Source organism: Zootoca vivipara, chromosome 1 (genome assembly GCF_965207765.1).
Source record: "Zootoca vivipara chromosome 1, rZooViv2.hap1.1, whole genome shotgun sequence".
Taxonomy (NCBI): domain Eukaryota; kingdom Metazoa; phylum Chordata; class Lepidosauria; order Squamata; family Lacertidae; genus Zootoca; species Zootoca vivipara.
Window position 1 is genome coordinate 90168539 of NC_142582.1, and position 248283 is coordinate 90416821.

Consider the following 248283-nt stretch of genomic DNA (forward strand, 5'->3'; position numbering starts at 1 on the left):
CAGCTAAAATGGTGGATACTCACATTTACCCCTTTGGCCTTTTGCAATCCCGGGCAGGATCTCATTATCCTTGCCTCACTCTTTGATTCCAAGCACATCCCTCAAAACTCCTGCCGGTTATTCTGCTGGCAGCAAAAAGACTAATCTCTTTCCATTTCAGTCGCCCAGAAAGTAGCAAATTAGTGCAACCATGAAATCCTTTGGATAACTCCAAACACGTCCAGCAATCTGGATCAGTGATGCTGCAGGTGTCAAAAGATTTTGGAAAGTCCACTTTCTGTACACCTTTTACAGAGACACAGTTACCCAAGCTCAGCAGTCGTGCTCTGCTTGACTCCCTTCTTAAAGCATCCACCCCCTCTGCTAGGTAGCCTTGCCTTGTGGCACCTATTCTGAAAGAGGTGAAGCCTTTGGGTAGCTCAGCTCCACCTTTTGTGATGTAGCTGTGTCACTCATGCCACATCTACATGGATCTTATTTGGGGGAAAACAGGTTGTGCCATTCAGTATACCGGGTCAAAGGGCTGCTGGAGACAGTGGTCTCCAGCAGTACGTATGTGCACACACACACACAGAGAGAGAGAGAGAGAGAGAGACAGACAGACAGACAGACAGACAGACAGACAGACAGACAGACAGACCTAGGCCACTTGGGGATTATACAGGATGCATAGCTGACTTAGGGCACTGAAGCATCCTGAGATGTATGATGTTTGTGCTTTATCAGGGGCATTTCTGTGTCTATGGCTCTACCTACGATGCTTACCCAGGAATGTGGTCCATGGGAACATGCCCCAGTACTAATTCACTCACTTCACTTTCAGCTCCTGTGTTGCAAAACTGCTCCAGGCACAGCTGCCTCAGCCACGACTGTGTCTGTGGTGAGTTTCTTTCCACTCACTGTGGTTCTTGGGGCAAAGCCCTTGTAATAAAACCCAACCATTATTGTATGCATATGGGGCTTTGGGGCAGCAATCCAGAGCCCCAGAATGAGAAGGAGAGTCCCCAAATACAGCAGGGTGGGTTTATCACACACTGAAGAAATGTGTGTTATCTATAGAATACCCTCCATATGAACAGTAGGTCCAGAGTCTAAAATGACCACTGGTTCTGAGAGCCAATGAGTAGCATGGCTTGGCTGACAGTTTTGTTTCCTGTGCCATCCAAGATTGCCTATGACACTTGTCCCAAGGCAACCATCCTATTCCCTAATGTTTCAGCTTCCAGAAACTTCCTCTCCTCATTCCTCCATAGAAAAAGAGTGTTGGCCTCCCATGGGCTTGTTAAATCGCCAGCAGGAAGGCAGGACACCCTGATTCTGGAGCTAAGCTTTTCTTAAAGGGCAGCTTGCTCTGTTGGTGAAATGCTCTCAGAGTTTGGCAGTTCCCCTCTCATGTTGAACATAAATCCGCAGGCCTGTAACTTAAACTCACATTTCTCTGCTCCTATCCTAAACAACGTTCCTCCTGAATAATTATTCCCTTTCTGCTTTCTGACATCCTTTAAAACATTTATAAACAGGGAGCCTGCTGTCTCTCTTAGGATCCTCTTTCTGTGGACTGAATATAAGCAGTTTCTTTACTAGCCCCTCCCCCCACAACACACACCTTGCTCTGAATAGGGATGCTCTTTATTCTTAGAAGAGGCATTTCCTATTCTTTCTGAGGTCAGGAAGGGTGCCTTTTTGGAGATGGCATCTGTAGTTTTAATCAGTACTATACTAAAACCTTTTTTAATAAAAAAATAAAGTAAATCTACTGCCCAATTAATCAGAGACACTTTTTTTAGTTGATTCAACACATTTGGATCAATGTGTTGTTGTTTTTTCTTTAACCAAGTCATCTGATTAATGAATCAGTTAACTCTTGCACTCTGCTTTGGAAATGGAGCAGGGTAACTTGTCTAGGTAACAAACCTAGACAGCATCTTAAAAAGCAGAGATATCACCTTGCTGACAAAGGTCCATATAGTTAAAGCTATGGTTTTCCCAGTAGTGATGTATGGAAGTGAGAGCTGGACCATAAAGAAGGCTGATCGCCGAAGAATTGATGCTTTTGAATTCTGGTGCTGGAGGAGACTCTTGAGAGTCCCATGGACTGCAAGAAGATCAAACCTATCCATTCTGAAGGAAATCAGCCCTGAGTGCTCACTGGAAGGACATCTCCTGAAGCTGAGGCTCCAATACTTTGGCCACCTCATGAGAAGAGAAGACTCCCTGGAAAATACCCTGATGTTGGGAAAGATGGAGGGCACAAGGAGAAGGGGACGACAGAGGATGAGATGGTTGGACAGTGTTCTCGAAGCTACGAACATGAGTTTGACCAAACTGTGGGAGGCAGTGGAAGACAGGAGTGCCTGGCCATGGGGTCACAAAGAGTCGGACACAACTAAACGACTAAACAACAACAGCAACAACAACATGTCTTGTCTGGTTCTCTTTATGCTTCCAGCCCCATCACTAATTTCTGCTGCTGGAAGTATTCTTCATAGCCATGGCAACCCCCTGCAAACACTCCTCTCATCATCTCACATGGTGGGAAAGCACCATAGAAAGCGAAGGGACATCTCAAACCAAATATGCAAAGCTGCCTTTGTTATTGATGAGGCCACATTGCATGATTTTTTTTTTCTGTGTAGGAAATTCCACAGTCAGAATCTGTAACTGATTAGCTGCAACTCTGAGAGAGCGAAGAAGAACTTAGGTGGAAGGGGGAGTGAAACTTAAAGATTCCCTTGCTCTGAGCCCCGTTGTGTGTGCCTTGCTTTCATTGAAGAACGATAGCAACCTTTTCCCTACTACTTCCCAGCCACTGTTAAATGGATACCCTACATCGGGGGGAGCCAACATGGTGCCCCCTCAGGTGTTGATGGACTCCCAACTCCCACAATCCTTGGGTCTTAATGGAAGTTGAAGTCCACCAACATCTGGAGAGCACAGCATTGGCTACCCCTGCCCTCTGAAGACCCATGTGCCTTACTCAACTTGTTGCAATGAAAATGTCCATGTGAGCTTCTTTTTCACAGTTTTCCAAGGCTGAACTCCATCAGCTGAGGAATCTGCATGACTAGGGAAGGCTCGATCTAGGCATGTAGTGAAGTGGTCATGCAGTTGCTTGGTCATAGCCCCCACCTCCTCACTGCTTCAGTGTTCACAATGCCAACCCCAGCCTTAAGCCTCAACTCTCAACCCCATTTCTGCTTGCTTTCATGTGAGTCGTGCAAATGAATTCTGGGGTGCACTTGTGAATACACAAATACTTCTCTTGCTGCTGATGACTTAGGGAAGCTTAGAGCAAAGTTGGGCATGTGTCTTACCGGTAAATATCTCTGGTTCTTATCAGTGTTACAGTCATTTTGCCTGCTCACTCACCACCCAAAATCACATGGAATTAAGTTAATGGATGGACTCAACTTGACAACACATAGAGGAATGCATTAACTTTAGAGCCCATACCCCAGTCTCACCAAGCATCTAATTGCTAGGCCTTTTGTTTGCTCTTGCTGTGTCAAACTGGATGATTGATTTGGCCAGACAGGAAGATAACATGAAGAAGTCTCGATAGCCAATCTGGATCCCTTCCTTTGGGCCTGATGAATCTACACCTAGCTATTAAGCATTTAACTCCTTTCTCTGACACGGAGCCTTCTTGGTGTCAGCTGCATCCTGTCTCTCCCATCACCAGTCTCAAAGGCTATCTATTAGGGATTCACAAATGGTAAACAGGGTTCTATACAAAACCAGAGAAATACATTTCCCCCCCCCTCCTCAACTAGGACCAAAGAATTTGCGGCTAAAATAGGAGGTGCAGATGAGTTGCCTTAATCAGGAAATTGCAACGTATACTTTTTCTTTTATATCTAATGATAGACAAGGAATGTCTTGATAGTTCTGGATTCCACTGCTCACCCACTGAGGTTACTCTTGAAATTTCCTCTTCAGTCATGGATCATTCTTCCTGCTGCAGCACCCTTGGTGTCCATAGCTCAGTTTCTTCTGATATCACAGTAGGCTGGCTTGTGTTGTTCTTGCAAACCCCAGCTCTAGGGTTACAAGCCTAGTTGTGGCAGAAAAGGGCTGGGTGGAGCTCTGAGAGGCCACATCTATCAAACCAGCTGGTCCGCTATTGCAAATGGCATGTTGCAGCCTTGGGATAAGGCAGCTGATTGATTATGGGGAGCAAGTAACCCTGCAAGTGTGAATTATGAGTTCCTTAAGCAGCTTCTGATAAATAAAACAGTGCGAGCATTGTATTTACACTATGGGTATTTGCATGACACCTGCTGTTTGGCAATTCTTGAGGCTTATGTCTATAGATTGACCCAGCCCTTCTTCATGCAGTTTCTCATAGCGTTCCAGCCACTACACTACACTACACTTAGGGGGCAAGCTGTTTGAGGCAGAAAATATTACAAACAGAGAAAACTGCCTTATACTGAGTTGGACCATTTCACCATCTCCCCCAGCACCCTCTACACTGACTAGTAGCAGCTATCTAGAGTTTCAGGTGGGGGGTGATCCCAGCCCTACCTGGAGATGTGAGGATTGAACCTGGAGGCTTCTCTTCTTTCCACCAGTGTAGGGGGGAAACAGGGGGGAGGCATAGGTCAGTGGCAGTGCATCTGCTTTGAGTGCAGAAGGCCCAAAGTTCAATACCTGGTGTCTTCAGGTAGGGCTGGGAGAAAACTCTGAAATCCCAGAGAGCTGCTGTTGGTTAGTGCACACAATACTGAACTAGGTGGAACAATGGTCTGATTCGATTGAAGGCAGCTTCCTAAGTGTGGGTGTAGAATGTGTGCCCTGCAGGTTCAGAATGCCTGAATATCAAGATATCCCATATTTTAGGTGATAGAAATTTGTATGCAAGGAAGCCAAGTCAGTAATGTGAGCCGTTACCTTTCATTTTTCTGGTGTTCTACTGCTAAGACACTCCGGAGTGTGCCTATTCTCTAGTTTTTCCCCATACAGGATTGTCGAGGGCACACTTTTGCATTGTCAGGGGTGGACTCCAACTGGGGAGCCACCTCTTAAAGCCTTCCCCACTCCCTTAAGAGCCAAGCAAGCTCTGTCAATGCACGCCTTTTGGCTCCCAGTCAAAGGAGGCAGGGTAATAGCACTCCTGGTGGCTCTGCAGGCAGCTCATGTGACGAGGCTCCCACCTCTCCCTCTCCTCAAGGAAAGTGTTTCCAGAAATGCAGCTGTGTTACTATATTAAGGTGTCCCCACCTGCTTTTGTTTCTAGGCCACCCCAAGCCAAGCTGCAAGGCAAAAGCAGAACATAATTGGAGGGGGTGTGTGTTTCGTCCAGCAGCACCATATAAAGAAAGACATTTGAGCTTTCCCTTTGCATGGTTTCTGACATGATGGATTTCCCCTTCCGGGAAGACAGTTTAGGATTAAATAGAGCTGCCAAATGCTGCATTAGAAAAATTCCCTTTCCCATCACTTCCATGGCATCCTGGAGGATAAATAAGGCCAATGGCTGGCTGCACTGCTCTTGCAGACCCTCAGAAGGGCCAGCGTCTTTTGTTTTGCTGCACTCTTATTCCAAGCAATTGAAATCACAGTGGTGGCATGCCTCTTTTCTTTGAATCCCCTGTCCTTTGTTTTCAAGCATTTGCTTTACTAAAAAGAACCTCCTGTTTTAAGTCAGATTTAACTACTCTACCCACCTTGTGCTACCAATTCGCATGTTCCTAAATTTATTTAGGAACTACTGTAGTCTAGTAATGCTTGAGCATAATGCTTGTGGAAGAAATCTGTTCTACAGCAGCAAGAAGCACAGCTGGTTAGCCGAAGCCTGCCCTTCCACAGAAACATCCTGCCAAAAATGTGCCAAGTGTTTAGAAGGCCAAAAAGATACACAGCATGGGAAGTGCAGAATCAGTTTGCTACCTAGCGAAGTTTTAACATCAAAATTGTATGATCATTTGTGAGTGACTTTATATCCCATTAGTTCCCCAAATTTATAGACGGGTAGTTAGAGCAGCCATGATGCATTTGGTGGCTGGGGCTAAGCTAGCTCTGTTGTGCTGCTTATCAGCTGCGTCAGCCGAGTAACAAATGGCTGCAAAATGCCAGTGACCATTCAAGTGTGCAGAGATAACAAGTTTGATCCTTCCTGGATGATACACTTCCGATATAAATTTCCTTCTATATGGAAATCAAGCAGTTTAAGGAGAAGGCTGGGCTAAACCTCTTTTTTCCTGGCATGTCAATTTCCATATGCAGGGAGAGGGTTGTGGAAATAAGTGGGCTTTCCTATCTGATACAGCCCAGGAAGAGCTACACTACATATCATTGCTTGGTATTGAAAAGAGCCTTCAATCAGGTAGGGCTTTGCTTGCCTAATTGGCTGAATCATAGAGGGGCAGCGGGCTTTCAGGTTGCTGTGCTGCTGGCTGCTCTGAGACCCTGCTCCCATCTTACTTCAAAAGCGCCTCCTCTCCATGCTCGCTTGTGGGATGTAGTGGCTCTCCACCCCATTGCTAGAACATGTCTTACCGCCATACAGTGCCTTGGAACAGCTCAACGCTGCATTTTAATGCAGATACAAACTGCAATGCTGGGCTGGGCTTGAAATTGCATGCAGGGAGCAGGGAGGCAAAGAATCTCTTTCCCAGAATAAACATTGTGCAGCAACTCTCCAATGCGCTTTCGCAGAATTGCCAGTGGCTATTGTAGCACAGGATCTGACCCTGGTGGGAAAGTCCCAGGTACAGTATTCACTAGAGACTTTTCAAGGACAGTTAGGATCACAAGGACAATTGTATTTCTGGATATATTGTGTAATGTAGTGAAATGTACCTTGGCGACCCATGGATATTTTGGAGGCTTCAGCTTACAGATGCCACATGCCACGTGCTAAATTGTTCCGGTACTTCATTTATCTCCTTGTAAGAGCTGTCCTTCTCCTAAGTATGTTTAATCAGATGTTAGTACCACAGAGTTCAAAAGGACTTGTTTCCTAGTAAGTGTGCTTACTATCACAGCCATGGTCCTGTCCACACGCAAAGGTTCTATTCCAGAATGTGCTGTGTGCCGTACAAAATTTGTTTTATGTTTAAAGGAGGAAAAAGTCTACAAAAAGTATTGTCTTGGTAGTGACAGGGCTCCCATTGGTTCTAGGGACTGTTTCCAAAATCCTTGGCAAATGTCAATCTAGGTCAACCTTCAACCTCATGCCCTCCAGATATTTTAGACTACAACTCCCATCCTATCTGACCTTTGGCCATGCTGGCTGGCTTCATCAGAGTTAAGAGTCATAGAATCATAGAATTGTAGCATTGGAAAGGGACCACAAGGGTCATCTACTCCAGCCTTTGTCCATGCAGGAATACTTCTGCCTAATGTGGGGCTCGAGCCTGTGATCCTGAAATTAAAGGTTGTGGTCAAAATCATCTGGAGTGTACCAGGTTAGGGAAGGCTAGTGTAGATATGGAGTCTTAAGCAGAGTGGCATCATATAGTTCACAAATCCCTTCATGTAAATGTACAGGATGCAAAAGAGAAGCAGCAGTCAAAAATAGGATCTTATGCAAAAGTTGTGCCAAGCTCCATCACCTTTCACACCTCCCATCTAGGATGCAAACACATGTTGGCAAGCAAAGTGAGAATCCATGCGAGGAAAACTGACGTTCAGGTGGAGATGCAGATGGTGCTCATTTGGAGGTTAGACATGCTAGTCCGTGATAGAAAATAGGAAGCTGTCAGCCATGAAGGGTAATAATCTTTCTCGTCTCAGGACTGAGACCAGATGGGCATTTGCCATGATCACAGGGTGGGAGAGAGATGGCCAGGGGAAAAGGTGACATTCAAATAATTTGAATTGGTCATTCAGTAGCAAAGGAGAGCAGGATGCATATTAAATGTTCTCACTTCTGGTTCTAGTTAATTCCTCTCTCTTTTTTTACATCATTAGTTCTCAAGAGCCCTAGAGAAGTATTTGCCATTCATTTGCACCCTTTTTTAAAAGAGCCACTTGTTCATATTTCTTGGCCACTCTGCTCCTAGACCTCAAAGTAGACGATATTTAAAGATAGTCCACAGTCAGGTCAAGTCAGGTCCAAACAGCAGCCAAGATTAGCACCATCTGTCAGGTTGCAGCTGGGATATGTTGCATTTCCCTTCAAAAGTTGCAGGATGTTGGGGGACAGTAACATAACAACATCTCAGGTATGATGAGGAAAGCCCCCTGTGGCTTCTGAGTTACTCTTGCCAATGCAGGGCATTCTCAGGATCTGGACCCCATGAAGGTGGCCAAGATGCAAGGAGGGTGCAGGTTCCCTGTGCCTTTTGAAGAAGCTGAAGGTTTTAGGTTCGGCTTTCCTCATCATTGCAGAACAAGCTACACCTACTGAGATGCCCTCACACGCTCATTTGAAAGCAATACAGGAAGATGCCCACCTTTCTGCATTGTCTACTACGATGACTAGTAGTAGCTCTCCAGAGTTTCAGGCAGAGGTCTTGCCCATTACTTGTTACCTGATGCTTTTAATCAGAGGGACCAGGGACCGGATCAGAACTTTCACCATGCAAAGGCTGTGATTTACCACCAATCGTCCCACCTAACTAGACCGCTGGGGAAAACCTGACCTGCAGACAAGAGGAAGCAAAACGGTACATGCTTGAGAGAAATCATATTCACATTGCAGTGGTTGACAATAGGATCAGGCCAACATGAAGGTACCTTTAAAGGAACATGAGTGAGTATTATATTGAGTGAGCCTGCAGATGCTCTTTTTATATTTGGAGATTCCTAGGCCATGCCGCCGCCCGCTACACACCTTGGTAAGGCAGGTATGGAATCAGCATGGGAATTTACTTATCCTGTTAATGCGTTTCTGTTCCCCTCTCCTTTTCCAAAATCATATTTTCCGTTCCAGCAACGGTTACAAGTAAAATAATTTGACTACGAGCCTGAAAGAGCTCCCTCAGATTAGCATGTCAGCCAAAATGTTGCAGATTGCGATGGTGGGACACGACGTCATTCTTTTTCTGCACCAAAATAAAAATAAAAATTCTTGGCACTTAACCAGCCCACGTGGGCACATTACAACCTAGGTGATGAAAGATGATCAGGTGTATCTCCCCAAAGGGTGAAGTTATTATGATTTATGGGCAATATTTGAGGTGCTAAATCTACTCATGGCAAATTGTAACTTTATTTTATTTTTTCTGGAGACGAAGACCTGTATTGCTGTTTAACTTGTGATGAGGCAGTTCTATAGAAACAGTTACTTACTTGCATGTACATAGGTTATCTATAGCAACAGTTTATGGAAATGAATAATATATATATAAATATATATATATATATGTATGTATATGTACCAAAAATGCAATAGATTACCGGGGGTGGGGGGGAATGGAAATAAATCAAATCCTACACAAGTTTCATTATGGCAATTCTGGTGTTCTTCCTTCCGTTACAAGCTTCGAAAGCAATTGCCATCAGGATTGCAGATCACACTGAAATATGTGATACCTATCTTTATGACAGAGATCTTTGAAGGAGTGATATCGTTTTGTTCTGGCTTTAGCACTTAAGGGCTTCCTTCAGAACCTCCAATAGAATGGATACATGCATGAAATCATAAAAGAAGAGAGCGCCTCTAGGGAACAGGCCGTGCCCATTGCCATTGCCACGGATAAATCCTCCACCTGGAATTGGAGAACAGAGGCATAATAGCCCAGTTGGTACCTGGTGTGGATTTTTTTTGTCACCCCCCCCACACACACACACGGCTCTTGCTCTGGTGAAAAGTGAAAAACATGAATTCCCAAAAAAACCTAGAGCTTACAGAACAAAACCGACTTCAGATAAGAACAGTTGAAAAATCTCATGCAACAACAACAAAAAAGTTCCCCAGTGGGGGGTGCTGAATGTCACCCCCCCTCCAGGGTGGCACCCGGGGCGACCCGCCCCCATCACACCCGCCCTTGCTACACCATTGTTGGAGAAGATTTCTCATTAGGAGTATATGGATTTCTCGTTAATTTGTTTGTTTATTTGACACTGCAGAACCTGTCTTAAAGCTCCCCAATTGGCTCCCAATACAGTCTACAAAAGATGCACAGTATAAAACAACTGCACCAACAAAGCTCCAAGTCACATGAAACATTCATAAATCTCGGCACGGACTGTTTCAAGAGCTTCCTTCTTTAAAAATTAACCACTCAGTGAGTAGAAACTCTCTCTGGCAAAGCATCTTTGACAGCAACCTGTGCTCTACAAAGCTTTACCCATAGGCATTGCCTTTTGTATTGAACCCACCTGCCTAGCCCCATTGCCTTGGAGTCCCCTACCCCACACTGGGGACAGTCCACATCCTTTGAGTCCCAGTTGTTTTAATGGGCCTGTGTTGGATCGATTGAGTCAATCAAGCTTTCCATGGGTGCTGCAGATAAAAACATGCAACAATTGTGCAGCTGGTGGGGGAATAAAAATGACTCGCTCATGTTACCCTCCCCATAAATGGTTTGTGAAGTCGTGTACATGTGTCCCCCACAACTGTTTTACCCCGACAACAACTCTGTGAGTTAAGTTAGGTCAAGAAATAATAAGTAACCCAGTGAGCTTCATGGATAAGTGGGGAATTGAACCAGAGTATCTCAGGTCATAGTCATGACATTCTAATCACTGGGCCTTACATACCCTCCAACATTTCTCCGGTGAAAATAGGAATGACCTGTTCCATTAAAATAATAGAATCAAAGAATCCTAGAGTTAGAAGGGTCCCTGAGGATCATCTAGTCCAACCCCTTGCAATTAAGGATTATGCAGCTGTCCCATGCGAAGATCAAACCTGCAACCTTGGCATTACCACCACCACACTCTAACCAACTTACCGGTAGCTATTATTATTTATATGCTGCCCATCTGACTGGGTTGCCCCAGCCACTCTGGGCAGCTTCCATATACTGTATAATAATATTTTTTTAGAAAAGAAACATTAAACATGCCTTCAGATGTATTCTGAAGGTTATATAGTTACTTCTCTCCTTGGCTTGGGGTTGCATAACTCCATACCCTCCAACATTTCTTCAAAGAAAACAGGGACGTCCTAAGGAAAAGCTGGACATTCCAGGACACAAATCAGAAACCAGACCGGCTTCTGTAAATCCGGGAGCCCCTGGAAAATAGGGACACTTGGAGGGTCTGGCCTTAGAAAGGGTCTGACACTGGCATGGATAGCGTGTGTTGTGGCCAATGGGCTGTTTGGAAGCAGTGCTAACAAAAAAACCCCACAATATGGGACGTGAAACTGTCTCTCTCTCTCACATACTTCATGTGAAAAAAGATTTGTTCTTTACCAGACTCACTGTTTAAGTCTGAAATGCCATTGTGGAAGAATGGGATGGTCACTCTTGTGTTTCAACCCACACAGGATTATCACCTGGGGGCATCTAAGACCCATTTTTTTGTGAGGGTATAACAATGGAAAATGCAACACTCGCTCTTAAAATATGCTGAGTTTTGGGAACGTTGCATCTTTAAACTTGGCTGTGAATTTTGCAGCCCCAACAAAAGCCCTTGAAATGATGCCTGGTTTTAGATGCTTGTGAAGATTTTTTTTTTCCCACTCCAAAGGCCACTGCTTAGCCATGTCTGCTGAGGCAACTGACTTCATTTCTTAACAGTGGCCTCTGAACTCATGATTGGTGAGAGATAATGAAAGCATTTAACAAGGAATGAAATGTCTGGTTCCAGCAGCACACAAGCACCATCATGTTCTCTGAGGCCTGACCTGAATTATTAGATATGTCTTCCCCCTTCTCCTACACAACCTGTCGCCTTCTTTAGATCCCAGGATGGAGTGAGGCAGAGAATCTGCAAGGAAGGCTGCTGTTGCTCTGATAAGGCAGCCAGCTTTTCCTGAGAGTTATCTTCTGCCTTTAACAACTGCATATCGAAGCAACTATGCTCCCCCCCCCCGTATCTCCATATTGGGAACATTGTACCTGTTGAATTTCTGCCTGCTTTACAACTGTGCATTAAGAGCATCCAACAAAGGGCCTGTTGAATCAGACCAGTGGCTCATCTCGTCCAGTATTCTGTTCTCACAGAGGCCTGTGATAAAGCCAAAAGCAGGACCTGTGATCAGCAGCTGCACTCTATCCTGCACACCCAGAACTATCCTGCTGCCCTCAGGTGCAGTAAAAGCCACAATTACATCGGTGGTATTGAAATAAGATTCATCTGCTTGTCCAGTTGGTTTCTGTCCACAGTTGCAGCGGCAGCTAGACTGGTGACTGAGCGGCTGCCAGGACCATCTAACACAGGCACCCCCAAACTTCGGCCCTCCATATGTTTTGGACTACAATTCCCATCATCCCTGACCACTGGTCCTGTTAGCTAGGGATCATGGGAGTTGTAGACCAAAACATCTAGAGGGCCGCAGGTTGGGGATGTCTGATCTAACACCTTAGGGTTGCCAGACTCAATAGAGGACAGGACTTCTGTGCCTTTAATTGCCCTGCTCTCTTTTGAGTCTGGAAACCTTAAAGAGAAACAGGCAGACCCTTTGCTTGGAAATTAAACAAAGGGTCTGCTGGTTTCTCTTTAAGGTTTCCAGACTCAAAAGAGAGCAGGGCAATTAAAGGCACAGAAGTCCTGTCCTCTATTGAGTCTGGCAACCCTACTAACACCAGACCTGAAAGACCTACATTGGCTCCCAGTACGTTTCTGAGCACAAATCAAAGTGATGGTCCTGACCGTTAAAGCCCTAAACGGCCTTGGCCCAGTATACCTGAAGGAGCGTGTCCACCCCCATTGTTCAGTGCTGAGGGCCTTCTCGGTAGTGACACCCACCCTGTGAAACACTCTCCCATCAACCTTCCATAGACACCTGAAGGCAGCCCGATATCAGCACACTTTTAATGTGTGATGTTGTGTTGTCTTTTTGCACATTATGTTGAAAGCCGCACAGAGTGGCAGGGCAACCAAGTCAGATGGCTGGGGTAATAATAATAATAATAATAATAATAATAATAATAATAATAATATATTCAACTCTTTTAATAAAATGAAGGAGGAGGAGGAGGAGTTTTGTCCCACTCATTAGGCACCTCTCCCTGGTGACACACTGACACTTCACAGCCAGGTGAAAAACCTGAATATTTCCTGTGCTCTTGAGATTCCGAGTGTTTAATCAGGTACAGGCCCCATCACAGCAGACAGGTATGTCTCCTCTACAGGATGCAAAACTGGTACCTTAGTCTCCGCCTACATCTGCTCTCCCGTAGGAACATTTTAATGAGACTCGCACAGCTGTACTATCACACAGTGAACATTAACCATGCTAATTGCCTAAAGTTTAGCCTGTGAATCCTCAGTGAGGGGTACCTCAGCGACTTGCTGGTGTTGTGTGGGGTGGGGGTGGGGGCTCAGTTCAACTCCCATGAATTTGAAATGCAAGGCCAGGCTTGTGGAGGAACACAAATCCGAGAACAGAGCATCTTCTGAAAGAGAGCTGCTCTATAAGCTTGTGTGACTTGTGCCTGAGCCGGAGCAGGAGCTGATATCTCTGAAGAAAATTGCCATGAGTTGCCCAAATCCATGGAGGAAATTGTGTTGCCAGGCACCTTCACACTTGGGTATATAAAGGCCTGTGTGAAGTGAGGGGGAGGGGAGCTGAGGCTGGGAAGGAATTAATTGTCAGACAACTGCAGCTGTTAAGGCCTAAGCTGTGGAATCAGCTGGGAGATGCGGAGAGGCAACACACACACACACACACACACACAGACACACACACACACACACACACACACGAACTCCTATCTACCTTCCTGGATTAGTTTCAAGCTCTGTGCTTGTGCACCATATGCACAGCCATTCTGTAGCTCAAGGTCACTGCAGAAAAGGGAATTGAACAGCTTTGCTTTCCCAGCTAGCTTGAGCCAGTCAAGCTCCCATAGCAGTGGAGCTTAGCCTTGGAAAGGGTAAACAATGCTGCCCAAGTCTGCATGCAGAATGGCTCCTGGCGCAGCTGTTACGCTGCCTGTCTTGCCAGTTCCTCCTCTTCAAACTAGCCATTACCTGATGCAGAGCGGCAACAGCCCTGCCCAGGCTCTGTCTCTCTACTGGAATTCAAGCACTGGTGTTTCCAAGGGTAAAAGATGCTTTTTCATAAGATGAGCCGAGCCCCATTCCAAATGAAAGCACAGGCGGCATCCCAGAATGAAGTTTCAGAATGCTAGCTTGAATTCCTATTCACTGAAGGGATTTTTTTTAAAAAAACATCCTCTCCCATTTTCCAGAGGGTGACCACGTGATTCTTAAAGTTGAAAGTATTAAGAAGATGTAAATAATCGTTGGACTTGACATTCACATACACAAGCAAACCAAAAAGATTTTCAACTAGAGTTTCTATGAACAACATATTTAATTCCATAATGCATATTATAAGCTGTGCCATTTTGGAGTGCTATAGTTTTGGATAGCTCCTTTGTCAACTGTTGTTTCCAAGTGTAAGTAAAAGTAATAAAAGGGTAAAGGGACCCCTGACCATTAGGTCCAGTCGTTACTGACTCTGGGGTTGCGGTGCTCATCTCGCGTTATTGGACAAGGGAGCCAGCATTGAGCTTCCAGGTCATGTGGCCAGCATGACAAAGCCGCTTCTGGCGAACCAGAGCAGCACACGGAAACGCCGTTTACCTTCCCGCTGTAGCTGTACCTATTTATCTTCTTGCACTTTGATGTGCTTTCGAACCGCTAGGTTGGCAGGAGCAGGGACCAAGCAACGGGAGCTCACCCCGTCGCAGGGATTCAAACCACCGACCTTCTGATCGGCAAGCCCTAGGCTCTGTGGTTTAGACCACAGCGCCAGTGGTGTAATGTACACTGTGGGAAAATAAAGTTCACATTTGCACTGATGGGGTTCTGAGCTGGTGGCAACTGATAATGAAAGGGATTTTGAGGTCATTGTGGATAGCTCAATTAAAATGTTGACCCAGTGTGTGGCAGCTCTTTAACAAAAAATGTGAATTCCATATTGGAGATTATTAGGAAAGGGATAGAAAATAAAACTGTCACTGTCATCATGCCTTTATATAAATCTATGACACCTAGAATACTGTGCATTAATATTCTGGTCAGCACAACTGGGGGGGGGATAGCGTAGAGCTGGGAAGGGTGCAGAAAAGGGCACCCAAAATAATTGGAGAGCAAGAACAACTCCCCAAGGAGGAGGAATGGTTACATACAATGCTTGGAGCCATTTCAATTAGAGGAATGGCACACATAAAATGCCAGAACCAGAGGGCCATCCAAGGATGGTGAGCGGCACAATATTCAGGGTAGATTAAATGAAGTCCTTCTTGTAGCACATAGCTAAAACTATGGAATTTGTTTCCACAAGATATAGTGAACGGTCATCAGTCTGAACAACTTTAACCTGAGGTTAGACAGATTCATGGAGATCAGGCTACCAAGCTGCTAGTTATGGCTATACGGTGGTACCTCTACTTACGAATTTAATGTGTTCCGAATGCACATTTGTAAGTTGAAAAAATGTGTAAGTTGAATCCCATAGGAAGTCGAAGCAACCCTATCTAAAAATTCGTAAGTAGAAAAAATCCTATCTAAACTGCATCCAAGATGGCGGACAGAGCTCCATTCGTAAGTAGAAACATTCGTAAGTAGAGTTATTCGTAAGTAGAGGTACCACTGTATGTTCTACCTCTGGGATCAGAGGCTGTATTGCCTCTGAATACCAGTCACTGGGGAACACAAGCAGGAAAATGCTAGGTCCTCATGCCCTCTCATTCATTCATTCAATTTATATCCCACTTTTTCCTCCAAGGAGCTCGAGGTGGCATACATGATTCTCCCCCCTCTAAATCTCCACAATAACACTGTGTGGTACATTAGACAGAGGGACAATGACTGGTCTGAGGATACCTGGTGAGCTTCATGGCCGAGTGGGGATTGGAACCCCAGTCCTGCCCTTTAACAACTATAGCACACTCTTATGGGTTTCCTATAGGCTTCTGGTTGGCCACTGTAAGAAACAGGATGCTTGGCTAAGATAGGCCTTTGATCTTAATCCAAGGAAGGTTCTTCTTATTTTCTCAGGGTTATAAACTATTCCATTTTGTAAATCTCTTGGACACAGACATACATACTGTATGTGTATATTTTAAGTATTTCAAGTCATTTTCTAATTAAATGTTTTAATAGCAATGATTTCAATTTAATCTTAAATATGTGGTTAGCTTTGTAGCCTGAGGATGTTGATATCTCTCCTGGACCATAGCTGAGGAAGACCTAAGCACAACCATTTTCATGTACCCCAAAGATTCAGTTTATCCTGTCTATAAACCAGACTTTGAGTTGGTGCCTGTCCTGAAAAGCCATTTAACTAGCTGACTGGGCTTGAGGTCATTATTAGTAATTATATCACTGCTGAGGCAAGGTTTGGCTGCCTGCCAGTCCTCACTCCAGCTTCCTATTCTGCTCTCACCAGAACAGAGAAACACACAGCCAATCAACCCAAGCCTTGACTGAACCGACATCTAGTTTTTCATTACCCTTGAAAGATGCTTTGAATGCTCAGCATGAAGTTCCTGGAACAACACTGGAATCGAAAAGTCTTGCAACTTGGAGCCAATGCTCATGGGTCTCTCTGGTACGTAGCAGCAGTGTTGCCGTTTTGGGTCAGGTTGCATTGACTTTTCCTTCCCTGCCATGCATGGAGTTGATTGTGCAGATGCAGATGTCACACACCAAACTTGGCACAGATTGTTCTCTGTGCTTGCAAAATGCTAGTGCTTTGAGTGCTGCTCACAATGGTACACAAAAACCAAACGGACACTTAATACATGGCTTCTCTATAAGACCCAATAACCTTATCTACCTGCAAGGCCATTTTTATGAACTTGCAACACACTTCTGGTTATTTTGAAACATTGGGATAGCAGCTAAGAATATATTAACAGCGAAGCATTTTATTTGCTGGCACATGAAATCTTAGACTTGAATTGCCTACAGTCCTGGTCATACTTCTACAGAAATGAGTCCTATTAAAATCAATGGGGCTTACAACTAAGTATATGTGTAGGATCACAACCTTAATTTGGGTTGGCTTAGCCTGCTCAGCTTTCCATTTAATGGGTTTCATAACTCATGTGTTTTGCTTCCAGTGCTTCCATTTGGGGCCCAAACAACTCTCAGTGCAAGAGAATATGAGGAATAATAATGCATTTTCTTGTGATCCAACAGCAGACAAAGTTTTTGATGGCTCTAAATGGTTCTCTTGTCCTTTGCAGAACTTGGTTGCATCATACGTATGAGTCCGGGTATATAAATGTGCAACTTGCTATGTGCTCCAATCTCATCATAATGAATACAAAAGGTTACAGACAATGCAAACAAGAAAAAGCAATTCTGTGTTATTTTATAATTCATTGTGTTTTAATTTGTTGAGGAGGTGGTGGCAATAACTTCAAGTGATACTTCTTTTGACAATGTACATTTAAACGCTCAGGTGATTCACTTTACAGAGAAGCTTCGAAGAGTGCACATTTCCCCAAATGCAGCCTTGGCTGTCTTCCTATCTGACTTCCATTGATCCCAGTGGAGCTACATATCACTTCAGCAAACAAATTGCCCAGGAATACAGTAATAAGGAATGGGATGGAATTTGTAAAGGAGAATTAACGGGCAGAGAAGAGTGTTCTAGTCTTCCCAGGGCTCCTCCCAATTAGCTGGGGGGACGAGTTGCAGGTGTGCTCTGCAACATGTCAGTGACACAACAACAGTGCATTAGTGGCGGATGTATACTATACCACTCACACAGCATTCTGCTTTGTTAGTTATTTGCCATCTAGAGGGGCACCCTTGAGGTATAGCGCAACAGAAGTGGGACATTTGTTGTAGAACAAGCTACAGAATTTCAGTGGGAAGCCTGGGGACATGCACTGATAGGAAACTACCTATGAGATGTCTGCTGCAAAACTTTTGCAGGTGCAAACACTATTAAAAGCGAGGCCACCCTGATACCATTATGAGTGCAAATAATCGTGAATGGGCATGATGGAGAGGTCCTCACAATATGGGGGAACGGCGAAGAACCTCCACCTGTCAGCTGATCCTTTCCTGCAAATATCCTCCCTCCACATTAGTGCCACAAGGCAAACACAAGATTTGTAACTCCCCTGCTTGACATGCTGCATTCCATGGACTGCTTCGAGTTCATCAAAAACCAACGCTTTTGTCCTTTCAGACAACTTTTAGGGCCAAGAGACACGGGACTTCAAATGCCTCCTTGGGTTCCATTCTTGCAGTTCCTTCTGGGAGGTGTCCAGTGGTGGGATTCATCAGCAGAATGAGGGGTGAGGACAATTTCCCCTGACAATTCCCTCTCCCCTGCTGCCTTCCAGGCCCGCTCTTAATCTGCTATGGTGGGTTGGTGACTCCCCAAAACATGTTCAGGGCTGCAGGGAAGGGTGAAAACCTCAAAATTGCCTCCTCCCATTCCGCATATGGATTTGATCTGTGAGCAGATGGTCTTTTTTCCATTTGCCTTTCCCCCCATTTTCCTGACCTTAAAAAACAGCCAAATCAGTTTCTTGCCTTGCTATGACTGCTCAGTGCTACGCAGAGCATTACTCAGCAAAGGGATTAACTAAAATGTACATAGTAGCATTGGCATTTCAAGATAACACTGTTCACCCCATCCCTTGATCTTAAACACAATATACTTGAAAGCAAATCTAATTATTTCAGAGCAACTGACCCCTGAGTACTACAGGTTGATGTACTGAGCCTACAAAAATGTGTAGCAGCAACAGTGTCCAGGGTGGATTGCCCTGGCACAAGACGGGCACCTCATATTCTGGGCACATCCGTCCTGCTTCAGTCCCATTTCCCAAAGGTTACTACTCAATTTTAGCTGCATAGCGTTGCGTCGACTCAGATGACACATTTCAACCCCATGGTGACTGAAGTGTCATCTCAGTCTTGCTCCCTCTGGGCAATACTGGGCCATACAATCACTGTGCTTAACACCACATCTGGTAATGGAAGCTGATGGGATGGAAGCTGCAGGTGTGCCAACTTAACTTAGTGCTAAAACAGTGCTGTAGTTCATAAAGGTACACAGTGATAGCAAATGATAACCCTTACAGAGTCGGCCGGTCAAAATTAAACTTTTTATGACTGAAATCTGATGCATGGTTCTTGGGGAGCAAGTCCCTTCAGTGGGGTTTACTTTTGAATCAAGATTTTAGGCTCTGAGTCTCATTGCTTTCCATGGCAGAAATAAGCAAAGTCACAGCTGAAATCTATGGGGCATAAAAGTGGTCAGCCTTGGCTGGAATTGCACCCTTATTTCTGAGTAGTGGGTTATGGCACTTTACAATAGATTCTAGAAAATCTATTTTATATTGCATATTGCAAAACATTTTACCAGCAGCATTTATTCCCCCCCTCACTTTTGTTTCATCTGGCGACACTCAGAAATGAGCACGCTCCTTTGTGACTGTTAGCAGCTGGCCTGAAGAGAAGTATTAGGATTCTGTTCTTGCTGGAGTTTTCTTTTAAAACATGACGACCTGCACTTTTCTAAAAAACAAAGCCTAGTTGGAGCTGAGGCTCCAATACTTTGGCCACCTCATGAGAAGAGAAGACTCCCTGGAAAAGACCCTGATGTTGGGAAAGATGGAGGGCACTAGGAGAAGGGGACGACAGAGGACGAGATGGTTGGATGGTGTTCTCGAAGCCACCAACATGAGTCTGACCAAACTGCGGGAGGCAGTAAAAGACAGGAGTGCCTGGCGTGTTCTGGTCCATGGGGTCACGAAGAGTCGGACACAACTAAACGACTAAACAACAAAGTTGCTTCTTTACCTTAAATGGTGGCCTTGAACCAAAGCAAATGGCAATTTTGAGAAGTTTTCACTGGCATATTACAACAAATCAGTTATGGGACGTATACAATTTATGTATCTACATACAGCCATTCTTTCTCTAAAATCAAATGAAAGAAAAAGGGTCAATCATAAGGACATTCAGACAACCACAGGTCAATGTTATAAACAGCTTAGTGCCCTGTCTCCTACTGTGCCAGTACTGGGTCCTTCAAAATAAAGCTACAAGAAAGCAGGTGCTAATAGAATGAAGGATCCCCAGTCATCCCCTTCCAGCTTCTTGCAACTGGAGGCTCAGGGTATCTTGACAATCACAATGTATTCTGTAGCCATCTTAGATACTGATTGGTAATAGACCTAGGGTCCACAGAAGAGATGTAGGACACTACAACCATCTTTGGTTCTCTTTTGTTTTGAACACAGCATCTAGAATGTTTGCAGGTCTTCTTTTAGGGAAGGAAATGTGTTGTAATGGCCACTGTATATTTCCGTGAATCAAGCAAATCCTCAATTCAACTCTACAGGAACACCAGGCTCTAGATTTTTTGCTTTAGCACAGCACCTTCTCTGGGGCTGACGGCCACTGCTGACAGCTGCATCCGAGTGCAGCTGCTACACCAGAAGTGCAGTTGCTAGAGAGTCCTTTAAGCAGTTACTAAAATCTGCAGGTACAAGGAAAGGGCTGACATTCTGACTTCCAAGTCTCTTAGTGTTTTGTAACATATATAGCAATATCTGAAGCTGCCTTATCCAGAATCAGACCATTGGTCCATTGTCTACACTGACTCAGCAGGGTTTTGGCCAAGGGTCTATGCCAGGGATTGAACCTCAGACCTTCTGCATGAAGAGCAGGTGCTCTACCACTGAGCTACAGCCCCAGCCCCTGCTTTAAACACTTAAAAATGTCCTTACGACAACTAGAGGAAATTTAGGATCATGCTCCTAAGAACTGTACATAGCCATTAATTTAGATGGAAGAGAGTTAAGCGTGGGCTTAAATCTGTGATACTTAAACATGCTTAACCTGGACTAGTGATGATGCAGTGCAGAGGTGGAGCACATGCCTTCCATTCAAAAGGCCCCAAGTTCAATCCCTATCTTCTCCACGTAGGGATGGGGATTCAGGAAAAGACTCTTGTCTGAAACCTGGAGAACTGCCAGTCGTCGTAGACAACACTGAGCTAGCCGAATCAATGGTCTGGCTTTGCATAAGAAAACTTCCTATGGATCATGCCCACAGTATGCTACACAGCCATGGGATGCTGGGTGCTCTACCCTAAGCACATTTGTTCCTCCCAATTTAAAGTCTTCTGATCAGGCCTGAAGAAACTGTGTCCTTTGGTCCAACTTAAATGTTGGCAGGTCAATGTGTTTGAACAGGAGGGTGGTGGGCCTTTTTGAGCCTGAGGACAGCATTTCCTTGTGGGTAACTTCCCCGAGGCTGCATGCCAGAGGTGGGGGAGACCAAAGGCAAACAGATGGGTAGAGCAACAGATGCAAATGCAAAACCAGAGGTTTCTTCACACACACACACACACACCCCTCTCCATCCCAGCAAGCGAGAGGCATTATCAGAGTGAAGGACACATTCCAGCCAGGCAAAAGAACTTTGAGCAGCATGTGGAGTAGGGACAGTGATGGGGTGTGGCTTGGGGAAAATTCTGAGCAACCTGGAGAGCGATATTTGGACCCCAGGGCTGAATTTTCCCACCTGCTCAGATCTACTTCAACCCCATGTAAAGCAGGAAGCTGAGGGCATGGCCAACAGTTAGGGATGGTGTTGAAAAGTTGTAGACCAACAATATCTGGAGAGTCACAGGTTCCACATCTCCACATACATGTTACCAGAGAATTGGGAGGACTTGGACTGGTAGCAACCAACATGTAGCTTGGGCATTACTGTTAATGACTAGGAAAGAATTGAGCTATTGTATCCGTTGAAGGTCCTCTACATCTAAAGGTGTGCTTGGGGGGGGGAGACACCTCTAAGACACCTCTAGCGAATGATACTTCTCAATATCTTCACCACAGCTCTGCTGTGGATGTGGAGATGACACTGGCATTTCTCTTGGGGTGCTAGAGTGGGGGGGGGGACAACAGATCAAACAAAAAACACAATGCCACACAGTTTAAATGCCTAAATACCAACAGTTACAAGAGTTCCCCGCTTTGCTATTATCATAACACATGTGAATCTATTACGGCATATCTGCAATCATGCACTGCAGTGGGGATGGGAAACATTAAAAAAAAGTGTGTTCCTTCTAGTAGAACCCAGGAGGTACAAGATTTGTGAAATCTATACTTGGACAGCAAATACCACAGAATTTTCTTTGAATGTCCATTCTCTTTCATGTGTGTACAGGTGTGTTTGTAGTGACACAGATCCTTAGGTGACGGATGACAGTTGTGTGCTGGTGCCAAAAGTCCAGGAGCAAGCCCAGTCCTGGTCCATGGAGACTCTTCTAGGGCTGGAAACAGAAGGCGGATGCTCTCTCTCGGAGAAGTTCTCGGCACAAATGACAACTCCAACTCCCTATAAATAAATACAACAATAAAACCATCAGATCAGTGAGTGGTCCTGGGGTACATCAAACAATGTCAGGCAGAATAAGTGGGAAAGCTATTTAAACTGCACTACACAAAGGGACCAATTTGTATGTCACACATTTCCTACAGGTAAAACATTTGCAGGTTGGAAGACATGTGGATCCACATGTGTGATCACAAATATGCACATAGCTGCCAAGTCTCCCGTATTCCCCGGGAAACCCCCGTTTCCCCAGCCGTTTCCCGCTGGCAGCCCGGATTAAAAAAACACCCGTGAATCCCCCTGATTCTTACTGGCCCAGGGAGGCTCCTTCTGCACATGTCTGGAGTCTCTGGACATGCGCAGAAGCGATTTCTGGTGCTGTGGCCATTTTGGAATTGGGCAGAGCAGCACCGGAAGTTGCTTCTACGCATGCTCTGCCCAGTTCCAAAATGGCCTCAGCACGACCTCTGGTGCCGATCCCGGATTTTTCAATCTGGGAGTTGGCACCTATGAATATGCATATTCCTCTGTGTGTGCATGCTATATGGACATGCTATATATATATTTATATTCAGGACCAAATGACAAAAGATGCAAGAGTTCTCCAGATGTTTCCCCACTGGAAGCATCAATTTTGGTTGGCACCCATCCCTCCACCACTCTGAGGTGGTACAATCCTTAAAAAAAAAAATTTCTTTACTTGGGTACACACTCTAATGCAGTGATGGCCAAACTTGGCCCTCCAGCTGTTTTGGGACTACAACTCCCATCACCCCTAGCTAACAGGACCAGTGGTCAGGGATGATGGGAACTGTAGTCCCAAAACAGCTGGAGGGCCAAGTTTGGCCATCACTGCTCTAATGAAATATGCTGTGCACATTTCTGCGTCAGTGCATGAGTGCAGGTATACATACCTGCATTGAGGTTTTAAAAAGCGATCTTTAAAGCACCACACAGCTACAACTACTGTAATTACAGTGATGTTTGTCACAGTTGTGTGATAAAGACAAGGCTGGCATCCATCCATCTTTGGAGACAATGGAGGAGTCTATGGGGGTGAAGTCAAGCTGTTGGAAGGTTACAGTGCCTGTTCTCTCCCACTTTGCAGTGGAATGCAGCACCAAATGGGGTTATAAACAAGGGGGATACAGTGATGTATTGTATACAGTGTGCATAGTGAGTGGCAGTGCCTAGAGAGTGTACATGTGTTTGCCAAATGTACAATACCTTTTCGTTTGGGTGGTTTCACTAAATTGTATTGTATTCAGCCTAATAAACAGATGGATAGCTGAAGATGTGTCAAAATTACTTCTGTCCCCCCACTTCCCTATGAGGCTGATCAGAAGGAAGTTAACTATGTAGAGATTTGGCTGGCAGTTGACTCTGTGAGGTAGGATTTTGGACTCACATAACACATTTAATTATTTAGTTAACTGGTTGATTTCCCAGGGCACAGGCATGAGCCTCATCAAACAATCTGGAAAATCACTCCTTAGCTTCTGTTGAAGTCAACACACACACACACACACACAGTCACAACACTAGAGATTATTTCCAAAAAACCATCACTTGTTCCAAAACTTTGAAGAAAACAAAGTTTGACCCGAGTGTGTAGTAGAGTCAATAAGGCAGCTGTTAAAATGAGCATAGCTGCCAAGTCTCCCGTATTCCCCGGGAAACCCCTGTTTTTCCCAGCTGGAAAAACAGATTTTTTTTTGTTTTTTCCCGGTTTACTTACCGGCCGGGGGAGGCTCCTTCTGCGCATGTCTGGAGTCTCTGGACATGCGCAGAAGCGATTTCTGGCACAGCGGCCATTTTGGAACTGGGCGGAGCACGCTCAGAAGCGACTTCCAGTGCTGCTCTGCCCAGTTCCAAAATGGCCGCAGCATGACTTCCGGCGCGGTGGCCATTTTGGAACTGGGCACAGCATACTCAGAAGCGACTTCTGGTGCTGCTCTACCCAGTTCCAAAATGGCGGCAGCGCTACTTCCGGTCTGCTGATCCCTTATTTTTCCGGCAGGAACTTGGCAGGTATGACAATGAGTAACTAGGGGGCAGGAAGTAGGAAGCAGTTTTCTTGTCTGCTTTTGCTGCTGTAATAAAGCACTATTTAACACTGAGCTTTGTGCTATTGGCCTAAGCCAAGGGGAACCTGTGGCCCTCCCAAATGTTGTCAGACTCCAATCTGCATCAGCCCCAGCCAGCATGGCCAGGGTTTGTGGGAATTGTTGTCCAACAATATCTAGCTCATTCCTGGCCTAAGCTGACCTAATACAACAAAGGAGAGGTTACATATGCCTGCTTGTAGACCTATCAGTTTCAGGAGATGCTGTTTCATCATGTCATAATTCTACAGTAGATGGAAAAGTGGAGATTGCTTCTGGTTACTCGTCTTTAACAATACCAGAAAGAACCATGATTTGCAAATGCCTACTTCTCCCTGCTGCTAAATATGCATCAGTTTTCAACACCTGAGACTCTTAAGTACCCTTGCAACTTCAGGAGCAACCCACATTTGCCATGAATTGCTTTGGAGAAGACTTGCTCTGTTTCAGAAAAGGTCCAAATCTCTCCAACGCATGCTGATTCAGTTTGTGATTTACGTTTCATCTGAAGCAGGTGTACACCTCTAAATGTAATTAGGTCTCATGAACGGTCATGTTTTCTAAGTCAAGAAACCACCCATTGGTTTGTGTTACTTTTGTTAGTGTAGACTTCTAAAAAGCTTGCAAAGCAAGTTATAATTCACCTGAACTCATCTGCTGGTGCAAATTCTGTTTGATGTGCAAGGAGTTTGCATTAGTATTTGTGAATCCTTTGACAAAGCCATATTGTGTAATTGCACATACATAGCATGATTTACAACACTGACTACTTTACCTTTTTCCATAAACGTCGTTGAAAACGTCGTTGAAAATGTTGAAAATGTCTTTACCTCGTTCTATATTTTGGCAACATGGGAACGGGCCTTTTCTGTGGTGGCTCCCTGTTTGTGGAATGCTCTCCCCAAGGAGGCTCATCTGGCACCTTCATTACATATCTTTAGGCGCTAGGCAAAAACATTTCTCTTCAACCAGACACTTGGCTGATTAACATTCTATGGCCTTTTAAGTATTGGAGGGGGGGTTATGGATTTGTTTTGTGTTTGCTTTTGTTTTATTGTGTATTGTGTTTTTCATTTTGTATTTTTCTGTTGTGAACTGCCCTGCGATCTTTGAATGAAGGGTGGTATACAAATTTAATAAATTTAATAAATAAATAAATTTATTATAAATAAATAAAGTTGGAAATGGTACCCTGAGTGTTCTCTGAGCAGAAAAAAGGGATAGAAATATTTGACAGCAACAGCAACAATAAGGTAGATTCCAAGCAATGTTACCTTCAGGAGGTTCAGAGACTGGTGGGTTTAAGCAATACATGTGATAGCCGCGGTCACAGTCATCACAGAAGAGCAGCTGGTCCTGATCCAAGATTGTTAGGAGGAAAGAGAAGAAGACAGACATTAGATTAGTCATAACAGCTGAAAGTATCCCATAAAATGGGTGCATTGCGGAACTATAAATATGAAGTTGTGGCAAGAAGACAACAGAGAACATATATGAATGCAGATAAGAGACAGGAACATCCCTCCTGCTTTCTGAAATGACTGTCACTCTGTTCTCACTTTTCCACAGGCAGGATTTCTGGACATAGCTGGCATGCATGTTGCAACTTGTATTTCGAATGGAGGGAGGAATCTCTCATCTTGCTCAGGGCATGGCCTAACAGCAGCATCAACACACACACACACAGAGAGAGAGGGGGGGGAGTTTCCTTGCTAAAACAAGAGGGGTTTCAGTAAGCAGCTTGTTTTGTTTTTTTATTATTGTTGTTGCCTGTTATTGTCTTGGAAAGATGCTTAAAATCTCCTGTGCCAAGAGAAGCTGCTTGCCAGGTGGAACAGAACTGCTATGTGGGTCGCTGTTACTTACCAGGAGGAAGGGGGAGTGGCAAGGAAATAGGGAGGTTGGCATGATGCAAATGCACCCGAGGAGTTAATTCAGCATTCCTCCCGGTGAGTTTCCACTACACCAACCTCCCCACCGCCTCTCTCCTGCCCTTCTCCCTTCCAGTAAGCTAGGACAGTGGCTCTATCCCACCTTTTGAGCCGCTTCTGCAGCAGAGATTCACAAGGCATCCTCAATGCTAATTTTCAGTCATCTCTTGAAGACCCTTTAACACCAACAGGCTGTGCACATTTTCTCAAGATGAGACAGTCATTTTTAATGATTATTCAATATTTTATTTGTGGTCTCTTTTGCTTTACAACAACCTCCTTATATTGTTGTGCTCCATCTTGATATTTTATATGAGTGGGCAGATTTTTTTAAAGTATTATTTTTTAAAAAATTAAGCAAAACAAAACAGCAAATTAGACCAGGTGGGAAATTCGGCAGCCTACTTAAGCCAAATGACACCAGTGGTATCAGGAGGGGGAGGAAGGAAGAGAGGTAAATAAATTCCATCTTCAGATCTGAGATTTCCAAGCATTTTACTAAAGAGTGCTTGCAAAGCTAATGTACCGGTACGTATAAGTGAACGGTGATTCTACCACATTACCTTTGGGACTTTGCATGTTCGCCAATGTGTTTGGAATATGTTTGGCCTGCAGCCAAAACATATTCCAGGTCCTAATACTCTGAGGCTTGAACCACCCTGCGCTATCATAGTTCAAGTCCACACATATTCAAACCCAGATCAGAGAGGAACATTCTTTTCTTATAGATGCCTTATTAAAAGGTAGAGAATCGGTGGCCCTCCACATCTTGCATCATCTCCGACCACTGGCTAAGCTGGATGGGCCTGATGGGAGCTGGAGACTGTCAACATCTGGAAGCAGGGCCGGAGCAAGCAAGGGGCGGGGGGGCGACCCGCCCCGGGCACCGCCCTGGAGGGAGTGTCACTCGGGGCTGCGCCCCCGCCCGTCACCTCTGCACGGCAGCCTCAGGGGAAAAAAAACCAAAAGAAGCTGCAGGCGCACCGGCCGAGCGATTGGGTGACATGCGGGTGCCTGCTGGAGGGGGTGTGGCACTCGGGGCCGCGCCCCCGCCCCACAATTGGCACCTGAGCCGGGAGGCTCCATTTAGGCTCCATTTAGAAGTCACGGGGTGCACGCTCACCCTCTACCTAGCATGCATGTGCAGCATCCCACTGCACATGCGTGCTAGGTAGAGGGGGATTGCGCGCCCCCACGCAACTTCTAAACGGAGCGCCCAGGCTCCGTTTTGAATTTGCGGGGGGGGGGTTGCGATCCCTCTCTACATAGTGACACATGCGTGGTTACGTAGCGACGGCGTGCCCCCCGGGGGGCATGGCAATTTGCCACCCCGGGTGTCACGGCGCCTCGCTACGCCCCTGTCTGGAAGTCCTCAAGTTCCCTTCCTCTGCCGTAAAATGATGGGACCCTATCACAAGCCTCCATTTCCCTTGCTGTCTGTGCAGAGGGGATGGTGTTTGCATTGGGCCACATCTTGCGAAACACCCTTCCTGAGACCGGAAGCCACATCATGTACTGTATGTGGTTTCAAGGAAATAGTGCAGGGTGGTCTCTAGCTTATGCTGCCGTTGCTTTAATTTCCTTGGGATAGGGAAAGGAGCACTAGCAGCACTCCTTCCCTTGGTTGTGCTGTGGGTATCTGCAGAGCTGGAAAATGCAGTGCTTGTCCCTCCCTTGTTGCGAAGTTCTTTAGTGGTTACATCCTGGGTAGAGCAAATGAGCCTCATGAAGGACATTGGGTTGTGCCATCTGAACCATCACAGTTTTGTTATCACCTCGATCCATTTGTGCCAGGTGTTATCAGCTTAAATGATCCTGTATAACAGTTCAAAGCAATGGGGCAGGGAAGAGAGAGAGCTCATGTGTGCACACCAAAGCATTATAGATCATAGAAAAGGCTATCTTCTGTTCGCGGAAAGTGCTATGATTTAAATGAATGAACATTGCAAATGGTACGTGGGCACTTGTGGCCTTTCAACTAAGTTGCTAATCTCAATACCGGTAATGAAGATGAACTTACATCATTCTCAGACGTCCCACAGAGGCTGCAGGATTTGCACTCAATGCATTGCCACTGGTAGGTTTTGACAGCCTCAGTCATGTTTGCTGTGAACTGCAAGCAGGTTGGGTGACCTAGAGAAATGGGAAATGTCCACCCTTAGTCAGGCGCGCTTTGGATTGCTCCTTTAATCAAAGTCATAAAGTTCAGGAACAAAACACACATGGACATGGACCAATCACAACATGGGCTCCAAACTAATGGATATCAAAGAGGAAAGCAGGCATTAACCCTTTTGCTGCCGGGCACAAGAAAAACCACAAGTCATCCCTTCCCGCTTCCCCATTGGCAAAGCAGTTTTATTCAGAGCTCTTAAAAACATTGTGGGCTTTTTCTTCTTTTTCCTCTTTTACAAAAACAAGGAGAGTGAAAGGAAGGAACAAATAGCGCCTCCCTCTTCTAAATGAATCAATGTGGGCTTTGCCCACCACCTCACTTGGAGACCAATTTGAAACTTGCGGCTGCAATAGGAATTTGTATTTTTAAGAGCTCTGCACTCCCAAGGTTGGTTCGCACAGAAGAAACCAAATTGCACAGCTAACCTTTCAGGATCAAACAAACAAAAGGGGGGGGGACACACCTCCCAACGACCCCCAGAACCAAAAATAATCTACAAAAGGAATAAACGAAGGAAAGCTAGCATAACAGTCACATCTATTGGGGACAGCTGCAGGGACTCTGGCCCCCTCCCCTACATGCGTGTCGATTCCAGCTTTGCAAAACAGCAGGACTACGGTAGCAGGATCAGCAATGGGGGGTTCTGGAGGGGAGGGGGGAAATACAAACAAACAAACCAAAGGTAGGGTCAGTGTTCCTTCTGCAAAACAAGAAAGACAACAGTAGACCACTGAGATAATGACAACAATCACCTTCTCAACCACGTCTCCCATCCCTCCAAGGTTTGCCTACATATATGCAATATTCATCTCTCACAAGCAGTCTTTTACATCCCTGTCTCAGCAACTCCCAAGTTTTGACATGCATCCAAAATGCACATGTGCAAAAGTAAGCAAAGGACATACGTGTGGCGTCCTACAGGACAAGCTTGTCATTTCAAGTATTTGCATGGCTTAAGACTTGCAGTCGTTAGCAATTGGGCAGGGGTAGGGACGAAATGACTTTTGATTGGAATGAAATCAATCAGCATAAGAGCTGTGCTCAAAATGAACGTGGTTACAAGGAGCAGCAACAAGGAGCAGTGAAAATTCCCGAAGAATTGATCCTCACTCTTGTTGTATTTCTGCACAATGCTGCGGCTAGACAGCATTCACCTTTCTTTTCTTCCAGTCTCTCAAAGGATTCTGAAGAACTCCTAGGGGGATAATGGCTCAGCTCTGAAGTTATTCGGTCTCATTGTGGCTGGCTGTCACCAGTATTGTCCCTTAGTATTTCCTGCAAAGCACAAGTAGACTCAAGAGGCTCCAAGTTCAAGGATCATGGGCTGGAGGGAGGCTGTTTAAGCCTTTCGCCCTCTTCCATTTTTCTGCCCAACTCCCCCCACTGCTTTTCATGGGGAAGGAGACAAAAGGCACCTGTATCTTTTCCACGGAGGTGGAGAAGCAGCGGCTGGAATGGAAAAGACTGAGCAGGGAGGGAAATGACAGATGGAAAAGAATTGAGCATATCCTCCTACCCACCATTCCTTTGTTCAGACTCACTTCCTAAGGCTGCTTTTGGTCTTCAAAAAGGTCAAGGGAAACATGAGCACCACTGCATATCACATCTAGTTTAGGCCTCTGAGCAGAGCCACCAAACTCAAAAGACCACTTCTGGGCCACGGAACAGCCTCTATTGTCTTTTTGTTGTCTCCCCTCCACAAATTCTATTTTCTAAGGTGAGCACTTGAAGCTATTATGAGTATAACCCTAGCGAGCAGCCAATTCTAGACAACTGTTTGCAAGAATGACCATGCATGGGCTATTTCGGTGGTGCCACCTTGCATTTGTTCCTCTCAAGTCTAGCCATTCAACCAGCCCTCTTCTTCTACTTGTCTGGGTATGCCCACTCATCTTGAACCTGGACGGTTCTATGAGGTTTTGAATGTAATTTGCATGTTAGGAGTCCCACCGATTCCTGTGTACACATAGCTTATTGTAATGTCAAAGAGTGGTGGGCCTGACTGCTAAACCAGACACCGAATGGGAGATCTGTGATTGCGTCTCCCCATATAAGAGATCTGAGAACAGTGATTTGGACAAAAGCCATCATGTGCAGGGGAAGGGTTAAGGCCCCACAACATGTTGCAACTGTGATCCATCTCTCTTCCCCACCCCAGATATTTTGGGGAAAAAATAAATGTATAATTTGGTCCTCATGAGTTTAACGCAACAATGCAAAACTGCTATGTCACCCAGAGCAGTAGGATATTACTTCAGGCTGGATCTGAGTTACACATTCTGTATATTTTTGTCTATGACATCAGGGTAGGTTCTCCTGAACAAGCACTTGGTGATTAATTGGAAGTCTGCCTGGTGGAGCAATTCACTTCTACCAAGCTAAATAATAATAAAAAAGAGCGGAAAAAGGAAACCCTCACAATACACAGTAGCACTGAACTAACAACTTGTTATGAATGTTTAAAGGCAGGTGTATGTGTTTGTTTGTGCGTGCGTGCGTGCGTGTGTGTTGGAATTTACAAGGTTCATAATTGTCTGTAAGCCTTGCAACCCATAATAACTACAGTATATGGGGAGACAAGAAATACGTGTCTGTTGGTGCCAATTATTTTTATTTTTCTTATTTTCATTTTCATTTTTATTATATCATGTGACTGATCTGAAAAAAAGAAAGATGCTTGAGACTTACACATTACAGTTGAGGGACAGGCAGGGGAGACATTTGAAATGACAGTTGAGGGGAGGGCCCTTCCTATCTCAGTGAGGCACTTCCCTTATTATTAGTTTTAATTTTCTACCAGCTGTCCAACTATCCAGTACAACAAACAACAATTTATCTAGTCATTTCAGCTGACTGAGATTTAGGATGTGTGAAATCCCCATGAGAAATGTTTCCTTCTTCAGATTCTTTGTTTGCTTTCCTTGAAATTTTTGAAGTGTTTTGCTTAAGAGTCCTAATTGGGGGATGACCTGGGGATGGATAAAAGGTAAAGGGACCCCTGACCATTAGGTCTAGTCGTGACCTTCTCTGGGGTTGCGGCGCTCCCTAAAGTTTCCCCAATCTTGCTCTCCTTTCTGTGCACTTCCCTTCACTTTGTCGTTCGCTCATTGGCAGGCATCCCATAACAAGAATCCCAGAAATTACTGCCTTGGTCCTCTTTCACCAAAGGCCCATGCACATTCTTTACACAGAATCTCCAGCAAAACGCAAACTCTTCATCACAGTCAGCTGTTTTGAAGTAGAACCAGCCCTGAAGTAGAACCGTTTCCTAGCTTGCAATCATCTCTGGATTCATTGGTCATTTCACCATTGTTTTACAGCAGCCCCAGAATTAAAAACAGAGGTTTTTGTGAAGGGATTTCTTTCTAAAAGAATACTGTAAGTCAGACACATCTGAGAGAAAACAGATGGAATTCTTGAAGAAGAGCTTGCTTCCCAACACGCACACATATTTAAAAAGAGCGGTTGTCATTAATTGTGAAACCTTAATGACCAGAAATGCCATTAAGGGCAGGAGCAATTGCTGTATGCAGACATCCAATGACCACTAACGACCTTAACACAGCTCATTTATGCTTCTTCATTAGCGAATTCTCCGCCACAAGATTAATTGTGGCCACATATGCACAGCCACAGCAACCAGACATCTTAAAGCAAATCAATATCCCCTCCAAACAACAACCCTAATGACTTCAGGAAAAAATAATGGCCATTTACTTAAAAAAAATAATAATATATCTACCCCTCCCCCTTTTACTAAATGGCTTTCCTTGCAACAAAGATGAGGTTGTGCCAAGTGGGCCAGGAGGGAAGCTCTAGGACCTAAGACAGCAGCTCCCTCATCTGATTAGCCTTGCATGACAGCAGCCTGGAGGCGAGTGCTTAGGTTAGGTGGACTTCAGGGAGGAAAACTCAAAGAATGTAAAGACAGGATATCACTCCAGGTTGGTATTTTCTTCTCATTGGTACACCCCCATATTCAGCATTTGAGTAACTGGGAATTGAGGGCCATTATGGATTTTAACTGGTCAACGGTTGATGGGCCACACCTACAGTAAAGCAGAGTGTAGCCTGATTCACATTTCATACTAAGACAAACCTTGGCTTAACATGAATGAATGTGCAGGCTCCAGAAAGCAGCATGCAGCCACTTTGCCTCTCCCTGGTCCTTTTTGCTGCTACACTGGACTAGGCTGAGCTAAGCCAAGGTTCTCCAAACCCACGCTCATGGAGCCACAAGCTGTAACCAAAAACAAACCAATATTTGGCTTAAAATAACCTTTGGACCAGGTCTATGTTGGTTGGCAAAGCCGCTCCCCCAGTGGATGGCAATGGGAAGCCCCTACTGTATTTCTAATATTAGCTTCAAGGCCCAGTTTAGGCTAACCAGCATTCAAAATACAAATCTCAGCATTTACACCCTTGTCCTTGTCTTGGCAGCTTCCTAAGCTCAATGCTGCTGAAAAGCTGTCAATAAAACTTAGCTGTGTGCTGTGTCTCTGCCCTTCCCTGATCTTGTCCCTCTCTTAGGACAACCTATAAGGCCTTTCATCTAGCTAACTAGGAGCATGTAATCACAGAACAGCTTCCCTAGGATACACGGTGGCTATATTTTCCAGTGTAAACCTTGGCGGGGTGTACACTAAAGTCATGAAAAACCAGTTTGTGCAATTTAAGAGTCAACACAATACCATTACCAGCTCAGCCTCCAATGCTCCAATAATTAAAGGACAGTACAAAGTCACTACCAAAAGTAGGCCAATTGACTTCCCAGGATTTAATTGTGTTTAAAGGGGACGACAGAGGATGAGATGGTTGGACAGTGTTCTCGTAGCTACAAACATGAGTTTGACCAAACTGCGGGAGGCAGTGGAAGACAGGAGTGCCTGGCGTGCTATGGTCCATGGGGTCACGAAGAGTCAGACATGACTAAACGACTAAACAACAACAAAGTGATAGCTCTCTTCTTGTTTCAGAATTAAAACTCCAGGAAACAATTCATGACCTAGATGTACAACCCACTGAACTCGGCAGGAGTTTATTCTGTGTAAAAAACTACAGGATCAAGATACAAATGCTACACGACGAAGCAAGGGAACCTGTAGCCTTCCAGGTTCTGTTGGATAAAAGCTCCCCTCCACCCCAGTTAGCATGGTCAATGGTCAGGGGTGATTGGAGGTGGAGTCCAATAATGTTTGAATAGTATCAGGTTCCCAGTGTATATTCCTGATATATAGTGTTGTTTCTGGAAGACTTTTATTTTTTATTTTTTATTTGTTTATTTTTAACAGTCACTGCTCAGACTGCATTCTTTCCCTCTGAACTCTCTTTCTTCTACTTGCGGTAGTTTTCTAAACAGAATCCACAAGCACAGGTCCTGATTACAAATTTAACCCCAAATTCAAATAGTTGTGGGTTCCTGAATCACAGGACAGATTTGAAAACTTAATGCTACTCTCTCAGCAGGTCTGCAAGTTGTTCTTGAGGTAAATCATATTTACCCAGTTCGGTGGACAATTGGTCAGTGACGGACAAAGTCTAAACACTGTAGTGGAAAGATTTGTTTATCAGAGATGGTCTTCTCTCTGGTAATTTTGCAATCTTAATTCCCAAAACATTAGTCAGTACCCTTGCAATTTCTAATGTTCACAATGGTTACCCGTGGGTTATCTAACTCATATGCTATTCTCTTATCGGGCTTTAGAATTCCCTGGCTTTAAATATATCCAACCAAATCACCATTCTCGTCCCCATTATTTCTTACTTTAGTTTTGCTTTAGAATGTTCTGCTATTACTATCATTATCTTCAATTTGTAAGGATCCAAGTGCTCTTTTGTTATGGAAAACAGAAGCACAGCTAAGCTTATGTTGGCCATGCTGTGCTATCCCTTTATTTTGGAACTATTTTAATGATCTGTGTAAGACCCAACCATCTTCATGACCTGTCCTACAAAATGTCAGTAAAATCAATACATGCCACATTAACATGGTGTCAGAGGGTCGTCGTGGCTACTCTAGAGTAACTCCGCTTGAGTCCAGTTTGTCTTTAAAGACTTTTATTGTGCAAAGTATTTACAGTGCAGAGATAGCTTAAAACATGACCTCTCTCTCCAAATCTGAATCCAGCAATGGTGTACGTCTGTTTCTACACCAGCAAAGTAGTCAGGGCACCCCAAAACGCCTCCCCCTTGACCTGCGTTGCGGTGCTCTCCTTAACTCTTGTGCCGGAAGGAGTGATGCCCTCTCAGCCTCCTTCTGCTCAAGGCGGTGGAATCCTTGAGCCCTTGCCTACATCTCTCCTCCCCTGAGCTTTCCCATCGTTCTGCGTACTGGCTTCTCTCTCCCTCCGAGTCTCTCCCTTCTCCCCTGGCTGCTTCAGACCCACTACTGCTCCCTGTGCTTGGCGAGGTGGATGTTAGGATGATGGGGGCTGGCTCCCTGTAGGGAGTCCCCCTTACACATGGCTTTGTGTATCTGCTTCTCGTAACTGTGTTGATACTTTCAATTTCACATTTGGCTCAGTTTTATTTCCCAATGCTTCACACAACAAATCCTGCTTTGGACTTGAACCCCTACATGGGGCCACAGTTGACACGAGGTCAGGGGGTGCTCCACCCCACCTAGAGCCTCGATCTACCCTCTTAAGAATATTTCAAGAAACAATAGATTTGTGACATGACAGCTTCCATTTATAGAATAAGTTATTGGTTTTTTCAAGTAAGAGAAACAATTTATGTGTTGTTGATGCTTACAGTTCACAGGCAGTTAAGTGCACAGAGGTTTGATGAAAAGATAATGAAAGTTTCTTTTGGTTACAAGAAATTCCCTGGTTTTCTATTAATAGTGTTAGAAATTACCAATTATATTATCAAGAGCAGTTGTTGGACCTGTTCCTTGCCAGCACCCAGCACCAAATTGATCCTGCGAGAACTACTCACAACCAGATAATAATAATAATAATAATAATAATAATAATAATAATAATAATAATTTATACTCCGCCTTCTGCCCTGACAGGACACAAGATGGCTTACAGATAAAAACAAGAATTGCTAAGAACAAAGAAAACACGATCATTAAAAAACAATTAAACATTGATAAAATTAAAACTATATACATATATACCTATCCCATCGTGTGGCACTTAAATCTGTTCGTTCTGCTGGCCCACTATGGTGTGGGGAAAGGACATTACATATCTGAAGGAGAAAAAGAACAAACTTTTCAAAGGCTTGTTAGTGTCTGAGTTTAAAGTTAGCGGATAATTTATTTTAAATAGATCAAATGCTTAGATTTGCTATTCTTACATCTCAGATCAAATAGGTGTCTACCACGCGGGTTAAACCACAGAGTCTAGGGCTTGCTGATCAGAAAGTCGACAGTTTGAATCCCTGCAACGGGGTGAGCTCCCGTTGCTCGGTCCCTGCTCCTGCCAACCTAGCAGTTTGAAAGCACGAAGTGCAAGTAGATAAATAGGTAGTGCTCCAGTGGGAAGGTAAACGGCGTTTCCGTGCGCTGCTCTGGTTTGCCAGAAGCGGCTTTGTCATGCTGGCCACATGACCCAGAAGCTGTATACCGGCTCCCTTGGCCAGTAAAGCGAGATGAGTGTTGCAACCCCAGAGTTGTCCGTGACTGGACCTAATGGTCGGGGTCCCTTTACCTTTACCACAACACTTACAAAGCTATTCAAAAATCAAATACATAACTCACTACTGACAGGTTTTCCCTACATACTATGCCGCACTATCCTCATATGTCCTATCAATATCTCCATGATCATGGCATCTTAACTATACCATCTGCACATCAATTCCTATTATAAAGTGACATACTAAGCTCTCAGAAGAAAGGGATGTATTGTGAACATGATCCATTCTTATGCCATTCCTTTTCCATTCATACTCGCCAAAGTGACTATTTGGTTGAGCTTTAAGTGGCAAGAGGTTAGTTGGAGCTTCTGCTCGGTGATCGTTCATGTTTTAATTATAGTTTATATTTTAAACTCAGGCTTAAAAAGAAATACATTGTATGTAAATACATTTTGCTGAGTTACATGTATTATAAATTTTGGCTAGAGCTCAGCAACCATGGCAAGCTTCCTTTTCACTGAACTGAGAATCAAAGAAGAAGTAAAACTTCTTAAAGTAAAAACTTTAAGATGAAGAGTTAAAGGAACAAGACATCACACCTGGGTTCTTCACTTTGACACCTAGGCAAAGATAAAGAAGGCTCAAGACAGAGCTAAACTAGGAATCCTCATCACAGCAACCCCTGTAAAATGATGTGTCAGTCTTAGGGGAAAGTAGTTATGCTTTATAGAACTAGAAGACAACATTCTTTAAGACAGAGGTTTTCAACCTCTTTTGAGTCCACGGCTCCCTTGACCAACTGCATTCTTTCCGCGGCACCCCTGTGGGGCTCAGGAGCCCAGTTAGGTCACCCCTTGCCTGCAGAGCTGGCAGCCCCTCACCTCTTTTCGAAACCTTCCCTTGTAGAGTGTTCCCTCAGCCTCCTCTTTTCTCCCCTCTCCTTGGGAGTCCTCCAGGCAGCCGCTGCTGCTGCCCCTAGTCTCTGAACATTCCCCCCTGCCCCAAAGGAAGGTGCCTCCTCATGCTGCCCCACAGGGACCTGGGCAGAGGATGTCCCCAGTCCTAGTGGCCCAACGGAGACGAGCCAAGGCACACTGGTTGAAAACCACTGCTCTAAGACATCTTTATCTAAGACATCCCTGTTGGAGGGTTTAAACAGCTCAAGATTGCTCACAGCTCCATGCCAAAATGCAACCAACCATCTATTTCTGTATCAACCACTGTGGTTCCCATTGCAAGATCCCTGCATTAAACAACTATGCACATGAAACTAGGACTTCATGGTAGGAATATTGGCCATATTTTCACTGGAAAACCCAATAAAATGCATCTCTTTGTTGCACCTAAAATTCTTGAAACTTCAGACATAGAGGAGGGAGAAGCTGACTTTTCATCCTCTATAAATAAGCTTCGTTAACATAGTAAAGGCAAGATTGGAAAGGCCAAGAAATACAAATGTGTGCTTTTCTAAACAGTATGCAAACTGAAATACAGCCATCCTTTGCACTTCTCCAAATTTTGCAATGCAATTTTCCAGCCAAGTACCATGTACAAAAATATGCATTTTTGTGGTGTGCATAAAAATTTATATAGTACTAGTGAAAATAGCATACAAAAATGCATTGTGTAAGGGGAAATGGCTTTGCAAAAATGTGTATATTCGGATAAATTCACATTAAAATGTTGCTGAATTTTCATGGGGGCTTTTAAAATAAAAAATAAATAAGTGATGTGGAAATGTAAAGAACCCGAACTTAAAGAGTGGTGAAAGAGAAACTGAGAGAAGTGGAAAGAGAGAAGATATTAAAACACCTAGCACTACACAGAAGTTTGGAGGTAATCCCAACAGAACCAGATCCTCAGGATATGAATCAAGGGTTTTGAGAAAAATACAGTAGCAGAGTTCAAAATGTTACCCTTCTTGGAACCCTTACAAGACAGAACACACAAGAAGAAGTCACAAAGAGGAAAACAGATTAGTGCAAGAGGATGCACTTCTGGACAAAATGTAAGGAACAGAGAGGTGCATGTACAAAGGTAAACAAAACCTGCATCCATCCAACTTTAATGGCAGAGGCTTTTCTGGTCTCGATCTCGGAAATGCCAAACAGCTAACATGTGAGCTGAGTTACACACCCAAGAACTGTCTCACCTTCAGTATCCTGACAATGAAGAGCCTTTGCTAATAAATTAAAAAACAAACAAACAAACACCAAGGCATTAAAGATGCAGGGCTGACACCTGGACCCAAGCATGCAGTAATTATTGATTGGAGCCTTAACCTGAGATCTGTTGATAACATGGCTTCCTTATAATTCTCCTTGTCAGGCTAAATACCTAGTGCATTGCCTCAACTTTTACCAAACTGCCCCTTTCTGACATTCCTAGTTGCTAGGGGAAATGCTTGCTCCTTGCCTATGAAATCTGCTGGGGAAGCACTCAAATGACCTTATATTGATGCATCAGCTTGTTAATGCACTAGATAAGGCGCCCAACGCTGTTCAATTCCTGGGGGTGAATTAGGTCACTGCGACCTCCAGAAAACACAGATAAACACACACACACACCCTCAGTACATATTACAATAAGCAAAGCATTATGGGGAATGAATTGCTAATTGCCAAAGGCAGTTAGACAGTTTAACAATCCCAACAGGGAAGGAACCTGTCTTCATGCAAAGCAAGGGGATTTAATAGCAGGAAGACTGATATGTAAAACTGGAATTTAAGCTTGTCATGTAAGCGCCCTGAAAATAAAGCCTCTTCAACCTATAAGATACCGGTACTACCAATCAAAAGTACATAAAATTTAACTTACTCTGGGCAAATCTTTCATGCTGAATGTACCTCTCTGCAAGGGCATTTTGCTATACTTGACTGCTGAGCTAAGGGCAGACAAACAATATGTTGATAGGAAGGAAAGACAGGCTGGGTGAATTACCACAATGCAAGAGCTACAAGGGGGTGCTCCCTCTGTACCCCCTTTTCACCCATCATGACACCCTCGGCAAACTTCATCAGGGGAATCAGTTTCTGCAGGGCCTCAGGAAGTTTTCAGCCTGGGCCAGTTCACACACCACAGAGCTTTCAATCAACTTGCAAGCTCACTAACCCTTTCAAAATGTGCAGCCAAGCAAAAACGACATGGTCATGGTACGCTCAAAATTCAGGGTAGCAGAATTTGTGGTTGTCCCTCCCCTGCCCCCAAATACTTAATAAACAACACCATTTCCCACAAACTACACATGTACCTTTAAACTTCCTTATAAAGCTATAATGCAATGCAATAAAGCTTCTCTCTCATCCTTACTGGGTTAGTACAAACAGGCAGCATTGTGTGTGCATGATTTGTAGTGCTGCCCAACAGACAGACAGATTTAAGGTAATACTTACAAAGAATGAATCTATGCCCTTGTACTGCAATGGCTTCTCTTGTTGATGAATGAAAGAGAAAGTTTCAAATGCATCCTCTATCATTTCACTCTCACCTGGAACTAGCCCAACGACCTTCTGAAACCGAAAGATCACCCAGATACTGAATCTTCTGTCTTTTCAAGTATTTTTTGAAAAGCATAATGTTTCATTATGGTATTTTGCATCGTGTCTACAGATTTTGTACGTACAAGAAACAAAGGGATTTGTTGTAGTGGCTTTTCCTGTATCGGAAAAAGCTAGCATTAATTCAAATATTTATGTAAACTTGGGAGGAGGAAGAGGTAACAAGGTAGGGTAACTGGAAGAATGTTCTTCTTAATCCACAAAAGAAATATGACAATTGACAATCTGCCTATTTTTATGATTAAATATATCCTGTTTGTAGGGAATAGTGTGATTAATTTTGTATTATTAGATGTTATGTGGACGTGGGATGTGCAGATCTTATATGGCTCTTACATTGGCGTTTCCATTACATTCCTACGATTATTTAGCGGTTGCTTATTAAATATGAGAGAGAGCAGATTCAATACAGTAGAACTGTAGAATCTTAAGAGCTGGAAGAGGACCCAAGGGTCATCTAGTCCAACCCCCTGCAATGCAGGAATCTCAGCTAAAGCATCCATGACAGATGGCCCTCCAACCTCTGCTTAAAAACCTCCAAGGAAGGAGGGTCCACCACCTCTCGTGGGAGTCTGTTCCACTGCCAAACAGCTCTTACTGTCAGAAAGCTTTTCCAAATGTGAGCAAGTGTATCACATTTTCTATGAACCAGGTCAACAATGTGTCAGTGAGTCATACTGAACTGAAAACACTTGGAATAACATATGTGAAGAGTTCGTATAGCAGCTCCAGGGGAGGTTGCAGTTAAGGTTGTTTGAACCTTTATTTGTTTGTGTAAAATACCCTTCCCCAATCTGAGGTCCTCTAGTGGTTTTGGACTCCAATTGCCAGCAGCTTTAGCCAGCAGAGTCAATGGTCAGGGATGATGGGAATTGTAGTCCAAAATGTCTGGAGGGCATCTGGTTGGAGAAGGTTGGTGTCAACATACCTTCGGAATTAGACAGCGTATCATAGCTGCCAAGTTTTCCCTTTTCTCGCGAGGAAGCCTATTCAGCATAAGGGAAAATCCCTGTAAAAAAGGGATAACTTGGCAGCTATGCAGCGTATCCTCTTTCGATTCAGAGTCATTGCACAAGGCTTTGCAGTTATATCTTTAACAAGATAGAGAAGTCTGTAGGTTTACACAAAACGTTAAGGGATGCAAAGACCATGTGCTAACACTCTTCATCGGAGGGATCTCTACCCATGGGCTCTGAAGAAGCTTGACAAGATACAGCTGATCTATTAAATGATAGGAATACATTTGAATGGGTGCCTTTAAGCAGGGGGTGGAGATCTTATTTCCAATTTTCTAGCAGTTTCTTTCTTAGAAAATGATATATTGTTTACTATCAACTCTAGTACTAAGCAACACACTTCAGAAACAATTTTTACTGTGACATTTTATGTTATATTGTGGGGGAAGATTATAATTTCCCATAATTAGTAAACTGAGAACTAAACTAAGTACAGCAATACACATAGCTAGCATGTGCACATGATGATTTAACTGTTTGTGTCATGCACAGATACGCACTGTTCAATAGTTCCGCCTTTTACATTTATTCCTGCTGACACCTGATGGTAATACTAATGTACTATTCTAATTTCCATGTCTAATAAAGGCCGAACCAAAATAAGAAGATTCTCTGCTGAGTTCTGCTCAGTTATTTACCTTCAGAGACTATTTCAACCACTTGATGTGAGTTCAATGTTTAAAATTTAACTTCCCATTAAAGAGAATGATCTATTGATTTCCCCTCCTTTTCTTTTCAATTAGAACCAATTTAGTTTGCTTCCATTAGAAACAGAACAAACATTAGCAAGATATGGTTATCATGTTTAGTTCTGTACTAGCAGTTGATCCTCAAGATCTGCATTTAGCACAAGCCATTAGCAAATAGATGGCTGGGGCTGTGAAGCTCATCCTGAAGTTCGGAAAACCGTATCAGGACTGATTGCTTCTAATGTACCTGGTACTACTATAGAAAAAAGGTTGCAAGCACGCGGTGAATTCCACTTTTATACCAGGCGGAATTGCTATGGAAGAGCAGCTTCTGCTGCACAAAAATGCTTACAGTACCTGGAAGAAAGTCCCATTGAACTCAGTGGGTCTTACTTCTAAGTAGATATGAATACAATCATTTACGGTCTGCAAATAACAACACCCTGAAGATTCCAGGCCCCAGGGAGATTAGACTGGCCTCGAGCAGAGCCAGGGCCTTTTCGGTCGTGGCCCCGGCCTGGTGGAACGCTCTCTCACAAGAGACCAGGGCCCTGCAAGATTTGACATCCTTCCGCAGGGCCTGCAAGACGGAGCTGTTCCGCCAGGCCTTTGTCAGGGTTTAGTCTGACTCATTTTCTCTTTGTATAAGAACAAGCACGAAGGAGGTTTCCCAGCCCGCTCACAGGTCCTTACAATGTCAGTGGAAACAGTTGGTCCTGGGGAGTATTACCCACTTTCAATTTTAACCTGAGGATTGTCATTTGTCCAGTTTTAACTTTAACTTTAATTTATTTGAATCAATTTTGGGATGCATTTTAATCGATTGATTGCTTGTTTTTATGCATATTGTATTATTATTTTTATGCATATTGTATTATTTATATGATGTTAGCTGCTCTGAGTCCAGCTCTGGCCGGGGAAGGCGGGGTACAAATAAAAAATTATTATTAATTATTATTATTGGAAGGGACCTTAAGGGTCACTTAGTCCCACCCCCTTGCAATGCAGGCATCTGAACATGTGCTCTCCCATCCAATTTGAAACCATACTGGACCCTGCTTAGCTTTGCAAATGTGCTAGCAATTTTATTGCTGCACTACCAGGGGTGGGGTTGGGGGGTTGGGATTGCATTGTAAACTCTAGTTAAGAAAGGATTTCAGGGCACATTAAAACTTTTGAAATTAGTTATCAAATAGATCTCCCTAAAGGCTGGATGGTGTGTAGGAAATTGGGCCTCTATAACAGACTTAGAGGTCTAAGTCACTGAACTCGCTACTGAGAAATGAATAATGTATAAGCATGTCTTATCAGAGTTGAGGAAAGAAGTTTTCAGGTTGCTACATGTCCTGAAATATTTGGCATAGTTCTGATGGCATACTGGGGGCATGGGGGGGGAACCACTCAACCCATTTCACCAGATATATCTACAAAGGGGCCATTGGAAAGATGTGCTGATTAAAGTACAGTTCAACCCATCTGTCCTATTAATGCTGGCATAGCAGTGACAGAGTGAAAAATAGCACCATTTCACCAAACTGTACTTTAAAGTATTGCCAAAAGCCCTGATGAGAACACTGGTATGAACTGGAACTATAATAATCGCCTCTACAACAAAACACAAAAACATTTCTGTAGTTAAATCTCAACTCTACAGGGGAGATATAACCTTCTTTTGCTAGGCAGAACTATCAGACAAGGTGATCAGAAAGGACTAACACCTGTGAATAATTTCCAAAGTTTTGCATCTCTGACATCAAGCAATGGCTACAAAGGCTGCTTCAAACTGTCATTCGTTTTACTGTACTTACTATAAATCTTTGTTTCTGTAGCAGTTTTTAGCTGGACCTCATCTGCATGTCATTCAGTACTAGCGCAGACCTTTAAATTGGAGCCCAGTCAAGTATTTCTAATGATATTGAGTACAGTGCTGTTAAAGGAGTTTCTATCCTGAAATATAGAAGCTTTTCATGAAAGAGGAGGGGGAATTTTTAGAATTTGGTATTACTGAATATGGTGCTTATTTTGTAGGGTTGTTAATCAAATTCACATTTTAGTGCTTATGCTAGTTTTAAAAATATCAGGGTAATAGAAAAATTGGGTTCTGCCTAATGCTGTTATAACAGCCTCTGCCACAAATAAAAATAAGAGTTACTTCCTTTCCCTGCCATTTCCCATCCCACCCCACAAAATCAGTTGAAACTCATGCACCTTTAACACAGAGATATTTGGCAGGTATATTTGGCATTTCCTTGCAAGAGCTACAAGATGGGGAAATACCTAATTTCTGTGTTAAAGGTACTTGAGCAGGGCTCCCCATTCTCATACTGAATAAGCAGTATCACGAGCTATTAATGCTTCATAGGCAGCTTCCAGCTCAGGAGCAAGAGTGTACCACAACTGGGCAAAAATATGTAAACCAAATGATTTCAATTAATCACAACACAGAATCATATAATCACAGAATTATAGAGTTGGAAGGGGAACGAGGGTCATCTAGTCTAACCCCTGCAATGTGAGGCTCGAACCCACAACCCTGGGATTAAGAGTCTCATGCTCTACCGACTGAGCTGTCTGACTCTCGCTAACACCAACTAAAGATTCAAATAATTTTATTTTGCTTTCTGATTAGTTCTAACATGATTTAGAGTCCAGACTAAAGAGATGCTAGCAAAATGGTTTACATGGTAGTTATCCTCTTTTGGAAAAGAAATGGAAGTTCCTATTCATAGGGAGCTCTGTAGTGTAGAAATGGGCTTATATTTTGTACACACCAAACTGCATTTAAATCTGAAAGGAGCTCAAGTGTACATTAACTGTAGGTCAATTTATGGCCTGTGTGTGTGTGTGTGTGGTGTGTGTGTGTGGTGTGTGTGTGTGTACACACATATATACACATTAAGAGAGGAACAACTGCAGGATTCTATTTGGTTTTACATTTCATTATATATACTACTGATCAGGCTGCCACACTAATTTTAAAGTTTCTATGAATTGTACATCGACCTTACAAAAGAAATCAAATGCGTAGTTTGATTCTTGTCAGTCTGATCCTACGCATGTTTGCTTCAGAGGTAAGTCCCGCTGAGTTCAGTAGGACTACTGTTCTCCTAGTTAACTGATGAAGACTTAAGCATTCCTAAGCAATTATCATTGTGCTTTAAACCTTTAAGGATTCATCACAATCCTTCTGGAAGTTCTGCTCTGAAAGCCCACTGAAATGAATGTATATGGGAATGTACAATAGCTGTAGCATGCAACTCTCGTGCAGTTTTCTCCAGAGGATTCTGCCCCTTGGTTCCCTATTATATTACACACACACACACACACACACACACACACACACACACACACACACACCGTAGTTCGTGCATAAGCTACTGCGGGAGCGGCTGGGAGGGGCTGACACCTGTGGAAGGGCCAGACTACACATCATATTGAACAAGCATTGTTTTGAAGGAAAAGCGGCCTTTAGGGACTCCAAGCCAGTTTCCCACAGAGAATCTCCCCAGTTGCACCTGAAGATGTGATTGACAGAATCTTTGAGTTAACAGTAGTTGGGGGTTCAGTGGGAATCCAGTGGGGGACCCTAATCTGGACCTGGGAGCTCCCAGAATGGATTTTAAATGGCCTTTTGGAGGTTTATTTCTTCAAAATAAAACTGGTCAGCTTAACCATGCTATTTCTTTACATGCCCAGTGGAACATGTAGTTTTGCCTTGCATCTCAGTGGTAGGTGCTTTGCCTACAGAAGGCCCCATGTTCAATTCCCCATGCATCTCCCATTAAGAAAGACCTTGGCCTGAAACCTTGGAGTCAGTCAAACTGCCACAGTAGATAGCAGGGCAGGAGTGAGCTACACGGACGAAAAGTTAGACACAACATAAGGTAGCCTTGCACATCCTGTTCTCTTCTCTACCTTCACAGCAGCCACTGACTATGACTATGGACAAAGTCAAAATAACAATGGAAAACAAAACAAAAAAGGTATGTTAGACATTGCATTTTGTTTGTTTTTTGAAAACTGAAATAATATTTTACCACATGGGAAAGCAAACAAAAATAAGTAGAGAAGGAAGTTTTATTTTCAGTATGGAGGACAGCATTGTAAACAATGAGGACCTTTAAAAACTATGTACAACAATTGCAGTTTCACAATTTTTTTCCTTTAAAAAAAGGTTGGGTAAATAAATATTTACAGAGAAGTATACAGGAGGCGCCTTGGAAGTTGATTTTAAATGAACACAAAACACAAGTTAGTACAGTTTGTGCATTTTGTATCTAATGGGAACATTTGTTTTTAATGGCAGCATAAGGTAGCCTGCAGATTTCCAAGCGAAATCACTGAAGCGACTGTCTAACTGGGTCTTCTGTCACTGACCCCAATAAGAGTTCTGCCATTGATTTTAATGTGCAAGTGTTCTGGAGCTCCAGCTCCTCACTTTTGACCCTAGGATGCAGATTTGACCTACTGAGTTGAACATGTCTGATACTTTTCTGGACTGGATTCTGCATTGCCCCCATAACCAGCATCCCTGAAAGAACAACTGAGCATGCAAAATTCATAGCACCACTGCTGTACAGTTGTATATTTCAAAGTGGTTTCACTCCCCTGGACTCCTGAGCAAGCTCAATGAGAATGCATGATGGCTGGGTTTGCTCAGTCCTCTTAGAGCAGGATCGCTCTAAGAATTTCAGGAGAAGGCTTCAGGTTTAAATTGTATAGGGATGGTGTCATTACCTTTACTCAAAACCAAATCGTATAGCAGACTAAGCACTCCTGTGCACACTGACTAAGGAGTAAGTCACATTTTAACTCAGCGAGTGTTACTTCCAAGTAAAGGTGCATAGAAGTACATTGCACAGTACAATTCGAAGGCTCACACAATCAACTTTTTGACACCATCTGGTAAGCAAATATCCACTGAAAAGTTCTATCAGAATGGCTTTTCCAATTGGATTTTCCCAAGAACTATTCTGGATCAATTGGAGCCTGGGGTCATGTTCATACGTCCTTCCCAGAATAGGTAGGGATCACTCTTTAAAAGCTGTCATATAAGCACCAGCTATCACATGTTGGTCCTAACAAATTACTATAGAGAGAACTATGACCTGTGGCTAGATCCAACTGTATAAACTCTGCCTGTATAAACTATTCCTGGAAAGATTGTTTTTAATATTCTGCCTCTTCCCAAATATTATTTCAAATGCCTCTTAGAACAGTTGTAGAGAAAAAGGTTTCTCTCCAGATGTATTGTCCTGGTTGCTTCTTTTTTAGTTGCTTACATTATTTGTGGACTATAGCAAGCAGCCGTTAGCTGCTGATAGGTCTCGAGTGGAATAATCCACGCAGGAAAACAACTTCTTTTCAGACAACGGAATCTATTTTATAAGCACCTAGTTTCAGTGGCATTATTGCTGAGAACTGGTAACACCCAAAGTTCCTGTAAGATGATAGTGCTGGGGAGACTGTGCTTATAGTCCTTGTTACAACAACTGTCCAAGACCCAGCATTTCATTTCCAAAATATTTTGTTCAAAGTTTTGACTTTTGCCCTAATACAATACATCCAAGCAGGAAACATTAGCAGACATTCAGGAAAATAAGCCAGAACAACTTTAAAACTTACCACATCCAGTTTGGAAAACAAAAAACAAAACACCCAGCATGTGTATGAATGGCATCTTTAAAGTAAGAGAAAGCAGAGTTTATCTTTATTTTCATAACTTAAAGAAAAAAATTAACCTGAAAGCAAATAGTCAGTCTTTATCTTACATTTAAGCACTCTAGGGAAAAATCCCCTCTTCACAAGAATTGCTTTTAAATTTTGAAGTAAAATGCATTTTAAACAAAAATACTGTGCAACATCAGCACTACTTTTCTCTCTTAAATATTCAAATAAATAAAATAACTTGTTCTATTTTTTGTCAAGGTTTTTATCTCTCTCATTTGTTTGTTGTTTTCAGTCACTTCTACTGTAAATCAGTTCTAGTTTGACCTGGGCTTTTATATATATATATATATACGCACACACTTACAAACTCATACAACACTTAAAAGAAAGGGATTTTTTTAAAAAATAAAATAAAATGGAAAGGGTATCTTTGTATTGCACAAGCTTAGGGAATCCCCAAGACTTCTCTGAGCAAGTGCCAGCAGGCGTTCCACAGTCCAGGCTCCTGTGTGGGATGAGACACAGGTATGAAAGGATCAGGCAATGAGAGGAAGATCAGAACATCCTGGCTATTCTTGGTTGGCTTCTTCCAACAGTTTTCTTGAAGGATGATGGATTCAGAATCTTAAGTGAGCGCAGGACCGTTATCTGCAGAAGGAGAGGCAATGAAAGGGAAAACTAAAAAAGCAAGCCTCATACAACAGGCAGAACACATGGGACGGGGTCTGCTGCTCTTTGCACATTCAGTTTACAGTATTCCTATTGAACAGAGTCCACAAACAAGAATGGAAGTGCTCATATGCCTGAAACAGTTGCACAGAAGAGTGAATTTCAGCAAGTACCGTATATATTGACCGGCCACAGGACTGCTGAGGTGAAAACTCCTCCTGATGACTCTCCAACTTTTTTTAAAAAAAAAAGTGTAGGGGCCCTGTGCTTTATTGCCTCTAGACATTACTAGGAGCAAATGTTAAAGCCAGCACTATACACTTCACTGCAACAAAGAACGGCAATGCTACAGTTCAGGACAACTCTGTGACTACAAACCTAAGGACTGCAAACCATAAATGGCAATCATAGCTGTGTTGGTTTAATGTTGGAATCAAATGAAAAACTTGCAGTTTATCCTTGACACCAACACCTCGGCCTATGAGCTGCTAAAAATAGCCACAATGACTACTTCTCACAAAAGTACATCACACCACCATCACCATTCTCTATACGGGCACACGGGCACACGGGCACACTCACACTTCATAATTGAAACATTTGCTGAAGAACAATATTGAATTCTGAAACCAAGAGGAGTAAGAAAGGATTTTCATACTGTGCACCAGCCAAATTCAAATATTTCACCAAGTTAACTCAAATTCTATGCTCATATGCAAAACGGATTATTTTGAATGAACCTAGTTTGCATCCTTTGTTATTGACTCAGTATTTTCTTTCTCTTTTTTTCAAAAAGAGAGGAAAAAAGGTGTGGTAATAGGAGAAAAAATATATTGGAAATATCAACAATGGGAGTTTATGAATGTGGGAATCTGACTGGGAGTATATTGGTAAGCAAATCAATTTATGCAGTCCTTTGGATTGTGGTTCCATTTGTACCTACAATACATTACTTAATTAGTGTACTTCAACCAAGTTATTTCAATGGGCTTAAGTATGGGCTGGATTGTGGCCCAGTCTGTGTTTTCAACCATATCTGCACAACCATGGAGATTTTAAAGGTTTATTAACAGCTGACCCAGGGGACCCAGGTAGCGCTGTGGTTAAACCACTGAGCCTAGGGCTTGCTGATCAGAAGGTCGGCGGTTCGAAACCCTGTGACGGGGTGAGCTCCCGTTGCTTGGTCCCAGCTCCTGCCAACTTAGCAGTTCGAAAGCACGTCAAAATGCAAGTAGATAAATAGGAACCGCTACAGCGGGAAGGTAAACGGTGTTTCCATGTGCTACTCTGGTTTGCCAGAAGCGGCTTTGTCATGCTGGCCACATGACCTGGAAGCTATACACCGGCTCCCTCGGCCAATAATGCGAGATGAGCGCGCAACCCCAGAGTCGGTCACGACTGGACCTAATGGTCAGGGGTCCCTTTACCTTTACCTAACAGCTGAGATACTTGGGGTTCTACAGCAAATAACACACACCACACTTATGGAAATACTATTAGTGTATGTGGATTTATGCATGCAGAGAAAAAGGACAAGAAAGGGTTGATCTGGGTGTGCTTGTCCTACACCTGCAGCTGCTTAAGTGTGAGTCGGCAAACTTGTGAGTGAGTCAGAGAGTGACTCAGCACAATCTAAAGTATAAAATGCCCTTGTGTTTATAGCAACTTTGCCTCCACCCCTGTTGCTTGGCTAGAACTTAATCTGCGTAGGAACGCTGCAAGGAGGGCAAGTTGCTGGAAATACTTTTTATTACTTTTGCTGTGAGCTATCTCTTGGGACAGACTGAGGTAGGATTACTTTATGCTACAGTTGTATGTAACTGCTAAGCTAAGGGGCTGCGTTGTCCTTTGGACTACCTGTCAGAAAAGGAACTGACCCTACCCAAACTGTCTGGTGTTTTTCTTTCCCATTCTGGGTTCTCCATTTGCACGTTTGCTGTAACCTTTCATTCACCTAGGAGCAGAACATCCAGAGGGCAGATATTACTATAATGAGCAAAATTCCCAAAGAACCATACCTGGGCCTATTCCAACTTTCAGATTGAAAATTTTGTTTTGTCCCTGCCTCTCATGAAGATTTTCCGGATTCAAATATGACAGCAGGCACAGAAGGCATTTAGCACAGATGGTGTCCCTTCTACAGGCTATGCTTATCAACTATCTGATCTGCTCCAGGCTTTAGCAGGAATGATTTTCTGCATCTATGGAACTACAGCCACAGGCTGAAAAACAGTAAATTTGAACAACTTCTAACAATGAGTAATAGATGGGGGGTTGAAACCACATAGACTGCCCTCACCACATGGGTGTCCAACACAGAAACTATGGACCATCTCATTATATATAGTTATAAGATTATTTTTGCTACAATCACAGTAGTTAAAATGGGGTGCTTTTAGGCACTATGTTTTATCAAATTGGCAAATATTAGGAGAGGATGCAGTGTTCAGATTACCACCTATCTGCCATTGTGTATTAGGAGGTACTGCTCTCCGTAACTCAATGATTTGTGAGAAAACAGCTGATAGTGCCAAAAAAGAAAGAAAAGGAGGAGGAGGAATCTCTACAGCATTGGCCTTGGGAGATATCTGTATGGGAAATGCATCCGGAAGACAAAATGTATTGAGGAGTTAATGACCTGACATGGTTACCCTTCCTGCATCTGTTCCTTCTCCCTCCCTCGTTCTTAAGTTTTTGATGGTGTGAGAACAGTATTTAATGGCCTGAGAACATTGGGAGGAGGTGCACACACAGCTGCCTTAATCAGTTGTGGAGGATAATGCTGGGTGCCTTCTTTGATGTTGGACATTGTTTTGAAAAAGTGGGGCATTGGGAGGGGATGGTCTGCACATAGATACACAGGCTATCTATGAAATTGGACTGTTTGGGCAGTTTCTTTGAAGCTTGTGCCTGGACTGATCGGCCACAGGGCCATGCAAACTGAGGCCACCTGGGGGAGTCACTTTGCCCATTCTTGAGGGCTTCCAAGTGGCAGATTGAAATGCTTGCTTGGTATGTATACGTTGCTTGCTGTTTTAGAATAAAATCCTTAATCTTCTCACTTACTTGTGTACTTAGTATGGTTTCTGAATCTCATTTTAAAAGAATCGCCTTCCGCAAGGCAATATCAAGTCAGGAGGCTGGAACAGATGGTGCAAGTTGCACCCCTGTTTCTTGCAATAATGAGATTATGTATCGTGGGAAACAGAGCACAGTTTCTTTTCTGTACTTATTAAATGAAGGGTGGTGCTTCCACAACCCAAGTTCAAACTCACGCTCCCTAGGACTGCTCTGTACTAGGCTACAAGTTCTTCACCTCCACATCCCACAAAAAACTTTGCCTTCCAGAAGTCCCTTCTAAATAATGCCGCCTTTTCTCAGTTCTTGCTTTATCACTCTAGAATGTTCTGCAAACATTCAAGCACCAATGATGCTATATATACAGTGGTACCTCGACTTACGAACGACTCGACAACCGAATTTTTCGACTTACGAATGGGGGTAATGGCTGCGCGCTTACAAATGTCTCGACATCTGGGGGGAAAACTGTGGCGGTTTTAGATAGGGATTTTTCGACTTACGAATTTTTAGATAGGGTTGCTTCAACTTACATACAGTATTTTTTCATTTCCAATGCATTCCTATGGGAAATCACGTTTCCAATGGCATTTTTCGACTTATGAATTTTTCGACCTACGAAGGTGCCTTCGGAACGGATTAAATTTGTAAGTTGAGGCACCACTGTACATAGCTGTTGCTGGGACCTTGATATATATGGGAGTACTGTAACACACAAAGATATGGTCTGATCATAATCCTATTATCAATTAAAGCACGTAGAAGTATAAAGTCAGACCCTTGGCCCATTTAGTTTGTTATTGCCTTCCATAATATGACCCCTCTAGATGTCTTGCCCTAAAATTCCCATCAGCAATGGTGGTTGGGGCTGTTGAGAGTTGCAATACATCATAGGAAATCACTAGGTTGGGGAAGGCTGGTATATACTGATTGGCATATAGGGATATTTCCCAGCCCTTCCTAGAGAAGAACCTCCTATGTTAAGTCAAAGTAACACTGATCTATTTTAAGGGGACAGCAAGCAGTAACATGCCCTCGTAGAATAATAACAGGAAACAATCATTAATATAAAATATGGATCACACACACACACCTCACATACATATATACCCCATGACACTTTTTCAAACTTCCATCTATCTTAGGGTCAGGCTTCCTCTCGGGAACTCTACAATTGTCTAGGTCAGAACTAAAGATCACACAACACAACACAACACAACGCAAACATAGTGCTTATCCATGCTGCACTTTGGGGATCTTAAGCTAACCATACTTGAGTGCTGGCCCAGTTATGATAATCATATCCCACCTTTACTAGCCCTTTGCTCTTCCCTTTGCAGCATGAGCAATGAAGAGAAGCTTCTAATAAATCATAGTTTATTGTGTCACCTGAACCAGGAAACTATGGTTACCAACCAGAACAAGCCAGGATATTAAAGCAATTTCAAATTGATATGACCACCCAAACTTAGCCAGTATGTCTGCATTGTGCTCTTTAAACAAGAATGCAGAATAGTTTGGGACAAACTTAAGTACTGTACAGGCATTTCACAAACAATGAAACATACTTCATTTTGGAACATACCTTGCAATCCTGCTGCTCAGCTCTATGGTGGTGGAATGAGAGAGATTCTGTCTTTTCTACTGCCCTTTGAAGATTAGCGAGTATTGCTTTGGTTTATTTCAACAGGAGCTATCAAAAATAAGACTAAATGGGTTTTTGTTTTGTTTTTTAAAAAGTAAAAGAAACGTGAGGTATTTTTTTTCCTTTTCATTTCTTTTCAAGGTTCACATCCTTTGTTTCATTTTTGCAGAATCTGTGACTTGGTTGTATTCCATCCCTGTGCTTGGAAATGTCTTTCCACAACGTAGAAGGTAAAGGAGCGAAACGTAAAACACAAAGCAGTGGCTAGAAAAAGATGCCAAGGTGGGGAGAGATGAAGCATTCCTTACAGACGACAAATGTGTCCAAAATAAGGAGGCAAGAAATTCCTCAGTTTTATGTCCTTTGTTGATCTTCCTTGCCTTTTTATTTTTCAAACTGTTAAAGGTGAGGACAGCAGGAATATGAAGGGGGAAGTCACAAAATCCAGTGTGCTACAGTAAATGCAAACTTTTCACAGTGCAAAAGTCACACTGGCAAGGGATTGAGTTTCCTTTCCATCTGGAACTATCCATACCACAGCGGTTTCTCTTTCTGTAGTTAAGATTATCAAGTAGACTTCATTGCTTTTTTTTTTTTAAACTCAAAATGTCTCTCTTTTTCTAATAATATATAGAATATATAAATAAATATATAAGCACTCTATGAGGCGGGTTCCTGGTGTCCAACCCTTCTGTACTTTTATTTTTGTATCTGGCTGATATATATTAAAAGTCCAGAAAATTAGCTTTCTACTACTTATTTTTGTTAAAGACGTCTACATTTCAGTGGTTGTAAAGAAAAGAAGGGGGCATGAATGATCGTGAAAATAAAATAACAAAAACTTGCAGTTGTTTTTCTTAATAAAAAGAGAAGGGAAGTTTTCTAAAATATATATACTGTTGTGCTTTCAGTGTACACATCCAAAAGTGAAAATGGGTCTAACGGGGGGGGGGGAGAGAGAGAGAGAGATGCAACAGCCACAATAAACGTAGCAAAAAGGGCAGGAAGTAGCTCATAGAGTTTGTGTGTGATTAGTTATTTTAGCAGCCGCCCTTTTTCTTTGTGGATGGGGAGCTGCTGCTCTGGTTTGAGAGAGGCTCTTCTGAATCATCCTCTTCAAAGCCGTGAAAAGTTGAGGTGTCGCTTTCAGATGTGGAACCGAACAAGTCCTCCGTAGTGTGTGCTGCTGCTGCCGCTGCTGCCGCCGCTGCCACTGCCGCTGCCTCCTCCTTCCTGCTTTCTCTTCCCAAATGAGCTGACATGTATGATGAATATATCAGCACATGGGTTAAGCAACAGGCATCAACCATTAATTTCATCATTATCGCTTATTATCACTATTCAACAGTTCAAAATATGTAAAGAGATCTCCCAGCCATACAAATATATGTATTTGTCTGTCTGTCTGTATATATCTAAAGTGAGGTTCAGGTTGATAACAGAGCAGCAGAACAACAGCAGGAGCAATAAGGAAAGTATAAACTGAATTGCATTTGAAAGAGTAAAAAGCAAAACAACCATCACAGTTGCCCATAAACTAAGGCAGCAAAAGGGTTAATATTGTTTTCCTCTCTTTAAAACATACAGAAAACATATTTTTTTTGGTGATTATTTTGAGCAGCTTTAAAACAACTCATACTGTGTGTAATAGTGGGAATCCATTAAGAGTATGGGGTGCGATGACTGGCCTTCATTTTGGCATCAACTGCCCTAAATGTATTATTTGAGAGTAATAATCCATTTCAAGAGTTTTCCATGACTTTTAAAAAAAAAACCAAAACACCCTCATCCTGATCTTTCTGCACCTGTTCTCCTAAATGGTATAGTTCTTTTGTAAAACAAAGTGGGAAACTTTTCCAGAACTAGTAAATAAGTAAATACATATTGCCAACTTAGTAAAGTTTCTCTTTGTAGATATGTACATATATAAAAAAGGCAGATAAAGCAAATTTTAAACATTTAAAAGCATTTCATCCAAAGGAAAAAAAGGTTTCTAATATAATATGTAACTGTGACACAATTTTCAAAATACACTATATTCCTGGATCCATCCTTCGGAGAGTGAAACGACAATACCCACATTGTTTCTTGTTCAATAATTCCAATTAGCAGGACTTCAAATAGATGAAGGAAGTGGATATCGAGAAAATATTCTGATATACAAGTATCAGAAAATGTTCTGATGTACAAATCATATTTCCAAAGATGAAAATACGTGTAAAATAGTAACACTTAATGATTTTACTATGTCTATACAGGCAAAGAGGTTAACCTGTCTCCTTTGGTCATATAAAGGAAGTTTCTTCAATGGGTAAATGAGTAAGGTTTTTGTTAGAATTAAGAATGATGTGCCACCCAGACTGTATGTGCTTGTACCCAACATGCTATATACAGACTCAGACATCCGTGTAACAGATAACTGACTCTGGTAAACAATTCAAACTGAATAATAGTTGCTTTGCAAAAGGATTCCATTCATGGGAGTGTCCATCTCCCCCTCCCTACTAATATACTAGACTCTATAGTTAGAAAGTCTACGTGTCACATTCTGCAGGTGGTTTGCAAATACTGTATGAAAAATAAATGACTAAGAAAAAGCTTTATATCTAAATTATAATGTAAAATTAGGGATGCTGGAAATACTGTATAGACAGGGGCTACCAAAACAAAAAACAGCCCAGAAGAACTGGATCCAACTTTAGCTGACGCACCCCAATGGCAAGCACAATCCTAGCAGAACCTAGGAACACATCTGAAAGACTAACAGATTTATTGTGGCATAAGCTTTAATGTTTTACAAGGCAGGCCCAAATTATTTTGATGCCTGAGGCAGAGAAGAAACTGCCCCTGCCTACACTGGAAGTCAAGGTACACAATACCTCAGGCCAGTCAAGTTATTTTGGCACCTAAGGTAGAAACTCCTGAAACTGCTTCTTCCTGTCCCAGGAAAGTACAACAATGTCAATTAAAACAACCAATGTTTTTTGTTTTTGTTTTTTCCTGCCAGTATGCAGTATTCAGTTGTTCTATGGAGGCTCAGCCTCATGTTGCCCTTGGGGAGGGTGAAGCTTTGGAGTACTGATACCGTTTTTCTAGGAAAAAAGCACTGAAAATAACCAAGAATTTTCTGCCATTTCGTGACACTCAAAGCCAGCTACCTAAGGCAGCCACTTTACTCAGCCTAATGGTAGAAGAAGAAGAGTTTGGATTTGATATCCTGCTTTATCACTACCCGAAGGAGTCTCAAAGCGGCTAACATTCTCCTTTCCCTTCCTCCTCCACAACAAACACTCTGTGAGGTGGGTGGGGCTGAGAGACTTCAAAGAAGTGTGACTGGTCCAAGGTCACCCAGCAGCTGCATGTGGAGGAGCGGAGACGCGAACCTGGTTCCCCAGATTAGGAGTCTACCGCTCTTAACCACTACACCACACTGGCTCCCTGGTAGGGCTGGTGCTATAAATGACCGCATTGATTATAAGCATGGAGTCTTATCCTCAGCTAGCAGATGAATGTGTGTATTTGTAATTCAATTTAACGTTTAAATGTATGCAGAATGGACCTTGGGTTGTCACCTTTGGTCAGCTTAAAATAAAGGATATGTCGGGCAAAATATGGGACAGGTCAGAGTGGGGGGGGGGGCCAGGCTAAAAAATTTTTTTTTCTTGCTCTCCACTAGGGTCCAGGAAAGTGGGCACAGGATTGCAGCATAAATCTGTTGTGCTTTGTTTACTCTCTGTAAAGCACAAAATAGCATTCTGCTGTCACCAGCAAGAGTTTGGAAGGAGTAGGGAGAGTTTTGGTGACCCACCGGTTTTGATAAAAAGTTGACTACTGGTTTTTAGAAGAAGTTTCTGCATCATTTGGACAACAAAAAGTAGATTATCCTACCATGTAATTAATGTCAGGAGCAGAATCAATGCAACAGATTTCAAATTCGGAGGGTTCTTGTTACTATAGACACTATACAGACACCCACCACATCCTCCCAGCCTCTCTTATGTGCATGGGAGTTTCCTTTCACCAACACACACCATCAGTCACCAACCCTACATCTGTGAAAGCCTGCGCAGGAAAGAGCTGCATGCTCATAATCATGTGCATAAGAACTAACTGGATGGAACATTATGATTTTAACCCATGAGATTATATTCCTCAAATCCCCCCCCAAAAAAATAGAAACAAGTTTAAAATGGAATAAACGTTGGTAAATATTGTTACAAGCTCCTTTTTTCCTTGTTAAAAACAACCCCCCCCTCCCCAGTAGAATGAAAACATCCAAACAATCCCCAAACTCAGCAACTGAGCTGGACAATCTCAAGATGATAATGATAAAACGATCACAATTTATATTAAAACAGACGCACGTAGATTAAAAGCAGATTTTTTATATATATAAAAACCCTCTTCAGTAGTATTGCACTGTAAAGAACAATGTTTGACAAACATCCTCAGTCTCATGCAATATTGTGTGTATGCGTGTAAGAGAGACAGAGGCAGAAACAGAGGCAGAGGAGAGCGCAGTGGAAATAATTATCCAAGTTGAATGGGAACAAATCTCACCTGTATATACGGTTTTTAAAATGCCCACCCAAAACTACGTGTCTAACCAACTCCAGTTGTACAAGAAAACATAACAATAAATCCACAATTCCTAAGTATGAGAAAAAGGTATTTACACATGTCAGTCACTCACAGGAAGTTACAATAAGGAATCACCTACCAGATCGCCCACAGTCTGAACATGAGACAAGTTCCTCTGGTCGTCCACTTTTTTTATTCATGTTAGATCCTCCAAGGCAGAAATCGCAGTAGTTATTGGAAATGATGGCCCCATCTGGTCCTTTCTGGGCTGCAGGTAAGAAACATTCTTGCTTAAATCAGGAGACATGCAGAAGAATGCAACTTTCACTCTTTTCTCTACATGGATTTGAACAATACATTTGACCAACAGAATAACTGGGATAAAGCTAGTTCAAACTGCCCAGTGCATGTATCTGGGTGCCCCATGACTCCTGTGCTCTACGGCTGAAAATTAAATTGACAGGATCAGACTACAAGCAAGTCCTGGTGAGTATTTACAGTATTGTGAGATTAGTGTGCCTCATGCACATGAGGTTGCTTTTCGGTTTTTTGCAGCAATCACACAAGATCATTGACATTAAAATGCCATCCCGTGTTCCCCAGACCCCTGGTAATCTGGATTTACCTTAGTGGGCAGGGCGGGGGGGGGGAATCCAATAAGTAAACGCAATTCCCACCTGAGGGTGCTGCTGCGCGGAAGAGCAGCCGGCGGGTGGGCGGACTCAGCTGCGATGCCCCCGACCTGACCCGCCAGGCTGAGGCCGGGACTCGAACCCGCGGCGGGAGGGAGGGAGGGAGGCAAGGAGAAGGGCGAGCGGGAGGGCGGCCAGGCTGTCTGGCAGGCGCAGCGCAGCTGCCACGGGTGCAACACGGCACCCCTTGGCGGCCCAGCGCCCTGGCGCATTGCGCCACCCAGCCTTCCCTTAGGGCCGGCCGTTTTTAAAATGATTAAAGAGGACATGTTAAAACCAATTACAACAGGCAAGTCAGCCTGACCTGTCTAAATAAAAATGTCTTTGCCTGGTGGCAGAGGTTCATCAGAGACTGTGTTAATGGCTGAACCTCTTGATGTAAATATTCTAACTCCATCAAAGGGTGTGTGCAGGGATGCCAGCACTGGTTTAAACTGGAGTTATTTTTTTACTCCAAATTAAGCTTTATGACTCTACTCTAGAAGACAATTCACATCCCAAATCAGGAAATCTACCATCAGCGCCAGGCAGAGATTGTGCAGTAAGGCTTCCAAATAACAATAAAGATTGCCAAGCACTTGACTCACGTTAAATAAAAGTGCTATTTGAAACAATTAAGGATAACAATATAATACAATGGGCTGCATGAGATTTTGGTTATCTGCTTATTCTGCGTCTTATAGCCACTACAGTCCTTTGTGCTGGCACCTCAAGTCAAAAAAGCACCGGGGAGAATGAAGCCCCTGCATTTAGTTATGAGAAAACAAAAGCTCTTTGTTTGAGGCCTAGGCTGAGAGCTTCTCTGTCCTGCGCCCTTGAGCCCTCTTCTTTGCAGTTCAAATCTTGTGTTCAGAATTTGGCTTCCCTGTTTCCACATATTTCCAAGCCTTCATCCCTCGGAGGGATGGCTGACATACAGTCTGAACCTATAGGGTAAGTGGCACTGAGCTGTTCCTTTCCCCCCCTCTACTGCTGACAGAGCTCATCTCTCTGCAGGTCTGACATGTTTCCATGACAACCAGAATCCCAGGCTCCTGCTGCCTCTAGTCTTGCCACCTGTTATTACCCTATCTCTCAAGTGTAAAGAGCTGATTTGTGGCCCCTTGTTTTCCCGTTCAAAAGCAAGTTTGCAAGGAAGAGGTGGGATTCAAGAAATGAGAAATTAAAAGGGAAAAAGTCACCAATTTGCATCAACTAATAAATGGGAAAGGAAGAGCAGCAGAAAAACGGCAGAGGGGAGACATGCTTCTTGGAAGCGCCTTGCGCTAACAGAATGAGAGATTGAATCCCTGCTGGAGACGCGTCCACCTCCGGCTGGCTTATTCCCAACATTTAATGAGAAATGGAGAAAGTCATTGCGGGTGGGTTTCAAAGGGAATGGTTCATTGCACAGGCCATTACATTTTTTTGGTTTTATTTTTTTATTCTTTGCACACAATAAAGGTGTGGACTGAAACAAGACATAGAAGGCAGTATAAATTGGTCAGAGTGCCGAAGGACAATCCAGATGCAGCTTACACAAAACTTAAGACATTTTGTATTCATTCAAAAGGAGTCCCCCCCCCCTCTTTCCCCCACCCCCACCCCCAGATGCTTCCAACATTGCATTTCTCTGCTCCTGTTTTTAAGAACATTGGCTCAAGATGTAAGTCTTTGTAGTGGCCTGATTTCACAAATGGTTTTGAAATTGCTCTGATTATCCCCTCCACTCCAGCTGATTTGCAATCACCTCTGTTCCCAAGGGAAGCGTCTCTTGGTGCAGAGGTCACGGTTGTCCTTCCAGCAAATGTAGAAGGGAAAGTGTGCAGTTTATGGGATCTGTCTAGAAGACCTGGTCTACACATAGAACAGGTCACCTTCATTTTGCCTCAGAGCAACATATGTACTCCTCTTTCCCTAACATCCAGTAGGAGGGGTAAATGGACTGAAGGTGGGATAAAAATATAAATAATAATCACGATAACGTGATACTGTGTTCAGTGAAAAGACGCTGCTGTCACCCTCCTCAAGGAAGGCAAGGGAAAACACTCTTTGCATTCAAATATACTTCCGGCCATTGACCAAGGAGAAAATACCACTGGGGGGGGGGGTGCCCCTCGTGCAGCATTCCAAATAGCTGGTGCTTGGTGTGAGGAACAAATAGTTTCTCTCCCACTGAGAAGCTGTCTTGATTTATTTATTCATCCATAGCCTCCTGCTTAGATGAAAATAAAAGTTAAGAAGTTTCAAAGGAGATTTTGCATGGGAAATTCGGGGGGGGGGGTAGCTTGGGATCCAGTGGGATAAAGGCATCATATATTTTTTTTCCCATTTCTGGAGACTAGGAATCAAATTATGCTTCAGATCTAAAACTGACACCAGCTGATCAGCGGAGAGGTTCCAATTTTATTTAATTTTAATCTGTCCAGGTCCAAATTAACCACTATGCAAGGCAATTTACAAGACGGCTTCCAGTAGGGTTGGCATCCCTCCTCCGACACTACAGATAAGCACAGAAAGTTTCTGATGCATCAGGAGAAAATACATGGCTGATCTCAGGTGTCCGCCCCCCCCCCCCGGGCTATTTTACTCATCTGCACTGACTTTTGCATGGCAGACTTGAAGACCTCCTTGTCCCAGTGGGCAAAGGAACACAATGGATGATAGGACTGAGAAACAAAAAAGATAACAGCCCTTTGCCCTGTACATGGAGCGGTTAAAAATTCCATGCCAAGTATTTGGGGTAAAATGAGGCATTCCCAAGCCTACTGGAAGTCTTACTTGGACTTTATGGTCTTGAGTTCCACAATGCGGAAATGTGTCTAGCTTCTATTAGCAGGAGAGTCCTATATGCTAGTCATACACTTCAGCACAGATTGTGCATTCAGATGCTGCATATTGCCATGAACAGTTGGGATGGCAGTAGCATTAGGCACAGAATGCTGCTAATAGGACAATGGACAAATATATTTATAACCAGTGTAGTAGAAAGTAGGGCAAAAAATCAGGAGCAGTTAGCATTGTTGGAGTTATCTATGACTATGCAGTATGAATAGTCACACTCTCACTCTTTTGTAGACCCTTGCAAAAACCTTTATGAAAAATATTATACACGCCAAAAATAACATGCTGTCTCCATTTCTTGAAGTGGCAAGGCCGATTTAAAGACTGGTCTTGTGTTGCTGCCCTCTGGACCTCTTGTGGAGGAGGCATAAGAAGGGCTTCAGATGATTGCAGGGTCTGGGTGGGTTCACATGGGGAGAGGCGGTCCTTGAGGTATTGTGGTCCTGAGCTGTTTAAGGCTTTATAAGTAAAAACCAGCACTTTTAATTGGGCCCAGAAAATAATTGGCAGACAGCAGGGCCGTCTCTAGGCCCGGGTCCGGTGGCGCAGGGCGCCAGGCCACCAGGGGCACCGCTGCGCCCACTGAGAGGCACGGCTGAGGCTGCCCCAAGCGCGCCTCTCAGATGTTCAATGGCAAGCTGCGTGGCACAGTATAGCTGTGCCAGCCACGCTGGTAAACGGGGTGGGGGCGGGGTGCCGGAGGGATCCGTCACACCAGGGCGCCGGGTATGCTTAAGACGGCCCTGGCAGACAGTGCAGTCGGGCCAGGATAAGTGTAATATGCTCAGACCATATTGCCCCAGTGAGCAACCTGGCCAATGAATTCTGCACCACCTGAAGGTTCTGAACTATCTTCAGAGGCAGCCCTACATAGAACATGTTGCAGTAATCTAACCTAGGTTACCAGAAGTTGGGCTATTCCTGTCCAGAGTCCAGACAGAGGCACAGCTGGGCCAGCAGCTGAATCTGATGAAAGGCATTCTGCGCCACTGAGGCCACTTGAGCCTCAAACAACAGCAAAGGACCCAAAAGTACCCTCAAGCTACATGCCTGCTCCTTCAGAGGGAATGTAGCAGCATCAAGAGTAGGAAACCTCCCACTCATCTGGTCTAGAGAAGCACCCACTAACAGTGTCTCAAGTCTTATCTGGATTGAGCTTCACTTGGTTGACTCTCATCCAGTCCATTACCAAGGCAAGACAACAGTCCAGCACCTCCACTGCCACACCTGAAGACGTAAAGGAGAAGGAGTGCTCAGCTGGGTGAGGTCAGCATATTGCTGACAACGTACTCTGCATAACCCCACTCAGCAGTTTCATGTAGATGTTAAGCAGCATAGGAGATCAACTGAACTCTGAGGAACCCCACATTGAAAGCTCCCTGGGACCAAAGAGCACTCCCCAAGCATCACCCTCTGGAAACAACAATTCGAGTAGGACCAGAACCACTGCAAAGTGCTGCCACTCATCCCTCCAGAAGGAGACCATGGTCAATTGTATTGAAAACTGCTGAGATGTTGAGGAGAATTAACAGGGACACATTTCCCCTGTCTCTCTCCCAACAGAGGTAATCATACAGGGTGATGAAGGCAGTTTCTGTGCCAAAACCAGGCCTAATCCCTGGTTTTGGCATCCAAGGTACCTGAAGGATGGTATAGATGGGGCAAATTTAACATCCCATTTTGGACTCTCTGTTGTTTTATGATGCAGACCTTTTGGAAGCCAGTCAGTTCAAATGAGGATGCCCTGACAAACATTTTCTCCAGAGTCCTTGGGAAATATACTTTTTAGACATCCACAGTGGCCAGAATGGGGGATATAAAAAAAGGAAGAAATGTTTTTCTTCCAGCAGCTGACACCAGGCAGCAAATCTATATCTGATTTTGGCAGATTCCGCACCAGCCTATTATTACCACAGATACTGCTGTGAAGAGATGCTTGAACAGGAGACATGGATGAACTAGGAGGAAGGAAATAAGCAAGAATCCAGGACTGTGGCAATGATCTATCTTCCACCACCCCCCACATGTCACAACCTACTCTGGGTTTATTTTGCATTCATTAAACTGCGCTTCTTGAATTTCTGTCCCATGTAGCTGGGGAAATTATCACGGCCTGCCATTTACCGTGCATTTTGCCTTTCCAGGCATTTCATAAGGCTGCAGATTAGTCATATGGATTAACATCCCCCCTCCACTTCCCTTCCCAAGAGCCATACAGAGAGGATTCTTGAAGTCCAGACCTTGTGACCTTGTGGACCTGTCAGATCTGATTCACAACGCGCACCCAACTTAGGGAGTGGATGGGTCTGGCATTCTGGCTTTCCCTGCCTCCTCCCTGCGTACAAAGGCACCACTTAACAACTATGTCTTGGCAATATGAACAATTAGCATCCACATGAAAGATGGATGGCAACATAAATTAAATCCTGATAAGTGAAAGAAGAGAGGTTTTCAGGCTGTAAAGAGACATTCAAAGAGGAGCCAGGTTTTGGCCTGCAGGGGGGCAGGCGATCGTCTGAGTGACTGAAAGAGCGCACTATTTAAAATCCTGTTCCCAGATCATACTTTTTACCAGTTCTAATAAATTTCCTGCTGCATAAGGTGGGAGAGCAGATTGTGGCTGCTGACGCAACCCACCATGAGCACCTCTAGGCCTGCCAGATATCCAGGCACGGGTATCCAATAGGTGTAGGATCTCTGCACGAAAGACTTAACATCTGTAGTTGCAAATAATTTTGTTTAAGCCTGGATTTTTTTGCCTGTAGGTACTTTGCCGGTGAGATGCTCATGCATAAACATCAAGTGAGAAATGCTTTCATTGTGAACAGGGGGGGGGGGGGCCAGACTCAGTCCTGCTCTCCCATCTCACATGAAAGCTAAGTTGATCAGAACTGGGCCAAGAACAGAAGGCTTTTGAGGAGCTGCAGAAGCCATCAGAAGCAACCTCAGGGCCAACCCTACCACTACACCTGGTGAAGTGGCCCACCTCAGGCATCTTCTTATGGGGATATGTGGATAGAGCCAGCCAGAGAAGATATGTGGATAGAGCCAGTCCAGAGGAAGAGCAAGACCTGGAAGGAAAGCTCAAGGTAGAGGAAATGGGGCTGTGGTTAACACAGCCGCAGGCAATTCAAGAAGCTAAGAAAGGGTTAAATGCCGATACAGCAGATACAGCATGTAGGGGAAAGGAAGGAAGAGATAAGGAGCTAGAGGTGACGGGGAAATAGGAAGGGACTTGTGACAGGGGGTGGCATGGTGCACCTAAGTGCTGTGGGCAGCTGGGTTCAAGGCAAAGGCTGTGTGAACATAGAGGGATAGCAGCTGCAACAGGCCTGAATGGCCATGTTCCTGCTGGAACAGTGCAAATCACTGAAAGGATGAAAGCAGGGTAGGCAAAAGACAGGCGCTTGGCTTTCATAAGGCAGGTGAGCTATGCCACCCTGTTGGGCTACGGGATATGGCTCCCTATGATGTTTAACTGCCCCATTGCAACTCTGTGCACTGTGACAGGCTATCCTTAAAAGGCAACAAGCTGTCATTTGGTTTGTCTCATTTCTTGTGAAGAGGATATGGGCACTTCGGATGGGACAGCATGCAGCAGCTGGTCTTTTGGAGTATGTTAATCTACTTTATCAACTGCTGGACTAGTTTTGAGTCCAATTGAAAGTCCTAGATCTCACTGTTAAAGCCCTAAAACACTTGGGAATAGGATGGTTAAAAGACTGTGTGTGTTTGTGTATATAAGTAGCTTGGACTATGTTTTATTATGTTTTTATATGTGCTGGAAGCCACTCAGAGGAGGCGGAGGAGGAGGTTTAATAATAATAATAATAATAATAATAATAATAATAATAATAATAATAATAATTGCCCACTGTCACTCACCAGCTCCACCTACCTGCCACCCCCTGTGAAACCCCCACCTTTACACCTGACCAAAAATGTCACACGCTTAATTCTTTTGTTTTCAGCAGCAACAGTGACAGGGGGTAGTGTGGGTGGTTTGCAAAGCCCAGCCCAGCCTGATCCTGCAGCTTCCTGCAACGCAAGTGGGGCACTGCTATCACTGAGCCGCCAGAGCTCCCCTCTCAGCAGAGAATGCCTACGAGGATTTCTGTGTTACTTCTGGTACTACTCTTCCTACTGTGAGTAGCAGCCAGTCATTTGAAAAGGGGTGGGGGTGGGGAAACTTCCCTCTTAAGCATCTAAATCTCAGAGCGATTAACAAATGTTAAAGGAATTAATATGGCTTTAAGCCACTGCCTAGCCTAAGGGTGAGGAAGGGTGAAAGACAAGCAGCTTCCCTCAGAGTCATCCTGCCGACAGCATGCATAATGCCACATGGAATTATGGTGCAGGGCTAGCCTGAAATGCCCCTGCTACATAGTTGTAGGGATGTGGGTGGCGCTGTGGGTTAAATCACAGAGCCTAGGGCTTGCCGATCAGAAGGTCGGTGGTTCAAATCCCCGGGAGGGGGTGAGCTCCCGTTGTTCGGTCCCTGCTCCTGCCAACCTAGCAGTTCGAAAGCACCTCAAAGTGCAAGTAGATAAATAGGTACTGCTCTGGCAGGAAGGTGAACGGCATTTCCGTGTGCTGCTCTGGTTCGCCAGAAGTGGCTTAGTCATGCTGGCCACATGACCTGGAAGCTGTACGCCGGCTCCCTTGGCCAATAGAGCGAGATGAGCGCCGCAGCCCCAGAGTCGGTCACGACTGGACCTAATGGTCAGGGGTCCCTTTACCTTTAACATAGTTGTATAGAGTTGAGTGTGTTTGTGTTGTTTACTGTGCTGCGACTCACAGTATGATGGAAGACACAAAAGGAAGAACACAATCATTTTCTAGTGAGTCTGATAGCACCCTTGATGCTCAGCAATCCCCATCGCTTGAGAATGTAGCAGAGGTGGTTGAGAAACAACTTGACTTAATTTCCCGGAGCAAGCTTAAGGGTGGTGGTTCTGTACATTGGGGGGAACCAGCTGTGTTGACATTAACATCTCCCTTCCCCATCACTGGAACAATTTGTGAAATGTTTTTAATCACAGACCAGTAAGGTGGAAGATGGACATAAAAGAAGGATAAACATGCACACAAATAACTACTACCGCTAGAGCTTGTGGTAATTAAAATCAAAATCTCACTGCGTTAAATGAAACAAGGATTTGAATAAGGAGATAGAAGTCAATATTTGGATTTCTATATGAGGGCGAACTCTACGTTTAACACCATGCTTCAGTTTAATGGAGAATTGCCTCAAAATATTTGCTTGGTGGCGTGTGGTGCTGTGGCAATTCAAGGAAAAAACACCTGCACTCTTGTAATAATTCACACTGTTGGAATACTAGGACAGGCTAGATACATAATATGGTGCATGGGATTGTCCTAATGTACAAATGTATTGGAATGAAATCCTGATTAAGGAAATGAAGATCACAGGCGATCTTGAGCTATTTAGAAAAATAGAGAGGAAATGGAAACCATTGAATCATACAGTTGGAAAGGATCCTGGGGGTCATCTAGTTCAACAACCAGCAATGCAGGAATCTCAGCTAGATCATACATGAGAGATGGCCATCCAACCTCTGCTTAAAAACTTCCAATGAAGGAGAGTCCACAACCTCCTGAGGGAGACTATTCCACTCTCTAACAGCTCTTACTGCTGGAAAGCTATTCTTGATGTTTAGTCGGAATTTCCTCTCTTGTAACTTGAATCCATTGGTTCAGGTCCTACCACGGTAAAATGGTTTGCCATTTGTTGATAGCCACAGGACTAGCAGAAATGCAGTTAGGTGTAAAATCCTAGCAGTGTTGATAACTTTGAAAATGACATATTTTATGATATAGAGTTAGGAGAATGAGTTGTATGCTAAATATGGGGATAGTCTTTTCCCCCAATAAGGCACAGGGGTCTCTGTTTAAATGGATGGGCTGTTACTATGGAAGCCTCTTGAAAGATACATGCAATGAATTGAGGGAATTTATACGATTGCAAATGAATGATAATTATTAAAAAGAACAACTGAACAATCTCATTTAGTTATTTGACAAACTGAATTGCACATTTGAAAGGGCACCTTGAGAATATTTGTAGTTTGCTTTTAGGTGCTAATGACCGGGTAACTATATTTTGATATTCCAATCAATCAATCAATTGCTGCTTTAAAAGAAAAAAGAAAGAAAGACAAGACTGACCGCCTGGTCCAGTCCATCAGCTTCATCTTGTATTCCTACAATTAAATATAATTCAACAGTCACCTAGTTTAGCACACTGCCTCTAGAAAGAAACTAGTAACCGATGCTTTGAGAGGCTTACTAACCTTAACTTGGTAAGAAGCTATGGCAGTTTATCCTGCTATGAAGAGGAATGCACTTTGGTACAGTGGTACCTCGCAAGAGGAAATTAATTCGTTCCACAAGTCATTTTGTGTTGCGATAATTTTGTCTTGCGAAGCATGGTTTCCCATAGGAATGCATTGAAATTTAATTCATGCGTTCCTATGGGGGGGAAAGAAGCGCAAAAAAAGGGTGCCGACTCACCCGCCACGGCCGGAGGTCTTCAAGGCTCTGGGGAGGGGGAAGCAAAAGGAGGGCCAGGGGTCTCCTCCCGTCGCAGCCTCCGCTCCTTCAGGCGCTGCTGCTGTTCCCGCCAAGGGCCGCCTGGCGAGCCCCGCTGCTGCTGCTGCTCCTGCCAGATCCCGCCGCGGAGGAGCCGCGGAGGCTGCCATGGCCGCCGGGGAGGGCAAGGCTGGAGCTGTGGAGGCTGCCATGAGCGCCGCGCCGCCGCAGGAGGCAGAAGCGGTGGCCGTGGATTTCACCGGTGGAGTCCTAAAGGTAAGCAGCAGCGGCTTCCCTTCCCCTCGCAAGGCTGCTTCGTCTTGCGAAGAACAGCCATAGACGGCTTCGTTTTGTGAGTCATCCAAAAAATTGCAAAACGCTTTCGTTTTGTGATATTTCCGTTGCGCGAGGCGTTTGTCTTGCGGGGTACCACTGTACTTCCAAATTTATTTGTAGCATTAATAATAGTTTGATCCTAGCAAAGATTTGATGTTACTGTCGGTACAACTTCACACCAGTTATAATAAATTCTACTATAGCCTTTCTTCATATAAGAGCTATACAACACTTAAAATAAAAAAGACTCTCAATATGTCTAAAAGCACGGATAGAGATTAAGTGTGTCCAGGCTTTTCGTTCAGCAGTAGAATCAGCATCCCCTCAATAACTACCGTAGTCTTAGGACTTTCAAATAAGAGTTGAGAGGGGGACATCATTACCTTTTGAAATATCCAGAGGCTTTCTGGAGCAGAAAATATTATCAGATCTAGGCCTAGGCCCTTGTGTCCGACTTGCTCCCTTGATATTTATGGAGATCATATCATGTGTCACATAAGAAAGACATTGGAAACGTGCAGTGAATTTTGTACAATAACAAGAAGAAAAGAGACAGAGATAGAAGATAATAAAAAGTGTGTTTTCTTGTTCTCAGAGCTGAACCACAGTGAAACAGCTTGACAATGGGCAGATTCGGTTCCCCCCTTCCGCTTGTCTTCCCTCGACATGTTCGCCCCATGGGAGCAGTGATGGAAAGTGCCCTGCTGCAGAGTTAATGTGAGGTTTGGAGCTGAATTTTTTGACTAGCTGAGCTCAGCACCTGGGAAAGCTGCAGTTGATTAGCTCCTCTAAAAGCCCAGGTCCCAATAATTCACAGAGGAGCAAAGTAATTGTGGCCACTGCTGAAATGCAAGGGTGGAGGTAGCCCAGGAAGAATAGATGGTGGATTTGGAGCATTCCACAAAGGAGGGGGGTGGGCAGAAAGAGGAGGGAAATGTATATTCTACTCACGTTTGTGATTTTCATTTCTGTGGACAGGTGGGGAGCGTGTCTCCTGCTCTTGAGCATCATCCCCCTCCTCACTAGCAAGGTGGGTGTGAGCATAATGGTAGCTCAATCCTGGCCTGTTCTTGTAGCGCTTTCCACAGACTGTGAACAGAGAAAACACAAAGAGCAGAAGACAGAGAATGATACATCAGTAACAACTAAAGTGGCCTTAAGTATTTCCTCACTGCTGCTGCCTTTCCCAGACAAACAGATGTTTATTTCTATTTCATAACACCAGAGGGATAGCTCTTCACTGAGGGCTAAATACCCACATACAAAATACCTGTCCCTCCAGTCAGGTTTGAAGTAAACTATTTCTTTTAAAACACTCAGAAGAGGCAACAAGACATGGACTGAAAGTCTGAGGAAAACATGTTCCCCACTGGGCAGTGCATAGCTGAATGAATGAAATGTAGAGTAAGAATCAGCCCCAAAGGTATCTCAGGGTGCATTCAGATGTGGGGAATATTGCATTGGTTTTCTGGATTATAATACTAGCACTTCCGTCCCATTTTCTACCATTCCTTTCACACCACAGTACCTGTCATGCTATGGAACTACAGTATGGCTTTTTGACCAATATACCAGCATGCCATGCTAAATTTCATTCAAACCCAGTGGGTGCCGTGTGACACAACAACAAACGTCATTGGACAATATTTCTATGCTCACACCCCTTCTGCACATGCAGGGGCGTAGGAAGATAGGGGCAGGGGGGACGGGCTGCCCCGAGCGGCGGGCTCCAAGGGGCGCCATTGCGGGCATCCGCCCTGCCCCCAAAACGTGCACCCCGCCCCAGAACGTGTGGTACGCCCCTCCGGGAGGTGCATCCCGCCCCCGGAACACATGCCCCGCCCCCAGAACGGGCACCAGCCCCGCCCCCAAAGCATGAAGCTCCACCACTGTGCACATGCAGGCATCTGTTCCCCCCATGATTCCCCTGTGAAAGCAGGAAAGAACTGTATACTGCTCCAAATTCCATCCCTTTACTGCAAACCCATTTTTTCCTGCAACCTACTAACATGCAAATGAGCATTAAACATGCACCATCTTCTACTGGTTTTCCAAAAGTGGCTTTACATCCTGTGAAAGCTCAACTATAATTCGGAAATTAACAGTTAAGGGAACACTGAGGAAATGGAATGATCTATGTGTGAATACAGTCTCGGTTTAAATTTAGATGCTGCACGGTTAAGGTCACAGCTGAGTGCCATGCTGTGGTAGCTCTTCTTCAGACTAGGGACAGCGAGCTGCCAGCATTTAGGGATCAGATGCCCCAGAATTCATGTTAACGAGAAAATTCCCAGGGAAAAATGCCCTGCTGAAGCTGATAGTCTATCAATTTTAAATATTTTTCCATTAGAAACTGCTTTCTGGGTATTAGCTTGTGAGCATTAAAAAAAAATCATTAGTTTTCCATTGAAGAGACTAAAGCATGTAGAAAGGTTAAAATAGCTTATTATGAACACAAATGATCTGTACTTATATTAGAAATTATATTATTATATTTGTTCATGTACTTATAATCTTTTTAGGCCATCTCTGTGGATAATGGGGTTTTTTTCCTCCCTCTCTCTCTCCTCTTTCTCTCTCTCACACACATATTGTGTGTAGACCCATTATAATCAATGAATTTGAGACCATTGATTTTAATGGGCCTGTTTTATAACTAACATTGGATGTCATGTCAGCCTATCTATACCTCAATGGAAACTGGCTTGAGTGAGAGAGCTGAGGCCCTGGAGGAAAACCATCCTGGTTATGGCAAACAAGCTGAAATTACAATGCTGCAAACTATCTATTAACTCAAATTGAATGCAGCTCTGGTGGCATGCAAATTGCAATCTTTGGCCATAGCTGTCAAGTTTTCCCTTTTCTCGTGAGGAAGCCTATTCAGCATGATGGAATTTCCCTTAAAAAAGGGAGAACTTGACACTAACAGTTTGTTGGCTTTGGCACTAAGAGTTAGTTGTAGTTGTTATTATCATTATTTAGTAGTGATATTTATATAGCACTTAATATACCACTCTCTAAGCAGTTCGCATAAGATATACTATAAAATCACAACTAATACTGTACATATATATATACAATTAAAAAAACTCACAACAATAAAACTGACCAGTGCATAATTTATTTCATAAAAATTATGTACTGCTTAATTGAAATAATAAGCCTGCTAAACAAGTCGGTTTTTAGCAGGCCTTTAAAACTCATTACAGTTCCTGCCTCTTAAACTAAATGAGTCAGGTTGTACTATATCTAACAGGAATAAATGTTAGCAGGTCAACACCATGTGGAAATGAGGACATGATGAATAAGGTCGATAAAAAGCATCATTCTTTGTTTACACAACCGGCTGTTTTAACTACCAAGCGTCCACATTGGGAGAGATGCACAAAACTGTGCAGGAACTATTTTGAAAGATTATTACCCTAGACGTTCTAAGAATACTGTCAATAAGCTTGATAATATATCAGAATGTTTCTAATTTAAGACATTAAATTAGAGGTCTAAGAAATGCTAGATTATGGCAGAATTAAGAAAAGAATAGAACATCTTATTTAAAAAGATTCTGATGAGGTGCAACTATCTTAGCGCAGCTATTCTTTTAAAGAATTTAAAAATGAATGGTCTGGATGGTAAGGGGCAATGATCAAAGCACAACTTAGACATATTTAAAACACGAATGTTGATGCATATCATACACACTGTTCCATTTGACAGGTTTAGAATGTATAATTAATACTACCTTTCTTATTTATATAAGACTATTACAGTCAAGCAACTGTCAGGTATTGAATGTATAATTAATATTACCTTTCTTATTTATACAGGTATAAGACTATTATCAGAAACCTCACATGTGTGCTGAGAGTAAGCTATTAGGACAGTTGCCAGGGACAATACCTGTAGTCTGCAGAGCTCAATATTTTCCCAGGCTTCAGCTTCATTTAACAGCTACCTCGTTCAAACTAAAGTGAGTGAGAACAAAAGTCTAAAGCAGGGGTGCAGAACCTCTGACTTAAGGCTAATTAAACCCGCCAGGCCTTGCAATCCAGAACGCAAGGCTGTTTTCAGCTGGCCACACGCACCTGTTACTTACCTGATGTCATATGACATCAGCCACAGCATAAGCAAAGCTGCTATGGAGCAATCCAGAGCCTCAGAGTGTCCTCACAATTTTTCCTTTGTAGCCCTAGCTCCCGAATGGATCCTATCACTGCCAAAAGCAGGGGGCCTTGCATTCAGTGCCAAATGCATGTTGGGGCTGCAAAGGAAATATTGAGAGCAATTGTTCCTTTGCAGCCCTGGTTTCCAGCCTGATGGAACAGGTGCTCTTAAAGCAAGCTCTCAGGGAACAGGCACCAAAAAATGAGGTGAGGGTTGGATGCTGCCCACGGACTGTCAATTGATCAGTGATTTAGATAGATGGACTGTGCTAATTAATGTGCAAATTTTCCTACAAATGGAAGTAGCAGGAGCATTAAATGCCACGAAACAACAAGCTAAGAACCTTCCTTATTTTTAAGGAATTGCTGAGTGAAACAGGAAAAGAACAAAATTCAGGTGCTGGCGGAGAATATGGTAAGAACTGCGGAATAAAAAATATATTTAGAGTTTTATTGTGGTGTGGTTGGAGGAAAGTGGAACGAAGCCAGAGGTAACAAGCATTAAACAATGATTCCACAATATCACACAGAGCAATCACTTCCAACAAAGTATGCTGATCTGGGCCACATTGGTTCAGTCTTCTCATCTTGGCATAAACTTTGGAATGTATCTGCACGTTTCACTAACTGAAGATTTTCCACAAAGGAAAGCTGAGTTTAGGGTAGAAATTCAAACCAGCTATTGTGTCATCTCACATCTGTTTCCACACAGGCCCTCATTTATTGTTAATTATATGGATTCATTCACCCTTCCTTCCTTCTGAACTTCAGTAAAGGAGATTGCCATTGATCAGCCCAGGTTTTCTATAACATTAGAGCAACTAAGCCAATGAAATCCAGAGGAGACTTAATTCACAATCCCTCTGTAATATCAGAGCAATTCCACCAATGTTATCAATGGAAACAGGGCAGGAAGAGAAGACTGAACCAAGCAAGTAATTGCAGAGGTGAGTTTAGTCTAGTTTCATGTTAGCATTCACCCAACCTATCCTTTGTTCCGAACAACATTTTTGCAGTTTAATTTTGAAAACTAAACTCATGGATCCTAGCAGTGCTTTTAAAAAAAGAAAGAAAAAGAAAAGGTCCCAGTTCTCACCATGAAGTTGTTACAGTAAGTGCCACACTTTTAACATTTGGGAGGAAAAAAAAATGGTGTTGGTACTGTGTACTTTTGAGTACTCCCAGAAAAAAGCACTGGATCCTAGTATCCAAAATGAAAGGATCAGAGCGACTGAGTAAATGAAACACAGAGGAGACTAACGTACAAGCCCCTCGTAATATCTGGACAGTTCAGCCAATGTTGCCAAGGGAAACAGGATGGGCAGAAAAGACTGAACTGAGCAAGAGATGAAGAGATTGAAAGAGGAGACTGAGGAATGTGAATGTACAGCACATCACCCTTCTTATTGATATAAGAATATCATAAGATTAAGTGATATAACCCTTCACTAGTTATAAGAAAAATAAAAAAGTGGGCTCCCAGTCTCCCACCACCATTCTGGCTTATAGCAATCTTGTTATCGGGCACATCTAGGGTCCTGAATTAAAGAGCGCTTTGCTCTTACCCAGGCATCCCCAAACTTCAGCCCTCCAGATGTTTTGGACTACAATCCCCATCTTCCCCTACCACTGGTCCTGTTAGTGAGGGATCATGGGAGTTGTAGGCCAAAACATCTGGAGGGCCGCAGTTTGGGGATGCCTGCTCTTATCCAAGCAGGGATCTTCTTATACTTTCACCTTTCTGAACTTTCCTTTTCTAGCTGGCCAGCCCCTTGAGCAACAGTCACACCACATGGTAGGTTAGGGAAGCATTCGTATGAAAGGCAGTTCCGTAGACTGAATTCGACATTGGTTTATTCAAAAACAGCTCTTATGACACAAGTTACCTGGTTGAGATGTCATTAGATTAAATGTGTGGTGCTTAATGTGCCTTCTAAAATTGGTGGGAGAAGGTCCTCAATTACAATACAGTATCGCCAATAAAAAGCCAATGAACAGAGCTTTTGCAGGGGTTAGAATGGCAGTAATGGCAAACATAGGAATTCCTACAAAAAGCTAGTTCATTCTGAGTGGCTTATTTCAATTACATTCTCTGCTGCGTCTGTCATAGAACAGAGATAGAACCCAAGCAGGGCTCAGTCATATACTGTACACGCAGTGTTCGAAACTCCCATTGTTCTAGGCGCATTTTGCGACAGGGAATTTCATTAATGTGAACAGTTTATGAGCTCTGGGCACAGTACTGCGCCTAAGATTTCAGATTAAAACTGCAGAGTGGAAGGAAAGGAGGGCCGTTTTCTGCCTCCCCACTTCCAGCCACTCTCTGAAGACTGCAGAAGGGACCCTCTTAAGAGTATTACTGTATAAGGGTGGGCAGGGGAAGGACTAGACCATGTGGAAAATCAACATAATGTTTTAGCTGCAGTGCATTCATTTCAGCTTTGTATTCTTGTTATAAAAGTACATTCTGTTGTTGTGCCCATAATCTGGGTTGAAAGAGCAGCATGAGATTTTGCTTTTGGACTGGAAAAAAATGTTTTGGGGAAAAGGGAATTGTATACCTGTAAAGTACCTAAGTATTCAGGTGATACTTTTTATCTCTAACCACAGAGTTGAGCTGGATGTTAAATGAGCGATGCATATCACAGTTTTCAGGCAGAGTTTGTACTTTTTTAATGGAAAGCAGCCACAGGAGGCTGGTAGTTTCAGCACAGGGACAGCATGAGGATGAAGGGCTATTTCATCCCTTTCCCCTCCTGGCATTTTCCTGCCCAAAATCACCCCCCCCCCCTCTATAGAAATGCAGGCAAGGGACTAGTTTTGAGAAGAAGAAAAATGTGACTGGAAGGGAGTGGGTGAAGCAGCTTCTTCTCCCCTCCTCACCATACCTCTGCTCCAACTGGCAGCCACCCACAACTATTTTTTCATTTGAAGAAGAATGCTGGGAGGCTGTTCATGCATCTCCCATGTAGCATTTAGTGTGGCCCTATCTGAACCACAAAAAGAAAAGAGAGTGACTCATGCGGTGGACATAGATACCAAGGCATAGAAAGCCGCAAATGAAGCAGAGAGGGAAACTGAGCCTAAGAGAAAGAAAGAGGTGAGATGTGATGTGGTCTCTTGCCACGGGTTTCATTTTCACTCGCTCGCTCGCTCAAAAAATAGTAACGGCAAGTAGTGATGGGAGTGGCAGCTTAGCAAATTCTAAAGCAGTGAAATGTGTTTTATTTTCTGGAAAGGAATGGATTATGTCTTGATTGCTGCACCAGACTGAAAGCAGAGTGGAGGGTCTGGACGCTACTTACTGTCACAAACGTAAGGTTTATCGTGGTCGTCCATAGAAGAAACATCATTCCTTCGCCTGCCACCTCCAGAACCCCGAGCCTAGAAATAAACCAAGATGTTAATGCAACAGCCACCACCCAGACATTAATCTGGTTTGAGCGTCCTCAGGACAGCTCCATGAAAATTACCCCAGAGTGGAATACCCAGTGTTTTGTTTTCTGATGCTGCTGTACTGTTCAGGTACAAAAATCATGTGAACAAAACCAAAAAGTAGCAGGGTGAACTGTTCTCCAGCAAAAATAATAATACCGTAATCCTGTTTTGACACTAGTGGAGGAATTACTACGTATTCATGATAGCTGATGTTCTTATAGCACAAGGGTGGAGAACCTCAGAGCTAGGGGCCACATGTGGCCTTCCAGGTCTTCCTATCTGGCACTCAGGACTCTCTGCGAGCCACGCCTCCTCCAAAGGCCACACGCTCAGTGGCACAGCTCCACATCCACCTCCACTTTTCCCTTTTTTGGCCTGGCTGAAATATGTCATTGAACTGGGATAAGCCCTCTTGCCTGGACGGTGTGCTATATGTGTAGAACCTCTGACTTTGGTGCAGCTGGACAGAGTCTTCAGAGATTTCCTGCTCCCAGCAGAACAGCTTCTTCCACAGTCCCCGGTTAACTCCTTCCCCACACAGTTCAAAGTAATAAAAGTGTTTATTGTCTCCAGACACAAGACAAAGCTAAGCACTACTATCTACTGTATGCAGTTCTTCTGGTGTTCTAGGTAAAGATACATAAGTACAGATCGACCAACACTATCACCATGCTAGCTTACACTGCTGTGTAAAGCCTACAGCCTCTCCCCCTGACTCTTGCAGATTCATAGTCAGACCATGACAGCAAACAAGATAGCATCAGGAGATGCAACAGGACATAATGAAAGCAAAGGCCTAGAGACTATTAAAACAGTCTCTACATGTAGGTGTATTTTCTGAACCAATGGGAGGACTCAGCTAGTCATACACTTGGCCTTGCTAGTGTTGCTATGGTAACCCAGTGCACCTGACACCCTTATCTCAGGACAGCCATATTATTGGGGGGGGTACTCCTCAAGACGGGACGCGGGTGGCGCTGTGGGTTAAACCACTGAGCCTAGGGCTTGCTGATCAGAAGGTCGGCGGTTCGCATCCCCGTGACGGGGTGAGCTCCCGTTGCTCGGTCTCAGCTCCTGCCAACCTAGCAGTTTGAAAGCACATCAAAGTGCAAGTAGATAAATAGGTACCGCTATAGCGAGAAGGTAAATGGCATTTTTGTGTGCTGCTCTGGTTCGCCAGAAACAGCTTTGTCATGCTGGCCACATGACCTGGAAGCCGTACGCCGGCTCCCTCGGCCAATAATGCGAGATGAGCGCCGCAACCCCAGAGTCGGTCACGACTGGACCTAATGGTCAGGGGTCCCTTTACCTTTACCTTTACTCCTCAAGACATGAGACTGTGTAATTTAACCCATTGTTCACAATACACCAATACTAGCAGAGCCCTCTGAGACTAATTTTCTCCCTCTTGCCCATGTCTCTGGTGGGCTCCAGTACATTAAGCCAGCACCTGCAAACAGCTCTGTTCCACAATGTTGTGGAGCAATGCTCCAGCAGGGGTTGATGCAAGCCATCTCTTTTTAAAACTTCACAAGGGATACAATATAATCCTCATTACCAGGAGGAAACAAAGTGAAAATGGGAATGTGATTTTTAAAGGATATACACTCTGAAAAGAGATGCTCTAAGAAATGAGCACTACAGTATTAAGCATTTTGTACACATCCAAAAGTGTTATAGCATTGTTAATAGTGTAGCAATTATAACAACAGTTACATTACACACAAAGTTTTCACTTTAAAGTCTCCTTGTTTAAAATAGGAGAGAGCGAAGCACATGCATAAATTAAAATGTCTGAACCTGGAGCTTTCAGTAAAATTTGCCCCAAGCACATTCATGCATGTTGATTTCTAATTTTTTTCTTGTTCCTTTTTTAAAAAAAGAAATGGTTGCTCTTGGTGCACTGAGGACACTGAATAATGAATGGTAGCTACACCTAACCTATATTACACAATCGACAAAATATACATCCCCCCTAAAGTGCATGCTCATGTTCTCAGGCTGTGTGTAATGTGCACTCTGTGATTTCAGGCCTTATTGCCCTGCCCATTATTTCGGCCCGACAATGTTCTTTAAATCTCCCTCTCACTGTCTGCAAATCCATATATCCTTGGCCTTCAACTCTCTTTCCCAACACTCCCATAATTTCATGGCTGGCCTCAGGGGGGCTGGCAAATAGACAGCCGCCCCAGAGGCACAAACTCGAGTGCCACGTGCTTGCTGTCAGTGCTTCAGCATGTGGCATTCAGTCATCCATGGCTGCCTTCAGCCTCCTGCCGTTCTACAGCAAGGGATTGATGTACATAGCCGGAAAGCTTCGCCAGAGCAGCCTTGGAGCATTCAGATGGAGCCAAACAGGGACACTTGCCAGAAGGACAGATGAAGGGGCCCAAGATTAAAAATGGAATCATGCTGCAGGAAAGGGAAGGACGTGCACGAATTTGGAATGGCCAGCACATCAGCTCCTCCGCATTATTTCTGTTGCAGTGCCTATCATTCCCTCATTGCTGCTCTGAAACAACCAAACACATGGGCCTAAATATACATTTAGGGGCCTCTAGATTGCTTCTGGAAATCTAGTGCAATGGTGTCCTTAAAGCAGATGAGTGGAGAAAGAAACATACCTTCTAGATCTAGGAAAAAAGGATGAGGTGCTTTGTTACAATGGCACCTTTGGTTTTTTATGTGTCCTTGTGGGAGAGGCTGCTGGGGAAACATTGTACCAGAGCTTCAGTGTCTTAGCTGGCTCTGCATTGTACTCCAGGCTCAGCATACTGTACTTTAAAGTGGGTGGTGGGCAGTCTTCAGGGCTACAGAATTTACTCTGTCTTTTCCCAGAACCCCAATCAGAGCCAAGTACAAAATAGTAGTGTGGGGCAATTTCCTATTGCATCCCAGGAGGGGCTGGCACAGTGGAGCAGTGCTGTGCCCCCACCCTCACAATGGGAAAGACCTCTCCAGGAGAGAGCCACTGCCAACCAGAGGAGGCAGTGCTGGGTTAAATAGAGAGGCAGTCTGACCTGGTAGCGAATTGGGTCCTTGGCAGTACACATTATGGCAGCAGACCCACATCTTTAAAAGCTGCAATTCATACGTAAAGTGAATTAAACGTGTTTGTGGGAGAGGGGTTAATGGTTTGCTCTGTTATGCATTTTGCATTCTCATTTTGTATTTTTCGCTTGTGAACCACCCTGGGATCTTCGGATAAAGGGTGGTTATACACCTGGGGGACCCAGGTGGTGCTGTGGGTTGAACCACAGAGTCTAGGGCTTGCTGATCAGAAGGTCGGCAGTTCAAATCCCTGCAACGGGGTGAGCTCCTGTTGCTCGGTCCCAACTCCTGCCCACCTAGCAGTTTGAAAGCACGTCAAAGTGCAAGTAGATAAATAGGTACCGCTCCGGCGGGAAGGTAAACGGCGTTTCCGTGTACTGCTCTGGTTCGCCAGAAGCAGCTTTGTCATGCTGGCCACATGACCTGGAAGCTGTCTGCGGACAAACGCCGGCTCCCTCGGCCTATAGAGCGAGATGAGCGCCGCAACCCCAGAGTCGGACACGACTGGACCTGATGGTCAGGGGGCCCTTTACCTTTATACACATTTTAACAATAAATAAATAAATAAATAAATAAATAAATAAATAAATAATGTAGCAGTAGTGGTGGTGGTGGTGGTGGTGGTGGTGGTGGTGAAGATAGGGAGTAACTTAAAGAAACAAGCAGGCATGTAGACAAGGATTCATGAGTCTGCTCTCACCTGCAGCTTTCCGCCCAGCCTCTCCCCCACCCCCCAGGAACTTTCCTTCCTGCTGAACTCAGTTCCGGTGTAGGCCAGTGGTGGGAGGATTGTGTATTCCCTGCACAAACACCACTTTGGGCTCCCTCCAGACATACCATTTATTGCACTTTCTTGGTGATTTGTGCTCATGATGCTATCAGGGCTGTCACACACAATTCAGCTTTCAATATTGCTTGCACCCGCAAGGGTTTGAGGGCAGTTCCACTGCTTCATTTCCAGTCAGTGCATGCCCTGTAACGTTCTATAGCACAAATGTTCTAACATATTATTGTCCCACTACAGCCGCTCCGTGCAGCAATAATGGGGAAGCATCGCAGAACAAATCCACCACTACCGTACCGTGATTGTGTCAAGAACACAAATTGCAAAATACTTCCGCAACAAAACACCAGTTTGGAGAGGCCCTTTGACCCTTTTAATTCCACTCCACCCGACTCTATTTTAACTGCAAATTTGGCAGACCTGCCTGTAAAGATGCACGCCTGCTGCCATAAAATGTAGTGAGTGCCTCATTCTGTGCAATAGGTCAGCTCCAAGCCAAGAGCAGCCAGATGAAGTCATAGCACAAAGAGAAGGGAGGCAAGGCAGGCAGGCAAGGGCCAAAGAAGAAATTTCAAGAGTAGAAGGAGCTGCATGCAAGAATGAGATTTTATGTGGACTTTTCCTACCGTTACCACAAGCACAAAGTCTTTCCCTCCTGCTTTCTGCTTGTGGCACATTACAATTTAACAGATCATAGATGGCCTGGGTGTCTCTCCCCCCACCCCCACCCTGTAAAAGCCACTTATTGATGGAGGAGAATAGAGGAGTTTGTGAACATTTGGCTAATGTACAGATCTCCCTGCTGTGAGTCTGCTACCGGAGGTTTGCAGGGGCTGGTGCTTGCTCAAGTCCTGAGAGCCTCCAGCAGTTCACTCCAGAGAGCAGAGAGGGCCAGAACAGCCAGACAGCATGAAGAGTGGGAGGTGAGCTGCCTGCCTTCATGCTGTGTAGGTTTCTTGCCAGGGGATCTGATTACTGAGAGCCTCCAGCTGCAGACCCATGCAGAGAGCACTGATCAATAGCCAGCTCTTCCCTGCACTGAGACTGCCAAGGGAAAAGATAGAACTGTAGCCCATCTGAAAAGGCAGCTAAAACAAGCACCAGATAATAAAAGTTATGCCATCTATGCACACAAATCTCTCGGATCCATGTGTGCATTCATTCCCTCTCCCTCCCAGGTTTGTTTCTCTTACAGTTTTATTAAAAACCAAAATCAGAGAGTGAAAAGACCAAAGATTCAAAGGAATCCTTGTTCATCACATCACTTTATAATGTATACATACCAATACATATGCCATACATACCGTACAAAACGTATCACATAACACAGGTATCATTAAGCTCTTTGTCTGTCTAGGCAATCAATATAAATAGAAACAACAGAATAGCGTTCGCGCTCCTCCCTTTTGTCCTCCCATGTGGCTAAGGCAACCTACCCGTCCTCTGGGTCTGTTCTTTCGCTTTGGAATATCTTCCTCCATCTCTTCCTCCTCATTTACTTCATCTGCATTTTCATCATTTTCCAAAACCCTCTGTAGTTGGAACAATAAACAGTAATTAAAAACAATTCCCAGAACAACAGAGGCTTCATAACAGAAAGGCAAAGGAAATCAGACATTGCGGATGCATGCTTTGGCTTTGTTCGAATACAGAGCAACTCTGGATCCGGCCATTTCAAGTTATGGATTGAAAGTTCCAAACCTGCTCTCAAGGAGGACACACAGCTTGGCTGTACACCAAGCGTCAACAACTGATGATTTTTAAGACTACAAGGTGGGGTTTGGGGGTCTTTCAAAAACCTTATTGGAACCCTTCTGTTGCTCACTTTGTTCACATCTGTTCAAAGCATCTTCACAGCCCTGACTAGCTGGTGCTTTGTTGCCATTTTGGGTTGTTGTTTTTTCAAATGGGTTTTCTTGGCTTTTTTTTCTTCCAGGGAACAGTAACATCATTACGTAGCCTAGAAAGATGACCAATTTGGGGAGGGGCACCTGGCAACAAAAACAGCAGCCAGTCAGGGCTGTGAAGAGGCTCAAAGGGTACAGTGGAAGCTTCCATGGATAAACATGTATCTTCCACCCCCCACTTTGCAATACACCCATTACACTGGAATGCATATTTTGAGTGTTTGCTGTCGTATTCCACCTCAAAATTAGAGAGGAGTTTCAATTCCCATCATGCTTTTATTCAGTAATTGTATCAAATCCCAAATTTACTACAGGAATCAAATACACACTCACACTCGTGTTGCAGTCACAATGCCCGCCCTTCATGTAGTGTTGAGATGCAAATGTATCTTACCGCAAGATGCCCCTGCAGTATTTGGAGCAGTGTTAATTTGCACTTTCTGCAGTGAAGTAAATCCACTCCTTCCCACATTCCTCTATTGTGTATTCATTTTCCTTAATCTTGAAGGAAAGGGGAATGAATTGGGCTACCCACTGGGTTGTGGGGGCAGCATTTGCCCAACTGTTATTATGTTATGGTCCTTTGCAATAGTTGGTTATGGCACACCCACACAGCCACAGAGCAACACAAAATCTCTCTCTCTCTCTCTCTCCTTCTCACTGGAGATTATAGTTATATACAGCAGCTGGTATTTGCATTTGTGTGTGCCCTCCTGTAGATCATGGGATAAAGGTCACAAGAGATTAATAGGCTGGAGGTTGAGACTGAGCCACAAAATCTTATAAGCAGCCATTTCAGTATTACATAGATTGGAAATGTGACCAGGCCAATAGAAGAGCACTTAATCACCTGGATTTCTTGTAGAGTGTCCTCCTCTTTAGTATCTACCTTCTTTTCAAGCCCTTCTCCACGCAGCAGTGCTTCCAGTGTGGTCCCCTCCGATGTGAAGCCATCCTTCTTCAGAGGCAGGTCAACTTCTGACAAACCAAATACAACAACAGAGGCTATGGTTATTTCCTGCAGCGCCAGGGATGCACACGCACAGATAAATCACAGAATGTGTGAAATTGAAAACCACTCAGGGAGGCTCTCTTGAGAAGTCCTGCCCAGCTCATCTTCTCTACTGCTGTTAAGACACCTCTCATGTCATCAACTTACTCTCCGTTTCCCTATATGTGTTCCTAACAGTAAATAAGCAACCAGAAGATGCACATCACGAATAGAAGAATAGCCATGTGGGTTTGCAAGCTGACTAAGAATGGGAAACAGTCAAACATGGATTTATGTGATCATTGTTGGAACACCCTGAAATAAAACACACGAGTCTATTTTTCCAATGGATTTGAATCCATTAAACTGGACTTGAATCACAATTCAAAAGTGGGGGTGTTGGGGTTGTTTTTAGGCCTCTTCCCAGCTGACTTGTTTGCAGGAAGCTTTGTTATATTAAAACAACATAACATCCCTCTCAACATGCAGTCCATGCAGTCAGTCAGAATTCAACCACCGTGTCATGTGAAAAGCAGTTGTTACCCATGCAAAGTCTAAACAAGAGGGGAGCAACGGGTAGATTGGAAGCTACTGGTAGATCCCTGGGTGAGTTATGGTAGGTCAACAATAATTTCTGATCCCCAATTCTTTAACAAAAGCAAAAAAGACTTCTGCCCGCCACAAACTTGAAGTCTTCCCACCCTTAGACTGACCAACCAGTACTGTTAGCCTCACCCTTTAAACAGTGTTTGTATTTTAAGTTCTGCTATGCACAAAAATGGTAGGATATTGGAGGCCACTTTAGATTGTTCCCTGTGATGACTACCTCCCTTTAGGAAATCATTCACATGGAGCCATTAAGAATGGTGAGCCCTCACCACCTGCCACACAAACCTCCCCCAAAAGTTTGCAGTGGTGTGAAGAAACTCCCCATATCCCGGTGGCACATCCCTGTACTACAGTGAGGAATTTGAAGTGCTGTTGTATTTATTTCTTTTTCCTTTTTTTACTCTACCCTTCTTTCCAAAAGATAAACAGTTTTTAAAGTGCCATCCATTTATACGATTCACATGTGCATGTTGAAAAAGCACCATCAAGTGGTGCTTTACATGTGTCACAGCAGCACACAATGAATTTTCAAATTGACTAATACAAGCAAAGTATGTCTATGCATGAACCAATCCTAAGGCAGCCATTGAAAGAGGAAAACTGGCTGCTGTTTTGGTGACCACAAAATGGCAGGCTTATTTTTTTTTATAATCCGAGTACATTTACCACTAGAATGTTGGCATGGTTACATAGGAGCAAACTCTTAGGGGGAAGTTCCCCTTGCCCCCCATTAAACATTTGAGGGGGCCAGGGGCCCCCAAAGGTGATGGTCATTGCAATTCAAATGGTGTTCGTGCATCGCGCCATGCGATTGATTATGTGGGGTAGTGCCCCCCACCCACCCAATATTTTATTCAAGTTGGCACCCCTGCATGGTTATGATTAAGAAAAGCCTTTTGGATAAATTTGGTATCCATTAAACTAACCCCCAGCTTCCCTGAGAGCAGGCTAGACATGATCACATTCCAAGAAGCATGCTGTTTCACACCTATCATCCCTTCCAACTCCTGGATGCTTCCTCCCAAAGTGACAGCCAACTTAAGTGCTCATAAAGTGGTGATAATTAAGCACTGTCCCTCCTTGATACCGGTAGGTGTCAGTCTCATTTCCTAATCACATCTGCTTTCAGCAATTAGCATACTCGGTCAGAAGGCCAACTTCAAAGCCCACTTGACTAAATCCAAATTTGCAAGTGGCTATTCACACCTCCTCTCCCAGGCCAGATTGGCCAACAGTGCACTCACACAAGTGGCGCTGTTTTAAGAGTCAGACTTCACCATCCTCAAAAAGGAACACACACACACACACACACACACACACACACAAATGGCTTTCTTTGCAGTCTACTATGGTCAACTCTAGGGCTTGCCGATCAGAAAGTCAGTGGATCAGAAAGCCAGTGGTTCGAATCCCCGCGACGGGGTGAGCTCCCATTGCTCGGTCCCAGCTCCTGCCAACCTAGCAGTTCAAGAGCACGTCAAAGTGCAAGTAGATAAATAGGTACTGCTACAGCGGGAAGGTAAATGGCGTTTCCGTGTGCTACTCTGGTTTCGCCAGAAGCGGCTTAGTCATGCTGGGGGCCTTTACCTTTACCTTTATGGTTGACTCTGCAGATTAGTATCAATCCAGAGTGTGAGTTGAGTCATTAGAGCACACTTTTATCATTTTGGGTTTGTTTGATCAATGTATATATCTCCTTTCTTGGATTAAATGCTCTAAAGTGGTGTTAAACTGCACCTCTGCAATCTGATTGCTCTGGATAGGAGTGGGTGCCAGAGAGACTGGCAAGATCCAGTGCCCAGAGAGAGTTGGGACACAGATTTTCCTGAGTCATCTTCCTCAGAAGCGTGCCCTATATCTTGTGGGGAAAGAAACAGTCCATAGAGGGGCTAGTAGGAGTGACTTCCTCTTCCTGGTAAGACTCAGCCCGGAGAAGTAGTTTTTAGTCAGCACTAAGAGGATGGCCTGGAAGTGAGAGCTGGACCATAAAGAAGGCTGATTGCCGAATAATTGATGCTTTTGAATTACTCCCTGGAAAAGACCCTAATGTAGGGAAAGATTGAGGGCACAAGGACAAGGGGATGACAGAGGATGAGATAGTTGGCAGCGCCGTCTTAAGCGCCCCTGTTGCCATGGTGCGCCGGATCTCTCCAGCGCCCTTCCGCCCCGTTTCCCAACGTGGTGGGCGGGTGAGCACGGCGCTGCTGCGCGACGGGCAGGCGGGCAGACACAGCGCAATCTCTCCGGCGCCCTCCCGCCCCATTTCCCAGCGCGGTGGGCAGGTGGGTGCCGCACACAGCTGCACAGCGGATCGGCGGACCGGCCGGCCAGCGGGCGGGCTCAGCTCGCGGCGCCCTCCTGGCGGGCCGGCGCCATGGTGCCCTGCGCCACCGGGGGTCTATGATGAGCCGGCCCTGATAGTTGGACAGTGTTCTTGAAGCTACCAACATGAGTCTGACTAAACTGCGGGAGGCAATGGAAGACAGGAGTGCCTGGCGTGCTCTGGTCCATGGGGTCACGAAGAGTCGGACACGACTAAACGACTAAACAACAACAAAGGGGGTGGCCAAACTGCCTCAGGTGAGCAGTGCTTGACAATAGGCTACTGTATATCCTACACTCTAGGCTTACCTATTAAAATAAAACTATCAGCATTTTAATTTGCTATACAGTATACAATGTATCACAACACAATGCCAAATCAGCTGCCATCCAAACTGTACTGTCTCTCTGCACAAAAGCAGCTCCACTTCCAAGTTCTAACAGGGAACGAGATACTTACTGGGTGAGCTCTAGCATGCTCTGTCACTCCAGGGACAGCTGCTGTGCAAAAGCAAACCACAGCAATTCCGCTTCCTCAGAAATGCTTACACAAAGCTTATACAAACACTGTGTCACATTGATTCTCTGGACTAGCTGATTCTCATAAACAAATACCACATAATTGTACATCATGATTGATTCTAGTAGATAGCATTTGAGATGGTAAATCCCAGATCCAGGGCTGTAACCCCAATAATCTTCAAATAATAAGTGTGTGTGTGTGCGTGTTTATGTATCCACATGTCACCTAGCTACCGCTGGGTGAATGTAGCCACTGAGCTCATTAACAGGATGTGGCAGGATGTGCCTTAAAGGGCAACTCAGTGGCTCAGTGAGCAATTAAATCTCATGTCAGTTTCAAATGAGAATCTATCAGTGTCACAAGTGTAAAGTCTCCATTCCTGTTTTCCCACCCTTAGCATTTTTATTTAAGGTGGAGCACTGGGAACAATGGAAGTCAGAAACAATATCATGAAATATGCCACAGGAAGGAGAGGGGGGGGGGACAGATTAAGCCCACTCTTCTTCTGGGAAATATGCAGAGAGAGAAGCTGTCTGTTAGCTGTCGAGTTTGCAAAAGATACCATCTTTTGGGATGGTGCTCTCTGCCAGCAGATGGAGCGCCCCGGGGGAAATGGTGGTGAAAAACCCAGACAAGCCGCATCCATCCATCCATCCATCCATCCATCCATCCATCATATTGCTCATTTCCACATTTCTATAGTATTAAAGTGCAAGTGGGAAGGGGGGTAGATTTTTAAAGATTGGGTGGGGAGAAAATATAGAAACATACTTAGTCAAATAGCTGGGTTATTAATTGGGAAAATGATAAAGTCCAGTCAATGTGGTACCTGGAAATTGCTTGTTTTGTATTCAAAAATTGTGAGCCACATCCACAAAGTCATTTTTATTGGTCTAACAAAGGGAAAGCTTCTCATAATACAGTCTAGAATTTCACTCTGGAAAATGTCTTGTGACGCCCATTCCTCTCCCAATACTCAACAACTCTGACTTTTACCATCCTCACCACTCCAGACCTCCACATCATTCTCCCAGGCCTAGTCCTGTCCACTCCTTCTTTCCCTCACTCTTCCTCTTTCGGTTCTGAAACTTCCTTGCAGCCTGCACAGTTTGTATAAATGAGGATGATTAAAATGTTGTTCATAATATGACACAGCCTTAGCCCAGAGAGCCCCTAATGCTGAAGTGAGGTGTGAGTGACTTCATCATGTGAACAAGAGTTTGAAACCATCCAATTAATTTAAGGAGATGACAGGCTTTTAAGGTGCCAGAGCCCTTGAGGTAAAAGCTACATTTCCACCAGCAAAAAAAAGGACACGTCAAACGTTCTCATAACCATGTATCTTGGCTCATTTTTGTATGAACGCTGTATTGTGCCTTGACTATGGAAGAAAGGATTGCCAGGATCTTATGTGAAAATAAGAACCTGTGATTCTGCCCTAGAACAACAGCTACTTCAAACCATAGCCCCAAGCAGAGAAATCTTAAATTGCACTAGCAGACAAGATTCTCTGATGTGGGAATGTGAGCAGATGGCTGACAGTGTGCATATGTTGTCTTCGCAGGAAAGCTGCCTAACCATTACCTTCCCCGCACCTAAGTGTGCATGACTAAATTGCCTTAAAGGCAGGACTATGAATACTTTGCAATTAAAAGGAAAAGGTCTGCTCCAATATAACCCAACCAAATAACCAGAGAACAACTGAATTCTGCATAATATTGTGCATATACTGGTAAAGCTCAATGCTTGAAAGACCTTCCTCGCTCCTAGATCATCTTGAGAACAGGTGCATAGGAGATAGTCAGATTTGAACATGAAATATATAATTGGTGTTTAGCACACTAACTTTCATTGCAATGCCTTAAGAGATTGCATGAATTATGGTGTTGGAGGAGACTCTTGAGAGCCCCATGGACTGCAAGAAGATCAAACCTATCCATTCTTAAGGAAATTAGCCCTGAGTGCTCACTGGAAGGACAGATCCTGAAGCTGTGGCTCCAATACTTTGGCCACCTCATGAGAAGAGAAGACTCCGTGGAAAAGACCCTGATGTTGGGCACTAGGACAAGGGGATGACAGAGGACGAGATGGTTGGACAGTGTTCTCGAAGCTACGAACAAGAGTTTGTCCAAATTGCGGGAGACAGTGGAAGACAGGAGTGCCTGGTGTGCTCTGGTCCATGGGGTCACGAAGAGTTGGACACGACTAAACGACTAAACAACAACAACAAGAAGAAGAAGGGATTGCACTGAGAACATAAAAACAGCCCTGCTTGATCAGACCAAATGCCTATGTTACCCAGCATTCTGTTCTTGCAGTGGCTAACCAGATGCCTATAGGAAGCCCAAAAGCAGGGCATGAATGCTGTAGCACTCTCTCATTCATGACCACCGCCTGCCCATCAGCAACTGGTATACAGAGGCCTACTGCCTTCAATACTGGAGGTAGTACATAGCCATCATGATTCCTAAACATTGATAGAATCATGAATCTATTTATTGGTTTATCAAAGTGTTTATATTGGACTAGATGACCCTCAGGGTCCCTTCCAACTCTACAATTCTATGACCCTATGGCACACTGCGGAAGAGCACACACTGGTGTTTTTCACATTCCTTGATCTTCCTCTGTGTAGGTGGAGCCCATGCATCTCATTATGGAGGTAACCTTTGGTCAACATCCTAGAAGAACAAGTCCCTTGGTTCCCTGCTTTCTCCCTTCCCATTGTATGTAGTGTGTGGTCCATAGCTGCCAAGTTTTCCCTTTTCTTGCGAGGAAGCCTATTCAGCATAATGGAATTTCTCTTTAAAAAAGGGATAACTTGGCAGCTATGGTGTGGTCACTGACAGACACCCTCCCTTAGTTGTAGAAATCTCTCTTGTAAAGTAAATTTTAAATCCAAGCATATCCCCAAAATATTGTAAGAACTTACTGTTTGAGTAACCACTTTTACCGATATGACCATTAAAACAAGTTTCAGTTGATTTTAATAATGCTTCGGTCTTCCTGGTTTGTTTGTTTAAAAAAAATGAGTGTTTTCTTTTTAATTTAAATGTATTGTTGCCAACCATGCTCCCCTAGGACAATACACCATCTATGAGTGAGATCATTTCCCCCCCTTTTGCTGTGCTGTACTGAAACAAACTTCTGAAGGATGTTCCTTAAAGAGTAGCAGAGCTTTTTAAAAGCCGGAGACTTGAAAAATTAATGTGGGGAGTATGATTTGGAGAGCAGTGCTCCTTTAGGTCAAATGCATAGCTATTTGAAATTCAAAGACACCCTGCTTCCCCACTGCTATTTATCATACCAGTGCACTGTGGAAGAGTAAAATCCCAGAGTGTACCAATTCTTGGCTTTCTTTCATCTTGTGAGACAAGTTGGCCTTGCTGGAGGGGAAGCAAACCAGCCCAAAGAGTGTCCAATTGCCCTAATGCTCTCTGGAATATTAAACTGCCAGAATACCATAACAACCCCTTAGAAGATTAGCAAGTTACTACTGAACACTGAAACATCGTAAGAGCCCTGCCTGGTTGGTGAAGAAAGTCCAGCATTCGTCACCAACCAGGTACCTATGGGGAAGTTGAAAAGCAGAACATGAGAGCATTAGCTCTCTCCCACTCTAGCTATCTCACAACTGGAATTTAGAGCCGTGCCGCCTCTGATTATAGAATCATAGAATCGTAGGGTTGGAAGGAATCCCAATGGTCATCTAGTCCAACCCCTTGCAATGCAGGAATCTCAGCTAAAGCATCCATGACAGGTGGCCATCCAATCTCTGCTTAAAAACCTGCCATGAAGGTGAGTGCACAACCTCCTGAGGGGCCACTATTGAAGAGCTCTTACTGTCATAGACTTCTTAGGGATGTTAGTCAGAATCTCCTTCCTTGTAACTTGAAGCCATTGGTTTGAATCCTATCCTCCAGAGCAGGAGAAAACAAGCTTGTTCCCTCTTCCATATGACAACCCTTAAGATATTTGAAGATGGCTATCATATATCCTCAGTTTCCTCTTTTCCAGGCTAAACATACCCAGCTCCTAGAGAGCCCAACTGGACAGAGAAGTCGGATGATCTATTAATCATCAACAAAAAATAAGCAAGTTGTAATAATAAAAAAGAGAACAAATGTCTCATCATAGGGAGGGGAGGGAACTGGGTCCAAGTGACTGTGTGGCTTCTCAGTCTGGTGCTGATGGGCAGCAGCAAGACCCTGCCCTGGCTCTCCCTTCTTCTCGTTCTGAAACAACCACTTCTGATAGGTTCAAATAGATCACTGGCGAGCCATTTTCCTAAAGGCCACATGCAGCAGTGCATGGGTGATCAGGGCAGGGGCGTAGGAAGCCGCTTGGGTACCCGGAGTGGCAAACATGACGAGCACCCGGGGGCAGGGTGCCACTACATAGTGCACATGCACAGCGTTACTACATATGACATATGCGTCTCTATGTATGTTGTATGCATCGCTGCGCATGCATGCTACGTAGCAGAGTGCCAGCAGCAAAAAGTGGAGCTGGGAGCGGGCCGCCCCCTCCGCTCCCTCCTTGCTACGCCCCTGGATCAGGGGCGACGTGCTAGTGGTGTGGACATTGCCTGGTTCACACAGAGACACACGGGGGGGGGGGAGAGCACTTTGAAAGCAGAAGCTGCGCTGCTGACAGCAAGTGCAACCCTCTCTTTCAAAGTCTCTGCCTGCTGATGCACAAAAGGGCAGACCCCTCTTGCCACTGAAGCAGAGGGGGGGGGGGAAGAACTTTGAAGGCAGGGATTGCATCAGTGACAGCCGGTAAGAGCCTGGCTTTCAAAGCCTCTCCCTGCTGAGGCAGAAAAGGGCAGATGACCCCCTGGCCCAGCAGCGAGAGGAAAACACTTTTGAAGCAGGGGGTCATGTTTGTGACAGCCAGTGCAGTCCTGATTTCCAAGGGAGAGATCTCAGCCGTCCTTAAATCCAGAAGCAGGGAGTGCTTGGGCACTTGCAGAGGGCCACATCAAAGGTATGCAAGGGGAAAGGTAGGTATGGTAGGAATCAGCTAACCAGCTCTGCCAGCAGAGGGAAAGGAGTGTGTTTGTGCAAGGGGGCTTCCCCCATTTCCTCCCAAAAGCTGGCTTGCAGGGGGTTAGGATAGGGTTACCAGGTTTTTTTCAATGAATCCCGGGAGAGTTTTCAACTTCAATGGATTTTGTATGTGGACTGATTTGTAAATCCTGGGACTGTTCCCGGGAAACGGGGACGTCTGGTAACCTTAGGTTAGGAGAACCACCAGAACAGCACGCGAGGGGAAGAGAGAGGTGATGGTTCCATCTGACAAGCTGAAATGCTTGCACCTGCAGAATTACAGAAGAACATGATACTGACTTCCACCCTATGAATGGCAGGTGTCAAAAAATGAGAAATAGAGTACTTTTCTCTGACAGCCCTCTGTGCAGAGTGCCGTTTTTTCAAAGCATGACACATAACCACCCTGTGCAGAAAAAAAGGTGGCAATCTCTTGCGCCACTGTGCACATTATGTTGTTAGGTGTACACCTAAGCTATTTTGTATATATCACCCCAAAAATGTCAGGTGTTAAGGTGGCAGACACATTTGCAAAACATCCCCATCCTTCAGGGACCCAGAATCGACCACAGCTCCATATCCAACACATGCTCAGTGAGAAGTGTTGGTTACCTCAGTATAATGTGTGAAACAACCTTTAGATATAAAGGAAGTCTAGAGGGGAAGATTATATACCAATTACATCTGAGAGCAGCCAGTATAATCACAATTTCTCAGATACTCTTCCAATCATTTATCAGGTCCCAAACCACCATTTAGAAATCACTGGCTTTGTCAGGTCTTTTAATCACAGATTCCGGCATTTGACTCCATCCCCTTATGCTCTCTGAGGTTTAAAACCGGGGGGGGGGGGCATTATACTTTCTTTACTTTGGTTTCTAGTCAATTAAATGGGAACACAAACACACTTTTAAAACACACTGTCAGATAGCCATCCAGAATACTGCACAAAGCTATCTGAAGAGCTGCACATGTAAATAGCCACTGAGCCTAGGGCTTGCCAATTGGAGGGTTGGCGGTTTGAATCCCTGCGACGGGGTGAGCTCCCATTGCTCGGTACCAGCTCCTGCCAACCTAGCAGTTCAAAAGCACATCAAAGTGCAAGTAGATAAATAGGTACTGCTCTGGCAGGAAGGTAAATGGCGTTTCCGTGCACTGCTCTGGTTTCGCCAGAAGCGGCTTAGTCATGCTGGCCACATGACCCAGAAAAACTGTCTGAGGACAAACGTTGGCTCCCTCGGCCAGTAAAGCGAGATGAGTGTCGAAATCCCAGAGTCGTTCACAACTGGACTTAACTGGCAGGGGTCCTTTACCTTTTTTTAAGTATTGTCAGTCCAACTGTGAATGCCCTCTGAAAACAAAGTATTTCAGATGATTTCTAAGCAGGTGTGTGTGTGTGTGTGATATGCTAGCCTGTCATAGGAACTACGTAGAAACAGGAAGATAAAGCTCTTTCAGTAGAGCACCCGATAAGCAACAAGAACAAACTTATAAAAATTCTCTCCTATAGGTTTCTATTATTAATATTACAAGTGCTTTTTTTCTTTAAAAAATGGATACTCTCATTTCCATACTCATATTGAAATACTGCCCCTCAATGAGGCCAAACTTAGATTCACAAAATATTTAGGGGTATGTGTACCCCTGCATCCCCCCAGAAAAAAGCACTGCATATTACTGTAAAAATATTGTCCCAAAAATCTCCACAATCGATCAAGTAAGTATCCTAGGTATAATGAGGGGGCAATTCATATTAACATTTTAGACAGAAAAGTCTAAAAGTCTTTACCATTTTGGATACCACTTGAGGGGCAAAGTCAGTATATTTCCACACAATAGCAAAAATGATTAACTGGTCTTAAGGATCAGTCTTCTGCATGTGGAAACCTTGCAAATGCTCCCGAAAAAAAAAGGAAGAGCTACTTATGTGGGGAGGGGGGAGGACTGCTGAACAAAACCATACTCCTGATTCAGTATTGATGGGATGAGCTCCTTCATCGCAACAGCCATATTAATTGGCCTAGCATAATACAACATATGGCTAGCCTGTCAGTACTTACTCATGCCCTGAGCTCTGGACTAACAAAGTCAAAATGGACGCGAGAGAAGTGAGGCTGTAGGGATGGAAGCATGTTGCTTCCACCCTGTCTCACTCTAAGATTTGACAATCAACCCAAAGGACAGGAAACTACATGTTTGTGTTGTCCACTGTGCGTAGCCAGTGTGGTGTAGTGGTTAAGAGCGGTAGACTCGTAATCTGGGGAACCGGGTTCGCATCTCCGCTCCTCCACATGCAGTTGCTGGGTGACCTTGGGCTAGTCACACTTCTCTGAAGTCTCTCAGCCCCACTCACCTCACAGGGTGTTTGTTGTGGGGGAGGAAGGGAAAAGGAGATTGTTAGCCACTTTGAGACTCCTTCGGGTAGTGATAAAGCGGGATATCAAATCCAAACTCTTCTAATGGGACGCTTTGCACTCTCCCTGAGCGTTTTGCATGGCTAGAATGTGTCCACGAACTCTGAGAAGGCCTCTTGCTTGCCTGGGTCTGCATATATGAAAAACTGGACTACTGTACAAAGATAAAATTTACGTTCTGGGCTCTGCCCCCTTTTGCCTCTGCCCCCCACCCCCACCCACTGGCATGTGGTCCTTGAAAGGTTTCCCGGAACAGAGTGCGGCTCCTGGTCTGGAAAGAGTTCCCCGCCCCTGCTACCGGTATTTGCAGGGATATGGAAAGAGTTTTTGTCATGGAGTCATTAGCACCGCTAGTCTTCCCAAATGGTGGCAAGAGATGTGTAATTTTATTATACCAATAAGAAGTGTCTGAAAGGGGAATTTCTGCCTTCTACCGGAGGGTATGCCAGAAGCTTTTATATAAAGTTTAGATAAAAAATATGAGCACTGAAATAAACAAGATTTCTGGCAGCAAAGAATATGCAGATGGGGGAAATGTGCCTTGCGGGCTCAGCAAAAATCAGAACGGTGGGAGAAAAGAGAAACTGTGAACAAGGTAACGTTCAAAGTCTCTGGGGTATCATTTGGGGCGGGTGGGTGGGGAGCTTTAGCCAAAAATGCAGCATATAGAGTTGGAAGCCTTAACATAGCTGAAAGATTCATAGTGCAAAAAATCAGAAATGGAAACACACAGCAGAGAGCAAAATGGGCCTGTTTGCCCTGAGGATATAGAAAGAACTGGTCGGATTCAGCTGATGAACTGAAGGTTTTGGCCCAGAGAAACGAGAGATGGCAATCTGCTTGTGACTGCTGGCCTGGCCACAGAGGACTGGACCAGATGGACTGATGTAGAAAAAGCAGCAAGGCAGTTCTTGTGGAGAATATGACCGTGCATATCTGAAAGTGAAACATGGGAGTTTATCAGCCTCTGCCATCTATCCAAATGACAGCATAAACTGTGGGAAGTGGAGACAAATCCCCACACTCCATAAATTATTCTCACTGCCTCCGCCTTCCCTGACCAAAAATAGTAAAGACTGTGAGGGGAGGAGAAATGCATCTGAGGAGAAAAGCAAATGATAATGAAGGGGGTGAGGAGTGGGTGCCTCCGTATTTCCCCTCATTTGATTAATGAGGAGCCAAGAAGCTGCGGGTTTGGGAGAAAAGATTGATGGCTGCAGAGAGGCTCCACATTGCGGAGATGAATGACTGGTCATCTGCCCTTGATGTGCAATGAAATGTCTTTTCTAAACAGCCGTGCCAAATGCAGGCATGTCATGTTCCTTTTAGAGAGACAGATAAACACCAGGCAGATGGAGCCACCTGGGGTGCCTTGCCCCTCAGAAGGAAGGAGAGCGCAGGCTCCTTTGGGTACTCTGGCAAGGTCAGTGTGTTCGTTCATTAACATCTGGCCATGAGATTCATTAAACTGCGTTCCTTCTCTTTCCCAGCCACCCCGCTCCCCCACAACAGTCATCTGTCTGCAGAACATGAGCAAGGCCTCTCTCCAAGATGCATTGCCGGCAAGGGAGGAAAGGACTTGAGGAGCTGAAGAGAACGATGTAATAAGCTCATCAATCTATGGATATCTTTGGCTGGTAAGCTGCTCTTCTACAGCTAGTGTGGAAGACGGAACAGCCCAAACAGCACAGTGGGCTGGGAGACGTCTTATCTCCATTAACGTGTTCTGCATGCATCAAAGCAGTAGGAGACCTATTAAGATTCAGGATTGAAGGACTGCAAAGAGAAGTTAGGTATGATAAAAAAATTCCTTCAGTAGCACCTTAAAGACCAACTAAGTTTTTATTTTGGTATGAGCTTTCGTGTGCATGCACACTTCTTCAGATGCATACACGAAAGCTCATACCAAAATAAAAACTTAGTTGGTCTTTAAGGTGCTACTGAAGGAATTTTTTTATTTTACTTCGATCCAGACCAACACGGCTACCTACCTGTAACCAGAAGTTAGGTATGCTTTGGTTCAAGCCATCATGCTGACAGTTAGATGCCTTTCAGGCATCATTTCTAAGAGGAAGTTGATTGATTTGACCATTCAGATATGAAAAGCTAGAATCACAAAACTGTAGAATTAGATAGATGTGGAAACCCCCCACGCCTCTGGTGAGGAATTTGCCTGATCAAAACTTTAATCTCCCCTAAAAAAAAATATCTTCTTTTCCTTTTTGCTTGAGCAGAAACATCTGCTCCAAAATGCTGTTTTCAGAGAAATTCAGGGACAACTCTCTTTTTAATACATCACATCGTACTAATGTTTTAATGTCATAGTGTTTCACATTGTGGTTTTAATTTATCTATTGTATTTTATGGTTTTAACAGAAGCCACCTCGGTATGATTTTGCCCTGCAAGATGGCACGAAAATCTTTTGAGGGGGGGGGACCCCATAAACTATGTGTATTTTTCCATATTACAGTATTGGCAGATACAGCGGCTGCAAGCATATACCCTCAAGTTAACATTATCATTGTTTGCTGACAGGCTTGTAATCCATAGCACCACAAACAGATCTAACATCACTGCTTTCTGTTCTCCTGCTGTGCTTTCACCTTGCAGAGCAATGAGCATTAGATTACAATGACAGATGTATGTGAAGGATCATCTGTGGGTACAGCATTACTTTAAATTCCCTGCTAGGGTGAACTTCATTCTAGCGAAAGGAATCTTACAGAGAATGACACTTTGTCTTCTGCTTATGATACTCACAGACCAAACTTCGCCTATTTTTCTTTCTTACAGCATATGTTGTTTGTTAAATGATCACAAATCGATTGGGTCTACACAGGGTGCTGTTTTATTACCTTTTTTTTCTTGTGGTAGTATTTCTAAAACCATAGGACTCTGAAGTATAAGTTTAAGCCATAGTGTACTCAAAGTGGAACGGGGATAGGATATAAAGGCAAGCCACTTTTCAGGCACACCTATAACCATCTTCTTAAGAGACATAATTGAGGCTGGCCTAACCATCTTCCTTTCTCCCAATATTGGCCCCATTTAAGAACATATTACTCCCCCCGCCCTTTCGATGCACACTGGCAGTCAGGTAAAGGTAAAGGAACCCTGGATGGTTAAGTCCAGTCAAAGGCGACTATGGGGTGCGGCACTCATCTTGCTTTCAGGCCGAGGGAACCGGTATTTGTCCGCAGACAGCTTTCCAGGTCATGTGGCCAGCATGACTAAACCGCTTCTGGTGCAATGGGACATCATGATGGAAGCTAGAGCGCATGAAAACGCCGTTTACCTTCCCACCACAGCGGTACCTGTTTATCTACTTGCACTGGTGTGCTTTTACTGCTAGGTTGGCAGGAGCTGGGACAGAGCAATGGGAGCTCACCCCGTTGTGGGGATTTGAACCGCCGACCTTCTGATTGTGATTTAGACCACAGCACCACCCGCATCCCTTATCATTCCTTTACATATATACACAGGTGCAACTTTAGTTATTTTTTCCCTGCCAAATGTTGATGCAATACCAAACTCACTTTATGAACTCAAAAATAGTGCATTAGAGATATGATCTCTGAGTGGGGCCTTAAATAAGCATAGCATATACATACATATATCTTGCTTCAGGGTGAATTACATCAACTCTCCTTCCCACTTCCATATACCCCATACAAATGCATTTATTACTTAGAAAGTGCAGGTGTTTGCTGGGTCTGAATGTTTTAGCATAAAATACCTGCATTTTATTAGGACATGAAGTACAAAATGTAGGGAAATATTGAAATGAATTGCAAACCAGTAAAAAACATATTTAATATCCATCAAGTGTAAAATGATTATGAGGCTGTAAAATGTTTACCCGGGAGAAGAATAAAGATGACAGATCACTTTCAGAAAACATTCACTGAAGAAAAGGGGAGAATAATAGATGGGGACAAAGGAAAATTATCTTTTAGCTCTTACTGCTCTCTATGTATCCATAAAACTTGGCTTGTAACATTTCAAATTTATTGCTTATTCATTGAAACTATACACTGGAGAGGGGGAGGGGGAGAAACACTGTTTAAATATTATCGTATTTCAACCTCCTAAACAGTTTAATCTGCCAAAGAGACCTATAAAACGGAATAAAATTTAAAGATCACATTTTAATGAAATGCAATTCCACATTTCTTTTAACACATAGCACATATGAAACTTTGCATTGATTCCTTACACACTTATTACTGCATCAACTTTATAGAGTTCGGGCTTAACTAGACACCACATGGGATATATGGCCAATCATGTCTCCCCAGTAATGCTTGGTAATATATATAATCTTTAGGGGCCAGACTACAGCCCCCCCCGGTTTCTAAAAGTCTTAGAAACCAGCAGGGGTGGGGTGGGGTTAATTCAGTTTTGGACCATAGTGCTGGGGGAAGAGGTTATTCCTTTTCCCCATGCAGTTTCCCCAGTTAAAAAACCACACAAAGAAGCTTCTACGGTATTTGACCCTCAGGACAAATGTATGGCATACTAGAATCATATCTATATGATGCTTTTGCACATGGGGAAAAAACCAACAGCTTGGAGGGGACTTCTGGTACTTGTTACTTGTAGACCACATAGAGATGACTGCACTTAAATGGCGTATAAATTGGTGGGGGTGGAGGGAAACAGCTCTAAATTTAAAATATGACAAAGTCAAATCACAAAAACTAGTTTCAGCTCCTGTTCTAGCAGCTGGGTGTAGCACACAACGTGGCTTCCCAATCCCTTTGACTGATAGTTTGACCCCAGAACGTCCCACTTTCCCTTGGGACGTCCCTATTTTCATCAGAGAAAAGTTGGAGGGTATGGAGGAACCCTCCTCTAGACCCAGTATAGAAATGCAGTGGGCTGCTGCAGGAATGATGGGAGCACCCTGGTCCTCCTCCGTCAACCCCCAACAAACTGCAGTACAAACATTTTTTGTGGGCTAGCGACATTCCCGGGCTTATTACACTGTCGGAACATCCATAGGACCAGACATTTTTAGCAAAGGCATAAAAGAGCTTGCTATTACAGTCGTACCTTGGATCCCAAACGCATTGCGAGTCGAACGTTTTGGCTCCCAAACGCCGCAAACCCAGAAGTGAGTGTTCCGGTTTGCAAATGTTCTTTGGGACCAGAATGTCCAACGCGGCTTCCGATTGGCTGATGGAGCTTCCTGCAGCCAATCGGAAGCCGCGCCTTAGTTTCTGAACATTTTGGAAATCGAATGGACTTACAGAACGGATTCTGTTTGACTTCCGAAGTACCACTGTACTTGCAGTCACAGAGCCACAGAGTAACGGGTGAAACAATGTCCATACTTCATACCCAGTCTTGGTGTGTGACATCCTTTAGCTATAGTGCTCCATGCCTAGAACAATTACATGGGTAGCTATACCAATGTAAAATATTGAGGCAGGAACCAGACTGTAGTTTTTTTGAGGATTGGCAAAGATCTGGGAATGAGAGCCTATCCCATCATTCTGTAAATTGCTTAGAAAAAGAGTATATTGAACTAGCAGTATGTCTGTACTGTATTCCCCTCCTTCCCAAAGGAGAGTAAAAAGCTGCACATTTGAAGTGCATGAACACAGCAGTACATGAAAACCCAGTGCCGTGATCCTAGACAGCCATATCCCTGCACACTAGGGAGATAAGCACATACAAACAGAAAAGTTTTGAAAGTTTTTACTGCTGCCACTCAGGTGACAGAATAGGTCATATAAAAACAGCATGCTTATTCAGCCAGGAAGTTGGCTGCAATTAAAAACTTTAAAAAATGTCCAGCTGTGTGCACATTTCTCCCATCACCTGTATAAATGACTGACTACCATTGCAGTCCAAATGTGCAGTCACAAATCTGAGCACCTGTACTGGCTGGAGTTACAAAAAGTTACAGTGACAGATCTTTTATGGCTGTATGTTTCTATTTTGCACCTGTGCTTTTGGTATAGCAGTCAGGAATTTAAGTGCACAGTTTTATGTTAATCCCATGAACAAACTCACTTCTGACATACATCAGCTTAAATGAAAGCAGAATCAAACCCCATACGCACAAAATAAATCCTGTAATATTACTCCCTCTACTGGCCCTAAAACAGTAGTTTTCTGTACTGATTCAAGGCAAGGAAATCTTTTTTTAAAAAAAGTTGGATTCTACAAATTGAAGACATGGGAACTACTTATGGTGTTTTGTCATTACTAAAGGCAAACAAGCACTATAAATAAATCTATTTCTGCAGAAAATACTGGAAAAGCACTGAAGTTTGACTCTGAAGCAACAGTTTGTTTTCTTCCCCTGTAATCTTTTCCGGATGTTTTCCCCACCATGCAAATAACAACACGTGGAATATTATTATTATTATTATTATTATTATTATTATTATTATTATTATATTTATACCCCATCCATTGGGCTGGGTTTCCCCAGATACTCTGGAGCATAGCTGCCAAGTCTGCCACTGAAAAATGCGGGATCAGCAGCGGCACGTCACCAGAAGTCGTTTCTACGCATGTCTGGACATGCGCAGAAGCAACTTCCGGTGCTGCTCTGCCCGATTTCCGGTGCCCAGGCATGGGCGGAGCGGCACCTGAAGTCGCTTCTACGCATGTCCGAACATGCATAGAAGTGACTTCCGGTGCCGCGCTACCATGTCTGGGGACTGGAAATTGGGCGGCACCAAGACCCAAAATGGAGCTTCCCTGGCAGGTAGGAAAACCAGGGGATTTACGGGATTTTTTCCAATCCGGGCTGCCAGCAGGAAACGGTTTAAAATACGGGGGTTTCCCATGAAAAACGGGAGTCTTGGCAGCTATGCTCTGGAGAAAGAAGGGAGCTACACTCCCTAGTCTAGCCATTGTGACTCCTGTTGACGCTGCCCTGTCTACACATTGGGGGGAAGATCTGATCTGTAGGCTGTCTCCATCTGCATCTTCTGCCTGTCAATCTAGTAAAAAGTGGAACAAGACCCCCAACAATGCTGGAGGCAGGGAGGACTTTGGTAATGACAAGCAGAGCGACAATTTTTTTCAGAGAATGTGGCTTATTTCACAGTAAAAAAAATATGCAGTAAATCTTACACAACATGTTATCTCAAAAAGCAGATTACACTTCAAAATATTTATTCACAGATTGAAGTAGCCATGTTACGTTTCTATATAACGTATTAGCTTCATTAAACAGTATATCTGGGACAGTCATTCTGAAGGACTAGCAATTTTGCTATTAAATCACAGGAAGCAAAGTCAGCTGAAAGCCAGTGGTAAAATAGTAAGTTGTCACATGTTACAAGAAGTGCAGCAAACATTTCCAGAGCTATAAAAAAAAGAGAGAGAAAGAGAGAGAGAGAGTATTGTTGGTGCTGTGTAAATGGGGATTTTTATATATCAAAAAGGCAAACTGTGTATCACAGGGAAGGTGTGTAACCTGCAATTACCATGGGGGGAATGTTTTATCGAAATGGACAATATCAGTCAATCTATCAATTAGACTTTTATCCTGGCCATCTCCCTTTTTATCCCCACAACACTGTGATGTTCGTGGAAGCTGCTAAACTGGTGACTGGGAGTGGCCGCCGAGACCACATAACACCGGTCCTAAGAGATCTACATTGGCTCCCAGTACGTTTCCGACCACAATTCAAAGTGTTGGTGCTAACCTTTAAAGCCTTAAATGGCCTCGGTCCGGTATACCTGAAGGAGCGTCTCCACCCCCATCGTTCTGCCCGGACACTGAGATCCAGCGCCGAGGATCTTCTGGCGGTTCCCTCACTGCGAGAAGCAAAGCTACAGGGAACCAGGCAGAGGGCCTTCTCGGTAGTGGCACCTGCCCTGTGGAACGCCCTTCCATTGGAGGTCAAGGAGATAAACAACCACCTGATATTTAGAAAACACCTGAAGGCAGCCCTGTTTAGGGAAGTTTTTAATCTGTGATATTTTAATGTATTTTGGTATTTGTTGGAAGCCGCCCAGAGTGGTGAGGAAAACCCAGCCAGATGGGCGGGCTATAAATAAATAAATAAATAAATAAATAAATAAATAATAATGTAGCTTAGGCTGAAGGCTAGTAACTGGCCCAAGAATAGCCTGTGAACTTTGAACTTGTGCCTTCCCAATCTAACTGCCATACCACACTGGATCCCTCTCCTGTTAAGCTCTTTGCATCCCTCTCTCCTAAAGGAGCAGGCATTGACCACTCCTGTTCTACTTTCATATAGCCCTATTTGTTTTTATGCCACCATGCTGTCTGTCAAAGGGGACCTCCAGATGGGCGATACCTTGCACTACCCAATCATTGCTCTTACGCTGTAAGTTATAACTGGAATTGCAACCAACTATTCAATCCATTGAAGGTACAGTACTGCACTTTTTCTACGGGTGCATCCCACTCTAATTCCCTCCTCCCGCCCCCAGATAAAATGATATGCAGATGATATTAAGTAAATAAATGTTGTCCACAATAGTGAGCACGACGGAACAGTGGTGATGGAGAACAACAATTCATCTGAGCTGTCTTTTTTGTTGTTTAAGCCCACCCCCCACCCCTCAATCTTCCCATTCTTGCTCTAGTGCTTGATTGATAAGGTACAACTGCTGAAATTCCCTCTTCTACAGAACTATGAAAGGGAGAGAGAATTCTTTTGCATCCGACCAGCCTAGTTTGAGAGCATGGAAGCCAAGGGAGCCTCTCAGCTGGGATTCGGGAGGAGGAAGAGCCTCTGGAGGCTAGATCAGGCAAAAGTAACACTAGGGATGCTTGGTGGAAATGAAAGAAAGAAGTATGCCCAGCGCTTGTTAGGATTAACCCTCAACCTTTTCAAGGCTATTTGAAGTTGTCTAGGATCTTATACACACACATACATACAATAGAACACACCTTCTAACACCTGATAAAAAGAGGGAAGGTTATTAGTTGGGGAGAGTTGTGTTTTTTCAAGCTGTCTCTGTGATAACAAAAACCTTGGCTGCCCTTCTTTGCTTCCCAAGTCTCCTCCTGAGTCAACAAGCCATTGAAAAGACCTTTTGCCCAGTAAAACAAATGTGATTACAGAAGCCCGAGCTGAACACAGGAATGCAAATAGAGATCTGCATGTAAGCAGGGCTAACCTTACACACACATAAACTCAGATGCCATATTACACTCACTGACAAGAAGAAAATAGAAATTGAGGTTGCCCTCTCTTTTCCACCCCCCACCCCAAAATGGTGCGTTGGTGAAAATGCTAATCCTGTAAACGGTTGAGGACAATAACACGGAATGAAGGACATCAGTTAGGCAGCCGAAACCACCGTACAAAGTATTTTGCTTCCTCAGATTAGAATCCCTCTCTGCTGAAGGCCACCTGCTATCTCTCAGGAATGAACTAAGCCATGGGCAGTTCAAACTCCACAGTGACGCATGAAGGCCTCGGGAAAGGGGAGAGGGACAGTCAAGCAACTCTTCGTCTCTCCCAAGAGAAATGCCTGGTCTTTAGCTCTCCCTGGTTCCAGCCTCTATGTTCAGCACTGCTTCTTAATAAGAAACAGGTGCTGGTTCTTTTCTAGCATTATTCTGTTAGTGGATGTTATCCTCTTTCTTCCTCCTCCGCCCTATTAGAATAGAATTGCGGCTAAAAGTGCAACGATACATTCTATTCTAATTTCTAAAATCAAAAACGTTGCAAATGTTTTTTAAAAATTATTTAATATATTCCTTTTTTAAACAAACATATTGTCAATCAATATACTCCCCCCCTTTTTATTGCCTCCCATCTCTCCCTCTCCCACCCTCCAAGGACTTCCCTCAGCTCCCCTCTCTGGTTTGTTTATACATATTATTCTCTGCATATTATAAAATTGAACATATCATTACCTTATCTATCATGTCGAAACAAAATAAAAAAAAAATTCCTTTCAGCAGCACCTTAGAGACCAACTAAGTTTGTCATTGGTATGAGCTTTCGTGTGCATGCACACTTCTTCAGATACCCCCGAAAGCTCATACCAATGACAAATTTAGTTGGTCTCTAAGGTGCTGCTGGAAGGAATTTTTTTATTTTGTTTCAACTACGTCAGACCAACACAGCTACCTACCTGTAACTTATCTATCATGTGTTCTACTAATAAATTTGTGGATATTTATTCAAAACCTGCCAAGGAGTCCAGATCCTTTTGTTGTCTTTTTAAATAATTTGTAAGAAGCTCACATTCTTCCTTGAAGTCACGGTTGTCCTTCTCACGTAATTTATATGTTAACTTTGCCAGTTCTGCATAACTCATCAGTCTTTCTTGCCATTGTTCTTTCATTGGGATTTCCTCATTCTTCCATCTTTGTGCCAACAAGACTCTTGCCGCTGTTGCAGCATACATAAATAAGTTCTTTGTTTTCCTTGGCAGATCTTGTCCTAGGATCCCTAACAAAAATGCTTCTGTTTTTTTTTACAAATGTCATTTTGAACATTTTCTTCAATTCATTATATATCATCTCCTAAAACTTTTTGACTTCCCTACATTCCCACCACATATGATACAAAGTACCTTCTTTTTCATTACATTTCCAACATTTATTTGATCCGGTTTTATACATTTTTGCCATCTTAACTGGTGTCATATACCATCTGTACATCATTTTCATATAATTGTCCTTCAAAAGAAAGCAATCTGTAAATTTCACATCTACCTTCCACAATTTTTCCCAATCCTCAAATTGTGTGTTATGTCCTATCTCTTGCGCCCATTTAATCATAACTGATTTAACTTCTTCGTCTTTCGTTTCCCATTCTAGCAGAGTACTATATGCTTTCTTCAATAGCTTCACATCTTCTATAACCTCTTTTTGGAATCTAGAAATTGTATAGCTAAACCCCTTTTTATTGTCTTCTTTATACATCTCATTTAGTTGTCTATAATGCAACCAACTCTAAACATAGTCTTTTATTTCATCGTAATCTTTTAATTTCCATTTTCCTTTTTGATCTCTCAGTAAATCTCTGTACGGTATGTAGGCCACTTCCCTTTTTTGCCAAGCAGTTTGCATAACAAAGGTTCAATTGGTGATAGCCACCAAGGTGTTTTTTGTTCCATTAGGTCTTTATACCTCTCCCATACTCTCATTAGTGATCTCCTAATTATATGATTATAAAATCCTTTATGTACTTTCCCTTTCCCATACCATAAGTATGCATGCCATCCATATCTGTTATCATGGCCTTCCAAGTCTAATGCTTCTTCCTTTTCCAATTTTATCCAGTCCCTAATCCAAACCAAACATGTGGCCTCATAGTACAATTTGAGGTCTGGGAGGGCGAAACCTCCTCTTTCTTTTGTGTCTGTAAGTATCTTGTGTTTAATCCTTGGCCTTCCCCCCCCCCAGACAAACTTGGAAATATCCTTTTGCCATCTTTTGAGGCAGTCATCCTTGACCATTACTGGGACTGTCTGAAAGAGAAAGAGCATTTTGCAGCATATTCATTTTTATTGCCGCAATTCTTCCTAGTAGGGAAAGGTTCATTCTACTCCATATTTCTAAATTCCTTTTTATCTCAGACCATACTTTTTCATAATTGTCTTTATACACATTTATATTTATTGTTGTTAGAAAACGTTACAAATGTTTGAACAAACACAGGGGGAACTTGAAGGGAAGAGGAGGAAATAGCCTGCCTGAAAGATGGGGGAGAGCTGAACAGAATAAAGGGAACAGCCTTCAAACCAGATTTTATGTATGCTTTGTTTGAGCAGCAAAAATCAGGGAAAACAGAACTTGCAAACCCACTTCTCCGAGCACACCTAAGGAAAAGTTAACTGGATAGCTGGGAGGAAGTGAGGTTGGCTCACAGCTTAGGATACAGTGGGGTGGTGGTGGGGGGACTGAGAGAAATATCTAAAAGGAGGAAGACAAGCCTAAATAACCATCGGTACCTTGTGCCACTGGTCACTTTACATAAAGACCACACAGGCCACATTGCCTTTAAAAAAAAAAAAGGTCAAAAAGGTTCGAGAAAAAATCAATACTCCTTTGTGGGTCCTAAATAAATCATATTACCAGGCACTGTAAATCAATAGTCATTCAATGGGTGCATGTGCACATGAGACTAATAGAGCACAGGCATGCCAGAATGTTGCGCAGTGGGCTGTGCAGAGGGATCACATTCAGCCCATGCCCCTCAGGACACAGTCTGCGTTCCACCACAGAGGTGGTGGGCTGGCTTATCATGCCCATCATGTTGTGTTTTTGTGCTTTCCCACCTCTCTAAATTGGAGGTGGGAGAGCTGGGGCATTCTGAGTAAACGCATATCTGTAAACCTCAGAATTTGGGGGGGCCACCACTGAGAAGGCCCTCTCTGTGGTAGCCATCTGCCTCACAATTTTTGACGAGGGCACCCAAAGGAGGCTCCCCACTGAAGGTCTTCAAATATGGGTAGGTACATATGGAGGTGGGACGTGGGTGGTGCTGTGGGTTAAACCACAGAGCCTAGGGCTTGCCAATCAGAAGGTTGGCAGTTCGAATCCCCACGACGGGGTGAGCTCCCATTGCTCGGTCCCTGCTCCTGCCAACCTAGCAGTTCAAAAGCACATCAAAGTGCAAGTAGATAAATAGGTACCGCTACAGCGGGAAGGTAAATGGCATTTCTGTGTGCTGCTCTGGTTCACCAGAAGTGGCTTTGTCATGCTGGCCACATGACCTGGAAGCTGTACGCCGGATCCCTCGGCCAATAATGCAAGATGACCCTGGTGTCGGTCACGACTGGACCTAATGGTCAGGGGTCCCTTTACCTTTACATATGGAGGTAGGCCATCTGTCAAAGATCCTGGTCGTAAGCTCTAAGGAGCATTTAATCATCAAAAGCAGCACTTTGAATGTAGGGATCCAGACCAAGTTGCTATCACATATGATCCCTCATAATGTGCCTCATTCCCACATTCATTTGTGGTTTTATTTTAAAAATTCATACTTTTAAATAAAATATTTTGAAAGTATTCCATGCCAAAATACACATTTTAAAAACTTTTTGAGGCAAGAACTGTTGCAACATTCAAAGAAGCATACTGTAAAATCTATGTTCCAATCTGCACATTACTCCAGATACTGTGGATCTAGCGCAGGGTTTGGCAACGTGCGGCTCATGGGCCAGATCCGGCCCACGAAGACCATTTTACCGGCCCACAAGCTGCCCCCAAACCCAGCCGCTCGCTCGGTGAGTTCCCTGTGCGCTGAGCTAAACTGGTGCAGCGCGGTGCAGGGACTCACCGAGCAGCACTGAAAATCACGTCTACGCATTTGCAGATACTGGAAATCACGTCTGTGCATGTCCAGACACCGAAAATCACTTCTGCGCAGGCATGATTTTTGGCATCTGGGCCTGCGCAGAAGTGGTTTCCGGTGCCACAGACATGCGCAGACGCGATTTCTGGTGTCACACTGCGCCCGTCCAGCCCACGGACGATCTCCGTGGGAGTGATCCAGCCCATGGCCGGTAAACCTTGCTGACCCCTGATCTAGCAAGTTCATACTGTACTGGAGTGCAAAAAAACCAATGAATTCCTAAAGTATCCCCACTTGACCCAGGCCCAGAAGCAGACTGGATGCCGTGTAGCTAGTTGATAGACTTCTTTTCCAAATACCTGGTTTGTTGTTGTTTTAGCCATCTAACTAAGGTGGAAATCCACACACGCCTATCTGGGAATAACTCAGTGGAACTTCCTTCTGAGTAGATGTGTATAGGATTGAATTCTTAGTGGCTATCATCACACGTTCAGCAGCAAATCCAATAAGTGAAAGATGCATTATGTGCAGTGGTAACGCTATGTGAGGTTGCCTAGATTAGTTTTTCCTTTTGTGTCTGCCAATATGGGGTTGAGGGATAGTAGCAATGTTCAGCAAGCCATCTGTCTGGTCAAAGAAAAGGAGGCTTGGTTTGGTGTTCAGAGCTCTGGCATATATACTCAGATTGTGGCCTTGGCCAAGTCATCCACCCACAGAAGAGGCTGCCTGTCGTATCTTTGCAAGATTTACTGCTCTGGACTTGCCTGTTTCCAATCAAGAGGCAAGCCCAGATTAGTGACTCAGGCAGAAACAAATCTTTATGGAGTCTTCTGAGGAGAAATAATTCTTGTTTTTACATACCGGTACCCTCCATGTAAACTTCTTCAGATGGAAAATTTGAATTTAAATTTAGAAGAACATATGCTTCAATTACTAAAAGTTTAGGAAACACTCTCCTTGCATCTAAAAAGGGCTATGAATTGCAGATTAGCTGACTTTCCGGACCTGCAGCTAACACCTTTAATCTTGCAAAAGCTTGCAAAGTCCTCTTGGAGAGTGAGGAGGGCAATAGGCAAGGGAAGCTCCCTTGGGACCATAGCTGCCAAGTTATCCCTTTTTTAAGGGAAATTCCGTTATGCTGAATAGGCTTCCTCGCGAGAAAAGGGAAAACTTGGCAGCTATGCTTGGGACAGTTCCTCCCCTCTGCTTCCCCCCCCCTCCCTCCAGCTTTGTGGATTCTCTGATATACTTTCCCACAAGGTTATCAAAAAAGCTGAGCACGGTGCAGAAAATTTACTGTGGGTTGCTGTGGTATGCTAGCACAATGTTCTTCTGACACATTCTCTCCTCCAAAAACCTCTCCTTGATTTTTCACAAATAATAACTATTTGTAATCCCTAAATACTTTATAGAACGCAATGTGACTAAATCACCATTTCAAGTTGATACTGCAGACGAACTTAGACATTGTTTCTGCCATAATAAATAAATGTTTAATATGACTCTGTTGGGTTTTCTTTTCAGACAAGAATGAACATCACCAGACTCTTGATCATGTTATCTTGCAGCATCACAGCGAACAAGCCTCCCAGGATACCATAGTCAAAGGGCACTCGAAAACATCTACTTAGCATTTGATCACAGTAGATAAAAGAGCCCATAATTACTGTCAAATGAGTACGTACAGACAGACACATAAATTAAGTTGTGGTGCTGGACAATGACATTTGGTTTCAGAGAGATTTTCTACTGTATGGCTGGAGGGAGGAGTTAAGTGGAAACATGCCAATATGAAAAAAAGGCTTTGGGGTTTATTCATTAAATACTTTATTTTTTGTGTGGCTGAGGCATGACTAAGTGTTGGATATTTATGCTCTATGTACAGTGTTGAGCATGCTATAGATAGATTAGATACAGTATTGGGATTGCTGCTGTTAGATTTATTACACATCTTAGTTAGTATCCTAAACAGACTTTAGTTTGGTTCCCATTATTGACCATCTGGCTACTTTCTGTGATGAAGCCAAATGTGATTAAGCCAAATTAAGATCCAAATATGCCCAATTTTGCAATGGTTCAAACAGAGAAGACCTATTCTTTACCACTGGGCCTTCTCTCTCTGGTAAAGAAAACTGAATCTGAACAAATGAGAACACACACACACACACACACACACACACACACACACACACACACACACACCAGTTTAGTTCTATGTGGCTTGCAATAGGGATTGGAGTCTTCCTGTTTGCCCAGAAGAGGCTGCCACTTTTGTGGGATTTTATCAAGAGTAAATTCTGCAAGTAAGGATACAATTAGACATCCAGGTGCTTCACCTCTCCAAAACTGAACAGTATGAGAACATCCTCCTTCTGATGAATATTTAAGCGCTAGAAACTGCTAGTGCTTTAACTGTATTTAACTGCTAACAAGGATTCCTCCCTTCTTCATTTCTTAATAGCTTGGCAAGGAGGAGGAAATCAGAAAACAGCAAAGCTAGAAATATAAAGGAAAGCATACATATGCATTTATATTGTTTTATTTTACTTAAGTATTTGTTTGAAGACTTTTTATATCATTTAGAAATGTCAACACTAGGACGGTACTTGTTCTCAGGTTTACAATCTACATTCAACATCTGTCACTCTCATGGATTGCCTTCAGTTCAGTGAAAACTACAGTTCCCATGATTCCCTGTGAGGCACCATGCATAAAAGCACGCACACACATTATTGAAGGATTTCCTACACATTGCATTGCAAGAGCTGCATGACTACTTTTTTCAGGTGGTTGTGATTATCTGCTGAACTATGTAGGAAACTACAACACACAAAAATATTTTCCCATATGGAATTGCACCCACAGTTGTTTCACAGACAACCATGCTATGGCTGCATTGGATGAATGGAGCCTTAGCAAAGATTTATTAGGATATGCCATCATGAGGCATAACACTCAGGAGATACATTGCCCTCCCAAATTTCAAGTGTTTAAAATTGAGAAAAACACTTGGCCCCAACATAAATACTGCAGTTCCCCACAGTATAATAATAATAATAATAATAATAATAATAATAATAATAATAATAATAATAATAATAATATTTCTACCCCGCCCATCTGGCTGGGTTTCCCCAGCCACTCTGGGCGGCTTCCAACAAAAGATTAAAAGTACATGAAAACATCAGTCATTTAAAAATTCCCTAAACAGGGCTGCCTTCAGATGTCTTCTAGTTGTTTATTTCTTTGACATCTGATGGGAGGGCGTTCCACAGGGCAGGCGCCACTACTGAGAAGGCCCTCTGCCTGGTTCCCTGTAACCTCACTTCTTGCCATGAGGGAACGACCAGAAGGCCCGTGGAGTTGGACCTCAGTGTCCAGGCTGAATGATGGGGGTGGAAACACTCCTTCAGGTATACTGGGTCGAAGCCATTTAGGGCTTTAAAGGTCAGCACCAACACTTTGAATTGTGCTCGGAAACATACTGGGAATCAATGTCAGTCTTTCAATACCAGTATCAATTACAGCCACACTAAAATTCAAAATGAATGGGTTTTTCCTTTTTAAAAACACAACGGATTTTAGCGAAAATTCTCTGCTTACAAACAGGAGATAGGTAAAGACAGAAAGGAAAGTTCAAAAGCCCTGAGGTTGTGCCTGCTAGAGTCATGAAGTTACATTGAGAGGAGCACCTACCAGGTTTAATCTCCAGTAACTTCAGCCTGGAGTCTTCAGGAGGATGCAAACGTCTCTTTTTGCGCCAACAACGAGCAGGATACGTATAGAGCTGACCTGGTGCTAATCCTGAGGATTAAAAGGAAACGAAGACAACAATTAAAACACACACAATTTTGTTTCACTGTCAAATCATCATTAGCCTTGCTAGAATCTCACTGTTTCTTCACCTCTGGAATTATACTTCATTACATCTTGTAAACCACAGAGCCTAAGGCTTGCCGATCAGAAGGTTGGCGGTTCGAATCCCCATGACAGGGTGAGCTCTCGTTGCTCGGTCCCAGCTCCTGCCAACCTAGCAGTTCGAAAGCATGTCAAAGTGCAAGTAGATAAATAGGTACCGCTACAGCGGGAAGGTAAACGGTGTTTCCGTGTGCTGCTCCGGTTCGCCAGAAGTGGCTTTGTCATGCTGGCCACATGACCTGGAAGCTGTACGCTGACTCCCTTGGCCAATAACAGGAGATGAGAGCCGCAACCCCAGAGTCGGTCACGACTGGACCTAATGGTCAAGGGTCCCTTTACCTCTACATCTTGTCTTTGAAGGGTTTTTAGAACCTCTTCAAGATTATAGCCAATTAGAGCCTTGCAAAACTCCTTAGCATCTTTCCATAGCTGGATGTCACTGGATGTAGCAAGTGCGATGCTAGATGCCCCAGCACCAGGGATGGTCCCAAAATCATGTGGCATAGTAATCATGCTAGGAATGGGTCCACAGCATCCCTAACACCACTCGGCTGCACAATGGTGTAAATCCAGAACAGCTCATAGCAGGTTGATTTACAGCATGCACATATGAATACAAATCTCATGAAGACATAGGGTGTGTTCACATTACTGCCTTGGAGTGTAGTGAAGTCATTTACCCCCCCCCGGGGGGGGTTTCACAGCTCCCCCCCCCCGCCCCACCACCTGTTCACATCAACATACCTTCCTTAGTGTCTGATTTGTTTTTGTTTGTGTACACACCAGGGAACATTGATAGGCAGAGATGTCTTTACCCTATCAAAGGTGCTCACACCTTGGCTAGAGCTGGATTATGGACAGCTTAAGGACGGCAACTGATGTGAAGTTAGTTTGATAAACAATGCATCAAACAGTAGTATTTTATAACAACGTACGGCATACATACAGTACCTGTATGCATTTTGGATAACGCCTTGTGAACACTGATTAAAAGCCCAGCACTGGGAACAAAGTGAGTGTGCAGCAAATGGGAGTGTGAACAAAGTCTAAGCTTGCTAAACAAAGCTAGCAGAGTTTATTTCTGAGTAGGCATGAAAAGACAGTCTTCTTACTGTAAATTTACTTGGGAGAACATTGGCAAGCAGCAGTTGCGACATGGTAAGTGGCACCAGAGGAGGCTTGCCTGCGGCGCATGATGTCAAGATGGGCTCATGGATGTGAATTTCTGAAGTTTAATGCAGACACGGCTTAGGTTTTGTTTTCCTCTGCAGGAAAAACAAGTTTGTTGCTGCATTTTGCAGAATCCAGAGTTACAGCATGACAGCTAAAAAAAGAATCCTGACAAGTTTGTAGACTGCTCATTGAAAATTGGTCAGTTTGCTGCAAGTATGCCCAATAGGTACCAGTATTAGAAATTCATAACAACCAAGAGAAAAGGGTAATGTGTGAAACGGTAGCCTTTTAGCAAACTAACCTTGTGTACTGATCTAGAACACTACTATCAATAGTAGCAACTGTGTGACAAACAGTTCACAAAATTGGGGTGGCAAGAAAAAATATGGCATTTAAAATAAATTAATGAAGAGACATAATATAGTATTATAATATAGTCTAGACTTTATGTTCTTCTGCTTTTGGCCAGTACAAAAGACAAATGAGTCCTGCAGGGCATTGAGGAAGAACCTGTTAATTGTGCTGCAATAGGTAAAAGACTGCAAGAGCCGATAAGTAGACATGGCTGGAGGTGCATGGGAGCAAAAACTAGGTTAACAAGGTAAGATTTAACGTTTCAAAAAAAAAAAGCATGGAAGTCCTCCTAGCAGGGTTCTGCGTTAGCTGAAACATCAAAGCACAAAAGCAGCTATCACATGGGGAACAATTACTTTTTATAGCCCTTATTTAGACCAAGAGATACAGTAGCAAAATTGTTAGCCAACTCTAATTGGGCACCTTCTCAGTCTAATTCTCTTCTAAGCCTTTCTGTTTAAGCATGGCAATCTTAAGGTCAGAGACAGAACCCCCCCGGGGAGCCTGAGAAGTGCTCCACTTGGACATTTCCATTTCTAATACCTTATTATTCATGTCCATTCATTTTCTCACTTAGAAGGTGAACTGTTTGGCTCATGGGCGTGCCATAAGAGCATCGCTGACAGGCACTGAAGAATGCTCTAGTGAATGTGGCTTTGATAATACGGTTGGTGCTGTTGGGGGTCATAGTCCCAGCAGTAGATGAAAGCACAGGGCTGGTACTGGCGGGATTTCGTGGTTTTCCTTTCTTTCTTTTTGCAGGAGTTAGTTCTTAGATCTGTCTCTGTTGGGTGACCCACACAGGGCCAAATTTATAATTAAGCAAGAGGAAGCAGCTCTTTTGGCCTGAAGGCAACCTTTGGGTATCATTTCAGAAAGGAGGAGTGGAATGAACCATTATGGGTTTTGATAGCACCTTTCTCAATAAAGATTTCAGGGCAGACTTTACAGGATCAACACATCAAAATATTTTCAACTTAAAATGTTTAAAAGGCTGGGGGCAGGGGGTTGGAAAGCTGTTGTCCTGGCATGCTGTAGTATCAAGCAAATTTTTCTGGTTCTAAACATGTTGTCTCTGGAGTCTTTACCCAACTCACCTCCAACTGTGAGGAGGGGGCTTAGTTTGATTTGCTTTAAAATGCAGAACACACAAATTACTCCTCCATTCCTACATGGCATCTCAGGTCGAAACCACATAGGAATTTATATATCAGCAGCAGAATGTAGAATTTAGCTTGGAAATAACCTGTATGATAAATCATGCTACAACGTTGGGTGTTTCCGAGTACAATTCAAAGTGCTCAATCCAAATAAGACTGAAGCACTGTTAGTGGGTGATTCCCTAAACAGGATGGATGGGGAGATTGCCTGCTGTTGATGGGGTTCTACTCCCTCTGAAGAAGCGGGTATGCAGCTTGGGGTACACCTGGATCCTTTGCTGTCACTTGAGGCTCAGGTGCCCTCTGTGGTGTGCAGTTCCTTCCATCAGCTTTGACTGGTGGCCCAGCTGCACCCCTATCTGGACAAGGATAGCCTAACTTCTGTTGCCTATGCTCTGGTAACCTCTAGGTTAGAATACTGCAATGTGTTGCAGTAGGGCTGCCTCTGAAGGTGGATCAGAAACTTCAGCAGGTGCAGAACTTGGCAAGATGGTTTGAGCATATAACACAGACCCTGGCCTGACGGCACTGGCTGCCAATTACTTTCCGGGCCCAATTCAAAGTGCTGGTTTTTGACCTGTAAAGCTGTAAATGACTCAGGACCACAATACCACAAGGACCACCTTTCCCCGTATGAACCTCCATGAGAGGTCCAGAAGTTGGCAAAACACAAGAAAGGGCCTTTTTCTGCAGTGGAATGCTCACTTCCCATTTGTGGGATGCTCTCCCCAGGGATGCTCACCTGGCACCTTCGTCAGCAAGGCCTTTGACAAGGTGCCCCATGATATTCTTGTAAAGAAGCTGGTAAAATGTGGGCTAGACAATGCTACCATTCAGTGGATTTGTAACTGACTGGCTGATCGAAGCCAAAGGGTGCTCATCAATGGCTCATCCTCATCCTGGAGAGTAGTGACTAGTGGGGTGCCACAGGGTTCTGTCTTGGGCCCAGTCTTATTCAACATCTTTATCAATGACTTAGATGATGGGCTTGAGGGCATCCTGAGCAGGTTTGCAGACAACACCAAATTGGGAGGGGTGGCTAATACCCCAGAGGACAGAATCACACTTCAGAATGACTTTAACAGATTAGACAACTGGGCCAAAGCAAACAAGATGAATTTTAACAAGGCGAAATGTAAAGTACTACACTTGGGCAAAAAAAATGAAAGGCACGAATACAGGATGGGAGACACCTGGCTTGAGAGCAGTACATGTGAAAAGGATCTAGGAGTCTTGGTAGACCACAAACTTGACATGAGTCAGCAGTGTGATGCAGCAGCTAAAAAAGCCAATGCAATTCTGGGCTGCATCAATAGGAGTATAGCGTCTAGATCAAGGGAAGTAATAGTACCACTGTATTCTGCTCTGGTCAGACCTCACCTGGAGTACTGTGTCCAGTTCTGGGCACCACAGTTCAAGAAGGATACTGACAAGCTGGAACGTGTCCAGAAGAGGGCAACCAAAATGGTCAAAGGCCTGGAAATGATGCCTTATGAGGAACGGCTTAGGGAGCTGGGTATGTTTAGCCTGGAGAAGAGAAGGTTAAGGGGTGATATGATAGCCATGTTCAAATATATAAAAGGATGTCATATAGAGGAGGGAGAAAGATTGTTTTCTGCTGCTCCAGAGAAGCGGACACAGAGCAATGGATTCAAACTACAAGAAAGAAGATTCCACCTAAACATTAGGAAGAACTTCCTGACAGTAAGAGCTGTTCGGCAGTGGAATTTGCTACCAAGGAGTGTGGTGGAGTCTCCTTCTTTGGAGGTCTTTAAGCAGAGGCTTGACAGGCATATGTCAAGAATGCTTTGATGGTGTTTCCTGCTTGGCAGGGGGTTGGACTGGATGGCCCTTGTGGTCTCTTCCAACTCTATGATTCTATGATTCTAAACATCTTTAGGCACCAGACGAAAACATTCCTCTTCTCTCAGGCCTTTGGCTAATTAAACTACCTATGGCATTTTAAACTAGGAGAGGGGTTGTTGTTTTGTTTGTTATTGTGTTACTTTTTTGTTTTTATTCTGACAATCACCCTGTATAAACCACCCTGTGATCCTCAGATGAAGGGTGGTATTTAAATTAAATAAATAAATACCACCTATAAAGCCCTATATGGCTTAGGTCCAGGTGATCTGAAGGACCGTATTTGTCTCATATGAACCTGCCTGGGCTCTGAAATCATTGGGGGATGAGCACAGCTGCTCAGCAAAGCATAGGACTAGGCTCTTAGTTTTGCTGCCATTAGGGAGAAAGAAATTAATTTGTTCATGGCATTCAAGATTCTAGTACTTTCCTGGAACCTTAGGCTATATAACAGAAACTCATACAAGAAGTTTCTGTGGGAATATTAGATTCTATTATCCCAGAACGATTTTCTAACAGGGCATAGCCACCACACATGCATATACCCCCCCACCACTGAATTAAGATTTGACTGTACTGGCCAACTTTGCTTTAAAAAAAAACCCTTTCCATTCCCTGAGGAGAAGACAGTGTTAAACTATGCCACCATGAAGATTCAGACAAATTTATTGACAAATTTATTGCACACAACCCTGTGTTGATCTCCCCACCATCATCAAGCTGCTAGATGTTAGATAGCATGGCTGTCAAGATTGCTGTATGTGAAATAGTTGCAAAAACACATGTAAAATCTTGTGGAGATTATTTCAGCATGTTGAATGCTGCTGGTGGTAATTCACAATTAATGTGACCATGCTAAATAGCTGCAGTGTGAAAGAATGACCCAGATATGGGAACCAAGTAAAACAAATGGAACTATTGGCAAGTTTCGAAAGAAATATGTATTTTCCAGTATGGACAATGACAACAAGCATAATGATTTTTTAACTCTTAATAAACCTCTCTTTCTCTTTAAAAAGTTCCCCATAAAAAAATGGAGACGGGAGTGTCAAATTTTGCAAACCTAACTGTAGCTTTCATTCTGAAGCATCCACACTTCCTGACAAGAGAGGTTTGCATGCAATTCGGCTGGCCCACCCTTCCTCCTCTCGAAAGCTGACAAACTCTGGAGTGGTTCACGATTCTCTGGAATCAGCTGTATCAAGCTACTGCAAGTGAGCTCTAAACTTCTACCCCAGGGTAAGGAGGCTATTTAACAAATCATAAGAATAATAAAAAAAATATTTTGTTCTCCATCTGTGGATTCTTCAAAAGTGAGGAACTCCACCAATTGTATGTCCTGTCTGGTCTGCACAGGCTTTAAAAAAAAAAACCTAAGAACATTTCTATAAGAAAGGAAATGGGCTGCGGTGAACTGAACTACACTGGTTTCTCTTTAATACGAAGAGAAGTGGTTGCAGAACATGGTCTTCAGGTCCACAGTCAGAGACATCTTGCGCTCCCATCTGGTGGGTGGGAATTAAGCTTCTAGGAGTTCTCCCCCATATTTATCAACCTGTCCTTTGTCACAAATTTCCTTGTATCATTGGGACAATAATCACTAACTGAATTATGGTGCTGGAGGAGACTCTTGAGAGTCCCATGGACAGCAAGAAGATCAAACCTATCCATTCTGAAGGAAATCAGCTCTGAGTGCTCACTGGAAGGACAGATCCTGAAGCTGAGGCTCCAATACTTTGGCCACCTCATAAGAAGAAAAGACTCCCTGGAAAAGACCCTGATGTTGGGAAAGATTGAGGGCACTAGGAGAAGGGGACGACAGAGAACGAGATGGTTGGACAGTGTTCTCGAAGCTACGAACATGAGTTTGACCAAACTGCGGGAGGCAGTGGAAGACAGGAGTGCCTGGTGTGCTATAGTCCATGGGGTCACGAAGAGTCGGACACGACTAAACGACTAAACAACAACAACAACAAATCACTAACTGACCCAGTTCATATGCTCCTTGCCAGCAACACAACACATTATAATTATTCAACCGTGGGCCCCTTCTATAATGTTTTGTGGACATGGTTTAAAAGCAAAAAACTGGGGAACCACAGCTGACTATGTTCCCTTGGTGTGTTTATCACATAGTTACAGAAGACATTCAGACTCTACAGAAAATATGTGGTCAACCCACAGAGGAAATGCAAGGACTCGCCTTTTTGCTATGACTTCTGAAGGGCCCTATCACAGCTTTGAGAATATTCACTTAAACCGAGGCGCGCTTTCCCTAACGAGGCCTGCCACCGCCAGTGCCCTTCCACCATTCGGATTCCATTCTTAGACCGAGGTAAAGTTCTCAAACCGGGACACTATTTCCAGTTTTACAGAGTTGGTAAACTGAATCGTTCTTAAACAGGACTGTTCTTAAACCGGGGTACCACTGTATGCATGTCTATAACATATTCTGCAAAAATATTTTTGTGTAGGTATACAGTGGTACCTTGGTTCTCAAACTTAATCCGTTCTCGGAGTCCGTTCGACTCCCAAAACCATTCAAAAACCAAGCCGCAGCTTCCGATTGGCTGCAGGAGCTTCCGACGGAAGTCACGTTGGACATTCGGCTCCAAAAAAAGTTCGCAAACCAGTTTGTGGCGTTCAGGAGCCGATTTGTTTGGGAGCCAAGCCGTTCGTGAACCAAGGTACCACTGTACCCTTAATGGCATCTTCAGAGAGTGGAACTCTTCATACTATGGTGCTAGAAATGGGGAAATGACATTCCCTACATACCTTCCTCCTGCAGAATAATTAAGACACAGGAATCCAGTCCTTTCCAGGGGTCAGCAAACTTTTCCAGCAGGGGGCCGGTACACTGTCCCTCAGACCTTGTGGGGGGCCGGACTATTTTTTTTGGGGGGGGGGAATGAACAAATTCCTATACCCCACAAATAACCTAGAGATGCATTTTAAATAAAAGGACACATTCTACTCGTGTAAAAACATGCTTATTCCCAGACCGTCCGTGGGTCGGATTTAGAAGGTGATTGGGCCACATCTGGCCCCCGGGCCCTAGTTTGGGCCCCCCGCTTTATTCAATCTGACAACTACAGGGTCACAAGTTAATTTACCCTGCTTTTGTTCCATATGACCTACCGGTACATGTTTTATTAAATACTAAGGAAATGTTCCTTAGGACTAAGGAATACTAAGGAACAACCATCACCCTCCAAATGCATCAATGAACAGAACATTGACCACCAACTACCACCGAAAAGAAGTTACACAAAAAGGGACTCCACATGGACCCCTCCTGATGGACGCAATACCACACTAGATCTGTACATTGAATGCTTCCGCCACAGAATCCAAACGGATGTGACCAGAAAACACCATCGCTTACAACAAAATCTAAACCATGCTGAAAGGAGAGCCATAGAAAATCTCAGGAACAACCCAGACATTATAATTAAAGAGGCAGACAAGGGTGGAGCTGTCGTCATCATGAACAAAACTGATTACATCCAAGAGGCCCACAGACAACTTTCCAATACTGCCTTTTACATGAAATTGGACTCAGACCCCACACAAGCATACAAAAAAGAACTGAACAAGATTATTAAGGAGCTACCCCTACACATCCAAGAACAGATCCTCACAAACACACCAGCGGAACCTCGGCCAGGAACTTTCTATCTTCTACCCAAAATACACAAACCAGGAAACCCAGGACGCCCCATCATCTCAGGTATTGGCACCATTACAGTGGGTGTTTCCGGCTATATGGACTCTGTTCTGAAACCATATGCTATCAGTGCTCCCAGCTACGTACGTGACACCACAGATTTTCTGAGGAAAATACAATATTTGAACAATCTTCCTAACAATACTATACTAGCCACTATGGATGTGGAATCTCTATATACCAACATCCCACACAATGATGGTTTACAAGCCATAAGGAACACCATTTCAGATAAAACCACAGCGGACTTTGCTACCAAACTCTGCCACTTTGTCCTTACCCACAACCACTTCAAATTTGGTGATGACCTGTTCCTCCAGATCAGCGGCACAGCCATGGGCACCCGCATGGCCCCACAGTATGCCAACATCTTCATGGCAGATTTAGAACAACGTTTCCTTAACTCCTACCCACTCAAACCTCTCCTGTACCTGCGATACATTGACGATATTTTTATTATCTGGACACATGGACAACAGACCCTGGAAACCTTCCACCAGACATTCAATGACTTTCACCCCACCATCAACCTAACAATGAACCAATCTATGCAAGAAATACATTTTTTGGACACTACTATAAAAATACAGGATGGACGTATAGACACCACCTTATACAGAAAACCAACTGACCGACAAACATATCTACATGCTTCTAGCTACCATCCCAAACATACCAAACAATCCATCGTATACAGCCAGGCCTTACGTTACAACCGCATCTGTTCCAACTCTACAGACAGAGAATCTCACCTAAGAGATCTACAGCAAACCTTTTTAGAACTAAAATATCCACCTGATGAAGTTAAACAACAGATCAACAGAGCCAGACAGATACCTAGAGAGAACCTGCTGCAAGACAGACCCAAAAAAGAAAATAACAGAACACCACTAGTCATCACATACAGCTCCCAAGCTAAAACAGTACAACGCATCATCAGAGATCTACAGCCTCTCCTGGACAATGACCGCTCCCTTTCTCAAGCTCTGGGAGGAAGACCTTTCATTGCCTACAGACAGCCACCCAATCTTAAACAACTCCTCACCCACAATAATACAACCACCAGACTTAACATGGACACTGGTACCAGAGCCTGCAATAAACCCAGATGCCAACTTTGCTGCCACATACACCCAGACAACACCATTACTGGCCCCAACAACATCCAACATACCATCTCAGGACTATTTAATTGCTCATCCTCTAACATTGTGTATGCCATCAAATGCCAACAGTGCCCTTCAGCTCTCTATATTGGACAAACAGGCCAAACCCTACGCCAAAGGATAAATGGACATAAATCTGACATCAGGAACCAGAAGACAGAAAAACCAGTAGGAGAACACTTCAATCTCCCAGGACATTCTATACAAAATCTCAAAGTAGCTGTCTTACTACAAAAGAATTTCAGAAATAGACTGGAAAGAGAAGTTGCTGAATTGCAACTTATCACCAAGCTCAAAACCATGGAGGGACCTGGTTTGAACAGAGATATCGGGTTCTTATCTCATTATACATGATAAGCGATCTTCAGCCATCTCCACCCTTGCTTTTTCATGCAAAACCATTTGCAGTCGTTTGCGGTCATCAACAGCTATCAGTCAGTCAATCACCCATTTCCACCACCCTTCTGAGTGATCCCCCCTCCCCATCCCCACCCCTCCCCACCCCTTCTCTACATAAGTGCCTGGAAACTTCCATTTCACTGTATCTGAAGAAGTGTGCATGCACACGAAAGCTCATACCAAAATAAAAACTTAGTTGGTCTTTAAGGTGCTACTGAAGGAATTTTTTTTATTTTACTTCGATCCAGACCAACACGGCTACCTACCTGTAAGGAAATGTTGATAGTGGCAACAGTGGCTAATTCCAGAGATGAATGGAAGCTCATACTCATACCCACCACTTGCTCAAGAGTAGCCTTCCCCAGCTTGGTACCCTCCAGAGGTTTGGGACTACAACTCCCATGAGTCCCAGCTAGCATGCTGGTTACAACACATCTGGTGGGACGCTGCCACTGCCCTGTCCTACCCCATTTGCCCCATAGGGCACTTGGCTGGAGAAGTTAGTTCTAGGGAAAACATTAGTTCAGGACTGGCCTCTGAGTGCCACCTGTGACTGAAGGAACACCAGGCACTCTTTAGAGGAAGCTTATATGTTTCAGGCGATGTGGAAACCAACAGCTGATTCATTCACTATGAGCTTTCCCACTTGATTAGCTCAAAGTGACACATGCAGTGGAATGAAATGGGTGAAAGGCATTGCAAAGCTTCTCCCTCCACCTCTTCTCTCTTCTAAAGGGTTGTGAGATCAAACGTTCAGAAAATACCTGTCACTGCAGAGACGCAGTTTCAGTTCTCTTCTGTGTTGCATTGCATCTAAAATCCGAAATAAGGGGCCCATATGAAGTGCCGTAAGGATATCACTCCGGAACAAAGACGACATCCCTTGTGAGAAGAACGGCTGTCTTTAAAATAAAGGGCATTTGGCAATCTCCTTCTCACTTTGAAAGTGCCATTTATACAGCTTTGCACCACAGAGAGTTACATTCTTCTACAACATTATCCATCAATGAAGAATTAGGTCACTCAAACTGAGAGTGGCTGTCTTTTTAAGGTTGGGGAGGCAAAAGTTCCCTGGTCAGAACAGCAGCAGCAGCAACTGGCAGCTTAAAAGCATTGATCTAGAGAAGGAGAATAATGGCAAGGGGGGAGGAACGCAGATGCAGCACATGCTAAAGTAGGGTGCCAGGACACTTACCAGCCCACTTGGGGCAAGCAGCAATTGTCCCAGTTAATGTAAAAAGACATGGCTGCAATTGGGCATTGTGGGGGGTGGGCTTTTTTTGTTTAGTTTCTGCAGCTGAACACCTTATACTTACATCCTGAGGAAAAAATGGGAGGGGGGAGGGGCGAGAGAAACAACCCCTCCATCGCCTGTCCCTGTTTCATACCAGGCATAAAGCTTTCAAACTCAAAAAGCTGATTGGGCAGATAACCCCTAGCAGCTACAGTAGAAAGAGGCACAACAGGGATGGGAAATGCCCTACATAAAAACCTGCTTTTCCTTTCCTAATTGACGAGACTGTATGCTAACAAGCAGTCCTACTACACAATCTTGTTAATCTGAAGTAACCTCATGTTATCTTCGAAAGCAGAGTCTACTGAATTTGGAACAGGAAAGGGATGGTTGAGCCTAGCCGCTGCAATATAATTTTCCAAAAAGAAGTATGGTATTCCTTTTTTCATTCTCCTGCAAACAGAAGTTTAGAAGGCTAGTCCAGGAAGACAGTCATTTCTTACAGTTGCAAGGCTCTCCCCAATTCTGACATGGGTGAGAATACAGGCATGGTTGTTTTTTATTTTCTTTGTTCTCCTGAGTTGCCTCACAATTCAGTGCCTTATAGGGCAACCACAGAAGGTTCTAACCATTTGATTATAAAGGAAATAGCGGGACCCGCAATGAGTTATGTTGTTTATCTCATTAGTGTAGAAGAGTCATAACTCAAAGCTAAAGTGAAAGGTTGGGGGGGGGAGAGAGGAAAGGAGTTATGTGCAGTACTGTGTGAAATTAACCCTCAACTGTTTGCCATGAGATACAGTATTTATTAAGAGAACTGTACAAAAGTGTATAACACCCGAAGAAAAGAATACCCAGAGCCAATCTGTGCATTCAGGTCCCTGGGACTGCGCCACTTCAGAGTGCAGGTAGCAAGAGGCTTTTTAGATAAAATTATTATAGTAGTAAATTTTATTTAGTAAAATTAGTACAGTGGTGCCTTGCAAGACGAATTTAATTCATTCCGCGAGTCAATTCGTTTTGCGAAAAATTTGTCTTGCGAGTCATGGCTTCCCCTAGGAATGCATTGAAATTTCTTTTTCTTTTTTTCTTTTTGTCCATAGGAACGCATTAATTAAATTTCAATGTATTCCTATGGGAAACCGTCACCATCAGATCGCAAGACGCATTTGTCTTGCAAAAATTCGTCTTGCAGGGCATTCGTCTTGTGAGGTACCACTGTATAGTAGAAAGAAAGCTGGGTTACAACCCTACTGTTTGGCACCTTAGCTTTCTTCGATATGGAGTGCAGTCCCCCAGGACTCTATCCCATACTTTTTCTGAACCTGCAGCAGTGGCTGGTGCCCACTGGAACTAGTGGTTGAGGACTGGGCAGTCAGCAGTAAGTGGCACCAGAGCCAATGGCACGCTGAGTTCTGCAAGGCTGCGCAAGTCCAGCACGCAACTTCCTCCCACTCCGAAACAGCTAGTTTCTTTTTTTGAAATGGAGGGGTGTATCAAGAATTCTGTGTAAGGTATAGTTTGATCCTCGTGTTACCATTAATATGTTAAACTTTTATGGTATGTACAAGAAGGGAACAAGGCACTCCCTATCGCTTTCTGAAACGGGCAATGGTAAAGTCACTTTAAAATTGCAAGCATGCCACTAATGCATTTTTCCTTCTGAGAAATAAGGTTCATTATTCTCAAGTGTATCAGTAACAACCTACGGATGCCTTTCCCTCGCAACTCTTACTTGAAACCATTTCCCATTCACTTTCCATTGCACTTATGCAATGAAGATCAATAGAAATAAAGGGGCTGAGAAGATGCTGTGTCAGAAGGAAACAACATGTCAAGCAATCCTCTCTAGTGACAGTGAATGGGGGCGAAGGAATAATTTGGGCTTCCTCAGTGGAGGCTGGTCTAGTAAGGGAAATGGGGCAGTGCCCCAACAACCTCAGCCAGGACCCTCCTGCCTCCCGGCCTTCTTACTTACAGCCAGTCCAGGAGGTAGACCTGCCTGTCATCTTCTTCCTCCTTAGTCTCAGCTTTGCCTTTGTAGAACCCAACAGGGAGGAGAATGGAGACCAAACTGGCATAACACATAAGACCACATACCACCGGTCTTGAAAGACCTACATTGGCTCCCAGTATGTTTCCGAGCACAATTCAAAGTGTTGGTGCTGACTTTTAAAGCCCTAAACGGCCTCGGTCCAGTAAACCTGAAGGAGCGTCTCCACCCCCATCGTTCTGCCAGTGAGGTCCAGCGCCGAGGGCCTTCTGGCGGTTCCCTCACTGCGAGAAGCAAAGCTACAGGGAACCAGGCAGAGGGCCTTCTCGGTAGTGGCACCCGCCCTGTGGAACACCCTCCCATCAGAGGTCAGAGAGATAAACAACTACCTGACATTTAGACAGGGCCGTCTTTAGCATGTCGGGTGCCCTGGCGCCGTGGTGTGGCGATCGCACCGGCGCCCCCCCCCGCCCCGTTTCTCACCGTGGCTGGTGGGCGGGCGCAGCACGGCTCCGCCACACTGCGCCACCCAGCCTTCCCTTAGAGCTGGCCCTGCATTTAGAAAATACCTAAAGGCAGCCCTGTTTAGGGAAGTTTTTAATCTGTGATATTTGATGTATTTTAATGTTTGTTGGAAGCCGCCCAGAGTGGCAGGGGAAGCCCAGCTAGATGGGTGGGGTATAAATAATATATTATTATTATTATTATTATTATTATTATTATTATTATTATTATTAGGCTCTGCCTGTCCTTGGCTGTGGCTCCACCAGCTGTTGGGCTCCCTGCCTTCCGCCCTACCAGTCCCAATAAGCACCAGTCTCCACTGGGTTTACTCATCTTCTGCAATTAACAAAAGGAATCCCTTTCAAGCATATCCTTTCAGGCAGGCCCTCCTGCGTGTGGCTTCTCAAAGTTCCTGGTAACAGAACTCTGTGCGCTCAATGCCACTGATGAATAATATGTACCTGGTCCCCGGTGCCTCTTTTCCATCCAGATGTAACAGTTATTCTGAGCTACACCTGTCTGTGAGTCCAGGAAAGGAAGACGGACGCTGCGTTCAGCACATAGCCGGGAATTGTAGCTGCGACAGTGTTCAATGGCTTCTTTGTAGAACTGGTCCCCAAGTCTGCAGAGGAGGAAGAAGAAGCAGAGGATGAAGCAGTGGACATCCACCTTCCCCAGGATCAAAACAAAGCAAAGAGGGAAAGGGGCATATAAACGTGTTAAGCAAAGATCAGTGCAATTACAGGATAATGAAATTATAGAAAAGCGTTGAAAGTACACAATTAATTGAAGTCCTCCACACCTTCCCACCCCCCACAGGCCTATTATTCACAAAGGGAGGAAGCTAGTGAGGCCCTAACTTTTAAGAAGGGAGTGGATTGGTGACTTTTTGTGGGTACACTCTGCAACAGGACATTGACACAATAATAGCGCGTTAGTTGTGGATTTACACTGGGTTGTCCACGCATCATTCTGTTCTATTAGTTGTTTGGTGGTGTGTCTCCAATATTACCACATTATTGCCATCTGGACAGGGACTCTTGTGCTATAGGGCAACAGAAGCAGGACCAAAAAACAACAACGCCAGGAATATTTGTGGAATAAGCAGTTACTGGATTTCAGCAGGCAACTAAGCCACATGCACTGATTGGACTGATAAAGCAGTATGTCTGCCCCAAACATTTTTCAGGTGGGAGTGGGAACCAAAGCAAGATCATGTACAAAAGCCCCAATACCATCATGAGCACAAATAACCATGAATGCACAAGAAAAAGGACATATGGAGAGGCCCACAGTTTCAAACATGACTGGATTTTCCGTTCCAACATGAACTGAGAATGCACCTAGAAACCTCTGCAATGTTAACAGAAACTCTGGGGGTCTACACTGCAGTTGCAAAAACAGTAGGCCATGCTATGACAAGAGCCAGCATGAAAAAACACACGTGTTTTTCAAAAGCATGCAAGTTGGAGGAAGGCAAGTTGTCCTAATTTTAAAATGAAATAATAATTGAGTTTAAAGCAGCATGTCTGATTCACTATTATGCCTTACTCTTGTAGCAACTTTCACCTGACAGGCAATTACGTAGTTTAACAGGAAGCAAGTATACTTGCTAATGTGCTCTCATGCGCACTGAAATGGGCATCAAACGGCAAGCAAAACAGCATGTAATTTGCACTAATGGCTGTCTCAGAGAGTTATTCTCATAGAGTTATTAGCTGAGATCCTAAACACGGGTTGATCCATGGATTGTGAACACAATGGGAATTCCCTCTGAATGAACACAGTTAGCACTGGTCTGGGTGTATCTCCACATCAAAGTCTGTTTTTCTGAGACTATAGAAAACCCATCCCTGCTTAGGGCAGTTGTGTTTTGATTGATGTGTCATGAGAACAAGACGATTTGTACAATTTATTAGTTACAGTCAGGCTGTTTACCATCCTTGCCAGTTTCAAACCGGAACTAGTATCCTTGTTTAAGTGCTGTGGTGAGGTTTTGGCCTAATTGTTAAAGGACTGGATAGGGAGAGGGGCTGTTCAGCATTCTTCTCCCACCCTCCAAAAATGAATTGTACAGCATTCTGATAATTAAAAAGTAAATAAAGCACAACATGGGAGAGAGGGAAATAGCTGCACAGAAAGGGAATAAAAGAATGACAGAATGCAGCTTTGGGGAGGGCTGAGCTGCTCTGATTCACTGCCCAAAAGAGACACAAGATCCTGCGGTTACAAGCCCCTTGGGAGGTTATAAAGATCCTGGCCAGCAGGCATCTCCACCACTGCTCAGTGCTACTCATCGTAGTTGACTGCCTCATCCTCCCGTTGCCTTCCTCACCAATGAAGCTTAAGAGAATGGGACAGGGTGTGGGGGGCATATCCTGGTTGCTAAGCAACCACTGGACTGGACATACATACCTCCCCCTGCACCAGACACACACCACCCTTCCCACTGCCAAGAAAAATGACAGACTGAGCAACTAGATAGCAGGAAGGTTGAGAGGTGGAACGAGAGAGAGCGAGGCAGATGAACTGGGGAAGTGGAGGTGATAGCATGCCCTCCAACATGTCTCCGATGAAAATAGTGATGTCCTATTCCATAACAACAACAATTCTATTATTTTTATCCCCAACCATCCGACTGGGTTGCCCCAGTGACTCTGGGTGACTTCCAACATATATTATAATAAAACATTATTTCTATTCACAGAGTCTTCCAGAGGATCACCCTACAACATTTCTCCAATGAAAATAAGGACATCCTAAATCAAAAACCAGGACAGCTTCCGTAAATCCAGGGCTGTCCCTGGAATTACCGCCCTCCCTTCCACACAGGTGGGCGGGGTTTGCGGCACCGAGCAGGGCTTACCCAGAACCTAACAGTTCCTTCTCCAAGGGTGGGGGCCAAGGTATGGAGATACATGGGGGAGGGGCCAACACTCCCCAGGGACAACAGAAGGCTCAGACAAAAGTGCATGCTGGGAAGAAGCTGACAATTCCTTTTCCAAGGGTGGGGGCCAAGGTATGGAGAAATAGGGGGATGAGCCAACACTCCCTGGGGACAACAGAGGGAAGGGTATCCTATCAAAACACAGGGATAAGCCGAGGGGGTGGAGGGGTGGGATCATGGGCGTCACAATAGGGGCGGGGGTGGGGCGCAGCGTGGCTGTGGGGGGCAGCGCGGTGCCCCCTCGCTACTGTGGCGGCGGTGCGACCGCCATCGCAAAGGCCCTGATGTTTCTGGCCTCGCCCCTCGTTTCTTCCTGGTGGGGAGGAGGCAAGGGGCGGGCCAGAGAGCAGCGTCAGCCGCTGATGCCCCTCACCGCTCCGCCTAAGTAGGAAGAAGCACATGTCGCGCTACGGAGCGGGTTGCTGGCAGCGGTGCTCCAGCGCCTGGATCCTCGGATCTGGGCACTGGAGCACCGCCCCCCTACAACCCGCTCCGTAGTGCGACGTGTGCTTCTTCAGGCAGAGCGGCGAGAGGCGCCCAGCGCCGCTCCGCCTGAGTAGGAAGAAGCCGCCCTGGGCAGCCAGAAGGCTAGCGACACCGCTGGGCAGGATACATCATGGATTGGGACAGGGTGGGGGGAATCACAGGGATGACCCACAGCAACGCGTGGCCGGGCCAGCTAGTTACATATATAGCTGTGTCTGGGTGAGTCCATGTTCCCATGCTGAACTGTGTGGTCCTCCTCCTCCAGTAGTCAGCCACATAGCAACATATGGCATTTTATCACAAAGCTTATATGTGGGGTGGTGCAACAGCAACCCTAATCTGCTTAATAACAGGAGAAGGGCTTAAATAGGCCACAGTAGCTGTTAAAAGGTGCACCCACAGAGAGAGAACCTTGTTCTCTTTTATTTCTTCCCTCGCTCTAGACTAAATTAAATCCACCACTTTTCTTGTGGCCTGGTTCCTTCAGCAGCTGCACGGCAGATAAGAAGTTTAACCGCTGCAGCTTTTCCTGGCACTGGCGCAAAGCAGCGGGAAAAACTCATGCGAGAGTTTATATTTACGGCTGAATTTGTCCGTCGTGCAAGTGTAAAAAGCCGCAACCGTCTCGCCGGGGAGAAAGAAAAAAGGTAGCAGATATTTAGTAGGATTTTCCAGTAGCCTGAAGGATATGGGAATGTGGGATGAGGTGGGGTGGAACCAGTACCAGCAGAGACATTTCCCTGAGGGACTGCAGGGGGTGGAGGCCTGTATGGCACCAGGAAGGGAGGGGATGTGGCTGTGGATATACAATCTGCAGGGAGATGCCAGCCTACTGAGAAAGCTCTTTGCACAGAAGTCCCAGGGCGACTGTCTAGACCCCTGTTTTCAATTAGAAAGTGCGGGGGGGGGGGGGAACAACACACAAACCCAACCTGAAGTCTCACTAGAAAGAAATGAAGCTGATTAAAACTGGGTGACACGCACATTTGTTTTATCAGACACACTGACAAAGGAACTAATCAACAATTTAACAGCATAGTGTCAAATTTCTGTCACACTGAAAATTGGGAGGGAGGGAGGGAGAGAGAGAGAGAGAGAGAAAGAGAGAGAGAGAGAGAGAGAGAGAGAGGGAGGGAGGAGAATTTAAGAGAAAAGAGAGCATGCAAACAAACTATCACCCATTGCTCAAGTCCTGTGTGTACCAAAAATTCCTCCCAAGAATGAAATATGAGCAGTGCCCATCACTTTGTATTAACAGAAACTAGGGAACAATAAACTACAGTAGCCTTTGCCAGACTGGTGCCCTCCAGATGGGACTAAACAAGTCATGCTTGCTGGGGTTGATAGAAGTTTTAGGCTTAAACATCTGCAGGGCATCAGGTTGGCAAAAGTTAAACTATTGCTACCAGTATAAGAATCCCTGCTGCTCAACACTTTAGTTGCAATGCTAAAAATAAAAGTATGGTAGAACTGCAAACTTTAAATCTTTTTGTTAAATTGGTGGCATAAAGGATTGTTTAAAATCTGAAAATACCACTTTTGCTATGGTGGGGGAAAGTTATATGAAAATCAAAGGGTTCAGTTATTGGCAGCAGTTGAAAAGCCTATAGAGGTCTGAAAATAAGAAATTCTGATTTTTAAGATTATTTTTTATTAAGATTTTTTTTATGATGTGTCAGTTATTTGATGTTATAAAAAATGTTACTATAGCTTTAACCAGAAAATAAATGCTTTCGCAGAATATAGGCTCTACTTTACCACATTTAGCTTTGTTCTCATCATTTATCTCTTGTACTTATCGTCTCTTTCTGTGTTTTAAATTGATTTTGGGGTGTGGGTGGGTGCAGAAAGACGGAGAGAGCATAATTTTGGTATTATTGTATATCGCCCTGAGCTTCTTTGGAGGGAGGGCGATTCATAAATATTTTAAATAAATAAATAAATAAAAAGCATCTGCTCACATTTTGCCAACTTTGGAATATCCAGAATAACCCCTTGACTTTAAAAGGTTTGTAAGAAACTTGAAAATTTCATATATCAGTGAGACGTTATTGAGGACTGTATCACCTGCTTCATTTTGTCTTAAACGAAAAAGAGACGCTGCAATTATCAGTATCATCACTCCAGCATACTCAGCTTGTGAATGCTGGCAGGATAATATAAGCAAAACGGGGGGGACAGAAAAACAAGAGGGAGGTAGCATGGAATTTTATTTATTTATTTAACAAAATTTATATGCTGCTTGAGTGTGGTAAAATCTCTAAACAGTTTACAGGAAATATTAAAATTATCAACAAAAGCTGATCAAAACAATTAAAAACATGTGAAATAATTAAAATTTAAGAAAGATCAAAACACATCAACACCTACATTTCGACAAGTTTGCCTATACAAAAAATGTTTTAAGCAGGCACAGCAAAGAGTAAAAGACCCCTGCTTGACGTCAACAGGGAGGGTGTTCCAAAGTGAGGTGCTGCCACACTAAAAGATTTCTTCCAATATACAAGATTTGCAGTACCAAACAAAGAAACAAATAAAACCTAAATATACATCCATGACTGTGCTAGCTCCATCTCCTGTCATTGTGGAAGGCAGTGAGTAGCTTTCTCCAGTCATGGAGACTCCCCATGTAAGTTAGAAGCCTAATTTTCCAGGGATCTAAAATACACAAAGGTAAAGGTAAAGGACCCCTGGACAGTTAAGACCAGTCAAAGGTGACTATGGGGTTGCAGCGCTTCAGGCCGAGGGAGCCGGCGTTTGTCCATAGACAGCTTTTCCAGGTCATGTGGCCAACATGACTAAATCGCTTCTGGCGCAACAGGACACCATGATGGTAGCCAGAGAACACAGAAACACTGTTTACCTTCCTGCCAAAGTGGTACCTATTTATCTCCTTGCATTGGCATGCTTTTGAACTGCTAGGTTGGCAGAAGGTGGGACAGAGCAATGGGAGCTCACCCCGTCGCGTGGATACACAAGGAGCCCTACAAGGATAGAAGATTCCCTGCTGCAGACAGTCGCTCTCCAGAAGTTGAAGGGCAATGGAAATGGTTATGGAAGGAGATGGAACTAACATACTCATGCTCACTGCACCCCCTCACCTGTTTAATTAATGTTAATGCCTGAAGAGAGCTTTTATGATGCGTCTAACACAAGCCTCTAATAACACTAGTTACACAAAACTGCAGATGTTAAAATGAAATTGAGAGCTTGCTAAGTGCGTAGGAATAGCCAGCTAGTGTCTGCTTGCCATAACTCTAGAAAAGTCTCTGTGAGGTGGTTTTCTTTTTCTTTTAATGTTCCTCTCAAATTCCTCTAGTTCTGACACCTGCCATTTTCAAATGGGCTACACAATGATGTTAGTATTTTGGTGTGAAACCACCAAAGACATAAGCTGAACTCTTTGTCACGAACTTAACAAGTGACCTTAACCAAATCAAAATCTTTCAGCTTCAGTACGAACAACAGGCTTAGTAGTGAACAGTGGCCAACCAGGTGCCTGTAAGAAACCAGGAAGCAGGAACCAAGCGCAATAGCATGCCCCCTCCTGTGGTTTCCAGCAACTGATTTGCAGAAGCATTTCTGCCTCCAACCGCAGACACAGAGCATAGCCACTGTAGTAAGTAGTCACTGACAGCCATAGTCTCCATGAATTTGACGAATCCTCTCATTGCTAGTGGAGGTTCTTGAGAAGGCTCTTGAGAAGGCTCAAGACAAGTAAGATAAATAATATATATATGTAAAAAGGGCATGCGGGTGGCTGTCCACTTTTCTCCGAAACCGCTTGACTGATTACGGTCAAATTTTGACAAAACGTCCCAAGCGAATATGAGAGTGACCATATACAGGTTGGTAGACAGATGTCACACCTTGGCCATGTAAAAAAACCCCAATCCCCGTGTTCCAGAACTCACAAATCACCCTCAAGTGCATGCTGGGAGCACAGGAGATTTTGCAAAACAGCACCCTCTAGTGATGGCTACACTGGTACTGCAGCTAGGAAAGCTTCCCTCTCCACAGCATCTCGCCTCGGCTTTGCAGACTGGGCCGAGGCGCTGGGATAGTTCATGGGTCGGGACAGGGTGGGGCCAATCACAGGGATGAGCCGGGGGTGGCGGTAGGGGGGGCAGGATAGGTCATGGGTCGGGACAGGTTATGGCCAGTCACAGGGATGAGCCGGGGGGGAGGGTACAGAATACGTCATGGGTCGGAACAGGATGGGGGCAGTCACAGGGATGAGCCACAGCAACGCGTGGCAGGGCCAGCTAGTTTTTTACATAGAAACTATACATCAAAACCTAATTCCCATGGCCTTGCTAATAGTCTTCCAAACCTTAGGAAGCAATTGAGAAAGTGGTGAAAAACTATCTGCACACATACTGAAGCACACATACTGAAGATCAGGCATAGGGAACATCAGATACGGGAACCAAATGCAGCCCTCCAATTGTCTCTGTCTGGCTCTTTGGACATATCCCAGGCTTCATCTCCTTCTCAGCCACACCCCTCTCCCAATGCCCCATCTCTCACTGTCCTTGCTTACTCTTTCCCTCAAGTACTTTTGCCTGGCTGGCATGTGTCCTTGAACTGTGATAATGCCTCTTGTTTGCTTGGATGGAGGACAGTTTTGTGAGGGAGATGCAGAACCCTCTACACAGCTAGAATGTAGCCTATGGCACAAAGATAGGTGTCATATCCATTGCTCTGTCCACTTTTTCTTCCAGCTCCCCCTACTACTGGCCTGTGGCTTCCCAGAAGGTTGCCCATGGATCCAAACTGCGGCACATTGTGCCCACGTGGTCCAGATCACTCTCAGTGCCAGGCAGGGATGCCAACTTGAATAAGATATTTGGGGGGGGGTGTAAGCCCCGCCCTGCATAATCGATCACATGACATGGTGCATGCAAACCATTTGAATGGCAATGTCCATCAACTTTGAGGGCCTCTCTCAAATATTTTTTTGGGACGGCCGAAGCCCCTTTGGCCCCTAGGAGTTGGCTCCTAAAGTGCCAGGTGGCCTTGAACCGCACCATTCTTCATTTGAGAGTCTCAAGCTGTATTTCTGTCATGGTTCACACTTCCTGATGCACCAATAGTGTAACAACAGAAGTTGCAGCAAAAAAAAAAAACCTTGTTTCACTTGACTGCCTTACAGGTTCCTATGGCACACGTTCTTCACTCCTCTCTGTTTATAGCATTCTGAGTAATCTAATCTGTTCAGGGTGTACAAAGATGCCGTCTCAGTGCAGGAGGTTTTGCTAGATGGTCTTGAGGTAGACTCTAACCTTACAATTGCATGATTAATTGATCTGTCGTACTACAAGTTTATGAAACTCAAAGGAAAGGGGGGGAAGTAAGCTGTTTAAACTATGTAATTCTGTCCCCAAGCAACGAGCAGCATGCAGTGAAATAATTCTGGATTCACAATATGAGCCTTGTAAACCACAATTACATTTAACAGCTCTATAATAAATTTACATTAGTGTAATAATTAGATTTTATTTTGCTCCCAAGCCTGGCCTTGAAATACGCAAATACAAAGATACATTTATTTAAACATCTGCCTGCCCTGAATAGATATAATTTGCAGTAATAAAGATGGGATAATGCATAAGAAACATAATCAACATACATAACAAAGCACTAAAATCTATCTCATCCAATAAGTTGTTAGTGCCAACAAGAGACACATTTGACAGAAAATGTCTACTTTCCCCTAAAGATCCTCCTTAACTTTAGTAATCAAGGTTGTTGGATTTTTTACTCAATCTCTTTATCTTTCTAGCATATCTTTTTAGCATATCAGGCTAACATTCTTAATGAGAAATTCCAATGAAATCCAACAGAAATGAAGCTGCCTTGTAGTCTATGGCCACATAATGAAGATAGCAAGCACAGGTGGCGCTGTGGTGTAAACCACTGAGCCTTGGGGTTGCCAATCAGAAGGTCGGCGGTTCGAATCCCCGCGACAGGGTGAGTTCCCTTCTCAGCAGTTTGAAGCTTTTCTAGCTGAGAAATTAATTCAACATGACCTCTCATGTCCCAGACATCCTTGGGAGAATGGTTTGTGTGAAAGGGCAGACCAAACATTACAACAAGGCCTCAAAACCTTGCTGCACGACGCCAATCTTCCTGAACAATATTGGGCTGAAGCACTCTCAACTTTTGTTTATACAGTGGGACCTTGACTTACAAATTTAATCCGTTCCGAATGCACACTCGTAGGTCGAAAACTTCGCAAGTCGAGTTTCCCCATAGGAAACGCGGTGTCCCATAGGAATGCATTGGAAACGGAAAAATTCGTAAGTTGAGGAAACCGCATCTAAAAACTCGTAAATCGAGGAAACCGCATCTAGCCGCGAATGCGTTTTCTGTTCGGATGTCGAAAAAATCGTAAGCGCGGAGCCACTTTTTCTGCTCATAACTCGGAAACGTAGGGTGTCGAATAGCTCGTAAGTCGAGGTCCCACTGTACATACAATCGGTGTCTGTCCTCACCAATTGCCTGTACACCCAGTAAGAAGATGTTTGGTAGGAAACCTTACGTCAGACACATGAAGATTGGATTGTGAGTGGTTGATGCAACTGTTTCAGGATGTCAGAGTCAAGGTGACTTGTCCTATACAGGTGTTTCAAGACAACAGGTCCTGTTTGGCTTAGCCGGCTTCAGATTTGCAAGCAAAGGACCAAGTACTTGCAGATCAAGTTACACCATGCAAGGGAGTGTATCCGGAAAGAACTTATTCAGGTGTCCTACATGCCAGGTAACGAGGTTCCTGCTGATCTGTTGTCCAAAGTTGTTAACAGAGAACAACTTCAGGTTTATGTACAAAAGCTACAGTTAGGAAGTACTGGAGCTTAAAGGTTACACAGAATGGGGGAGGTTGTTGGGAATTCAGTTCCACCTTAAGGTACAGACGTGTAGCTGTTGTATGTCACATGTCTGTGCACTTCCGTTGTATATTGCTATTGTTTTTTTCTCTCTGCTGTGCTGATGAAGGAGAGGACATGTTTTTCTCTCTTCTGAGATATGCTGAATGTTGTTGTTGTTTAGTCGTTTAGTCGTGTCCGACTCTTCGTGACCCCATGGACCATAGCACGCCAGGCACTCCTGTCTTGCACTGCCTCCCGCAGTTTGGTCAGACTCATGTTCGTAGCTTTGAGACCACTGTCCAACCATCCAATCCTCTGTCGTCCCCCTTCTCCTTGTGCCCTCCATCTTTCCCAACATCAGGGTCTTTTCCAGGGAGTCTTCTCTTCTCATGAGGTGGCCAAAGTATTGGAGCCTCCGCTTCAGGATCTGTCCTTCCAGTGAGCACTCAGGGCTGATTTCCTGAAGAATGGATAGGTTTGATCTTCTTGCTGAATAAACGCCTGTAAATATGCCAACACGTCTCTCTCTCTCTTGGACGCTCAAGCTGTGTGAACTCTGCAACAGCGTACCTAGGCTATCAAAGTCTAGGTCGATATCTCCTGACTGCACCGGAGGGTTGAGACACCCTGCAGGCCGGCCCGGGGGGGGGGCACATAAACCCTGGCGTCCCCTATGGTGTTTTGCCAACACTCCCATTGTTCAGTCCCAGTTCCTGCCAACCTAGCAGTTCGAAAGCACATCAAAGTGCAAGTAGATAAATAGGTACCGCTCCAGCAGGAAGGTAAACGGCATTTCCGTGTGCTGCTTTGGTTCGCCAGAAGCGGCTTAGTCATGCTGGCCACATGACCTGGAAAAACTGTCTGCGGACAAACGTTAGCTCCCTCGGCCAGTAAAGCGAGATGAGCACCACGACCCCAGAGTCATTCGCGACTGGACTTAAGTGTCAGGGGTCCTTTACCTTTACATAATGAAGAAAGGCATTCAAATATGATAAAGGACTATCATGGGAGGTGGTTTCTATTCCACTCATCAGTCTCAATTTCATTTGCAAGGAGTGTGATATGCTAACCACTGGACCTCTCCTATCTAAACTCATGCTTTCTTCACACACACAAAAATACATATAGATGGAATCCAGTTGATTTCCTTTGCACACAGAAGGGTTTCTGATGGGAGAGAAAGGGGGACTATTTGTGTTGATTTGTAAGAACATAGCAAGACTCTGCTGAATCAAGCCAATTGCCCATCCGGTCTAGCAAACTCTTTTCACAGTGGCCAGCCAGATGCCTGTGGGCTTTGCTTACCAGGCACTTCTGGTCACAATAGCACCAGGATTATTTATTTATTTTAAGTTTTAACTTATTAAGATATTATGAAAGGACAAAGGCATTCAAAAAGGCTTCAAGAAGGGGCAGTATTTTAGCCAAATCTGAAGGGGGGCTTCATATTGCACACAATACCGCAGAATATGCGGTATTTATTATTAATGATTTGATAGATGTTAAACCTTCCAAATTCATTTAAAAAGAGAAGATAAGTTCCCATAATGTTAATAGTTGTGTAGAAAAGGGAATTTCAGTAGTTATCAAATCATTAAAAAATAAATACTGCCTACCTACCGTACTATATAGTGTCAAATATGGTGCTCGAATCTTAAGCCTTTCAGATTCAATTGAAAAAGATAACAGGTTCCTATAATTTCAATAGCTGTGTGGAAGAGGAATTACAATGGGCATCTTTCAAGCTATACTTTACTGATATTTCCTCATCTCTCTCTCATCTGGCCACCCTACCTCAGTCCTTTCCACATTTTCTAACTTTTGCCAATACAAAAAAGGCAGATGAACAGCCTACTGATATGGACAGCTATCAGAATAGCTATGAATATCCATGACTGGAAGAAGAAGAAAAAACCCAGGAATGTGTGTAAGTTATGTGCCAAGCACAAATACAAGAAATGGAATCTGAATGACCCACTTGCAATATAAGTGTTATGTATTGGTTTAATTTGTGTACATGAGTTACTCTGCTAGTCCTGTAACTACCTTTCCCGCTCCAGGGCGATTCAAATGGGTGCAGTGACAGTTGCTATTGGTTAACTTGTTAGCACAATTTGGATCCTCACTCTGATAGGGTCCCGCCAAAATCTAAATGTATCCTTTCCCCAAGCCCTGCTCCTGAGAGTATAAAAGGAGCTCACCCTTTCCCTCCAGTCAGTCAAGATTCCTACTGCAATAAAGAAGATTGTTCTTGTTATACCTACTTGACTCCTAGCAGTTCCTTGCTAGTATGCTGACTCACTCCTCAGAGCTGACTTCACGAAGAGCTGAAATCACACTCACGACATAACAATAAAGGCCCCTATCTAGAAGCACCCTAAGATCCAGAGCAGGAAAATCTGACTCCTGATCACTCAGGCCTGGTGATGATATTGCCTAAAAACCTGGTTCTCAGCAATGTGAGGTTGGGGGCAGGGTGTGTGTAAGGATTTGAAAATATTTTTCCATCCCTGAGCAAGTCGTTTACAATGCAGTCCTTTACATGTTTACTTACAGATGAGACCCACTGAGTTTAGTTAAACTTATTTTGAAGTAATTGTGGCCTTCATATAACAATTCTTTGTAATATGAGTCTTCGCGGTGCATATGTATACTATACAGCACGACCCTATGCACGTGACTACGCAGAAGTAAATCCTATTGAGTTCAGGAAAGTTTGGCTGCTTACTCATTTACCTGGGAGGAAGCCTCTTTTAGGTAAATCAAAGAGACTTACTTTTGAGTAGCTGTGAGATAACTGCACTGTTTATGTAAGATTAATCGCCATTGACTAGCTGCTAATGTTTTTCATTGCATCTCTTCTCAGGATGCAACTACATGTCCAGAAGCCAAAATAATACAGCACCCCTGGTAAAATCTGTGATTCTCTGCTACTTTGAAGGGAAGGGAAATGTGGTTTAATATTCTTTATTGAATCGTTTACATCACTAAACGTAAAGTAGCCAGTCACTAAACATAACGTAGCCAGTAGTGATGTATGGAAGTGAGAGCTGGACCATAAAGAAGGCTGATCGCCGAAGAATTGATGCTTTTGAATTATGGTGCTGGAGGAGACTCTTGAGAGTCCCATGGACTGCAAGAAGATCAAACCTATCAATTCTGAAGGAAATCAGCCCTCAGTGCTCACTGGAAGGACAGATCGTGAAGCTGAGGCTCCAATACGTTGGCCACCTCATGAGAAGAAAAGAATCTTTGGAAAAGACCCTGATGTTGGGAAAGATTGAGGGCACTAGGAGAAGGGGACGACAGAGGATGAGATGGTTGGACAGTGTTCTCGAAGCTACGAACATGAGTTTGACCAAACTGCGGGAGGCAGTGCAAGACAGGAGTGCCTGGCGTGCTATGGTCCATGGAGTCACGAAGAGTCGGACACGACTAAACGACTAAACAACAACAACAATTGAATTGTTTATTAGATCCCTTACCTGCCTTTCACCATAAGGTCTCAGGGCACTTTACAACAACACAATAGGCAACTTATAATAACAGTTGAAACCATTACAATGATAGAACAAGTAAAACCATTCCAAACAGACGAAAGAGGTGGGTCCCACGAAACACCTTCATTGTCAAAGAATGAGAGGCTGGCACCAAAAAAAAACCCACCCTCTCTTGGTTCCCCTCTGCAGATCTTAACACCTGAAAAGGTCAGAAGCAATTCTACAAGCAGGCAGCACTCTTGGATCTGCCTTTGCACTAAAGCAGGGGTCCCCAAACTACGGCCCCCGGGCCGGATGCGGCCCAATCGGCCTCCCAATCCGGCCCGCGACGACCCCCACCGCCCGCTGCCGCCGCCCGCTCTTGCGCGGCGCGGCGACGATCTTAAAAATCGGCAAAAAATCGCCGAAAATCCTTTGTGCGCATGTGTATGGGCCTCTCCCGACCCAGAAGAGGTCATTTCCGATGCACTTCCGGGGCGGGGAGGCCCATACGCATGCGCACAAAGGATTTTCGGCGATTTTTTCCCGCCCATGTGCGTGTGCGCATGCGCACGGGCGCGCACTCCCCCGCCCTCCGGCCCGCTGCGCGCTTTCCCCACCCTCCAGCCCACTGCGCGGTAAGTCTGGGGACCCCTGCACTAAAGTCTTGCTACCAGCAAGGAAATAAGCATCCCTGTGGCTCATGTTATATAGACTTGCAGCGCAACAATCCTATGCATGTTTACTCAGAAGAAAGTCTTGCTGTGTTCAGCAGGGCTTACTTCCAGATGTACACTTATAGGACTGAAGCATCTGACAAATCTAATAAGGAGGTCTGCTTGGCAGACACAAAATTTATTAATGAGTAACTCTCCAATACAGATTTTATCTGATTTATCTTGCAAGACACTTAGAAAAGCATAGGCTTTGGAAATGGCTTACAAGTGAGTTACAGCATTTACATATTAATTATAGATGGAGATTTCCAATTAAGTTGGTGGACTTTTTTAAAAAGGTACTACGGCTTCATGCAGATTCCTGAAGAGGACAATTGCTTTGGGAACAGTTAAAAGAAGCTGGAACAATAGATAGGCGAGATGGTTCTTAAGTTTTTAATTTGTCTGGTAATTCAGATAAAAACGTAATGGGTTATTAGAATGACGAGGCCTTAAGAATAATTATGCTTTTGACAGTTGTTAGAAATTGGAATTGTTTGTTTTTGATTAAACTATACAATTGATATGCCTGATGTAGGAAAGTGTATTAGCTGGTATTCTTTTCCCCTTTGGTCTGAGTGTTGTGGACTTGGTAGAGTAAATGCAAAGTCTATTATCAAATACTTATTTCTACTATGCCCAGGTTATCGTAATTTTCCAGAGGGGCATGATAAAGTTCTTACGGGTTCCTTGGAGCTTTTGGTTTACTCAAATTAACACACCTATCACCTTTTAAATGTATCTGTGGGAAGGGGGTAGTCATTGTTTTGTTGTTTTGGTTTAATTATTTACTTGTGCCTTATCCATACCTGCCAAGTTGCTGTTGGAGAAATAAAGGACCGGGCCGGAAGTAGCAGACCGGAAGTAGCGCTGCCGCCATTTTGGAACTGGGCGGAGCATGCTCAGAAGTGACTTTTGATGCTGCTTTGCCCAGTTCCAAAATGGCCGTCGTGCCAGAAGTCGCACTGCAGCCATTTTGGAACTGGGCAGAGCAGCATCAAAAGTCGCTTCTGAGCATGCTCCACCATAGCTGCCAAGTTATCCTTTTTTTTAAGGGATTTTCCCTTATGCTGAATAGGCTTCCTCGCGAGAAAAGGGAAAACTTGGCAGCTATGTGGTCCGCCCAGTTCCAAAATGGCCGTCGCGCCAGAATAAACCGGGGGAAAACAAAAAAAATCCGTTTTTCAGCTAGGGACAGCTGGGAAAACGGGGATTTCCCGGGGAATACGGGAGACTTGGCAGCTATGGCCTTATCTTGTATTTTATTCTGTGAACCGCCCTGGGATCTCTTGATGAAGGGCGGTATATAAATTTAAGAAATAATAATAATAATACTCCTGCAGTTCGTAAGCTACCTCAGCTACTAGGACATGCTTGAGATTCTCATCCTCCAAATCAGGGATCGTGTGCGGTCAAGTTAGGGCTGGCTCATAACAGATTCCAGCCCAACTTCAACAGAATAGCTACTGCCAAACATTAATTAGGATAAGAACAATATAAGGTGATGACTAAGAGATGAGAGGCTGCAGCCAGTTTGTTCGATCTTTACTCTTTAGTAGCATTTCAGTCACAGTTGCATTTTTAAAAAATAAAGGAACAGAATCCAAGACAAAATAGTCGAGAAAGAACTAAGCGAAAAGCCCAAGACTTGGGAATGAATACAGAAAGGAGTGTGTCAGGACAGCAAAGTGCTGTGGTATGTAAATACACTTAAGGCAAGGGGAGAAAATGTTCTGGAGCTGCTCCAGTGGTGCCAACCACTTGCACAGTTTGCCAAGATTAATCTTTGGGTTGCTACTTCAGGGCACATGGGGAGAAATAGCTGCCATGGCATAAGGCAGGCTGTAATTGTTCAAAGGAAGGGCACCATAAAGCAATCGTAATACTAGAACACAGGGCCATGCATGTTGGAATATTCGGCACAGACCAAAGAAAGTGCTTAGTTATCCAGCACATAGTTAAAACTGTGGGATTTGCTCACACGGGATGTAGTGACGGCCAAGTTGGGTGGCTTTAAAAAGAGGATTAGACAAGTTCCTGGAGAAGACTACCAAGGACATGATGGCTATGTTTCTCCACCCACTGTGAGAACAGTATCCCTCTGAGTATAGTGGTATCTTGGTTTATGAACTTAATCCATTCGGAAGTCCATTCTTAACAGGGCCGTCTTAAGTGTATCTGGCGCCCTGGCGCGAAGATCCCTCCGGCGCCCCCGCCCCGCCCCGTTTTCCAGCGCGGCTGTCTGGCGGGCGCTGCATGCAGTATGGCGCCCCCTGGCGGCCCAGCGCCGTGGCACATTGCGCCACCCAGCCTTGCCTTAGAGCCAGCCCTGGTTCTTAAACCAAAGTGTTCTTAAACCAAGGCGTGCTTTCCCATAGCAGCGGGGGACTCAATTTACAGATGGAACACACTCAACAGGAAGAAGAACATGTTCTGCTTCCAGGGCAAAGTTCACAAACCAAAACACCTACTTCCAGGTTTACAGCATTCTTAATCCAAGTTGTTCATAAACCAAGCTGTTCTTAAACCAAGGTACCACTGTACTGTTTGCTGGGAATCACAAGTGGAGAGACTGCTATTTCACTCATGTCCTGGTTGGGGGCTTCCTTCTGAAAAATAAGTCATGTCAGACTAATCTGATCTCATTTTTTGACAGAATTACAAGCCTGGTAGATGAAGGGAACGCTGTGGATGTAGCCTATCTTGATTTCAGCAAGGCCTTTGACAAGGTGCCCCATGATATTCTTGTAAAGAAGCTGGTAAAATGCGGGCTAGACAATGCTACCATTCAGTGGATTTGTAACTGGCTTACTGACCGAACCCAAAGGGTGCTCATCAATGGCTCCTCCTCATCCTGGAGAGTAGTGACTAGTGGGGTGCCACAGGGTTCTGTCTTGGGCCCAGTCTTGTTCAACATCTTTATCAATGACTTGGATGATGGGCTTGAGGGCATCCTGAGCAAGTTTGCAGATGACACCAAATTGGGAGGGGTGGCTAATACCCCAGAGGGCAGGATCATACTTCATAATGACTTTAACAGATTAGACAACTGGGCCAAAGCAAACAAGATGAATTTTAACAAGGAGAAATGTAAGGTACTACACTTGGGCAAAAAAAAAATGAAAGGCACAAATACAGGATGGGTGACACCTGGCTTGAGAGCAGTACATGTGAAAAGGACCTAGGAGTCTTGGTAGACCACAGACTTGACATGAGTCAGCAGTGTGATGCAGCAGCTAAAAAAGCCAATGCAATTCTGGGCTGCATCAATAGGAGTATAGCATCTAGATCTAGGGAAGTAATAGTACCACTGCATTCTGCTCTGGTCAGACCTCACCTGGAGTACTGTGTCCAGTTCTGGGCACCACAGTTCAAGAAGGATACTGACAAGCTGGAACGTGTCCAGAAGAGGGCAACCAAAATGGTCAAAGGCCTGGAAACAATGCCTTATGAGGAACGGCTTAGGGAGCTGGGTATGTTTAGCCTGGAGAAGAGAAGGTTAAGGGGTGATATGATAGCCATGTTCAAATATATGAAAGGATGTCATATGGAGGAGGGAGAACGGTTGTTTTCTGCTGCTCCAGAGAAGCGGACACGGAGCAATGGATTCAAACTACAAGAAAGAAGATTCCACCTAAACATTAGGAAGAACTTCCTGACAGTAAGAGCTGTTCGGCAGTGGAATTTGCTACCAAGGAGTGTGGTGGAGTCTCCTTCTTTGGAGGTCTTTAAGCAGAGGCTTGACAGCCATATGTCAAGAATGCTTTGATGGTGTTTCCTGCTTGGCAGGGGGTTGGACTGGATGGCCCTTGTGGTCTCTTCCAACTCTATGATTCTATGATTCTATATGGTTGGCCCTGTGAGAATGCGATACTGAGTTAAATATGCCTTTGGCTTGATCCAGCAGGGTTCCTCTTATGTTCTCAATCAGGGCAAGTATATATGTCTGTGTGTTCCTCTCCAAAGAGCAAATGTGGTTCAGAATTCCTTGTAGATACCCACCATCTCCTGGGGGACGCAGATGGCGCTGTGGGTTAAACCACAGAGCCTAGAGCTTGCTGATCAGAAGGTCAGCGATTCGAATCCCTGTGACAGGGTGAGCTCCCGTTGCTTGGTCCCTGCTCCTGCCAACCTAGCAGTTCGAAAGCACGTCAAAGTGCAAGTAGATAAATAGGTACTGCTACAGTGGGAAGGTAAATGGCATTTCTGTGCGCTGCTCTGGTTCGCCAGAAGCGGCTTTGTCATGCTGGCCACATGACCTGGAAGCTGTACACCGGCCCCCTCGGCCAATAATGCGAGATGAGCGCCACAACCCCAGAGTCGATCACGACTGGACCTAATGGTCAGGGGTCCCTTTACCTTTACCCACCATCACCACCTACAACATTTTAAATATATTGAAATATAATGGTGGCAAACAGTGATCATTGATAGTGATGATTCACCTGAAAAGTTTGCATCAGTTTATCCTAAGTTTGGACCTGTGGTATTTGCAGCTTGCCAGCTTGTGCTTCTTTCTCAGCTGCTTCTATTTATTTCCATGACACAGTTCCACAAATGATTGAGGAAGGAAAATGGATTTTGAAAGCTCCCCATTGCCAAGATGCAGATCTACTGGACATGCTGAGGAACTAGCTGTGCAGCCCTGTCCCTCCATCTCACATTACAAATCACTCAACACCAGCATCAATCAACAGCCACATCACATTCATCAGCTATCACCACAGACAGGCAGAATTGGCTTTCATATCAGGTATGGGAAGCGTTTTTAAAGTACAAAGGCTTGTGTCATCATTATTATCAGCTGCTTTTGCACTCATTTCCAAAGCTGCAACTGTTTTTTTTTTACTGAATCCCAACAGTAATACAATTGGTAACTTTGGCCTGCTCTACATATGCAGCAAACCGTTCTCAACATGAGATGGGAATGAGATGTCCAGAGGTGAGAGAACAATTTTGGGATGCAGAAGAAGCTTCACATTTTGAATTCTTTTCTGCAATAAGAAAAAATCCCCTGCAAATAGAAAGCCAGTATAACAGGCTTACCCTTTATTCCTGAAATAATAGGATTTTTGTTTTGCTTACACGTACGGAGAGTTATATTTTCAAATATGGGTTGCATTCAAAAATGGCATCCTCACCTGCAATCAAGTTACAGCCCACCACTTTGGGATTCTACCACATTCTGGAATGTGTACAGCCCAGGCCTATTATGATGGCAGGAAACAAACTCTTATAAAGTTTTCTCTAGGACAGAAACTCCAGCCCAGTTCAGTGGATTTGAGGAGCATTCCGGAACGTGAGCATGAGAATTCTTTGTGCAACAGCTAAAGGGCTTTTCGGATGTTTTACAGCTGGGGATACATGACATGATGTGCTGTGGGAACCATGATGGCAGGGAGTGGAGGGATCTAGTCCTCTGCTCCCTTTGTTTGATTCACCTGCCTCTTCCAGCAGGCAATAGCCCTCCATGGAGATAACTTTAAACCTGACCCAGCGCTCCACCAAGCTTCCAATCAGCCTCAAACAGTTCAGGTACGTCTGGCTGCAGAAGGTACCAGTAAGAGTCATCTCCATCAGGCTGTTTTTCATGGAGGGTATCTTCCTTACATATACAAATAATATTATATAAGTAAAAAATTTTAGCCCAATCACAGAAATCACAGTGGGTGTAGTTGAGCATACCAGGGGGGGAAATAGCATTAATGGGGATGACTGGATGCTTGATAGAAAACTCCTAACACTTAGCTTCTACAGTAATGGCTGAATTATATTACACTATAAAAAAGAAGCATTTCTGTAGCTTTCATCCGCGTAATTTTTTTATTAGGATTGTCACTCAAATAACTCTTAGTTGACTTCAGCATATGAATTGCAGTCAATTAATCCATTAGCTGAGTTTGCTTAAATCTGCATAGGAGTTAAAAGTAGTAGTTCTAAAGCCTAACGCATGCTCTGTTACAGCAGGAGAAGCAGAAGAGAGTATTTCATCCTGTAAGTGGGGAGATTCCTGTTAAGGTGATGTTTGCCATCAGCAGTTTCTACCAGAACTTATATTAAAAAATAATACATTTAAAACATTCTGCCAGATTAATGGGGATATTTTTTTGTTGATTAAATGCTGCTTAATTTGTTAAATGTCTGCCTGGTGCTGACACTGAATATGCAGGCATGTGGGCTCCAGGGGCGGAGATTACAGCTGCTTTGCTCCTCCCAAGGTTTGGCTTAAGTCAGTGCATTTTCTGAATCTGAGCTCATGGTTAAGCTCTCTCCTCCTTAAACACGAGGTACAGACAAGATCTGCTGGCTCAGCTACCACGCTGTACAGAGCTAAAAGGTTTTTGTTGTTTTGATTGCTATTTCTAGTTGTGATAATGGTTGTTGAACTGGTTTTGTTTTATGCTGTTATTTTAAATCAGGGGGTCCCAAACTAAGGCCCGGGGGCCAGATGTGGCCCAATCGCCTTCTAAATCCGGCCCGCGGACAGTCCGGGAATCAGCATGTTTTTACATGAGTAGAATGTGTCCTTTTATTTAATATGCACCTCTGGGTTATTTGTGGGACCTGCCTGGTGTTTTTACATGAGTAGAATGTGTCCTTTTATTTCAAATGCATCTCTGGGTTATTTGTGGGACATAGGAATTCATTCATATTTTTTTTCAAAATATAGTCCAGCCCCCCACAAGGTCTGAGGGACAGTGGACCGGCCCACAGCTGAAAAAGTTTGCTGACCCCTGTTTTAAATATTGCGAGCCACCCTTGAAACTTACACTGGAAATACACTAAACAGATAGATATATTTCCCACATGCAGGTGCAGATTCTAGAGAATCTGAAAGGATATTGACAGATACCCAAGAAACTTATGGTATTTGGGGAAAGATGCTGCTTCACTGCGAGTGACCCATATTGCCCAAATTTTGGCCGTCTGTTCAGAGAACACAGTGGAAAGGTTCATTTACTTTCCAATATGCTGGAGAGTGATTGTTTTATGTTGGTATGAGTAGTGACAAAGGCTGGAAGAATGGCTGATGAGCAAGAGCAAGGAACGGTCCAGGGGAGGATAGAGTGCAGCCTTCAGAGGAGGAAACCCCTTAAGAAGGCAATGCAAACCAGAATACTAATTAACAGCACAGGGTGGATGCAGGAGGCAAACTGAGATGTCTCCCCACCCCAGCCATCCATATGACAGTGCTGCTTTGTGGAACAGAACAATAGGTACATTATACAAACCTATAATTATCTCAAGAAGAGTGATAGCTAATTCAAGGCATTACATGAACGCTGTAATATTGGATACAGTCCCACAAGAGGCAAATAGGGAAAGTGGGAGGGGGAGAGAGAGAGAGAGAGAGAGAGTCTTTAAGCAAAGACTGAAAACTGCCTAGCGCAAAACATCAAAGAGGATATTTCATGGTCTCTTCCTGTTTGTTTGGATGCTCCCCGCAACCCCACTCTCTGCCTTCACTTAATGATTTAAAACACAGTTCCTCCTTTCATGTGTTTCTTGGCCACATCAGGCCCTAATCAGTTCCAGTTAAAGAACATCCTCTCTCTTTTTTCTGGGTAACAGCATGGATTGCGGGGATAACAGAGCTTAGCTCCCCTTGCCATGCCCATGTAGGGTGGAAATGTCAAGGTAATGCACTGTAATTTGTTAAACAGCCTGAGAAACTTGCAGACAACAGAAGGCAGAGGGGACGGTAGAAAGAATCAAAATGCCAGAGATTTAGAGGATTACATGATGTACACAGGAATTGTCAAACTAGAGTTAGCAACTATTTCTGCACCCGCAGCCTCATCCCCATCAGATGGTAACACCCAAAAATTGACGATGAAATTGGTGACTGAGAAGAAGGGCAGAACGTTTAGACCTATCCAAAACAAACAAAAAAGAGTTTGCTACTTAACATATTAAGCAACTGTGCACAACAGTTTATAAAGAGATTAAGGAGGTTCTCTAACACAGAGCTGGACAGATGGCTTATTCTCTTAGTAGCAAATGCTTATTGCCTCATTATAATTTACCACAAGAACCCGTCTCATTCTCAGTGACATTCTAGTTTGGAACATAGGAAGCTGCCTTATCTCAAGTCATTGGTTGATCTTGCTCAGTATTCTGACTGGCAACAGGACTTCAGACTCTAGGTATGTATCTAGAAAAACCTTGGGGCAAACGCCTTATGGGTAAGTTAAGCATACATATATCCCATTGAAATGAATGGGGCTTGACTATGCATTTGTTGCTTTTCGGCAGACTGAACTCTATTTTCCATTGTCCAAACCTCCTTAATTCATTCTGTCTTCCTCACATTAAGTACAGTAATTCTATCCAAACAGCATTTCCTTTTTTAAAAACTTACCATTTTATTCAGTTTCATAAAACCTCACATTTACAAAGAATGTTAATGAAAAAAATGAAAAGTATTCATTTACATCATGTGAAGCATTTGCTTTGTTGTGCCAGTATTCAAGAAATATTCGCCAATTCTGTCTAAACATTGCAAGTTTCCACCTTTCCTCTTTCACTCTCAAATAACTTGTAAGCTTTGCCATAATGGTGTAATTGCAGAATTTAAAGCATTTCCATTTATTCAAATGCCAGTTGCCAGGGATGATGGGAGTTGCAGTTCCCTGCCACGTCTGCATTGTATTCTTAAGAGTTAGCAGCATGGTTGAAAGCTATAGAAAATAAGGGCTCTATCTGTTTTGCATCACCAGATAAAGTGCAGTAAGGTAAAGGGACCCCTGACCATTAGGTCCAGTCGTGATCGACTCTGGGGTTGCGGCGCTCATCTCGCGTTATTGGCCGAGGGAGCCAGCGTACAGCTTCCAGGTCATGTAGCCAGCATGACTAAGCCGCTTCTGGCGAACCAGAGCAGCACACGGAAACGCGTTTACCTTCCCACTTGGAGCGGTCCCTATTTATCTACTTGCACTTTGAGGTGCTTTCGAACTGCTGGGTTGGCAGGAGCAGGGACCGAGCAATGGGAGCTCACCCCGTCGCGGGGATTCAAACCGCCAACCTTCTGATCGGCAAGCCCTAGGCTCTGTGGTTTAACCCACAATACTAAAGCAATAAACGGTCAACCAGGAAGAGGCTGACATAAGAGCAGTTGTAACTAGCCATCAGGACCGGGCTGGGCCGCCCATGAGACAGGCTGAAGCAGCCACCACCTTGGGTGGTGGAATCCCACAGAGTGGCAGAGTCCTGTGGCAGTTCCCCACAGGCAGAAGGCTTTTGTGGGGGCAGGCAGCAGCAGGGAGAAGGCACCTTCCTGTTTTGCCTCAGGCGGCAAAATAGGATAGACTGCCCCTGCTAGCCATGGTTATGAAGTTCCCAGTCCCATGTTACTTTTAAAAGTGCTACAAGACTTTTGAGGAAGGGGTGGCTTCAGATGGCCACTGTTAACTGTTTCATATGATATGGTGTTTTGTTAAACCTTGAGGCTTTGATATGGTTAGGCTAGAAACCTAGCAAGTACAGTGGTACCGCGAGTTAAGAACTTAATTCGTTCTGGAGGTCTGTTCTTAACCTGAAACTGTTCTTAACCTGAAGCACCACTTTAGCTAATGCCACCGCACTGCCGCCGCACAATTTCTGTTCTCATCCTGAAGCAAAGTTCTTAACCCGAGGTACTATTTCTGGGTTAGCGGAGTCTGTAACCTGAAGCGCCTGTAACCTGAAGCATCTGTAACCCGAGGTACCACTGTATACAAAATAAACCACCCCTGCTATGTTAATGTGCTTCTGGCTAAGTATCATGCTAGAAGGTTCCCCCTCCTCTTGCCCTAGGCATCAATATATAGTTCAGAGATAAAAATGCAACCTCTAACTTTCAGAGAGAAAAGAAAGGTTAGCTGCCCAATGCATGTTTGCTTAACAGCACAACTCTGTTATAAGAGCCATTTTATGGGCCAGTGCAAAGGGAGATTCAGATGCCATTGTTTACACTGTTGTACACCACCCTTGAGAAGGGACGAGTAGGCAATATAAAAATATTTTAAGCCAGCAGTCTGATAACTCAGGGTTAAAGGATAAGAAAGAGAGCCTCTCCTTGCCCCCCTCGCCGCCCCACTAGGATGACCAGATGCAAAAGAAAGCAAGACACCTGAACTGCTAATAGTTGAGGGAATTTCAGCAAGGGTAGCTTCTACACAAAACGGTTGATAAGTCTCTCTAGAGATTCTTTGGAGTGTGCTGTCAAAGCTGTGTCATCTGCAAATAACATCTCTCGGATAAGGATCTGCCGCACTTTGCCACATGGAAATCCCTTGCAGACGACCCAGTGCCTGAAGACATTTCAGCAAGGGTAGCTTCTACACAAAACGGTTGATAAGTCTCTCTAGAGATTCTTTGGAGTGTGCTGTCAAAGCTGTGTCATCTGCAAATAACATCTCTCAGATAAGGATCTGCCGCACTTTGCCACATGGAAATCCCTTGCAGACGACCCAGTGCCTGAAGACAGGCAGCCACAGGCAGCCAAGTCGTGCATTCATAGCAGTGACCAGAGGATAAATGACCGCTGGGGAGGAGTGCAGAGAGAAGAAACGCCATGATGCATCTGCAGCAGCACATCTGGACGTCTTCATCTGCCTCAGCTGCAACAAATCATGTCTCTACTGCATTGGTCTCTACAGCCACAGCAGGCGCTGTGAGCTTGACCTCACCTCCAAAGGCACTCTCCTCCATTGTCTCCCAAGAAAGAAGGATGCCAGGTTAAGCTTCTACACAACAATTAAAAGAGCAGGAGCCCCGTCCTCTTTTGCACCCAAGCTCCGTATCCACGATTCAGTGTTAAGTTTAACCAATGTTAACCCTAGGTAGCCCAAACTCAGTGGCACTACACAACTAATTTTAGGGTGCAAGGTTAAGTTCCAGAAGCTGTCCCCTTCCCCTTTCTACTAACGGGTCAATGGTAGTCAGATATACCTGAGACCAAAAGTGAAGGAGAAGCGGTGAATTCAGGTAAGGGAAAAGGCTTGGAAGAGTGTGCAATCCTTTGGCCCCATTCCTTAACCCCAGTTTATGGCCAATTAACATTATGTTTCCATCAGCCCTGGCTGTGTCATATTGGAGGTAGCAGCTTGCCCAGTGGGGTGGAGCTGCCACGCTACCTTCTTGGCAGCAGCATCTCTGCCGCATACTGGGAGGGCAGAAGTCAGCCTTGCTAATGGACCAAGAGTTAAACCATGGTTCCTTAAGTGTAACTTGGGCCCCAAACCAACAAAGAAGACCAAATGCGGTCAGATGCTTTATTTGACGTAGCTATCACACTTTTGCTCTTTGTGTCGCCTGCCAAATATAGAGTCAGAGGTTTGCCCGTCTTTGGCAGTTTTGAAAGAGGAAGCAAAGAGGGAATGGATTGGCACATTCCCGTATTCTCTCCTGCCTCCATGCACAAGCGAGACAAAAGCACAAACATCTGCAGGGGAGATAAGAGGCTGCCGGGCTCGGCTCAGTTGTATGGGAGCTTCTCTGCCTTCACTGAGCGCTAGTGTTTAGAGCTAGGCAGCTAGCCCACTCCTAGCTGAGCTGCACCATTTTCACTGGACAGAGAGGACCCCACAATGATCAGCATTTACACTGGTCACACGATAGCGGAATCGGACCAAGAGGCAATTACACAAGCATAACAAGTTCTTGGTGACATTACCCAAGGCATCCAAGATGAAAAAGCATAAATATTTCACCTTGAAATGTGAGAGGGGTAGTTCAGCAAATACCCCCTTCATCAAGTACAATGAATGAAGCATCAATAGTAACCGTTTTCCCTCCTCCAGTGGGCGGAAAACAGTGGGAACCTTAGCCAGCCAGTTCACATTTCTCTCGCCGCAGACATAGTCAAACTGATCTTGTAACCTTCTCCCTGTTCCTGCCCACACAACACCCGTCCGACCCACATAGCAGCAGCGTTAACTCATATTTCACCTGAACTGCAGACTTCTTGCACTTGTAACTCTGCCACCGAGTTCTGTCAAAAGAGCCACCAGCTGGAAAGGATCCTGGAATGGAATCGATGCAGTTTGGTGGCCTCCTGAGCCTCTGCAACTGGGGCAATTAAACCCGCTAATGCGCTTAACATTTCTGCCAAAGCTGGAACATTTTTTGATATTTTAGGAGGGGGCGGGACTTGAAATAATTTTTATTTTTCATTAGACAAATCTTACTTATAAGGTGTTCCTTTACGGTAGATAGCAGAAGTCTTTTAATTCTATCCCAGGCTTGTGAACTAAGATACTGTAGCAATGTTGTTATGCCTTCAGCCTTTCTTGCGCATTGTAAAGTTAATGTTTTTAGGTTGTGCATTTTTATTCTCAAACAAAAGCAGAGCTCGGTAAGAGACAGCACAAGTGAAAGAAATCTGTAGTTGCACATGCTATCCACCCATAGTAGACCATTGTTTACACACACACACACAAAAACCACCCTCTGTCTCTTGAAGTTTAATTTCCACTTAGGGTCATAGCTGCCAAGTTATCCCTTTTTTTAAGGGATTTTCCATTATGCTGAATAGGCTTCCTCGTGAGAAAAGGGAAAACTTGGCAGCTATGCTTAGGGTGGCCACTTATGCATGGTCAAAAAGAGAGGAAAAGATGTCACCAATGAAGATGGTAATACAGTAGTGGGCACGAATTCATTAAGTTTATTTCACCATAGTGGGGGAAACTGTGGCCAAGTGATCTCTGTCCTGCTCAAGCTGATGTCTCAAGCCCATAGCTGCCAAGTTTTCCCTTTTCTCATGAGGAACCCTATTCAGCATAAGGGAATTTCCCTTAAAAAGGGGGGATAACTTGGCAGCTATGCTCAAGGCTAACTGTTGATGACCCTTCCTGCTCTCTCTACCTATGGCTCTGTATCTTTAAAACAGGCCTGGATGGAATGACCCTTCAAACAGAAGGCTGTAAAGTATGACACATTTGCATGCCTCAAGCTCAGAGGAGGAGGAGCCAGCCGAGTCTGGAGCTGCTTATATCCCCAGCTGGGAAATAGCCAACTCCTCATGCTGGCATTTCGGAGCCAAAAGTGCTCATGGCTGATGGCTTGTATCCCAGCAAACCTGAGAGTGGTGATCCAAACCCAAAGACTGAGCCAGACTCGACACAGGAATCGAGGGCTTGCCATGCTACCACACAACTGCCCAGTGGGGTTGTGCCTCACAAAAAGGCAAAGAAGGGCCTTTTTGTTGGCTCTTCAAGAGTAATACCTATGGGGCCTTATCTCCCATGATCACTGAGATCATTTGCAGTAGGGTCATTGGTTGTTCCCCAGGTTGCCATGGCTCATTTGACATCAGGGGTGCCAACTTGAATAAAATATGGGGTAAGCCCCACCCCACATAATCAATCACATGATGCGGTGCACACACACTATTTGAATGACAATGCCCATCAACTGGGGGGGGCGGTCCCCACAAATATTTTATGGGATGGGTCAAAGACCCCTCAGCCCCTAGGAGTTGACATCAACATAAAATGGAGCTTCTAGTATCAGCCCAGTCCAGCGGAATGCCCTGCTGCCAGGCTTATGCATGCAATTACTGATAAATATTTCCATAAGAGTCAGTTGATGGGATTTTTTTAAAAGTGTTTTCATTGTATACAGGTATCATTGTAAATCGCTTTGATTTTTTTTAAAGATCTAGTGATAGATTAATAAATAATCTGTGTTGGTGTAGGACATCTTCCTATGTTCCTATCATAGCTGCTGTTCCTTTATGGCTGGAACATTCCCTTGCAGCTGTTCCCCATGGCATATCCTGATAGGGACAATCCAAAGGACTGCTAGATCTCTCCAGGTTTTGCAAATCATTATAGTCAAATCTTAAATCCTACGAAATGCTGAGTAATTTATATGCAGACTCATGGACGCAGTCACCAATGCAAAACATTTTATTCCCTGTCAGCTTGTTCCACTTCCATCCTACAGGTGTCACATCAATAATTATTGTAGGAGGACTCTAAATAATTATTTCCCCAAGTTTGTGGTTTTGGTTTTTTGTTTTTTTTACACATTTTTAGTTAATTGAAAGCCCCTACAATTGTATCTTCCCCATATTACTGTATACCAAAGATGAACGGATAACCACAACAAAAAGTAAAGCGGGTGAGAATGACATGTCCCTAATACTGTATGTGACTAACAACAAATCATCTCTACATTTGTCACCATAGTAGAGACTATTCAACCCAAATATAGAACAATAAGAGAGCATCAACTCTAAGGAATGCTTAAAAGGGATAAAGAAAGGAAAATAAAATCTAACCAGGCCAGATCAACTCATCATGGGAGACTGAAAACAATATTCTGCCTGGCCATACAGCCCTGCTTCGGGAGTGGGGGAGATCTGGCAAACATATTCACCTGGTGAATATTTTTAAAAAATCATATCATAAATAAAATAACCAGCAGCCCCAAATTTCCAGATGACATAAACATAGCAATGCTCTAGGAAAAATACAAGCGAAGGGCAATTTTCCCGAAGTAGTACCTGAAGTATCAGTGCTTTCAGCAAAAACTGGATTCATGACATTTTTACTCAAAACAAAGATCAAAGAGAAATCATTTACCCATACCGGCAAACTAGCAAAGCTGCCTTCTTGCTTTAGGAAATATATGCATTGATTTAAATGTGGAAATGATCCAACTCTTCATTTCAAAATGACACCACCACCACCCCTGAGAACTCGGGTACATTTCCTAAGGGTTAACATATATAACATGCATGCGCCCACTCAGCTGCTGGAACTCTTGAGTTGTGCTCTGCCATCCAGGAAAGCCAGATTAGATTCCTGTCCCACTTTTTTGTTCCCTGGAGTGGCCGGCTAATTAAGGAGCAACAGAGGCTGCCTTTGAAGACACCTCCTTGGTTAAACACACTTCAAGGAAAGATGTAGGAAGACTGTTCCTAGCAGCAACCAGAGAGCATACTATGCTCTCCAGCGTAACTTGATTTTTAAAAGAACTTTCCATTTATTCTCAGACAGAGTTATAGACTGATGGAAAACTAGACTCATGATAGCTATATTTTGTTTCCACCAGTAAATCATAGGGATCATGAGTAATAAAGTACATTGTTTTCATGTCCTGGTTGTGGGAATCTGGGTTGGCCACTATGAGAACAGAGGGCTAGACTAGATAGGCCTTTGGTCTGATCCACAGGACTCTCTTCATATTCTTAAGAATTAGGAATGAATAAAGCCATGCCACAGTAAATAAAACTACCACCACCAAAGATAGGTACAGTAGGTGCAAACTGTTTAGTTACGAAAACAGCAAAGAGCCTTGAGGAACCTTAAAGACGCAACATGTGTCATTATGATAGGGCTTTGTGCATTATAGGCCATTCCAGCTTTACTTTCTCTGAGAACTCGTGGCTCAAAGTTTCTTCAGTCTTTCCATACCTTATGATTTAAGTCCTTTGAAGGAAGCCTATAAATGAAAATGAATAGCCCTTTGTTCCAGTGGCATCCATCTGTGTTATTTGGCGTATGTGTCCTTGCTGATTAGAGAAGCCCTTGAATATAGAAACTGTTTTCTACTTTTCTTCTGCATTATTTGGAAGAGTTCGAAAGACATAATAAAATCAGTGACAGTCTATATGAAGGGGGATATAAGGCTCTCCAGATGGAGGGGGGGGATCTGTGGCTCTCCAGATGCATTTGGACTCCAGTTCCCATCACGCCCAATCAGCATGGCCAATGGTCAGGGATGTTGGGACTTGTAGCCAACATGACATCTGGAGGGCCAGAGGTTCCCCATCCATGTGTTTAGGGTGGAATCTACACACATATAAAAGCCGTACTGAAAATGCTTTTTTTAAAGCATTTTTTAAAATACATTGAATTTTCCATAAGCAAACGTTGTATATTGTCACATTGTATATTGCACTTAAAACACACTTTAAAAGTTTTGTTTGCAACTGTAGTCCAATGTTTCTATTGTGATTGGACTTCAAGTTTAAGGATCCCAGTTTAATACACCTCATAGAACAAGAACATATCATGTTACTGAGTAGTATTTAACCAAGTTTTACACAAAGTAAAGGTAAAGGGACCCCTGACCATTAGATCCAGTCACGGACGACTCTGGGGTTGTGGTGCTCATCTCGCTTTACTGGCCAAGGGTGCTGGTGTACAGCTTCTGGGTCATTAGGCCAGCATGACTAAGCTGCTTCTGGCGAACCAGAGCAGCGCATGGAAACGCCGTTTACCTTCCCGCCAGAGCAGTACCTATTTATCTACTTGCACTTTGACGTGCTTTCAAACTGCTACCGTAGGTTGGCAGGAGCAGGGACCGAGCAATGGGAGCTCACCCCGTCGCAGGGATTCGAACCGCCGACCTTCGGATTGGCAAGCCCTAGGCTCTGTGGTTTAACCCACAGTAGACCCAATTAAATTAATGAACATGGCTAAGTCAGGTCAGTTTCTTTTCAATGGGTCTGATCTGAGTGAAACTTAGTTGAAACACCTTTTTAGTAGCCCTGCTCCTGCACCATTAACAGATGCCTTGAACAGAGAAGATTAATTCAGCTAAACTTTCCCCTCACATCTCTGTTTAATACATTCCAGATTAACAACTCTTTCATTATCTAAAAGTGTCTAAAAGTAACAGCTGTCCATGGAGGCGCAGGTCAATTCTGTGTCCAGGGCAGCTGTCTACCAGCTCCATCTGGTACATAGGCTGAGACCTTACCTGCTCGCAGACTGTCTCGCTAGATTGGTGCATGCTCTAGTTATCTCCCACTTTGACTACTGCAATGTGTTCTATGTGGGTCTACCTTTGAAGGTGACCCAGAAACTACAACTAATCCAGAATGCGACAGCTAGACTGGTGACTGGGAATGAGAGCTGGACACTGGACTAGATAGGTCACTGGCCTGGTCCAGCAGCCTTTCCTTATGTTCAGGAAAATATTCCACACTCCTGCCCTGAGTATAGGTTAAAATTTTTAGAGGCCTTGCTTTTTCCCCTCAACAGTGGCCTAAGCCCCAGAAACAGGGGCATAGCGAGGCGCCGCGACACCCGGGGTGGCAAATTGCCATGCACCCGGGGGGGGTGGCATCACTACGTAACGACGCATGTGCCGTTATGTGGCGGGGTATCGCCGCCGCCCCGCACCTCCAAAGCAGCTACAAACTGCAGGTAAAAAGCCCGCTCGCTCTGAACGGGCTTTTTACCTGCAGTTTTTAGCTGGAGGCGCGCGGCTTTGGAGGCGTGGGGGCGGCGATACCCCGCCATGTAACGACGCATGTGCAGCGTCCCGCTACACATGCATCTTACGTAGCAGGGTATTGCCCCCCCCTGGTGACTCCAATCCGCGCGGTATGGCGGGGGTATGCCACTTGGTGCCCCCACCCCCGCGACTCCTAAGCCGAGCCTCCAGCCTCCCGGTGAAAAGTCCGCTTGACACTGACTTTTTACCGGGAGGCTGGGGGCTTGGCTTGGGAGTCGCAGGGGTGGGGGCGCCAAGTGGCACACCCCCAGAGTGGAACCTGGGGCGGACCGCCCCCCTCGCCCCCCATTGCGATGCCCCTGTCCAGAAATTAAGTTAAGCTTTTCTTATCAGTTTATGTCCATGCCAGGCAAAACATGTTGATGAAGTAAGTAATAAAATATGGGCCAGGCTGTGGTTAAGCTGCATGCCTGGCACCCCCACCCCCAGGAGGTGTGTGGACCCAATTGTGTGAACACCTTTCTAGCTGAGACCAGAAAGGCTCCCCCCATGTTGAACCTTAGGTGCTTTTTATTTCAGTATACATTTTAAGTAAGCTTTTCTGATTTTATCTTTTCTATCTCTTTTGTAACCTCATTGTAAACTGTTTAGAAATTACAGTGTAAAGAAAACTATAAATCGTTGAACATATATATATAAATATAAATTGTTGAAAAAACACACACACACACACACACACACACACACACACACACACACACATCAAAGGGGGGAAACCTCCAGGTTAGGCCGACAGTGATGAAATGCTAGAAGTAACCCTCAATCAGAATGAATCACTATGAATGACAAAAATAATGTTGTTGTTTTAAATCTCAAAACAGGAATTTTCAGTTACTAAATTTATCTCATCTCCTGGATGCTATTACTATTTTTTTAAAAAATGGAATAAACAAAGGTTCTGTTATAAGGCCATTGCAATTGTGTTTGTACATAAGTCAAAATAGAGCAGTCACACAAAGGTACAAAAGGTACCCTGAAAAGGGCAGAGGGAAAACACACATGAGTAAGAAATATAATCCTAATAGGACCTTTAAATTCATAAACAGAAGATGATAATAAGCTGCGTATTCCCCTCTCGGAGAGGCCAGAGGGAGTTTCCATGGTACAGTCAAGGCATCAGGGAAGCCATCTCAGCTGCAGCCTGATCCAGCCATGGGAATTATCACCATCTGCTACAGAAAAAAAATGAGAAAGGCAAGAAGAGAAAAGGGGGTGCATATCTGAAGCTTGAGTAACAAAAACCTGGATTCCAACAAGGAACTGCTTGGGGGAGATGGTCAAGAAACATTACAGAGCAGAGCTCAAAAGTTCTCTGACACTGAACATTTCCATTGTGAAAGAGGAGTTCAAGGCTATATTCATTTTTTGAAATCATTTTTACACCAAGACCTCTTTGTGCTTTTGCAGAACTGTGTCAGCCCAACAGCAGGGCTGGTCTCTGTAGCAGGCCTCTAAGAGTGGTTTGATCTGCAGCAATTAGCAGGTGATATACAGTGGTACCTCTGGTTATGAACTTAATTCGTTCCGGAGGTCCATTCTTAACCTGAAACCGTTCTTAACCTGAGGTACCACTTTAGCTAATGGGGCCTCCCACCACCGCTGCACAATTTCCGTTCTCATCCTGGGGCAAAGTTCTTAACCCGAGGTACTACTTCCGGGTTAGCGGAGTCTGTAACCCGAAGTGTTTGTATCCCGAGGTACCACTGTAATGTGGCATGGTTTTTCACATCAAACCTCTTTTAAAGACACGAGATCAATCCAAGGCAGTTTTCTTCTTAGTTTGCTGAAATTGTTGCTGTGTTTTCAATTTGCAATTGTTATGTTGTGGTTTTTATACTGCCAGTATTGTTATTACATTTTTAAGTGGGTAGATGTAGTCCACCTTGTATAATGCATGTACAGTGGTACCTCGGGTTAAGAACTTAATTCGTTCCGGAGGTCCGTTCTTAACCTGAAACTGTTCTTAACCTGAGACACCACTTTAGCTAATGGGGCCTCCTGCTGCTGCCACGTCGCCACCACGCAATTTCTGTTCTCATCCTGAAGCAAAGTTCTTAACCTGAGGGTTAGCGGAGTCTGTAACCTGAAGCGCCTGTAACCTGAAGCGTCTGTAACCCGAGGTACCACTGTATATTAGAAAGGTAGGGCATAGTTCATGGTGCATTGGAGCGTTAAGACCCTATGGGCTCCACACCTAGATGGAATGTGCCTAGATTCTTTAGCAGCAAGGGTGGAGAACCCGTGGTCATCCAGATGTGGATGGACTATAACTACCATCACCCTAACCATTGGCCATGCTGTCTAGGGCTGATGGGAGATTGAGTTGAACAACATATGTGAGCCCCATATTCTCTGTTCCTGGTTTAACTCTTCTTTCCACCCCCTCTCTACACTACCACCTTCCTCCCTACCAAGTGCTATTTGTCCCATTTGGGGAAAGGTGTGCTGTTCCTCATGGGAGAAAATGGCAGCTCAGGGAAAAAGAAACAATTTGCACTGTGTGAAGAGCACAGGGAAAATATCTTGCTTCTCCCAGCGCATTTCTGCCTCACCCCCAGCACCTACTTGCTTCTACTACATTTTTTCAGTATTTTAATTGTGGATCTCTTGGGTTGTGCCTTCTTACGTCCTGAGGATTGTAGGTGGGAGAATATCAATGGACTGACAGGTAGCTAAACCAGAGAATGAACTATTTGTGGGAGACAAAAAGACATAATACTTCACATACTTGGGGAGGAAGGCGAATGGAACTGCCTTATGTGAACTGCTTGTCTGGGGTTAAAGGCAGTCACTTACTTCTAACAGAACTGAAAGTGTTATGGCTGAAGTATTTATTATTATTGGGCCAGATTCAGCCAACCAGTCCCATTAGCAGAAGCTTGTGCAAGGATGTCCTCTAATACAATAAAAAAAATTCCTTCAGTAGCACCTTAAAGACCAACTAAGTTTTTATTTTGGTATGAGCTTTCGTGTGCATGGGGCTTTCTCCCCACCCCCACAAATTGGCTTGGGGGTGGTGATGGTCAAGAGAATACTCCAAAAAGTACATGAGAAGAGGAGAGAGGAGACTGTTCCATCAAGCAAGAAGAAATGCTTGTACTGACAGAATGATCTCCTTACCATTACAATGAATTCTGATTATTATTATTATTATTCTTACGATTACGATTCCTCTGGTCCCTGGTCAAGCAGGTTTCGCTGACTTTTAAGGCACCAAGAAAACCTGATTACCAGCTCAATCGATACAATGGCAAGGGAGATCTCTTTCATACTACAATCAACACATTGAAATCCCTATCATCTGCCTCTAGAAAATTTTAAAAAAAACAGGACGAGAAAAGTTCTTGCATCTCTTCTTCTCAATAGTGACTGGGCAAAAGGGGAGCCAAAAAGCTTTGGGCATGATTATATGAATAAGTGACGGTCAAGGAATGGAGCAGGAACACAACAGCTGCTTGTTTCCTTCCAGAGGAAGCTACAGAGCTTTGGAGAGGACAGGCATGAGCTCCAAGTTGACAGATGACAATCGACTGAGTGATTCCTTAGTCAAGTATCCAGCTGATGAAGATACTTTGAAGTAAAAAAAAAAAACCAAAAACCCAACCCAATTTGGCAGTAGGATTACAGCTTTTTTTCCTGTAAGAGCTTCTGAACTTTTGAAAGCTATAGCTTTTCCTGGCACTGGGCGGGGTGGGGGGAGAGAGGGTGTTTGTGTGTGTTGTATTTCATGCAGCAGCTAGACAGGTTTTCTGCCTGGTTAAAAAAAAAATGTGGCGGCCCTCCTTAGCTGCTCAACCCTATCTTGGCCTCCATCAAACTGAAAATTAGTTGCCAGATTTCAACGCAGCAGGTACATAAAGAAGGGAAACAGGATGTGGCCAAACGAACAGAATCAATTTTATTCCGAATCTCAATTCTGCCCGCACTCGCACTGCATGGAGCGTTTCCTATGCAGGTGGCAAGAGGACTTCACAGGATCTGCCTTCAGCATCTCACATATTGGGAGCACCCTTCGAGAAAGGCAGTGGCAGTTTACCAGGGAGGCATTTTCACAAAACGATGCAAACTTTAATTGTGACACTGTTCACAAATTACGTCACAAAGAAATGCCTATTAAATGAGCACAACCACATTCTACGGAAAAAATCCATGATGGCAATGGATATAAAAAGTGTGGTAAGTTTCCAAAGGAAAAAAAATATTTAGCTTTCAGTGCTTGATATGATATCCCCTATCAAGGCATAACCTAGAATGAAATCTTGCATACTGTCTGTAAGAAATGCACACTACTGTAGTTGCATGGAACACAAATGACATGTTTAAACCGCAGCCTAAAAATGAATACTAATTTGCTCTTTGCTCCTATAAAGAATACTGGGAACTGTAGTTCTGTGAAAGAAACCAGAGATCTCTGACATGAAAAGCTCATCCACCTCTCCACACTACACTTCCCAATATTATTTGAAAGAAGCCATTGAAGATAAGCTGGTTTAAAAAAAGTAGGCCTTTGGAGTGCAGATATGTTTTAACTCAGCAGAAAAATCCTAACTGGGCCAGTGCTGGCACTGGAGGGAGCCACATGGTCAAGTACAGGCATCCCGGGACTTCGGCCCTCCAGATGTTTTGGACTACAATTCCCATCTCCCCCAACCACTGGTCCTGTTAGCTAGGGATCATGGGAGTTTTAGGCCAAAACATCTGGAGGGCCGCAGTTTGGGGATGCCTGGTCAAGTACCTCTCATGTGGTCCATGGCTTTTGATGTGAACCAAGCAACATAAGAAGTAACTCAAGGACCATGAAGACAACGGTAACAGTCTGGCACATGATTGATGACAAGGATTAGGTAGGGGGACAATCAGATGGCAGTGGAGAATTAGGGAAAGTGAAGTTTACAGTAGTTTAACAATGGTTTTCCTATTAAGGCTATCAAAAGGGGATTTTATGGTGGAGAGGGAAGCAACTTGCTTAGCAGAAAAGAGGCCATTCTGTTGTTGTTTTTGTTGTTATATATATATTTATTTACTTATACCCTGCCTTTTCCACTGACAGGGAATCAAGGTGGCTTACAGATAAAAATAAGAACTGTTCTAGTGTCAGGAATGAGCTAGCTCCAAGCGAAGGTTTGCAGCCAACTGCAGAAAGCAGCCAGGAACAGGGAGGCTTTGATGTTTTTTTTTTTTTTTTTTTGGTTTTTTAAGTCATAATTTTTTTAAAAAAAATATTTTTATTAATTTTCCAATTAAAACCAATTATATCACATTTCAATATTTCAAATTATACACATATATATATCAATCAAACCGAATGTTATGCCAAATCATCTAAATAATTTATTTTTGGGTTCCCATGCTTCAAGAAATTGGGAATTCCTCGCAACTGTCCACTGCCGTCTTATTTCTAAAGTTCAAATCGTCCTCCAAGCTCATAATATTCCAAATCTTCCCCTTACAGTCACCTAGATGTTTTCCACTTTCATCCGATTGTTCCAGCTGCTGAGATAAATGTCAAACGAAGTTTCACAGATGTTCTTTCTCCTGTGTGAGTTAATCAGTCCAGCCTCCCCATAAATCTTCTTAGTGGAGCTCCCTGTTGCGACGGAGTAGCAGCGCCATCTTAAAAGGCTCAAATCACTTTCATTTTCTCTCATAGCCATGAAGATTTACGATTTATTTACCGTGTTTCCCCTTTTTTAAGACGTAGTCATTATATAAGCCATAGCAGGATTTCTAAGCAATTGCGCGATACAAGCCATACCCCGAAAATAAGACATACTGATAGACCCTTCACCCAGTAGCAATAACCCCCCTCCCGCCAGCCAACCCCCCCTTAAAAATATCTCCATTTTGCTGTCGCTCCACAGACACGTATTTCCTTTAAAAGCTTGTAAAAATGCACTGAAGAGCCGTAGCTGCTGGCTGCCGAAGCCTCGTGACCTCCGTGAGCGCGTCTGTCTCTCTCTCTCCCCCCGCCCCCTGCGTCTCTCTCTCTCTCTCTCTCTCTCTCTCTCTCTCTCTCTCACACACACACACACACACAGAGAGAGAGAGAGCACCCACCTCTCGCTTCCCCCCACCTTTCCCTTCCATTCTATGCGCCCACCCCTGAGTTGCCTGTTGATTTCCTCTTGACGGGAGAGGGGTGATTGAATGCAAAGGCTGTTTTCCCTTTAAGGGAGAGATCTCCGTGTGCGCGTCTGTGTCCTCTGTCTCTCTGTCTCTCTGTCTCTCTCTCTCTCACACACACAGAACCCACCTCTCGCTTCCCTCCACCTTTCCCTTCCATTCTATGCGTCCACCCATGAGTTGCCTGTTGATTTCCTCTTGACGGGAGAGGAGCGATTGAATGCAAAGGCTGTTTTCCCTTTAAGGGAGAGATCTCCGTGTGCGCGTCTGTGTCTCTCTGTCTCTCTGTCTCTCTCTCTCACACACACACAGAACCCACCTCTCGCTTCCCTCCACCTTTCCCTTCCATTCTATGCGTCCACCCATGAGTTGCCTGTTGATTTCCTCTTGACGGCAGTCTCCTGTGTCTGATTGTTGTCTCCTTGCAGCCTTCCTTTCTACCTTATGCTTGCTTGTCTGTGGAGCTGCCCCTTTAAGGATTTGTAAGTAGTCTGGATCGCAGTCCTTGCCTTGGGGACTTTTTTAAAAAAATTAAGGACTTTTTCCTTCTTGCTGTTTGTGAGCACAAAAGTTAAACTGCCGGTCCTAGCTTCCTTTACCCACAAAATTTTACCTTGCTAGCTCAATTGCTTCTTAATTGCTACCATTTACCAAGTCAGCAATCTTAATTGCTGTTTAGCTGGCTTCTTTGTTCTCAGCAGGTAGCTTCTTTGCTATCAGTGATAGCACTACAAAGTTCTGGTTACAGGTAGGTAGCCGTGTTGGTCTGGGTCGAAGTAAAATAAAAAAATTCCTTCAGTAGCACCTTAAAGACTCATACCAAAATAAAACTTAGTTGGTCTTTAAGGTGCTACTGAAGGATTTTTTTTATTTTAGCACTACAAAGTGTTACATTGTTGGAACTTAAGTCTTGGGCAGCTGGCTAGTAGAGATCCTTATTTGCTTTACTATAGGCTACTGCTAGGACTGTATCACACAGATAGATTCCATTATACTGGTTTAGATTTAAGAAGCTCCAGTGTAGCAGATTGCTATTAAGTGAGTCCCCACATCAGAGGAGAGAGAGAGCAGCCCTTTGCGAACATCCCAGGGCTGGGGAGAGAGGGCTGGGCCAGGGACGCACACACCTCCCTTCCCTCAGACTCATAATAAAAATACGAGTAAGACATCCCACCAAAAATAAGCCACCCTGTGGTTTTTTGAGAAAAAAAAGTAATAAGACGGTGTCTTAAAAAAGGGGAAACACGGTATCTTTATAGAATTTACAGCTTTTTCAGGCAGGAGACCCAAACATCCAACCATGAACTCTTGGTAAATTAATGGATCTCCTTGCCCTATAGCTGAACTTAGCTTCAGGTCGCTGCTCCAATTTAAAGTGCGTCACAGCTCATAAATCCTCCGAACGCGTCCAGAACTCCTTCCGTCTGACTAGGGGGGGGGCTTTTCTCATCGGCAACTTCACATCTTTAAGAAATATGCTCAGTAACAACAGCTATAGAGTTCAACTCACACAGTCTTTTGCTTCTCTTTCACTCCAAACAAGCCAGGACATCGCGTCCGGGAAGATACGAGGCAACAATATGAAGAAAAAATAAAAACTTGCTTCCCTTATCGCTCCGTCCCCATCAATCCTTCTTCCAGATGCCGTACATTCTTTGACTCCTCTCGCTCAGCAGCATAAAATTCTCAGCAGTAAACAGCGCTTCTTCCCCTCCTTCTGAAGTATGTCCATAGATTTAAGCCTAATTATCTTCTTTAACCATGGAAATCCCCGCCATGCAGATTAGCGTCCGGGAGTCCTGGCCGTCGTAAGTGCTCAGCCCAAGCTCCCCCCACTCCAAAAACAGTCGGAGTGGGTCTGGGGGCATCGCGGGCCAGCGGCCCCTCTCCGTAACCCCCGGAGAGGGTAGGGGGTTGCCATTTACTCCCCTAGCAACCGCCAAATCAGGGAGGCTTTGATGTTAGGCAGGGGAGAGCCGGCAGCTGCAGACTTCAGCTCTTCCTGACTTTGACGGGTAGGATGATAAGACAGTAGCTGACAGCAGGCTAGAACACAGTCAAAGCTCCCCGGAAGTACAAGCAGGCGTGAAAGAACTCAGAGACAGCCTGTCAGAAAAGCAAGAGGTTGGAGCTGATCCACTCAGTCCGAAAAGTTGGTGAATGGGAGGGCTGCTAGATAGGAAGCAAAACAAGAGACGTAAGGTTCATAAGTTCAATATCTTCTGTCACTGGAAGGAGTCTTCAGAAGGGTCATCTTGAATAATGGTGTTGGAGGCTTTGTTAGAGCTGTCCAGAGCTATCTGTTTGTTTTTGCAAGAAATCCTCCTTTTTAATTACCTACGCTTACTGTGTTATCAAGCTGGGAACCTGGACTCCTGACATCTAGGCAGCAGAAGCTGCAACAGTATAGATAGTAAGTAGCATCAGCAGCTTAACAAACAATATAATTAAACTGTGCAATTAGTTTAAAGCATGATTTGAAAGAGAAGCAATCCTTATATTAGTATACAGTATTCAACTGAAACTATTCTTGGTGCTTGCTTGGCATAATTCATTTAGGAATAAGTCTATTTTTAGAAAGGAGTAATCAGGACAGTGCCACTCATCCACTGTACAGATAAAACATCTATATGCGCCTGCAAGGAACCATGTGACCAACTTCTGGAAGACAACCTTGTGGCATTGCTGCTCTCTACTCCCAGGTTGCCATTACAGTGGTGCCTCGCTAGACGAATTTAATTCATTCTGTGAGTCAATTCGTTTTGCAAAAAATTCATCTAGCAAATCCCATAGGAATGCATTGAATTTTTTATTTTTTATTTGCCCATAGGAACACATTAATTGAATTTCAATGCATTCCTATGGGAAACCGCGATTCACTAGACGAATTTTTCACAAAATGAATTCGTCTTGCGAGGCAAACTCCGCTCAAAAAATCTCTTCGTTAAATGAAAAATTCGTCTTACAGGGCATTCGTCTAGCGAGGCACCACTGTACTGGAGGAGGAGAGGACAATACTGAAGTTTGCCTATCATTCCCCTCCATACTCACCTCCTGAATATACTGTGTAATAGGGAAAATGTGTTTTATTTCCAGGAACACCTTGTGAATAAAAGGTAAAGGGACCCCTGACCATTAAGTCCAGTTGTGACCGACTCTGGGGTTGCGGCGCTCATCTCACGTTATTGGCCGAGGGAGCCAGCGTACAGCTTCCAGGTCATGTGGCCAGCATGACAAAGCCGCTTCTGGCAAAGCAGAGCAGCGCACAGAAACACCGTTTACCTTCCCGCTTTGGAGCAGTACCTATTTATCTACTTGCACTTTGATGTGCTTTCAAACTGCTAGGTTGGCAGGAGCTGGGACCAAGCAACGGGAGCTCACCCCGTCGCAGGGATTTGAACCGCCGACCTTCTGATCAGCAAGCCCTAGGCTCAGTGGTTTAACCCACAGAGCCACCTGTACTCGAATTCAAATTTGGTGCAATTGAAGCTGATTGTTATAAAGTAGTCAAGCACTTGTGCTGTTTAAGCCATGACGATTAAAAAAAAAAAAACCAGACAAGGTGGCGAATGGAATTGATTCTTGAAGGCTTTGTTTTACTGGAGAATAAGCCTGGTTGAGTATCCATCCCAAAGAACAGTACGTATATAAAAAGTGGCCACTGGATTTGTTTCTTTGACCTTTAAAGGCATTCACCTGAAACAACTCATCTCAATTCACAGATGCCTCTGGTCTTTGCTATCTTCAGGGTGTTTCTACACTGCAGCTGATACACTGATTTAGCAGTCATTCTCTCTCCCCAGGGAGCATTGAGAACTATAGTTCTGTGAGGGAGGAGAAATACGGATCAGGCACTTGCTTATGTTTCCAAACTGTCTCACCAATTCCTGATTCATTTGGATGGAAGGGAATTGCCAGACTAGATGACATGGGCAAAAACACCAGTATGTGTAACTTGTTTGTTTGTTTGTTTGTTTGTGGTATTGCCAGTACTTTTTTTTCTAAAAAAATGTTTAGGGGTACTCTCATTTTTCCTACTCATATTGAAATACTGCCCCTCAATGAGGCCAAACTCAATGAGGGTATTTCTATGCCTCAGAATTGTCTGAGTGGCTTATAGCAATTAAAATGCAATCAGCTAAAATGCAATCAATAAAACAAAAGCAAATGGCAAAAAATCAGTAAGATCAATCTATCAGACTCATAGTAGAGAGATTTTTTAAAGCCTTCAAAATTTAAAACCCTTTGCAAGTGTTTTTTTTTAAAGAAAAATATTCCCCCCAAAAGCCTTTTAAAACCTCCAAGGATCCTTTTAAAAGAATGGGTTTTTTAAAATAAGGGGGGGGGAGTCTTACTTGGCAACAAAATGAAGTCATAGGCACCAAATGAGCCACACTGAACAGGACCTTCCACAAAGAAGGCCCCTCAAGAGAAGGTACAAAAACCACCTGAACTTACAGCCTATTCATATGCATATTTACTCAAAAGTAAATTACATTGTGCTACTCCCAGGCATAGGTGCTAACTCCCAGATTGAAAAATCCGGGATCGGAAGTCGCGCTGTAACCGGAAGTCACGCTGTGGCCATTTTGGAAGTAGGCAGAGCAGCACAGGAAGTCGCTTCTACGCATGCTCTGCCCATTTCCAAAATGGCCGCAGCGCTGGAAGTCGCTTCTGCGCATGTCCAGAGATTTCAGACATGCGCAGAAGGAGCCTCCCTGGGCCGGTAAGAATCCGGGGGATTTACGGGTTTTTTTTAAATCTGGGCTGCCAGCGGGAAACGGCTGGAAAAACGGGGGTTTCCCGGGGAATACGGGAGACTTGGCAGCTATGCTCCCAGGTAAGCAGGCGTAGAATTGCCACCTTAAAGACTGATAACTCTATCATAAGCATGTTTACCAAGAAGTACTCCTGATTTCAGTTCAAACGGCTCAGGACCACACTACCTCTTCCCATATGAACCTTCCCGGACTCTGAGATCATCTTCTGAGGCCCTTCTTCATGTGCCTTCTCCAGGAGAGGTCTAGAGGATGGCAACGTGAGAACGGGCCTTTTCTGCCGTGGCTCCCCGTCTATGGAATGCTCTCCCCAGGGAGGTTCCCCTGGGACCTTCATTATACACCTTTAGGTGCCAGGCAAAAACATTCCTCTTTAAGCAGGCCTTTGGCTGACTGACACTCAGTGCCCTTTTAAAACGTATTGGGGGCGTTATTGGACTGTTCTTGTTTTTATATTGTGGTTTTATCCTGTGAACCACCCTGAGACCTATACCAATTTAATAAATAAACGGTATACCAATTTAATAAATAAAGAATAAATAAACTTGCTTCCTAGTAAGCAGGTTCAGGATTGCAGCTTGTGCTCATGACCTTGAATAAAATAAACTTCTCATATATATTTCAAAGAGAAGTAAAGAAGCCAACAAGGTGATGTTTCAACTGGTATCTCTAACGGAATATGGAATCCAAACTTTAATAACTGTTACCATTTACCAGCATTCACGCAAATTCCTGTGTGGGCACAATATGCTGATAAAAGAGTGGAAACTTACACAACCTTTGGTTAATTTCCTCTTACCTACCAACTTCTATTGATTTCATTGGTCTTTTCCTTGAACAAGCAGATGTGGGATTGTAGGTCTAAGCAACGCACTTCACAATACTTTGTGACCCTGCCCTTGGCTACTCAACCATAAAATTGAATAACAGCGACGAACCGGTCTGCATGACAAGAAAGCAAGTTTTCAACACACTGTGAGGAAGTTAGGAAAACACAAGAAAACCCATTGTTCTGTTCAGACCAAAGGGGGAAAAATGCTTGGAATTCAATTTGTTCAGAAGAAGCAGTAACTCTCGGGTTTACCCAAAGAGAATGTGTGTCTACATAGAGGACACGGGAAGTGGGAGAAGGGTTAAAAGCAGGACCAGGTGATGAAAGGTAGAAGAGGCTGTCGCTACTTCATCTCCCCCCTGGGGAATTTTAAAGGTTTGTGCATGGTTTCCAGAGTGTGACTTGGTAACACGACTGGACAGAAAATTTTCGAATCAACATGGACCATCCCTATGGTACAAAGGGAAAAAACAACTCTAAAGCAGACTGGACACAACATGGAAATAATTACGCAGATGTCTGTAGGTGTTACAATGTAGGAGGCCGGGCTAGATTACTATAATGGTTACTGCAGGGATTTCCTATATTCGCTGTCTCATCAGCAATCCACCTTGGCTGGGACAATTTCACATTTCACCATGGACAGGGCTTGCCATCAGGGATTGGCATTGTTAAGTGCCGGTCACACCCCAGGAGCCCTTGCCCTTTCTCTGGAAATGAAGCAACTTGGACACAGAGGAAGAAGCAAGCAAATAGGCAAAGGAAATTAGAAAAAGAGCCCGTGGGGGGGGGGGAGACACACAACAAATGAGAATGTCTTACCCACCCAAAAAGACATTCAGTCAGCAGTGGTCATGAATATAAATACTGTAAAAAGGCTCTTTCTTCCTTTTCTGCTCTTTTATAGCTTACTCTATGGCTTTTATTATAACGTATTGTTCTTTTTCAGATTTTATGTCATGTCTTGCACTTTGAAAATTTTGTACATCACTTCTGGGCTCCTTATGTGACAAGTGACTAACAAATTGAATTGATAATATGAAAAGACATCAGAAAGTGTGGTTGCATTTGCTTCCAACCACCAGGAGCAGTATTAGCATTACCTTGCACATATCAATTTTGTTTTTATTTCACATGTGTTTAAATATATTAAACAATTATATGCATATTGATGCAGAGGACTGTCCCATTATGTTCAGTGGGACTAGTTCTTAGGTAAATGTACATAGGATGTAAGGCTTCAAACATATGCGTAGTAGTAGTAGTAGTAGTAAAGGTAAAGGTAAAGGGACCCCTGACCATTAGGTCCAGTTGTGACCGACTCTGGGGTTGCGCGCTCATCTCGCATTATTGGCTGAGGGAGCCGGCGTATAGCTTCCAGGTCATGTGGCCAGCATGACAATGCCGCTTCTGGCAAACCAGAGCAGCACATGGAAATGCCGTTTACCTTCTCGCTGTAGTGGTTCCTATTTATCTACTTGCATTTTGACGTGCTTTCGAACTGCTAGGTTGGCAGGAGCTGGGACCAAGCAACGGGAGCTCACCCCGTCACAGGGATTCGAACCACTGACCTTCTGATCAGCAAGCTCTAGGCTCAGTGGTTTAACCCACAGCGCCACCTGGGAATAAGGGTAGATTTTGTTTAAAACAACTAACACTGCAGGGAATCAGGAATGTCACATTTATATCCTCATTCACTTAGCAGTAAATCATACAGAACTCAGTGGAACATACCTCTGAATAAGCATTCAGAGGAACATGCTACTAGGCCAGCAAATAGTTAAATGACTGGCTACAGAGTGGAAATCTGATTCCCCACCAGTCACCTACTTTCAGTCCCTTGATGATTCCCCAGAACTACTATCTGCACACACACACACACACACACACACACACACACACACACCGTTTCTAGACAGTGTCAGGTACAGTTGCCCAGTTTTCCAGAGAAATATAATGCATTGCTAATTTGCACATATTAATGCAAATGTACCTGTGTTGAAAATTAGCTTCTATTTACTGTTGAATCTGACCATTAAAGAACAAAACACCCATGGGTGAAACTATCCAACAAATTTTCAACATCCATACCTATGTATCCTTAATTTCCAGAGTGCTGTATATAGAGGATATACCATATTTTGCTGAATATTCTGGTTCCCCCAGCCCACTGACTGAAGTATACCAAAATTGTAAACTGCAGCATTCTAGTACAGTAGTGGTTAAGCTTCTCTCCCCCCCCCCCCCCATTTTCCTCTCTTCATAGGAGGCTATATTGAGAAAGGTATCTTCTTACAGAGTTTCAAAGTGTCCTCTGATAAGCAGAAAGGATCATGTTATCTACCTTCTCTTAGGTGTCATGTCAAAGGGTCAGAGCCTTATTTCAGTTTAAAAGTCCTGCCTTCATGAGAAGTGATGCAGTAAGTAATGCAATAGCACCAGGGCACTCAAGAATGCAATTGGAGTAGGAAACTAGGTGGGTGGGGCACGACAAGGGTGTCATCTTATCCCTTTCAAAATAGAAGGTTCTGACAGGAAATCAGTGGAATTACAATGTATCCAATTGAGGAACCAAACCTGATACAGGCTCCTTGTCAAGATTTACTATCCTAGAGGCCAACATTTTAACATTTCGGGTTTGACTTATAGAGCTGTGCATGCCATTTCGAAGGGTGTGCAAACACTCTGGCTTTTAAGGGGAACAAGGGTTCCTCCAGTGCTTCTCATCTTGCACTGTGTATTTCTCAAAAGCCCCAATCCTACATTCATCCTAGACCTGTGTATCTGCCATTCACAGCACAGAAGGTGCTAGGGTAGCATTGTAATAGTAGACTGTACCATTCCTGCTGCCGCCCGCCCCCCTTTCCCTCAGTCCGAGCACTTCTTGGGAACCTTGTAAGATCTTTTATGTGGGCAGGCTTTTAGGGGCTAAAGGGATAAACTGAAAATTGCAGTAGAAAGTGTTTTAATTCTGTTTAAATCGAATAAAATATATGAAATTTTATTGGGGATTTATGGTGGTTGTTTTTCACCTACACCAGAGATGATGTCACACTGTAAGTCTTACACCATGAGATTTCAGCGCGGGGTAATCTACTAATCTATTAATAACAAATAGTGCAAAAAAGGGTTCTACTTTCCAGATGTTCTGAAATTCTGAATTAGCACACAGATTAAGAGGTTAGCTCTTCCATTTGAACACACCTTAAGATTGTATTATATTCCTTAGACATAGAGACTGTTCATTCCTGTTCATTATGTCATTCTAGCAACAATTCCTAAAGTCTTCTATGCTCTTATGAGTTGACTTACAACAGAGGCGCTGACTTGTCCCCCACATTGAGGGGGCCCAGCGTCACATGACCTGTCCCATCCTCACCCAGCACTCCAGTGCTTGTCCACTGGCAGCAGGGGCTGGGGAGCATGGAGGTATCTTCACCCTCCGCACCTCCCGCCCCAGCCCAGAGTGCCACCGCTGGCCCATCAGTGGCGGAGAAAATCACCCTCCTACCCACTGCAGCGGCAGAGCATATGCTCCTCCCACCCATGTTGGGCATGCAGGCTGTGCCCCCAAGGGAGGCAGGGCACAGAGCGAGTCCGTTGCGCCCGGCCCAACTGGACGCAAAAAAGTTGCCTCGACAGCATTCTTGTGCGGCGCTGCCCAGCTGAAGAGAGGGGCAGCAACACTGCCGCAGCTCTCCTCCTTCTCTCTGCCTCTCCGGTCAGACCTGACCCAGGAGCAGAGCTGCGGCTGGCTGCAAGGGAGCTGGCTGCTCCCTCACGGACACAGCGCAGTGAAGGAGAAGGGCCGCAACACGGCTGCCCTTACTCCCCTTCTTCCCACCCCTGGGGCAGACCTGACTCGCGGAGCCTCTGTGTGGGCTCCTGGTTGCTCCCCCTCTAAAAAATGATGTGGCGGGGGATGGTGGCCCCCTCAATATTGGGGTGGGGGCTTGGCTCCCTGCCCAGAATTATTGAGGGAGCGAAGTCGCTCCCACCCCCTATAGTTGGCGCCCCTGATTTGAAGAATCTGAGTGATAGCCAACTAAGTTACACCGAGGGCAGTCCCAAATCAACTTAATGAACTTACGGTTACTCTGAATAGGAATCACACTGGGTGCATCTCCCTGTCTATACCTTTTAGCGCACTGGGATGCCTCGTGTTGTGGAATTAGGATGCAAAATGTACCCCATTACTTGTGAGAGGCAACCTCATAATTTATTTTTTCACCATGTGGATTGTATACTGTGGGGAGCTGCAACATTCCTCACTTCCCATTTATAGACATGACTAAAATAAGTGAATAAATACTGTAAATAAAAGTCATCATCTGTCCCTGGTGATTTAATGAAATAGAATATATTCTGTTTTGCTGGGGGTCGGTTGTGCTTACACCATGAGCCTTCAGGATAGGGTGAAATAGCCCTCAGAGCCAGAAAGGCAGTGGAAATTATGTCTTTGGTGTCATTGCACCAATGGTCACTAGCCCCCCAGCCTTCTCTGCTGCAGGATGTGGGACACCCTCTTTACTGCAGCAGGCAAGGTACAAAGGCAGGCCTCTGAATCCTTAAAAGAGACAGGCTGACAGGTTTATGAACACCTCGGTTTATGAATTTTCGGTTTATGAACGCTGCAGACCCATCTGGAACGGATTAATTCACTTTCCATTACTTTTAATGGGAAAGTTCGCTTCAGTTTATGAATGCTTCAGTTTATGAACAGACTTCCGGAACCAATTGTGTTCATAAACCGAGGTACCACTGTAGTGGGAAAATAAATTTCCCCAGTTGTGCTTTGTTGAAACAGTATGGCAGCCAAAGCCACTTACACCTTGATCGACCATGCAATCTGGCAACTTGGGCTTGTAATGGATCTTCTTAACCAAGAAATGGCGCTATCATTTACCTCCTTCCTTTCCCTGCCAAGGTCTTAAAAAAAGGATCTGGTCAGCAGAAAAATCGCCACGATTTGGTCAAGCTTGCAAGAACATGATTCAGTCACGTTTGGGATTCACTGGGAATGGAAAGTCAGAAGAAGAGCAAATCAGAACCAAAGGTTTCTCTTGAAAAAAGGAAGTGGACTGGGGTGTGCCCAGTTGTACCAGTCTGAGAAATATTGTGACAGAGGGAATGTCAGCATTTAGGTTTTTCTGGGAAGCCAAAGACCAAAGATGAAAGAGCCATTTTTGCAGCCTGGATTAAATGGGCCACGGGGCTTGATCCAGCAGTGTTCTCTCTCTCTCTCTCTCTCTCTCTCTCTCTCTCTCTCTCTCTCTCTCTCTCTCTCTCTCTCTCTCTCTCTCTCTCTCTCTCGTGTGTGTGTGTGTGTGTGTGTGTGTGTGTGTGTGTGTGTGTAAGGGTGTAGCAGAAAGGCAGCCAGAGGTGTCTTGACAAGGCAGTTTTGACATTCAGCACAGTTGCCATAGTCTTGCTGTACTTTAGTGCCTGAAATGGACAACAGCAGGAAAATCAGAGTGATGGAGGCGGTGTACTGAAAAGTGTCAGCAATGAGCAGAAAGCCCCTGGTTCAAATCCCATATTTTGTCATAAAACACACTCATTGCCTCCTGCCTTTACAGAGTTATGGAAAGGATTATTGAGAAAAGTAGACAGGAGCACTTAGGGAATGCATTCTGTTAATATTTTCTGTTAGTGATTTGACCTGATGTCTAATACCTCACAGTCATTTTCCTCCGTTCCCCAACCTCTAAATGAGGCTTCTAACAGTTCACATGGCAGGTTTTGCTGTCAGGATGGATAGCAGGTATTCATAAGCGCTTTGCACATGAAAGCTAAATAACAATATGCTCCCATGCCACTAGTTGGAGGGTATATTATTTACTAAAAATGCTCTTGAACTGATTTCAAAAAGGCTTCAAAAGTAACTTTCAAACGGCTGCCACCTCCAGCATTGTGATACGTCTGAGAGGTATGGTCAGCAGTAGCTGGAAGGTGATGTATGTGAAGATGCTGTTGCAATTCCTGGTAACATTGATCTTCTGTGAAGCCTCCTATATTAGGGTCAAGTGGTAGGTCTCAGCATCCCTTAAGCTGAGCTGGGTGCTGCTTTCACTGCTTCACTCTTGGGTCCAATTTCTGTGGCTTTGTACAACTCTGTATTAAAGTTTGAACACCGAGTGTGCTTTGTAATTTGCTCCTCCCATGCCTCAACAAATAAAACAAATGCAAATGCAACATGAAAATTCTGGTTCTTAAACTCCAGGGAGGTCAGAGTGCCTGTTCAGTCATGGCCAGATTGCCATTAAGAATTGTCGCTTATACTTAATGCCACATGAAACCTGCTTGGAACGGCAAGAATGTACAGCCGTGCAGCACAGCCACAAATGGCCATATAATAGAAAATCTTCATTACCAGTAATTGGGGGGGGGGGAGGCACCTAGGCCTCTAGGAGTTGGCTGCTATGCCTAGGAGTAGGACAATTCAAGAAAGCAGAATGATGCATATGGTATGGTAATATATCAATAGAATCGTAGAATTGTAGTCGGAAGGGGCCACAAGGGTCATCTAGTCCAACCCGCTGCAATGCAGGATTTTTTTCCTAAGGTGGGGCTTGAACCATGGTTGAAATATTATGCTGATATGCAGCAACGCCTCGGAGCCGTCGTGGCTGCGGCCATGCCTTGCCCCGCCCTCGCCCGCCCTTCCACCCCCTCTCGCCTGCCCAACCCTCCTGTCCTCTTGCTGCAGAGTTCCAGCATCACAGCGTCATCCAGAGACACCCACAAATATGAGTTATCTCTCTCTCTATTTCTTCCTTCCTTCCCTCCCTCTTCCATCCTTAATAAAATACGGGGGGAGGCAGATAAGCCCCACATAGAAAGCCCATCAACATGGGGGGGGATGACTCTTTCAAATACGGTATTTACCAGTAATTGGGGGGGGGCACCTAGGCCTCTAGGAGTTGGATGCTATGCCTAGGAGTAGGACAATTCAAGAAAGCAGAATGATGCATATGCTATGGTAATATATCAATAGAATCATAGAATTGTAGTCGGAAGGGACCACAAGGGTCATCTAGTCCAACCCCCTGCAATGCAGGATTTTTTTCCTAAGGTGGGGCTTGAACCATGGTTGAAATATTATGCTGATATGCATCAACGCCTCGGAGCCGTCGTGGCTGCGGCCGTGTCTTGCCTCGCCCTCGACCGCCCTGCCACCCCCTCTCGCCTGCCCGACCCTCCCGTCCTCTCCAGCCAAGCAGGGTAGCCGCCAACGCTACCAGCCCCAGAAGCACAAGGTGGCCGCTGGCCCTTTAGCCCTGCCCACTTCATGGCCCCTCCCCTTCCGTGCCTTGGCCCCGCCCCTGAACGACCATGGCTTGCCCCCCCCCCTAGTTTTGATCCTGGCTACGCCCCTGGACTGCAAGAAGATCAAACCTATCCATTCTTAAGGAAATCAGCCCTGAGCGCTCACTGGAAGGACAGATCGTGAAGCTGAGGCTCCAATACTTTGGCCACCCCCTGAGAAAAGAAGACTCCCTGGAAAAGACCCTGATGTTGGGAAAGATTGAGGGCACTAGGAGAAGGGGACGGCAGAGGACAAGATGGTTGGACAGTATTCTCGAAGCTACCAACATGAGTTTGACCAAACTGCAGGAGACAGTGGAAGACAGGAGTGCCTGGCGTGCTCTGGTCCATGGGGTCACGAAGAGTCGGACACGACTAAACGACCAAACAACAATAGGATCAAGTGCATTTCCTTACTGTAAGAATCTTGGTTGCATGGGGATCGTCTAAACTCTGTATCTCCCCTACCATTGTAGAGCAAGCACATTTTTGTTATGCAAGGCAAGGGTTGTACGGTTCCAAGCCGAATTCACTTAGGCTGTATCCTGGTCATCGTTTCTGTCCAAACTGCATGCTTGGGCCTTATCTAGCTAAGCCAATTGGGATGTGGAGCTTCGACATCAACAAGCCCACTTCCCCCTCTCTGCTCGGTTAGAGAGGTCTGTGTTCAGCGGGAGGAAGAGTCGCTCAGGATGGGAAGCCAAGACCACAGAGGGCCAAGGACAAAAAAAGCAGGAGGATGAGGCAGAGTGAGAAAGTATGCTGTAGAGCAAGGGTGCAGAACCTGTGGCCCTCCAGACGTTACAGGACTCCAACTTCCATCATCTCTGACCATTGGCTATGCTGGCTGGTGCTGAGGGAACCAGAGTCCAACAATAGCTAGAGAACCAGAAGTTTCCTCACCCCTGGTTATAGAGACAGGAGGAAGAAATAAGTGGTTCGTGTGGAAATGAGTTGTACCAGTGCACAAGGTGCAACAAGGCCGAGAGCAGCCTGGTGAGGGCCTACAGTCAAAGGTGAAGGAGCTATACATTGTTATCCATCAGTGGAGAGACATGGAGGCCCATGACAATGCAATCCCCTGATCTATCCAGACTCATATTGCCTAGAAACTGAACGGAGTGTAACACTCAGAGACGTAATGGGCCATGACTAGGTGAAGTAATCACTGCTGTTGTCACTGTTTATCGCTTGGCAATAAAAGATTTTTGCAAAGTGATCTGAGTTTTGCAAATGGCACTGTGCATTCCTACAATGTGCAGCACCCCATGCCAGCCTCGTGAGCAGTCCCCTCCCCCTTCTCTCTCCCTCCCTCCTACACCCCACCAAGTGAAGAATTACTAGTCTTCTCTCCCCTGACAAGGCAGCTTTTATTATACTATAGTTATTTCCCTGTGCTGCAGTGGTTTTGCTGCCTGCCATAATACATATAACTGAGACCAGATGCGCGATTAAAAGACCACCAAAAGAAAGAGAAGTTGGGTCATGGGATCTCCCTCTCAATGGTATCTTCAGTATTTGCTTAATCCTGACCACCACCATGCAGTTGCAATCCTAATAGTTTTCTACCATTTGACGTTTTTCTCTCAGGTCAAAATGAGGTACACTTAGGGCCATGAAAATGGGGGGGGGAGCCTAAAGTATGCCTGTTTCTGTGGTCTATGTACTATTTGAACCCCGTTTTGTCATATGCGAAAGCAAACCTTTGCTTAGTTCTTATCCAGACACCTCCCAGAATAAGACTTTGGCATCTGGTCCACCTTCATTCACAGGGAGAATTATAGATACTCAGCTCCCTGCAAGATCTAGGACAAAGGTTTATTGCTTTCGTTTATCCTGGCTACAGTTAGACCTACAGTTATATTACGGGGGGGGGGGGAGTTGCAAATGGTACCAGTAGATACTACAACACTAAAGACCTGAGTCTTGTATCTTAGGGAACAGACTTCCTAGTGAGAATGGGATCTGCAGGAGGAATCCACATCTCAAAAGGCAGAGCTAGTGAAACCATGGAAGTGAATACACAAAAGCATGAACTGTGCAGTTATTGGACCTTGCTGTCCACACTTATGGCTTCCAGGTCCAGACCTTGGGAAGACCCCTGTACAATACATTTTTCCAGGCGTGGTTTCCCACACCATATCGGATGATGGGAGAAATAACATCTAGAAAGAGATATAGGAGCCCTCTCAGGAATCCTTCCTTGAGCCCTTTGGCTTCCTGGCACAAAGTTCTACACTACTGAAAGTTCCCTCGTAGGTCCATTTCTTGTCAAGAGCTCACAGCTCATGCTGCTCATCTTCTCAATATTATACACATTGATGCAATCATCATCATCATCATCATCATCATCATCCATGCCACAAATTCCTGCTTTCTTTTCCTTTTGCTCTTAGGTCCATAAAACAAGTATTGTGGTGCAATATATATTAACTGAGGGAGGGGCTCTGTATCTTGCCTTGCTCAGTTTCCCTGTATTTGGGTTTTATTCTTGGTGGTGTGCCACAAAGTTCTAGGAAGTGATCTTCATGAAATAAGCAGAAGGCCGCAGAGCTTCTGTTTTGATTCCAGAATGAACTGTACAAAGAATGCCCTTAGTCACCAAACCCATGTTTGTCCTGCTCTGTATTTCTGATCGAACCCCTTGCTTCACAGTGGGCAGAGCTCGGAGGAGCCCCCTTGCTAGGAGTATAAAAATGCAAGTTCGTTCAAGATTCACAGTCCCCTCCATCTGGTACATTTGTCAAGGGTGGCCAAGGGAGAAGTAACACAGACAGAAAGGGCAAAGGATATCTAGGGGGCAGGAGAAGAGTTAGTTATCCATCCATGTAGAAGCACCAGGAGTCAGCATTTTGGTCAGCAAATGAACTAAGTTCCATAGGAAGGAATGCCTATTCCATACTTATTTTAGGCTCTGCCAGGTTTATGTGCTAAAACAGAAATAGGCAATTGTGGGACCCGTCAGATGATGTAAACTACAATTTTCGGCATCAGTCCCAGTAGCATGGCCAATGCCCAGGGATGATAGGAGTGATAGTCCAAAACACTGCATGGCATCACATTGGTACTGCTATACTAAAGCATGTCATGATTTAAATACAAAGTGGGCCTGGAAGAAGAGTTGTCCACAAAAATAGAAAACCACTTTCTAAGCTGTGCTTATTTCCTTCCTTCAGCTGAGGCAGGTAGCAACCCCCTCTTCTGCTCCTGCCTTTGGATACGATAGGATTACAACTTCTCTCCTCCAATAGCATTCTGAGGTCTCCAGTGATCCATATTGTTCCCTTTTGGCTTCAAGTGCGGAAACATCTGGCACAAGCCTAGTTTTATTTGTTACAGGAATATTTCTGCAGATGTCAACAAGCCTGGAGATAATTACTGTACCTGGCTTTCGGCTGACTTGGGGGGGGGGGTTGGGGGTGATGGCATTCGGAAAGAGAGTGTGGAAACAGTGTGCGCCATTACTCTTCACATCTGTTGGATAAGGCCTTTTAAAACTTCAAAAGAAGCGACAGAAGAAAAGTTGTCATGAGAATGACAGTTGGCCGTTGTGTCTGAAACTGTTTTAGAATTTATCCTCCTCTTAATTTAGAAATAAAATAAAATAATGCTGAAGAAGGTTGGGGTTATAGATGCATGTGATTATTTTGGGGGGGAAACTGATTAACCTCCAGCATTTATGGTGTTACATTTTTTCCCCACAGGGGCTATGCTTTAAGAAACTCACCTGGTGAACTGGCACATGATCAGCGCCCCAAGCTTTCAGCCCAGAAGCCTCTAGAGCAGGCATCCCCAGACTTCAGCCCTCCAGATGTTTTGGACTACAATTCCCATCTTCCCCGACCACTAGTCCTGTTAGCTAGGGATCATGGGAGTTGTAGGCCCAAACATCTGGAGGGCCACAGTTTGGGGGTGCCTGCTCTAGAGCCTTCTTTCTGGGCATCTTCCTTGGTCATCTCACACTGCCACTATCTCTGTTGCATTTTGGTTCCAGTTGTGGGATTTCTATTATCATCTAGTTGGCTATTGTGCGAACAGAACAATGGACCCCCGTGCTCATTTTGGCATATAAATCCCTCTGCAACTTGGGACCAGGATTCCAGAAAGGTAACCTCACCCCTGATATATACCCAGTTGATCACAGCAAATTGAAGTCATAAAACTACTACTAGGCGCAACTGTGGAAAGTAAAAGGTGAACTGTACAGGAAAGCTCCATAACTGAAAATCTTTAACTATCTTGGCTTATAGATTCCAGGTGTTCCCTGTACCTTTAAAAAGCCACACCGCCAAATGGGAAATGTCTGAGGAAAACGAAACCGATAAATTCTTCAATATGTCCCTTCCTGTTCTCTAACATGAAGATAAATCTTCCAAGAACAGAGATTATACAGTAGTTTTAATTCTGCTGGTTTTTATCTGGGAGTATAAGCATATATTTTGTGAGTTTTAATGAAATTTATTTGTTTTATACGAATCATCTCATGGGAAGGGGGTAGAAATCTAAATAAATGTTGGGTCTTTGGGGAGTTTTCAGTAACTATAGAATAGTCACTAAAAAACGTCTCTGTTCATCTCCTTCTCCGAACAAATGGTGAAAGGGGTGTCCTTGGTGGCTGACCTTTGGAACTGTATCTTTCAACATTGAGTGGGAGGTGGTCTCAAGCAACCTCTGGCTGATTAACTGTATCCTCTTCACTGGTGTGTTCCAGTAAAAAGATTAGCTGGCTGCAGCAAAACCAGCAATGTTTTGCCATACTAAAGACTAGCAGGTGAGAGGAGTGTGTGTCACAGTTTGACAAAAGTAGTACCGGTATAGTAAACTTGTTGTTGTTGTTGTTGTTGTTGTTTAGTCGTTTAGTCGTGTCCGACTCTTCGTGACCCCATGGACCAGAGCACGCCAAGCACTTCTGTCTTCCACTGCCTCCCGCAGTTTGGTCAGACTCATGTTGGTAGCTTCAAGAACACTGTCCAACCATCTTGTCTTCTGTTGTCCCCTTCTCCTAGTGCCCTCAATCTTTCCAAACATCAGGGTATTTTCCAGGGAGTCTTCTCTTCTCATGAGGTGGCCAAAGTATTGGAGCCTCAGCTTCACAATCTGTCCTTCCAGTGAGCACTCAGTGCTGATTTCCTTAAGAATGGATAGGTTTGATCTTCTTGCAGTCCATGGGACTCTCAAGAGTCTCCTCCAGCACCATAATTCAAAAGCATCAATTCTTCAGCAATCAGCCTTCTTTATGGTCCAGCTCTTACTTCCATATCACTACTGGGGAAACCATAGCTTTAACTATATGGACCTTTGTTGGCAAGGTGATGTCTCTGCTTTTTAAGATGCTGTCTAGGGTTGTCATTGCTAGTAAACTTAGCATAAGTTAAATAAATAATATTGATGCTAGTTCTATATTTTAGTTAGGGTTTTTAATGAAACTGATAGTTTTATTTGGAATGCTATTTAATGCTGCCGTTTTAGTTAGCCAAGGTTGTTTATCTATTTTAAAAAAAGGAAAAGGCTGCCTTGAGAAAATTTGTAAGCCACCTTTTTAAATGCAAAGTAAAAAAATTAATAATAATACTGGCTTAAGAGTCAGACTTTTTAAGAATGCACCAGGAGAGTTATATTTCATTATACTTCATGCTGTTGTCTTTGTCCATGGAGTTTTCTTGGCAGGGATACTGGAGTGGCTTGTCAGTTCCTTCTCCAGGTGGATCACGTTTAGTCAAAACTCTCCACTATGACCTGTCCATCTTGGGTGGCCCTGCATGGCATAGCTCATAGCTTCACTGAGTTATTCAAGCCCCTTCGCCACGACAAGGCATTGATCCATGAAGGGGAAAGATTGAGGGCACAAGGAGAAGGGGACAACAGAGGACGAGATGGTTGGACAGTGTTCTTGAAGCTACGAACATGAGTTTGACCAAACTGCGGGAGGCAGTGGAAGACAGGAGTGCCTGGCGTGCTATGGTCCATGGGGTCACGAGGAGTCAGACACGACTAAACGACTAAACAACAACAACAACAACAACAACAACAACAACAACAACAACAACAACAACATACTTCATGCTTCTGGCATAGCATTCAAGAAGAAAGTTGTGGTGGGGGAGTAGCTGCTTCCTGCTATGTTTCCTCCCATGCAATTTCTATAGGAGTTCAAATATATTCTGAATGTTTGCCCACTCATGGCATTCGTGTGTGTGTGTGTTACTTTTACTGTAATGTGGATCTAGCATGCTTCCTCTGGTGACATTTGTACAACACATAGCAGGCAATCAGTATATCCTCTGAGCCACTGTACAATACTAAAGGCTTTCCCAGTCTGCAGAAGGGTTAAATTATACTGCTTCAGTTTACAGCACAATAAAATGCATGCAACCTTGCAATAACCCTAGAATTCACCTGTGAGAATTACTGCATGCTCTTGCCCATTCCTTGTAAGCTATCTCCACTCCCTTTTTTTTAACCCTTTCCACAGGAAATGTTTTTTTTTCTGGGGGCAGTCAAGGGTACACCTTTTCCCTCAAGTCTTCAATGTGTGATACCTGCTGTAACAACTTCATGGCGAGTTCCAGCACCGTTTTTTCCTTTCCTTTCCTTTTAAAAAAAGAGCACTGCTTTAGGGCATCCATGAATGGGACTGTGCATTCACAAAGGTCCCACTGATGGCTGCATTACAAGTGGGGGATGGGGGAAGAGTGATCATGTTTGGCTGTCAAGGCAGTCCAAGACTACAGCACTAAGCACAGCCACTGAATGTGTGGTGGGATGAAGGCGTGAACAGCCATACTCTTGCTGTTGGTGTTAGAGGTTGAGGGACACGCAGGTGCGCCACTGTTGCCACTTCCAGCAGGAGCAAATATGTGGCCTGATCTTCCCACCACACCACCCACATGTAGGTTAGTAGGTTTGGGAATTCCACTGCACCAAGCATAAGGCTGGCAAACCAGCTATAAGCAGCCTTTGTCTCACAGGCTTTGGTTGTCTGCTGTGCATCAACTGACAGGAGAGCTGAAACCTATTTCTGCTGCTTTGCATGGGGTTCTCAAACATCCTCTTCCCACTTCTTCATTTCAACCCCAGCTTGCATCTGAAATCATATATGAACACAGAACCAGGTTTGCCCCAAACAGCCTGACAGGCGATGCTCTGAGGCCTGGCAGGCCTAATTCAGCCCAAGGGCCAAAAGTTCCCCACCAGTGGATTAAACCTTTAATTGTTTAAATCTCATTCAGGTTAGAGCTCTTTAATCCAATACAATCCTAACAGGAGTCTTGGAATGCCGAATTAAAAAAAGAAACACTGAATGCATTACTTAAATTAAACAATCATAACACAATGTTTACATCGCCTGGAAAAGGGCTTTTGAAAAGCCCAATTCAAAGTGCTGTAAATCCCATTGGATCCAATACTTCTGAGCTGACATGCATAGGATGCTGTTGTTAGCCTGGATCCAACCCACCTGTTGTAAACTGACTAATGTTTCCTATACTTCACGCACTCAAAATTTAAGAAAATCTTTCTAGTCGTCAGTGGAGTAATCAAGAAGTAAAGAAGTGTGTGCTACCTTATAAATAAACAGGAGTGGAGAGGAAATAGACTGGAATCCTGATTCAGCATCATGTGCAGCTTATGTGATAATTAGTAACCCTATAAAATATTTGCACGACCAGAATTCATGGTCACTTTGCAAGCAAATAAATGACTACACAGAGGCCAAGTGAAGAATCAGCTTCTTTGCTCTGAGCCAAAACTTCCACAGCAATGCAGGATGTGAGAAAATATTAACAATATAGGATGTATAGTTTGTTTATTATTATTATTATTGAAGCCAGTCAGCCTGGAGAGATCACAATGAGTCAGCAGCTCTGTGTTTTAACTTAATCTTCTGTGCTTCCACAGTCAAACTATAAACCTGTCATTAATGTAAAGGATGCAAAAGATTCTGACCAGTTCAGTGTGTTCATTTGTTTCCTTTCTGGGCAGGAATCCCAGCGAAGCAGATACTTATGCATAGTCTGTCCTCATTTCATCTAATTACAAGCTTTTCTCCAGGGGAGAGGCTAGAGGAAGGCAGTGGGGGGGGGAGAGGTTTGATCGCCCAATTGTAGGTCACTTAGGCAAGGAGTTTCTGGAATATGCATTGATCCATTGAGTGCTAAAACAGCCAAAGTTCCCAGAGTTCTCTACTAAAAAAAAAAAGTCTTTTCCATTACACAAGTTGTTGGAGTCAGCCAATGGAAAACAGTTAGAACATTAGAGTTAGAACATGCAGTGCAATAAATCAGCACATGGTGTATAAGAATGTTTGAAGAACTAATACATTAGCCAGCACTACAGTACTTTTTTCCCCTCCCCATTTCAAGGTCTGGGCCTAGTACAGTATATTCCTGCGTATAAGACTACTTTTTAACCCAGGAAAATCTTTTCAAAAGTCGGGAGTCGTCTTATATGCCGGGTCGTTTTATTATTACGGCGAGTATATCCCAAACTCTATATTTTAACTGGAAAAGTTGGGGGTCGTCTTATACGCCCAGTCGTCTTATACGCCGGAATATACGGGTATATATTCTCAGAGGGGAAAGAGAAGATCCACATTGGAGTTTAATGTGGATTTGAAGCCGCTTGTGTCACGAGGTGTATGGCTGCTTCATCATCATCAAAGGGGCAGCCCACACTATGCCCCTGCTAAATTCAGATTTTCCCAATACACAGATAATTTAATAAGGGAAGGAAATCACATGTTACCCAACTGCGGGCACACTGAAGCACATTGTGTGGTGAGGTACCTGTCATTCCCCCCCAACCAGAGCGGAGCCTCAGCAACCGCGCTCCTTCCGAGGGTCCAGACCTCCATACGGGGCTGGGGACCCCTTTTGGGGAGTCTTTAATTTCTATCTCACTGTCCATCACCACATCCCCTACTCTTCTAAGTTAGCATGCATAGGATTGCACTGTTAGGTAAAGGTAAAGGATCCCTGAATGGTTAATTCCAGTCAAAGGTGACTATGGGATTGCGGCGCTCATCTCGCTTTCAGGCCGAGGGAGCTGGTGTTTGTCCGCAGACAGCTTTCTGGGTCATGTGGCCAACATGACTAAACCGCTTCTGGCGGTTTACCTTCCCACCACAGCAGTACCTATTTATCTACTCGCACTGCTGTGCTTTCGAACTGCTAGGTTGGCAGGAGCTGGAACAGAGCAATGGGAGCTCATCCCATCACAGGGATTTGAACTGCCAACCTTCTGATCAGCAAGCCCAAGAGGCTCAGTGGTTTAGACCACAGCGCCACCCATGTCCTTCCATCGCACTGTTAGTTAATAGCTGGGGACCTCCTCTGTAGTGCATGTGTAATTTTCTCCAGGTGTAATCTATTCAGCAGAAAGACAATACCAATCAAGGAGCATAATCCAGGCCATTTAACCAGAGTGTTTATCATGCATCTGCCCCAAATGCAATAAATGTTCAGAATAAATAACACCAGCCCTGTAAAGCACCTCACAATATACCATGTACCTTGGGTTACGAACTTAATTCGATCCAGAGGTCCGTTCTTAACTTGAAACCATTCTTAACCTGAGGCATGCTTTCACCAGCGCGCAATTTCCGTTCTCATTCTGGAGCAAAGTTATCAACCTGAGGTACTACAGTACTTCCGGGTTAGCGGAAGTATTTGTAACCTGAGGTACCACTGTATAGCAGAAGACTCAAACTATGACTTTCATGACACATCATTTGTAGCCTCCAGGTTTGTGGTAAGGCAACTGTTGCTATCCCTCTCTACCCAGTTAAAAATCTGGGAGATTATGAATCATTATGAATTAAACATTTATTAGCCACCTTCCCAGTGTTCAAGGCAGCACACCATAAGAAGTAAAAGAAAACAGGACAAACACAACAGCTAAGAAAAAGAGAAAGACACCAATGAAACCACACAAAACTACCCAGCTGACCCAGAAGCCAAATAGTAAATATGCTTTTGCACCCCTCCAGAAGGTCAATAAAGAGCAGTAAATTCTCACTTCATGGAGCAGGGCCTGAGAAAAGAATCGAAGCTAACATGAGTGACAGTACAGTGGTACCTCGGGTTGTGGACCCAATCCGTTCCGGGGTGCCGTTTGCACTTCAAAAAGTCCGCAACCCGAGCACTCGTGTCTGTGCATGTGTTACGGACACGCCAAACCTGGAAGTCCCGGAACAGGTTACTTCCGGGTTCGGTGCGTCTGTAACCCGAAAAGACGCAACCTGCAGCGGATGCAACCTGAGGTATGACTGTATAGAAAGGCATTCTTTTGGCTCCTTCAGATGACTGTTTGTTCAGCGTTCACCTTGATTTGCTTGCACAAACCTTATATAGCTGTTAGACAATGCCTGGTCTTTACTGAGCATTCATTTTGATTTGTTTATGGGACAGTTATATGCCAATGAGTATTCATCCTGATTTGCTTGCAGGGTGATTACATGTCTTCCCATTAATCATTTGCTTTTCGGTGAATTCTCTCCCCCCCATCCTTTTCCTAATAACAAAAAACATCCCCTTTAAAAACAAGAAGAAGAATGTGGATTTGTTGTGCTAAGGCAACAACGGGGCACTTGAATCCACTTTCATTGCGACAGTCTAAAGTTCTGGTACGCACTTGAATCCGACCCACAAAATAGCCACTGCCTGGAGACACCCTTTGAAATGTGTGGCCCATGTTGTTGTCAGTTCCCCACATGGTTAAGGAAGGCAAAAGAGTTCAGGCCTATAGCTGCTTCCTTCCTTTCCCTGTCTGTATGTCTCAGTAACACTTACTCGACTTCTTCTGTCAATAGTGTGTGTATTCTCAGGACTTCAGCTTTCTGGGAGAGATGCATGGGGGAGAAGTCCGGGCTGTGTGTCCACAGTCTGCCTCCTCCAAAAAAGGAACCAGGATATCCTTGCTCTTTTTAACCCAGATCTTACTTTGTGTGAACTGCCTCAGTTTTGTCGAAATGTTTTAAAATAACAGTTTTGCCAGTACAAATTCCAGTACACATGCTGCATCCTATTATTCCCAAACTGTGGGTTAGAGGGGGCTGTGGCTGGGAGTTCGTGGCTTACAACAGCTGCGTAGTGCAACTGAGTGCTGGAGGTTGGACAAAGAGTTTGTGACAAGCCTGCAAAGAAGGGTTATATGCCGCTATTGCAGGTTGTGGGGCTGGACTGAGAGAGAGTAACTTTTGATAGCCTTGAAAGTTTGAATAGTATTGTAGGTCAGAGGTAGCATTGTGATTTCCTCACTACAGTGAGTTGTATTTCTATTTAAATTATAGCAATTATTTCTAAATTGGCATCTATACCAATAAAAGCATATACAAAATACTATACAAACTTGTGTCTCCTTTGTCCTCTCTTTTGGTTGATGCATAGTTGGCCACCCTATCGTCAATATTCTGAACCTTTCACACAGTACAATACAAAATCTCATCTCCAGCACATATACACCTCCCCTGTCATAATGATGGGCACTTCGCCAGCCCAAAATATAATTGCCGGTTCCCGGTATTCTCTCTCTTTGTACTATGAAAAACCCAAGATTTTATATGCTCAAATGAAATTGCTGAAGCTTTTAAAAGAATAAAGAGAAAATATATTGGGGGTGGGGGGAGAAGCAATCATTTAATGACTGACAGGCAGATTTTGAGGACAGAGGAGCCAGACCACACAAAAGGTGTGAACCCCATAGGAAGAAAGTTGACAAGGGAGGGAAGCTGAGAAAGAAAAAGGCCCTTAGGGTTGGGGCTTCTCAACGCACCCACAGCTCCATATCTATAGCCCCAATTATCATGCAAATTCCCAAATTCTGTGTAACATCATGGTTCTATGTGACATCACAGATATCTCTTATTTTCAGACTCTAGTATTTGAAGAATTATGGCTGCGGTGAGACCAGGTGCAGCAGACCTATGCTATTCTAAGCGTGTAGAGTGAATGTGGGAATTTGGGGGAGGGGAGAGAGAGACTTGGCTGCAAGCCTCACCCTTCACCTGCCTTCATTTACCAGTAGATTGTGCGCACAAGCCCATATTGCATATAAAATCCTCTTTCAAAGCCATCCAAGTTGGTAATCATCACTGCCTCCTGGGCGAGAGTGTTCCATAATTTGACTACGCACTGCTTGAAGCAGCACTTTCTTTTATCTGTCCCGAATCTTCCAGCGTTCAGCTTCCTGCCACCTCTGCATTCACTCTGTGGGCTTAGAAGATCCGCAGGTGTAGAAAAGAGGGAATTTCGGCAAGTGCCGCTTTGCAGTCATCCGCTGCGCCGCTGTGGCCTGACAATTTACTCCTGACAAAATTTGCTCTTCCACGCAGCTATTATTAAAAGGAACTCAAGCGCTAGCCTCTATTGCATTTAATCATCCTATGCTATTTGCTTTTCAAAGTTTGATCTGGCTGGCTTCCTTGCTAGAGCTATATCAGACTATGGCCTGCAAACCAGATTGGCCAATTTCGTAAAGCTCACTTTCCAGTGCAACATGTGCCTGAATATGTTCCTCCACCACCTTTCACACAAGGTCTGAAGCAAGAGCAGTACATGAAGAGAGACTTACATGCACAGGCTCTTTCCACACAATCAGGAATCCTGCCTTTCCCCCAGTTCTGCATGCAGAACATTACAGCTACCGTTCTGTTCAAAGTGTTGCGTGCAATACATAGAGAATCCAGCTCGCCCCTTCCAGATCCACATATGACAGCAAAAGCTGTTTGACAGTAGAACAGACTCCCTTGGGGTCACGTTCACTGGAGGTTTTTAAGCAGAGGTTGGATGGCCATCTGCCATGGATTATTTAGCTGAGATTCCTGCATTGCAGGAGGCTGGGTTGGCTTGTAGAGATGACCCTCGGGGTCCCTTGCGAGTCTATGATTCTAGGATTCTATATGCCACCCAAGTAGGACTTCTGCGAGTGACCTCATTTATATGGCACAGGCAGAACTTAAGTGCCAGAGGTGCCAACTGATTTGGAGGTTAGCTAAAAGCAACACACTCAGACTGAAGAAAACCAGTTTAATCAACAGCTAAGAATTCAGCATCATACATAAATGGTATAAAATGGAACAAAAGAAAGAGGCCAAACCCCAAAGATAGATGGGTCTGAAAGAGAAACCTGACATGCCTTGATTGATAACCACGCTCCAAGTGTGTCGGGAAGGGGGGGGGTTGCTGCTGTGAGAGCTCGCCAAAGGAAATGCTGCTCTAGATCCCTGCAGCAGCTGCTTCTCTTCCCAAAAGAGTCACATGTGGTTGCTTAGAGAGGTGGATAGACATGGCTAATTGACTGGGAAAGTTGAGCAGAGGTGGAATTAATACGATGGGGGACATAAGCTCAGGTGGGCCGTTCCATTACCAAGGAAGAGAAGCGTCCAGGTGGAATTTGAAATCCATTTTCTGGCCGGAGCCTTGTTCAAAGTCACAGTGGCAGCTCAGCCGCAAACGTTTTCCCCCTTCTCCCAAGGAGTGCCTCCCCTCCTCCCAACTCCAGCAGCCCTTAACTTCGTATCAGAGATAACCTGGGAAATGTATTGCGGTAGGCTGACCAGCCTTGAACTTTGTGTGGCGGTTGCTTAGCAATGGCTAACCTTGGAGACATACCGTGAGACAGAAGAGCCCAAAAGTGCATTTGGTGGATAAGCTTGCAATGAAAACAAAACCAGAAAGTAAATAACGGGGAGGGGAGAGAAACTCAACCTTCGGAAAAAGAAAATGCCCGGCCTGTAAGGGATAGAAAAGCAATTAAATGCACGGTTGGAGGAAGCAGGAGGAGGAGGAGGAGGAGAAGGAGGAGGAGGAAGGCTCTTCTCCTTGCACATGATGTGTATGTATCAGTGCAATGTACCTCTTTGATTAGCCTATGTGTGCGGTTGAACTAGGAGCAGACTTTTCATTAAGAAATACGCCAAGCTATAAAGAGGACTGAGATAAGGCTAAACAGGGCATTTAATAGGAGAAAAGTGATCTTAGGCAGTAATGTACTGTCAGTGCTGTGATAATAAGTGACCCAATATTGCAATTGTGTCACATTCCTTTTGGCTTGGAAATACGCGTGCTCATAAGGAACAGATGCTGGGCAATGCAATTTGTTTTTAAATCCCTTGTTTTTATTTTTAAAATCACAACAAGGTACAAGACACCATCAGGTTGATCATTAATAGATATGATGAAGTGTTTTGGGTTTTTTTTTAATATTTCTGGGGAATTTCTCTTGTTACGCTGGTCCATGAAGGAAAGGTACTTCAGGCTTCCATCGAAGCAGAATTCTTATAAACAATGTTTGTTTCCAGCTTGAAATAATAAATTGGAAGATTTTAAAGAGCCTTGGTAACATCCCTGGGATTTTTTGATTTATTTAAAAGCACCTGGAATTTGGTGCAATGCGCTTCCTCCGAGAGGCAAAATGCTGCTTGTCAAGAAGGGAATGCCAGAGATAGGTCATCTCCAGCAGAGATGGTTTAGCAAGATCTGCACAGGTGGTGGACTCCAGAGATAAGAAAGCAACCTAATCCTCTCCTCAGGTGCACAACCACAGAGCTGCCAACTCTTGCAATGTTATTAGGAGACTCGCAATTCTAGGCATCCCCTCCAAAGCCCACTGGTTGATGCTAATCTTTTTTTCCTCTCTCTTTTGTGGAAAATAATAATAATTTTCAATATAGCCCTCATTTTTCTTTAAAACACACACTGTGTTAGCAAGGTATATACAAATGATTCAAAGGAAGTCAGGAAATATACTTGGGGTAATATGATTTAGGGTATAAGCAGTGTTTTTTTCTGGGGTACACATACCCCTAAACATTTTGTGAATCTAAGTTTGGCCTCATTGGGGGGCAGTATTTCAATGTGAGTAGGAAAATGAGAGTACCCCTAAACATTTTTAGGGAGGGGGGAAGCACTGGGTATAAGTCCACCCAAAGTTAAAGCATTTTGGTGTTTAAGTGTATGACTTAAGCATGTTCTTAGCTCTCTTCCTATAAAAGCAATAGGGAATGCAGCCCTAGCTTAGGCATATTTACTCAGGACTAAATTAATTTTAAATTAAATTAAAAATACAGTGCTGGAGGAGACTTGAGAGTCCCATGGACTGCAAGAAGATCAAACCTATCCATTCTGAAGGAAATCAGCCCTGAGTGCTCACTAGAAGGACAGATCATGAAGCTGAGGCTCCAATACTTTGGCCACCTCATGAGAAGAGAAGACTCCCTGGAAAAGACCCTCATGTTGGGAAAGATGGAGGGCACAAAGAGAAGGGGACAACAGAGGATGAGATGGTTGGACAGTGTTCTCGAAGCTACGAACATGAGTTTGACCAAATTGCGGGAGGCAGTGCAAGACAGGAGTGCCTGGCGTGCTCTGGTCCATGGGGTCACAAAGAGTCGGACACGACTAAACAACAACAACAACAAAATTAAACAAAATTCAATGGGGCATACTCAGAGATGTGCCTAGACTGCAAGCCATTCTATGCAGAGTTAAAGGCACCTAGGCTTAGCAAACTGAAACGAATGGGCTTTGACACATTTAACAGGACTGGACTGTGAAAAGCAGATGCTTACATCTGGCAGCATCATGCGGATGGTGCTTTTCATGAGTCTTGCGCTTACAGTGTTTTAAAGAGAGGAAGCACGTAAGAAGAAATTGTATTTTTAAACATGACATAAACAACCAGTCCTGCTGGGTTCAGCAAGGTGTACTCCAAGTACTGAATGTGTGAGTCCACTCTCCTTCCTTGCTGCTGCCATGAAACAGGGAACAAAAGAAGCTGTGTCGTGTGCCCCCCCCCCCAAAGGCAGACAGACCACTGGTCCATCCAGCTCAGTGATTACATTGAATAGCAGTTCTCCGGGGTTTCTGGCAAGGAGTCTTTCTCAGGGCTACCTGGAGATGCGGCCAGGGATTGCACCTGGGATTTTGAATGCACCATCACTGAGCTACAACTGAGACACTATCTGCCCAGGAACATGGAGTGCTCAGAAGAAGGGAATTATTTGCTTCTTGCCCCTCTTTGATATCTCAGAAATTGAGGGGAAGAGTTGAATGCAGTTTTGCTCAACCCCTCCTCTGGCCATGGCCTGGGACAAAGGAGAGGCACATCATCAACACTAGCCATCTCCCACCTATTTTTTGATATCCTGCTTTATCACTACCCGAAGGAGTCTCAAAGCGGCTAACATTCTCCTTTCCTTTCCTCCCCCACGACAAACACTCTGTGAGGTGAGTGGGGCTGAGAGACTTCAGAGAAGTGTGACTAGCCCAAGGTCACCCAGCAGCTGCATGTGGAGAAGCGAACCCGGTTCCCCAGATTACAAATCTATCGCTCTTAACTACTACACTACAATGGCCTCAACCTGTCGACTTGATGCACTGGTCACACAGTGGCCCCAAATGCACCTCCCAACATCCTCTCCTCCAACAACCATCATCTGAAGATGATGTGGTGGGTGGGGGTGGCTGCATCACTCCCTGGACCCAGGCAGAACATAATAATAATAATTAATAATAATAATAATAATAATAATAATAATAATAATAATAATTTATTATTTATACCCCGCCCGTCTGGCTGGGCTTCCCCAGCCGCTCTGGGCGGCTTCCAACAGAAGTATTAAAATACAGTAATTTGTTAAACATTAAAAGCTTCTCTAAACAAGGCTGCTTTTGGATGTCCTCTAAAAGTCTGGTACTGTAGTTGTTTTTCGTAAACCTACACAGTCCAAAATACCAATTTCCACCAAAGGTTTTTCTCTTCTGCCTTCTCTTCTGTGTGAAGGATGACCAGGGCGAAAGCATATGATCAACAGCTACCAGCCACAATGGCTCTGTTCCACCTCCCTGCCCCCACTGTCACAGACATGATGTCTCTGAATACCGGTTGCTGGGAATCACAGGTGGGCAGAGTGCTGTTGTACTCATGTCCTGCTTGTAGGATTCCTTCAGGCATCTGGCTGGACAATGTAAGAACAGGATGCTGGACTAGATGGGCCATTGGCCTGATCCAGCAGACTCATCTTATGTTTAGATGTTTCCAAGAAGTGCATGAATTTTCCAAGTCCTGTCTTTTGTTTTTGTTTTGTTTTGTTTTGTTTTTTTAACTAAAAAACAGTCTTAGAGGCTGCAATCAAGGAACAGAAGAGTAGTGGAGCAGGATGCATTGCTTAACCCTTTCCCTTCCTACCATTTTTCAACTCAAAAGTACTACCCTCTTTGTGAAGAAAGATACAGGATTCCTGTATCTTTTCTCACCATACAGGAAAAAACAGCTTGGAAATTGCAATTCTGAGCTGAAAAACAGCAGAAGGGGGAAAGGAACAAGTCTCTCTTTCTCTCATTTCTCCTTTCCTCCTGTCAAATTGGTAGCTGTCAGGGGGTGCTTTTCAGTTAAAAAGGAGGGAAGACTGCTCAGTTTGCCTGTGCAACATCCAGTTTGGCCCTCTGATCTTGTGGACTTTCTAAAAGTGCTCTTGCACCATTTATCTGCATATGCAAACTTTGCTGAAATGGGAGAAAGAGAAGAGAACCATTTATTTAATGGAATCTACTTAATAAGCAATGTAACTTTTGCATTTGAATTACAGACACAGGAAATGCAAAATGGGTTTTCATTGTCTTGCGAAAATGACCTAAGTGTTCTCAAGAGTGTGAAGATATATAGCTCCTGTTTTTGTTGTTTACTCCTGAGCAACTAACATTGCCAACTAACCAGGGGGGAAAAACCTGTGCTGGCCTGCTCTTTTGCTTTTATGTTTGATGTGCAGGAATCAGGGAGGTGAAACTTTTCACCAAGAGAAAATAAACGTTATTACCCATTACTGTTTGCACATCCAGCTGCCGAGCTGTAGCTGTCCAATGAAAAGCTGGCTGTAATATTTGGCTGGTTTTTAAGGGTTGATGACACCATGGTGCTACGGTACTTGCAAGAACGGAGAAAACCTCACAAAATGAAGACACACACCCCCCACCCAAAGTCTGTAAGGTCCAGTCCTTGGCCTGAGGCAGGAAGAAGTGAAATGCTTTAGAAGCATCAAATTCTTTATGCAATGCAAAGGTTCAGCATAGGATATGCAAAGAGTCTGTTGTTGTTTAGTCGTGTCCGACTCTTCGTGACCCCATGGATCATAGCACGCCAGGCACTCCTGTCTTCCACTGCCTCCTGCAGTTTGGTCAGACTCATGTTGGTAGCTTCGAGAACAATGTCCAACCATCTCATCCTCTGCCGTCCCCGTCTCCTTGTGCCCTCCATCTTTCCCAACTTCAGGGTCTTTTCCAGGGAGTCTTCTCTTCTCATGAGGTGGCCAAAGAATTGGAGCCTCAGCTTCACGATCTGTCCTTCCAGTGGGCACTCAGGACTGATTTTCTTCAGAATGGATGGGTTTGATCTTCTTGAAGTCTATGGGACTCTCAAGAGTCTCCTCCAGCACCATAATTCAAAAGCATCAATTCTTTGGCGATCAGCCTTCTTTATGGTCCAGCTCTCACTTCCATACATCACTACTGGGAAAACCATAGCTTTAACTATATGGACCTTTGTAGGCACGGTGATCTCTCTGCTTTTAAAGATGCTGTCTAGGTTTGTCATTGCTTTTCTCCCAAGAAGCTGGCGTCTTTTAATTTCATGACGGCTGTAAGAAGTCTAACAGCTGCTATTTCCTCCTATGTATGGGGGCGAGGAGGGCAGCTCAAAAGGGTTGTACTCTACCAAAGGTCCTCCAAATTTCCACCACTGAAGAACTATGTATCCTGTTAAAAGAGGAGCCCCCCCCCCATGGATGGGCTCCTGTGTGGGTGTGGGTGTGTTTCAGGGAGGGCTTACTTATGTCACTACTGCACTTCTGATCCTTCATCCTGAGATTTCTCCGACTAGTTTTACACCAACTTTGAGTTACTGCATTTTGCCGCTGCTTTCTGTGTCATGTGAATCAACAGTGTGGTATTATTACTATTTTGAGAGGAGTGGCTTCAGGCCTGCAGAACCAGTTTGGCACCTTTTCCCTCCCCTCCCTCCCTCATTCCACCTTTGGCTTTACAGCGGATTTGTGGGAAGGATGCTTTCCCTTCCATTTTGTTCTCCTTGGACTAATGGTCAAGGAAATGACAGTCACATTTAAAAAAAAAATAGATGCTACTTCTCACTGCACACCTGCACATCACGTTTTCAATAAATAATGCTGCTATCTGTGCTGCTTCCATGAACTGATGCAGGATGAAGGCTGAACTGCTGGCCCTGCAGGGGATGGCACAGGGAAAGGGGTGGAGGGATCAGGCATAAACATGGAGGCAGAGAAGCAGCAAGGAGTGGGGCCTCTGGCAGCGGATATGTAGAACAGGGCTTGTGAAGAAGGTGGCAAAAGCCTCCAGTAACTAGCAGTCGCTGCTGTTACTATTGTCACACACACACACACACAGGCCATGCCTCTAACTCTCTTGTGGCTATTCCAGTCCCCTGATGGGAACTGCATTTTATGAGGAGCTCACATTGTGTACCTTGGCTGGAGCAGGTGGCGCTGTGGTCTAAACCACTGAGCCTCTTGGGCTTGCCTATCAGAAGGCCGGCGGTTCAAATCCCTGTGATGGGGTGAGCTCCCGTTGCTCTGTCCCAGCTCCTGCCAACCTAGCAGTTCAAAAGCATGCCAGTGCAAGTAGATAAATAGGTATCCGAGGGATCAGAAGTAGTGACATCAACACAAGTGGAGGTAAGCATCATGTGGCTTCTGTCATGGTGTTCCGTTGCGCCAGAAGTGGTTTAGTCATGCTGGCCACATGACCCGGAAAACTGTCTGTGGACTAACTCCTGCTCCCTCGGCCTGAAGCGAGATGAGCACTGCAACCCCATAGTCACCTTTGACTGGGCTTAACTGTCCAGGTGTCCTTGGCTGGAGTTGGAGGGTCCCCATCAGTGGAGCTGCAACCAGATGCAGACCAGCTGCTGCTCACTGAGTGAATGGTGACACTGCATTAAGGTGAAGACAGCCTGGATGGCTGTTACTATAGAGCCAGCAGGCAGAAAGAACCACAAATATATTTTCAAAACTAGGTGGGTGTGAGAAAGCGACATGAAAGGGGTGTAACACCCAATGTATGCACACATGCACTATCATGACTTGTGGCACACAAGGTTGACCAACCCTGATTTAGTCCATGTCAACACCAGACAGTGTTTGCTCCCCTCCTTTAAAGCTTTCTTATTTTAGCAGGAATCTGTGGCACACACAAACTTCACAGCACCCTTGCTTTACTCCTGAGTCAGATTCTTAGCTCTGCTCACCACCCTGACTCCATGCAAATATAGTGGGTGCCATCAGGGCAAGACTTTCAGGCAAGGTTCAGGGCCCCAGTCAGTAGAATGAGCAGCAGGGCTGACTGACCAGTTTTGAAGTAAGTAGAACAGAGCACATTACTTTAAACACCGACAACTGGGAGACACTGGCCTGCGAGCGCTCCAGTTGAAGAACAGCCTTTACCAAAGGTGTCATGGGCTTTGAAGACACTCGATCTCAGGATGCAAGGGAGAAACGTGCTAAGAGGAATGCATGCTTGGCAAATGCACACCGTGATCATTGGTTTCTGCCCAGAAACCAATGTCCCCACTGTGGAAGGACGTGCGGATCCAGAATGAACCTCCACAGTCACTTACGGACTCATTGTTAAAATTGTGTTTTTGGAAGACAATCTTACTCGGCTATGAGTGATCGCCAAAGAAGAAGAAGCACATTACCATCGAAAGACTGGTGGGAATAGGCGCATAAGATCATTCAGTCCAGAGTCTAAAAACAACCATCTTATAGTTTTAAGTATATCTAAGTTGTTGACGCCAGAAGAGACAGTTGCCAAATCTACCAATTTCCCACAGTGCTAATATGCAGGAAGTAGAATCTCATTGAATCTGATTGATCTCTCTATTCCACAGCCAGGGCAGCTTGTTATTCACACTATGCATCCCTGAACATGCTCTTGCAAGGATATGCTACCCAAAATGGTGCCACACAGGCGGCTCTGCAGGCACAGGGAAAGAATAAAAGCTCTGGGACTAAATATAGGTTCCATGCAACTCGTGGAAAGCAGTTTGGGGAGAGGGGAATTTATAGCTGATAAGCAGTGGGGCAGGAGTGATACACTCTCTCTGCCCAACATTTCTTCCCTCTGGGTCTCGCTCTCACACAAGGCCCCACTGCAGCATTCTACAGGAACATTTGGAACCTTCTGCGGGTTAAGGCTGCTTAGTTCATCTGCTTTGCATGCAAAAGATCCCATGTTAAATCCCTGGCATATCCGGACGGTGCTGGGAAGACTCCCTGTCTGAAACCCTGGAGAGCTGCTGGCAGTCAGTGTAGACCAGGCATCGGCAACCTCCAGCCCATGGGCCAGATACGGCCCATGGAGGCTGTTTATCTGGCCCACAGACCACCCGTGAACCGAGCGGCCTGCTCAGCAAGTCCCCCGCACGCTGCGGTAAACCGGTGCAGCACGGGGATTCGCCAAGCGGTGCTGGAAATCCCATCTACGCAGCCGTAGAAGCGATTTTTGGTGCTGCGGACATTTTGGAAATGGGCGGCCAGCACTGGAAATCGCTTCTGCGCAGCCGCGGACATGCGCAGAAGCCATTTTCTGGTGCTGTGCTGCTCATTTCCAAAATGTCTGCAGCGCCAGAAATTGCTTCTGTGCAGCCGCGGACATGCGCCTGTGCGGCCCACGGACGATAATCTGTTGGAATCCTCCAGCCCACGGGCAGAAAACGTGGCCGACGCCTGGTGTAGACAATACTGAGCTAGATGGAGCAGTAGTCTTAACTCAGAATAAGGCAGCTTTTACGCATATGGTCCTGCATACCATTTCATGGAGAAGATGCCATTGTTGCACAAAATCACATGGAAAAATGCTGCCATGCATATAAAGCATGTACAGAAATGCCAGACAGCCGCAGTGTGCAGGCAATTTTTGCAATGGAAGGAGTTTCCAAAAGTCCTGCCATGAGATCACAGAAATCTCTGCAGCAATGTTTAAATCAGAGGTGGGGAACCTCAGGCCATGGGGGTTCAATGCATTATGCATCCTCTCAGGCTTCTCTGTCTGGTCCTCTGAATTCTCCCTAAGCCTCATTCCTCATTGGTCCTGCTGCAACCACCAAGCATTTTTGTGTAGCAGGAATGTATCCTTGAACTCTGATGTTGCCTCTTGCTTATCTGGACCGAGGGGAGAGGGTGAGTGTTAGCATGTGTAAAACTACCGTACTGAACATACGGTTTTTTAAAAAATAATGTTGCTCCATCTATTTTTGCCTCTGACCCAGGGCCGGATTTAGGTTTGATGAGGCCCTAAGCTACTGAAGGTAAAGGGGCCAGCTGTCCTTTGTCAACAACAAATTGTCGCTGTTTTTTGTGCTGAATATATGCTATATGGTAATTTATGGACCTAATAGCCATTTGCATATAACAAAATATGTGATATTTTAGGGAGCAGGCTAGCAGGTGGGGCCCATTACTTACATCATAGGAGCCTACACAACACAAAACACTGTTGCTGTATGTAGGTTTTATTTTATTTGTTTTTTATCTTATATTTTGGAAATGTGCATCCAGTTTTTTCCCTTTAACTTTTTTTGGGGGGGCCAAGAGAGTGGGGCCCTAAGCTATAGCTTGTTTAGCTTATACGTAAATCTGACACTGCTCTGACCCCACCCACCACTCATATATGGCCCTCAATAAGTTTCCCTGAAGATAAATATGTGGCCTTAGGGCAGGAAAATGTCCCCACTCGTGATTTACTGGTAAATGATGCCTACAACTAGATGATTTCCAAAGGAAAAACCCAATGAGTCCTGCCCAATGGCTTATAATCTGGGATGGGGGGGGGGGTTACAAGATACCAGTGTAGTAAAAGGAAATATCAGTCTTGGACAACGAAAGCAAGGTTTTGATAAGTTGTTGTAATACAAGCAAAGAAGTGGCATGGATACCAGAAGGAATAAAAGATCCAAATATTAGGGCCAATTACAGGGAAATTGTTTAGAGATGAGAGACAGAATTTCTAACTTAACATAGCAAATGAATGGAAGTCATTTACTACAAATGAATAAAATGAAAACAGAGGAGAGCTTGGTGCTGTTTTCTTTATTCACAAAAAAAAGCACCAGTCAGGGGTGAGCTGCAAGGTACCGGTAGCCAGTTATGTAGATGCTACTGCATTATTCAGGATTGTGAAAACCCAAACAGACCTCAAAGGGCTCCAGAATAGTTTCTGAAAGTGGGTGAATGGGGAACAAAATGACAAACATGTAAGCATAATGTTATGCACATTAGGACAAAACAATCAAACTTCACATACGCACTGATAGGATATAAACTGGCAGTGACTAATCAGGAAACAGATCTTGTAGTCCAAGTTTCCATCATCTGTGACTATTGAATTACATGCTATTCACTAGTTCATTCACATGAAGCTGACGGATAGCACTAGACACAGAATTTGCTCTCAGCTGACCAAACCAATTAGCTCTTCAAAGCATAAAATGTGGAGAGTTGACAGGGTTGCCAGCTTATTCCCTGGCCCTGGCTCCTGTGCCATTAACAGCAACTCGATCTATGCAAATGCAAGCTGGATAGAGGCCAAGAGCCAAAAATGTGGATGGTTATTTAAATTCAGTGGGCTTTTCTCACATCTGCAGCTTCTGAACATGTGCAATTTCCTTCCCCTCTCAGGAGGGTGCAATTTCTGAGTGGAGGTGGTGCTTATCCCTTTCCCTGGTGACTCTTTTTTCTGTTCGGGATTCCCTTGCCCATGGAGTTCTGTGTGCTTATTCATTTGTTTTATTGCTTCTTTACATTCCCCCCTTTCTTCCAAGGTGCTCAAGGTGCCATGCACGATTCTTGCCCTCTTCATTTTGTCCTCACAACAACCCTGCAAGGTAGTAGGTTTGGCTTCAAGACAATGACTTCCTAAAGAGCACCACGGGAGTTTTATGAGGATTTGAATGCTGGTCTCACAGGTACCAGTGTGACCTCTACACTGGCTGCTGGAAACACATGCTGTTAGTGTTTTGGATACCTAACAGCGACCCTGTAGAAATAGGCAGTTGGCAGGGTGTGTGTGTGTGACGATCACCCAAATTTAGGGACAGCATAGAAGGAGTTAAAGGGATTAGCCAGTTAGAACCCTAGGGGGTGGGGTTAGGAGGACTATATAAACCCACCCCAGGAAGGAGAAGGGGGTTGTTGTTGGGGCTGGTTGTGGGAGGTTTGAGGAGGTGTGGCTGAGAGTTCTGAGAGGGGGCAGTTGAGAGAGTATGAGGGTGAGGCAGAGGTAGCGAGGTAACCAGAAGGGAGAGAGAGTTTGGAACTGTTATTGATTATAAGCTATAGGTATAGGCCGGTATAGGAACTGTTATGAAAGAAAATAAGAACTAATCTTTTGGAAACCGCATGCTTATGTACTAAATCTAAATAAACATAGTTTGTTCCAACGTTATCCCTGACTGGAGTGAGTGGAGAGATTACCAGACATATACTGGTTGGTGGCAGCGGAATTAAAACGTGGTTGGTGCAGGTACCAACGGACCGTGAAACGTCTGGGGGTTCTGTGCAGGTTGAGGAAACCGCCACAGGGGGTTATTTAGGGAAAGGGTTATGTACATCTTTGTATCATCCCCTTCCCATTTTGCAGCTCAAAACCAGAGCCTCCAAAGGCGGCTGATTATTATTATTATTATTATTATTATTATTATTATTATTATTATTATTGCAGCTGCTGCCAGGGCTTCCTCACATTTGTGTGTAGTTTGCCTCTGTCTCCTCTCACTGGCTTTTCCTCAGGCCTGTGGATGAACCACTCCCCTCCTCTAACTCACCTTTTGCAGGCAACTTCTTACTTCTTTACTTTCTGCAGTCTTCTCCTTCCCTGGGCCTGCCACACTGTGTCCAAGCAGCTTAGCCAAAGACAGTAACATCAAGTGAAACTCCTCTTAATTTCAGGCCTTTTAAGCGGCAGCCCGAACCACACTTTCCTGTGAGTAAGCCCCCAGGAATTCAATAGGGCTTACTTCTAAGTAAACATGGTTAGGATTGTGCTGTTAGTTAGCCATTGGAACATAGTGTTTTGGAATATACATTGGAGGGCAGGAGGAAGAAGTCTGTCATCACGATAACAATAGGTATTTTTCGTGATTAGCTACTAACCTCTGTCTGGCTAGAACTATTCCCCAAGACTAAATGCTTGTAGAAGATATCCGTTCTTCAGGTGGTAGTGAACTGAAACATCACCTGATGGGGATGTGCCTCTTTCAACCACTCTCCATCTCAATCACTCTCCATCTCTGTAAAGTGGGGTACAATGCCAAATGTATAAGGTCCCAGTCACAAACAGCCACCGAGAGCTACGGTATTTATGGAACTAGGTAATGCCACAAGGGAAGCCCCCTGATTTGCAAAATGGCATGCTGGGTTATAACCATCATCCCATGTGAAGGTGACCAGGAAAAAGAAACTCTCTGGTTGTTAAGCAGCCCATTGTCAATCTCTCAGATAAAACTGACCCAGGAATAGAACAAAAGGCACTGGGAGGGTAAAGGAGAGGATCAAGGTATTATTTGAATCCAGGCTCACCAGTGCTTAACTCAGAACTTCTGAGTCCCAACACACCACTGTCATGGCAAGACTCAGTCCTGGGAGATGTGCAGTAAAAGGAGGAGACAGTGAGCATGTGCAGAATGCACTTTCCTAAGCACCAAGAAACCATGACCAAACCCATAGATCTGGAATTGAGACAACAGGGGGGTGGATTAAGTGTAACCCATTTATTTCAGTTGGGTTACTTATAAGAAGCAAGGCTAAGCAGTCCTTGGCAAACTGGGATCTTTCGCAACATTGATCCCATAAACTGAATAAAGATAAAACCATTTTGTTTTAGTACCTCCGTTCAGTGAAGAATTGCACGCCCTGTAACTAGACTCTGCAATATTAAAAGATATAACATTGAACACCAGCTTTTGATGAAACATACGGTAGTTGGGTGAAGCAGCCCACATCAGTAACACCCCAAAGGAGTTGCCTGAGGAGCAAGTGCCATGAGAAACCAGTCAAGATTCAGAGGAAACACCCTGTTGTGATTACATTCACACCATACGGCTGTGGAATTTGTCATATCATTCTCTGCCAAGATGCAACAGTTCTGGGCACTGCTGAACATGCCATCAAATTATTCACAGAGGCTGAAGTTGTATTTTGCTTACATTACAACACCCAGCCAGGGAAAGTGTGACCTAAGATGCATTTTGCTGAACTTCATCAGCTATTCCCATATGAGGGGAGAATTGGTGTATTGGAGGCCATGCCAAAAACTTCAGAGACACTAAATTAAATTCTTCCTTGAGGCCGTTGACTTGGAATCTGTGGCTCGAACAGGCTCTCTTAGGCTATAAACCATGTCATGAAAAATTCCTGGCCAGAGCTTCTTGCAGTGGTTTAAGAGAGAACTATTTAAAATTTGATTACAACGTTCTTCTCCTTTGTTATGTTCTCATTCAAAAGGAAAATACTCTTGCTTTTCTATGCCATCCCACCTCTCTTCTGCTGGGTTCATAAGGCTACCATGTTACAACTTGTGCTCCTCAAACAGTTCCAGCAGAGAAAACTAATGGAATTGGTTATAGTTATTCATCACACAGGTAGTGAGCACACTGTGGCCTCTTGGACAGAGTTTTGGCTTTGGGTGCTTCCCTAATGTCACCACATTATTGCAGTCTGGAGGGACACAAAGAAACCATAACCTCGGAACATTTGTGGTATTAAAGGTTACAGGATGACAGCAGAAAACTACAGGATATAGACCTATTGCAAACAAAGCAGTGTGCCGCCCCCACCCCCACCCAAGAGCAAATGCTATTGAAAGCATGATTATGTATAACTGCCCATGTAACACCACAAGCACAAATCAGATTGGATTCTCAATAAATAGTCCTCTAACCTCTTCCACAGACTCAACTCTTTTCCTCTGGCAGCATACCCTATGCAAGTGGTTTTCAACCAGTGTGCTGTGGCACCCTGGGGTGCCTTGAATGATGGTCAGGGGCAGCACTGGCTTCTGTCCCCCTTTCCTTCCCTCCCCCTCCTCTGATGCCCTTTCTCATCTCTGCTTCCCCAAGGCTTGCACAGCTGTTTATTGCAGCAGCTCTGGCTACCAGCTCTGCAGGCAAATGGTGCCTCTGGAAGGGGTGGGGTGGCAGCTCAGAGACCAGGGGTGGCGGCAGCAGTTGCCCAGAGGACTCCCAAAGAGAGTGGAGAGGAGAGGAGGCTGAGTGAACACTCCACAAGGGACAGTGTTAGAAAAAGGGTGAGAGGCTGCCAGCTCTGTAGGCAAGCAAAGGGTGACATAACTGGGCTCCTGAGCCCCACAGGGGTACCAAGATACAGTGGTGCCTCGCAAGACGAATTTAATTTGTTCCGCGAGTCAATTCATTTTGCGAAAAAATTGTCTTGCGAATCGCGGTTCCCCGTAGGAATGCATTGAAATTTCTTTTTTTGCCCATTAAAGGTAAAGGGACCCCTGACCATTAGGTCCAGTCGTGACCGACTCTAGGGTTGCGCACTCATCTCGCGTTATTGGCCGAGGGAGCCGGCGTACAGCTTCCAGATCATGTGGCCAGCATGACAAAGCTGCTTCTGGCGAACCAGAGCAGCAGATGGAAATGCCGTTTACCTTCCCGCTGTAGCGGTACCTATTTATCTACTTGCACTTTGACATGCTTTCAAACAGCTAGGTTGGCAGGAGCTGGGACCGAGCAACGGGAGCTCACCCCGTCGCAGGGATTCAAACCGCCGACCTTCTGATCGGCAAGCCCTAGGCTCTTAGAGCACAGCACCACCCATGTATTGATAAAGAAAGCAAATTGCTGAAGCTGGTTATACTGTCTGGATGTTGTCTTCAGACCTCACTGAAGCAGCAGTCGAATGCCCAGAAACTGAATTAGAAAGTGTAGGGTAACTGACAACATTCATCAAAACCCTCACAAAACCACATGCCTAGATTGCAAACGTGATCAGAACACAGACTGACAAAATCTAGAGTCCATTGCTTAATAATCCATTGTGATTCATCTCCCAGGATAAGTGTGCAATGTGGAAAGGCCACTTCATTTCATAACACCCTCAGAACGTTACATTATACTTAAATCTCAATGAAATTGATGAGACAGTCTCACCAGAAGTTACCTTGTCCCATTGATTTTAGTGATACTTAAGTGCAAGGACCCATTATTTGTGCAGACTTTCTTTGAAAAAGATTGAATGTGGAACCCATTTAACACAATTTGAAAACTTTCCCCAAATATGTTCCCCTTTTACCATGAAAGTCCTTTCCCCTCCCACCCCCACAAATAGGGAGATTTGTAGCTCTGAATTCTTGCAACAATTTTGATTTTCATGTCCCTTGAATGTTATTCCCATCCAAGCCTATTATTGTGGCTTCTTTTGGGGGGGGGAATACAGTATGTATAAACAAATGTAGAGGTTTTGAGAAAATCCTTTCCCACCCCATGACAAATTTATGAAGCCAACTCCATCCATCCACGCAATCTGATGGGCTGTGCAAGACTTGAATTTTGAAGAAACAAATTACTGTATATTCCTGCATATAAGACTACTTTTTAACACAGGAAAATCTTCTCAAAAGTTGGGGGGTCGTCTTATACGCCGGGTCGTATTTCTTATACGGCGAGTATATCCCAAACTCTATATTTTAACTGGAAAAGTTGGGGGTCGTCTTATATGCCCAGTCGTCCAGTCGTCTTATACACCAGAATATACGGTACAAAAGCACTAAGCAACTATTCAAGTCTTTCATGCAACTAAATAAAAGGGGAACCTATCATTTCCCAGATTCCCCAATAGTACACCCTTCCCCCAGCTCATAGCAGTTCTCATTTCCTATCTCTAGCCCATTTTGTTCAGCATCCACATCCACTCACACATCTTGCGGCTATATTTATCCAACACTTTTCCAGGAGGTCAAAGATACAAGGATGACAGAGCTTTACTGATTAGGATGGTTTTGCTTCTGAAACAAATTATAAGTGGGATGCATTTCAAAAAGCATTTATAAATGTCGAGAGCCACAGAACTTAAGAATGTAAGAAGAGTCTTGCTGGACCAAGGAGGGTTGCCTGGAGCCTTTGTTACATATATTTAAGCGGGGAGGGGAGGACATTTCTCTCCTCCCAGGCCTTTGACTAATTTAATCATCAATGTGGGGTGGGGGTATTGTTTGTGTTTGTTACTATGTTGTGTATTTTTGTGTTTTTATATTGTAAACTGCCATGTGATCCTTGGGTGAAGGGCAGTATAGAAATTTAATACATGCAGTGACCAATCTAGGCATGTCCAAATGATGCGCAATCACACATGCATAGCACTGGACCTGGAAGTAGCCCCAGAAGTCATAAAAAATTCACAGAAAGGGTTGGAATGGGGCAGAACAGGAGTGAAATCAAACCATTGGGTTAACATCACTGAATTGACCTCCCCAATGTACAAGCCTGGGCAGCGTGGATGGAAGTCCTGGGCTGCCCAGACAATAGGACCCCCTCTCGGCCTTCTTTATGTGGTCCAAGAAAGCAGAGCAATATGTTTGGCACCAGTTTGGTTGCAGTTGTCGTCAGAAGGAGGCATACAATACGCATAGCTGCCAAGGCTCCTGCCGAAAAATGCGGGGTCAGCAGTGGCGCGGCACCGGAAGTTGCTTCTACGCATGTCTGGACATGCGTAGAAGCAACTTCCGGTGCCGGCACTGCCCGATTTCCAGTGCCCAGACATAGGCAGAGCGGCACCAGGCGTCGCTTCTATGCGTGTCCAGACATGTGTAGAAGCAACTTCCGATGCCGCTCTGCCCGATTTCCGGTGCCCAGGCATGGGCAGAGCGGCATCTGAAATGGAGCCTCTGGCAGGTAGGAAATCCGGGGGATTTCTGGGATTTTTTTCTATTCGGGATAACAGCGGGAAACGGATTAAAATCCGGGGGTTTCCTGCAAAAAACGGGAGACAGCTATGACAATACGCCATCCAACCAACCATCTTAGGGACTCCAGATTTGTGTAGGGTTTACTCCTTAACCTTTTCTTTTCCTGAAGATACCCTGCAGGGCAGCAGAGGTTTAGGATCAGAGTTTTCCTTCTCCTAGATGGGCTACCCTCCCAGGTTGGCGAGCCCCATGGACCCCATCTGCCTACATTAAACAGTGGCAATTGTCACTTGCATAATTGCTAACACAGCAGAGCTGTTGCTTTAGCATAATATTTTGGATTGGCTCATGACCACCATCAGATTGCGACAATGTGCTGTTATTCTCCATCCCAGCTGCATCTCTGCCGGCACATTGCTCCACAGACTTAAGCCTCAAGACTCTTTTTTTTTTTTAATGATTAACATCTGCTGAAAGGACTACTCAATGCCAGACTCAGCAAGCAGGTAGCTATTAAACTCCAGTGGTTTTTTTGTTTGTTTGTTTTTTTAAAGTACAATTATCTTCATCTGTACTTCATCACAGTGCAGGTTTAGATCAAGGCATAATCATATTTAGGGGTCTTTTTGTTTCCTTCACCAATGAGACTCCTCAGGTTTCGTTCAGACACACAGCAGCCACCTCCATGCAAATGAACTAGTCCGGGCTGGCTTGGACACTTCTGTGTGACTACATTCTTCTTCTTTTTTATTCTTTGTTTTCAGGCCTGTTAAGCCTGGCGATAGTTTGAGGCATGTTAGTTACTAAGCACATGATGGCTGCTGATTTCATCAGCACAAACACAAAAAGACTCTTGGGGCACCGTAATGACTAGCAGATACAGGTATATTGCGGCTTAAGCTTTCATCTGCTATGGTCCATTTTGTCAGGTGCATGACGTTATCCCAAATTTGTGTGTGTGTGTGTGTGTGTGTGTGTGTGTGTTGGTACACATATGTATTCCACATAAACACTGAGTTGTACCCAATTCTGCGAGCATGACCAGAAGGGACACTTGCCCCAGTGAACTCTCGACCTGTCTCCGCACTCTCAGCTCCTGCAACCCTCAAAAGGCCATTTCTAGTGTTCATGGGGTGCTCAGTGTAGGCTGGGATGTGGGACAGGGCACTACTGGAGATGGGGTGTGGAATAGTCTGCAATCAGGCAAAAGCATCTTTGGTCAGCAGAGAAGAGCAATACCCTGCCCCACATCCCAGCCCTTTACCAAGGATCCCTGAGTTAACTGAGGAGAGGTTTTTGGAAGGTAGCATGGGAGGAAAAGGGTGGGAATTCCCTAGTGCAAGCAACGTTTACGCTAGCATTCCCAAGGGAATACTGGGGAGCCTATAAAAGAAAGTGAACCGTCATTCATTTTGTGGTTGTTTGCTGATTCTCTCTCCCACTGAGATCAGAATGGAGATCACCAACCAGGAGGAAGATTGCATTGGTGAGACTGCCTACGGACCATACATTTAAAGCACATGTTTTCCCCAAAAAAATCCTGGGAAGTGTAGTTTACCCATCACAAAGCTACAATCCCCAAGATTCTTTGAGGAGTCATGTGCTTTAAATGTATGGCATGTACGTAGCCTGGGGCACTGACCACTAGTAGTATAGCAGGAACAGAGGGGAATTCTATAAAACTTTCTTAGCACTTCTCATGAGCAGGAACCGCAGGAGATTGGGGGAGGCGGGTAACAAGGCTGGTAGGAAGAAAGGAGGTGAGTTATCCAGGGATGAAGATGAGCTGGGGGACAAATTACCATGTCTTGGGTGAGCAAGGACTTCTCTTCAGACTTGAGGGGGCCGCAGGGCCTGGAGACAAACAGGTCGTGTATGCAGAGTAGTGACCAGAGGAGGAATGATTGCTGGGAGGAGCACAGAGGGAAGAAATACCATGATGCATCTGCAGCAGCTGCAACAAAGCATGTCTCTCCCATATTGGTCTCCACAGCAGGTGCTGTAGCCATACTACAGTTTGACTGTATGTACTCCCAAAGGCACATTCCTCCACTGCCTCCTGAGGCAGGTGGATGCCAACTGTCCCAACTGTCCACACTAAGAGGTCAATATCAACAACCATCAACAGGCAACCAACAGGAGACACTGCAGAATCCAATTACGTACAGGGAGTGATAGGAACATCATTTAATCCCTGCCCTCCAGGGTGTTAAAATAAGGCAATGACACGCAAATACTGTACAGGGTGGAGAGAGACACCCTACTGGAGACAGACAGACAGACAGACAGACAGACAGACAGACAGACAGACAGACAGACAGACAATGTCTAAGTTTCCAAAGCAAGCAAATGTAAAAAGTCTTAGTTGTTTATGGCTGCTTGATCCTGCAAGTTTTGTCCAGATAAGTCCAGCTTCCCTTTCTTGATCAAAGGCAGGCCCAGGAAGGAAAAGGAAAAAATAGAAGGTGAATAAAGGAGGGTCAACAGAGATTTGGGGTCAGAAGGGAGGGAGGAGAGGGTTGCACAAACTGTCTCACATATTACCTTCTTCACCACCAGAAATAAACCTCCCTTGAGTCTGTTTTTTCTAATGCAGACAAGAACAGGTAAGTGGGTGTGCTGCAAGACAGTCCATTTTTATCCAAGGTGGGCATTTGCCCATGCTTAGCCTCCCCACCCCCCTAGAGCCCAGGTTCAGGAATCCCAGCCATCCAGCCCTCTAGATGCTCCCTGCCTTTTCGCACCGTGTGGTCAAACAAGGTGTTCAGCGGCAGAAACAATACAATGGGCAGCCACACCATTGGCTGAATCCCAGAAGAGAAGGAGGGAAAGCGGAGAAGCGCCGGAGACACCCAAAAGGATCTGCGGATGCTATTGTAAGAGGGGAGGAGGAGGAGGAGGAGGAGAGAGAGAGAGAGAGAGAGAGAGAGAGAGAGAGAGAGAGAGAGAGAGCACTGGGAAATTGAAAACAAACAGAAAAGGGCCCCCAGTGCCTCCAGTTGGGAACTTCAAAGTATTTCTTCCGAGTATCCGGCGGGACTGGAAATGCAGTACTTTATATTCCCCACGTGGAATTAATATACGGAATTAGCAGCGCTGCCTAGTTCGGTGTATACTGATAACGAAGGGATTGTTATACACCAAGGATACAAAGAGTTTAAGGGGGCCGCTGTCATTTAGGAGGTCGAGCGATACCGATGGTGCCCAAGGAAACCTTTTCGAGGCCAGTTTCTTTGCAAGGGGAGTGGGGCGCCAGTTGTTTGAGACATCACAATCAAAATGTAGATGCTGCTCGGCTCCCTTTCATTGTCAGGAAGGACATCTCTCTATTGCCTGCGGGAGCAGGGCTGACTGAGCTGTCAAGGAGGCCACTAACTGCTTCACTTGGGGGGTTTCAGCAGGGAGGACTGAGCGACCTCGCCCCCCTGAAACCGACGTAACACGTGCGACTCCAAGCGAGCATAACTCCAGATCACTTCCACAAGATATAAGCGCATACTGGATCCGGGCTGAGGAGAAGTGGGTTCGCCCTCGCCCAGCCCTCAGTAGTCATGAACAGGGGTGCCAACTTGAATAAAATATTGCGGGGGGTAAGCCCTACCCCGCATAATCGATCACAAGATGCAGCTCACGCACACCATTTGAATGGCAATGCCCATCAACTTGGGGGGGGGGCTCAAATGGAGGGGGGCGAAGGGACCTCGGCCCCTAGGAGTTGGCTCCTATAGTCACGAAGCACACCGACTGCTCTAATCTTACCTAGCTCTCAGGTTTGCTATGAAGATTTTTTTTTTTTAGTAATCTATTTTCATAAAAACCACGTGCGCCGCCCCGAGCCACTCGGAGGAAGGGCGAGATACGGATGTGACAAATACGGTGTTTTTAAACTTTGCTGGGAAGCTGCATGATCGTCCACCCGCTTTTGGCATAGCTGTCAAGTTTTCACTTTTCTCGCGAGGAAGCTTATTCAGCATAAGGGAATTTCCCCTAAAAAAAGGGAGAACTTGGCAGCTATGGCTTTTGGCCGCCGACTTTTGTGCCCCGCTCTCCCTCGCCATCGCAGGAAGGGGATCGCTCGCTAATGATCTGAAAATCGCAGCTGCCGCTTCCCTGACGGTCCCTGCTTAGAATTCACTAAAGGAAAGGGTCTCATTATGCAAATATTTCATTCCAGAAAGGGAAAGAGGGGGGAGGGGAGATGTCAGTTATTTAAATATGACAGCTCGCTGTGCATCCTCTCTCCCCAACCCCCACAGCTGTCCCCAGTGAAGGCTGCTTCTTCCTCCGGTTTACTCTCCCCTCCTCCCATCCATTCACATCAGCGAGTATCCCCGGAACACCCTTCCGAAATGTGTGCTTTTTCCCGGATCGGAGGAAGGAAGGCTGAAAGGTGGCAGACGACCCCGCCCCCCCCCGGTCGGATAACTTCAGCGAGTGGTAGCGAAGCAGCCCCAAAGGAGCTTCCCTCCCCTCCGCCTCTACCACGCCAGGATCCCTGATCCGATCCACCACCGTCCGCGTTGTAACTGAGCGCCGGTTCCTTCGAGCGCAGAAGTAACCCTGAAAAGGTTAAGGAAAAGGAAAAGCCCCGCAATCCCCAGTCGCGCTGCCAAATCCCGCTCTCCCATTAATGCCTGGGGGGATTAAACTGGCTGTGTGTGCTGCAGACCAGAAGGAAAAACCGGGGAGGTTCCGAAGAAAACTACCCGCCTTTAACCACCAGGGTTATGATGGAAAAAAAACACACACACACGCCGCCCCCCGAGGTAGTAGGGCTGCCCCCAGAACCTGCACACCGGGGCTTTTCTGGATGATCTGGATTCTGGAGAGTAGCCAGATTTCACCCTCAATTGCACCCTGGCGGCGTCCACCGAGTGTATTCATTCCAGAATCGAAACGCATTCCGAGCTCCGGCATCCTCGACTTTTAAAAGCGGGGGGGGGGGGGGTCGAACGGTATGTAAAGCAGATCGCCGGACTTCCTGCGCTTTATCAAAAGCAACCAGCCACCAACCCGAGTCCTTCATCTAGAACAAGTCGGTCTCTCTCTCCATACACACGCATATACAAGTGTAATGGCTAATATGTCCCTACTGTCCTGCCATGAAAAGATCCGTGCTGCCCTTTTGCCAACAACGAGCCAGCCAAACGCTGGCGACTCAAACTCCTTCCCTCCCGCAGCTTTCAAGCCATCCCCGAACTACAGTGTTCTGCAAACAGAAAAGGAAAAAAAAACTCGCGAAACTGCAACCCGAGCGTTTGCCGAGCCCGTCCTTGTGCACCCGGTTCCCACAAATCGATCTTTCGGCGCTGGACGCTGCGCTGACAGCGCTGCAAAGCCAGCCCGGACGCCACGCACAGGACTCTGTCAAGTGCAACGCACCCCCTCGGGGATCCGTCAAAACCTTGCCGTTCCCGAGAGCTGCAAGAGCGTCGGTGCCCCAGCGCCCAGAAACTCCGCTTTCTTTTCACCACCGCAAATCAATTAAGCAGGACGCGAACGTAATAATTTCTTCTTATTAATTACCGAGCGAGAGACTTCGTGTGTGTTGCACAAAAAAGAGAAAGAGAGGAGGAGGAGATAGGAAAGAAAAGAGCGAAGGAGGGTAGACCAGCTGGGAGTCTGGAGACGCCAGGTTCAGTCTGGCAGCATGCATCGGAAAGGCGCCCTTTTTCATATTTAAACCACGCGGAATATGTACATTTTTGATTCCTACTTACGCTTTCAGGGGGTTGTGAATGACAGTCGCCATTTTGCTACAATGTAACAGAATATTGTGTCTCGGAGTTCTAAAGGTTCGCTCAGGGGAAGCGTTCGGCCAATCGAGAAAGTGGATACCGGCCCGCCGCCCAATCAAACGCCGAGGGAGGAGCCAGGGTTCTGCTAGTTATTAGGGGAGCTGTCAAAGCCCAGAGGTCACTCCCTTTCTGTGCAACTGTTAAGAGAGCAGGTCTTAAAGGGGCAGCGACACAGCAAAGGGGCAATCTGCGCTCGAACTTAGATAGCGGGGAGTTTTAAGAGTTTTTAATAATAGTTTGGGTCTTTAAAAGAAAAAGAACAACAACCGCACACGCACAGAGGCGAGCGTGGGGTGCGTGTGCGCGCGGGGGTGAAACATAGTTCGTTCATTGTTTCCATAGCTTCTCGTTTCCCGAAGAGCATCCCCTCCACCACCACCAACTATTCATATGCTCGGATTGGGTTCGTGCCATTTAATCGGGGGGGGGGCGTGTTACATGTGTACTGACACTCACTTCTGCAGTGCACGTTCTAGTTCTTCGGGGTATTAAAAAAAAACGAAAACAAAACAAAACATGGTGGTCTCCATTTTGTTTCCCTTGATCTCCAGCCACTTTACCCTTTAGGTTTCTTGGAACGGCGCTTGGTAATTACAGTGACTTCAGGGCAGCAGCAGCAGCACCCTTCCCCCTCCGCCAGGAATTTCTCTGTGTCAGTCATCCAGCTCCTGCAGCCAGTGCACTAGTTACATAATGCACAGTGGCCAAACCGACCGCCTGTTTGTTTCACTCAAAGCAACTTTTTGGAAGCGTGATCGTCTGGGTGTAGCGTGTTGGGACCTGACCTCTCTGATCTTTTTGACATGAGAAAAGGGAGCGGGAGGGAGGGAACTTCGCCTACATTTCATTAAAGCACATGTAAGTGCTCCGAAGCAGCGAAGGAACTTCTCGGAGGCAGCAGGTCTTCTGACTGCAAGGGAAAGGAGTGGAGACAGAGCCCCATTTCTGGGAAAGACACCAAGACGTCTGAGTTTACCTGTGGCTAATTACACGAGTCTGCAAATGAATTACCCAGAAGAGGAGCTGAAAGATTTTTGATGTGTCTAAAGGCTGAAATCCTATGCATGCTTACTTGGCAGTGAAGCCCATGGAACTCAATGAGACTAACTTTTGAGTGAACACACTCAGCAGGCATGTATGTGAAACCCAATCATTGGACGTTTGAGGACTGCACTGCTAAGCACACTTTGGGTACTTCCAGATAGGGACCAGACCTGGTATCATAAATGAGTCTTCAAGATCTACTTTTTCTGTGTGCGTGTTAGGCATGCTAGCTTCCACACATTCCTCTCCCCACCTCTGTAATGGATATTATATTCATGAGTGTTCCACTACTTGCCATCCACACCAGAGTTGCTGCTTTTTGGTCTCTCCCCTCAGTTACTTCTCCCCTGGCACCCACTACCTTTTTAAATTACAGGCATGAACACAGGTATTTCTATACCTCTGCATACCTGAAGAAATTGCATCCTAAGAATTGTACATGAGCCAGCATAGCCAGCCTTCTTCAGCTAGCTACCATGTTTTATTAGGGGCAAAATGAAGGGTAGGGCTTTGGAAAGGGAATAATTTAAATAAAAAAAAACTGTGGGTTTTGTCAAATACCTCTGTGTTTGTTTGTTTTCTAATTAAAGGGGGGGCAGGTGTTCATACAGTGATTACAACCTCTCAGGAGATATTGAGAGAGTCTCTCCTCCAAACCAGGTGTGGGACAAGCAGTAGAAATAGGAGTCTTGTATTTGTTATCTGAGGCTACTGGAAACAAAACTGCTCAGGTGAAGAGCAAAATGTAAGTAGGTGTGTGGCAATAGGGACTACCTACTGAGATGTTATCACACACATAACAAAACACTCACCCTAAAAATTGCACTAACATGCTGGGAGCAGTTGCAGGTGTACACTGGGCTATTTTTACATATCTGATTTTCCACATTAAGGGGAAATCCAGACTAAATGTAAACAAACAAAAATGCCAGCCTGTATGTATGTATGTATGTATGTATGTATGTATGTATGTATGTATGTATGTATTCTTAGAATTTTGAAGTGTCAGGCATAGCTCTAGTGGCTTTAGCCCAAACGTAGCAGAGTTTTCCTGCACAGTGCAGAAGCTAGTTGAGGTGGAAATGACTAGTCGGCTAGACGCAGAATAACTATTTACAGGATTTATTAAAAGAAAATAAAACCAGCAGAGTTTCTGCCTATAAAGCAAAGCAAAATAAATCCTCTCTGTCTCTCTCTCTCCAACCATATACACAGCACTCCTACTCCTAACACCCAACAAGAAACAACTGTGCTAGCATTCCTAGATAAGAGTTCAGTGCTGGCCGTTAACCAATCAGAGAGTAGTTTCCAGGTCAGGCAGACCTTGGCTTTCTGCCAAGAGTAAATTGACACTGCCTTGAGTTAATTGTATGAAGCAAGAATCTATAAGTTTCCCATGAGAACCAATTAACAGAAACGGAACATGTATGTATGTATGTATGTATGTATGTATGTATGTATGTATGTATGTTTACATTACAATGTCATGTAGATGCAGGGTGTGTGTATGTATGTGGAATTGTAAGCATAGCAGCAACAATTTCACAATAAACTCCTGTCTGGTTTGGTTAAGATTTTAACCAAACCAAAGATTTAAAATCTTTGGTTAAGATTAAGCCTCACTAAACTCAGAGAGACTCATTTCAGAATAAATATACATCACAGGAACATAGGGAACTGCTGTATACCAAGACTGACTACTGGCCCCTCTGGTTCAGCCTTCACTGACTTGGCAGCTGCACCCCAGCTGCACCCCAGCCTTCACTGACTTGGCAGCTGCACCCCAGAGACTCTCTCTGCTGTGTTTGGAAATACTGGGGACTGAACCTTGAGTCTTCTGCCTACAAACTTAAAAATTAACAGAGGAGCGGTGGGGAGGCTTGGGGAGAAGCTTGGGTGAGTTGTGTGGGGAGTCCCTGGGGGCTGAATCTAGTGCAGGGCCTAGAGGTTTCCTGTGCCTGCTTTATATGGCAGAGTATATTATTCATCTTACTTCAAAATGTGGCAAATCAGTCCTGGGACATTGGGAGGCCCTCCTATGTAGTAGAGTCCTGAGCAAGCATCTTGTTCCAACACAATGCTCCATCTGTGGTCCTGTAAGCTGTATGTCTGGCTATTTGTAGTTCTGCACATGCTCTTAACTCAAGAGGGATGATCTGCTGGGAACAGATTCCCAACAGTTTTGAACAACGTCCCCCATGAATGGATTTTGTACCCTACTACTGTGGGGGTGATGGCATCCTCTAAAACAGTGGAGGGTGTGACTACTACCCAATCCACAAAGGATACTCCAGTCAATGAAATTGTTGCTAGATCAAATATTGGGGGGGACGGGACCAGAACGGTGTTTTTTATTTCATGCAGAAATCAAAGGTATGCAGTGTGACAGGAGATATCTACCCTGGACATGCATTTACAGTTATATGCAAGTTAATGCTGATACAAGGCACCTAACCTACCCCATATGCAGTGCAATGCACATCTGGCCTGCTTTGACACCATATGGAAGCTAGTGTGGGTGTGGTGTGGCATGCTGTTACTGCATTGAACATTTTATTAGTCTGAAGGGCAACTTTCCCTGCTTCGAAATACTGCTCTACAAACATGCACATAGACAGAAACCACAGAAATCAGACCTCCCAATTTACATCTTTATCAAAAGGCAAACTGGGCACATTTGTTTTTGTTGAACTTTGCGTAGTTGTACAAATAAACCCACGATAGTATCTTGATGAGAAATAACTGGAAAGCGGAAAAGAATGTCAGTAGGATTGCTACCTGGAAATGAATCACTGCACATTTTGCGTCTGAGATTAAACCAAAGGGTGGCAGCCATGGAACTGAACCACACTTGCACCTTCCTAGAGACGTCATTGTGACTGCGTGTGGAATGATATTGTAATAAAGGGGGGCAACAGAAAGAGCAAAAACCCCAGGTCATCATCTTTGTCCAGCAGCACTAAACAGTTGATTATCAGCTTGCAGTGCAGATCTGACTTGTGTTTCGACTAAATCTGGTCTCGTGCCATGCAGTCCTATACATGCTTGCCTAGGAGTGTGTGCTTAAGACTGCAGCCACAGTAGTCTTAAACAAAAGAGAGAAAGGGCCGTGGTTCAGTATTATTTTCATGTTCTCCAGTCCTACCATTAGGAAGCATAAGATGCTACCTGTTTGGGGGCTTCCCATGGGCACCTGGTTGTCAAACAAGTGAAAGAAGGCATTGGATTAGATAGGCCTTTCGGCCTGATCCAGCAGAGCCTTTCTAAAGCAGTCTGCTGGCTACATACTTACATTGTTATGCCACCATAAGCTTATCATTTGGGGCTTATCAGGCCCCAAAATATCTCTGTAGACATGTGATTATTGAATCAAGGAATTGGGCAAAGTTCACAGTGGGTACAAGTCTTTGTGGGAGTGGGGGACATATAAGAGGCCATGGTACAAACTAAGCCAAATGCAGCCCATCGGCCATGGATTATGCCTTTCAAGGTGTCCGACATGACAACAGCAACTCTTTTTTGCAGTGTGAGGCAGAGAAGAAAACAGGGGCCTTATCAAGTCCCTGACAGGCCACAGCACACACCTAGTGGGCTGTTCAGCTTGGTAAGTCTCCAGTTGTTCCAGACTGATATATGATATCAGTAGATTTTGTCTTCATCCCACTACTATCCTGAAAGCAAAGTGGATTTTGAGGAGAGAGGAATTGAGAATGTGTGTGGTTGTTGTTGTTGTTGTTGTTAGTTTAGAAGTGGCCTAGATATTCAGTTGATCCAAAGGATCCACATAGAAAGTATATGTTAGAGATGTTATAAGCAGGGCTGTTTGCTGCATAGATAAAGTAATGTGTGCATAGACTAGTTCAAAGATACCTTAGGTCAGGTACTAAATATAAAGTTCTATGAAACTACACAATAAGAGTGCATACCCTGTTGGTGCTCCTTGTAATTGAAGGATGTATTTCTGGCTGCTGTAACAGTTCTTGGGGGAGGCTGTTTATCAGCTAATACAAAGGAAAGGTTGGAACTGGTCCAGCCCTTTGAGCAACCTAAAAATCAAAGGCGAATCAGATAAGAATTTCACAAAGAAGATATGCTGCAAAGTCCAGCAACTCTCAATTATCTTCTGTAGAGCTCCGGCATTCAGGAGTGTGGGAATCTTTCCTTAAAATAACTGACACCTGTCAAAGTTGTTTGCAACTCACATCCTCTCATGAGATACATAAACAACTCTTTGACTGCAGCATCAGAAAGAAGCTGCAACTGCAAGTGTAGCAAGCTCAGTGGTTTAAAAAAAAGCAATCAAGTGCATGGCATTGTTTTAAAGTCTGGTATCTCTGGGTGGCCACAAAGAACATATTTAGCCTCTAAAGTCTCTCTTTTAAGCGTATATACTTGGGATGAATTTGGCTCATAATCCACATAACAGGAAATTTAAACTAATTTGTCCTCTTGGGTTTCATTATACACAGGCAAGGGAAAGCTTGAGTGCAGTTGGACATGTATTCTGGAACTTAAGAAGGCTGATTTCAAAAAGCTTAAGGAAATAGTAGTAGGTGAAGTCCCATGGTCAGAAATACTCGTGGAGAAGGGAGTCCAAGATGAATGGGAGTTTCTTAAAGGTGAACTACTGAAGGCACAAAGGCAGACAATTCCAACATGAAAGAAAAGTGGGAGGCACCTAAGGAAACCAGTGTGACTGCATAAGGAGCTTACAGATGAGCTGAGATGTAAGAAGGGACTGTATAAGAAATGGAAGAAAAGAGAAATCACAAAGGAAGAGTATACACCAACAGTTTCAAGGAGTAGGTCAGGCAAGCCAAAGCTCAGAATGAAATCAGGCTAGCAAGAGAGGTTAAAAATAATTTTAAAAGGTTTCTTTGGCTATGTCTGAAGCAAGAGGAACAAGCAAGTAGTATGCCCCTTGTGTGGAGATGATGGAGAAATGCTATTGGGTGACAGAGATAAGGTGGAACTGTTCAACACCTACTTTGCCTCTGTCTTCATGCAAAAAGAAAGAAAGCAGTGCCCAACCTGGTAATAACAGAATAAATAATGCAAGGAGGGAGCTGCAGCCCAAGATAGGAAAAGAGATTAGTTAAGGGAGCACCTAGCGACCTTAAATGACTTCGAATCTCCAGGGCCTGATGAGTTGCACCCAAGGGTACTAAAGGAGCTTGTGGGTGTAATTTTAGAGCCTCTGTCTATAACCATTGAGAATCCTTGGAGAACAGGTCAGGTCCCTGCATACTGGAGGCAGGCAAATGTTTTTCCCATCTACAAAAGGGATGGGGGTGGGAATATCAAGAGCAGATAATTAAACAGTCAGTCTGTGAGCACTTAGAAAAGGATGCTGTGATTACTAAGACTCAGCATCTCAAAAATAAGTCATGCCAGATGAATCTCATTTCTTTCTCTTTTGATTGAGTTACAAGCTTGGTGGATCAGGGAAATGCTGTGGACATAGTATATCTTGATTTTAGTAAGGCTTTTGAAAAAGTCCCCCATTATATTATTTTTTAAAAAATATGTTTTTATTAATTTTCCAATTAAAACCAATTATATCACATTTGTTATTTCAAATTATACACATATATATCAATCAAACCGAATATTATGCCAAATCATCTAAAAAAATTTTTTGGGTTCCCATGCTTCAAGAAATTGGGAATTCCTCGCAACTGTCCACTGCCGTCTTTTTTCTAAAGTTCAAATCATCTCTCCAAGTTCATAATAATCCGAATCTTTCCCTTATAATCACATAGATGTTTTCCACTTTCAACCGATTGTTTCCCAGCTGCTGAGATAAATATCAAACAAGGTTTCACAAATGTTCTTTCTCCTGTGTGGGTTAATCAGTCCAGCCTCCCCATAAATCTTCTTGGTCTGGAGCTCCCTGTTGCGTCAACACGAAGCAGCGCCATCTTAAAAAAACTCAAAACACTTTCGTTTTCTCTCATATAAAATTTACAGCTTTTCCAGGCAGAAGACCCAAACATCAAACCATAGACTCTTGGTAAATTAATGGATCTCCTTGCCCTATAGCTGAACTTAGCTTCAGGTCGCTGCTCCAATTCAAAGTGCGTCACAGCTCATAAATCCTCCGAACGCGTCCAGGACTCCTTCCGTCCAACTAGAGGGGGGCTTTTCTCGTCGGCAACTCCACATCTTTAAAAAATATGCTCAGTAACAACAGTTTATAAAGTTCAACTCACACAGTCTTTTGCTTCTCTTTCACTCCAAACAAACCAGGACATCGCGTCTGGGAAGGTACGAAGTAACTCATATGAAGAAAAATAAAAAAGGACTCGCTTCCCTTATCGCTCCGTCCCCATCAATCCTTCTTTCAGATGAAATACAGCCTTTGACTCCTCTCTCTCAGCAGCATAAATTTCTCAGCAGTAAACAGCGCTTCTTCCCCTCCTTCTGAAGTATGTCCATAGATTTAAGCCTAATTATCTTCTTTAACCATTGAAATCCCCGCCATGCAGATTAGCGTCCGGGAGTCCTGGCCCTCGTAAGTGCTCAGCCCAAGCTCCCCCCACTCCAAAAAAAGTCGGAGTGGGTCTGGGGGCATCGCGGGCCAGCGGCCCCTCTCCGTAACCCCCGGAGAGGGTAGGGGGTTGCCATTTACTCCCCTAGCAACCGCCAAATTCCTTACGAAGGTCAGAGAGATGGAAAACAGGTCCGCCATTCCTGCCGGCGGAAACCGGAACCCTAAAAAGTCCCCCATTATATTATTGTGGAGAAACTGGTAAAATGTGGACTGGATGAGGTAACTACCAGGTGGATTTGTAGTTGGTTGACTGATTAAACCCACAATGCTCACTAATGGTTCCTCATCATGCTGGAAAAAAGTGACAAGTGAGTCGCTGCAGGGTTCTGTCCTGGGCTTGTTGTTGTTCAACAGCTTTATAAATGACTTGGATGAAGGTATGGAGGGGATGCTCATCAAATTTGTACATGACACCCAACTGGGAGGAGTGGCCAGTGCTGTTGAATACAGAACTGAGATTCAAGATGACCTTTAACAGATTAGGGAACTGCGCCCAAACTAAAAAAATGAATTTCAATAGGGACAAATGCAAGTTTATACACTTAGACAGGAGGAACCAGCTGCACAAATATAACATGGAGGACACCTGGCTTGCCAGTAGTACATGTGGAAAGGATCTAGGGGTCTTAGTAGACCACAAGCTCAACATGTCAACAGTGTGATGCAGCAGGAAAAAAATGCTAATGCTATTCTAGCCTGCATCAACAGAAGTATAGCATCCAGAACAAGGGAAGTAATAGTACCACTCAATTCTACCTCAATCAGATCACACCTGGAGTACTGTGTTCATTTCTAGGCACCACAATTTAAGAAGGATACTGACAAGCTGGAATGAGTGCAGAAGAGGGTGACCAAGATGATCAAGGGTCTAGAAACCAAGCTTTATTAGGAATCGTTGAGGGAGCTGGGTATATTTAGCCTGGAAAAGAGAATCATAGAATCATAGAGTTGGAAGAGACCACAAGGGCCATCCAGTCCAACCCCCTGCCAAGCAGGAAACACCATCAAAGCATTCTTGACATATGCCTGTCAAGCCTCTGCTTAAAGACCTCCAAGAAGGAGACTCCACCACACTCCTTGGTAGCAAATTCCACTGCCGAACAGCTGAAGACTGAACAGAGAAGACTGAGATGAGACATGATAGCCATATTCAAATACCTAAAGGACTGCCACGGGAAGGATGGAGCAAGAAGTTAAAAGGTAAAGGGACCTCTGACTGTTAGGTCCAATCGCGGATGACTTTAGGGTTGCGGCACTCATCTTGCTTCACTGGCCGAGGGAGCCGGCGTACAGCTTCCAGGTCATGTGGTCAGCATGACTAAGCCGCTTCTGGCAAACCAGAGCAGCACACGGAAATGCCGGTTACCTTCCCGCCAGAGCAGTACCTATTTATCTACTTGCACTTTGATGTGCTTTCGAACTGCTAGGTTGGCAGGAGCAGGGACCGAACAACGGGAGTTCACCCTGTCACGGGGATTCGAACCGCTGACCTTCTGATCAGCAAGCCCTAGGCTCTGTGGTTTAACCCACACCGCCACTCGCGTCCCCGCCACCCGATGAGACATAATAGCCATCTTCATATACCTAAAGGACTGCCATGGGGAGGATGGAGCAATAAGTTAGTTGTTAGCAAATTGTTCAGTACTTTGGCTTCAGCCTCTCTCAGCATGACCATTTCACTCAGTTGGTCCCAATGTGCTAGTTGTCTTACCCTTAAGTAACACATTAGCAAAATGGCAGGCGCTCTCTAATTTTTCCAGCTCTTGGTTACAACAAGCATTGACGTATCCAAATATATTTAGCCCACCTATAGTGCCAAAAACCCTTCAAGGCAGCTCACCCTCCTTAGCTAAGATACAGCAATTAAACAATTAAGAACATTGAACTAACACAAGCAGCAAAGCACTACAAAAACCAGCAGCTAATGGAGGGAAATCACTTCCATGATCCGGGACTTCAAAATGACCTTTGAAACAACACAGGCTCCGCTTGACCCTAGAAGGCCAGCAATGGAAGAGCAGGATGAATTTCCTAGGGAAGGATTTCAAGAGTTTGGGCACCATTATAGAAAAGGCCATACCATACCTCAGACAGTGGGGGAAGATGGAGCAGAGCCTCTAAGGACAAACTCAGTATTTATTTTGGTACCCCAGGCACAGGCCATGGAAGGCCTTACGGGGCACTTTGAATTGGGCTCAGAAACCAACAGGAAGCCAATGGAGTTGTTTCACAACTAGTGCCCCATGTTCTCTTTGTTCGCTGTTAGCAAATCAGTGAACTTTTGACACAGATTTGTTTGACTTTTTCCACCGTTGCCGCTCACCAAGTTGATGTTTTCTCTGAGGTTGCCAAATTTTGAAAAGCAAAAAATGGGACACACTTGCCTAGAGCAGCACAAGGAATCTTTGGAAACGCACCGCCTCCCTCTCCCTTCATAGTGGAGCCGCAGCCAGCATTTGGGGCCTTCCCAAAAGTGGAGAGCCAGAGTGGTGTAGTGGTTAAGAGCGGTGGACTCATAATCTGATGAACAGGTTTGATTCCCCAGTCCTCCACATGCAGCTGCTGGGTGACCTTGAGCTAGTCACACTTCTCTGAAATCTCTCGGCCTCACTCACCTCACAGAGTGTTTGTTGTGGGGGAGGAAAGGAAAGGAGATTGTTAGCCACTTTGAGTCTCCTTCGGGTAGTGATAAAGCGGGATATCAAATCCAAACTCCTCCTCCTCCTCTTCTTCTTCTTCTTCCCTTTCCGCCTATTTGCATACAACATGCTCTCCTCAGGTCTCTCCAAAGGGGCCCCCAGCTGTCATCCAGCCGCCTTCCATTATCTTGTTCTAGCGTTCACCCCCCCCCCCACTGAAAACAGGTTTAGATGTAGTGGTGAGCTGAGAACACAGGTTCCAATTTTCAGCATTCTTGAGTCCTTACTGAAGCTAAGTTCCAGCTCAAATCTGGGACACTTCAGTTCATATTACATTACTCTTGCAAATAGCAGGAAACTTCACTGCATGAAGAAATCTATCTAGAAGCATAAACCTCCCTGCACCCTGAAAAAGTAGCATGCTGATTAGCAGGCATGGCCTCACTTGGGCCCTACCAGCCATATGTACCCTCAAGTTTGCCACACCAGTATTCAACTACAAGCCAAACCCTTCTACATGCAAGTCAATGGGCACATGCAAAATCATCCACACAATTCATAAATGTCTGCATGTAGTATGTACATTTCCCTGCAAATTCTTTCCTATATGTTGGTCTGTCTGCACACCTACAGCCTCATATTAATTCAAATATGTGCAAAAGCATGTTAATGCACATGTAAACCTGTTTGCCTGGTTGACGTCCACAGAAATTTTACTGGCAAAGCCTTACAGACTAAGAAAAGGGCTTTGTTTTTGGATTCATTCCATTTGAGTCAGCTAAATCCAAGAGCTGTAAACTTCACCATGAATAATGGATAGAAAATTAGAGACACAAAACTTTGGAAATCATTCTCTCACTTACTAGTTTGTCAAATTTCCCTGTCTAGGTTCCATGTTTCCCAGTCACAGAGCTGATGAGACTGTACAGAATTATCTAGAGAACACCAATAGGTCTACAATAAATAGCCTAGGAAATAATTGCATTGATGTTAAAGTTATCTTGTTCTAAGGACTTAATGTTAACTGTTTTGATAAATATAATTAATGTTCTAACTGTTGGGGAAATAGAGGATCATGTGGGAACTGGAGGGGGGTAGTACCTCTGGTGGGTGACATGTCATGCTCCTTCTGGGGTACGGTAGTTTGTTCATCTTTAGTCGCCACCCTGCACTCCACTCTCACCTGTGGCTCCTAGAAGCTGTCATCATGCAACAGCGGCTACATCCTGGGAATGGCTTTGACTGGCTGGCTAAACCAGGTGAGGGCAGCCAATGGGTCTCAAACCCTCAGTGAGTTGGGGACTTCCCCCTGCAAGCAAAGGCAGGTTCCAGCAGATTGAGCAGAGGAGACCATCTGTGGGTCCAACAGACAAGAAGGCAGTTGCTATAGAGGGGAGTGAGGGGCTGATGGGACTCATCAACCTGGGAAGGTAGCCCATCTAGGAGAAGGAAAAATCTGATCCTGAACCTCTGCTGCCTTGTGGGATATCTTCAGGAGAAGACAAAGGCTAAGGAGTAAACCCTACGCAAATCCGGAGTGGGGAGTCCCTAAAGATGATTGGGTGGTGCCTTGTATGCCTCCTTCTGGCAACTCTTGCAGCCAAGCTGATGTCAAATGTATTGCTTTCCTTTGGACCGCATCAGCATGACCGGGGGCGGGCGCGTCTGGGCAAACCAGGACCTCCATCCACACTGCCCAGGCTTGTGCTCCAAGAGGGTCACTTCAGTGGTGGACATTAGAGTCTCAAATTTCAGTTGTGCCATGTGCAACGCCAAAATCTTGCTTTTTGTTGGATGTCATAGTTGTAGTGCCCCAAGCAGAGTCCCAGAAGCTCTGCGCCAAGTGCAACAGCCCCAGTAGCGCTCATAGCTGTCAAGTTTTCCCTTTTTTAAAGGGAAATTCTCTTATGCTGAGTAGGCTTCCTCACGAGAAAAGGGAAAACTTGACAGCTATGGTGGCGCTCCCCTGGATCCTCCTTTGCCATTGGAGGAGCACTCCATTGTCTCTCGAGACAGACAGATGCCAGCAACAACAACACAGTGAATTGTTAAAAGGCATCCGCTACGAATCCATACTCTTCCTATATCCTCCCTTCCAAGAAAATCTTTTAAGACTTTGCATTCTCAGCTATGAAAACAGCTTCCTTTCTGGCATATAAATTATTGCTATGGAGCAACTTCATTACTACAGCCCTGGTACCCTGAAAAATGTACAACTGTAACACATAGCTGCCAAGTACCCCATTTTCCCCGGGAAACCCCCATTTTTTCATACCGTTTCCCGGCGGTCCCCCATATCTCTTCGTCTCCCATTATTCTCCCTTATATTCTCCTGCCGGCAGCCATTTTTTCTGATTTGCCCATCTATGGGCACTGAAAATGGCCGGCGCCGGCTTCAAAAGTCGCGTCTACGCATGTCCAGAAGTGCGTAGACGTGACTTCCGGTGTTAGCGGCGGCCATTTTTGGTGCCCATAGATGGGCAGAGCGACACCGGAAGTTGCATCTACGCACTTCCGGACATGCGTAGACGCGACTTTCGAAGCCGGCGCCGGCCATTTTTGGTGCCCATAGATGGGCAAAGCGACACCGGAAGTTGCATCTACGCAACTTCCGGTGTCACACGGCTGCCGGTCCCGGATTCTGCACTTGGCAGGTATGCTGTAACAGAGACCTAAAGGGGCTTGAAGAAGGAGAGGAGCTGTTTCCCAACACTTACTGCAGCCACTTTGGCTAATCTCATACAATTCAATGGGATGGTAAAATGGACTAGAGAGGATCTTAAGCAATCAGTTGAACTCTTCTGCATTTGACCTTGATATAGTGATAGCAGTGTGTGTGTGTGTGTGTGTGTGTGTGTGTGTGTGTGTGTGTTCAATATGCCAGGGGTCAGCAACCTTTTTCAGCCGTGGGCCGGTCCACCGTCCCTCAGACCATGTGGTGGGCCGGACTATATTTTCGGGGGGGGGGGGATGAACGAATTCCTATGCCCCACAAATAACTCAGAGATGCATTTTAAATTAAAGCACACATTCTACTCATGTAAAAACACTAGGCAGGCCATACAAATAACCCAGAGATTCATTTTAAAGAAAAGGACACATTCTACTCATGTAAAAACACACTGATCCCTAGACCGTCCGTGGGCCGGATTGAAAAGGCGATTGGGCCACACCCGGCCCACAGGCCTGAGGTTGCCTACCCCTGCTATATGCAATGGATGAGGCTGGCCAGGGAGGATGCAGCTTTTGTATTTTTTTTACAACTGCTGGCTGTGCACTTGTGAGCGGGTTGCACAGTCTATAAAGAACAAGAGGGAGGGAAGGGACTTCTGAAATATGGCACTCCTGTGAGCCAGCCATCATACACCAACTCCTTAGCGAGACACTGAGGCAGCACTTGACCTTGCAAGTAATTTTTTTTCTTAAAAAAAATAAAATATTAAATATAACCCGGAGCGCACAAAGTGGTGCAGGGACTGCTGCGAAGGAGGCAGCAGCTTGTATTGCACATTACCAGTAATGTCATGGGCCTGCTAACACCCACGCAGTCATGTTTCACGGAATAGTGCTGCAATCAAAGTACTAGCTGGGGGCTACAGGATCACATTTTCCTAGTAACAGTATATGGTATTTTGAGCATTAGGGAAATGTGATTTTCCTGCTACAGCAGCATTTGCTTGAGGGAGGCCAATTGGATCCTTTGCGCCCACGAAGGAACTGCTGTGCATTCATTGCTCAGAAAAGCAATTGTCTGCATTATACAGACTGCATAAGCTCCAAAGTCTCATCAGGCCAAAAGCTCTGGGGAGAATCCATGCCTAGAGCCTCAGCAGTTCCACCCAGAAATTTAAGGGAGCAAACTAACCCATTATTGGAGGCCTGTGCATAATCCAGGGAAGAACTACAGTAGATAAATTGTTGCCTTTCCCCCTTGAATAGGGGAAAAGGGGGAAAGAACATATTTTCCACAAAGAACAGGATAGTGACCCACAGGGAGAAAGGATTTGGTCATTTCAAAGCACCATAGCATTTATTTTATAAGATAGATATTATTTCATTTCATATAAAGCATTGTTTGTGTCCGAGCCTTTAAGAATATATTTTTTACCAGCGAGTGTTGCTTACCTAAAAGGGCCTGCAAAAGAAAAGATCCTGAACATTACAAAAAAAATGTTACTGATGAGGGCTTATGACCCAGGTTCAAGGTCCTTGTATTAATTTATTTAAAAAAAACTTCAGTCCAGGAGACCTGGGGGACCCCCTCAACCCTTATACCTTTGCTTGATCACTGAGATCGTCTGCAGGAGTGTCACAGGTTATTTCCCAACTTGGCAAGGCTTATTTGATAACAGCAAAAAACTGAGTCTTTCGTGTCATCCACCCAGTATTGTGGAATACCCTGCCAACAGAGATTCAGCCGGCACCTTCTGTTTCAACTTTAAAATACAGCGGTACCCCAGAAGTCAAATGGAATTTGTTCTGGAAGTCCGTTCGACTTCCAAAAAGTTTGGAAACCAAAGCACAGCTTCTGATTGGCTGCAGGAAGCCCCTGCAGCCAATCGGAAGCCACATCAGACATTCGGGTTCCAAAGAATGTTCGCAAACTGGAGTGTCCCACCCACTTTTGGGTTTACGGCGTTCAGGAGCCAAAACATTAAGACTCGCAATGCATTCGGGATCCAAGGTACGACATTATGTGCTGAAAACTTTACTATTACATCAGGCTTATGGAGGCAATTTATAATACATCGTAATAACACATATTTCCATAATAGCTGATTTCTATTTTTAACATTTTTATATGGTTTCTATTTTATGGTTTTATGGATAATTGTTGCAAACCATTCTGATAATTTTTATGAATAGTGGTATAGAAATGTTTTTAGAAATAAATGACCCCCTTTTATTCATCTGAAACCACAGACAACTCACATGTGCTGTAGCTTGTCCGCTCTTGGAGAAGAGACAGTAAATATCATGTCAAGTCCTTCAGCCTCAACAGCAGATCCTCCTTGCAAATACAAGTCATCTTTCTGAACAGGCAGGAATGAAGATCTGCAACAGAAACAGACACCTTTTGCTCACCCCATACAACAACAGGAGCCACATTATTCAAACCATTTTTAAAAAAAAAAAAAAAAAACACAATTCCTTCCAGTAGAACCATAAATGCAGAATGCCTCAGGGCTATCAAGATCTACTCAGCATCATTTGAAACTGATGGCAATCTCACAGTTTACACAAATCCATTGAATTCTGGTACTAGGGGTCCTATTTTCCAGGATAAATGGAGATGAAATCAGTGGAGTTCTGCTTTTTTAAAAGAACCAAGCAAATAAAATAAGTAGGATTAATGGTAGACCTCCAAAGGCATAACAAAAAGGCAACTTGTTTTGACCTCTAAAGCTCTGATCACTTTAGGCTCCTCAGGCCTAAAAGACTGCTGGTGTTTTCACACCTAAGGTTTAAAATGCCTTTTTCCTTCACTTTGTAATGCAAATTATAAGTGTATTGGCCATAATTCTCATTCACATTACAATGCCCCTCTTCTAGGGTCTCTTCTGCATTTACAACAGCAACCAGACACTAGAAGTTAATATAAAAAAACAAAACAAAAAAAGAAGACTTGGAAGGCAATTTGAGCCTTGTTTCTGAAATTGCACTGCTTCTCTCCTAAGTGATGATTTAAGTTGCTATTTTTTTGGGAGGAGGAAGGGAAGGGTGGCCATCCTAGTCAAATAAAATGTTGTGCTAGCTAGTGAACCCAGATCAATGCACCGCTTTTGGATTGTGTCAATCTAGACAGGAGCCTTACTGGCATGTGTGGCAAAATCTGCCATGCATTTCCTCTGTCTCCTGTCCCAACATTTCAATTTAAATCGACAGTTTTCCCACCATGTTTTTTCTCACCATTTCCTGAGATCTCCATCACACGTTCTAACTTTCTAGAAATAATGGTGGTGGTTGGAATGGCATGCTTTAAGAAGAGGAGAAGAGCCCTGCGGCATCAGTCCAAAGGCCCACCTGGTGCAACAGTGCAACAGTGGCCCATGGGAAATCCAATAGTACTCTCCCTTTCATTCCTTTGATCCCTACTCCTCCTCCTCCTCCTCCTCCTCTTCTTCTTCTTCTTCTTCTTCTTCTTCTTCTTCTTCTTCTTCTTCTTCTTCTTCTTCTTCTTCCTCTCGTAGCCAAGTAAGATTGTCTTTCATGAATATGGCCTTAACGGTGTATCTGTAGGTGACCATGGAGGCCAATTCTGGATCCACATGTCCTGGACAGAGGTTTCCAGGTAGGAGTTGATCACAGTGAGGATTTGCCCAACTGGTACTCAGAGGCATGCTGTCTCTAAGGGCTCCTCCACAGTTCCATTTGCCCTGCCACTTTCCCCTGTGAGTAGCAGGGGGACAATTCATTCTTTACCACTGAATCAGAACAAACTACATTCGGGTTTTCCATAGATTGACGTTTGTTGCAATTCAGCAGTAAACAATGGGTTTTCCCAGGGAAAGCTGGGAGGCAAACGAGAAACCTCTCGGATCTGTGCTTTCTAGGCACGGGACAAAGGGACAAACGTGTGCATGAGCTGTAAGAGTGGAGACAGAACGTAGTCACTTGCAGCCTTATTCTCCATGAATTTCTCTCATCCTCTTTTAAAGCTTTCCATGTTGGTTGCCATCACTTAAGCCCATCCAGCGCCCTGGCGCTAGGTCCCTCCAGCGCCCCCCTCCAGAGCCTTTCCAAGGGCCCAGGAGTGCCAAGTGGACCGCGGCAGCAGCGGGAGGCCACCTCCGAGGACTCCGCACTGCGCTTGCGCCTCCTTCTCATTTCCCCAGCGCTGGGTTCCGCTCAGTCAAGCTTTGCCACCAGCGTGCGCACCGCGGGACCAGCAAGAGCTGCTTGGGCGCTGTGCGCGCGCTGGTGGCGAAGCTCGACTGAGTGGAACCCAGCGCTGGGGAAACGAGGAGGAGGCACAGCGCGGAGTCCTCAGAGAAGGAGCACAGTCCTGGCCAGATCGCCGGAACCCTGCGCTCACTTGGCGCCCTTCCAGCGCCCCGCCCCGTGGTTCTCCGTGCCACTAGCCTCTATGGCTAGGACGGGCCTGGCCATCACTGCATGTTATGGGAGCGGATTCCAGAGTTTAACTATGCGCTTTCTTTCGTCTGTCCTGAAAGACTGCCTCATATATTACAGGTTAAAAGCAAGATACAACGCTTCTCCTTCTCTTAACATTTAACCACTTCTGCAGTGGCTGTGCTCTGCTGGGATTGAGAAAGCCATTGGATTGGAGAGCCAGGTTCCTGGTTAGTGGCTGCTTTGCCCCATTAGACCACTCTGCCTTAGCAGGAAAGTGCTGCGGAGGGCTTGTCAAGACTTATTCTGAAATTCTCAGTGATGGATCAGTCGGATCAGACATATGCTGCAGGGCTCAGTACTATTTTTGTGGCTGACCATGTCGCAACACTGGCACACAGTTTGTAAGGATCCCCAGCAGAATCCTCGTCAGACTCAAGGTGGTTCGTCAGGGCCCAGGAAAGTCAGATTAAGGCAATGAGCCTGTTTCTAACTTCACCGCTTTAATTCAAACAAGACCAATATTTATTTATAAAAGTATTTATATGCTGCCCTCACACAAAAGATCAGGGGGAGGTATAGCAACATAATAAACCTTCAAAAGCAACACAGAACAATCATTAAAATGACTTGCTACTCAATAAAAGTTTAAACAACTGCATAGTCCTGTTGCCACAAAAAAACAGAAAAACCCAGATAATAGTGAAGTTAACATGTTGGAGGAGACTCTTGAGAGTCCCATGGACTGCAAGAAGATCAAACCTATCCATTCTTAAGGAAATCAGCCCTGAATGCCAGTAGCGTCTTAAGCTCATCGGGCGCCCTGGTGCAGGGATCCCTCGGGCACCCCCCCACTCTTAAAAAAACAAAACACCGGGGACGGCCCACCATCACCTCTTTGCTGCGTTTCATTGGTAGAGCTGCTGCCATGTGGCGTCACCTCTACCAATGAAACGCAGCGCCGGGGTGAGGGATGATCCCAGCACTGCAGAGCGGAACAAGGTCCTAGTGCCCCTGCTCCACTTGTTTACCTCTCTCCCCCGAGCGGCGTGGCTGACGGGCGTCCAGGAGGAGGAAAAGAGAGGCCGCCACGCAGCTCCCCCACTTGCTGGGGCGCCCCGCGCCACTAGGGCCAATGGGCGAGCCACCCCTGCTGAATGCTCAAGATCCTGAAGCTGAGGCTCCAATACTTTGGCTACCTCATGAGAAGAGAAGACTCCCTGGAAAAGACCCTGATGCTGGGAAAGATGGAGGGCACTAGGAGAAGGGGACGACAGAGGACGAGATGGTTGGACAGTGTTCTCGAAGCTACGAACATGAGTTTGACCAAGCTGCAGGAGGCAGTGGAAGACAGGAGTGCCTGGCGTGCTCTGGTCCATGGGGTCACGAAGAGTCGGACACGACTAAACGACTAAACAACAACAACATTTTCACCAAGTGAATGAAAAGCAAAGCAAATACTAATTTGGACCTCAAATTGTATTAAACTCTAGAATCAGTCTAAATAAAAGAACATTAATATTTTGCAGGTACCAGAAAGCCAGGCTTCTGAAGTTCTTAAATCCAGCTATAAAGGACGCTACTGCAACTTAGTTAGGTCTGAACAAGTGCACTATAAATCATTGTGGTGCATGTGTGGATTCCAAGAAATAATAGCAGTAGCCCGTTCCTATGCATGTTTGCTCTAAGAAAACTCTTATTTCAAAAGGGGTTATACTCACATGCACAAGATTTCAGAACCAGGCTGAAATCCTATGCCCAGCCTACAAAGGGAAAAGTGAGACTAGAGAGCTGCCTACCTTCTACACCCCTGTGTTTCATCTGAGATGGTCTCTGCTTCTGCCAGTGAGCAGCACAAGGCTACTCAAGAACCATCTTGTTGCACCAAGGTAAGATGGCTATTATGTCTCATCGGGTGGCGGGGACCCAGGTGGCGCTGTGGTTAAACCACTGAGCCTAGGGCTTGCTGATCAGAAGGTTGGCGGTTCGAATCCCTGTGACGGGGTGAGCTCCTGTTGCTTGGTCCCAGCTCCTGCCAACCTAGCAGTTCGAAAGCACATCAAAATGCAAGTAGATAAATAGGAACCGCTACAGCGGGAAGGTAAACGGTGTTTCCATGTGCTGCTCTGGTTTTCCAGAAGCGGCTTTGTCATGCTGGCCACATGACCTGGAAGCTATACGCCGGCTCCCTCGGCCAATAATGCGAGATGAGCGCGCAACCCCAGAGTCGGTCACGACTGGACCTAATGGTCAGGGGTCCCTTTACCTTTACCTTTAAGAGGAACTCTAGTTCTCAATAAAAAACAACAACCCCTCCTTGTCATTTGTCTTGCTCTTCTCGGTTACATAGTTTTAACTGATGTGCATACTTTTAATATTTCTATGTAAACCTCTTAGAGATGTTCACCTGAAAAGTGGTATATAAAGAAAAGAAAAGAAAAAAGAAGAGAAAGAGCCTTACTTCTGAGCCAGCCAACATGCATTGGAAGATCAGGTTGCCATAAACAGAAAATAATAAATATACCATGTATTGACCTTCATACAACATCCTAAACACTAAGCATTTTTGTTACTTGAATGTACTGCCTTTAAGAGGATATTGTGATTTAGATATTGGAAGCGGCCTTGGGACAACATGGCCCTATAAGGTGACCTCGATATATAATAATAATAATAATAATAATAATAATAATAATAATTTATTATTTATACCCCGCCCATCTGGCTGGGTTTCCCCAGCCACTCTTGGGCAGCTTCGAACCGAATATTAAAAACAGTACAGCATCAAACATTAAAAGCTTCCCTAAACAGTTGTCTTCTAAAAGTAAAATAGTTACTTATTGCCTTGACATCTGCTGGGAGGGCGTTCCACAGGGCGGGTGCCACTACCGAGAAGGCCTTCTGTCTGGTTCCCTGCAACTTGGCTTCTCGCAACAAGGGAACCGCCAGAAGGCCCTTGGTGCTGGATCTCAGTGTCCGGGCTGAGTAAATGAACAAACAAACAAACGAATGAATGAATAAATGCAGGTTTATTTCCCAGACCCACTCTTTGGGATCCCTTTTGTACAGGGACCTGCAATTGCCTTATTCGCCCTCCTCAGGGCCAAGTCCTGAACCCAGACTCCCTAACACTCTAAGTTAAAATATCTCTATAGACTGACACACTAGTTTTAATCTACAAGACACATGCATCCTCCTGCATTTTCTACAGGTGAATTAATTGGTAATACCCTGTTTCTCCTAAAATAAGACATACCCATAAAATAAGCCATAGCAGGATTTCTAAGCATTTGCGCAATATAAGCCATACCCCGAATATAAGACATAGTGATAGGCGCAGTTCTGGAGTGCCCCAAGGCTGGACGCGTAATAAAAAATAAGACATCCCCTGAAAATAAGCCACTGTGGGGGTTTTTTAAAAGGAAAAATAAATATAAGAAGGTGTCTTATTTTCGGAGAAACACGGTAGTACTATGCACTAGCACTAGGCATGCTGCAGATTCCATATTCTATTTATACATTTGGAACAATTCTCCTCCTCCACCTAATGCTTTCCCTGGGTAAATAAACACCCACAGCGTGGAATAGATCCCACATTTCCAGAGTATGGAGGTTGCACACCAAGGGTCAGCATGCGAAGCGGAGTGCCAAAGATTTGCAGCTGTTCCCTTCAGTCACTGTCTGCCCTTACAGAACATGGGAATTCCACTTGTAGTCCAAATCCCAATGTAAGCATATTATATTCAGAAGAACTCTGGCAGCAGTCCAGCTTGCGGCACTTACAACAACCCGATTCAGATTCCTGAGTGGCATGACAACATTGGTGCAATAAGGGACAGATCCCTTCTGCCTTACTGTGAGAACTTAACCCTTCCCCCGTTCAGGCCCTCAAGGTTCCAATTCTATGTTGAAAGATTCAGGGCCAATAAAAGAAAGTACTTATTCACACAACGAATGGTGAAACTATAGAATGTGCACCCACAGCAGGCAGTGATGGCCACCAACTTGGATCACTTTAAAAGAAGATTGGACAAATCCATAGATGGAGGCTGTAATGCTTATGAATGCCAGTTGCTGGAGGCCACAGATGGAAAAGTTGCTCCTCTGCTTGCCGGTTTCCCACAGGATGCTGGACTAGATGGGCCATTGGCCTGATCCAGCATGTTCTGTCTTTTTCAGGTAAACACAGTCTGAAACAGCTTCCGGGTTCAGCGCCAACGCCGTCCGGTGGGGTTTGCTTCGAGCTCCGAGGCAGCCCGCCTTTGCGAGGGGGGGGAAGCAGCGGGAGCGACGCTGCGCCCCATAGAACCCAGGGTCGAGCGTCCCTGGGGCAAATGCTCAGCAGAGTCCCGATTTCCGACTCCCCAGCTCGCCGGCAGGCTCTAATAAGAGCCCCGGTGCAGGAAGGGTTGAAGTCGTGGGGGCCATATTGAGCGCCATCGTTATCCTCGTGGAGGGAAGCTCCAAACCGGAGGCGGAGAGCGCTGGATTTTTCCTAAAGAAAGATTGAAAAGATCGGGAACCGTGAGTAAAAGGATTTAAAATTATAATTGGACTTTAAATTTGGAACGGGGGTGAGATCGAAAAAACGGAAGCCGATCCCCCACCAACTGATGAAAGAGGAAGCAGTAAGAGGAGAAGCACCCGATGCCGGGGAAAGGAGGTTCGTAATTTGAACAATTCCAAGGATTGATAGAAAATTCTCCCCCTGAGGCAGGGCAAAGGGGGAGAACTGTATTAAAACTGGAAAATCCCTGCAAATAGAGGTCATTAAAGAGAGAAGAGCCGCTTCCTCTCCCAAAAGCGGCAACCCGGACAGAACAGCAAGCAGACTGAGAGGATATAAAGGAAATGGTGGAATTGGCTTATAGACACTTCTAGGTGAATAAAGGCTGAACTGAGGAAAGTAGAGACTGGACTGTTTAAACAGGAGATTGGTTGCAGCCTAGTGAAATAATTATAAAAACTAATGTAACAACATTTGGAATGGATACATCGCATCCAGTTTGCAGCATTCAGAACAGTTGTAACTTGTAACCACTTCCTGTTTTTCAAGCTCTGCTCTGCCCTTGAAAACTTGGGAAAATGTTAACAACAGATTATGCACCTGGCTTCCAGAGGAAAGTTATGGAACTTTTATGGGAAATAAAGATCGGAATGGACAAAACTCGACAGCAGATGGAAATAATGAATCAAGATGTACAGAAACAGAATATGAGTGAAAGAACTTTGATAGAGGACAATAGGACAGATGAATCTAACTACGGCATAATTGAAGAAGAAGAGGATGATTTGGATATACAAGAGGAGAAAGACCAAATTTCGACTTGGAACACCCCCCCTTTGGAGGGGGAGATACAAGAGCTGTCTGAGGGACAGAGAATTCTTAAAAAAAATGGGATCACCCCCCTCTTCGAGGGGGAAGAGCAAGAGCTGCTTGAGTGGCAGAAAGCACACAAGAAATGCAATGGGCAAGCAAGATGGGATCATCGGGGGGAGGACAGAGACATTTGGGTGTCAAAATATGTTAAAAAGGGGGAGGGATGAAGGAGGAAGGAATATATTCTGTATTAGGATGGATAAGAAGGTTTGAAAACTGGATTGTTGACTCTGGACATTGCTGGAATTGAAGGGAATAGCCGTGAACGAGGGAGGAGGAGGAAAAATTGAGAATAAAGGTTAAATTAAAGATTGGGAAAGTAAAAAGGAACTAAAATATAAGGAAGTCCTTGGAAGGAAATTGAGGCAAGGGAGGGAAATTGTTTTAAGTTAGTTAAAATTAGGATGTAATAGTAATTGGACACATTAGAAAATTAGTTTGGGCAAGAGGATTTGGGATGGTTGGGTGTCTCCCCCCTCTTGTTGGTCTCCCTCGGGCTGGGAGCTTCTGGTGGCAGGGGGGGCTTCAGGGCTGGGGGGGGCAGAGGGAGGGGAGGGACTCAATTGGATAAAGAATCATCCCCTTGCCTCCTTTTGCCCTCCGGGACTCTTCGTGGCAGGGGGAGTCCTGGAGGTTGGGGGAGGGAGGGCGTGAGAAATGGGAATAAAAGAGAAGTTAATAAAGATTTTGGATGGTATATGAATATATGATTGGAAGGTTGGAAATAGAATGAGGATAATGATAAGAAAACTGTTAAATGAGATTTAAAATGAAAATCAGATAGGGGGGAGATCGGGGAAGCCTACATATAAACAATGTTTATGGAAAATGATTAGTTAGTAATTTTTATTATTATTATTTTTTTCCTGTACTTTTTCTTCTTCTTTTTTTCTTTTTCTAGTTTTTGTTTTTCATTTTTTTTTTTTTGAGGGGGGATTAAGTGTGGATAGATGATGGGATGGATACTCACTTTCATCTCTCCTGCCAACCTGGAGTCTCTTGGTGGCAGAGGGGGGTTCCGGGAGTGGGAGGGAGGGGTGGGTAGAAATTCAATCACAAATTGAACCACTGTCGACTGCCCGCTTTTCGGGGGATCCTCTTGTGGGAGGGGAGGGCCCGTGGAGGGGGGACAGAAGTAGGTGGAAAATTGGTTATGTATTTTTATGTATGTTCTCTTTATTATGCAAAATCAATAAAATATTTAAAAAAAACAAAACAAAAACACAGTCTGAAACATTTGCAGAAATAAAAGCAGTGCTTCCCCCCCCCAAAAAATGTTTAGGGGTACTCTCGTTTTGACTCAAGAAAATCATCATTTTATAGTTCAAATCCAGAAAGGTAAATACAATAAATGGACCAAAGTACAAAGATTCACAAAATGCTTAGGGGTATGCGTACAACCAAAAAAAAAAAGCACTGAATAAAAGTATACATTTTTTAAAAAAAGAAAAATGCAAATACCACAAAACAGCCCAATGAGAACTAAGCATGTGTAGCAGCCTCCAGGATAATGCTGCGCATCAGATTGAAAATAAAAACCAACAGAGGGCTGGAGGAGGAGTGAATTGGCCTGCTTCAGCCCCGTGCAGCTTTTCAGTACTAGAAGAGGCCATGGTTCGCACTCTGAAAAGAAGCACTCTTGATCAGGTGCTAGTTTCAATGTTTTGCAAAAACATTCATAATAGTTTATACATTTTCAAAAGTATACCCTAATTCACACGAGACCCCATTTCAACAAGATTCTTTATATGGATCGAGGCTTCCGGCGAGCTGCGGACATCAAAGGAAGTGCGAGATAGCCTCTCGGGGAATCTCGAGCTTAACGGAGCGCTTTGAAGTCACGCAAAGGCTCTGCGGACTTCTAAAACCTCAGGGGGGGTTACCCTGAGGGTCGTGGCACCCAGCTGTGCCCAGCGTGCCCTCCTACGCCTGGTTTTTCTAGGTTTTTATAGCCTGGGAACCGGGCGTGGGATTGAGCTGCGGGCGCGAAAGGGGAGAGACCACTGGCTCCGTTAAGCGCAGTCTCTGGCTTCCGATGGTAAGCAGCAAGTTCTCTTAAATTATAAACAATCCGTGTCAAAAGACGGAGGAGATAATTGGTTACTGATTAGAGATCGGATTTGTGAAGCTGTGGGGCGCAAAAACGGGGCCCGTCCCAGCAGCGGGAGAAAATGGCGCAGTAAGAAAATCGGAGGAGCTGAGCTATGGAAAGTGAAACTGTCTGCCTGCGGAGTGAGTTTTGCAGAAGTCCTTGTTTATTTTGTAACAAGGCAAGTTTTGAGGGGTGAAAAGAATTACCTAAAGACTCTATATTGATACTTTGTCTCTATCTTGGTGGTGGATCTGCAAGTGATCTAGATACTTTGTATTATCTGCGCTCTAGCCCAGAAAATACGATCGGCTTTGATCTGCCTGAAAGCTGTTTTAATATTGCTACAGCACTGAAGCAGGGGGAAGAGAAGGCTGACTTTTAAAACAATTACGAGTAGAGTATTTCCACACTAACTTCGAGCTTTGAAGGGGGGCCGATTTTGGATTGAGCCATCAAGAGGCTGAAGAGAGGGATTTACAGCTTTAGAAATGCAGATCTTGGGTCTTTACTCTTCCTAATTAGATACTGTGTATCATCTGTGCTTTAGCCCAGAAAATACGATCGGCTGTTTTAACACCGCTGTAGCATTGAAGGAGGGGGAGGAGAAGGCTGACTTCTAAAACAATTACGACTAGAGTATCTTCACACTAACTTTGAGCTCTGAAGGGGGGGCCAATCTTGGATTGAGCCATCAAGAGGCTGAAGAGGGGGATTTACAACTTTAGAAGTGTTGACCTGGGGTCTCTACTCTCCCTAATTAGATACTGTGTATTATCTGTGCTCTAGCCCAGAAAATACGATCGGCTTTGAGTTGTTTGAAAGCTGTTTAAATATTGCTGCAGCATTGAAGAAGGGGGAGGAGAAGGCTGACCGCTAAAACAATTATAAGTAGAGCATTCCTACACTAACTTTGAGCTCTGAAGGGGGGGCCGATCTTGGATTGAGCCATCAAGAGGCTGAAGAGGGGGATTTACAGCTTTAGAAATGCAGATCTGGGGTCTTTACTATCCCTAATTGGATTAAGCCTGCAAGTGGCTGAAGCTTTTAACTTGTTTTGGGTCTCATTGGATTCTATACTATATGTGGATTAAGCCTGCAAGTGGCTGAAGAGTTGCGGGACTTGGCTTCTTTGTTTTAGGTCTTTGAAATTAAAGGTGAACTCAATTGAGTAAGAAGCGGAAAGGAGCTTATTAAGGAGGGACTGAGTTAAGGGGAATTGCAATCTGCAATCCTTCTATGTACTGAGAGTGGAAAAGTACTGAAAGAGGACTGAGAATTGATAGTATACCACCCAGTGGTGGAGAAGGGAATATACATACTCAGGAGTTGGGACAAAGTATAGCGCCATCTGGGGGTAAATTGGGTATTGCAGGAACTTGGGATTTTGAGCAGTACCCTCTAGTGGTGAGAAGGGGGATTTTCTTTGCTTTTTTTTTTGTTTGTTTGTTTTTGTTTCCCTCCTGAATAAAAATGGCAGGTAAAGAGGAAAAGAAGCCGGCAAGCACACCGAAAGACAGAAGAGGCTCTAAACAAGAAGAAGTTAAAGATCTAGAAGCTTTATGGCAAAAAATCAAAGATGAATTTAAACATAGTGAACAGCGAATGGATAAGAAATTGGGAGAGATTGACAAGAAGATTGAAGGAGCGGTGGGAGAGCTTTCGACTCAGATAAAAGATCTGTCAGTGAGATCCAAAACAATGGAAGATTCAATTAAGAAGACACAAAAAGAAGTAAAAGAGGTTAAAAAGGAAACGGATAAAGTGAAAGACAAAGTGAAAAAACTGGATAAGGCACATGAACAAATGCTTGACAATTTGGCATTGATAGAAATGAAACAAAGACAGTTGAATCTGAAATTGAGGGGTATTCCTGAAGAAACGGGAGAAGATATCAAATCGAGAATAATTGCTGAATTGGCAAAATGGATGGGAAAAACAGATGAAGAAGTGAGTCAGACAATTGTAAATGTATTTAGAATTAAGGTGAAATCTGCAAAGGCCAAAGCAAGGAAAGCACCTGGTGATTGTGTGGTGATATTCAATACAATGGAGATGAAAAATGAGATTTTAAGACTGAGTTTCACCAACAAGCTAATCATCAGTGGTAAGCCTATAATTGTGTTTAAAGAGATACCAGGAAGATTTTTGAAAAAACGCGACAATTATAAAGCAATGGTGGCCTTGCTTAAGAGAAATGGAATTCAACATAGATGGGAATACCCCGAAGGAATGATGTTTCATTATAAGGAGAAGAGACATGTGCTGACAAGTATACAGGATATCGGAAAATTCTTGAGGAAGTACGAAAAATTTTTGGGAGAGTTGGACCCAGAACTAGCTGTTCTGGCAGAAGTAACAGCGGAAGAGGAAGAAGACCCAAGACCACAAAGAAGGAGGAGAAAGAGAAGAGAGGAAGAAGAAGAAAAGGCAGAGGAAGAAGACCAAGATCAAGAGTCAGAGAGAGAGGAAGAAGAAGAAGAAGATAAGGATTTAAATAAAGAACCCGACCAAGTTTAGTAAAATAATTTTCTGCTCTTCCTGATAGTAGGAAGTAAAATGGCATTGAAGTTACATTCCTGGAACGTGAATGGCTTGAATAATAAGACTAAAAGGAATAAAATTGATCATGTTTTGAAGAAGAAGAATTTGGATATAATTTGTCTTCAGGAAACACATGTGGCAAAAAAACATAGTTATATTCTTAAAAATAAAAGGTTGGGTAAAGAGTTTATAAGTTCGATGGAAAAGAAAAAGAGAGGAGTGGTCTTGTATATAAAGGAGAAATTAGATCCGAAATTGATTTTTAAAGATGAAGAAGGAAGAATAATCGCGGCTCAAATATCGATTGAGGGAGAAAAAATGTTAGTGGTGGGAATCTATGCACCGAATGAAAATAAGGCTGAATTCTACAAGAATCTGGAGGAAAGGTTGACTGAATATATGGATCAAAAGATAATGCTTATGGGCGATTTCAATGGAGTGACAGTGCCAGAATTGGATAGGACCAAGAAAAGGAAGAATGAAGGTAAATTACCAAAATCCTTCTTTGAACTAGTAGAAAACCTGGGTCTAGTGGATATTTGGAGACTGAGGCACCCTACAACTAAACAATTTACATTCTTCTCAGAACCAAATCAGAGTTCGGGAAGGATAGATAACATGTGGATCTCCAAGGAACTAGTGCCCAGGGTGAGTAAAACAGAGATAATACCACGTACACTGTCAGACCATAACTCTATATTCATGGAATTGAAAAACAAAGACCAAAAGTCCTTCAGGTGGAGAATGAACGAAGATTTATTTGATGATAAAGAGGTGGTCTCGAAAGCTAAGAAGACCCTGAAAGACTATTTTCATTGGAATTTATACAAGGATACCGGACTGGATATGGTATGGGATGCAAGTAAAGCAGTGATGAGAGGCTTTCTAATACAGCAAAACAGTTTTCTGAAACGAAAGAAAGAAAGGAAGAAAGAAGAAATTTTGAAATGTCTCATGGAAAATGAGAAGAACCTGATTGATAAACCCGAGAATCAGCAAATAAAGAATAATATAAAGATGTTACAGACACAATTCTCCATGTTGATCAATCAGGAGATTGAGTGGAAAATAAAACAAATGAGACAAAGAAATTTCGAATCGGCGAATAAAACAGGAAAACTGTTGGCTTGGCAGTTAAGGAAACGTCAAAATCAGAACATAATAACTAAGATTAAAACAGAGGGAGGAACGACGGAAGATTCAAAGGAGATTAAGAAAACCTTTCAAAAATTCTATAAGGATTTGTATTGCAAAAAGAAAGAAGATGAGAAGAAGATCAGTGAGTATCTAGGAAAATATGGATTGAAACCAATTCCAGAAGAAGAGAGGAAAAAGCTAAATAACAGGATAACGACACAAGAATTACAACAAGCAATAGGGAGAATGAAACAAGGTAAAGCACCAGGACCAGATGGTTTAACGGCGAAATATTATAAAGTACTGAATGAACTGTTGGTTCCAGTTTTAGAGGAAATGATGAATGATATTCTGTTGGGGGGAAAGATCCCAAATACATGGAAAGAGGCATACATAACATTGATCCCAAAGCCGGATACGGATGGCTTAGAAGTCAAAAATTATAGACCAATCTCATTATTGAATAATGATTACAAACTCTTTGCAGATATAATGTCCAAGAGATTGAAAGAAGTTTTAAATCAAATAATACATAAGGATCAGGCTGGTTTTCTTCCTGGTAGACAGCTAAAGGATAATGTAAGACACATAATAGATGTAATAGAATATCTGGAGACCAAGATAGATAAACCAGCTGTCTTGATGTTTGTAGATGCTGAGAAAGCTTTTGACAATATATCTTGGCAATTCATGAAGAGGAATTTGGAATCAATGGTTGGGAAGAATACATTCGTGAATGGGATCGAGGCGATCTATTCAGAGCAAAAGGCAAGATTGATAATTAATAACACCCTAACAGAATATTTTGAAATCACAAAAGGAACTAGACAGGGTTGCCCTTTATCACCGTTATTGTTCATCATGGTCCTGGAAATATTATTGATCAGATTAAGAGACCTATCTACAATTAGAGGTATTAAGGTAGGTGCAAAGCAATTTAAAGTGAAAGCCTTCGCAGATGATTTAGTTTTAACATTGGAAAATCCAAAGGAAAGTGTTGCAGAAGCTATAGAAGTAATGGAGAAATTTGGTCAATTGGCAGGATTCAAATTAAATAGACAAAAAACCAAGGTTATGGCAATGAATATGTCGAAAGAAGAAAAACAGGAATTACAGTTAAAACATGGACTCGACGTGGCTAAAAAGGTAAAATATTTGGGAATATGGATGACAGCAAAGAATATTAATCTTTACAGTGATAATTACGAACAAGTATGGAAGGAAATAAAGAAAGACCTGGAAAGATGGACTAATATGAAAATGTCATTCTTAGGAAGAATTGCAACAATAAAAATGAATGTATTACCTAAGATGTTATTCCTATTTCAAACTATACCTGTGGTTAAAGGTACGAGGCAATTCCAAGAGTGGCAAAAGATTTTATCAAGATTTGTCTGGCAGGGGAGAAAACCTAGAATAAAACATAAGATTTTGGTAGATAAGAAAGAAAGAGGTGGATTCGCCCTGCCAGACTTGAGACTTTATTACGAAGCGTCCTGTATCTGTTGGATAAAAGAATGGATAACTCTAGAGAATACGGACTTGTTAGATTTGGAAGGTTTTAACAATAGATTTGGATGGCATGCATATTTATGTTATGACAAAAAGAAATCACATACCGGGTTTACGAATCATGTGATAAGAAGATCTCTGTACGAGGTGTGGGAAAGAAATAAAAGGCTGTTAGAGACTAAAACACCCTGGTGGGTCTCACCAGCAGAGGTATTAACAGTTAAGAAAGTAAATATGGAAAAGAGGCGGGCCACGTATGAGGAAATCTTGACGAAAACTGAAAAAGGATGGAGTTTAAAACCTTTTGAGGACATTAAAGGAGTGTTAACAGGATGGATAGAATACCATCAAATAAATGATGTGCTTAAAGAAGATAGAAAAATAGGTTTTGAGGATAAAAGATCCAAATTTCAAATAGAAGTGCTAGAAGGCAAAACAAAGCTTTTGACAAAGATGTATGATCTGTTGTTGGAGTGGTATACAAAAGATGAGTTGACAAAAGAAGTGATGATTAAATGGGCAAAAGATTTGGGGCATAATATTGAATATGATGCGTGGTTGAAACTATGGAATCAAACTTTAAGATTTACAGCATGTACTGCCTTGAAAGAAAATGTATATAAGATGATGTACAGATGGTATTTAACTCCAGTTAAGTTAGCTAAAATGTATAGAATGAGTGATAAAAGTTGCTGGAAATGTAAAGAGAAAGATGGTGAATTTTATCATATGTGGTGGACATGCGAAAAAGTTAAAAGATTTTGGGAAAGTTTATATAATGAATTGAAAAAGATGTTTAGATATACCTTCCCAAAAAAACCAGAAGCATTTTTGTTAGGAATAATAGGAGGAGAGATTAGAAAAGAAGATCAAACACTGTTTATGTATGCAACAACCGCGGCTAGGACTTTGTTAGCCCAAAAATGGAAACTACAGGAATTACCTACAATTGTGGAGTGGCAGATAAAAATGATGGACTATGCTGAACTTGCTAGATTGACATGCAAGATTTGTGACCAGGGGGAGACAAGGTTTCAAAAGGACTGGAGTAAATATGTGGACTATATGGAGAAAAACTGTAGATCATTAAAAACTCTCGCAGGATTAAAATAAACCTTACGAATTGACCAATATGTTAAAAAAGGAACTGCAAAAAAGGGAATTAACAAGAAAACCGCATGAAGGGAGGGGGGGAAGTCATAGCTCGGCGGAGCAAGGTAAAAGATGTGAATATAAGATTTTGTATAAAAGATTGGTTTTGTTAATTTGTTGAATTTGGAAAATCGGAATAAAATGTATTTTAAAAAAAAAAAAGATTCTTTATATGGATCAACCCACTACATATAATAGACAGTTTTATAGCACAGAGATGTGCTATCAAAGCATAATCTGCAGGGTCAGGTATTGCTGGAGTGCTCCACCCCGATCTATAATGTCCCAGATGTCTCTGCTCATGCCGCAACAGATGCTAGACTTTCATTTTATGTGACCTATGCTAAGATCTCAGCCTCCTTGATGGTCCCAATAACCAAAAGATGTATGCAGACAAATATAAGGCCTAGGCAATCAAAGAAAAGATACATTTTTCATCTTAATATATTATGCAAATTAGTGAAACTATAGAACTTGCATATTTCCTCTTCTTTTGTATAATTTTAAAAGTTTTGCTATTTTGCATAATTCTGTTGTTATTATTTTCTAGTCAAGGGAGAATGAAGCACACTGACACCTCATTCAAAAGAGGCTCTGGCTTCTGAGTTTTCAGTAACCATTGTCCACATAACCTTCAAGCATCTTTACAGCCATAAGGCCTAGAAATGTATTTGGTGTTGTTTTTTTAAGTACATCACTACATTTTATGCTTCTTCTCTGCATAAAGACATAGCCCTGTCAACAAGGATTTCAACACACCCTGTGACACTATTTTATCTATTTCCAGATGAGCCCCAGTGACCAAAATTTATTCACCAAACTCTTAGGTTGTTGTTGTTGTTTAGTCGTTTAGTCGTGTCCGACTCTTCGTGACCCCATGGACCAGAGCACGCCAGGCACTCCTGTCTTCCACTGCCTCCCGCAGTTTGGTCAAACTCATGTTCATAGCTTCGAGAACACTGTCCAACCATCTCGTCCTCTGTCGTCCCCTTCTCCTAGTGCCCTCAATCTTTCCCAACATCAGGGTCTTTTCCAGGGAGTCTTCTCTTCTCATGAGGTAGCCAAAGTATTGGAGCCTCAGCTTCACGATCTCTTAGGTTATGTTCTATCTAATCAATTCCTTTCCCCTGGACATTTTGAAGTTAAGTTTGATTTTTGCATTAATTTTTCTACAGTGGGAATATATTCTTACAAAATTTAAAATGCCACATAAGACCTCCCATGACACTTATTTATGCTGCCACCACCTCACTAAAAGGGTAAAGGTGAAGGGCCCCCTGACCAGTCCCAGATGACTCTGGGGTTGTGGCACTCATCTGGCTTTAATGGCCAAGGGAGCCGGCGTTTGTCCGCAGACAGCTTCCGGGTCATGTGGCCAGCATGACTAAGCCGCTTCTGGCAAGACAAAGCAGCACACGGAAATGGTGTTTACCTTCCCGCCGAAGTGGTACCTATTTATCTACTTGCATTTTGATGTGCTTTCGAACTGCTAGGTGGGCAGGAGCTGGGACAGAGCAACAGGAGCTCACCCCATTGCAGGGATTCGAACCGCCGACCTTCTGATCAGCAAGCCCTAGACTCTGTGGTTTAACCCACAGCGCCACTTGAGGTAGGTAGGTAGGTAGGTAGGTAAATAAATAAATAAATAAATAAATAAATAAATAAATAAAGGCCCAATTCCCTAATCTTCCTTGGATGCACAGAAAGCCCTGAGATACTTCAACTATACTACAGTGATAGGCATGTAACAGCTGAAGCCAGTGCAATGGGAGTTCACCCCCTTCCTTCCTTCCCTCCCTCCTCAGAGCAGGAGAACCCCCAGTACTTTACATGGGAGAAAAGAGGGAATATACCGTAGTCTTGTCTGTACAAGCATTTCTGCTTTCCATTAGTGAGGAGCCAGAAGTGTGGAGATGTAGAAGCCATAAATATGGGCTACAGCCTTGCTCATAATTAAGCTGCAAAATATCAATAATGACTCAGTGAGATTTAGACTGCCATGATATATAAACTATGATCCAATAGGATGATGCAGAATGTCCATCGGGTGTCCAATTAAAATTTACCAACTTCTGCCACTTTAGCTCTTGTATAAAAACAGAAACCTCACTCACAGAACTACCTTGGTTTGAGGCCTTGTAAATAATAATTTACAGGCAGTTAACCCTTTACTATTCAACTATGTATAAAACCCTTTACAACCAATGATTTTTCTTTCTTTCTTTCCACTGTATAGAAGATACATAACTTGAAACAGCAAAGAGATCCTTTGCTCCTTTCCTTCGGGCAAGCCATAAGATTTTTACTGATACTCATCCAAACTCACAAAAACTTTCATCACTTATGTTGCCATCTTCAGATTTATTTTTTTCTGTAAAAATGCTCTGGAATGAAACTGAAATACCAAACAGTTCTTCAAAGCAAGCCAGACTGTCATCTGAAATTACCATTCCCTGTCATCCCTGTTGTATGTTACATAAATTGTCTTCCAAGTCAAAGTCAGTGCTTGTTGTTGCTGAATCCGGCAGCTCTACACACTTGCAAGTAGTTGGCTGAGCTACATAATCGGCTATTCCCTCTGCAGGAACTGATCACACACACAAAATGGTTGTTTGTTTGTTTGCTTCCCTTGGCTTTACTGCACTTCAGGAAGGGTTTAATCACTCTGTTTGTAATAGTGCAGTCTGACAATGCCTCTTTGGCATAATTCAAAAGTCAGCAACGATAAAACCTTCACCTACTTTTAGCTTTGGGTTGATCTCCTTCGAAACGGACAGTAGTCTTTCATCGTGGGGTGCCATCCCTGGTTCTTCTGATTGTGCTTTTTTAAACTGTTGCAAGATCTGACAGTTTGCATTTCTTAGTGCAGAAAGTATTGATCTGATGTGTAGAGATCATTCCTATTCTAATTAATTCAAGAGGATTCTGGAAGCTTCTCTGTGTGAAAGAAACAAGCAAGGTTCATGATATTTGGGTTATTCCTTCAGAGAAGCTGAGTACAGCTGGCTTAAACTGGTTCTGTTTTCTTCGTCTGTCAAGGTCATGCTGACTATAATAGTAAGGCCAGAAGGAGCCTGAGTTTCACTCTCTTTCTACCGTATCTTTCCTTCTAGTGTGGTGCTCTGTATACTGTATAGTGTGACAGTTTAATCTTATTATAAGTTACAGTATTGTAAGTTTAAGTTAAGTCTGCTGCAACTGGATTTCTTATGGACAGTGCCAATCCTGTATGTATGGATTTGTGACCATTATGCTCATTTGCCTTCAGTAGCAGTAAACTCTGCTGGATGAAATATTAATTTACTCTGCTAACTATATGTTGGAATCTGCACTGAATCAATTAGAATACATGACAAGCTCATTCTACTATATTTGTTCACTTGATTTCCTTTCATTTATGAACTTTGTTGCTGGTATCCATCTCCCTCGGGAGACTATAGAAGAGTGTGCCTTTACAAGTGAAGTCAAACTGTTGTAAGGCTGCAGCGCCTTCTGAGACTGTAGAGACTGATGCAGGCGAGACATGTTTTGTTGCAGCTAGGGAAGATAAAGGTGTCCAGTTGTGACGCTGCAGATGTACCATGGCGTTTATTCTCTCTGTGCTCCTCTCAGCAGTCATTCCTCCTCTGGTCACTGTTATGGATACATGACCTGACTCTCTCCTCTCCAGGCACTGCAGACAAGCAAGGGATTCCCAAATGGCAGGGTTGATGTTGCCAGCCTTCATGTCACATATGCAGAAATCTTTGTAACGCAGAGTTGGTCTACCAATGGGCCTGGTGCCTGAAGCCAGCTCCCCGTACAGCATGTCCTTGGGGACCCTGCCATCTTCCATTGCGTGGTGTTGTAACATGACCAAACCAGCATAGACATTGCTAAGATAGGAGTGCGAACATGCTGGGAATGTGGGCTTGGGAGAGCACATCTTTGCTTGAAACTCTGTCTTGACACATGGTACCCAAAATCACACACCCACCCCAGTAGCTATGACCCTGTGTGTAATTATAGTTGGAAAAGATTCCTTGCAAACACAGGATTACTCTTGGTGTATTATACCATCTGCAATCATCTATCAAAATAAATATACAGGTCCCATTGTGCAAAATTCTTTTAAATGCAGATGTGGCTGTATATACATTAAAAAACCAAAAAAACAAGTGCATATCATGTCTCTGCAGTAGATAACCAGAGAAGTTGGGGGTGGGAGTTGGATAAAACTTTTTACAATAGCTAATAATCTAATGATAAAGACTCACCTGCCTGATCAAATTTTTCTCTCAAAAATAATTGCACATACACTTCAAGCTAGCCTATGCCCATTTAAGTAATCACTCAAGGGCCAAGAGTCAATGAAGGACCTGCGTACAGTATTTCACCCTGAATGGAAGTGGGGGGGGGATTTGCTTATTCTTACTGACATCATGGTTAAGCAATTCTGGAGATTACATCCATTGCTTAAATGGAAGCAAAGACTGTGCATAAAGTATTGCAACAGGATGTAACATCAATATATTGAAACCAAGGAGATGCACTGTAACTTTTACTAGATGCAACTCTCAAAAGCTCAGTAAAAATACTGTTGCTGCTTTTGCTTCTTTTTAAAAGGAAGTATGGGAGTGTAGTGGTGGGAAGATGAATATTGACTGTTCATTCAAACATGAGAATGTCCAAGACCGGGGAAGTTGTATGTGAGAAGTTCAAGACACATCCCAAGAGGTGAATTCACTCCATATGATTTAACATCACCCATAAAACATCATTAAGCTCATCAGTATGAGCATGTGAGGGTTTTGCTAGATCAGTTAGCTGGCTATTTTCCTGCTATGAGCTAGCACGGGACTCCACTTTCGGAAGAGAATCTCTCCAGAGAGGACATCTGCTATGGAAGAATTGCATCCAGATGCTGAGGAACATGCAAATGAAGCCCTGGCCTGAATCTTGGGCCTCAGAGACCAGGGATTTAGTAATAAGACCAGGCTGCCTGTTTTTGCCTCTCGGTTGACTGCGGGGGAGAATATGCTGCTACTGCTGTAAGAATTTTTACCTGGCAACATTGGATGGAAAAGTGAAACTTTTTGCCTGGTACTTGGGGGTTGCGGCGGGACAAGCACTTGACTCTTGGCTATCAGCATCTGATTAGCAAGGATTACATTTGCTCAGTGGTCAGTTTCACTATGTGAAAGCTCAGTCCTGTAGCTTTTGCTAAAAAACAGTGTATAACTGCTGCCTGCAATATGTTTATTGTGCTGTTTTATACTGTTTCTACATAGTTTTATTATTGCTAGCCATTCTTTTCACTCTTTGGAGAGGGAGGTCAGGATATAAATTAGAAATATATAATTAATAGTAATAATACCAGCAGATTAAACTATAAATGGGATGATAAAAACAGCACATGTGGTAAATTTAAAGAGAAAACCAATTCATCGATGCAGCATGTTAATTTTAACACCACTCCTTCTACTAGTCAACCCAGTGGAAAGTGTGACAACAGAAATGGTGCTGTATGTGACCACATATTTTGAATTGTCCTAACATACACTGCTTCACACCAAATGTAAAGTTTTATTTGTAAAAGAATGTGCTCCCGTTGCCATTGATTAAAACAGAAAAAGTAAGTATACTGTGTTAATGCAATGCTGCTCTCTACTGGTTGGAATGAGTCCTGACACTGAGCTTGTAAAAAAACCCACACTTCATTCAGTGTTAAAAATGTTATTTATTTAAAATAAATGAGCAGATGTACAGTACTAGTAATGATGTGCAGTACTAGTAATTATGGATTTAAAAGTTTGACAAACTTTGGCCCAACACTGAGAAATAGAGAAACAATAAAAGAAACATGAATACCTGTATTGCCAAATAATTCATTAGACGATAAATGACAAGAACTTGGGCCAAAAAGGAGTTTCAACAAGGATAATTTCAAAAAGTCTTAAGTATAAGTCTTAAGTTATTTAAGTATAGTTATCAAAAAGTCTTAAGTTATTTAAGTATAGACAAGTTTGTTGTACGTTATAAGCAATTTAAATCCTTATTTAGAAAGCAGAGTATAAGTTTGATGTTGGGTTGGTCACTCACAGATATATCAGTAATGTTTATTTGTATATAGTCTCTGTCATTTTTATTTTTTATTTGTTAAAACTTTATGTCTAGAGAGTTTAATGATTTTTCATTACGAGGAGAACTACTCTATGATTTATGTTAACTTGTACATTCCAGCTGATGAAGAATAATCGAAACGGGGCCTTGTCCTGATGTTGATGCCTACTGGAATTTATCCTGAATAAAACTTTGTGTAGACTTTTTGAAATTATCCTTGTTGAAACTATCCTTTTTGGCCCAAGTTCTTGTCATTTATCGTTTAATTTTGGATTTTTCCAAGAAATAATTCATTAGGCCAAAATGAAAAATCTTTATATGAGACAATTAAGACTTCACAACACAGTAATGCCACACATTCCGGAATCATGATTAAACAAAACAGACTGGATTAAAGTAACTGGAAGTGCTAGCAGAAGCCCATACAAGGATCTCCACTAGTGCAATGGGGTTTCCCCACCTCATATACCCCTACCTAAAAAATAGCTTGGAGTGGTCAGGAGAACACAAAAGAACAGCAAGGTGGGAGGAGAGGGAAGAGGGTTCCATCAAGCAAGTACAGTACTATGATGCTGTGTGTTGAATTTTATGTCCCATTTCTTGCACGTTTAATTCCAAATTATCCCTTTTAAAGTAATGACAGACTGGTGCAACTAAAGTCCAAAATTCCTCAAGCCAGAACTCACCCAATATCCATACAAAACAACACTGATTTAAAGGATTAAATCCATACCAATTTTGAGTAGCCAGTAGGATTTTCACTGTATTGCTATATAGAAGTTCCACAGAATTCAACCCAGTATATATACTTATGGGTGGCATTCAATCAAAGTCGAAAGTTAGACACACACACACACACCCCCGGCTGAAGTCAGCTCTATGATCTATTTCATATACAGTATACATTAGCTGTCCTAGAATTTACTTGGCAGTCCTAGGATTTATTTGCAGTTTCATAATAAGAGTATATATTTAAAGTAGATATTGTAATTAAACGAGCAGATTAAATTAATTTGGATAGGC

At 44.2% G+C, this 248283-nt stretch overlaps 1 protein-coding gene and 2 long non-coding RNA genes across 3 annotated transcripts; 1 reads left to right on the top strand and 2 right to left on the bottom strand.

Annotated features, from left to right (window-relative positions):
• Positions 1 to 17383: 17383 nt before the first annotated feature.
• DPF3 (double PHD fingers 3) lies at positions 17384 to 225321 on the bottom strand. The gene is made up of 11 exons (XM_088670137.1): positions 225203 to 225321; positions 123974 to 124134; positions 109718 to 109825; positions 81702 to 81829; positions 80381 to 80476; positions 74977 to 75055; positions 68463 to 68600; positions 57248 to 57376; positions 28458 to 28570; positions 25781 to 25862; positions 17384 to 22404 (listed from the first exon to the last, which is right to left on the bottom strand). Exons 1-11 carry the CDS (start codon positions 225247 to 225249, stop codon positions 22334 to 22336), a joined length of 1152 nt encoding a protein of 383 aa, XP_088526263.1. The 5' UTR covers positions 225250 to 225321; the 3' UTR covers positions 17384 to 22333.
• On the top strand, positions 49454 to 53373 carry LOC148687664 (uncharacterized). Its single transcript, XR_015950153.1, has 2 exons — positions 49454 to 49592; positions 52697 to 53373. It is a non-coding gene; the product is annotated as an uncharacterized LOC148687664 (long non-coding RNA).
• Positions 161462 to 162617, bottom strand: LOC148687665 (uncharacterized). Its single transcript, XR_015950151.1, has 2 exons — positions 162250 to 162617; positions 161462 to 162175 (listed from the first exon to the last, which is right to left on the bottom strand). It is a non-coding gene; the product is annotated as an uncharacterized LOC148687665 (long non-coding RNA).
• Positions 225322 to 248283: the final 22962 nt, after the last annotated feature.

Excerpts from the sequence above, each read along its gene's own strand:
- DPF3 (XM_088670137.1), bottom strand. The coding sequence starts at position 225,249 with ATGATATTTACTGTCTCTTCTCCAAGAGCGGACAAGCTACAGCACAT. Across the intron at positions 80,477-81,701 it reads ACACTCTACAAGAAATCCAG|AGGGTTTTGGAAAATGATGA; the intron begins GTGATTAAGTGC and ends TTCCAACTACAG. Across the intron at positions 28,571-57,247 it reads TTCAGACTGTGGGCGATCTG|GTCACCCAACCTGCTTGCAG; the intron begins GTAGGTGATTCC and ends CCATTTCTCTAG.